The sequence below is a fragment of the Rhea pennata genome, chromosome 1 (genome assembly GCF_028389875.1).
Source record: "Rhea pennata isolate bPtePen1 chromosome 1, bPtePen1.pri, whole genome shotgun sequence".
In the NCBI taxonomy this organism is placed as follows: domain Eukaryota; kingdom Metazoa; phylum Chordata; class Aves; order Rheiformes; family Rheidae; genus Rhea; species Rhea pennata.
The window spans coordinates 144,702,015-144,930,918 of record NC_084663.1 but is presented as its reverse complement, the minus strand read 5'-3'; the positions used below and the strand labels follow the sequence as shown (position 1 = coordinate 144,930,918).

At 38.4% G+C, this 228,904-nt stretch overlaps 3 protein-coding genes across 8 annotated transcripts; 2 read left to right on the top strand and 1 right to left on the bottom strand.

Moving 5' to 3' along the window:
- Positions 1-41,570: 41,570 nt before the first annotated feature.
- On the bottom strand, positions 41,571-158,089 carry HERC2 (HECT and RLD domain containing E3 ubiquitin protein ligase 2). 3 transcript variants are annotated; one of them, XM_062601561.1, is made up of 93 exons: positions 158,015-158,089; positions 157,008-157,124; positions 145,709-145,823; positions 137,621-137,758; positions 126,121-126,340; positions 124,364-124,464; positions 123,373-123,529; positions 122,597-122,707; positions 121,314-121,485; positions 119,827-120,000; positions 118,978-119,166; positions 118,194-118,345; positions 116,732-116,889; positions 116,188-116,301; positions 114,491-114,742; positions 111,357-111,550; positions 110,611-110,811; positions 109,685-109,913; positions 109,490-109,614; positions 107,800-107,978; positions 106,963-107,147; positions 106,475-106,630; positions 106,030-106,215; positions 104,759-104,929; positions 104,549-104,652; positions 104,212-104,362; positions 103,352-103,566; positions 102,306-102,438; positions 102,082-102,209; positions 101,761-101,956; positions 101,043-101,179; positions 100,386-100,559; positions 100,166-100,302; positions 99,890-100,041; positions 99,299-99,490; positions 98,319-98,506; positions 97,622-97,814; positions 96,820-97,002; positions 96,069-96,253; positions 94,335-94,482; positions 94,047-94,243; positions 93,585-93,815; positions 92,796-92,931; positions 92,092-92,235; positions 90,891-91,033; positions 90,434-90,701; positions 90,142-90,284; positions 87,897-87,995; positions 87,633-87,801; positions 87,407-87,532; positions 86,530-86,638; positions 86,247-86,386; positions 84,442-84,632; positions 83,531-83,636; positions 83,281-83,372; positions 82,535-82,710; positions 81,995-82,106; positions 80,190-80,271; positions 79,909-80,052; positions 79,192-79,282; positions 77,372-77,549; positions 76,901-76,982; positions 76,647-76,818; positions 74,694-74,838; positions 73,817-74,042; positions 72,811-72,982; positions 72,014-72,200; positions 71,064-71,204; positions 70,536-70,727; positions 68,713-68,866; positions 67,854-67,961; positions 66,770-66,901; positions 65,934-66,092; positions 65,720-65,838; positions 65,201-65,326; positions 62,808-62,963; positions 62,591-62,706; positions 62,239-62,437; positions 59,802-60,016; positions 58,884-59,061; positions 56,892-57,053; positions 55,825-55,916; positions 54,691-54,830; positions 53,444-53,631; positions 52,548-52,745; positions 50,861-50,944; positions 48,235-48,376; positions 47,144-47,338; positions 46,933-47,045; positions 45,895-46,085; positions 43,955-44,060; positions 43,188-43,400; positions 41,571-42,585 (listed from the first exon to the last, which is right to left on the bottom strand). In XM_062601561.1, exons 2-93 carry the CDS (start codon positions 157,077-157,079, stop codon positions 42,313-42,315), a joined length of 14,520 nt encoding a protein of 4,839 aa, XP_062457545.1. In that variant the 5' UTR covers positions 157,080-157,124; positions 158,015-158,089; the 3' UTR covers positions 41,571-42,312. The 3 variants fall into 3 exon arrangements, with proteins under 3 accessions (XP_062457545.1, XP_062457548.1, XP_062457546.1); XM_062601564.1 differs by having other exon boundaries at positions 123,388-123,529; XM_062601562.1 differs by lacking the exon at positions 158,015-158,089 and adding an exon at positions 157,283-157,301.
- Positions 158,090-196,473: 38,384 nt separating this feature from the next.
- On the top strand, positions 196,474-211,668 carry NIPA1 (NIPA magnesium transporter 1). Its single transcript, XM_062601560.1, has 5 exons — positions 196,474-196,693; positions 199,889-199,936; positions 203,739-203,829; positions 204,992-205,152; positions 206,525-211,668. Exons 1-5 carry the CDS (start codon positions 196,534-196,536, stop codon positions 207,034-207,036), a joined length of 972 nt encoding a protein of 323 aa, XP_062457544.1. The 5' UTR covers positions 196,474-196,533; the 3' UTR covers positions 207,037-211,668.
- A 3,847-nt stretch (positions 211,669-215,515) lies between these two features.
- NIPA2 (NIPA magnesium transporter 2) lies at positions 215,516-228,349 on the top strand. Of its 4 annotated transcripts, none has more exons than XM_062601556.1 (8): positions 215,516-215,780; positions 218,250-218,306; positions 222,719-222,774; positions 223,146-223,369; positions 224,810-224,866; positions 225,626-225,716; positions 226,287-226,447; positions 227,371-228,349. In XM_062601556.1, the coding sequence occupies exons 4-8, from the start codon at positions 223,231-223,233 to the stop codon at positions 228,006-228,008; spliced, it is 1,086 nt and encodes a 361-aa protein (XP_062457540.1). In that variant the 5' UTR covers positions 215,516-215,780; positions 218,250-218,306; positions 222,719-222,774; positions 223,146-223,230; the 3' UTR covers positions 228,009-228,349. The 4 variants fall into 4 exon arrangements, with proteins under 4 accessions (XP_062457540.1, XP_062457541.1, XP_062457542.1 ...); XM_062601557.1 differs by having other exon boundaries at positions 222,716-222,774; XM_062601558.1 differs by lacking the exon at positions 218,250-218,306.
- The last annotated feature ends 555 nt before the right edge of the window (positions 228,350-228,904 follow it).

Here is a 228,904-nt window from a genome sequence, read left to right as displayed (position 1 = left end):
TTTTACCTCAGAAACACATAAACACCAATTTGGGAAGATCTGTATACATGGAAATCCAATTTATGCCAGGAAGAATTAACTCAGATTTGCAGTCCTTTTAGCATTAGGAGAGTAGCACTGGGGACAAAATTCAGGCCAAATTTGAAGAGGAGATTTATTTGTTTACAACATACGGTATTAAGAGAACCAGAGTCAAGACCTCTGTCTTTGCTAGTGAACTAAATCAGGTCTCAAGGACCATCCCTTGATCCCACAGGCTATTTAGCAGTTATCATGTTCTCTGGTGCGGCCATGGCCTTTGCCAACTAGCACTCTGCCACGCCATGTCCAGGCATAGGCATGGGACCAGCACATGCCAGGAAGGGAGAAACATAAATATGCATTGCACTGACACAGCTGGCACCAGGGCCAGAAAAGAGTCCTGGTTCATTTTATTTGTTAGTATATACGTAGCCAGTGACTCATGTCTCTTATTATCCTCTGCATAGAGCAAAGCTAAATTACAAACACTATTATAGTGACTTTCCTTAATTCTCTTCATCATACGTCCAAGACAGAGAAGCTCTCCTACAATCTACTAACATGATGTCAGTGCATGGGTACAAAACATACAGCATAGTCTGAGTCAGATATTATACCCATAGTCAGATGGGTAATATTGGTGAGCTAAGACTTTCCTCTAGCAGATCCTGACTGTCGGCAAAAGTAAAAATGGCCTTTTCTTGCATGAGCAGAGAGAACAGGTATCTCCTAAAGCACCAGTACTATAGCTCATATCTCTTAACTATGTGGAGAAACAGCACGTGCTGTAGCTTCATGCCAGGCTTTGCTTTAGCTTCACCACAGCACAAGGAGCAAGAACAGTGAAATCTCTGGCAGCCACTAAGAATTTCACTAACTGTACAAACCAGACAAAATTCGGAAGCTCCTGGCTCTCGTTGATCATCTCCCCTTAGGCATAAACAATTCCAAAGCAATTTTAGAAGCACCACTTCTGATGACAGCACTTATGATGACAGTCTACTTGGCTGTCCTGTTCATCACACTCCTCTCCTTTGCTGGCATGGTATCACGCCACCAGTTCAGAAATATATCTCTGGCCCAGTAAGGGGACAGAGTTTGCCAGGGTTACAGTAACACTATTTCACCATTGCACTGTACTTTTCCCTTGCAACTGTAATGGCAGCAGCCCCATGGTGGCAACTGCTCTCTTCCTAGCAGGAAGACTCCCTTGGAAAGCTGCTGTCATGTGGAAGCTCTTCCACAGCTGAGGACCCCTCATCAAGGGGCCCCTTCATTCTTCTTTTATGAAGATAATATCCCATTTCAGAAGTTACTAGTGGCATTTATAAAATGCGAATCAAACCTTGATGAAAATTAGGTTCTATTATATGATTATTAATGGTGATTATAATAAAACAGTCAAAAAGCTTTTATAGTCTGATCATCAAAATTTGGTGTGAAAAGTTATAAAAAAACACTTCAGAATCCCAAAAAGTGCACAAATAAATGAAGACAGAGCTAAAGAACATTCTGTCTTAAACTCACACTGTGGAATCTAATTACTGGAATATTTAAATGCAAAGTGCCAAATCCACCACAGAGGACAGCAAGAGATCAGGAAACAGGCCTGTCAACCTCTTACGTTCCACGGCAGGGGAGAGCAGTCATTTTGGAGCACATCCCCACTCCTCCCTCCAGAGATTTCAGCACAGGACAGCACAGGTAGAACTGCAGAGCTAGGGGCAAAAATAGCACAGCATTAGGGAACAGGCTCTGCTTCAATCCCAGAAGGAGAAATCATCAGAAATGGAAGCAACAAAAAGTTGATTGTTTCAACAAAAAATGAATCAATCATTCACAATCTAGAAGGGAACAGAAGCTCCTGAAAGAAAAGACTGAACATACAAGTCATTACAAATGCTCCAAGCAACAGCAGGCCTGCTAGCCAAATCTAAATCAGAATTTTCCCAGGTGGCATTTCCTTCCATAGGCTTTCTTTTCTTTTCTTTTTATTTTTTTTTTTCCTTTCTATTCCCAATGCTGTTGGTTATCATTTGCTATTCTTCTTCACCTGTCCTTATAAGCAGCTTGACTAATTTGGGTCTACCCATCATTAACAGCCTGGAAAAAATCCTCATAAGCCTTTGTTTACTTGTTCCTTCTTGGTCTTCTTGAAAAGGAGAAAAAAAGAAAGGGAATGTAGGGAGAGTGCTGGAATTATCAAAAGACTGAAGGCAAAAAGTTACTCCCTTTGCAGTGCTCCCACTTCTGGACACGTTTGGTATGCAGCAATAAAACCCTGAAGACGCTTCAACTTTAAATGCATAATACCTCTTCCCCAGACACTACTCTAAGGAGACAAACCCCTTTGCCAGCCAGTGTCAGGAGCTCAAGCATGGCTGATGGAACACCAAAGGCACCGTCTCTGAGCTGGATGAAGTCTTCTCCGTGGCCTAGACGGCAACGAAATTCAACGTCCCCAGAAAAAGAGCTGAGGCAGAGTCCTGGGAAGCCAGGATTGCTGCTTCTGTGCCTTGCAATTAGCAACTGGAGGTGCTGGGAGGGTGAGTGCTCACCATGCAGGAGCCACCACTGCCCCTCGAGCACCTCGGTACTCAGCAGATGCGCTGGACAACTGCAACAGTTGCAGCTCTGGCAGTGCTTGCTGCTCCAATAGCCTCCTCTGCAGGGAAAATAAGTGTAGGGCTCCATAGTTGCCTCTTCCCAAGACTATTTTGCCATCTCTGGTAGCCTGCTGCCATACTGAGCAGCCAGTTTTGCCTGTACTAATCCCAAACAGCCTTCTAGTCTAGTGGTTAATTCTGAAATGTAAGTAGCTCCAATTGCAAATCGAGAAGATAATTTCTCCTGTCTTCAGTCTCACTTTATATATTTACATACCGATTTTATTAAGGCATTCTGTAAATCGTAATTGAAATATCTTCCAACTTGTTCCATTTCTCAGAACGTTCATTTTGTCTGAGCACCTACTATGAAAATAAACAGATTTTTAAATGATGTGAGGCTGTAGAAAAATGAGGAGTAAATCTGTAATGCAGGTTTACTGAGTTACAACTACAACTCAGGCTGTTCTAGCTTTTAAAAGACATGAAACTGAACATAAACTCTAAAAGTGATCCTGTCTCATCCCAAAAATGGTGAGGCAGGATACTTGGGTAAATAAAATGTACAAAGCCTAGTATGAAAGACATTTATTTTCAGAATTATCGTCAGTGAAAAATAGAAAAATGTCAAGGACAAGGAGCTTGAGAGAAAATCTGATGCCTAGATACAAAATCACAACCCCCATTACTGCACATTCACAAAAGCTTTGCAAAAAAATAAAATAATACAGCATCATTTTGCCACAAGAGACATGCTTGATTGTGATTACCTACACAGCTAAAACATTGCTAAGGCAACTATCACCATGGTATCTAAACTTCTAAGGCATCAGTGCATTTACCATTCAAGAGATTCTCAAACAATTCCATTTCTCTGTAGTTATAGGATTTTTCTTCACTTCTATTTCTTCTTCCTTTTTCTTAACTTATAAGTTAAGTTAACACATCTATCAATAATGAGACAGGCGAGATATTAGCATGTGCAGGTGGGGGAGATTTTAGCCAAGGAAACTCCATTTTACTTTCATCTGTCTAGAGCCTAGATCTCCGGGTAATTTTTGTGTACTAGCAAGAGTTTTTGGCCACAGCTAGAAATTGATCCTCTCTGGAGTTCAACTCTGAAGGGGCTAATATAGCATTTAAGTTATCTTTGTTACTCCTTTTCATCCCTTTCATCCCAGTCCAAGGAGCTGAACATTCACTTTTAAAGTACCGATGCACAATTCATTTTTTCTCTTCTATTCAGGTATTAATAATATCAACTGCCCATCTAAGATATTCCATTCAAGAGGCTTTGTGTATCCTGCTTTTTAGTTGCAAAAAACCGCCAGAGGCAAATGATATACCTAGTACTATTTCATCATTTAAAATGTTATTTTCTTGAATCTCAGTAATCATAGCATAGCATTTTTGCAATCAAAAATGAAGCAGAATTCAATCTTAGAGGCCATGAGGCTACAAAATATCACATCTTCTCCAGACAATATCCATAAGTAGCATTTTTCCTGACTCGTACATTATATTATCCATCAAAGCCTTTCATCTACCAAGACTGGAAAACACATTACCTTCCCACTAAGACACCTTCCCACTACCAGGCAGAAACTCAAACTCTCAAAGCAGAAGGGCCGCAGCCTGCTGCTCTATGGGGCAAGCCCACGTGTCTGCCTTACCCAAGAGAAGGAAAACATTTTTTAAGCAACATTCATCCCCCAGAGTCCAGATCCATCAAGAAACCTCTCCTCCAAGGCAAATTAAAGCCACATCATCTTGCCTGGATGTCAAGAGAGCACCCCAGGCTAAAGAAACTTCTCTCTTGCCCTGGCTCCTTTCTCAGCATGGCCCCGTCCCAGGAGCATTGCAAAGGGCACACGGAGCAGCTGCCAAAGGGGAGCTCGCCACCAACACAGAGGAAAAGATTTTCCTCTCTACGTATGCATCTTCCTCCAGATACACTGCTCGTCATAGCTCTCTCCCAGATCAGCCAGGTGATGTACTGGCCTCCTTTTGCCAAGACACCTAAAAATTGTCTCAGGGCAGAGCAGAGCATAGCTGTTTCTAACTTGAATATGACCAGTGGAAACAGAGCATGGCTTCTGCACTAAACCTCAGAAATCTTATACAGTCAGTGCCACACGCATCTCTTACCCTGCTGCCTTAGGGACTAGTGGAGAACTATTCCCAGGCCTGGGAGAGGCAAAGCTCAGCTGGAAACCTATCGCTAGAGCTGAAGCCTAAAAAACATGGACCACATGTGCACACGCACACAAACACACACACACACACACACCCCACTCTATCACTGCTAAAATACGCTTTATGTTTATTTGTCAAAAGGAAAGTTGTTGATGTGTCTAATGATGTGATGCACAGGCAAGAAATTTTCAGTGTTTTCTTAACTGACAGTTTTTCTCATGTAATCAGAAAATGTTTCTAGCTGTAGGAGGCAGTCAAAACTGGTTTGGGAACACAGGATGTAACAAATTACCTTGACATCTATGATTTAGAAGTATGTTCCAGCAAAGCTATTTGCTATGAAAACACTGCCTATCCTACATATAGGATACCATACAGTGGTATCTGGAATTACACAGAATAATGACACGCGGAGCAGCCGAGCACGGCAGTACAGAGCTGGGCTACAGGGCAGGTCCTGACCGATTGTCACTGCTTTTCCTTTCATGTCTTCGGGGACTTTTTTTTTTTTTTTTTTTTTTTTTTTTTTTGCCACCTATCAGTGGCAAGAGAGAAATGATGAGAAATGATGTGGCTAAACCATTATCAGTAGAACATCTTGGGCACCATTATTATGCCCCAGCTGCAGAAATAAGACTGCCTGGGATGCCTGGCTCAGACAAATAAGATTTCTTACTTATTTTCCTTGTGAATTCTTGGCCCAGGGTAGTGTGTGGGGGGGGTTATTTTGGCAGATGAAAGCAGGGGCTATGAGAAGTTTTGTCACCAGTGGACCTGCCAGAGAAGAAACTGCTTCAAATTGTTTCCCTGTGAACTGTCTCCAAGAGGCTGCTCCCAGACACAAGAAACCACTAAAGCCCAGGCACATACATCTCTCATGAGACTGTAAACTGTTTAAAATACCTCCATTATTAACTGGCAGAACTGCACAGCTTCCACCAAGTTGCTGCAATTCCTTAGTCAAGAGGAAGGTGTCTGCCTGAGACAAACACGCTTCTCTAATCCAAGTACTATGTGACCACATCTGCTGTAAACTGAGCAGCATGCAGCGGTTTGCCATCGCCTCACGTCTTATACTGTTGTTCTGGGACAGGCACACACACGTCAGGGAGAGTGAGGAAAGGCTCCAGTCCCAAAGCTCTTTAGGGATTCAGCAGAAGCTCCTAAACCTTCCTGCTGCGAGATGCTCTCTGTTGCCTCTGGTGGCTTCAGCAGTCGGGAAGCAGCAGCTGCTGTATAACAGCTCTGACCGACTTCACAGCTCAGCAAGAGCTTCAAGATCTTGCTGCTGTGATCCTGCTGCTTGGACCCTGCTGCTGGGACCTCACATTTGTGTGATGCAGGAGCCCCCAGGATGCACACAAGATCTTGACTGCATTAGTCAAGTTGTTTCTTCCTCCACTGCTCATAGAGCTCAACAGGGATGACAGGGATTACAGGGATCCAGCAGTCCCTGCTACTCTATGCTTAAAAATACAGATTTTTGCACCACCTGAGAACTCTGACTTAACAGCATGTAGGAAAAGTCCTGCTATGCTCAGAGGCAAAACTTGGCTTCTGCAAATGCAGGTTCCCCAGCCTCCTCTGAACTCAGCTGATGCTGCTGCAATCCAGCAGCTGTGAAATCTAGAGCTATAACCTTGCCTCCTTTGGGAATAGTTTTTGCTAGACACCCACAGAGTTCAGGGGTGATATGGGACACTGTCACTCAAAGGAGTAGCTGCATCTCTAGCTAGCTTCTCCTAACTGGGAAATATGGCCAAACACCAGATGGATAGTGTCATCCAGCAGAGCTAGGGTGGCACAATTCTCTTTGGGGGAGCAGTGATTCACAGCTCCTCACCCCAGCCAAACCTGCCAGAGCTCACTAAGATGGAGAAGGAAGATAAACAGTTTTTTCCCCTGGGCTATCTTGCCTTCCTCCCAGCCAGCAACAGTCAAGTTCCAGTCTGCTCCATCTGCTTGTCCATCCTGACAAATCCAGTGATCATGTCTGGCCAGGTGACCCTTGTGTCTCACATTGTTCTCTGTGGGGAAGTCATCCACTGCTGCCAACTGTCCCCCAGCACCTTGCCCACATAAAGGACAAAATCACAGAGATCCAGTGCCTTGCCAGGGACATGGCACCAAAACAACAGTCATTGTACCACAGACCATGCACAGAGCCATAGCAGGAGCCAGAACTGAGGTTTTCCCCACCCCGGCTACTAGGGGAAGAGAACAGGAGAATTTGGCTGGAGTGGATAAATGGGAAGTGTGCTGCAAGGGAAGAGCAGCAAGGAAAGCCATCACTGGACAAGGCATGGATGATGACCGGGTACATTGATGAAGATTAGGGGCTGCTCATGATGAACTGACAATTTGACATAGGTGGTGGAGCAGCCAACGAGGAGAGGTGTGCTGCTGGACCTTGTACTAACAAACAAACAAGGACTGGTTGGAGACATGAAGGCTAGGGGCAGCCTTGGCTGCAGTGACCATGAGAGGGTGGAGTTCAGGATCCTGCAAGGAGGAAGCAGGGCAGTAAGTAGGATCACAATCTCGGATTTCAGGAGACAAAACTTCGGCCTCTTCAGGGACCTATTTGGAGGAGTCCCAAGGGTTAGCACCCTAGAAGGAAGGAGGGTCCAAGAGAGCTGGTTAATATTCAAGCATCACTTCCTCCAAGCTCAAGAGCGGCACATCACAAGGACAAAGAAGTCCAGCAAAGGGGGCAGGAGACCTGCATGGATAAGCAAGGAGCACCTGGCAACGATGAAACAAAAAAGTACACAGAATATGGAAAAGGGGAGAGGCCACTTGGGAGAATATAAGAATGTGGTCTGCATATGCAGGGATGCAATGAGGAAGGCTAAGGACCATTTGGAATAAAATCTGGCAAAGGATGTTAAGGACAACAAGAAGGGCTTCTTCAAATACATCAGTAGCAAGAAGGGAAGTAGCAAGGAAGACTAGGAAAAATGTGGGCCCACTGCTGAATGGGGTAGGGGCGCTGGTGATGAAGGATATGGAGAAGGCAGAGTTACTGAATGTCTTTGGTGCTTCAGTCTTCACTGCTAAGGGCAGCCCTCAGGAATCCCAGAGTCTGGAGATGAGAGAGAAAGTCTAAAGAAAGGAAGACTTTTCCCTGGTCGAGGAGGGTCACATTAGAGATCACTTAGGCAAACCTGACACCCACAGATCCATGGGCCTTGATCAGATGCACCCACAAGTGCTAAGGGAGCTGGCAGATGTTATTGCTAGGCCACTCTCCATCATCTTTGAAAGATCATGGAGAACTGCAGAGGTGCCTGAGGACTGGAAGAAAGTCACTGTCACTCCTGTCTTCAAAAGGGGCAAGAAGGAGGACCCAGAGAACTACAGGCAGTCAGCCTCACCTCCAGCCCTGGAAAGGTGATGGAACAGCTCATCCTGGATGTCATCTCCAAGCATATGGAAGAAAAGAAGGTGATCAAGAGTAGTCACCAAGCAGAAATCCTGCTTAACCAATCTGATAGCCCTTTATGATGGCATGACTGGCTGGGCAGATGAGGCAAGAGCAGTGGATGTTGTCTCCCTTGACTTCCGCATGGCTTTTGACACTGTCTCCCATAACATCCTCCTAGAGAAGCTCTGGAAGTGTGGGTTAGATGAGTGGACAGTGAGGTGGATTGAGAACTGGCTGAAAGGCAGAGCTCAGAGGGTCGTCATCAGTGGCACAGAGTCTAGCTGGAGGCCTGTAGCTAGCCAGGGCTCAGTACTGGGTCCAATCTTGTTAAACTTATTCATCAGTGAGCTGGATGAAGGGACAGAGTGCCTCCTGAGCAAGTTCACCAATGATACCAAACTGGGAGGAGTGGCTGATACACCCGAGGGCTGTGCTGCCATTCAGAGAGGCCTGGACAGGCTGGAGAGTTGGGCGGAGGGGAATCTCATGAGGTTCAACAAGGACAAGTGCAGAGTCCTGCACCTAAGGAGGACTAACCCCATGCACAAGCTGGGGGCTGACCTGCTGGAAAGCAGTTCTGCAGAGAGGGACCTGGGAATGCTGGTGGACAAGTTAACCATTAGTCAGCAATGTGCCCCTATGGCCAAGGTAGCCAATAGTATCCTGGGGTGTATTAGGAAGCGTGTCATCAGCAGGTGGAGGCTCCTCCCCCTCTACTCAGCCCTGGTGAGGCCACATCTCAAGTACTGTGTCCAGTTCTGGGCTCCCCAGTACAGGAGAGACATGGAGCTACTGGAGAGAGTCCAATTTTTTTACAAGGAGGGTGACAGAGCACTGGACAAGGTTGCCCAGAGAGGTTGTGGAGTCTCCTTCTCTGGAGATATTTAAAACCTGTCTGGTCATGACCTGTCCAACGTGCTCTAGGTGAGCCTGCTTGAGTAGTGGAGTTGGACTAGATGATCTCCTGAGGTCTCTTTCAACCTCAACCATTCCGTGACTCTGTGATTCTGTGATGGAAGGGGAGAGCTGCTCAGTGGACAAGGTTATTGCACAGACCTGGCTCAAAGAACTGAACAAGGGAAGCCATTTGCAGACTTCTACACAAAAGAAAAATAACGCTGTGATCATTTCCCTTTCTCAGTGCACCCTGACAAGACAGTTGCACCAGCGCAACTCTGTGGGTAGCAAACCACTGCACAGGAGCAAAAGCAGGCTGCCCAGGTTGGAAGTCTTTGCAGAAAAAAATAATAATATCTAACTACATCCCAAGAAACCACAGAGTCATTGGGCTGGCTCAGTAAGAAAAGTAGCTGAGAAGTGAGGAGGAAAAATAAGCAGATGTAACAGACAGAAAAGTGTTGACACAGCTTGGCAACACTTTGATAAAACTTCCTGCCAGTAGAACATCATGATGCATGTGTCTTTCCTGGGTTGCATCACAGAGCTGGTTTCCAGGAGGAGAGACTTTATGTAACCTATTTGGTCACATACAGTTATGCTGGCAGGATTTTACCCTTTCTGGGATACTTTCTTGGTAGTTTCACCAGACTGAATTAAACAAATTTTTTCAGCAAAAGCGTTTCGGGGAAGCTGTCAGCCCCTGGTATTTATCCACAAGACGCCGGTGTCCCCCTCTCTCCTGGCACCTATGCGCTCAGAGCTGTGTGCATGCTCAGCAGCATGGAATAAAAACAGGGACACGCTGACCCCTTGTGGCCGCACGGCCGCCTTTCAGAAGCAATTTTTCCCCGGAAAGAACTTACAGAATTACGCATTTTTAAAGCTGGAGCTCCACCGAGCCACGCAGGGGTTCGCCGCCGCAGAGCCGCTACTGCTCTGGCAGCCTCGCGCTGCTCCCAGCCTGCCGAGGCTGCAAGCTCTGGGTGCAGAAGCTACAAAGAAGCAGATTGCTCCGATTTTACCAAACAAAAACCAGTCCTTTTCCTGATTCGTAGACGTTATCTTTTGGATAGACCAAAAGACAGCTCGGGAAGGCACTCTTTAGCCAGGGCTTTCAGAGATTACCTAGGCAGCTCCTGCTGTGCAGGGACCTAGCGGTAGGAACTACTCATATAGTTACACTGTGGTGCTTAGCTTGCTGGAGGAGCACCCAGCCGTTGCAGTGTCTCTCCCAGGCAGTTGCTGCTGCAGAACTGATCAAACTGTGCATGTGACACTAAAGTGCCATAAAACATTTCTACATATGCGGAGGTGGTCTTTTGTACTCAGTTAAGGCATACAAAGGTGTGAGATGTTTTGTATGTATCTTAAGATACTCAGTGGATCATGCATATGCTGGAATGGTCATATAAGACCTCAGGCCAGTTAGATTATAAGAATTTGCCAGAAAAATAATTTAGGGAGTCTCATCTGATCTAGCTGAAAATGTCATTGCAACAGAGACCCCCCCCCTTCATGCAGACAGCAACTGATCATCCTACTCAAGTGATTAGTTCCCCACGTGTAACCCTATGCAAAAGATCCCATAAATTAAGACTTTTATAAATCCTACTGTCCATGAATGCCTGGGGGACAGTGCCCTGTTCTTGCTCCCTACTGTCTGTAGAGGGTTGGTTTGGGGAACCTTATTGCAGGAGCCCTGGCTGCAGGAAGAGCTATCAGTCTGGTCATTAGGAGCAGAGAGTACTGCAGGTGTAATGACAATCAAACAGGCCAACCGCCAAAGAAATCTCTTTCCTCTTCTTATTGCATCTGCCAAAGAGGTCCATCCAAAGCCCATTCAAGTCAACAGGTAGCCTTTAAAATGTCTAATCAAATATTGATAACTAGGATGCAATACATCATTGTAAAGTGAGGAACTACCTGCTGCATCACCATTCAGTTCACTCTACAGTGGCCTTCTAAGAGAGGTACATAAATCTCGCTCTAGAAGTGCCTGGATCTCTCTAGTGACTATCAAGGGACTTGAGGGTGAGGGAATGAAAAGTGTATGGCAAAGCTGTCTAAAGTTAGGTGAGATGATAACCACCAATGATCACCAGCTTTGCATCAGGGAATGGAGACAGCAGGAGCATGAGATGTATCACTGAGTACTGCTGTGCAATTACTGAGAACAACTTTGGGACCAGGGCATTTGAAAGCTGATTTGACACTGGCATATCATTGAAACACTGCAAATACTCAAGTAATTTTCTTGCTGGTATGCTGAGCGAATAAGGGAGGAGGGAGAATGAATGTCAATATTAACCCTACAAGTCACTGAACAGCTTATTCAGCCAATGCTATTCAAGCCTGTGGACAGAGCCTGTGAGGGCAGCCTCCCTGGAACCAAAATGGTCCCCAAAACTTAGCAGAATAAGAGAGAAAAGCAGCATTTGTGCTGCCTAAGTTTCTGAGCCTGAAAACCTTTCTGTATTAGAAGATAAATGGTATAATTTTTAAACAAGCTGTTTTGTAATTAGATCTTGGTCTTACTTTGAAGCACAGAGAAAGAACCCTAGAACAGACTTACAAAATATATTTGGAGACTATTCAGCATACACAGCTTGCTCTGATCAAGAGATGCCAGGAAACTAAGCAGTTTGAAAGAAAAAAGTCTCCTAGAGAGTGTTTTCTTCTCTCCTTAAGCATTTAAGTTCTATTTCGAGGCATAAAGGTAATGTTTCTGTAGTCTCTTAAAAATTAGTTCAATAGCAAATCTTATGTCTCAAAAAAGCTAAACACTCCACTGAGAAGTCAAAGGTCTTCCATATTGCTTCTGTACAAGAAGGTGAAATGATTTACACAGAGTAAAACTCCAGTACTCTAGCCCTGCTAGAGGACTTTTAAGAGTTTTGTACTTCTATTTTGCATTGCCATAAGCTATTGTTATTTATTCACTGGAAAGCAACCAAATCTCCAATTCTGCAATCGCGCTGAAGACCACTGTGGGCATCCAATGAAGCTGCAAGGTATTGCGAGAAAGTGCAGCTGCACGCCCCTCTTAAGACTGCAAGATGGCACAACCAAGGCAGGAAAGGTTATTAGAGGAAAGCATTTTGATGTTTTAAATGGGTCCCAACTGTTCTTTATTGAATAATAAAGATTGCTGGTGTTGTTACTTTTACTTTGGGTTCTTCATCTTTCAGACATGTGCGACTAAATATATAGCAGCGCTCTATTCTGTTATTCAGTGCATATAAAGGTCTTTACGCCTTCTTTTCTTAGTAATGAGCAAGACATTGGGGGGGGTTGGTTAATTGACAGTACATTTTGAAATCATTAAAATAAGCCCAGTTAGTTTTAGCTCTGTTTCAGAGAAAAGAAAATTCATGTTGCCAAGTGAAAAAGGAATACCAATGTCAAATAATAATTTTTATGCCCACACTGTACTAATAAATGTTGTAAGTTCATAACAAATTACTCTACAGACTTTCAAGCTGAACACCAAGCTCACTAAAACAAAATGTAAAAGAATGTCGTTGCCTCCAGAATGACATGTCTAGATTATTGTTATTCCCACAGTGTCAATCTTTCCTATGTCTAACTTAATAAACTGCAGGTGCTTGAAACTGCTGCAGCAGCTAGAAGACTGATATACAATAAGCAGTCATGTTGCATTTCTCCTATCCTCTGTTAGCCAAAATTTACTTCATAGAAAAGATGATGATAAGGAGTCTCTTTGCACAAAGGAATTAGACTATCCATATGCCTTGGCAGCTGTACCATGGAAGAAGATAATACCAACAGGTGCAGAAGAGCAGAGTGCATGATATTGCTGAGTTTTCCTTTACGCCAAATATGCAGCAAAGCAGAATAAAATAGACCTTTTCCTATAAAACTCAAGTGCAAATGGATGTAGCAATGACACAGACTTACAGTTTTTAGCAAATTTCTTTGTCCTGATATCTAGCAGACTAGAAGTTGTTTTGTCACAGAGCAACTATTTCATCTGACAAAGCAAGCAGTGTACTGTGTATGATTTTATGCAATTTTCAATGTAAATTTTTCATCACAATACATTGCTTATATGGCTGGAATTTTTACTTTGATGCAGATAAAGATAACCAATACATGATTTGTTGACACTGACCATAATGCATCCAAAATAATTGAATCCAAGAGGGGGCACTGAGGATGCTAGATAAGTATTTGATATGTATCCATTCGATATCCAGTGTTCACAGTTGGGCATTTTTTTACTTTTTTAGAAGAATGCATATTTTTATTTTAAAATTTGTTTTCTTCCGGTACTAAATGGCTTCATAGCTGTATTAGAAATTTATCAATTCCACAGGATACATTTTTTCCTGTCTTACAAAGCAAAGAATACTAAAATTATATTCTTCTGAGAAAGTTACGGCAAACAGCAAAGCATTCTAGAAGCCAGGCACTTACTACTGTAAATGAATGTAACTGCACTGGTTTCAGGCATCACTAGTACTTATTATTCTTTCCAGACAGCCAAATGGGTTTGATTCTGTTCCTATCAAAATTTTGCTTTGATTTCAGCTGGGACTGGATCAGACCTGACTGAGCTAATAAGCCTCAGTTTGGATTAGAAATAGCAGTGCTATTCTAATAAGCTGTTCTTGTATGAATTTAAAATTGGTCAATTATACATCAGTAAACAAAGGTAGAAAAAGAAAAGAAAGTCATATTTTTGAACTAATTTTTGTGGAATTTGGACATTGCATTAGCGTCCTACTGCATGCAGTTTTTTGCTAGCCTCATGTTATAAACAAGCCTGCTTTTATGTATGTTCATACTTCTTAGATGCAAGCTATCATGTGGTAGAAGGAAATGCAGCACTGTCAGTGAAAACTGGTGTTTTCCTACTGTTAATGGCACTGGTTTATGTTATAGTCATAGCAAATTCATTAATTTCTCTCACAGCTTTAAAGCATTCTTACAATACCAGAAGACTGAACGCACAAGCTATGGGATGTAGATTTGTGAAGCTGGCAGCTTTCTAGAGTGTTTAAGCTTATGAAAATCCAAATCCAAGATAAAATGTATGGAATGTGAGCTTACTTCCTGAAGCCTGGGGCTTCATCCAAAATGCGATGAGGCTAGTGAGAGTCATTCCACTGTCTTCATTGGACTTGGGATCAAGCCCTTCAAAGATGTAAAGCAGAGGTTTACCATGCTTAGCTTGCAAAGGATATTTAGTTACAAATAGAAGTTGCCCAACTCAGTAAGCCTGAGAGCAGGATGCAACCTCAGGGCCATAAGGTTAAGATCACATGGAGGAACCAGGACTTCACTATGCTGCTAAAGTTAGCCTCTCCAGCACGCACAGAGGGAAGGTAGCAAGGGAGGCATATCGGAGATGCTTGCCTGGATCCACTGCAGAAGGAAAGGTCTATAAACAGGAAAGCTGGGGCTGGTATGCTACCTGCACGTTTATATTTTCTGGCACTGCTCCATGAACAACACAGTGGATGACCTATTTCTTCCTCCCTCACTCATGGTGGGCACTGCTTTCCTCTTGATGGGAATGGTTGTAAATGATTTTAATTAGTTATTTTGGTGAAGAAAGTATTTCAAATACAATACAGAAACAGCTCTTTCTCACTACAAAAAAAAGGAACATCAAAACCATCTCCAAGCTGATCAAGCAATTTAACTCTTCTAGTAACCAAGAAATGCTTTAAGCCGAGGAAAATGTAAAGTCTCAGCCTAGCAGCTGCCCTGGGACTGGAGACAAGAGACTGGATTTCTGTTCCCTGCTTTGCTACCCATTTAGGTTCATCTCAGGGATCAGAGGTGCCTCATCTGCTAAATAATATCTGTCCAGTAGATTTCTCTCAGCAAAACTGTAAATTATTTTGTGATTCTGAGGCAGTAGGCATTGGGAAGAAGGGCACTACAGCAATAACAGTAACTCAATTTTCTCAGCAAAATGTTTGGGCTGTGCACAGTAGTTCCAGAAGAAAGACCCAAGCAAAACACATGGCATTTCCTCTTTCTAACAACCAAAAAAAAAACCAATGCAAGAGGCGTGTTATGTCCTGGGACACTGAAGGCCTAACTTAGTTCCTGTTGCATTCAGCTGAGTTTTGTTCTAACTCCAAAAGTTAAAAAATCTCAGAAGAAAAAGAGAAGAAGCTAGTGCAAGGCAGAAATGTGTTTCTGTAACCAGAAAGTTTAGTATCATGAAGGATGGCTTTTTGTTGCTTTAACTTTCTGGAAAATGGCTTCCAAAAAAAAAAAAAAAAAGAAAAAGAAAAAAAAAGTAAGGTACTTTCAGTAATGTTCTTTTCATCATTTTCTATTATCCTCTCCATACTTTCAATACTGGAAACAAGCAGCCAACTATCAGGGGAAGGATGCCCCAGAACTAAACCTGGGTTTGCTTAAAACATGGCAGCAATTGCTAAGAATGAGTATTCTGACTGTTACAAATACAAATAATAGTTTGTTCGAAGCCTTAAAGTGCTCTTAAGTGTGCGACCGCAGGTAAAAGCCATTAATGAAGAGCTACTGCACCCCGATCCTGTTTCACTGAAGGGAGGGACGGGGGGGGGACAGGGGAACGGCCTTTCTCTTTAGGTTATCTTAAGCAAACCACCTTTGACGAGTGATTTCACTCACTGACGTTCATTTAAGACAGTACATTCCTCGGCAGAAAGTTCATCACACAGAGGATTCATTAGCGAGGCCGTCTGTGAGTCCCGAGAAAGGCTGCGCCCTCCGAGGCTCCAAGAAGGGCTGGAGCAAGAATGCATTTCTGAAGCAGCTACTTAAAGATCTGAGGGAAACTTGGCTGGAAGAGTAGCCACATGATCCTCCGTTCCCTTTAGTGCTTCTGGCTTTCAGACGTTAAGTCCAACGTGACATGACAGCCTTACACAATCAAAAACTCACCATTGACCGACAGAGCGGTGCAACACTGTGAAGGCTGAGCAGAGGAGAGAGGGAGATGTGCATCCACCTTTTCCTTTCTTTCTTCAGTCTCGTTTGAATTTTTTACTCCCTAGCAGCCCCGGTGAAAGTGAAAACTTCCCGCCGTGAATCTGGCTGTTGTGCAATGCAGCACAGCGGTTGGGGAAAGAAAGGCTGCCCTTCTCGACCACGTGAGACACCCCACTCGGAAGGAGGGAGCGTTGCCCTGAGCCATGTATGACTGACCTTGCATTCAAGATAGGCCCCACAGGCGCAGACAGCTCAGAGCCTTTGAAAAGTGCAGATGAGGATGCACACTTTGGGTCTAGCAAAGAAGAGCGCAGCAACCCCAAGCAGCATCCTTAGTGCTTCGTTTCATCTCTAGTCGTTCACCATCATATTTTCCCTTTAAAAATACCATTTGCCAGTCTTATAGTTCAGAAGAGTGCTGGAAGAAACTATCTTTTCGTTGCTTGTTTTTGTGCTGCTAGCAATGCCATTACATTCAGGAGGTGACACCTCACTCACGTTGTTGGATACAGGCACAAATAGGGGAGGGAGAAGAGACAAAAATGTTGGGCCTGGCACACACATTAATGCCTCATCTCCCGGCTGCAAAGCTAGAGCAAGATACGCATGAGCGTTCTTTCAATCCCCTTTGCACAGTCAAAGCAGAGTAAATGCATGTTAGGGTCAGTGGGAATAAGGACTGCTACCTTCAAAGAGCTGATCTGACCTATCTACACTTTGCAGCAATTTTGCTGTAATACAGAATTTTCTTTACTTCAATATAATTACACCAATATAATGTAAATCTCCCCCTAGCAGTCATAAGAAAGTAGAAGACAACGACTGGCTAATTTTGTGCATCCCAAAGTCTTTAATTTATTCATGGATCATACTTCAAGAGACATGTTATTCAAAGATATGTATGAATTTCACATCAGACTGCAGACATTTCTTTTGCTTCATACAAGATAATTGTTAGATTATAGATAATTGTTAAATAAAATATTCTTCTTTTCACTTATCAGAGCTCACAAAAGTTACCTCATAGTAGAAATAATTCTGACTTAATACAGCAACTAAAAATTCTAAATTATTAGCTTTCTTTGACATGTGTGTAATTTATATTTTAAAGCTAAATATCAATTATTTGCAAGTAAATCAAGTCTCTCCTGTGTTCAAAGTTGTAGTTCAACTAATTTATTGCTTAGTAAAGTTGAAAAATAGTTATGTTTACTGCCTGTAACTTTTTTGAAAGTGTTCATTGTTTGAAACCTTTTGAAAGTGTTTGAAGTTTTGAAACTTCTCTAAAAAGTGAAGTTTCAAACTTCTGAAACAAAAAAAACTTTCAAACTTCCAAAACCAATTGAAAACTTTGAAACTTCACTGAACTTTTTGCAAATGTTTTTTGAAATGTGTTGTATTCAATAATCTAAACATTTTTCTTGATATATGCGGCTTGATAGCAGTCTCTGGGCAGATACACAATAATTTTGCCAAAAGGATCAGTTTCTCTGTTTAATTACCATCGGAAAATTAGACCTCTGGGTTGCTTTCTGCAGCACAGAACAAGTAGTTAAAGAAAACCAATTCACTCAAAGAGAAGAAAAGGCGGCTATAATCTGTGAACAGCTGATAAACTTATATAAAGAATTTTTAAAAGAAAGTGTAAATTTGTTCCCTTCAAAATGTACGGAAAAAAAATAATGGTTGTACAACCAGAAGTATTACATTGCTTCAACTGCTGTGAGACATTTCACTTTGAAAATACAGATACCTTAGCTCAGGATTATATTCCCCAGAGTTAATGAGATGTCCTTTGTTTAAGGGATGGCGTTGCCATCTGAATTTATTATTATTATAAACTGTTTTTACTGCAGTTATACAGAGCAAACTGAGCCCATTCAGACCAAACATCTCTGCTTATGCACATATGCAAATAATATGTCTAGTAACAAGGAATGTGGCCTATTTATAGAATGTGAAATAATGTGAAATATTTATAGAATGGCCTTGCAAAATGCTCTGGCATTTAGCAGTCAAAAACCTAAGCCTGCATTCTTCAGTAAATGTGGAAAAAGAGCAAATGTAATCCTTGAAGATACAAGGCCAAATAGCATGAAGGAATTAAGACTGATGATTTATTCCTGTATTACAATTTGCTGGTGCTCTCATTTTGAAAAAGAAATTGGAAATATGGAGACAGTGCAAAAAAGTGCTTTGAAAATAATTCAAGGGCTGGAGAAATGCCTTAAAATGAGAGAAACATTCGATCTGTCCCGTTTTTTGAAAGAAGACGGAATGATGGCTCAGTTACTATGCCATCTTCACCCCGAGAAATATATGGTACTAAAAGACTCCTTAACTTAGTGGAAAAGGCATAACAAGAATTGATGTCTGAAAGCTGAAGCCAGATAAATTCAAACAGGAAATATTGCATGCTCTTCATAGCTTTTTTTTTTTTTTTTTTTTAAGTAGTCACATTGATTAGCTACTGGAAAATACTACTGAAGATAGTAGCACGGCAATGTCTTCTAGACTAGAGGTCTCACCAAAACATCCACTTGATTAAGACATACTGCTCAATCTAACACTTAGCTAAAATGTCAAAGTGTGTAATACACAGTGAATTGGAGTAGAGAATCCCCTTATCCCCTTTAGCCCCAAATTCTATGAAATTTCTCTTCAATTCATGAGCTCACAATCACTTGGAATTAATTTTCCAGCTCAGAAAATTTCCTCATGTCAAGTCCCATATCGTGTCCTCCAGAGTCTCCAGCTTTTTGCAGCTCCTGGATGTCCTGAGTTAGTAATCGTAGCTTTGTTTTCTACAGTCCTCCTGAACTTCCATAGCATTAATTTTCCCAGTCACTTTTTGAATCCTTGAAAATGTGAAATATTCAGCATTTCTTGTTGCAAAGAGCTCCACTGCTCAGACATCTACTGTGCAAAACGTCTCCCTTTGCTTGTTTTGAACTTGCCCCTGTCACTGTTGAGGAAAACTGTGCGCAGTTTTCTCTGCAGATTAAATATATAAGTAAGTTTTTCGATGCACTGAACTGATTCATCAATGGTTTGGAATCTGTCAGAATGGCTCAGTTGGCCTATGACAGTTCATTACAAGTGACATATTATTAGAAGAAGTTTTTTAGTAGACCCAGATAGACATTCTGGTCAGATCCAGATGAGAGATGGGACCCTAAAACATGAGCAAAAAAGGGGTTCACTGGCAATGCAGGGGATTTGGATTAAAATCCCTGTTAGTTCAAAACTAGATTTAAATCTGAACATCCCTCTTACCCAGCATGTCATATGACATTGGTTAGTCTACCACTTATATCTACCAATACAATGTATTGGAGCTACACCAGTTTCTACATGTAAATATTTCTTGGGTTGATGCAAAGGAGACTCAATAGCCTGTTGTCAAGGCTTTCATTTCCTGTGTGGAAGATGCAGCAACAAGTTTCATTCTTCCCTGAAAGACATGAAGTCACATGAAGTCCTATTACAGGGGAGGATTAAGAATCAGAGAATAATTTAGATCAGGAGGGACCTCTGAAAGTCATTTAGTCCAACCACTACTCAAAAATGTGTCTATCTTCAACGTTAGATAAGGTAAATCATAGACCAAAGAACTATCATTTGGGGCTTGGTGCCCAAAGCAGCCCAGCTTTTAGGTCAGACGCTCCCTACTATGCAAATCTGCTCCAGGAAGGGAATGGATGCAGAGCAGCTTCTGGGGCACAGCCCCGAGCTCATCAGCGCAACCACCAGGCTATCCTGGAGGAAGTCTTCATCTACCTCGGATTCCCAAATTCTTTATTCAATCTCAACACCGAACAGGAAAGTTTTTGAAACATCACAGTTCCTGACGTTCCTTTTCTAGAAGGGCCTCAGCAGAGCTGGTGAAACCTCCCTATCAGCGCATGTTGTCAGTTTTCAAAACTGATAAGGGTCATTATTTTATTGAGACATTTCTGAAAAGTTTAAACTTCAACTAATCCCTGCAAGCCCCCACCTGAAACTACACAGCATAGTGGGCCCAAGTCTGTTTAGAAGGGACTTCTAAACTGATTTCTTTTTCACTTAAAACAGGACCATTACCTTTGTAGAAAACCATATCAGGCAAGAACCAGACCCCGGCACACATGACAGTAGTGAGAACATTTGGCTGACACTGTTTTCTCAGCTGACTGGTCTGATGGTTATGTAAAATTCCTCAGATTGTAATGAAGCATTCCTGGTTAGACATAGATAGTCTGAGGAGCAGCTAGATACAAAATCCATTGCGTGAGGATGTTGGCATTTATGAATAGACCTTACATTTTCCTGCACACTTACAACAATCAACGCTGCTGCAATTATTTGAGCTGGATCTTGATGAACTCTTCCAAAGTCCTGAGCCATCACATGAAGAGTCATCCACAAATAGCAAGCTCCAGGTCAAATAAAGCTTAATTGTCCATTATTGGATATATTTAAGCATTTCTTCCCCTGTGCTCTGAGATTCTTAGTGCAATACAGCAGTAAAGACAATTCTGAACAGGAAATTATATCTCCAGGGTGAAACATCAGTTTATAAATTGAATTAGCCTCCTTCAGTGCACTATATAAATTTAAAGTAAATCAAGCTAGAGCGTACAAGCACAAGACAGCAGATTTTGAAAACCATATTAGCAGATGTAAAATCAAACAGAAACTACCAGCACAAAAACTAAGGAGAGGTTGCTCTCAACAGGATGAATTTATTGTTGAAAAAGGCAGGTTCTTGACAGAACCTGTCTGGGGGGTCTTTAAGGCTCTCCTGCTAAGTTTTCTTGTGTCTATTAGTGAGTGAGCATGTTCTGCTGCCCAATTTTCCATAGAAGCAATGCTAAAGTGTCTCTTCCTTTCTTTCTCTCACCAATTTTCAGAAACTTTAGCTTAAAGGCACACAGCTGAGTCATCCCCGTATATCCCAGGCTTGCTATGGGTAACAGTTTTCCCAGGGGCATTTATATTCACGGCCCTGCAATTAGCCTGCTCTCCTTCTTTACTGTCAAATACTGTTTTCCCTGCTGCTGCTGAGATAGATCAAGAAACTTTTAATTACCAAATCAAGAAATTAGAAGATGGTTAACATAGATGTATAAAGGTACATAGTGTCTATGAAAAAGGTAAAAGAAAAGATATTGCCGGAGGTGCCAAACAGTGAGGAACTGTTCTTACTTTAAATAGCAACCCTAATCTGAAATTCCCCTCAGTACATTCCTAAACGCAACAGGAAAATAGCCAGAAGTACATTATGGTGTGAACAATATTGATGATAAATTATAATTGTCTGGCGAATAACTTTGCCTATAGAAGTCCAATTATCTTGATCAAAACAAATTTCTGAGTTACTTCTCCACAGTGTTGCAAATTCTGCAGCACCTTCTATAACATAAATTTTAATAGGGATGAAAATTAAGTGTCCCCACAAAGAACCACAAAGACAGAAATTAACAGACACCATTTTAAAACTCATTTAAGTGATGTCCTTTTTGTGAAGCAAACAGTTAGATCTCAGTCCAGTCTACTGAAAAAGAATAATCAATGCTGTTGTCAGTTCTGAAATTACAAAGTTATAAGGCTTATCTTGCCAAGATGCTTTATTTAATTAAAACAGAAATCTAGTAGATGGGTTTTCTATTTTAAATTAAACTATTAATTGTAGGAATACAAGTAAAAGAGCTGAGATTCTCTGCTATAAACAGTTCACATCTGAGAAGAGAAATGGTTGGAAGAGATCGCAACTGTAGCATCCGCAGGGTGAACTGGTAATTTAGATCAAGCAAATGCAGGAATAATTAGTCTTCCTGAGAGAGTAAAAGAATTAGCATGTTTATGCAAATGAGTAAAGGGCAACGAACAGAAAACGTGGCCTCTGAAACGCAGGCCCAGCTGACATTGCAAGCATCAGAAGTGTGGCATATGACCACAGAAGAACATAAGTATCTCTGAGATTGATGGGAAAGGTTACTGGGGAATGACAAGCAGATTAGAAAACATGCAAGGGGCAGGTTTAGCTCAGTTGGTTAGAGCGTGGTGCTGCTAATGCTAATGATTGTGGGTTCAATCCCTGCGCAGGGCTATGCTGAGGGTTGGACTAGATGACCTCCAGAGGTCCTTTCCAACCTTACCATTCTATGATATGTTTGTCCTTTGTCATGTAGCTAATGAGAGCCTTTTCTAGGACTTCAGTAGCCTTTGGATCAGGTATCTTTTGCACCTACTGAGGCTTTTTTAAAAGTCAGCTTCTCTGACAAATAAGTCCAGAGCCCAAGAATTATCTGCTGTGGCTGATGTTACCAGTTATCTGACTCTCTTCTTTGATACCGTAATACCACACACTTGGTACCTAAACCCATTGAATTCTGCTAGTTTAAATGTTCTCTCAACAGGCATCATGAAGATGGTGTCAGAACAAGGTAATATATGCAAAAAAAAAAAAACAAAAAAATCAACCAGATGATGCTTATCCTGCACAGAATCAGATTCATCCAGTTGTTTTCAAAACAGCAATGTGACTTCTATTTAATTCTAGGCTATCATTTTTTCCTCTGAAAAGATATTGCTGTTTCTGCCTATTTCGATAGGAAATTGCTGGGTGCAATGATATTCCTGCAGAGATTAAGAATTTCAAAATTTTCAGTGAGGTCTTCGGTCTAGGATGAAGGCTAAGCATGAAAATAAGAAGAACGTGAAAGTCAAAACGCTGATTTATGATCAAATCCAGTGTTTATATTCTGCACATTTTAGAGTGAATGAATTGTTTTGGCAGCACTATGTAGCTCTTCCGATGAACGCAAAATATTTTCTTTTTCTCTCAGGCAAATTAAAATATCTGTGTGTTCATTCCTCTTTCTTGTTTGATCTGTTACTAGCTGGTCATCCAGATTTTAAAGCGTATGATGGTCCTACAGTGACCACATTAAAAAAGCAAACATCTGCCAAGCATTACCACATCACTGTTCCTTAGATAATGCTCCTTTTGTCCCTACTTGGAGCAGTGGTAGACACAGAGCAGGAACAGTGGTAGACACAGAACAGCAGAATGTTGTTTCCATAATAATTGGTCCCTGTTGGAGAACAGGATTTTTGTAGTATTCTAGCTTCTTTGCCCCAAAATCGTAGGCCGTTCAACCTTATGTACATAGACGTCAGTGATTTTCTTTTGTATAACAGGCTGACATGGTTTTGTAATGTTCTTGAAGAAAAAAAAATGAGTCATCGCTGTACCAACAGACAAACTTTATTGCACTGTTAACACAATGTGGCAATATTTGATCTTGTCTCACTTTTAGATTTCTTTTGTTTTTAATTGAATGAAATAACCTGAATTGACCACAGTTGTTACCCTTCTTCTAAAAAATATATTGGCTATGTGGCTATTCTGCAAAAGTGATTTACTGAAGCAGTTTAATCTATTCTGTGGGCAAGACAATGGCCAAATCTTAACAGTAAGAACCTAAAGGCTTTCTGCTGTAACAGGATTTAGCAATAACTTTTAATTGGCAGTTCAAAGTTAATCCTTGGGGGAGAATGTGATTTGGCAAAAGTACCCAGTCGTATAAAAAAAATAAAAAATAAAAAAAAAAAAAAAAAAAAAAAAAAAGACGACTGTTTTTTTTCTTAGTATTTGTGCTGCTATTGTTATTGGGAAACATTACATGAATAATTGTTGCACTTTCTTGGACTAAGAAGGCTCTTCCTGGGCAATCTATTTTAGCCCTTTTGTACTTTATCAATGAAAAAGGGGAAAACTTTTGCATTATTGCAAAATTATTGCATTTCTCAGTACTTCTTCCTAGGAAGCTTTAGCTTTATTTAACACTTCTTCTGAAGGGAAAACAATGGGCAAATCCTTTAGACTGGTACTCTGCTCTTCCTTTTCTGCTCTTCAACATCAGTTTCACATATCCACAAGCCTAAATTTTTCTTCCATTCCTACTCTAAAAGCCTCCCCAAAGGCTTCTAGCGAGGAATCAATTCTGTTCTTAGATTTAATGGTAAGAAAAACCCATAACCCAGACAAATCTTCTCATTAACAGATCTGCTGAGCTCTAAATTTATACAATTCCATCATCTGTAATTTCCCTTCTTTGTTCCAGTGATGTTTAAGACTAACTCATGGTAACCTGTTTAACTTAGAAGAAAGCATATGGATGACTCAGCAGAGAACAGATGAGGTTCAAATTAGCCTTCTGTTAATAGATCAAAGTCTGCATTGAAAGCTAAGTTTTGGATAAAAGCTTAGGCATTTTCCCCATGAAGCTACCAAGAATTTTGATGGTAGCATGTGAGAACACCAACCTTTTTTTTTGTGAGAGCTCAGGTAGCAGATAATTATGTTTTTCATAAATGAATGCACTAAGAAAAATAAAAATATTTAACCATCAGCTGAACCATATTTCTTGAAGGTTGCAGCTGTTCAACATCTCTTTTATTTGCACTACTAGATGTACTACTAGATTTTTTTTATTTTATACAAATATGTCCCATAAAAATTATGTAGCATCCTTCATGAGGCTAATCTCCTGATCTATTGCTTGAAGTGTCATTGCGGTCCAAATGTTCAGAGCTAATCTGTAAAATCCCAAACTCTTGGGCAATAGGACTGTTTCCCCCTCTTCCTCCTGCAGCAAACACAGCGCTGAGCTGAACAGACCAATTCATTCTTGCTCTAACAAGCTGTTCTCTTTCTGGCAGAGTATTCAAGCAAGATGATGAGAAAAATCACAGCAGTGTGTTACATATACAGTCAACATGAGTAAAATCCTTGAAATAAGTGCTTCGGAAAAGTGATGGGAATATATAACTGCCCCGCTCATTTTTAATTAAGCCATTTTACTTTAGAGATGTATTCACTATATAACATCGATGTGTTATTTCAATATGCAGAGCTAAACATATCTTTTAAAAACACAGGTTTATGTTTTGTAGAACTCTTAACCCAAAAAGTAAGTCTGAACTGCCCCTCTTTTACACATAAATAGAACAAGAAGGACAAAAAGTGTACATTAAAAATCACAATAAGTTTGAGTACCCAAAGAATTTACAATTTAAAGCAAGTTAAAACAATTTTTTAAATATTTACTATCCTAGGAATGGGTAGTGTTTGAGACAATATAACGGTAAAAAGGAAATGCAACTAAGAGAACAACTGAATATTACAAGCAGCACCTGATGTGTCTCACTGATGTTTTAAACTGCTGAATGCTCAGGTGCATATAAATGTTATCCCAAGACCCTGCACTACTTGCAAAGTTGGAGTAACTTTTAATATGTAGTTCTTTTACTGCATATATTAAAACTCCTTCTCTTAAAATAACAGAATTTCATTAAACTATTCTAGAAAATATTGTTTGTATAAAGATTGCATTTTACCTGCTTCTTTGAAGATTCTTGAAGTGGTTCTTTTGTCTGAAAATAAAGACTTCCACGATGAGAGAAAGCAGACAGTTGTTAAAAATAAAAGACTTGGTTCAGCTGAGGGAGCAGCAAGATGCCTGGTGTCTTCTGATTAGAAAGTTTATTCGAAATCTTTCGATGAGGAATTCAGATCAGTCCTTTGTAGTAAGCATCTCTAGATCGAGAGAGAGTGACATTACATCCTGTGCATGCTCATAAGTGGAGCAGGAATTCCCAGATTTGCCATCATGTGATTTCAGTGAGGAACTAGCACTCCCTTTACTCCAGCACCGTTGGACTCAGCCTAAATAAAGCTGTCCTGAAGCTTGAGACTGTTATAGCAAGTGGCAAAGAAAGAAGAGCAAACAGATCACTACTAGCTTCACTGAGCACTTAACACACTGCCCTGAGTCTGGGCAGTAAGGAGGAAAAAATGTGCTAAGGAGAACAGGGCAAAAGTACTGAGAGCTATTGTTAAACTTGCTAGAGAGGAGAGTTATAAAAGACCAGATTTAACTGTTCTTACTATGAAAAACTGATAGTATTTGAAAGGGGAAAAAAATCAAATTCTATTCTTCCATCATCAGAAAGTACTACAAAGATTACCCTGACAAGTACACATTTTCATTGTTTGCACTGGAAGTTCAGAGATCTACGTATTATACTGCAGTCCTGGGTGCACAATTAATTAATCATCATTCCTGTTAAGCTCTTTTTTTCTAGAACAGTTATAAACTGATAAAAAAAACAATATTATAGTCCTGTCTATCTATAGTCACTATACAGTACACACCAACTGAAAAAAAAAAAAAAAAAAAGAAAAAGATGTTACATTAATATGATAGCTATGAGTCGAATAAAAAGCAAAATAAGATAAAATCCATTCTGCACAAAGCAAAAAAGGCTATTGATATTTTGCTTTAAGTAACTGCACGTTATTAAATAGTAATGACAATTTTTAATAGCTCTACTTTCCTAAAAAAGCATTTGTGCTTGAAGTAGTAACTTTTTTGACCTTCTAAGACTCAAGCCAAAGGTGAATGCTTCTAGTTCCCCCAGCATTATCCATAAAGTCATCAATAGTTTTCTGCAGTGTTCTCATTTGGTGTACCTCCATGATGTCCTTGCAAGGCCTGCTGCTTCTCTCTTGCTGCATGATATTTGGTGCATGAGCCTGGTGAGAAGCTGCAATAAGGTGGACCTTTGTACAATTTTTATTAACTAGTTCCATTTACGCTGTTACTGGAGATATTTGAATTGTCAAAAATTTTTCTTTTTCAGTGCTTTTTTTTTTAGGTTGTATAGCCCATGTAATGTATGTTCTTCCTTTATAAAATAGATCCCAATTTAATACGATTGTCTACAAACACAAAGGTGTCAATACCTTAGGCCCTAGCAAGTTATTTACAGCTTTATAATTCAGGAAGTTCCTGATCATGTTTTTGAAGGTAAACCTATTTATACATATTCCCACTTGCAAGAGGGCTACTCACTGACTGCTTCCTAATAGTGTGGTAAGAGACCTAGTATGACACAGGTCATCTTTTCATCACAGAAAACTTCATTTCCATGAAAATATTATTTTATAGGTAGATTATGAACATGTTATCCCATCCAATTTGATGGAGACAAGTGAATGCAGTTTTCCTTTCAAAAATGATTCTGATATTAAAAGAATCCCTTTATTTAAGTAAATTATACATCTCCAATTTCATTATCATTTATTCATGCCTCATTACTTAGATGCTGCAGTCGTGGCCCACAACCCCCAAGCAGTAGGTGCTACACAAACACAGAAAAAGATGAAGTTTCCACCTAAGTAGAGGATATGTAACACAGAAGAGAGCAAACAGGACGAGGAACGACCAAGACGCTACCAATCAGCATGGTAACTGCAGAGCATTCTGTTTGCCACAGGAGTTCCAATATCTGATACCCCATGCAACCTGCACTGCCATTATGCTGCGTGCTTGAAGCTTGCTATGTCCCTGGGATAGCTGCTTTAAAAGTGGAAGATCGGGAAGAAATCCCAAGAAGCTGAAAGAAGTAGTGGTACATGTGATGCTTACATGTTAAATAAGAAACATAATGCGCTTGAGTGAGATGAGTTATGCTTTTGCATTTGCTTCCTAAAACCTTTAACCGGAGATCTAGCCAGAGAAATGAGGCCGTTTCCTGGTAAGTATAAAACGAACTTGAAATTTTGTATACGTTTGTGATTATTTGGAGCCTGCTATGCACATAGAAACTACAAATTCCTGCCAATGCCATGGACTTACTGTGGTTCTTCTAGTCCTTCTGCAGCTGCATATGCCACCCTCCTGGAAGGAGGCTGGGAAAAGTGGAAGAGTAAACTCTACTGAGACAAGAAGCGTGTGAAAGATTAACTGCAAGAGTAGAATAAAGTTGCCCAGCATCAAAAGCAGAAGCTAAGGTATCCTTAAGAAAATCAGATAAGGGCTAGCTTGAGACACTCAGGATGGTGGGGGCAAACAGAAAAAGGAAGTAGAAGAAAAATGGGCACCTTCTGGGAGAAAGTGGTTTTAGAAGTAGGTCAGCAGCAGATTCTATGAAAACAGGAAAAGCTGGGCAAACATGAAAAGACTCTGGTCTGAGTCTTTTGGTGCTTCAGAAGGAGAAACATCAGCTGCATTTCAGTGTCCTGAATCATGTCCTGAGAACCTGACAATGATGTTTTGATGTGATGAGAAATGGGAGGGAAATGCATACAGGGTTTATTTTTTCTTTTACTAGATCCATAAAGTGAGGCTAATAGGAACTTCAGCAAAACTGTTGAAAAAGCAGCGTACCTTTTGAGCTTTCCCTGTTGCCTGCCCCCATGCAGCTGACTCATAGCCAGAGAGGGCTCATACTCCGGAGGCGGCACCTTGCTGGGGCAGATAGAGGATGGACGACTGGTCAGTGCAGGGAAGGATATGGCTCCTGCCCTACCAGGCAGATAACTCATGTCCCAGCACTCCACAGACTGTAAAGATTGCAAAGCTGTAGGGCCAGTGTCCAGGCAGATCTTGACCAAACTTGTGGCACAATAGAAACATGACATATGGGAATGTCTTTAAGGATTACAGAGATGTGTATATGAACCTCGAGGTGGGAGCATGACGCTGGTATGGGTCAGAAAAGGCTGAATCAATGAAATGAGTCCAATCAGCTGTTTAAAATGTCTAGTTCTAGCAAGATGTTCAAACATCTCTGAGGAAGAGGCAGAGGGGAGAACATATAACCAGTGACCAGCTGGGACAGGCAGGGTTACAAATTAATATTAGAAAGCAGAGAGCAAGGTGTCACTCGAGAGATCCATATTAACACCAGATGTCTGACAGACTGGACAAGGCTCAAGTTTTCAGGAACGCAACGAGACTGAAGACTCCAGTATACAGAGGAATGATGAACCTCGCAGGAGTGCTCTAAATTAACGGCAGACTGTCAGCCCATGAAATGCCACAGCCTTTGTTATGCCAAAGGTCTGACTACATAAGCAAAATGATCTTATGTGGGTTTATGATGTTCTCATTCTTTCAAGGAATACATCGGGCATAGGAAGTGTGAAAGCCAGGGATACAGTGTTGCTGGATTTACTTACGTGACTAGTAAACTTGATTTTGTTTCTCTGATTCTCCTCTTTGTAAATTTAGGACAAAATAGTTAAGTCACATCATATAATTTCACTAGACGGACATTTATTATATTTGCTAGTGACTCTGCCTCAAGACCCTGAAAATTATCTATTCCACATGATGCTAATGAACATCATAACGTGGGCTTGCAAAAGAATTGGCAATGGGAACAAAAAGATAAGGCAAGAATACTAGTAAATTATGAAATCACATCTAGAAAAGACTGTAAAAAGAAATCTGTTGTGTTGTCCAGTTTGATTTAAGACTTTGTGTCTATATCAAAGCAGTAATTTTCTCAAACTCAATTTTGAAACTTCTCAGTTTCAATGGATTAGAACTCCATAGAGCTGGGAGGCAAACCGGTCTTGGTTTTAGTTTCATTATCTGCCTCTTCAGAGCAAAAACATGGTTTCAAAACCTTCTATACATTTTTTTTTCTGAGTAAATTACCACATACTTCTATTTTGCTAATTAAAATAAATAAATAAGACCATAACCCATTTATTCTAAACAAGTCCTAGCTGTAGCCGTGGAGTAAACATTTATTTCTCAAAAGACAATAATACGCCTGCAAACAGGCTGGCTGTTGTGTGAAAATCGTGTAGCTTAGACTCAGAGAACAGGGGCTTTTGCATTCCTGACAGACTTTCCGAGGGAGCGAGTGCTGTTCACTGAACCCGAAGGGCTGGAGGAGGAGGAGGAGGGGAACGGCGGCGGGCTGCGCCCGCATGCTTCCAGTGTCGGGAGCACGACTAACCAGAGCTCAAAGGTGCTCAGCAGAGGGGCAGCCTGGATCTGCACTCAAGTGTTTTACGCAGGGCAGGACGTTTGGCAGCAGGGGCACAAGCAATCCCAGAGCACACGCCAACTGGATGGAGCTAACTGGCTCCATCTTGGAAAAATTACAGTACGTTTCCTAGGAATCCTACATTTTTCTCCGGTATTTGGAATAAAACTACGCATATATTCATAGAAACAAGGACAGAATTCTACCAATGACACATATGCTGCTTATATTTTTCATCAGCATAGGCCCAGGTTTGAGACATCACTTGAGGCCACAACTTTCCAAAAATCACCATATAGAGATATGGGATATAGAGAACATATAGAGATGTGCTCCAAAAGCCTTCCCATTCTGGTATCTCCCTTTCACTCCCTCTGCAACCAGCATGATCAGTGCCAGAGCTGGGCCTATTATCAGCAAGCTCCCATTTGGGTACAAGCATGAACAGCTCAATAGCAAGCGGCCACAAACTGGCCCTTGTCATAGCACCAAAGAGCTGAGCAGCAAAGCTCTGTTTCTGTCATGCAAGCGGCTCTGCCCAGGACGAGGAGCAGCAAATCTCCCACAGCCCATAGAGCCAAGCCTCAGTGAAGTGCCCAAGCACCATGCAGACCACACACCTCTTCCCCACCAGCCCCCAGCACTTCTTATACAGCTCAGGACCCCATGCTGGTGAAAAAGGTGATTCTTCCACCTTCAAAACCCCCATTGCGCTGCAAGATGTTTATCTTGCACGTGAATGGGTAACTCATCCAACCAAGTGCAGGTGAGAGGCACCTTCACCTTCAGATTCTCCAACTTAGATTTCTTCCTACCAAACAATAACTATGTAAGTTAGGTGTCTAGTCTAACCTGCCTCCTACACTACTTTTATAACATATAAAAAGATACAGACAACTCTAAAGGACAAATCATCCCATTCTAAGGTAAGGTGGGACTCAGACTGGCAAATTTTGGGCACCTATCTGCAAGCTACAGATCTAAACTCCTACTTACTGCCCGGAGAAGTCAACGCAGTCAGCAGAGTGTAGAAAGGGATACACCTGACCAATTAGGTGTCTACTTCAGGATGAGACAAAAAAAAAAAAAAAAAAAAAAAAAAAAAAAAAACTTTCAAGACTTTATTGACTTTATTAATTAAGCCTCCATTTCCCAGAATGGAGAGAATAGACACTGACTTCACACATGGACATCTGCAACATAGACACCTAGATTTAGGTGACTCGTTCGGTAAGGTGAATCGCATCTAGAGGGGAACACCTGCATCCTCTACACAATAAACGTAGAGGAGGTGCCTGTGAGCTCTCCAGAGGAGAAAGTATGAAGGTAAAAGATATGGGGAGGGAGGAGGAGGGAAGTCTAGTCTAGATTTATACCTGCGAACCTTGCAGCGGCAGTGAGTGTGACAACTGACTGATTTCCTCTGCACTGTTACCGAACAGCAATACAGACTTCGCAGTGGCAAGTCAGAGGTCAGATGCTGATTGGCCACCCTGAAATGAGCATCTGGAAAGCCAGTGCCGAGGTAGGTCAGAGCTGGACAAGACAAAGCCAGTGAAGGAGTGAACTTGAGTGGAAGATTTGGCCTTCTGTAATGTCAGGGAACGAAGATAAATCCAGTCAGGACTGCAGCAAGGAAAACAAAAGGAAATCCATCTTTGAAAGCCAATTCGGTGATCTTTTTCTTTCAGAGCAAGGCTAAGGCAGTATTGCTTGTCTTGTCGTTCACTGCGTGACTCCTGCATGGTATAGAGCCCAGGGTAGGTTTGTTTATCGTTGCTGCCAGAGGTCTCCAGCTATTTGATACCAGGCTACGGCTTTCATCGCACTGGCCAGCTCACCCCAGGAGGGTGCCTTGCCAGAACAGGAGGGCCTGCAAGGAAGAGCAGAGCACTCGTGAACCTTCGTTCCTGTCCTGCAGCGCGCTGCTGGCAAGCAGGTAGCTCGGTCACATCCCAGCCCTCTTATCTTTTCCTCGATCCATCGTGAAAGACTCCATGCAGCAGGTCGTGAGACGTGGCTGGGGAGGGATGCAGATGACGATGGCGCCCTTTGAGCTCGGGGCCCTGAAAGGCGGCACTGACGACCTGCCCGCTGCTCCCGGCTGCGGCGGCCCCGCACGCCAAACGCTGCCCAGGCCCACAGGTGCGGGAGCTGTCAGCCAGCCACACTTTGCACCAGGGCACAAGGACGGGACAGAGGCATCTGGACGGTACAGGGAGGGTTATTTGGACCATTAAGTCTCTCTCAGTATAAAAAGGTAAAATTTTAAGCGCAAACACCCTTAGTCATGAGCACGTACGTCCAAACAGGCATGAGACAGTACTCACTGCACAAGAAGAGCTTTATTTTTAAAAGTCATCCTGTATCTTTAGGGTTAATCGTAACTCAGCTGAGGCAATTATAAAGTTAATCTTTATCTATGCTGACATCTCGTCTACATAAAGAATTTCCAAGAAATTCCACTCTCTATCCCAGCTTCTGCATCTAATCCAGAATAACTGCTTGTATGTCAGCTTTCTAATTCCCCATCCAGGAGTGGATGTGGAATAGTTCAAGAGAAATAGTCATTCCAGGACAGTTATGCTGATGTCCGTGCAGAGATGAACCTGAGTGTTAAATGGGTTTATGCTGTTTCTGGTTCCTTTCTGTGTGTCAGGCAGAGCAGAGAATGTTTCTAGCAAATGGGAAAACTTAGTTAAATCTGAAAGTTTTCTGAATTTTTATAAAAGAATGTATTTGAGTGCTATGATTCTTCATGGAAGTTTAATAGCGACACAAGTGAATCAAGGGGTTTTCTTCCTCATCAAAACTCTGGTTTTTTCCTGTTTTTGCTATAAATGTATATAGTTTATACATAAACACTTTAAAGTTACATTATTACACATTCCTCAGGGTGTACAAGCCTGCTTTCATGAAACTGCATGCTCGTCTGGATGAGTTGGAACATCTCCACTGTCTGCAGCTTTTAACATTTGCCAAACTGGTCAAAAGAATTTTCTTTCACAGAACTTTAAAGCTAACATTTGAGAACCTCTCACCATAACCTTTATCTACACATCAGACGTGAGCGGAAGAGAGGTGTATTTCACAAGTCACTGTTTCAACTTGCTTCACAGTTCCCATTTCTGAACTTCTATTTTCCAGGGAAAAGAGGCATTCTGTCATTGTGAACAGCAAAGATATTTCACATTATCATCACCAGGGATATTAAAAGGCCCAGTAAGACCTAGTGGCTCCTTTCTGCTTCTCCTTCTTCTCTATCAGCTACACTGTTTTTTGTGCTAGCCACACACTTTCTGTTGGGTCTCTTCTAGGGGTAAGTACTCACAGGTGACCTGGGCCTTTCCTCTCTTTAAAGGTTCCAGCATCCTATAACAGAAAACTTCAGGATTATAAAGACTGATGAACAACTTAGTAAAACTCTATTCACCATTGTAAATCCATCAGATCAAAAATCAAACTGAAAGGAAACCAGCTCTGCAGCAAAACACAAGGGACATTCTCAAGTGACTATAGGTGATCTCTCATTTCTAAGTTACATGCAAAGTTTCATCTCTAAAGACTGGATCTCTTTTGACAGGATGCTAAGAAAACTGTTTAATGCTGGCAGCACAAAGTCCATCCCAGTAGAAGAAAAGTATCATTTCACTTCATGACAATTCATTAACTCAGCAAATAAGAGTGCCCCATTATGCTAAAATCCCAGACCTCCTTGGAAGCTTATCTTCAGGAGAACACCTGCCTCATACACAGCTGTGGAAAAGAACAGCAAATAGCCTGCCAATTCAAACCAGTTAGCTTTGAAAATAGCATAGCCAGCTTAGAAAGCAAGTACATAGTTTTAAAATTTTTGCAAGACCAAGAGGACATATTTTTCATCTGTTTCCACTGCCTTTTTTTTTTCTTTTTTTTTTTTTTTAAGATCTTGCAAAATACAGTATAAAGATATTAAAAGGCAGGCCATATATTCATCATCATATCCACTGTTCAAATCTATAAGCTGCAATTTGGTATTAGATCTTCATGGAGAACTCCAATGAACTTTGCGACAACTTCTACCTCTAACCCAAACAAGGAGGCTCAGATGACATGATTAAGGCACTAAAAGGCACCTCAAATTCTTCTTCATTCTGCACCATCTTTCGGTCTTCTTTTCTCCTCTGTCCTCAAAACTATTTCCTCACTACTACGGCTAGACATTGGCCATCCCCACACCACAAAGCCTTTTCTTAGAACAGTCTCTGTTTGTCATTCCTAAGCTGGCTTTTCAGGTTAGGTGATATTTAACCTAGAGCAGATACCTTGCAACTTCTCCAACACAGCAGTAGCTCAGTTATATTATTAGTAAGAGCTGCTGTCTTCTACAGGCAAGAAATGAGGCTCAAGAATTCAAACAGCAATTTGAAATGACATCTGAACAAACTACTGAAAACTCAGGAAAATGACCCTAAGACGAGCCATGGCAGTAAAAGGAGTGGTCAGGAGTTGCAACTTTCCTCTTTCCTACAAGCAGCTGGAAAGCCGGCAGGAGCAAAACATTAGTCCCATCAAAGAAATATGTGAAGCACTCTTACAAGATCATTTTTATCAATGGAGCCTATGTGAGGAAATAGCATTTCTGTGCAAGGCAGGAACTCTGATCTCCTGACTCCTAGTCCTGTGCCTTAACCACAGAGGAAGCTTGAAAATCTCCCACAGGCTTTTGCCCTGGTCATACCCATCTTAATTTCATTGCAAATTGCCTGAGATCCAGCAAGACAGTGCTGGAATAAACACCAAAATGTTGTATGTAGCGAAGTTCTGCAGCATGCAGGCAGCATTAAATGAGCCAAGACTGACAAGATAGCCCAGGGGCTGCAGTCGAGACTAATTTCACCTGGAGCCATACTCACCCTTTTTTATGAAGGGGTATCTGGCAAGCATATCTCTTACTCTTAAGGACTTTCCTCTCCCAACACATATAATGCACAATATGCAAGTCTTCTGACAGTACACAAAAAAAGGTCAAATGGACTTTTGCCATTCAAAATAGTTGCTGTTTCACAAAGGTTAATTTGGATCTGGGCATGATAAGCTAGAAAGACAAATATAATCCTTTGGCCTGGTCACTGAAATCGCCAAGGCTCACAATACATAATTTAGGTCAGCTTTATACAGAATTCAGGACAGATAATAGCTAACCTTCCGCTAAGTTTGATAATAGCAACTTCACCCACTTTAATTATCTGAACAAGTCTGAACTGGCAAAATGAGTTTACACAGCCTGCTTACTCTTCCCTCTTCCACCTCATATTATGCCAATACAATCATTTGCAGAGCCACCTTATAAACCAGAACTAGGAAATGATCCCATTTCAAGCCAACTACCACTACCCTTTTAGTAAAGGGCAAGGAGAGAGGTGGTTTACTTTATTGATCAGTTTACAGTTCTTCCTTGCCTCACTAGCACCACAGCCAAACGAGCAGAGTAGGTAGGACGAAGGCAAATCCCTCCGCATGACTTTGCTGTCAGAGACATTTTCATTAGGATTTCAGGTAACAAAGGGTCAGCATCTACATTCATCTAATTTAGCTGTGAGCAGTCATACTACTACGCCTTAAACCTGCAATACTGCTGCACTCAGGTACTGTGAGAGATGACAGCTAAGCACACCTGGGGTAGAGGTAATGACCCTTCCCACTGCATTAAGCTCAGCCACAGTGCTGCAGCATTCCCTCGTGGCAGATGTGCCTACCTTTGTAAATCTGGCTACAGCTGCAGGAGGGTTCTTGCAACTCAAAACTGCAACTTCTGTTTTTACCTTAAATTCCAGGAGAAATCAGCAAGTCCTGATGGATTTGGGGAGAGCTACACATGGAGAGGAGTTAACATCTGGTTAAGAAATATATTATTGAAAAGTTTCTTTTGAGCCAATGCAGGTCCACAGGACCACAGCAGAGAAGCTCAAAGCTTCTCTCAGGTACCTTCACTTTTAGTGACCGATGGATTTCAAGGTTTTTGCCAGTAGTAACCTTTGGATGTCTTAAGGCACCTTGATGAAAACATTATGAACACAGTACAATTGCTAAGCATATTCTACTTTTGAGAGATGTACCTTTAGAGAAGCTCATAACAAATAGAGCATTGCAGGAATAATGAGACATAGGGATTCTCAAGAAATCAGTTTCTGCAGCTATCTAACCAGGGATTGGATTGTCAGATCATCACTGAGCAATTTTAACAAGGCTCTAAAAACTCGCATTGACCGAAATTCATGATCTGCCTAGACTGAGCATTCTGGTGCTCAGCTTCTTTACGGTTAGAAAATTGTGGGGGCATCAAACATCTCTACTGTGAGGGAACAATTACTTTAGATCTATTCTGGATAACTATGGACAACTGATCACTTTTTTCTTTTATATATATATTTTTTTCAGTGTTTTACATACTGAAAAAAATGTTCTGTAGTGTTTCTATCCACTATTTCCACATCACTCTCCCACTCCTTTTAACCTCTCCTTGATCTCCTATTTTCAGCTTGTCCTTCTCTGTGCTTTCCTTCGTAGGATTTCCCCAGTGGGAAAGCTTGTGTCCTAAGGAATACTCAGGGCACTCTGGCCAAGGCTTTATTCATTTTGGGGTAAAATGGACCTTTCATCTCAGACAAATGAAACTCTCCTTAACAGAACCTGAAAGGACACCTGCTCCTTTTCTAACTGCTTCTCATTGCCAAATCATTTCATCCGTGGACTTGACGTCCTCTTCTCCAGTAGTACTGCCAAATCAAGTACTTTCTATGATGTTTTTTGTCTCTGACTATAGATAAAGGATTACGCGCACCCATCACTAAGGAGTGAAACTGCTGGTTACAGCTTCATTTACAAGCATTACATAGCCAGAAAAATCAGGAATGCTCAGTATCTAGCACATGTGTATGAATTACCAGTATAATCCACCCACTAGACCTCCCTATATAGAAAACTCCACCACCTCTTCAGTGGAAACTTTTGGGAAAAAGCTAAAGCCTGTCAGACCTCAGTTAAATCTTCTCAATATGGTCTTACCATGGCTGGAAGGTCCTCCAGCCTGCTCTCATACCTTTTACCTCTGCAGGCGGCCTGTGGTGTTCTTATTACATGGGAACCAGCGCACTGGCACATTGCCTGTAAGTCAAACCTCCCCAATTGCACCTCAGCCAGCTGGCCTGCTCTGTGCCTCTCTACACGTCTTCCAGCTGTCTATTCAACACTTATGAAACATGCATCAACACGGTGCAATTGCTCTTGTAGAGAACACCTCACCTTGCTGTGGGCAAATCATATTCACATGTTGCCATCATTACTGGTATCGAATGTCCAACTTCTCCATTCCTCAATAAACATCTCCAGATAGGGCACCATAGATCTAATCTCCCTGTAACACAGCCAACTAATGAACCTGACCATACTGTAACAGCCAAAAAAATATCCAACCAAATTCCTGCCACTCCACCTAGGTCATATAAACCTGATGGGACCAACATACTGCCAGGTAGCTGGCTCCTGCACCATACCAGCCATTCAGCAGTGTCCTCTTCCTCTAGTACTTGTATTACAATCAGTCATACAGTATTATGACTACAAGTCTGCACTACTAGCCTAACCTATTTTATTGCAGTGAGAAGAGACAACAAGCATGTTCTCTGGTATCATCAGCCTAAATCAAATACAAGTCCTATTGTTATCAGAGCTTCACTGCACAGTGGATCCACTCTTACAACTATAAAGTGCATTTCTTTCCTGGTTTTGACCAGGAATTGCCTTCCCTGTACAGGAGCATGGAGAAAAAGCAGCTCACTCAGGCCAGCCAGAATCCCACCTGGTGACCGTATACAGCTATTTAACGTGTTTGATTTCTTCTAAGTATAGCACTTTGTACTCCCTTGACTTTTGCATTGTTGAGACACCCTTCACTTACCTTCCTTTTGGACATGGACTCTTAAGGAACACTTTCTAGCCTGCTCTCTAGTTTATTTTTAGGAGTTCTTCTAGGTTACTGTGATAAATTGATGAAAGTCTTGGTAAGAGCCAAACCCAGGAAGGATGCTTGCAGGATTTCTGCTTGAAATGGTTTTCTCACTTTGGGAGGGAACTTAACACCTTGCACATAGTCCTTGACCTCATTTAAAAGGCTGCCTTAGTTCTCTCATAAAAATGTTAGAAAGGAAGGCATAGTACTGTGCTGTGATAAAGCAAACCTACTACCTGTTAACCACTAGGTTAATTCTCCCGGCAAAACAAAGTATTAGAATGGTTTTGTAATTTGTGGTTGATAAATCGTATGTTCATGCCACAAATGTCAAACATATCAGAATAAACGTTAGGAAAATCATCACTTTGGAATTATGAATAGCACTCAAAACAGACTGGTTTCTAAAGCTACAGAGCATCTTTTCTCCAAGATAGCAGTGAAATACTTTACACAAAGGAATTAATTCAAAAGCCTGCCCGCTAAGAAAACAAAACATAGCCTTGTCTACTTGGTCATTCTTTTCTCCCTCTCAAGACCTTTCAAGCGGCACCCTAGTTTCAGAAAAAAATATAAAATGTCATGTCTTCACCACAAACTTCGCATAAAAGGCTAGAAGAAAGAGTATCCTCCTGTGTGGCTGAAATCACCGTAACTTCTCACTTTTTGATTCTACACTTTCATGCATCTTCTTTTGATATTAGTTACTGCTAAGCAGGACATCGTACTCGAACAGCCACTGGGACTGATCCACACAGGCACTTCCGCCCTCCTCCTCCCCCCCCAACACATGCTGCTGAAGCTGCCATAGTGAACTAAGGAGCTACAGTTCTTTCTCGGACATTTATTTTAGAAAAGTGCTGCACCTCAGTCCTGCAAGGCTTATCATCAGTACTGAGCAAAAGCCCAATTAGAATTGAATTTCTTTCCAGTAACACTGATCCGTTTACAAAATAGATCCTTAGATCTCTGTTGAGGATACCAATTTTGTACGGTATCCTCAGTGTGGCTCCACATCCTCAGCAGAAACTTCCAAAAATGCTTCTGCTGCAATCTTTTTCAGATCATGTCAGTGCACAGCATCAACACTCTTTGGAGAGAGCTGATCATGGATTATCACTACCTAGAAACAACTGAAGTAATTATATTCCGAGTTTCTGTGAAATTTCTGCATGATCTTACTCTCTGGCCATCAGATTATTATTAAATGCAAAACTGATGAACTGTGCATTGTAGAGATTCCACTAATATTCACATTTAAGACAAATGGGTAAATCAGCAGGATCTTTTACAAGTATCCAGAACATCAACTCACAAGGAGTTTGTATTATATTCAGTTTTTTGCTTTCCTGCAGAGTTTTCACTTGTTAAGGTAAGGACATGCCTTTCAGTTACAGAATAACTTTCCCACTACTCTTACTTACCTGGGGTTCAAGAGTGTAAAAGAACAATGTTGGAATGTTTTAATTAAAACCTTGCTTTTTACTTGTAAGACTGATCTGAGGATTAACCTCAAAAGGTTACATCTATAGGAAGCTATGCATCTGCACATTTTCCTTAAACCTACGTATTTGCAAGTGAAGATATTTTGCCAATAAGATCTTTGAAAGCCACTGCTTCCTTTTTTCCTAGAAGGAGTGCTGTATGGTTGAGTTTTGCCTATAGCCTGCTCAGAAAGATGCTTTCAGGGAGGCAGGTCCTTATTTACCCTGGCCTAGAGACTTCTTAGAGTAACATGATACTTAGGAACAAGTACCACGATTGCAGAAGTAATAAGGTATGTGTCTCCTAAAGTCCCTGATGGAACTGGATGACTTCCTCTCCTTATGCAGAGGCTAATTGCAAGCCATCAAATAATTTTGGAGAAATCATTACTCAGAGTTTATTCAGACAATAAGGAACAATTTAGAACACTGGAAGGAAATTTGCTCTTAGTCTTCTGTAATCTCATTATGGCAAAGCTTTCTAGTAAAAAGCCCATCATTTCTTCTTTTGGTTTTAAAGGGGAATGACATATGAAGAGGGAAAGAACAGACAGCAATTCCTTACCTATCTGAAAGGTTATTTTCCCTGTCAGAGTAAGGATTTGCATCTAAAAGCCAAATAAGAGCCATTCTCATTTTTCGACTGCTTGAAACAACGGTTTTTCAAGAGTGACAATCTGCCAAAAATACTGCAGGTCAGGGCACAGGTGACAGACCTTCACATTGTTAAAAGAGCATTTGAGACACTCCAGTTAGGATGGAAAATCAAAGAAAAAAGTTTTTAAACCTTCCTTTACTCCATTAACTCATTAATGACGTAAATCACTGTCTTGCCAAAAATATTTTTGCCTTCTTTAGAAGAAAAACACTTTGACAGTTTTTTTCTGAACAAATTACAAAACTTTTCTGTTTTAGAGTAGTTCATATGCTCCTGCAGTGGGGTTTGAAATTCAAGAATGGCAAAAAAACTCAAAATCTCAGTCCTCAGGCTTGTGGCATTTAGGCATGACTTATCCATCATATCTTCTGAAAATCTGAACACACAAGCTCTTTGATCAAGCTTAACGCCTGAAGAGCTTCTGTGTTACTATGCTAAATGACAGCAGATGACCACACGAGCACTTCTGTACTAGATTCTCCACTGTTCTATACCTCAGGAGAAATTCAATTCAACAGCAAAGATGAAAGAGATTACTTAAGTTTGAGGGGTTTGCATCTTTAAGATGCAAAAAAGGCTCAACTTTTTCCATCACTAGATGCAGAAAATCTGGAGTTGATAGCACAAGCCTGAATTCTAGAATCTCCAGCAAGAAGACAGAGTATCAGTACAAAGGCATTCACTGCAAGAGATCTTCAGCACTACATAGAGGTCTCTAAAGCTCAAGGAATTTCAGAACTATGACATTTTGTCAAAAGAACAGACATTCCAAAATAGCAATGAAACTATCACGTTTCAAGAAAAGTGATTTGATGACTACAATTATTTAAACATACGGAAGATGAAATAGAAGTCAAATATAACCACCTCTGAATTCTAGTAAGTTAAATATTCACATATAACTCTCTTAATAATTACTTACAAACTGGTAAGACATTATCTTCTACTGTGCTTTGCCACAACTACATTCTATCTTCCTACTCTGAAGAGACTATTTACCTCACAAAACACAGTATCTGCCTGAAGGCCACTTGACTTCAATGAGTTACTCAAAGATGCTGTTTCAGACACAGATTTCACAATCAAGTTTTGTAAAAATACTCTGAATTTATCATCAGAGACAATATGATATATAGTAGCTTCATATGCACTTCTGTCCCCATTTTCAGCTACTTGAAGACATCTGTCCCTTACACCTCCTCAAAAGTATTTTCACAGGTCTACAAGAACAAATTCACTGTTATTGATGGAAGTAATGTTGGGAACAATTGCAAAGAAAATACATATGATCCCTACTATTACCTGGTTGTGCAGACTTGCTTTGAGTTTCCTACAGCACTTGTTCTGTCTTTGATAATGCACATATCATGGTTACATACTGGTGGAGCAGTAGCAATGTTTATCAACAACTGTAAACCTCAAAAAATTTCTTAGTATACTTCTAGCAATATTCATTCCATGCAACAGCTGTATGACCATAAAAAACATGGTAAGATTTTCTGTGGCAGAACTTTTATTTGGAGGGAAATTATAACTTTTGCATTTACATGGCACAAATTATATACAGTACACTTTCCATGATAAGAATTACGATGCTGTTTGCAGAAAGGTATCAAATTTGAGATACATAATGCATAAGCTAAAATATACAAATCAGGGGTGGAAGTGAACCTAACGGCCATCTTTTTTATCTATAGAAGTATTTCAGGGAATAATGTTAATTCAATGTTCAAAAATCTTTAACAAACTTCTAGTAAAGTTAATTGAAATATTTATAATACTATTTAGTTGTTGCACAGTATTTCCAATATACAATCAAGAAGATGCACAGAACACAACACTTAATACGAAAAAAAATTAAAAAAAAACTATTGCACCCACAATTTAAAGGTTTCACTGCCTTTTGGATGCTGCACTACCATATTTATATAAACATTTACAACACTTCAGTAAACACAAAGGTTCTAAATATAGTGCAGCATTATGGGGGGCCACTTTCAGCTCTTAAAATAAATGTTAAATGCCCATATACTGTGCCATTTATTCTAAGCTGATGATTTAAGCTGTAACCTTTAATTCCTACTGTGAGTAGCAAACACACTCTCCCCATGTTCAGAAGATTATCATAACTCTGGCTATCCATACTCTATGTTCTGAACTCTAAACTGTCCTTGGCTTCATTATCATTTTGGCATTTTGCCTCAGTGCTTGTGACAACTATTTCTTACATTATTTTCTTAATGCCCTGTTAAATAGTCCTGTGTAGAATCTGAAGCAAAAGAATCTGCATCTTCATTATCAGAATCATCACTACTGTCATCTGCAGCTGGTTCTCCTGTCAGTGCTATCCGGGCATAATCATCAGTGTCTATGGACTTGCAGAAATGAATGGCATACTTCAGTTTTTCCTCCAGTACTTGCTTACAGGAATACCTGGGCAACTTTAGCAGAAAGAAGCAAGTATATGACTCAGGAAGGAAGTGGTCTGGAGGATTGTATTTATCCAATACCTGCCAAAAACAGAAAGAACAATGTCTGATCCACTGTCCAAAGCGCAAATAAATACTGAGATACTTTAGAATTTTTTAAATAGGATGTTAGATTTGTGATTCTGATGCTACACTTTCTTAAAAGAACAACAAAAAAATCGATTTTACATACACTATATAAAACAAACAAACAAATTATAATTTTACTTGATTATAAATAAATATATGGTTAGGAACAATCTTAAAAAAAATTGTAAAACATCAGCAAATACCAAAGCATGATTTCAGTTAAAATTGTGTTTATGAATTTAGCTGAAATGATTATGGAACTAAATAAAATGCTATATAAATGCCAGCCAAAACAATTTACTACTGACACTATCAACAGCTATAAAAGTAAACAGCTGGGAAACTTAAGAGGAATATCTACTTGCCAAACACGAACGAATACACAGAATCAAAAGAAAAATATTCATGCACATTATTGATCTCTGTTGCACTATCAAATCTACAATGAAGTTTGATATTGAAGGTTCAGTAAAATCAGCCTGTTCTTTTATATGACATACTATTATACCTCCACTAGCTATTTAAAATAAAACTCCCATGCCCTCACCCCTTACCTGAATAACAAAGTCTCTCCCTCTAAAGTCTGCAATAGTCCTGGGCAATCTTGTTCTGCCCCAAACAAAACGCAAGAAGAGAGACCGTTCTGTGTTGGAGAAGGATTCCATCACTTCCCAGAACCACTGTATCAAGGAAGCAGTTGGTTCTATGCCTTTATACGTTGCTACAGATTTCAGAAGGTGAAGTGGAATATCCGGGCTTCCACATACCTGCAAAATAAAACATGATGGTAGGATAAAAAGGCTGATCAAATCAATTATAGATTATTTCTTCCCTCCATTCTCTCAAAAGTTTTAATCTGCTTTTACATTGACAAAATGAATATTTAAATATTTCAAATATTGCGCACATTCTTCTATTCAAATGATAATACACACACATCTTTCCATCATGGGGCATAAACTAACCTTCCTACATATTCCTAAAGCACACACACACACACACAAATTTTTTTACTTGGGAAGAGTATGTCCAATTCACCTTTAACAATGCAAAGCTACGAGTACTGCTCATGACCTTCCACCAAACTGCTGTTAGAATTCAGTAGGTCCTACTTTTTACTCCCCAAAATAATTCATTACCTCCCTGCTCAACTATATCAATGTAATTTTTTAAAAACATTTTCTAGTCTTTGCTTTGACAAAACATTTGCAATCACAGAATAAATACTGTAAATAATACTAATATGTGGGCTTCAGATTAGTGCGGAATATGTGAAGCATCTCACTCAGTCTGAGAGAGGTAGCAAAGTAGAAATCAGTACCATAGTTTCTAGTTCATATCCTGTAAAGAGTGAAAGTAGAGGAACGGGAACAACACGGGCCATCCCCTCACGAACTGCTGCAACTTGTTCGTCAAATTCATGAAGTCTGCAAAACATTCAAATTTCCATGAACACCATTTCTAACAATTATTTAACCTAATACTTATTGCTGTATCAATGCATTCTGCACATGTCCCCAGCTATGTGCCAGAGAACATCAACAGACACTTGTTGCACAAGAGATTTCCCATACACCACTTCCTACACCAACTCACGTATAGCAAGCTCAGTACGAAGTGCCTACCAGTATTTTGGATATTTTAATTCCAGTATTAGTGGGGAGCTGTGCCTAGCAAGAATGGATCACTATCACATTTGGAAGCACCATTTCCTTGGGAAAAGAATGTCTGTGTTTTAATATTCTGCCCTCAAAATTTCTAACACTGGACAGACATTATGTTAAGAGACACAAGTCTGAACTAACACATGAGGCCTGAGGAAAGGAATTACTGTACTGTAAGACGATCACAGATAATCCTAACATTTCTGCTGCTACCTATGATTTTTGCTTCCCTCCCCCCATCTCCTTCCTGTCAGGCTAATTTCTGAGCTCCCCAGACCTGAGATTCACAAGCTCCATCCTCAGACTTTTCATCACCAAAATAAACAGAGCTATATGTATAAAACAAAGTTTCTCCTGAGATACTTTTTCACATGGATTCTATTCAGATGCAAGTCTTCCTCTCAAGGGCTTCATGTAATTTAAATATTTAGATTGGTATCAAGTTTTTTAATGTGTCTACCAAAGGAGTTTTAACTGTAAAATGCTTTGGAATAGCTGGTATCCTTTGAGAATAGCATACAACAGCAAGAAAATGAAATCATTTCCTCACAGGAATTAAATGCTTCAGTAATCATTTTGTATTTTATATAAACATACTGTTTATCCATGGCAAATGGAATTCCTCTCTACTGTCAAAAAGAGATGCAAGTGTTGGCTCACAACTATTTATAGTAGAAAACTTTTATAGAGAAACAAAGAGTGTAATTTAAATAGCTGCTGCAACTAATAAGCAAGTATGAAATGATAATGCAGTCTAGTTCAAGTGTTCACTAAAATAGTTAACTGTAGTGCAGAGAATAAAGCAACTGTAAGTCAGTCTCTCCCCAAAATTATCTATTTTCCACGGTTATATATAGGCTATGGCCACAGTTTCACATAGAGATGCCTATTTACATCTTAAACGTTCTTGTCCAGATTAGGTTAGTTATCTAGGTATCTAAGTAACCAAAGGCCTGTTTTCACAAATGCCAAAAAAATGAATTCCCACTGGCTTCAGTGCAATGTTCAGCTGCTTGGCAGCTGTGGATGAATTGGTCTACATATGGATGAGAGAAACTTATTTTATGGTATTCAGGGTACGAACATTTGGTATCAGGCTTTTAGAGTTAGATGGGAAAGGAGTAAGAATTAAACTGGGACTGCTCTTGACTTCAACTGATAATACATAAAACTGTAGGAATAGTATCATTAAATCTAAGTTCACGTCACAAACAGCTTAATGATCTAAATGTATGAGAGAATATATACAAGATGAGACCTCAAGTGTACTACTTCATCATATAGAAAGAAGGGCATTTCTTCTCCTGTAAAATTGTCAGAACTGCCCTACGAGGGCAGCTATTAAAATCTAGCCTATTAATTTATTTCCCAATTTTTAAAAACTCTTTCCTAAAAATTAAGTTTAATCTTTTCTCCTTTAGGAGATTAAAAGAGATCAGAAAATCAACACTATAACCACATAAAAATATTAAAATGCATGTATATAAGAGGTTAAAGCAGCATATTGTTTAAAAGGTTACACCTACCATTTTCTTTAAAAATATAAAAAAAGTCATGATTACTCATTTGAATAATTTGACTGACTTATTCAACAAACCTGTAGTTTATTGCCAGCCTCACATATTCAGCTCTATTATCCAGTGTAATATGGGTGTACTTGGAGCTCAATTGAATGTCTTGACCACTTGCATTAGGCACAGTAAATGGCAGGCTCATAGCTTCAAACTCTTCTGAAGTAGCCTCGTTGTCTCGAATGTACATAAGCCCAGGAATAAAATCTTTATCAACCTTTTGAAAAAAAAATCCAACTCTGAGTTAAAATCAGTTTATTAGCTTTATACCACAGTATGTCTTTTATACCAAAAGCATTGTGTTAAATGTCTGATCACAACCCAGCTAACTGGATTTCAAAGCAAGAAAATAGTTCAGTATTTTACACAAAATCACATTATGCTGGGGGCTGTAAGGGACATGTTCTAGTTTTCAATCCTTTTGGGTAACATTTGCCAAGAAACTCTATTATGTAAGAAAATGGATTTAAAGCTTAAAGACATAATAACCCCTATGTATTCCAAAGCTGGTTTTGGTACAAAAGGAATCATCATCTTGACAAGTAAATGACTCAGTGCTGTTACAGTAAGTACGTTTCCAGATGACAGTAGTTAAAAAGCAGCTTTTCTTCATACAAAAGACCTGTTACTCTAAATCACCCAAGTTCAATAAACAGAAACTGAAAGTTTGTGATGTTTCTTATGTGGGCATAGGTTATTTTCAGTAGTAGTCTGGATTTAACTCATTTTCCTTCACTTTAAAACAGTGTAGGTTGTGTATCCAATCAGTTACTGCATCTCAGCAAAAAAAACAGGAACAGCTATGGAAAGGTTTACTGGCAAGCAGTTCAGCCACAAGTATTTATCTAGTCAAATCCAAGATCTGTACGCTCTAGAATTCAAACAGGTTATTTAACTACTTTTAAAAGACTTTAAATTTAATGGTAAGTACAAGTAATCTTTTTATGCTGCCAGTCAAAATACCGTAACTATGCAGACAGCAGGGAAGCCAATCACCAGACAAGAATTCATGCTAGTGTCTGTCTTCTGTAAGTTATATCCCTACACAGAAATGTCATACTTACTTCACTGAGATCAGCAATTGTTAGGTTCATTCCCGCAAGCTGTTTCCACACTGGTTCAGCCAGGTTGAGACTCAGAGGGCTCCCAGTCCGGATAGCAATGCCCAGTAGTACCCCTGCAAGTTTAAACATATATATATATGTATGTTTAAAGATTCACAATATTCTGATCACGTAACTCAAGTAGAAAGTCACAATGCTGCTAAGAAGTTACCCAGAAAACGAAACATGTTCATATGTAAGAGAGACTTGGCAGCAGGATTTAACAGGAAACAATCTCTGTTAGCTCCAGATTCATCTCTTCCATTTGGAGTCACAATTAGAAGAGGGGTCAGTCCATTCTGAAGCTCCTCACACATTTCTGCAATTGATTCACTATAACCTCCACCACAATCGTCCACAGATTCACCTTGGGAAAAAAAAAAAAAAAAAAAAAAAAAAAAAAAAAAGCTTAAAATTACATATTGGTTCAAAAACATGTTTTAAATTAAGTCTTGAAATAAACTGCATTTCATTCCATAGGGATAAGTGGTTAAATAGAACTATGCTAGAAGCTTTCATATGAAAACACTTTCATGTTTTCCTTTGGGTTTGGGAGATTTCCAGCTCCCTGTAAAACTCATATCTAGAAGAAGAAAATCATTATCTAGATGATATAAACAATTTTTTGCTAGAGTATAAATAATATTTTTGTATAATACAGTAATTAAAGCAGAAGAGAAGTAGGAAAAGAGAGCCCATGCAATACGCAATTCTTAAGTGACATTTTAAACTGATAAACTTTGATTTAGATATAGTTCTACATATACATACACACTCACACACACACAGTAGATAAAATGGTTCTTCAATCTATACTATTTTTCATCAAAAAGCTCAAAGTGACACATACATTATAAAAACAACTCAAATAAAACCAGTTAGCCAGGATTATCTACTAAATCTGACACCTCAAATAGCAGGTTTAGGTTCTGGAGAATGTTCACTAAGCAAAATTGGTGCCTTTTTAATTTAAGGACAGTTGTAGACACATTTAAACTAATGTTGAGTTTGTTTTATTTAAGAAAAAGATCATTTTAAAAAGGTCTTTTTGCTACCTAACATTTTGACATTTTGAGCATCTTCCTCTGCCTATACATCTACATTGTCTTCCTATCCTATCTCTTCCTTTTTTCATGGCCTCCAAAAAAAAAGAAAAAAAGGAAAAAAAAAAAAAAAAAAAAAAAAAGAAAGAAAAAAGAAAAAGGGGAAAAAAGAGGAAACAATAAAGTTAAATGCAAAGTAGGTGGGAAGTAAGGTTCGTACCAACAAACTTGACTTTCCAAACACGATGAGGTAGCAGAAGGCTATCCGGGCTGAAAGAACTCATTTTCGCACACATCTGCCCAAAAACTGACTTTGTACCATCAGGTCCAGCCAGTCCTCCCTTACTCCTAGAACGTTTTACCTATCAAACAAGCACATCATACAAGTCATGATAAAGACATATTTCACCTGGCATCAATATGCAGATCAGACCATAAGATTACGTTTATAAAATCTTAGTGCAGTTTATGAAATACTTCCAGAGAGACACACTTGATCTTGTATATATGTAATACACACAGAGGAAGAATTTTAAATTATAGCACTGAAGTATTTTTCACTACCACCTAATATCTAATATTCATCCCTGGATACAGATATCACAGAATCCTACTATGTATCCTGACCATGTTCAGGAGGATGAAAGCAATTACAATCTCAGGTTATTATGAGCTCAGGAAGATTGCTTCTGACCTGAAAGCAAGATACACCTACACATTAAAGAGAAAAAGGTATTAGTTACAGGAGAGCTACTCTCCAATTTCTGCAATTGTTACTACTACTGTGACACAGCTGTTTAGTCAACTATCGGTGATTACTAAGATCATCATCATTTATGAACAGTGCAAACTCCAAGATCTACACAATAAAATAAAATTTTGAACTAAGCCTGGACTGGTATGATCAGAGATGCTGTTCTGGGACAGTTCACTTCAAGGACCATTCCCAAGAGGTAATGCAAACTGCATGAAGTTTGGTTTCTTTTACACTACATTATCCTCCAATAGTCCTAAACAGCCTCTCTGCATTCAAGCTTGCCCTTGTGCTATACCTCAAAAGTATAAAACATACCCTCAATTTCATGATATGAAAACACCAAACTGGCACTCAGGTGCAGTGTAACCCTCACATTATATTTCAGACACTTTGAACATGAAAAATACACGCACAAAATAACTGGGGCCTAGAAAAGAGCCAGGGCTAAGTAGTCTGCAATGTGGATAAGACTTTCTAAAAAGTGATCTAATACATATAAAACTTGACCTCAGTACACGTAAGTGGTGTCTAGCTTGCTTTTACACAGCTAGTTAGACAGCTGTTTTGTCCAATTCTGTTCTTCAAAAAGACCACTGAATGACAAAGTAAGTTTAGGAATTATTTTCAAAAACAAGTCTATATCTGCAAAATAACTTTAAATTAAAAATTCATCTATTCATTTTATACTATGGAAGATAAAGACGTGAATTGACTGCAGAATATAATACATTAATCCATAAGGAGAAGAATTTTCCGAAAGCAAAGAAATCTTAAGTCTGCCTGAAGTTAAACAAACTCAGGCTACAAATAAGATGCACGTTCTTAACCTTGAGAACAATTAAGAAATTGTGACCCATATTTGGCGCTGTGTGTTCAAGTTAGATGACGAAGTTAGTCTCTTTTAGCTTTCACCAGAATAAACCCAGGACACACCCGTATTATAACAGTATTTCATTTCCACAGAAGCTATGATAAAGGGAAGCCCTGCACTTACCAGTCCTTTTCTGGATTTAAAGAGAATAAAGTAATGAACTGTAACACAAAAGCCTACCTTTACTAACTAAAGTGGAAACAAGATATTAGGAAATAAGTACAACTTATTCACTTGTTTCCTACTCAAAGTTAAATATTTGCACTGTTTATTGCACCTTCTGAATTCACAAGAAAAATGGAAAAAGTAAAGTATCTGGTACTTTCTTCAGTTTCTACTTCCTAAGTAATAAACTAAAACAACTCATTTCAATCATATAATGTTATCAGGAGATTTTTTAAGTACCCATAGGAAAAGGCAAAGGAATATAATACAGCCTACAGTTCAACATAACAAATTCTAGTTCATTAAGTTCATTTTAACTACTTAGCCAAAATTTTCAGTTTCTCTATTCTAAACTTACAGAATATGTTTTCTTACTTTTTACAATATAGTAAAATAATAAATAATTAATTAAATAAATAAAACATTAAAGGAAAGAAATGCATGAGGAAGCCCAAGCTTCAGTCTGTTTAAATGAAAACAATGTTTTACTATTCTATGTTACTGAAATACTTATGGAAAAAGATGTATCTGGCCTAAGGCATGACATTACATTTTCTAACGTCAATGATAAGGGGGGGGAAAAAAGCCCTTTTATATAAAAACAATTCCACGATCCATATGACTACATGTAATGACCAGCAAACGACAAGAGTTTATCATCTTCTAATTACCTTCAAGGGCATTTTTTTCATGTTCTCTGTTACGAAAGCAACAGCTGAATAATTCATATGATCCTTTGGGAAGGTAAGAAAGACATCAGAACCACCACTCCCTCAAATAATACAATCCAGTACATCTTGAAAAAGCAGTCCTTTGTCAAGCAGGACACATTTTGCCTATCAAGTGTCCGAATAATATATTTAACATTTCAAGTCAAGAAGTGCCCCTTCCCCCTCAAAAAATTGTAGACAAAAATGTACTGAAAAGAAAGCCCTTGCTGTGTTATGCTTTCTGGTTCTCTGATATAAATCCAGAAACACGAAGAGACTTTACAAGTGTACAGCACTGGGGGCTAAACATACACACTAGACTCAAAACTTTAGCCTAAGTTACCTGTATTCTGTTGAGCTCTACAACGGGCCCATGCTGACGATCTCTCACCATAGTTGCTTGCACAACTTTTCTGAAAGCTGCCTCCTGAAAAAAGAAAATACAAAAAATTAGAACAGCGGCAATCAAATAAAGATGCTCATATTTCAAACAAAAATGTACTTAGTTCAACTCAAGAAGATCTAGATTCTACAACAGAACAGAGAAATGCATCTTGCAATACTATTCCTTCAGCAACTTCCTTCTGACTATCACTCAAACTTTGAGTAAAGGCTCAAATTCTCCAAATCTCTCTTTAGAAGAAATGGAAATAAACATCAAATATTTCTGAAATACTCAAAAAATAAACAAGCAGGCAAGAGCAACAGAAGATAAAGCTGTGAGATGTCATTTAAGGAGCATGTTATTTGTGCTAATACAATTCAAGTCTGAAATATTTAGGATAATCAAAATAAAAAAGTCTCTCCTGTACCATTCCTAACTATGGTTGGTAAAATTTTAATCTCACTGGCTTCAGTTATTACTAAACATCCAAAATGTCAATGATTTCAAATATATGTTAGTTTATACCAAACTAATAAATGTATATGGAGAAGTACATCAGGAAAAAAAAAAACAATCAAAAAAGCTAAAGAAGAGACCATAATGCTTAAGGAAGGCAATAAACTACAAAATCAAAAACAAACTTTTCATGCAAATTTAAACACCTGAATTTCACTAACTAAAGATTTGCCTCAATTTTTACACTGTCAGTTTCAAGTAAGCTTTATCAGAATTTAAGTCTTTCAAATCTCTATTATCTGACTTGGAATTCTTAGATATGAATACAGCATCACAACTTTGGTGTCCCTGTTGAATAATTTTAACATTAAATGTGTCTAATATCACATTTATCATGTATCTGAAGCTTTTCTACAACTGTTGTGCAGACTCAAAACTAAACAATGTTGAATGTGCCTCCTACACATCTATTTCTATACCTAACATAATTTACATTAAGATTTACAAGTGTTGTGAAGATTGTATCTAGAATTTCCCTTTGCTTTTTCACAGATTTTGATGAAAAATGAGTGGTCTTTTCTTGGTCTGTTAAGCATGTGTTGTTCTGCTGAATTTCTCCACTACCCAATTCTTTTGTTGTCTAAAGACAGATACTTGTAGACAACACATGTTAAGGAGTCTGGTTATAAGCCATATGTCTTTGTTACAGACACAGAACAGCTCTGCAGAGAGCAAGCAAAACATTAACTGCTTTTATTAACTGCTTTTTTAAATTTTAAAATACATTTCATAGTAGAATTTGGTTGTTAATACAAGGTTATCATTCTTTGTTAAACATATTACTATGACAGTGAGAAAATTCAGACTCAAAACTGATGATCACACTGAAAGTCAGTTATCTTTTTAAAGGTTTTCTGTATCTGAAGTTTTAAATTAGTGCTGCAATCTTCAGGACTTGCAATTAAATGGATTTCCTCATGATTGACTTTCCTTATGACTATGAAATTCTATGTTTCTTTACCACTGGAGACCGAAACTTTAATCCCCATCTGAAATATGTTTGTTCCTGCATATAGTTATTGCCTCAACTACTATACCACCTGGCTATTACACCCGAAATACAAAAAGCAGACCAACACCATAATGATACCTATCTTGTGTTTCTTTGAAAGTATATTTTGGTAAATACCTTTCCCTGCGATATCAGTATTCCCCGTAATGTATCAAATCCAACTGAGGGTCCTTGGCCAGTTTCATCAAGCCGTCCTTCAAGATCAAACATTGGAATACAAGGACAGAAGAGTTCAGAAATGTGATGCAACAGCAGAAGTCTGTTTCTCAATGAAATGATAGGTATTTCCTGTAGATGATTGTACTCCATAGGAACCTATGGTAAAGCAATCATATCTGAATATAAATTTGGAATTATTATACACTGGATTTTATTAAACAAACAGAACAACAATTTATAAGATTTGTAGGCAAATTTGTATTCTTAGACATTCAGGTATTTGCTTATTCATGCTGTCAAAATAAATACTAAGTTCAGTTTTGTATAAAACATTAACAGTATCCCTCTAAACAGAAAGTTTCTGAAAGTATTAAAAACATAACAGTTAGATTTTTCTTGTTATTCCAAACCTTACAAATTTCTTTATCCATAAATAGACACATTTTACATCCTGCCATCACTATACCAAGCATTATGCCCCAATACTGCAGCTAAAAGATTCAATGAGGGAGAAATCGAATATTCAGAAATCAATCTCCTTAAACAAAAGCAAGCATAAAGAATTCACTTGGAAGGCTGAGACTTTCATAGCTGGAAGATGGCACTCATATTCCTTTCGATCTGCAAACTAAGTTATTGTTTAGAATTGGATTGGTAATGAATGAAGAAGCTTTCTCACCTCAGAAAATTGGAATCTTTCTTTGGAAATATAGAACTAAAAAAAAGTAAGTGGTTCAAGCATGAGGTGAAACAAAAGCATGTTAAACTTATTCAGAGATTTAGAATCTCTGAAAGATCAACAAGAAGCATACGAAACAGGTTTAAAGTCTGAGCATAATAAGTCAAAATATTACCTGTGTAGGGAGCTTGCCAGCATTAGCAGGTTTGCTGGTTGACCAAGCTAAAGTATGTGCAGAGCCACAGGCTACTCTGTTGATCTTTTTACCCTGAAGTGCTGCAACTAAGCGTGGTCTCTGGATAGCATTAGTTGTTCCATCTCCAAGCTGTCCTTCGTCATTATCTCCCCATGTATACACTTCCCCTAAAACAAAAACAAACAAACAAACAAAAAAAATTTTTTACTCCTTCTGAAGCTAAGGTGAGAGTTGTATTTTCTTTTTATTAGCATTTATAAATCATTTAACCCAATGAGCTCTTGGTCTATAACCAAGATTTCTAGGTCTGCCTGTAACTCTGAAATCCATTATCTAGTAAAACTTGACTGTCAGGGTTAAGATCACATTCTGAATGTCCGTACAGCACATATTATTTCCTCATAGTGTGTAGGTCATTTAAAGTTCTGTATAAGAACAGGAGAAAATGATGGGGTAGGAGAATAACAACAATGACAGATACACCAGAAAGAGTCTGTATTTTACAGTTCTATAGCCAAAAAGCTGTTGTTAAAAAAAAGGGGAGGAGGGGAAGAAGGGGGAAAGGAAAGATTTAATGTGTAAGGAAAGATCCTATAACAGATTGTATTGCTATACAGGACACTAAAATGGGTGTTTACTGTTGCAAAGCAATTGGAAAATACTTTTTAAGATAGCAACCTTGTTTCTAAGCATTCATTTTGTGCACCTATATCCTATTTCACTAGCATCTATAAAACACTCAATCATTGTGCAGACTGATTAATTAAATGGGGGAAATGAGTTTCCTACAAAGAATATTCAATATCTCATGCCACTCCCTAAGAAGCTGTAGTTTGCCTCACACTTCATTTACCAGATTAAACACCTGAGCAGGTTCAGAAGATCCTCTTAAGAAAAAAAAAGCAGCTAAGTGCATTCATTCAAGTGCTTGATCAATCTGTAACTACTTTTAGAGCTCTGTATTTTCTTTTGATCATTAGCATTTACAAAATTTAATTATTTATTTTTTAGTTAAGTAACTAAAAATCTTCAGCTAGGTTTATGTGCTCATTTTAAATCAATTATACACTTGCTACTAAAGAAATATGCAACAACTGCAAACACAAAGTATGTCCACACACACACAGGACTAGCATTTCTAGCAAGTACATCTAACCAAGAGGTAAAAAATATTTTTTTCCTCAAATTCAGTACTGAGAACTAAGTAATTTATTTGTTCTTTATACCATCTTCAGTGCAGCAAACACAGTGCAAAGACCCAGTAGCAATCGCAATGACTTTCTTTCCTTGCAGTCCCTGCACTTGTCGTGGTCTTCTCACGTGGTCATCTGATCCGTGACCTAATCGATGATAATCTCCTTTGCCCCTACACAGAGAACGTACAACATTACAAAACTGTTCTTACTCTTGGAAGAACAAGAGGACATGGAGTGTATGATATTTTGCCTGTAGGTGTAGTAACAAACAGTCCAGTAATGAAAAATTTTTGATATTTAGTAGAAACAGTAAGGTTCTGCCTCCCACATACTCAACATTAATCATTCCTAGCTTATATGACATGGTGTGATTCTACTAACACTGTAAAAATATTTCCAAGTTGTTGATGTGAAATTTATGTAACACATAGAACCAGGTAACACATTCATGTAACTCTGACTCCAGTACACTGTTCACACTTATTCAGTGCAGGTCTTTTTAATCACCTTGGCAAGCTTTATTTTGTTCCTCTTAAAAGGATCAAGGATTAGAGGCATTCAACTGCAAAAAGAGCAAGTTTACTGGCCTCAGAAACTGAAACTTAAACCATATACAGCTTAAAAACATCTCTAATGCTACAGGCAACAAGCTGGAGGGGAATGTGGGGGAGGTTTTTTGTTTTCTTTTGTGTTTTAAACTTTCAAGTGTGATAGTTTAAACTACAAAAATTAGAACTGTATAGAAAGATTCAATCAATGAACTGAATCAACATCCTAGAACTACTGTAATCACAATCTAGACAGAATGTTTATAATACATGAGAATGTTATTTATGCTGTTTTTTTTCCACACATGACACCTCAGGCTTACATTTCTACTAACCTACTGAGAACTTCTGCATCTTGCAGTAGTCAGTGCCTAGAACAACTCTGGGCTCAGTTTTCCAAGACAAAATACTTTTTTCTTTTTCCGTTCAAATGGCGATATAAAAAACTCCACAAAACAGTACATTTTATTATTAATCAAGACAGAGAAGCTCCTAAAAAACTCCTAAAACATTTTTGACATGGGGAGGCGAGGATTGAAACAGTGAAGACAAAACAACATTAGTATCTGCCATAGACCAAATTACATCTAATATTGTAAATATGACTAATGCTTACCAGGTATATACCGCTCCAGATTTGGTAAGAGATACAGAAAATTGTGATCCACATTCTACTTTAACCACTCCAAGGCCTGTGAGAGAATCAATCTAGGAAAATAATATCAAATGAAATCAAAGTTAAGCTGTCTCAAGGTTCATAGACTGCATTGTCTTTGGTATGACTTTAGGAAAACATAATATGAAAATGTGAGAGTGACTATGTATATTTATTAATAAAAATGCATCTGTAGATCATATAGTGGAATTCTACTCCATTCATCTTTCTACCATTTACTTACTAAACATTAAAAAGAAGCTCATATTCAGAAAACTGTTGATGATCACTAGTATGTTTTCTCTTTTAGTCACTCAATAATTGCTCCTTCTTTCCTTATCCTATATGAGATTAATGAGGTTTAAAACATAAATCAGCTATTCTCACATTAAGTCTTATCATGCAATAAAAAAAAATATTATTTGGGATAGGCTGGTGGACTTTAACCTTTAAGAAAGGTTAGAGTGGGGACACCTGCGTCCAAGTAATAATGTCTCATTCTGGACTAAGAATCTGAACTCCACTAATCACAGGTATACACCTTGAGATCCCTAAATGTTTTTCAACCCACCAGCATTAATCATTGTTAATAAGTGTTGTTATTAATATCAGATGCCTGCATGGATTTCATTGTTCATACATGGAGAAACCGTAAGTAAACCAAGCATTCAGATGAAAAAGCTTAGTATAAAGCAATATTGATTACCCTTTCTGGAATGAAGCTATGATTTCAGCAGTCTGAAAAGTTATTAACACAAAGAAATATGAGGAGTTGCTGGGAGAAACATACTGTTTTGAGAGTCATCAAAATAAATATTCCTGGAACCAGCAATATCACACAAAGAGAAAACCTGCAAGCGTAACTTCAACAGTCAGCACAGAAATTCAAGACCAGTCTTGAATTAACAACAATCAGGAGAATCCAGATATCCCAAGATGGGTCAAAGTTTGCACGTAATGACAAATCACTCTTCAGTGTTCTCCATTAACCCCCACAGAATCTAAAAGAATGGAGAAAAAAAAAATACCTTCATTGGTACTTTACAACCATCACTGCCTCCTCTTCCAAGTTTTCCATAATCTCCATCACCCCAGGACCACACGGTATCATCATCAGTCAGGCACAACGTCTGTGCATCTCCACTGCCACAGGCTATATCAATCACACGATAGCCCTGGAGAGCTTCCACCTGAAAGGCAATCACCATTTTTTGTTCATAGTACAAGACTCGGTCATTTAGATCCACAAAAAAAGACAACGCAGCTTGGAGAGATTCTTCATGAAAAGTACAAGTCTCTCACACCTCAGAATCAAGGAAATAAATGTAAGTCAAAGGGCCTTGTACTTCTCAAACTAACAAAATGAGAATTTGCTATATATTTTAAGACATATTATTCTTTAATTGGTGAACTACTTAAAATTTGTCCTAAAAAAAAATCAGAGAAAAACTCAAAAAACATGGGTTATCAAAGGCTATATTCTATTTACATAAATTCAGGCTCTTTTTTTTTTTTTTTTTTTTTAAGTATGATATATACTAAATAAGAATGCTTATTTTCAAATAGCCTTTTGTACAATTTTCTATCACTTACATCAGAATCTGAATTTAATCAATAGTTTAACTTTTGAAATGTTGCCATCTAGTGATGAGATATGGAATTTGTATTCACAACATGAAAGAGTGTTGACCCACATAAACTATATCCTCATCATCATCATCCCTCTTTGAAATAAAGGATTGAGGGAGTCCAATTCATCAAGATCTGCATGGAACTTCATATACTTCAACTCATCTAGAGCTTAGTTATTTTTATACAAAACCAAGTGCATGAGATGGAAAAAAAAATGAAGAGTAGGACAGGCTGGTAGATTTTGGGCTTTTGGGGAAAAGGAATGAGAGCATCTGGATACAAATGATACGGTCTCAAAGTGGACTGAGAATCTATAATACCTCATCCCACAAAACCAAGCACTGAAAAAAGTTAATACTTGCATGACTGCTTACAAACACATACATACAGCTATGAATAAAAGCTATACACTAACATTCAATTCAGTTCAACTAATGCAATATTATCTTTTTGCTGTATTTCCAACAATAGAAGAGAGGGAATAAAATGAACTGTCAGTTCAAAGGTAGGACAGTTGTCTTTAATAATACTATTTTAATTTAAAACTATCATAGCCTACTCAGCAGGATTATTACAGAGTTTGAATTATAACAACTCGCCAGCTAAATCAGTATAATCCATTATTTCTACATTCAGTAGTGCACTTCACAAATTTTCAAATTTACCACTTAGGAAGAATCAAATGGAACCAGCTGTATTCATCATCTGTAATTGCTTAACTCAAATTTGTTTAGCAAATAGCAATTAAATACTTAGTATTAGGGTAATGCTTTTTATTAATCATGAGAATTAAGAGTATAATTACTATATCAGAAAAGAAGTAGTTTGCAAGTGACTTTAATTACCTATCACTGTAATCACTGGTATACGCTTTTCCAAAAGTAAACAAAGAGGGGAGCTAGCAGACAAGGAGCTCACTGTCTACTGTCAATGGAAAACGTTCCTGGAAGGGGTGGAATTACTTGCTGAGGAAAGGGTTAATTCATTTTGGAGAATCAGAAATAGGTGATCAGGGTGCATTTGAGATACCACCACCACACAAGGGAACCAGGGGTTACAATGACACATAACTGATTGACAATTGTCACATCATATCCTTATTACCGGAACCAGGTGCCACTTAATGGTTTGTTTGTTGTTTTCAGTGTTTTGTTTTTTAAAAGTCCTTCTTCCACAATACAAATTCCTTATAAGCTGTTTAAGGATTAAGCTGCAAAGTTTTGCAGCTGTACTTTCACTTCATTCTTTTATCCCATTCCTGTTTTCTAAAACAACCAATCACTGTTGATTTCCTACATATACCTAACATCATTTCTTCTGCAAGCAACTACTAATCAGAAGCTAACTGGCACCAAGACTGTATAGAATGCCAAAAAAATATTTCCTACCAGTTTAGGTTTTAGCTGGTCCTCACTATCTCCATGCCCAAGACGTCCGTATCTTCCCTTTCCCCATGTATAAAGGTCTCCTGCAGCAGTAATACATGCACTGTGTGCTCCCCCAGCAGCAATATCAACCACTTCTATACCTCTCAGAGATTCAATTACACGAGGACGATCACAAGGGCTGAAATAGAAATATTTGTTTAATCAGAAGTTTTAGAATAGAGTATTCATTTTCAGCAAGGTATGGAGATAGCATTTTAGAATGAACATAAGGAGACCTAAAATAACCAAGTACTTATTTTTGCTCATTTAAGATCTTAAAGTTTAGGTTTAAATAGTCATTCAGAAGTATTTTTATAGGTCTACAAAACCTACAAGTATTTACCATACATTACAATTCAGCCTTACAGGTAAATTGGTTTACCTTGAGATTAAGCCAGACCTAAACATTTATCCTTGAATCTATCAGTCTCATTTAATAAATTTTATTGAAATTTCTAGTATAAAAAGTACTGTTATCCCCTATAAACTCCAACATCTCTCCTTTTGCATCAGAATGTTGTTGCTGCTAACAAACAGAACTGCTCTTTTATCCAGGCAACAGTGGATATAGACATCAGGGACAGAATGGCAGTTTTGCTCCCTGAAGTGCTTTTAAGTGCTGAATACCTACAAGATGGATCTCAAATGAAATTCGCTGAACCTCCGCATGTACAGATGTGTTAGAAAACAATTACAGAAATCAGAGTGACCGTTAATCTGAAAAATATTTTGTGTTTCTCTACTTTAAAAACTTACATCTCCATGTGACTAAGTAATGTTGGCTTGAATGCACAGGCAGTACTTATATGAGGCTTCAAAAATGTAGCAACTATATTAAATGCCCACTAAATTTTTTAAAATAACATTTTAAAATGTTACCTTCTGTTTCCATGACCAAGTTTACCATCTTCTGCCTCACCCCAAGAATAAACCTCTCCCTCAGAAGACAATGCCAAACAGTGTTTTCCTCCCGAGTTCACTGCAACTTTCTTTATAAACACATGTTGAATGGATTCCAGTAAAGTTGGAGTAGAAACTGACTCTGTTCCTCCAATTCCAAGCCTACCACCTGCTCCATATCCAGTGGCATACAGCTTTAAAACAAAGAATTAAATTTAATGTTGCTTGCCTCTTGAATAAGAACATTCATCATATCTGTACAGAGGAATTCTTAAATGTATACTAGAATATAACTAAAGGAAAGTCTCAAAAGAGCTTCTTGCATGCCCCTGTATTTCTTGAGAATTCAGGAATCAGTGTATTAATAGCAAGAGTTTCGCTTTCAAATTAAAGTTAGATTTGTTTTAGGACTGAATATAAGCTACCAGTATCATTGTATATTCTATACAGAGGGTTCTTGAACATACGAAAAGGAGACGAGGGAGCTGCATTCTTATTTTGGTGTTCATAGTGCCCTAGAAGACATGACAGTCTAAGGACAAAGGCAGAACAAGTTTAATCAGTGGTAATACTTTTTCTTACTAGATCAACTAACATGGATGGAAAAAGTAGACAGGCTTTGGGTAACTTAAATTCTTCAACTCTGGAACAAAAGAGGTAGACTGTAAACTTAAGCACACACTGAGCGAAACTGCTCAAGTATGCTCCCCTCTTTCCCCCTTAGGGATGACCACATTATCATCCAAGGTCCCTTCCTTACTCACATGCTCTTTACTGCATAGGCACTAACTTATTTTTCTTCCAAGGATAATCTGATATATATCTAATTAAAGTCTATACAACTACTCTCAATTTAGTATTTAGCTTTGAAGTCTGCTGCCTGAAGAAGGCTTGAAGAAGGTCTGGTGTCTCTACAAACTGTCTACTTTTCCAACTCTAGAAGCTGATCTAGAAAAAGAACAGTTCTACCAACAAATGCAACTGTGACTTCATTTTGCTCAACAGCTGTTCTACATCCACAGGAGCTGCTTCCCATGGCAATTTAGATGATCTTTCAAGCCCAGACAGGGAAAATTCAGCAGCTGTAGCATGTAACCACTGAGTTTCACAAGGCAGCTTTATTCTGGAATACTCAAACATACTATTTCAGGCACATGTATACACATTCTGGAAAACAATTTTCCATACTATCTTTAAATCACCACAATCTTACCTTAATTAAAAAAAATTAAAGGAGACATTTCTTGTAACCAAATTTCTATCTGGCAATCCTGTCAAAATCTGATTACTCTTACATGAAATATAATTCTATAATCATAGAAAAAATTCTAGGTTTTTAAACTTTACCAAAAATATAGCTTTCATTTTAAAGATAGATTATTCACATATATTTTCCTTAAAAATAGAACATTACCTATATTTGAAAGCAGAACACAAATTCTAGTATCTCATATGGCAGGAGTGAAAATAAGGCTACATTCAAGCCATTATGAGCTATTTCTGACTTAATGGATTTTGTTTTAAAAATTAAGATTAGTTATGAAAAAGTATAAATATGCCATAACTTTGTGTGATGAATTTATAAAATCATCTATCACCTGTAGGTCTCCTTCACACATTATTATTCTAGACTTTTCTGTGGAATACACATGTAGCACAGTTGCTTCTTCCCCTTCCATTCCATAAATACAGTTAAATTCTGCTTTTCACCCCCTTTTTTGTCTATCCTAAAGTAATCTCTCTCAACACAGTTGAGCAATGGCATTAAACTTTTTCTTATCCTTTTCTGAAACATTAACAAGGATGATACTGACTGCTGAGGACACAATCATTATAGTATCTCACTAAATGAATATGTCTGTTTCAATAAGCTCTAGCTTAAATTCTTGATCACATTCTTAACACAAGCTGTGATCCACATCAAAAAAAAGACTTTGTGAAATTTGTGTTTTCCCTTTCCATTCTTCACGCTATGAAGAGCACCTCACGTTGCTCCATGTCACTGACAGTTTATTTAAGTGTCTATGAATTAGATCCTGCAGCATACAGGCTTTTAGCCAACCTAGAACAATCTTAGACTCCAATTACAGCTCCCTCTTCTGAAGGTAACACAATCATTTTCACCTTTTACTCCCTCTCCTGTTTTATGAGATACTGCAAGTATTTATTACTTGTATTCTGCTCTATTTGAAAATTTGATCACAGTTTTGGATTGAGAGCTAAACTATGCATGCCTTGTTTCATGCACTTATTCATGCTTTAGTACATCAGATTCCTAGGTTGCCCTGGCAGAGTTGGTATCCTTTTTGTTTGGTTGTACATGTTATGCACATTACTTTTGATTCAGCCAAACCCATTCTGCCTGAGAGAATGAAATCTGCCAGGGCAGTCTAACAATTATTTATTGTATCCTTACTTTTCCATCAGCAGTCACTGCAAACAGAGTCTGTTCACCACCAATTAACTGCACTGGTCTAAGGGTAGCAAGAGCTTCACATGGAGTTGGAACTTTGACTTTTGCCCCTTCGATTCCTCCAAGCTGTCCTCTGTGATTATGACCCCAACCATAAATAGTTCCACTGCCTCCAGCTGAAAGTGTCCAATCATCTGGTCGCCTGTAGAAAATTCAAAATAGGAAAACAAAAATGATGAGACCTCTTAGAAACAAAAAACTGCAAAAAATATCAGTTTATCATTGTACAACAATGATGTGTCGAAAGACCAAACAGTTGAAAGTTAACCAAACAGTGACAGCTGAAAGAAATAACCTATTCATCCACTGGACAAGCTGTTCATCCTGTTCTCTCTTAAAGACATCATGGCTCTCATGAAGAACATCCATATTTTCATTATCTGCCATTAATTCTCGGATTTTCTTTGCTACCTGCAAAATATTTTGGATTAAACAACATTTACTTCCACGATAGTTGGCATAAAATGGTTTAAAACTCAGCAACATTTAAACATTTAACGTTTCTGCAATACCTCATCAAGGAAAAGGCGAGGTAATGGTGTCCTTTTATCAAGAGCCACGGCAACCCTGGATGCCATGCAGTATCTTCTGAACCAGGCCCATTTGTGTGTCTCTGCACAGCAAGGGAGGGTGTCCAATTCTAGATCACAAGCAAGAGCCACAAGTACCTACAAACAAAAGAATTTTCAGTGAACACAGTTTCAAAGAAACATATAGTGTAAGGGGCATTCAGAGCCATCTTCATTTACCCTCACTACTGAGGCAGCATCAAGTGTACTCAGAAAATCTTCATGTATCTAATCACTTCCAATTCAGCAATTTTCACAAACCCTCTGTGAAAAACACTCTTAGGAATAATTATCTTTTTAAATTAGCTTTTCTATATCAGATATCATATGCCAAACATTTTACCCTATTTCTTTCCTCCAATTAAATCATTTATTGTCTTACTAGTGAACATGGTGAACAATGGATCCCTTCTTCCCTGTAAGACCTTTTACATATTTTATTTTCCTTAAGTTAGATAAACCCAATTTAACTTTTTACTACAGAGTAGGCTTTTTTAGCCTTTTACTCTTGTTGCTCTTCTCTAGACTTCCTCAAAAAAAATTTATAAACAAGCTGAAGTATAGGCTCCAAAACTGAACAGCCTTCCATTTGAGATATTCTCGTATTTGTTCCAACTAGAGGTAAACAAAATTCTTACAGTATTTAAATAAACAAAAACCCAGACAGTACTCCTATCAGGACCACCCAAAAAAACAATTGTAAGAAAAGTCATTTAACTACACATTACTACACTTCCAAGTTGTTTTTCTGAAGTATCTACCTCTGCCTAGCTAGGTACTCCTCTTCTTGTATTTGTATATTTGATTCTCCTCCTTTTAAAGGTTGTATTCTGATTTTGTCTTTATTCAATTTACTCTTAATAATTTCAGACCAATTCTTCCACTAAATCAAGATCCATCAACACACCCTTTACAAGAAGTTTCTGATATAGGACTAGATAAGCATGACAGCTCTTGCGTGAAAAAAAAAGAGAGGGAGAGAGGGAGAGAGGGAGAGAGGGAGAGAGGGAGAGAGGGAGAGAGGGAGAGAGGGAGAGAGGGAGAGAGGGAGAGAGGGAGAGAGGGAGAGAGGGAGAGAGGGAGAGAGGGAGAGAGGGAGAGAGGGAGAGAGGGAGAGAGGGAGAGAGGGAGAGAGGGAGAGAGGGAGAGAGGGAGAGAGGGAGAGAGGGAGAGAGGGAGAGAGGGAGAGAGGGAGAGAGGGAGAGAGGGAGAGAGGGAGAGAGGGAGAGAGGGAGAGAGGGAGAGAGGGAGAGAGGGAGAGAGGGAGAGAGGGAGAGAGGGAGAGAGGGAGAGAGGGAGAGAGGGAGAGAGGGAGAGAGGGAGAGAGGGAGAGAGGGAGAGAGGGAGAGAGGGAGAGAGGGAGAGAGGGAGAGAGGGAGAGAGGGAGAGAGGGAGAGAGGGAGAGAGGGAGAGAGGGAGAGAGGGAGAGAGGGAGAGAGGGAGAGAGGGAGAGAGGGAGAGAGGGAGAGAGGGAGAGAGGGAGAGAGGGAGAGAGGGAGAGAGGGAGAGAGGGAGAGAGGGAGAGAGGGAGAGAGGGAGAGAGGGAGAGAGGGAGAGAGGGAGAGAGGGAGAGAGGGAGAGAGGGAGAGAGGGAGAGAGGGAGAGAGGGAGAGAGGGAGAGAGGGAGAGAGGGAGAGAGGGAGAGAGGGAGAGAGGGAGAGAGGGAGAGAGGGAGAGAGGGAGAGAGGGAGAGAGGGAGAGAGGGAGAGAGGGAGAGAGGGAGAGAGGGAGAGAGGGAGAGAGGGAGAGAGGGAGAGAGGGAGAGAGGGAGAGAGGGAGAGAGGGAGAGAGGGAGAGAGGGAGAGAGGGAGAGAGGGAGAGAGGGAGAGAGGGAGAGAGGGAGAGAGGGAGAGAGGGAGAGAGGGAGAGAGGGAGAGAGGGAGAGAGGGAGAGAGGGAGAGAGGGAGAGAGGGAGAGAGGGAGAGAGGGAGAGAGGGAGAGAGGGAGAGAGGGAGAGAGGGAGAGAGGGAGAGAGGGAGAGAGGGAGAGAGGGAGAGAGGGAGAGAGGGAGAGAGGGAGAGAGGGAGAGAGGGAGAGAGGGAGAGAGGGAGAGAGGGAGAGAGGGAGAGAGGGAGAGAGGGAGAGAGGGAGAGAGGGAGAGAGGGAGAGAGGGAGAGAGGGAGAGAGGGAGAGAGGGAGAGAGGGAGAGAGGGAGAGAGGGAGAGAGGGAGAGAGGGAGAGAGGGAGAGAGGGAGAGAGGGAGAGAGGGAGAGAGGGAGAGAGGGAGAGAGGGAGAGAGGGAGAGAGGGAGAGAGGGAGAGAGGGAGAGAGGGAGAGAGGGAGAGAGGGAGAGAGAAACTACACTAATGAATTACATATTGTTTTTATCCCATTACCTTAAAAAAAGGGCTGTGAAGCAATTGTTTGCCACCTCTCACAATGGGATCTTCATAGTCAAACTGTCTCTGCAAAGCTTCTGGAAGACCTTTAACCAAAGCAGCTAAAGCACTGCCTGTAAAACTCTTAGAGAAATCACAGAACAATAGAGTTAGTGAATATGCTTAACATACATATTAAGAAAAGTTACTTAGATGACTGTGACGAAACCTTAATAGCTGTAGTTTGGGAATTTATGTAAAGTATCATTTCCAACCTGTTCCTAATACAAATTTTTCTATTGCTTTCTGACAATTGCAGAAACAAGCAGTTGCATGGACACAGAATCTGAATTAGCTTTTTTTCTAAAATGAAGTCCCTTTACAGACTGGCAGACTTACGGAAGAAGGCTGGCCGTTTGCACATTGCCTATTTCATGGTTAACAGTGAAAGCCTTGTACATCAAGGCGAGCATTTTCAATGCTTCATGTAAGACTGAATGTGAAAAATGTTAGCAAAAAGCATCTTTCACTTCTCACCAAAGTTCGTGTTTCTCCATCATTATCCCCCAGAATCCGGTTGATGTTAATAGACTGGCCAAACTCTGTTGTGAGCAGCTTCCGTAGTCTTTGTAAGGCCCACATTCTATGGCCAGCAGCTAAGGAAACATAAGCACACAAAAACAGTCGTTTGACTATTTGAACAATCATTTTAACTTCAAATAAACAGAGATAGTTTTAAGACTGCACCTACCTAAGGCACTCAGTTGAGCACATGCTGCAAGAGAAGCTGCCAAGCGAGGAACTATACTCCTGTTGGAAGCAAAATTTAAGCGAAAATCCAACAAACACGTAACCAAATCCATTGAGGGACATGAAAGAATGCAACGATCTGAGAGAAGGTCTTTAGGGCCTGCAAGAAACAAAAAGAAAAAACAAAGAACAAAAAAAAAAAAAAAAAAAAGAGAAAGAGAGAAAGGTTGGGAAGATTTGTCCCTGGACTGAAATAAGAATCTAGTAAGGGCAGGACTTATCTGAGCAAGTACAACAATTTAGAATGCCAGCCTATATCTGTGTAAGTCCATACCAGCTCCTTTTGAAGGGATGGGAAGAGGCACTTTCATGACACACTTTCGTAACACAATTTAACACATTCCAAAATGGGTGCCTAAGTAAAAACATTAAAAAACAAACACACACACACAGAGCTTCATGAATTGTACCTCAGAGGTTTCTTTGATGGAGAGGCGGACTGGAGTGACTAGGTTGGACAAACCGCATGAAATTAAACCAAACAAATCTCACACAGTCCCCACAAAACTAATACTTTTAATGAAGAATTGCTCTAAATTCTTAAATTCTAATTGCTCTAAATTACTAAATACAACAAAACATTTTTATCTCCTCCCTATGTACAAGTGCACCTTTCAGGACTTTCTTGAAAATGCTTACTAAGTGTGAATGAAAATGTTTCTATTTAAGAATGTGAAATTTTAGCATGTAAGTCTAGATCATGCAATAAATATAATCATAAAACAAAAGTAAATCTACTCTCTCTCCCCTCCATAAAAATGAGATATGGTACCTTACCTGCAGCCGGCATGATAGGGTAAACAGTGAATCGCCATCCCCATCCATTCACAGAGCCGTCACTGATGAACTTCCACTTCAATTCATCCCCTGGAATTCGCAACTCACTAGACCAATCTGACCACTCACGACCTGTTACAGGAGGTAAGAGGAATATATTCATCTATATTGACTGACGTTTATTGAAGCCACTCACAGAGAGCAACTTCCCTTTATTTATGACTATATATTATAAACCTCACATAATTGAATTTAAGAAAGAAGTTATGCAAAGCATATAATGCTACTATAAAGCATCTGCAATCCAAGAGAAATGATGATGATATGATGCTATGTTCAGCAACCTTAATTCTTAAAAAGGTCAATTGCTAACAAGTGTCCTCAGTAGTTCTAATGCTACAAAGAGACATTTAACAGATCTAACTAAAATCCACTGTCCTATTTTCAAATGATCTTTTCTTATTACAAAATTTGTATCAACATATAGATGAATTTAAGCTCTAGGGCTTTTTCCAAGCAAGAATCCAATCAGAAATAGCTCAGTAATAAAAAAAACATCCATAAGTTCATCTGAAAAAGTTTGGGGAGAAAGAGGTCAAGAGTAAAAGCTCTTGACATGACTGCTTTTTGATAAAAAAACTCAGTGCAGGCAGTAAAAATTGTCCTGACTGTACGAAATCTCGTATTTCCATAATTAAGAACTTGAAAAAGAAAAAAGCTACCAAAAGAACCATCTTTTCCCAATTGTTTCTATTTGTAAATAAATACTGTGATTATACAGAAATTCACACATCATGGCTTGGATGCTAGACACCTATATTTGCACTCATATTATTCTTAGGAAGAGTATATAGACATACATTTCTGAGAGATTCTATTGTAGTCACAGACTTCAGGATTACTCCTGCATGTCTTTAAACAAACTGAATATATCCATAGTTTAAAACAAAACATCAAATTACATAGCTTTTCCTCTTTTTATTGGCTTATCTCCCACTGTAAGTCAATATACACTAGGTGCTTTCTTTCAGCATTTAACAGTAAGTCACACAAGACACTTTAGAGAAACACTAATTCTCATAACCTGATCGGACTGAAACAATTCTGTTGACACCATCCATTATAGTGAGTGGGTCATGACGCCGCTCTGTCGAACACTGGCGATCAAATTCTACTCTCAGTCCTTCAGCACCTAAACAGCAATAAAGAATTTACACACCTCTAAAGAGCAACCAATACCAACAACAAATGTAGTACTTTAGAAAACTACATGAAGTCAAACACAATTATTTGGAAGCCATATTATCATTAAACTGAAGTATGCTCATATTCTTATTAATGATATTGTATGTCTGTAACTTTTTTCTCTGATGTAAGCCAAAGGTTTACATCAGAGAAACCACATGAGAGTTGGAACTAGTAGTTGGAACAAGACTATATTAAGAACATTCTAAATTGTTGCAAGTTGAAGTTGCACAGAAAAAATGTCTGCTTATAGTTAAGGTAAATGTCAAAAGTTACAGGCAAGAGAGAAGTATTAAACAGCATACCAAAGAAAGGATTAAATGAAATTACATCATAAAAGGGGAAAAAAAACACATTTCCTTAGGCTAGGAGATAGGTGTTCAATTACGAGCTTGGAAAATGACTGTTTAAGTTGTTCTCAGCTTTGAAACTGAACAGAAAACATCAGTGGTATAAAGCTGCAGAGAAACAGTGCACATAGAACTTAAACTCAGGAAAATGTGTCATTTTATAGGATCAAAGTGTCCATGTAGCATACAAACGCTTTAAGAAAAAAATCACTATAGTGTTAAGATACATAGTATGGTTTTGTATGGATCTGTTCCAAAACAGATCTTTTTGGAAGCTGAGGAAAGATTTTATGCTTGCAGGCTTTCAAGCAACTCAATTTTAGTAATGTAATTTCAAGAATTCCATACCTGGTATTTTAACTGTGCCACTAGTAGATGTATCATCAGTATATGGATGGCTGCTTTCTACTACAACAGGTTGTGAAGAAAGGCGACCACTTTGCGAATCAGTTGCTACATCTTCTAGTTCAGTAACACAAAGCTCCAGTAGCATGTCAGCAACCTAATACAGGAAAAATATACACACACCTAAAAATCATACTTATAAGTATTATTAATATAAATGAACGAACAGTATTTGTTCATTCAGAATTTAAAAAGTCATTTCATTTTCTGCATTTGTAAACAGTCTTATTTCTTCAAAACCAATGTCTTTATGGACACTAAAGCTTGAAAAAGTTCTAAAAATAAAAGCCAAACAACACAGGGAAGTAAATAGGAAGTAATTGCAAAAAAAAAAAAAAAAAAAAAAAAAAAACCAAAAAACTTCTAAATATTTTTTCCCTTATATGAGTGAATTCTATAGTATAGACAAAAAGATTAGTGAAAGATATAAATATTTAAACAGTATATAAGAAAAAACACAGATTGTTTATAAGAGAAATTTCCAGGGGCACTCAATTTAAAAAACAATTTTAAACACAAATGCTGACTCAGGGAAAAATCAAATAAACTTGCACAGCTATTCACTATCAGTGATAAGAGCAAAACATGCTAGTGAGGGGATGGAGGGGAAGGTCAACAACTACATCTCAAACTCAGAATACAGGTATACAAAGCTGATCATTATAAAGAATCTGAACACGTGAAAAAAAACACATCATAATTTCAGAAATACCACTGAATCACCCCTTAACTAGTAGTATCAGTTAGGTTCTCCCACAATCCTAGTTTACCAGAAGAGAGATACTAGTGAGATTTCGTATTTTAAAATGGCATTTCTTGCCATTTATACCATTAAAAAAAAAATCTCAATTCAATTCATAACCCTTAGCATAGCCATAACTCATCTTTTTGCTTAGTAAAGCCAAGTTTACAGTTTGTATTCTTTGTAAAAGAACACCAAAAAAAAAAAGGCTTTACATAATCATCTCTGATGCTTAAAAACAATCTCTAAACAGTGCAAAGTCAATCAAGGAACTACATTGTAAGAGTATCTTAATAGGGGTGCATTTTTACTCGTTAGAAAAATACTTGAAGGGCAAAAGTACAAGAAACACTAAACAACTTTTGAGTTCCTTACTGTAGGGAGACATTATATAAAATATCGATGATCTGTACCATTCTTTAGTATAGCTGCTGGTATCCAATACTAGGGCATTTACTAATTGAGTTTGTCAATTAAAAAAACAAAAAACAAGAAATCCATTGATACCTTGTAAATATTTAGAATCTGTGATGCACCAAATTTAAATATTAAAAATTAACAGATAAAACTAAATAGTTAATGTTACATATAAACAACATTTTTACCTAACAATAATGGACTGTACCAACTTGAGAAATTAACTTAAATGTGAAACAAACCCAGCATGAAATTCTGCAAACTAATACTACACCGATCGAGCACATAGGGCTTGGATAAATCAACTTCATTCAGGTCACTATAATATTTGTCAAATACATAAATAGAGTTCATTAAGCTTCTATTTTAATGTCTAATTGTTGCAGTGTAACAAATTGACAACAGATTACTACTGACATTTATAACAAATGCCTGTATTCACATAGTATATGAATCATGATGATCCACCTACATTTAAGTTCAATTCTTACTCTTATGTTTCACAAGTTTCTACACTTGTCAAATTGTACTTCAAAGACAAGAAAATATTCCAGTAAGCTAAGAATGAAAAAGACACAGTTAAAAAGCAACAAAAATAAAACCTGACCTGTGGGTAAGCTGTGCCCATACCAGACAACACAGCTGAAAGAACATCTTTTCCCTTTTCACCTGCTCTGTTGGAGACAGCAAGCTTCAGCAGGTCAACCATGACTCGTGTGTCATCTGGTACTAAGAGACTAGTAAACTCATCCAAGTACTGAGGTTCTGGGCCAGATACTTTACTTTGGCTTTCTACATCCTACAAAACAAAATACAAAAATATTTAGATAGCAAAGAAGAAAAATACTTCACTGACACCAAGCAAGTTAACTTGTCTGAAGTTCAACAGGTAGTTGGAAAATACAATTTGTAATTCTGGGATCATATGGCCCCAAAACTAGCTCACCGTTAGAGCCATTTTTTAAGCGTAAATTAGTTTCAGGAAAGCTTTTTCACCTTTGAAAAAAGTCACTATCTTAAATAGAATTTAATAGTGGTCGTTTGTATAATAACTTTTAAAGCACAAGAACAATATCACTGCTTGATAAAAACATGTTAAGAAATTTAGTTCTGAGAAAAATGTTAACAACATTACTTCTTTGGTTTTTGTCATGGTCTCCGCAATAATGCTAGCAGCTCCTGGATCATCTGTGACTGGAATAAAAGGACGAGAAGAAGCAGCAGCAGCAGAGGGAGTTATAGCAGAGGGTGTCACAGCATCTTCTGAAGAAGCAACCTGGTAAAACAAATAGTAACTCACAAAAGCTACAATAAGATACTGTAAAATATTTAAGAGTCTGAACACTTTATTTGCAGGGTTTATGCTCAAAAAAAAATCAACAACTTAAAAAGAGAAGTAAATACATACACCAGATTAACTCCCTGCACATTTAGCTTCTATTCTATGTCCCTATCATGGCAAACCAGGCAGAAGCCCCTATGCAAGCTGCTACAAAAGGCATACAGTAAGATTATCAGTGCCTGCAGAAAAGTCTGCAATGCAGAAGACAAGTCACAAAAGTACACGTTAAATTCATGATTTTGGAAAGAAAAAGATCTCTTCAGGACCAAATCTTTCATTTTTTTCTACATCTATTTAGCAGTTAAGAATCAACAGAGCAGAATTCTGTCCCGGATCTCTTTTCTCCTCATTCAATGATACAATATAAATTTAAAATCATGTTTCATTAAATAATTGTTGAAGACTCTCTTAATAAAGTATATTTACAAGAATAGTCTTAAAAAGTCAAGATTATTTGATCAAATTGTTGCTAATATTTTCAAATTAACCTAAAAGTATTATTAGAAGTCATAATTACATTTAAAGAACACACTAGATTCTGAAAATTCTAATTTAATTTCAGAGCAATATTTTAGTCTTTCCAAATTTGATACAGCTGACAAATTCTACATATATGGAGTGTCAACTACAAAAAGTAGAGAATGAAAAGACTACTTAACGTCTAGCATTATAAAAATAAATAAATGACAATATTTTCATCTTTATTGTTAAGTCATGTTGGAAAAATTAATTTCACACCTCACCTCCCCTCTCCTGTCCTGCCACGGGTTTGGGCTGAGCCTCTCTTCTACATCAGCAGTAAGTATGCATTCATCTCCATTTGCAGGACTTCCTGTAGAACTAGCATCTGATGGGGGTGCTGGTGATGAGGAGGGACATTCTACTGGTGCAATCATACTTGCAGGCATCAATGCTCCAACAACTGCATCCCTGAAATCATTTAGATCAGATTAACATAAGCACAATTATTACCCCCTCATTAATTACAAAAAAAAAAAAAAAGATAGTATTAACCTAGATTAATAAATTAAGAAGTTTCCAAGTTCTGGAATTCACAATGCAGTTTATCTCCATTCTTCGAGCCAGACACTGTCTTTGAGTCACATACTGTGATTTTTAGACCACTATTTTACCTGAGTTCCTTTTCGTAAATTCTAGCACAAATTCTCTTCATTCTTTACCAAGAGAAAGTGCAGCACTGTAAAGCTTTTTTTGTTCTCTCCACCATGTCACCCACTGTGTCCTTCACATCATCTGTCATGATTTATGCTCCTTTCACCACATGATTTACTCGAACATTCCTACATAAGCAATTACCTCACCGCCCCCAAAACCAGCTACTTCTTATTCTCAAAAAAAAAAAAAAAAAAAAAAAAAGCTAACATCAACATTGAAAGTAAATTTATATGAAGCAAGGGCCCACCTAGGGCCTGAGGAGCTGAAACTTGTAAAAATCACTGTTATCTGACACAAGAGGTACTAAAGGATGGTAATCCATATCATCTTTTGCTCTGTAAAAAAAGAACGTGTGCATGCCTACCTGGCATACATGATCTGCAATGCCGTCAGTATATGAGATAATGCCTGCTGTTTGGCAACATTCCCATCAAGTGACAACAGAATCTTAGCAAGTGAAGGGCGATTTGGCTTGGAACTGTTTGTGCCACTAATTTTGTTACTGGCAGCAGAAGAATCTGCATCTGAAGGAACACCTGGAGTGAGAAAGAAAAGAGAAGGCAAGCTTTTTTCTTTTTCTTTTTCTTTTTTTTAAGGCATAATGAATAATTGGAATTGATTTAATTTAATGTAAAGCTAGCTATAGAGGAGACTCCTAAACTGCAATTCGCACAATTATAATATTAAAGCCAATACTGATGCTTTTCAAGAAGGAGTTTCATAACAGAAGTGTCCTAACTTCTTGCTCATAAAAATCAGGGTAATTCATAAATAAATATTTGTGTGATCTGCATCTACAACAAGTTTTACTTTAACAGAAATTTTCAGATAGCAAGAGTATTTACCCTTAAAAATACTAATCAAATGATCTTATTCTTTTAAAAATATTATATCTTTTTCACAAAAAGCTTTATTAGCAATATGCTTGGACATTTCATATCTAAAATAACACACTGTTTTCTGATTTGCTGTCCTCATTCCTTATCAGTTACCTTAGAAATAAGAGATAATACTAGCACCAAAAATTTTAGCAAGAGGTATAACATCTAAAAAAAATTAGTAGCCCATCTACCATCATCTCCATAAAGCCCTATCTCATACTAAAGAAAAAGACTTTGGGCCATTTGATAAAGCTTATTGCATTTTAATTGCCTGAAGAACAATGGAAGTTCAAACTAATGCTACTCCAGCTCTTTAGAGCTTCACTTTTCAGGAAGTTTTTATTTAGACAGCTTTTTTTTCTTTTTCTGTCATCAATCATGCAACACAGCTAGCTGTCCAGTGGCATTAAAAGGAAAAGACAAAAGAAGGAAAAAAAAAAAAAAAAAAAAAAAAGGTGTTGGGGTTGGGGGGAGGCAATAAATACCAACCAAGATAAGAAGCGCCTAAAGGGTCCCTTGCTGTCTGGAAAAGTACTGGTTCATGAACAGATGGTGTAGCTACATCCACTGTTGTCCACGCAATGCTGTGGGAAGATCCACAAGCAACTCGAGTGATTTTCTGGCCTTCCAAGCCCTGTACAAGAGTGGGCTTTCTGTTGACTGTAGTAGTTCCATTGCCTTGTTGCCCGTGGTCATTGTCACCCCAAGCATAAACCTGCCAATAAACATTTCTACATATTACTTTGCTTTACTGGTTGCATTATATAACTGTTACCTTAAAATTCCTATGGAGGAATCTAAGTGATTTGTATTATTCACTTAAGACACTTTAGAGAAACTATTTCCTTGATGTTTTTGTATGCTGCGGTAGCTCTGAATACTTTAAGAAATCAAATGAGCATTATTTCTACTAGGTGATTCATAAATCAGTGTGTAATCCATAATGTTCACAGTGAACACTTAGTTAAAAGGATTAGTTGCTCAGCAGTTACACTGGTGATCTGAACTGATACTACGATAATTCTAATCCCGGATCACAGCAGAAAAAACTGTCTGAATACTATGACTGCTTCTGCCTTTTAAGAGTGAAAAGCAGGAAACTGATTATTTGGCTAACCCATAAATTAGGAAAATATTACATAAGTTAGTAAAACAAGAACGTTTTAAGTTCAATAATTATACACTGGCTAAACTATTCTAAATTACACCTATATTTTTGCAAGGTTTTAAAAAGCAAATCAATATAGTTAGGAATTTTCATTCCATTTAATTAGTACTGATGCTATTATATTGCTCTTCCTCAACAATATAGTTTGTTTCTCTACAGATCAAGGAAAGAGGAAAAGGATGATGATACACAACATACCTGTCCAGTGTCCGTAACTGCAAGACAATGGAGAGCACCTACAGCCACATGCACGATCTTTTTACCCCTCAGTCCTTCCACAACTTGTGGCTTTCGCACGTGTACATCAGTGCCATGGCCTAGCCTGAAGTAATCTCCCTTTCCCCTACAACAGACACAAAAGTAAGTGTAAAATTCAAGACTATACTGTGCCACACATTCCTGTCAATACAGCTTTCCAAATCAAAATTTTCTATATATCAATATCTTAATTAGACAAAATCCCAGCACTCAAGATCCACATCAAAGTCTTCAATTCTGAATTATAAAGGCCCAAAAATGAGGATAACTCAGATTGTATGATCTCATAACTTTAGTATAACTCATAACCTATAGCACAGGTAACATTTATGTCTACATTTTCCATGCAGAGTACTTACAGTTCCACTGAAATTCCATTGTTACAGATACACTGCAGTTAGAAAAACTTAAAGTGATTTGTTTAGGCAGTCTTGGACAAGACTTACACTACTGAGGATAAACCTAGCAGTAACATTGCTAGGATACACCTAGCAATAACTTTGGCCCTTTACCAAGTCTACTGATGTGAAAAAGTTAGGAGTACTAAAATGTTTGCGGAATGGAGGTTTTTCACATTGCTGCAAGCCTCAAAACAGGCTGTCAAGCCTTCACCACCGAGGCTTCTAAAATCATTATACATAACTTAAACTGTGCACTAAAAATATATCACAGGCAAATCTAATGAAAACACCTTAAAATGTTTCTAAGAATGTCAATGAAGAAGAAAAATACAGAGACTTCTTCCACTGTGTTTTTCAGGAACCATTCTTCAGTTTTTCAGCTCCACAGCTCACCAGTAGCAATATGAGTTTCTCAAGAAAGGTTGTGTTATGCTGAAGATGAATGTAATCATATATGGTATTATATTTTTATGCAACTGATATTTATAACACTGAAATTCCAATTTTCGCCTCAATCACTACAAATTCAAGAAGATGAGAATAAAAGTTCAGAAACAACTCAGCCAACCTAAAGTACAGAAACGCTGAAAGAGACAAAAATCTTCTCCTTATAATCCTGTGATATAATGAAGTATCTATAGATTTTATGACTAAATTTAACAGCATTAAGAAACTGGAGGAAAGAGGGAAGGAACAGGAATTTTGCACTATGGTCTTAAAGAAAGCCACACTCGCCTACCTCTTACTTTTTGTCACTACAAACAGGAATTACAAAGTGGGGAGGAGAGGAGAGAGAAGTATGCTGAGAAATGACACCTCTGCTAAAAGCTTTTCACTGTTCAAGAACAGAAGTAACTTACAATGAGAAAAGTTTTATGGATTTCTCTAAATCCTATTCAATCAATTGAACAGACAAGACAGAAGAAAAATACACTGGATTTCTAAATATCTCTCCATGACTATTTCGTAAAGGTTCTTGCTTCTAGGCACCATTACTACAACTCAATGCCTTTCTGAGCAGCAGTGAATCATGTATGGTCTGCTATGTTTCTAAGGAAGTTCCCTCCACCACCTCTGAACACTAGCTGTCTGCACCCTGCTTTTACTTTTGTTTCTCTACTTTGGCTGTAGGCTACATGCTCCCTGCTATCATTCTCTCATTCTCTTTTTCCTATCCCACTCCAAAGTGGGATTGCTTTCCTATGCATGCTCCACTGCTCCTAAAAGAGGGAATGATCTTCCCTCTTCCTCTGCTAACTCTGTTCAACCCAGGCATCCTAACAGAACATAGCACAGAACAATTTTGTGCTCTAAGACACAGAGCATTACAGCAACTGAACACATCACAGCTCATCTCAAAGAGTTTCCAATCTAAAAGACAAAGTCAGCATGCAGATAAGGCACAGATGGAGTCAGACAATCAAATAGCAATAAATGCAACACACATACTTGGCAATTTCTTTGTTAATATTTTCTAGCAAATGTAACATACCATGTCCATACCACTCCTGACTTGGTCAGTGCCAACGAGAACTGTGCACCACACTCAATCTGACAAACGCCCTGGCCATTTAGCCTTTCAATGTTCTGAGGAATGTTGCATCCTTCGCTTCCTCCTCGGCCCAGTTTTCCAAAATCACCATCTCCCCAAGAAAACACCAAACCTAACAAAGACCAAACAGCAGATAAAGACAATGACTACAGTATTCCCATATATTAGAAAGCTCTCACACAAGATATTCCTACCTTCATCTGTCAAAGCAAGAGTCTGAGCATCTCTGCTTCCACAAGCAACCTGAATGACTCTATGGCCAAGGAGCACTTTAACCTACCTCGCCAAAAGAAAAGAAAAGAAAAGAAAAGTAAGGAAGACATTCTGAAGGAAGTTGATTGTATTTTAAAACTTTATAGTCATTTTCAAGCTTTTACAACTCATTTTGCTCTTTGTGTGCAGCCTGAGTATGCCATTTGATCAAGGGTTATCAAACCTTGTTAACTCAACTTCCAACAAGTAGAAACTTCAAGCTTTGTGCCATAGAAGACATAAATAGCTTGCATGTTATTAGAAGTATGGGTAGCAAAGCCTCATTTAGATTGTTACAAAACAATGTCTTCATACTGCTTTCACATTTTGGGCTTTGCTTTAGCTTTATCTTATCATTTATTAAAAATAAAAAAAAAACACATTTCATTGAAGACGAGAAACATTTACTTTACCATCTTAGGCTTCAACTGCGTAGTATTATCTCCATGCCCTAGCCTTCCATATTCTCCAAGACCCCATGTGTACAGTTCACCACTAGAGGTAATGGCAGCACTGTGGGAACTACCACAAGCAATATCACGGATACGTTTGGTTTTCAACGCTTCTATCAGTCTGGGTTTATCACAGTTCCTAAAGAAAGGAAATAAAGAATGCACTACCTTCATTATGAAAGTTACACAACATTCTTCAAGCTCATAACCCAAAATATTGTGTAAAATTAGTAATAGACTGAAGATAAAATATGATGCAACATTTACATAAATTCCAAGATATTCTCTGTAGCAACAGTAAATCGAAGTTTACATTATTTTTAATGTACTTCAAAGTGTATGTTTAAATAGGTATTTTCTACTGTACACAATTAGGATACCACAAATCCAAAATACCAAGATGATGACTGAATTAAAAAGTGTGTAATACAAGGTGAAAATTAATACCCTGTCATAGGTCAAAACTGAGTGATTTGTTAAAAGTATCTGTTTCTCCACCCTACAAAGACAGACAGTGAAAAATTAAGAGATGTCATCCTCAACTCTCTTCTTCATGATAGAGAGAAATTAAAACAAGAATTTATTCTTAGGTTTCTACAAGAGTACTGGAAACATTTTCTACTCATATCATTAGAGGATTCTCTAAATTTAGGGAAGACTTTCAAATAAAGGTTTTCCAATACTGATTGTATATCAGAGCCACTATTAATGTTTTTATAAAATTAGGCACAAACTTTGGAAAAATTGCTCTCATGAAATGCTCAAAGAAAGAGCTCCAAGTTTTCCCCTTTAATAAGTTACAGAAAATATGTGAGACAGATGAACAATTAAATAACAACATTGATCTAATTTTGGGGGACAGGTTTAGCTCAGCTGGTCAGAGTGTGGTGCTGCTAATGCCAAGGTCGTGGATTCAATCCCCGTATGGGCTATGCTAAGGGTTGGGCTAGATGATCTCCAGAGGTCCCTTCCAACCTTATCATCCTATGATCTCCCATTATTTACCTACGATGTGTAATTTGGACCTCCCTTTTCAGAGATTTGACACACACTCCTATGACTTTTATCTGTTGTTAAAAGTATAAACTGTCTGAGTTGGGTACTCTTCTATGTATTCTGAGAAACTCTTAAGAACATATCAGAATGACAAACAAAGATGGGCTATGTTCAGCATTTTTCTTTCTTTTGTTTAGATTTATTCTACATCATACAAAGAAAAATCCTTAGGCAATTTAAATTTTCCTCAGTATTGCCTTATGAGGGTAAATTGTGCTTTACTTAAGAAAGATTTAAGAAATCTGCTTCTAGCTGACAGGTTTGTGAACAGAAGCCTGAAGTAGTGAGCTATAAAATACTCCGACAGACTTGCATCAGGAACTGGTAGCACTCAGGAAGGTAAAAAATGTAAAATTAATAAAGGTTTTTTAAAAGCACCTTAATAAGCTTTAGTTCATAATAGTACTCAAAAACTCAATGTCCAAAAGGCAGCCTGTGTCATTTCATCAGTGACACAGAAAAATACTCTATTAAAGACTTTATCCACTAAAAATGTGCTTCCAAATATTATGTTAAAATTACATTGAATGCCTCCTCTTTGAAGTGCCTGAAACAGCTATAACTGCTGTAATATAAACTGACATACACTGGAATAATCAAGACCTAACTTTTTTATTCCTATTGTATTTAAAATCCTGTCATTGCTAACAGCAGTGGCTTGCTGTGCTCTGACATTTTTTTTTCTCCACTCTTTACTGAAATACAAATAAAATCCATATCCTTACATTCTACTGAAGTGTCCAAGTTTTCCATCATCTCCTTCACCCCAGGAAAATATCTTTCCATCTACAGTTAATGCCATAGCATGCCGGCCACCTGAAAGCATAAACATATATTTAAATTTTCAAATAGTTGAAGTTTTCAAACAGGCAGCAAAGGTCCAGCAAAATACCCGAAATCTAACACTGCTGAACTTCTTTAATTAAACTGTACAAGTCTTTCATCCCAAACATACTTTACTTATGCTCTTAAGAGGTTTCTGTTTCTCTCTGATTTAATTAAAAACACACACAGTATTCATGGGAGTAGGCTTCCTAGCACAACCAAAAAACAATAATCACTTAATTTTCAATTTTCAATGCTGCAAAGAAATTAAACCCAGAAAAGTCCCACTATTTACTAATACTTTAAAATGAGAATACTTCTTTGAATCAGGCTGAAAAGTTTTTCAGGAGTATACCAAATTTAGTTTCCAGAAGTAAGAGGCTGAGCATGGTCTAGATTCATATATATTGTAATGACTCCATTGTCATTACATCTAGTTTGACATCTAATATAACAGACAGAAATTAACTCCTGCACTTACTTAAAGGAATATATATATTCTATATTCTATATCCCCTACACTGGGGCATCACAGCATCCAAGAAATTGCAGAACAGCTTACATTTTTAGGTTTAATATGTTATGCTTATATATGGAAGAATGGCAAGAGTCAATACCTGAGTGAACAGCCACCTTCTTTACAACATAATTACTGAGAGCAGTAATCTGGCGAGGAATAGGCACAGTTCCACTAGATATTCCTAAACCCAGCCTTCCATTTGTGGCTTCTCCACAGGCATAAACTTTACCCTCTACAGTCACTAAGATGAGGAAAAAAAAAAAAAAAAAGAGAGAGAGAGAGTTCGAAATACCATTAGTGTTTCACAGCTGAAAATCTGTTTCTGCCTCTCTAAACGATCATATGCATTTTAACCTTGAACCTGGCAAGTTATCTTACCTGCAAAAAGGCTTTTGGATCCCCCAGCTACTTGTACAACATTCAAGGCAGAAAGGGTTTCGGAAAAGGAAGGAACTTTTATCTAGCGGAGACAGGAAACAGAAATTATTACATCACATTTTAAAGTTTAATACCTCAAAAGAGAAGAACAATCCTTAAGTGATAAACTAGTTCATCTGACAGCTAAAGTTTTTAATGAAACTGCCCAATTATTCAGAATTATTCTTTACATACATCAGTTAAAATACATCAAGCAAAAGAGAGAAACCAAGAACGAGTATTTAATAGTGAAACCATGATAATTATAAAATCAGAGAAAAAGTTGAAAGGGGATATAAACAAGGATTTTTCATCTTTGTATAATTTTCTTGAGGAAACCAAAGTAAGTGGCAAAAGAAAGCCGTAACAGGAAAACAAAAGTGTTACCCAACATGCTTAAATTCAGCATACAGGAATACAGGAGCACAGCTCAGTTTTTCTATAGCAAAATGCTTTAACAATCTGGCTTAGAGATCAACTCAAGGGAAAAAGAAAACAAGCAACCTAGTTTCTCCATTATTACAAAGTAGTCTTTGATCAAGCTGCATGCATATATAAATAGAAGCCAGTATTCCCTTAAGTGTTTTAAAATCTACACGTAACCAAATCTGGCATACCTCTTTATGTAGAAAAGGTGAATATTTAATTATTTTTATGCATCTAAAGATACACTGTTTCTAGATGTCGTCACTGCAGTCCATGAGGGAAAAAGTTTGAAGGACATTTCAAAAGCCTGAAGTTGTTATTAAAATTACTTCCCAATTAATAAATCTATGCATTTAATAATAATAGCACTTGTTAGACACTAAAGACAAAAGTGTGCAGGTTTGCAGTATCATGATTTTTTCCCCAGAGGTTTAATTTATTTTACAGAATTAGTTCATAGAGGTATTTGAATTTGAAATTTGTTTCTCATCCCTTCTCCCATTTAATTGTCTGGGAGAAGGGATGAAATGCATAGATTTATAGTTAGCTCAGACACACTGAAAGCAAAATTATGGCTCTATTTCACTGAAGTCCTTTTTTCCACCTAGAAAAGGTGTCTGGAAGCAGGAACCAACTAAAACCTGCCCTTTGGCACTTAAGTCTTCCTGATTTTACACAGAGATACAATACAGGATGGAGAATATAACAACTCTTTCTTCTTGTTTCTTGAGACATTCTACAGACTAATTTTATACATTTTATTTGCAATATAATACAGAAATTCTCTCTTAACATACTTTTCAGGTTAATGATATCTTAAATTGATTAAACATTTGACATGTTGCATCATGGCAATATGCAGAAATATGCATAAACAGTAGCACTGAAACTCTCCTCAAATTAAACTGTAATCAAGTTACACTAATTATAAGATGAGAATTCAATTTCTTTTTTTTCTGATTACTGAGCCAGCTTCAATTACAGAGAATATATGGTAACTTTTTTTCTATTAGATACATTCCATGCATCCAACAAACACATGAGATTAAAAAGTGAAGAAGTGCTACAGATTTTTTGAATAATTAGTTTGCCATCATCTGAAACAAATAACTAAGTCACTTGCTGCTAAAAATCAAACCAGAGCAATCAAAATGCAGAACTGCTCTAATTTTCCACTTAACAGCAGATATCTACAACATCATAACACCAAAAAAGCCATCAAAATGTACCAGGAGTAGATTTGATAATACTTTTAAATTCTAATTACATTTGAATTAATATTGAGTAGTGAGAGACTTAATAATTATCTTTAGCTACTTCTATTGTAACAACAAACATACCTTGGAACCTTTCAGTCCTCCTAATTGATCTTTGTCATTTAGTCCCCAAACAAAAACTTTGGTTCTTATTGTAGCTGCTGATTCCAGCCCAGATGCCTTCTTTCTAACAAGACTGAGTTCATTGAGAAAAAACAAAGTCAGTTTAGCAACCTACATGCTACACCACTTTATCTACTGATTGCACATTTTAGAACACTGCTTCAGTACCCAAATCACATCACCACAATTATGTAGTAGCAATGGCAAATTAAAAAAACAAAGTATGCCACATATCAAATATGACTAGATCAAGTTTTCAGATAGTTTCACAAGTCCAAATATGATGGAGAAGTGTTGTACAAAATGTACACCTTATCTGTGCAATAATCATAAAGTTAAACAGCAACAAATGACCTAACTAAATTTCTGACAAACTAAGATACTGATTACCCTCTTTCCTACCACTTAGTTAAGTTGCACTGCTTGTAAGTAATCTCCTGATCGGAATATAAAGACACTAAGGCTCTTTACACTCTTTTCCTCATCTCTGTAATTACCTACCTCCCAGTGTTAGCTTTATCATCATCCTCTTCCTCATTATCAGAAGCAAGGAAAGGGACTGCAGCCAAATCTTCATCCTCTGCACGTATACGTCCCAGTATGCTGAGGCCGTGTATTTTGCAATCAATTCCAGAGCTCCTGCATTGTTTGATTGCAATCTCAATATACCTGTGGTACTAAGAAGAAAAAATTACATTGCCATCTTCTGCGTCCTACATAAGTTTACGAAACATAGGAAAGACTTACAATTTCTGCTTGGCTTTGTCATCTTAAAAAAAAAATTAATCTGTATCTTATAATACTTGACTTTTCAGCTCTGTATAGTCTGTACTGTGGTCTCATAAATCTGAGAATGATCTAACTTCTAAAACTGATTATGTGTTCCTCCTTGATGTTAATGGAGGAGGTTAGATCTACTGTCCAAAATAAGCTTTATCATCCATCAAATCTATTCCCAGATTTAAGTTTATACAGAAATCCTCTTGCTTCATAGGTATATTAATTCATATTAAAAAACCATAATGTGTTTACTACTAAGGCTATTATACTGCATTAGAGTTGCACTGTAATTATGGTAAAATTTACTGGGACAGTTAACTTTAGCAGACCACCAGAAATATTCTCATGAAGGGAAAACTAAATTACAATAATGTAATAACCGTAAGGGTGTTTTTTGTCCACTTCTTGCAGAAAGATATTTTTCTGCTGCATATAAGATTAATTCTCTCCACATAAACTTTGCTTACCTCTGTACAATCGCTGAGAAGAGGCACTGTGGTGTCTGTAGGATTTATATTGATTGTCTTTAGCTCTATAAGGTTATTTAAGGAGTTTCCCCCTGGAAAGCAAAATATGAAAACATTTTAAAATATAGAGTTTGTGTCAAAAATAGACACTGTGCATTTTAAATAGATGACTATGTTAACTGAAGTCAGATGAATGCCTACTTTTTGATGTACAAAAAGATTTTTAGACTTCAAGAGTACATTCACATACCTGAAACCACAACTAAAGAGGGCATGTAACTGCTGTCTGCAGGATCCACTATCATCTTTAGTCTGTGAACAAGAACATCTGGAAAAATCTCCAAGCGAATCCAATGCTGTGGCAAAGATACAGAATATCACTTTCAGATAGTATTGTGAGGACCACTGTATTGTTAACAGGAATAAATATCTGCCATTGTGAATGTCATAGAACATCTGCAATCCACGGGATCTAGCTAAAGAACAACGATCTTGTCAAGTTCTGGCCCATCTGAGCCACGGTACAAGAGGACCAGCTACAGTAAATAACTGACTTCACTCAAGGCCATATCACTGACAAGACTGAAAAGCCTTATGCCACGGGAGGTCAAGAGATGGAACATAATGTAAATCTTCAAAGTGCTGCAGATTGTAGACAACCCAAAAGGAGGGTACTGGTGGATATTCTCTGCAGAGCAATGCTCTGCCAAGCACTGACATGCACCAGAGAAAAGCCCAGCTACAGACCCCAGGCTGGTCACAGAGCAGCGCTGTGGGCCAATAAAATGGGTATGCCACAGCAATCAGTGCTCAGAACAGTTTTAGCTAATAACAACACATGTGCTTTTCCTCTAGCAACCACCTTAAGATATAATCAATGTGAATCTTCACAACAATTGTCATCAGTCGTAATTCAAAGATAATTATGTAATCATAGGGCCAAACACAGAATAATTACTCTATTTCAGAAACCATGTAAGTTCCTTATATTTCACTAGTAACTTAAAGATGAACACAACCTTTTTTAAAAAAATCAGCACATTCACTATGAAAAAACATAGTTTTGTACTTCAGGTGAGTGAATACGTAAGTAAGGTAAGCACTTGCCCTCTTAAGAAAAAAGACATGCCAGAGTAAACCAAAGGTATGGCTTAAAGTTACCTTTCCTTGCGAGCCAGAAGACTGCCAGCACTGTTCACTACCATCAATAAGACGTGAAGCCTGATTCACAGAAGATGAGACATTCAAATTTTTAACAATTCGTGACCAATCATCCAGTAACATTCCTCGCTGGCTGCTATGCCGTCTCTTCAGCTGTTTTCCAGAACGTCCACAAAACACTGGAGACTGACCTGTTTAAATGAAATTTTACCTCTTAAAAGAAGAATTGCTTTCATTAACCTCATAATCCAGTGTGAAAGGAAATACAGTAAGTCCTAAAGATTTTTCTTACGTAGTCTCAAAGTAGAATGCAGTTGGAAGCATGTCACAGATTTCGCAATATTACTTCTGTTTAAATGGCATAACTTGAAATTTATTTATTTTCAAAGGAGTTTCAGGTACTTTACTTGACCTTATCAACTCTCATGCCTGTTGTTTGGGGTAGTTACGTTTCTCTTCTTAAGACTGATTTGTACTAAGGAAAGCTATCATAAGTTAGTAAAAAAAAAAATAAACATTAAAAAATAAAGGAAAACTTCACTCATATCACTGGGGCTGTAAGACATTAAGAGTAATTCCTGATCTGGAATGATAAAACATTACAGGGCCATGCACTCTTTAAAATGAAAACATCCTTTAAAGACTAAGACTCTTGACTAAACATCCACTTGAAAAGGTCCTTCCCTTTGAAATATAAATCAAAATTTATGATGATATACACTTCGAAATACAGGCCCACAGTATGTCAATGTCATACAATACCACAGTATATGCAAAGCATGCAACCCTCAACAGAAATCCCTTGCAGGAGAATGGAAATAGCTACGTTTCATCACTTAACAAATTCTGAATCTCAGAAGTTAAAAATGTGGTGGCTTAGTGATTTTTTTTTCTTCCTCCCTTCAAAAATCCACTTCAAATTCCCTTTATTGAACTTTGTATCTTCTAGTAAGCCTGATAATACTGCAATTCCCCTACTCTACCCAATGAAATGGACAGGATTAGAGATACACACTATACTAGCCATATAACCATATTAACCAATTTCTTAATCAGAAATCTTTCTTACCCTTTAAATAAACCATTGTATACATCAAACACATGTTCATAATTTCTAGTAGGGGAACAGTTTTATTTAACTCTCAAACCAATCAGACTGTCAATACATAGTTAAGAGTTTTAGTCCAAAAGCCACCATCAGCTCACAAACATTATTGATCAGACTGATTTTTAGACGAGTGCGGGAAAAATGAGACAGAGACAAGGGAGGAATCCTTGGAAAGGCTTCCCTTCCTTATTACACTTCTCCTGAGTCTCCCCAGATCATGAAGGCAATGAGGTAGTAACCCTTACACATTGCTGGGTAAACCTGGGTAAACCTGCTCAAGAGCAATTAAGGACTACACTGGCACTTGGGCATTTCAAGCTGTACCTGACGTCATGAAGGATCGATACACCTCCATTTAGACCAACACCAGGAAGCAGGAAGACCAAAGAATTATAGCATTTTATTCTTAGTGTAGGTGAAAACTCAGGTCTTACACAGGAGTTATTGTCATGTAACCCATTTTTTCAAACTTATTTAATACTGATAAGCAGCCTACAAAGAAACCTAAAGAGTTTTGGTGTAGTTCACCACAGGCAATTGCAACAACTGTTGTGTTCTGCCAAAAATATTTAGTTGCTTAAAGGGTCGATCTGAACATGAATTTTGTTATGTTAAGAAGCTGAAATATAAAATTACGTTAAAAATGAATTCAACACATGTTAAATTCATGTAAGAAAGTCTAAATTATGAAATTTACCTGGTTCATTTATTCTGCCAAAAGTATGTCGAGTGTTATGTTTCCTGGTTTTAAAACAGGTTTCACAGAAGTCAAAATCATCGCAGTTTCTGCATTTGAATCTAGGCCCATTGATAGGAAACATCTGACAGCCATCACACCTGATTTCATAAAAGAACGAAACATACTTCTAGCAGTTTACATGGTACAAGGTAATTGTGATAGCACTGAAGACAGTCAAATCAAGACAATAAGGCTAAAGGGCAATCCATGTACATCAAGAAAAATATAAATCACCACGTACGTGACTCCAGGATGAATGCTGGGGACCAATTCCATTTCTGACAATAAGCCAGTCCAGTGAGACTGCTGAGGGAAGTCTACAATGACATCTTTTCCATTGGCACTAAATGCTGAGACAAAACACACAGAAAATGTGTCTTTCACATCTCTATAAAATTAAGTGGAAACTGTCCAATGATGTAATCAACATCAGAGCAGAAATGTATCATAAAAGAAAGCTATTTTCATAGGGATCTTTTATTTTAATGAAACTATGTCTTAAGCTAATCAAGTAACCTGCAGCAAGGGAGGGACAAGGAGAAAAGTGCTGAAGTTTTAAATATATTCCATTTAAATTCTTGGCCGAAGTGGTTTTGTTTTGGGGGTTTTGTTTGTTTTAAATACAGTTCTCAGAGACAGTACATCTAAAGACAAACAAAAGACCAACATCTGTACCACTACAAAGAATCTATGCCCCACAGATTACTTTTATAACCATCACTTATATGTAGACATTCGTGCCCCTCACTTCCACATCACTCTCATATCAAATCTTCTCAAGTCAAGGAAGGGAAACTATACTTGTGATTCATTTAGAAAAAGTATAAATGAAGACCGCCACAGGAAACTATACAGATTTTTGAAGACCTTTACTACATGTGAACAGAGTAGCTCAAAATGCAGATGAGTGCATTAACAAAAAGGGATGGCCACAGAGTATGGGGTTCTAAATTTGTCATGGACATCAAATGCATTGTATTCTCTCTTACTGCCACACAGTCTCCCACATGGTGCTATGAGCTGAAACTGTGTCGAAAAGATTCTCTTTAAACACTGCACAAAGTCTGTGTGGTTTCAAATCTTACTTCTCCCTGTTCCCCATTTGGAATATACATTACCTTTGACTACTCCAACACTTCGGTGAGTAACTGATCCCCATTTGTATTTCGGTGTGGTAACAGAGGTTTTCACACGCACTTTGTCACCGATCTTGATATGTGAGGCAGAACTTTGCGGTGGGAATCCTAGCAGTTCCAAGAATAAACATATGGTGAGTCTTTTCCCTCCTGAAGATAAATCTCCCTTAGTATATCAAGTTATTTAAAAAAAATGCAGTGAACTTACCCAAAATCTCAACATGGATATATCTGACCCAGTAAGTACCACCCTTTTGTTGCCAGTCACACTGAACATTGAGGTCATGCAATCCATCTCGATCCAATTTAATTACTTTGCCTACATCTCCTTCACAAACTTCCTCATAGGTTCTGCAGCATCTAACCATCATCCCAACCTAGATAAAAAAGGACAATAAAATGCTGTAATTCTGCACAAATGTATATAGTGGAAGAGAAGTAGCTTCCATATAGCTTTCATCATCATGCTTACCTGAATATTCTCTCTCACATACACAGCATAATCATCATTACTCAAGAAATCAGCTCGTTTCTTATAGGTTTGGCTCTCTGTCACAACAGCACCACTTGACTGGAAAGAAAACCCAAGATAAATATAGAGTAATTAAAAAAATCTTTCTGTTTTTAGTTCAGATAAATACAATGATTAGCAGAAATTCAAAATTATCCAACAAAAGCAAGTATGTCATATCAAAGTTGCATACTCAAATGGGAAAATCTTCAACAAGTCAACTGACTACAAGGATAAAGCTGATTATCTACTTCATTTTAAACCACAGCTTAGTTTCCAGAATGACCTGGCAAGAAACATATTGACAAATTTTCAGAATGTCTGAAACAAGCTGCAAGTTGCAGCTTGGAAATTTAGGAAATAAGGCATTTAGGAAATCTGCTTGCCAAAGAAAGTCGAAACAAAAAGAATTAGTGAGTAATCAGCCCTACATATACACGTTTCACATCTACTCATTGGGAGTTGGGGTGGAACCCAACAGCAAAAGCAACAAAAGCCAGTGGCTGAATGCTAACCACAGAATTGCTGAGGTTGGAAAGGACCTCTGGAGATTATCTAGTCCAGCCCTCCTGCTCAAGGAAAGTCACGTAGAACACATTGCTCAGGATCCTATACAGACAGCTTTTGAGTATCTCCAAGGATGGAGACTCTGCAACCTCTTGGGACAACCTGTTTCAGTGCTCAATCACCGTCACAATAAAGAACTGTTTTCTTGCATTCAAGTGGAATTCCTGTGTTTCAGTTTGAGCCAGTTGCCTCTCCTCCTGCCACTGTGCACCACAGAAAAGAGTCTGGCCCCATCTTTAGGCCTTCCCATCAGGTATTTATACATGTTGGTAAATTGCTCTCAAGTCTTCTTTTCTCCAGGCTAAAGAGTCTCAGCCTCCCTCAGCCTTTCCTTGCATGAGATACACTCCAGAGCCTAAATCATCTTTGTGGCCCTTTGCTGCACTTGGTCCCACAGAATCATCTTTCTCTCGTACTGGGGAGCCCAGAACTGAATGCAGCACTCCAGGTGTGGCCTCACCAGGGCTACAAAGGATCACCTCTCTTGACCTGCTGGCAACACTCCTAACGCAGCTCAAGATACTATTGGGTTCTTTGCCACATGAGCATGTCGCTAGCTCACGGTCAACTTGTCATCCACCAGGACCTCCCAGCTCTTCTCTGCAGAGCTGCTTTCCAGTCAGCTGGCCCTCAGAATGTACTCATGCACAGTGCATCAGTACACTATGATTATTTGTCACAGTAATATATGAGTTTTAAAACTTATAAATAGGGCTTAGAAAAGCAAGGTGATGAAAAAGAAAAAAAAAATCAGAAATTTTTCCTTTCAAGATCTGATTTACTTAAAAAAAGAATATTACATTTCAGCTGCAACAACAATTTTTTGAAAACTTGGTGTTGCTTTGAGCATTAGGTGATGTATTTTTTTAATTGTGGCGTATTAAAGACAATGTATAAGACAGTTTCGCACTGCAGTACTGACTGATGAAACTATCAGAACTCAATGTTGAGATCATTTCCTCCAAAGCATAATACATTCCTTTCTGTTACAAAATCCCACATATACCAGAAAACTTAGCATAACATTTGAAAAAATAAACAGCAGTACTGCACCTATTTTTTACTGATAAATCTTTACTAAAATAGTTCCTGAAAGTTAATAGAAATCTAATGTAAATTCAGACTAAAGCCATCACACCCAACAGGCACCACAAAGGCCATTTTACTGCCAATAATGGAAAAACAGTTTTTATAATGAAAAAAGTTTAAGTTATTTCACTGACATCTTTTGACTTTTATTCATGAATTCTTCAATCACAGTTTGTAGCTAACATATTCTATTACTTTTTTCAGCACAAATGAGGTGGGAGAATGGAAAGGAGTCATTTACAAATATTCCTCTATAGCATTAACTATTTTGAATGAGACTAACTGAGATTATCTAGAATATTTATGGCTATCACTAGTGAGATGTCTACAAGACATTCCACTCCTATATTGATAAGCAAATATTTATAGATTATTGAGAGTTTTTTGAGATGTTTTAGAAACATTTGGTCAATTTGGTCCTTGCTACAGTCATGAAAACTCAGGACAGCATGATTTCCTTGAGTTCTAACTAAGTTCATAAAGAGAATAAATTATGAAATTTAGACTCTGCTAGCACATTTAGTGATTTTTTTTTTAACTTAATACTCACCACAGGACAGGCAGCTTCAGCTTCTTCTACCTCCTCCATTATTTCCTCATCTGAATATTCATCAGAGACAGTATCAGCATCAGAAAGATCAGTAATCTGAACATCAGGGTGATCCAACAACCAGCCAACCAAGGCTTCCACTCCTAATACAGACAAAGTCAGTCCATTACTATGGGATTTTCTGACGTTCTTCAGACAAGGACTTCCAAAAACGGAAGTAACAGTTGCTCCTTTGTAAGTAGTGTTTTAGTCTGCTGGAAGCTCTCTAACACTGCTAATTTAATCAACATACCTGGTAACCCAGAAGCACTTCCAGAGGTTCCAGACAGGGATTTTAGTGCAAACTCAATGTTTTTCCTAGGAAAACCCATTTCCATAAGTTGAACCACAATAGGAAGAGGTGGAATTGGAGACTGCTTGCGTTTCTTCACTTTCGTAGGTCGGATATGTTGCACTGTGACAGGTGTTGTAGCCTCACTAGAGCTACAGTCTTCAAACACTGGAGTTGATGGATGAGTAGACTCTACAGCAAGATACTGGCATACTGCCAAAGCAGCAGCCTAAATGGGAAGACAAATTAGTCTAGGTAAAACAAGAATATTTAATATGGTTTTATTTATGCATGCGTGTTGGAGGGTAGGGAAGAGTGAGCAAAAGAGCAAGTAAGCAAAAAAAAAAGTTTCAATAGGAAGGTTAATTAGACAGACTTGCTGATTAGGTTACTTATTATGAGAAAACACAGACTCTACCTCAAGCTCTTGCTTGTCAAATATTGCTTTCACAGGTGATGGTTGTGTAGCAGCTGTTAGAAGTTGCTGCAAAAGGATCATGGGAGGCTGAGGTCCTTCAGGAGACATATCTCCTATGTCAGGAGATGCAACTGCTCCATCCTCTTGAAACAAAAACATCATTTTAACCAAAAGCATGTAATAAAAGTCAATATGGGGGCTTATTCTGGGGCCTATCTGCAGACCAAACACAGGTATTTTGTCCCACATTTCTTCTCAGGAATCATGCATTTAAGATTAAACCATGTGTACCATGTTCCCCGTACACAAAGCAAGTGAGAAATCTGTAGTTAAACATGAGTTTTCCTAAAATACATCTAGAACAAGTCTGCTAAGTGGACAGTAAATGTACACCAGCAACTTTTGAGTTCACCTCATTACAGTAACCCTATTATTCAAAGATCCTTCCAAGATAAACCACTTTATGTAGATTAATAGATTACTAACAATCTCTTGCTCTCATTGTTCCCAAAAGCATGGTACATACTGTTCATACAATACCCAAAGAATGAGTATGAACTAGAAGGACATCAACAGCAATTCTGAAAACTGGCAGAGCCATTTTCTCTCTTTATATATACATACATACACAAACATGTACGTGTGTGTGTATATATATACACATATATGTGTGTGTATGTATATATGTATGTATATGTATAATTCATATACAGGTAGGATGAATTCAAATTAATTAAAACTATAATTCATTAAACTCCTTTTAAGATTGTGCTAAGGTACTATATAACCCATACTTGTTTCACTGGAAAACATAAAATATTTGAAGTAAAAAGAATTGAGATCTCCCACTTTAAGCTTTGAAGAAGAAAAAAACAGCAAAAAGGCACAACTGTTTTAAAATTATTGACAAATTCTGGTCAAATACTAATTATAAAAGGCTGTTTTATGTATATTTGGCAAACTCCAACAGTTCAAGCTTCAAATACTTGACTCTACCCTTCCAAAATTTAAGTCAAAAAAAAAATCAAAGCGCTTTTAATACATAACTTTAAAACATTCTTAAATTTTAGTCTTTAACTTTTAGTCTTGAGCCCAAACCTCTTTTCTAGCCTCTGACTGCCATCAGTAAGGGTTACATTCATGTGCTGTGTACCTACCACCAGAACAAACCATGGCACACTCAGGTTTCATTTCAAAATACCTGTAGGATTTAATGCACACTCCTGAACAGCTGGCTGAGATAAGATCTGCCTTAGTGTATCCTGATGAGACAGCAGAGCTCGGCCTGCTTTCAATATATACAGCTTTAATTGCTGACATCTCAGCAAATCCAAATCCACTTGACCTATCAGAAACATTAAACACACATCAGTGCTAGAAATCCCCTGTATTAGAGGAGAAATGCTAACATTCACACAACCTCATGACCTCAGCCCGAAACACAGTTTAAATTTTAATTCACTGTATGAAAGCTGGTGAAACGCTAATAAACTATGTAAGGTAGTCTGGCTAACATGCTGACGACCCATGATACTAAAAAACAATGCCTTTCTGTTTTTCACCTCTCAGACCACCATACAGCAGATATACGGTGGAGTAAGTGTAGTTAAGTTACATGCATCCAATAATTAAAACAATTCAGTACAAAAGTCCAGTCCCAAACCATATTTACATTTTCTTGCCAAACTGAAAACTGTATTCCACTTACAGTGCCTTGAAGCTGTTCATCTCCTAACTAAACATGCCTCTTAAGCACATATTATTGAAGGTTGACCAAGAAAAAAAGTAAGGTTCCAGAAAACTTTATCCTATGTATATTTCTTGTTACCAGTATTTTTTCCTAGGGAAAATCCAGCTTAAAAAAAGTATGTGTGTGTGTACACACACAGTACACACACACTGTACCTGAAAGACCTTGATTAGGAGACTTCATTCTCTGTTTTTCTATTTTACTTCCAGCCATGTTTACTAGTTGAGCCCAAACAGATAGCATAGGTTCAGTGAAAGGCAAGTTGTTTACATTAAAAGCCACAACTGGTAGCTGGGGGTTGGAGAAGAAACAGACAAAAACAGAAAATACCTATCAGCATTTTATCAAATTTTATAAAATAATTCAGAACTTAGAATTGTTCTTATCTGAGAAGGAGCAAAAGCATTATTTATTTTACTGTTATTTTACTGTTCTTGACCAGGAACAACCACAGAGGACTAATTCCCTCCAAAGCTGATGAGGTTGTAGCTCTATCACCCAATCACACAACTACTGAGCAAAAAGGCAAGACAGAGTTAGAGTAAGGAATAACCACAGCCCCTGAAGCAGAATGGAAACTTTCACTAAAATCATCTTAAAAATGAGAAAAAAAAAACACTCAAGAATTTCTACTTAGTTCGCAATTCACATTAACAACAATCAAACTGTCCTCATCTAACTACTATAAATCACGCTGTCACGACTTCGGACAGGTCAAAGGACTATTTGCCTCCTCAGGAAATGAGAATAAACATTAAAGGCTCTATAAAATACACATGACTACTGTGTTAGATTTGCATTAATTCAGAGACTTGTAGGTGCAGAGCTTCAACATATTTACTGAACAAAGAACAAATAATTTCTTTGCACCATACCAAGTTTCACACTTAGTTTCACAAAATCATACCTTTCCCTGTATTAAAGCCTCAATAAAATGCACTTACTGGTTTTAGTTGATTCAGAGGGCACACTCTGCATGTTCGCATATCGTAGAACTGTACAGTGATCTTCCCTTTTGGAGTGATGCGTGTCACTGTGCCTTCTCCAAATTCATCGTGAACTACTTGCCCACCCAGTCTCAGGCGGCTGTCTATGCCACCAATCACTGCTAACACTGCCATTAGACCTCCCACCTCTGGATTCTCGGTGTCAGGAAAGTAGTCATCCAAAAGAGCCTAACAAAAAACAATAAAGTTAACTGTAGAGAGAAAACAAACTTCTACCTGTTTTAAAATAAAAAGTAATTGCACGTATACCAATTTAAAAATTACAGCACAGGTATACATACGTAGATATAAAAAATGGTTTTAAAATTAAGCTTAATATTATTTACAAACATTTAATATTTATCACTTTAAAATAATTATTGCTATAAAAATGAGCTTATTTTAAAACGTGGAAACTACCCCTTCTGACTGTTTTCCTGCAAAGATGTGGGTGATGGAGGTTAGCTGAGAGTTGATGTACTTGTTTATGAGTCCATTCCACTGGCTTAGCGAATGCAGTGTCCTCAGCAATGCCACTATCTCTTCTGCTAAAGTACTGCTGTGAGTTGCAGTTAGAGATGCTTGCGGCCTGGCCTTTCTCCTTCTCAGAGTAGATTCTGAAAAGATAAAGCAATCACACAATACTTGTCATTTTAACAAACATATTTTATTTATAAAGATAAAACCATTATGAAAAAAATCCTCTACCTCTGAGTAGTGGAATATCTGAAGAACAAGTGCTAAGCAGGCTGCCTAAAAAACCAAACAGTTTTTCCACAAGAAATTTCATGTCTCTCGACCTTTCATTTTTGTCCCAGGATGGAAGTACTGCTTTCAGTAAATGTACAGCAAGGATCTAAAAAGAGAGCAAAAATACTGTTATTCCATTTGAAGTCATCAAATATTAAGGAAATGCTCAGACATTTTAAGTATTTAAGCCGCCTTTTGTTATTTCTTAATGTTGGTTTCTTTCTGGCTGCTGAAATTAGAGGGCTACTGATTTTCACCCCCCTCTCCCCCCGCCCAGAGAATACAGAAAAGAATTTATGCCAGTTCAAAGTCAGTAACAATTTTACTGGCACATTCTGTTAGCGAAGGCAAACTCTGCAATCGTCTGGACGTGAGACACGCACATGAACACACTGGGAAACAAAATAACCTATATACAACTTTAAAATACAAAGGAAAAAATAGGACTAAATACTAGGAACTTTGTTCAGATTCCAGGTGCAGAACTTAGTACTAGCATGTATTTCAAAATGAAAGCTTCAAGTGCTCTGCAGTGAAGCTATAGTAACAGATGTAAAGCTGAATCATACAAGAAAGCAAGAAGCAACCATACTGACACCAAGAATATTTACAATATAACTAGGGCCTGAACACAATTAAAAAAAACAGAAAAAGAAAAAAAAAAAAGGACAGACCAACTTCGATTAATCTAGACAGTATGTGAAGGGTTGACTAGAAATATAGGAAGGCATCGCGCTGCAGTATCCAAGAGCAGAGAAGGTTTCACATTCTGAACACAAGTATTGTGTTCCGGTGCAAGCTTCCTCATCTACAGTCTGCTACAAGTGAGGAGAATCTCGTTGACAGACGTCTGTCAACAACACATCTTTCTACAAATCCAAAGTTTTGTCTTTTTTTTTTTTTTTTTTTTGCTAAGCTAGATAGTAGTACGTGAGGGACTCATTTCTCTCAAGATTTCCCTGAACAGCATAGATAACTCTAATGCACCAACTCCTGAACAACGGAAAAGGCTCATTGAATCAAAACACTGGTAAAAACTCTTAGGAAGATCACAAAATAACACACAGGTCTTTATGATACAATTTCAAGTTTAGAATATTAACATCTTTAGCAAGGAAAAGATTAGAGAAGATGCCTTGATCCCCGAGTCTTATAACTTGGAAGAGCTATCTCATAATAAGGGTGCCTCACTATCTCATGAAAAAGGTATAACAAGATTTAAAATCTGTAAATTTAAAAAAAATACTGAAATAAGATGCAAAGATGCAGTTTGTTAAAACAGATAGTAATTAAAACAGTAACAATAATTCAGGGGTAGTAGGTAATACATAATTTGAGAACTCTATAATCAAATTGTACACTTTTCTTCTAACCATCTTTTCTCTAACTTCTAGGAAGCATTATAAGGGAGTTTCTGGAATACATTTTTGGAACACTGTTTTGGCCTCTCATCTGCACAAAACTTTCAGGCTTTCACAAGAACAGGACAGCTTGTACTACCCTCGGGGCTCAAAAAGGACGTATGTATATTTAAAACAATGAAATCTAAATATTAGAAAACTTGTTTTCTTTTCTCAATTAACTGAAAACTAGACATTCCACAATCTTGGTTTTTTTACATATTTTTTTAAAGACGATTCAAATCCACTAAATTCATTTCTCATTAAAATAATCGGGAAATGCGCACATTACCTGTCTCTGTAGTGAAGCAGCAGTGAACGATTCATGTCCCTCAACAATTTTCATTAGTAAAGTTATCCACTGAGAGGTACTAAGAGTGCTGCACATCTGAGGCATGACTGCTATACTTCTAATGAATCCCAACGTGCACCAGCTTCTATGTTGTTCTTTATAAACTAATTTATTTGGCAAGGAAGCTAAAAATAAGAAAAGATACATATGTAACAGTTGACTTTTCCACCAGCTCTGCAACAATTCTCTATATGATTTGTCCAAAAAACCCCCCAGGAATATAGTGAGCTACCAGAATGTTTTTAAATGAACTGTAAACATCCATTTGTAATTAGTTTTTTTTAATATGCCTTTAAAACAATTCTCACCCTCAGACTGTTTCTTTATTTAGCTCATTTCAAAGGAGTAAAAACTTCACTCTTTAAAATTACAGAGAAGTTATAAAAACGAACATGATATACTTAGTTAAACTGTTCCCCCAGATAGAAAAAAGCAGCTTAAAGTAATTCATTGTCTAAATAAACTATAGTTGTCTTGATGCTCATGATCTCATGTATTTCGCCAGCTACTTCTACTTATGATCTAAGAATGGCCAATATCATTTACATTGCTTTTGCAACTAATTAAGATTTTAAAAGTCCTGAAAATATGTTTTCCAGCCATTGGTCTTAAAAACATCCGTAACAGAAGATTCAGAGTTGTAAGACATTAATAAAACGCAAAACAGGCAGACTATGTCTATATAATATACCTGATTTATCTATCGTTCCACTCTCCACAAGCATACGGAGCAGACCACACAAAGTCCTAGTAGCATCACTCTGCATGACTTCAGCATGGACACCGGCAGAGAGACACAGTGTCTGCAATAGGTTCACAGTACTTGTCAGCATCATGGAAGTAGGGTGGAGATTCCTTTCAACTTGTTCTCCTTCTGAAGGGAAACACAAAAAGCAAACATATGCTTTGGTATATTGTTAATCTACTTTACAATGTGTTCTGAATCAAGCACTATGTGAGAAAATTGGGAGAAATATTATTTTCTTATGCTGATTTGACATGAAGAAGACTCCTTATTTCACACCGCTAGGTAAAAATATAAACCAAGTATTTCTTGCAGATACTCTCAAGCTCTTCTCTAGCACTACACTACTTAAAAGAAACCCAGAATACATTACCAAGAAGTGAGACAAGATATAATTAGGCCAAGTAAAATCCACGCTTTAGACAGTCATTAACATATGTTCAAATGTGTACCTCCTGATACCAGTAATTGAAATTATTTCAGTTTAAAAATGTCTTTTTCTTTGGCCTGTGAATGTTCAATAAACATGACGCCATCCTAGACTCCCTTCTCATGATAAATCTGTTTTAAGACAGACTCTGATCAGAAGTACACATCAATTAAATTAATTGTATTTAATGAAATATTTTCTGCTCTGAAAGAAGCTTTCTTCCTCTTGTAAGATGTCAATTTTGGAATTCATCTAAAACCTTGCTTGTATTTTTATAAAAACTTTTTTGTTGTTTTTTGTTTGTTTGTTTGTTTTTACCAGAATCATCCTCTGTATCTGAATCCTCTGTTGTGGGCTGTGCTGCAGGCGGTGGCTCAGCTAGTTTGAGATCGTATTTTCCCTCCTTCCCCATTCTGTAAGAATTTGTACTTCCTGTGTCCCACTGGACTCTAATCCAGCCATCTTCTCCCAATTCTCCAATCACGCGACCTAAACCAGGAGGGGGGCCATCCTGACAGAAGAGAGGCTCAAGTTAAACAATTGGCAACACTAATTCATGCCCAAAGTTAATATAGTAATAACAACATTGCCTTTTTTTTTTTCTGCTAACCTAATGTTTAGGCAGAGAACATTCAATTATTTTTTCAAAATTCAGCATAAAGTTGGAAAACATTCTCACAGTCTTCTAAAGAAATCAACCTGGCAAACTACAGCAACATCTATGTTTAGATCTGTTTTACCATATATTACAGAAATTAGACACATCTGGTTGAAATTGCATAATATTGTGGCAAACAAGTGATTCAGCTTTCTTTCAAATAATGAATCAAAACCGTTTACTGAAAAAGAATTTTTATGGCCAAAAATGAAATTAAGTATTTTATCTATTTAATTTTAACTAAGTCTTTGAAAGGTAAAGCGACCTTTAAAGTTGGAATACAAAATTCACAGATAGCCCATTAAATACAGACTTCAGATTTTTAACACATCCAAACCTGTATGGAAGAAGTTATACCTGATCGCCCCATTTCCAGTCTACCCCTCTCACCACTCTGGTACCAATTTTCATCATGGCTGCCAACTCTGGTCCAGAAACAGGGAGCTGAACCGGCGTAGTTTCCTTTCTTGACTCTTCTAAGACTGTAGCAGAAGCTCCACGAGAAGAAGTAATCATGTCTTCTTCAATGTTGTCAGAACTAGGTCCTAAAAAGAAAAGGAAAAAAAAGAAAGAGAAAATTTAAAAGCAGCTACAAATTTTTTTGAGTGTCACTGCTATGCTTAAACCTAACAGCACATGAAGTCTGTAATATGAAAGCAGGAACAAATACAGAAGCTGACTTAACAGGTTATAGAGTTAGCTGAGCTTTTAGACAGCTAGGCTACAATGATTTTGAATCTACCAGGTTTTAAATACTTAATTTTGAATAAAAATAAATGACAATAAAGATATTAAAATGATTAGTCCAATGGCTAAGCCATTTTACTAATAGATTTTTTTGGGAAAAATTTCATTTGAGCATTCCAACTAAGTTATAAGAACAATTATTTGCTACTATCTGAGTAAAAGAAATAAAAGAGGAAAGCTTGAATCACAGCAACCAACATTCAAAACTTCTTGTAACAGATGAAACAAAGGAAGCTTCCAGCCTAAATATAGAGGCTGAGAAAGCCTTAACAGGTAGAAAAAATAAAACTAAATGTTTGAGGACTGTGCAGTTTTTAATGTTTCCACCAAAATTACTCTATCACTCACAATTTCTAACAAAGGATGAGACAAAGTTTTAGAAAAAAAAAATGACTGGTTATACTCAAAATAACTTCGTTCTCATGATGTTTATTGACATGTTCTTATACTGATGGTGAACAGCTTTGATTACTATCTTGAACCAGTAAAGCCAAACTGTACTTCATGCGCACCAACAGCTAAAACCTATAAGAGAGATTTATCAAACTTGAATTTTCTTCAAAACAGCAAAAAACCAAGACATCTTGTACCTATCAGCCGCAGTGTCGTTTGTGTCAACGCTAGCATGCCAGAATTTAGGAGAAGACTCAACGTATTGGCACCATGCTGCAGCGTCAACATGTTGAGCATGACCAGCAGAAAACGAGCTTGTGGAATAGTTCCAAGACTTGGTCCTGCTGGGTTCTCATTAGTAATTGTTTGTAGAGGAACAGGCTGTACACCTAATTCAGAAATAGTATGTGTAACAGTCAGTTGACATGTGCAAGCTACAGTAAAACAGTTTATAAATTTGATAGTTTGAAATATTTGTTATTCCACCTTTGGCTCTAAGAACTTATAACCAGATGGTCAACAAAACTTTTTACAACAACTTAAATGTTAATGGCAAAACAACACTAAATGGTAATCAGGTAAGCTACATTCTCTTGAACACTAGAAAGGAAGTTAAATTAAGGGAGGAGAACAGAAAAGTCAAAATACTTCTTAGCACAAAGCAAGGGAGCTCATTTTAGGACCCCAATTACCAGGAACTTGAAAAAAATGCAGTGTGATTAGTTTATTACAGTTCCCCCCCCCCCCCCCCCCACACACACACACACCAGCAACAAAATGAGATTCACCTAGTTCCTTAAATCTTGCATTAGCATCTAGCAAGATGTTCCGGACATTCTGAATAGCCCATGCATACAACTTTCCAAAAGTTACTTCTAGCAGCATTCTGTTAAACGGTGGGATCAAATCGACATCCTTCAAGCAGTCAGTAAGAGGTTCCCTTCAAATAAAAACAACAAAATTTTTGAATTTTTTTTTTGCTTAAGAATTGTGGGGGGGGGAAAAAAAAAAAAAAAAAAAAAAGTGGGGGAGGGCAGAGAGAGACAGAAAGAAGTGAGTTTTACCCTATGTTGGCTCCTTCTGGAATAAGCCTTTGCCATCCACAGAACATAGCATATTGCACAGATGGGAGCAAAAAATTTTTTGTTGCCAGTTTCAGAATAGTATCTATTCCCTCCAGACGAACCTCTGCTCTTTCTAACTGCAAAGGGGAGAAAAACAACTGTCATATTTATGTAAATTGCTAACACATGCACATACAAGCACATTTTTTATTCAGCTTACCTGTTTCAATAAACATTTTCTCATCTTCTCCACATCCACTGGCTCTTCTTTAAGTGCAAATTCAACAATGGTGGTAAGCAGGGCAGACTGTGGGTACAAGCCTTGCACATTTTGTTTCAGCCATTTGTATTTGTGGACACCTGTAACTGTACTCAAAAGCGGTGGCCACTTATCCTGTAGAACAGTAAAATAGCAAGTTAAACAAATATTAGATCACTGAGAAATAAGTTATTTCACACAAAACCACATCCTGATTTCAAATATGTGGTGAAAAAAATAAAAGTCTTCAAAGCCAGGAAAGAACTTAATATTATTTGTACCTCATTATCATGTCTATAATTGCTACATATAATTTCAAATGCATTGGTACTAAAACAAGAGTAAGTAACTTATCGCGATCTTTTATTTTGAAATGAAATTTTATCTAAACAATTCTAAAATTATTAATATTTTTTAAATTACAGAAAATATCTTTATAGATTCTAAATATACTGTACACAGCTTATTAAGTTTTGTTAAAACAAGACACCATATTTTAATTATACATCCCAAACACCATTACCAGAATATTAAATGCCAATTTATACCAAGTGCTGCTTTAGTTAATACCCTTTCTTATTTTTATTCACAAGGATGATTCAAAATCTGATATCCTACCTTGGGTGATTTGATTGGTATGGGTCTTTTATCTATAGGTACAGGACTGTGAGGTACAACGCAGGATTCTTCTAAATCACTCTCTTCATTTCCAATTTTGGATTCTTCTACATCAGTAGATTCAGATTTTTTTGGCACTAGAGAAAAAAAAAAACTCATTTATGTAACCAGATAGCAATTAGTGTCAAGTTTTAGGTCTCATGATGACTTAAGCATATAAAATTTATTGTAAAATCCACCTGTGACAAAAGGAAATAGACTCTAGGTAAACTCTAAATCCAACTATTACCAAACTAGTTCTGGTAGTATCTGTAATATGTTTAATCTTTAGAGATCATCAAATGCATAGTTTCAAAACTATGCATCAAATTCTAGTTAAGTAGTTATTTTACCACACTTAACGAAGCATCATTTTTAAGAAGATATAACACTTCTAGGTAAACTTTACTATACAAAAACTCAGAATGATTGATATAGATGGGTCATTTTTAACAGACTGAGAAAACAAGAAGCAAACTTCACCTTAGATTAACTCTCTTGTCCATTTGTTTTTGCTGTAGGAACTGACATGTGACCATTGATTTAGAAAAGTTTGTAAAAATGCACAAGAAAATAGTTTGGCTACTTTATCTAATAAAAAAATGTCAAATACACAAGAAACTTTGGAATGAATTGGAGTTTCATTGTTATATAGAAAAAACAGGAGTAATGTTCTTACCTCTCTTTTTTCTTCTTTCTCTAATTATCTTCTGAACCACCCTCCGCCATCGGGGCAAGGAACTCAGAAGTTTAAATTTTGACATTATAGAGAGATCATTGCAAACAGCAGGACGCAGTTCATTGAATAAAAATCTCAAACGTTCGATGACAGGAGCACAAACTTCCTTGTAAGAACGTCCTTGTTCCTGGTGGGTCTAGAAAAGACATTGAAAGATTATAGGTTACTGTTTAATATACAACAAAACAGAGAATATGCAACTTTTTACATAAGACATTTCTAAAGAAAAATAAGCTAGACATCAGAAGGTAAGAGACTTACCTTAATCAGTGAGCATTTCGCTTGGTAGACAACACGACACACATCCACTACAGATTTTGGTAAGGTTTTGTGTTTTACCTGGTCAACTCCAAGGGTACCAGGATGAACAAGAGACAGCGCTACATGACCTTAATGGGAAAAGACAACCTATGAATACACATTTATAAAACCATCAATAGTAGGGTTTAATTTGGTCCAAACCATTGTACCACAAGCCTACCTACCCAAATCTTCATGCTTCAGAAGACAACATAATAACAAACGTCCTACTTCTTCCACAGGATGCTCAGGAGGGAATGTGATTGGTGTTGTTAAGTGACACTGTTTACAATATCTTTCTATTTGACACAAAAAGTCCTACAAAAAAAAAAACACAAAATAAAACACTATTCAACTATTTTTTAAATAAAGCGTAGAAAAAGAAAAAAATATATACTTTAGCTAGCATGTAAATAATACTGAATAACCTCCACAACCTGAACTAATATTCAGAAGCCAGAGATGCTACACAGTACACACTATTTAATCAGCAGGACTTACAATCTAATATTCCAAAGATGCCCTGTACTATTCTTGTCATATTACGGGCAACATGGCTACAAGGAATGAAGTTACTACTGCTTTTGACTTCTTATCTAGATAGCCAGGAAAATCATTTTTAAAGTCTCCTCCTAACTCATCACCACTGCTATCCTATCTTCCACAGGACTACTGCTTTTCTTCTCTCTCTCTCTTTTTTTTTTTTTTTTTTTTAATAAAGGAATCAAAATCAAAGTGTTAAAAATTCTGCAGGTATCACAAAGACATTGATCAATATAAACGCAAGGTTTCCATAATATCCACGTTAAACCTGAACCCCAAGGTGCAGAGAGACTTCAAGACATACATGCATCTGAAGCATAAAAAACATCTGCACTTTGACTGAAAACACCATCTCAGTTTAACTGAGGTAAGCAGAGTCTGAATTCCACTGAAGTCTTTCATGGAAAGTAATGCAGTTATTTAATTTTTTTGTAAAAATGTATTTACAGTTTTTAGTTCTCACATTCAAAAATTCTAAAGACGCAGTTACATATTTAAGTGAGATATAGTAGATTTTATCCATTAGTAGTACACAGCCACTCCTTTCACAAGCAGTCATTTTGAAATAGTTTTGAAAAATTCTTATTGTCTGATAAAACTTTCAAAGTTTTCATCAGTAAATACGCTTCATGCCACCACTGTCAGCTTTCAGTAACATTTTTTGGAAACAGAACTATAGAGGGCTTACCTTCACAGTGTGATCCTGAATATTATTATCTGCAATAGCTTGGAGAAAAGGTTGTGAATGGTCACTCAGAGTTAATCGATGTGTATACAGTTTTGATTTGTTTGGAGTAGTGTTACCAGGTGAACTGCAGTGGTCTTCATCTTTTTCCTCATTGTAACTGTAATGAATCTGACTAGTTTGCAAGCCTCCAGAAAAGATAGATGACTTGAGCCATTCTAAAGGGAAGAAAGTAAAACATAAATGTGTATTCTGATGAAAGGTTAACCTATCAAGACCCAACAAATCCCTGCAGTAAAATAAGCAGCACAGCTGCAAAAGAACGTTTAACAGCTTTTCCATTTGCCAAAGCTTTTTTGAAGAGGTAGGGGGCAGACGGGAAGGAAAACATATGAATTAAGAAACAAACATGCAAGGACAGGGCAGCCATCACCTGTTTAGAGATAACAGGACCTTAGCTATTATTCTGTGATTAGTATTGAATTGTACCCTCCATTCACCAAACTAAGATCCAGTATTATAGAATCCAGCACCAGATGCTTGAGACATTCTTATCTGAACATGACACAGTGAGATAATTGCTGCATAGTTTCATTTCTTTTTCAACAGTTTCTGTAAATTATAAAAAATTCTGTATTTTTTTTCAAGATTATTTAATCTCTCTTTAAGTCTTGCTAAATTCTCAGTCCTTGATGTGCATGGTAATTAATGTTAAGAATAAAGAACTTCTGTTCTTTAGAAAGCAGCAAAACTAAAGAGATGCTAGAATAACAGTTATATTATTTGGGCTGCACCTTTTTTCCTGGATGCTTTTGCAAGCCTGTATCACTTATTTAAGATTAACTTAATGAAGTTCTGCTTACTGGCACATTCAACTTCCACAGGAGAAAGCGGTGTACTCATTGCTAGGTAGGAAGCGTGCAGTCCAAGGAGAAGACCCAAATTCCTTTCTGTATCTATTAGAGGTGATGACAGACTACTGAGGTCTGGTGTTGTAATCACTTCCTGGTCAGGCTATTAAAAGAAGTATTAGTTGAAAGCTAAAACTGTGCTCCAACAAAAGTTTTGAAAACAAAACAATTCCTTACTTTCAAAAGGGTGTCTCCATTGTAACAAACTATCCTAATATATATACACACACACACACATATATATATATATATATATGTATGTATGTATGTGTATGAATTTTTTTTTTACCTCCATATACTGGCCAACACAGAAGGCATGCATTGATTCCCGTGTGTCCTCAAATTGCAAGGCAGCTTCCAAAGCAACAACTGGATCCTCACCTGCAAACTGAGCTAATGAAAGAATGAGGTGGTCACTATAATATACACACAACTCTTTATATCATCTAGTTTTGAAACAAAAGTAATCTGTATCTTCAGTTCAGCTGCTGATTCTCACCAAGTATACTATTGCCAGTTAAAGACTGAGTTTGAAAGTCCTTTATATCATACACTTTCCCATCAATTACTGTCCAGAATCCTCCATCTTTATTGTGATTCTCTAGATCAGCTTTACGTATAAGTGTCACCTCTTCATTATTTCTGCAACTCTGGCCAGTAAAAAATGAACCTGCGGGTATAAAACAGAAGAATATGCAAACTTTTCTGGACTTTCTGTAATAGCTGCCTTACCAAATTCTTCACTTCTATTCAAAGGCTGCTTGTTTTTTAGATATGCTCAAAAGTGAAAATGTCTATGAATGTTAGCTGTAATATGGAATGCAGTCAAATCGTATGCATGTTGTATTCTTTTGTGCAGTAATCTCTAATGTCTCTCTGTGATAGATCTGGCATTGCCCAACTAAATGCCTGTTCTGCCTGAAGGTGGAACAGGACAACTACTGTCCTGGAAAATTACTGCTCTAGGTGGTTCTCCCTCAAATCTGCTTCAGTTTTACTAGATACTTGAACTGCATTCATGCAAAAGGCACAGAAGATACAGTCAGTTTTCATCCAAACCCAAGTGTTTTAATTAAAAGAGTTACATACACACTAAAATTCTACATATCAGTAAACTCTATTTCAAACTAAAGGTAATATCATCCAGGCAAGAAACATCAGAGTAATATTTGCACACATGCCTCTTCATCTTCCTGCTCTATTTGAGCACCAATTGAATTTTTATACAATGAAAATGATTTTTTTTTTCTGAAACTCCCCCAACACACTACTGTCTAGCTAGACTTCAGTATTCTTGGCTATAGCAGCCATGTTGTTCCTTTCCTCCTTCCTCTAATACTAAACAGTCAGAAATGCACATTTTCTGCTCCTCTCTTCACCACAGAGGCACCCCATATTATGAAGTGCCCTGGAAAGAAAACTTGTTTCAAACTTTCGTATTACTCTCCCTTTACTACATTACTAACATAATTTAATAACAAAACACACAGTACTATTTATGTATTCACAACTTTTAGTACTGAAAAATGCAAAAAAAATGAAATGGGATGCTGTAACTGGCTAAACTGTGTGGAATTAGTTCTTCAAAAAGCTGTATTTATACTCTGTTTAATCCTATCTCTAGACCCATTGCCTTTTGAATTGATTTGGATTAATAAAATCTTTTTGTACTATAAAGTAGAATTACCTGAGACAAGCTCATGAATAATCACTGTTTTTAGACAGCTGTTTTATCAAAACATAAACAGTCCAGATGTTGTTAACACATACCCATTATTCCTGGCCATGCTAAATCCTCATTGTCATCCCTTTCCTTTCCAGGGGCTAAGTGGTTAAATCTGTCTAGATGTTCTAGCAAGCCAGCCAACAGAGGGATAGCACCAGCTTCCTGCATTAATCCAGCATTTTTACTGAGGAGTAACACTATAGAAACCACCAATTCTGGAAGAAGAACACCTAAAACAGAAAATATTCAGATTTAAGCAAAGACCTATGTTTACAGCATGCTGGAAATAAATCACCAAGCAACACAGTCTACCTTGTATTACTGGTTTAGTGCAAAGCTCATGTCTTCTAGTCAAATTTGCCCTCCTTCCCCCAAATTAATCTCTTAATTTGGCTCTTTTTCACTTATTTAAAACCCCCAAGAAACCTACACCGTAACTTTATGATTTTCGGGGAAGGGACAGAAGGAGGAGAATGGAGAAAAACCTACCTGTTAAATCCCCATCCACAACACGAGATACTTCTGCAAAATGCCTATGACTAGCAGAAGCAATGCTGGTTGCCACAGGAAGTATATCACTGATGTGCGTGCACAGAAGGGCAGTGTATTTCTTCAGTAAAGAGCCAACTCCAAGGAGGTCAGGACCTGTATAAAACGGAGGAAGAGCACAGAAACCATCACACAGCCATATTTAAGAGATATGCTTCAAAACCATCAAACTTTTCTGAAATGCAGCCATTCTATTAGAACTGAATTAAGAAACTAAAACGTCTTTTTTAAAAGTTTTACGACTTAGATCCTGTTGCATGCCAAAGAGATTTTCTCTGACACTATTTTAAATTATTAAAAAAAAACTTTTCAGAAAGACATAGCAACTGAGCTGACAGCCCACTACCCTGTGAAAAAGACATTACATGTTACAGAAATGTTTTCTGGTTTTTGTTGTTTAGTTTTTTTTTGTTTTTTAAATAACTTACTGTATGTATTAGGGACCTGCACAACATAATCTCCTGGGTAAAGTTTACTAATAAGTAAACGCTGAAAACGGAGCAACAGATCCAGAGAAGCAGATCTCTCTTTGCTATAAAGTTCATGGTCCATGCAGGAAGAAATGCGACGAGCAACATCTTTTAGCTTCGCTATCGTCTGTGAAGCGATGTTCCTAGTTGGTATAAAAGCATTTTGAAGTACTTAAAAGAGCATCCTACAAAGAAACCTTGCATAGGTTATTTATTTGTGAGAAATTCCAGCAAAAGCTTAACCTGTATTTCTACGTCCTACCTGCTGTTGCAGTTGTCATAAAAAAGCTCTGTTCTCATCATACTATACTGGCCTTTTATCTGCAATTCTTTTTTAATATTAAGGATTTAAAACTCATGTTTCTTCCCTGCTTAATGTCCCAACTAGAATCTCCTTGAGGTAGAACACTTAGTTCTAAATAAATTCATACTGATGCTTCTACTTTGTAGAAACAGCTTCTGAATGTTCACTGTGTATTTGTTACACAGCCTTTCAGAGTACAGGAAGAAGTACCAAAATCCATAAGAGCAAAGCAACAAGTCTTTCTATATTCAGACAATTATTTAGAGCTTTCCTCCTTGGTCAACCATGTAAAATACCAAAGTTACATACAGGGTGGGAGAATGTTCAATATTTTGAATTCTGAGGAGTTGAAATGCTAGTAACAGAAGGCTGCATTTTTTTCATTAGCCAAAAACCAGCCATCCTTTAGCTGAATATTTCATAAAATGTATCTAGACAAGCTTCTGTTAAAAAAAAAAAAAAAAAAAAAGGACAAATTTTGAAGCAAATACCTTAGTAACTGCTGAATTAACTGAACTAATGGCAAACTCTGTTTTCCTGCAGATTCATAGATTCCAGTATTAATAAGGTCTTTATCCAATGGAGTCCTACTCCTATGAAGTGTTGATGCATTTGCTTCTTGTTCATCAATTTCTTTTTCTTTCTGTGCCTCTTTTTTTGCTTCAATATCCTAAAATTTTAAATTAAGTTTAAGAAAAAGAGCGAACTGCCACTATGATTATGAAACATTTTACTAACAATTACAAAATTTACAAAAACAAGATCGAGTCACTGTCATCTAGTCCAGAAGTGAAACAAAACAACACATATGAGACAGATTTGTATCCTACACTCCAAATAAAGACTACATGGGCACACTTTTTTATTATAATTATTAAAAAGTAGCAGAGGAGAGAGACAAAGGAAGAAAAATTCTGAACTCAGCTTCCACAAACCCAAGGATTAACAATTAATCCTATCTTATTTATGTTTTGACACGATTCAGCTGCTGCAGGGTTCACAAATGAAGGCATGCTTACTCTATATTTATAAAAGTAGTAATTCCCTTTCACTGCAGAAGAACCTGGATTAAATTTGCTACTGAGCTACCGTTACACAGAACTCTACTGAGACTACTTTATTCAGTTTTTAGGGAAGGCAAATTAAACTGTACAGTACCATATGTTACCACCTAGATAACTTCCAAGACATCCTTAAAGCTAGCTCAGGCATACCCAAGCTATACTAAATGCAGACATGTGTAAGACTGTCCTATACAGGTCCTATAGAGGTCCTGCCTGTTTTTAAATGGAAAAAAAAATTAATAGTTGTATTTCCTCTTCATCAAAAAACCTCTCCAACACTGGAACAGAACCAAGAAAAATACATCAGGAAGATACAGCTGCAGCTCTAATCCTTTTCTGGACATCACCTGTCTTGTAAGTTGAGAAAAAGGGATTGCAATATCAGGTGGCAATATCAGTCTTTGAGAGAACTACATAAAAAAAAAAAGCTAAGTCATTAAGTAATTCTTGTCTATTCTTACCCTACCACACACAGAAAACACCTGCACAAGGCATCAGTGTCAATCTCATTTTCCATATGAGGTTATAAAAATCAAACAAGTGAATAGACATAGAAGGGAAATGCTCACTGGTGTTTTCACAGCCAAATATAAAAACAATTTAAAGTAGTTTGTCTGAGCTTGTAAAGAGAATGTCCCATATTTGAGAGGCTAATGGAGAGGACAGTATATACAGAATGTTTCTTTCAATCTCTGCGTAACTAGTCAGCATCTGTCAAACACTTGACAGTCTGAAACTGAACCTACAGAATACTGGGATGTTATACAGAGTTCATTCACCTTTAATTCACAGCGAATAAGACTGAAAGTTCTGCTGGTGAAGTGAACTCAAGGTTGTGAAGAACTGAAGTATCAAACAGATAGGTACAAAGCACTTCATAAAATTATGCTCATATTACTGAGCTTAATGGAAAAAGTTTGTTACTACTGTAAAATCAACACGCTAGGTAATGAAAACAAACACTCTACTAAAAAGGAGAATGTGATTCATGCTTCCAAACAAACACTGTTTCAACATTTACATCAAAAGGGGATAACATCACTTCACAAACTTCAGAACATACTCTATGTATCTTCTTATTTTGCTTAAATAGAACTGCAAAGCTGCTAAAGTGTACCTGAATTTCTGCAGTAATAGCAGCATTTAGTGCAGATTCTAAGCCTCCATCAGCCATCAAGCTGCCCACCAAGAGGTCAATCATAAATCTACGGCCTGGACTTACATTCATTTCATTTCCTGAAACTAAAAATGGAAGAAACATTTAATGAACTAGAAATGAAAGCACAAAGTATGCTTTCATCTTAGGACCTACCTGCACTAGGCAAGAGAGCTGAGAGCGCCCTTGCCCGCTCTTCTGCTGTTGGCAGTAACACAGACCATCCACTCTGAAGCACTGCTTGAGCAGCGGATTGGACAGTATTAAGAACGCCAGCATTGCTTGCTAATGTTACCACCGTCTGCTTCAGGCTATTGAGCAAAATACTGCCCAAACCTAAGCCAAGACATTCTGGATCAACCTGATGACTAATGGCAGCATGAAGCTGAAAAAAAGAAAAAAGAAAGAAGAAAAAAAAAGCTTTGAATAGAAAGAAGAGATGTGAATTTGGGGTGGGGGAGGGAGTCAATCCTAGAACAACTGAATAAGATAAGCTCACTGACCTAGATATAAACATTTCATCTGTAGATCTGTAAAACTAACTTTAAATGGAATTGCTGGTTTGCCCAAACTTATCTCAATTAAACCAGCAGATTATGAACTATATACCCCAAAACAATGAACTATAATAACCCAAAGATAAATTATATTGTTTCTACATTCCTACACTACGGTAAGAAAAGTAGCACGCCTTCAGGAAGTGTCAGATACCTTCAGAAGAGAATGTTCATTTTTATAAACGCTAATTAAAACATTAAAAAGTGCTCAAAACCTGTGAGAGCACAGGCTATATTCACTGAACGTATCAATCTATATTTTATTTTTATAGTTCATTTTAAATACAATCCAAAAACTGGTGAGAGAAGAAAAGCTTTCTGGGTAGTTGAGAGCTTTAAAGCAGGGAAAGTCGAAGTTAAAACAAACATTAGCTCTAAAACTCCAAAAGGTAGAAAGCAATACTGTATTTATTTCATTTTTTAAAATCAATAAAATGTTTTAAGCATATTATGCCCACTATTTTCTTCCAAGTAATTTGCTGAAACATCTATCTGATTGGCTATTTAACAAGAAATGGAAGTTACCTGAAGCCTTAGAAGGTTTAATGTTGCCACAGCCATACACTCTTTTTCCTGAGGTGGGGGCCAATCTGAGGTGCCATCCATTCCCTCTGTCACTTGTCTCAGCAAGAGATCTAGCTGCTCAAATGTCATGGAGCAAACATCCACCACAAAAGGCACCCGCAAACCAATCGACCACTCTGAACATGACGACCAAGCAAAACTCTGTAAACGGAAATAACATAGAAAGTACAACAGTTATTTCCCAAATACAAAGACAACATCGATTAAAGAAATTGCAGAGTTAACACGTGCCTTTGAATAGTGATACAAGATGAAGCACTTATATTAGCACACCCGGGGAAGAGAATCTTCCTCTTGCATCCTTGTAACAACATATAAAACTCTACTAAAACTAGAAAAGAACTGTTTCTTATCACATTTTTTCCCAAAGTGCTGTTATGCTAGTCCAGATACCTCACTATCTTTGCCATCAGAGGCATTCAGCTTAACTTTTCCAGTGCTGTAGCAGGAATAACAGATAAACAGCTACTTCTCAGAGTACCCCAAAGGCAAAGCTAGTCATTCCTTTTTGGCAGACTAACTGCACAGCAAACTTTGAAGATATTTCTCATTCTGAATAGATGATAATTTAGAAAAAGCAAAGTTATGCAGGCATAGAAAGAGAGAATGGGATTAGTGTACAGAAGTCATCTCATAGATAGAGGACCAATAAGGACCAATCAGAATAACAGAGCTCCAAAACTTACCTGAGCAGGCCCACAAGCAATTCCAACGATATGTTTTGTGTCTAATCCTGGGAGAGCTGCAGGCTCTGGTTTGGTGATCCGCAAAGTATCAAAATGTTGACACTGATCATTGCTCCCCCAGCTGTGCACTTCACTGTCTTCGGTCAGTGCTAAACAATGGGTAGATCCAGCTGCCACATCTATCACTTTTTTTCCTGACAGGAAATATTGAAAATGTAACTTAAAGATTACAACCAGTAACAGAAAAACAGCACAGGTAAGCAAAACCATACTACTTACAGTCATACTTAACTATGAACAGGCTGTGTGTGGCAATTGCCTCACCTCTACCTAGCAGGATGGAAGAGCACAGCACAAGAGAAACAAGGAAATATTTAACAGAGCTTAGTGCCGAAGTCAACAAGGTTGTAACATTCCTGCTCTATTTTGTATCCCTTCTACTCGGACACTTATCCAGGAGAGTTTATATTAGAACCAGCATTGTATGGTTATACTGCAGTCATGACGCATTAATCTAGTTCAAAAATTATTTTCAAATAGATCATTCATTATATATGAATAAAATAGTGATATAAAGGAAGTTTCTCCCTCACCTTTCCCTACAAAATCTCAAGCTTCTCAAGAACACAAGAAACGTCCTTCAACCCTGTTACAAGCTACTCAAAAATACCTACAAAAGCACAGCTTTAAGGACATTACTATTTGCGAAAGATTTCTATTTATCCTATTCACATTACTTAACCTAAGCACATGCATATTTGCCTGACAACGCAAAAATAAATGTTTTAAATAAGCATTTCTGTGAGGCTAACAAAGGCAAAGCAGTAAGAATCTGGAGAACATGAGACAAGAAGTATCTAAAAAAGCCTTGACACAGTGGATCTAACTCTGCTGGAATTTTAAAGGCATAAAAGACAGAAGCGATGGAAATATACTACAATTTTTTTCAACATAAAAAGACAAAAGCTGGCTAGTATTCAAGTATCACTTCCTCCAAGCTCAAAAGCGGTACATCCCTGTAAGTAAGATGTGCAGCAAAGGGGGCAGGAGACCTGCATGGGTGAACAAGGAGCTCTTGGCCAAATTCAGACAGAAGAAGAAAGTACACAGACTGTGGAAGAGGGGACAGGCGACTTGGGAGAATTACAGGAATGCAGCCAGAGTGTGTAGAGATGCAGCGAGGAAGGCTAAGGCCCAGCTGGAATTGAGTCTGGCAAGGGATGTCAAGGACAACAGGAAGGGCTTCTTCAAATACATCAGCAGCAAGAGGAGGACTAGGGAAAACGTGGGCCCGCTACTGAATGGTGCGGGGGCCCTGGTGACAAGGGATACAGAGAAGGCAGAATTACTGAACGCCTTCTTTGCTTCAGTCTTCACTGCAAGGGCAGCCCTCATGAATCCTGTAGCCTGGATGTAAGAGAGAAAGTCTGGAGAAGGGAAGACTTTCCTTTGGTTGAGGAGGAAAGGATTAGAGACCTTCTGGGCAGCTAGACATCCATAAATCCATGGGCTCAGATGGGATGCACCCACGGGTACTGAGGGAGCTGGTGGATGTTGTTGCCAGGCCACTCTCCATCATCTTTGAAAAGTCATGGAGAACTGGAGAGGTGCCTGAGGACTGGAAGAAAGCCAATGTCACTCCAGTCTTCAAGAGGAGCAAGAAGGAGGACCCAGGCAATTATAGGCCAGTCAGCCTCACATCCATCCCTGGAAAGGTGATGGAACAGCTCATTCTGCATGTCATCTCCAAGCATATGGAGGAAAAGAAGGTGATCAGGAGTAGCCAGCAAGGATTCACCAAGGGCAAAGCATGCTTAACCAATCTGAAAGCCTTCTATAATGGAATGACTGGCTGGGCAGATGAGGGCAGAGCAGTGGACGTTGTGTACCTTGACTTCAGCAAGGCTTTTGACACTGTCTCCCAGAACATCCTCCTAGAAAAGCTCAGGAAGTGGGGGCTAGATGAGTGGACAGTGAGGTGGATTGAGAACTGGCTGAAAGGCAGAGCTCAGAGGGGTCTCATCAGTGGCGTGGAGTCTAGTTGGAGGCCTGTGGCTAGTGGCATCCCCCAGGGCTCAGTACTGCATCCCATCCTGTTAAACTACTTCATCAGTGACCTGGATGAGGGGACAGAGTGCGTCCTCAGCAAGTTTGCTGATGCTACCAGGCTGGGAGGAGTGGCTGACACACCTGAGGGCTGTGCTGCCATTCAGAGAGGCCTGGACAGGCTGGAGAGCTGGGCAGACAGGAACCTCATGAGGTTCAACAAGGGCAAGTGCAGAGTCCTGCACCTGGGGAGGAATAACCCCAGGCACCAGTACAAGGTGGGGGCTGACCTGCTGGAGAGCAGCTCTGCAGAGAAGGACCTGGGAGTGCTGGTGGATGACAAGTTGACCAGGAGCCAGCAATGTGACCTCGTGGCCAAGAAGGCCAATGGTCTCCTGGGGTGCATTAGGAAGACTGCTGCCAGCAGGTGGAGGGAGGTGATCCTGCCCCTCTCCTCAGCCCTGGGGAGGCCTCATCTCGAGTACTGTGTGCAGTTCTGGGCTCCCCAGGACAAGAGAGATATGGAGCTACTGGAGAGAGTCCAGTAGGGCTACGAAGATGATCAGAGGGCTGGAGCATCTGCCTTATGAGGAACAGCTGCAAGAGCTGGGACTCTTCAGCCTGGGGAAGAAAAGACTGAGGGGGGAATCTCATCAATGTGTACAAGTACCTGAAGGGAGGGTGTCAAGGGGACGGTAGTCCCATGTGACAGGACAAGAGGCAACGGGCAGAAACTGAAGCACAGGAAGTTCCGCCTGACCGTGAGGGGGAATTTCTTCACTGTGAGTGACGGAGCACTGGAACAGGTTGCCTAGGGAGGTTGTGGAGTCTCCTTCTCTGGAGATATTCAAGGCCCGCCCTGGACATGATCCTGTCCAATGTGCTCTAGGTGACCCTGCTTGAGCAGGGAGTTTGGACTAGATGATCTCCAAAGGTCCCTTCCAACCTTACTGACTATATGATTATACGAAAAATATGACATCAGTGTACATGGTACAGTCACTCTTGGAGTTAAGATCATTATTGTACAATGAGAAGTTCCAACAACAATAAAAAGCACTTCTGAAATTTCCAGCTTGAATCATTACCTTTCAAGCCTTCCAACAGTTTGGGATATCGAACATGCTCTTCCGTTCCATGCCCAAGTCTCTGATTGTCACCTTTTCCCCACGTGTAGACCTGGCCATCTTTGGTTAAAGCAATAGAAAACTGACTTCCGCAGCGTACTTTCACAATGTCCAGGTCTTGAAGTTTTTCTATTAACTTAGGAGTCTTGCAACCATCACTGCCTCCTCTTCCTAGTTTTCCATAATCTCCATCACCCCAAGACCATACTTGGCCTTTAAAACAAGAAAAACAAAACCAAAAATATTGTACTGCTTTTACCTGTAAGGAAGTTATCTGTTCTGACAAGTAAGTTCTTAAAAATCTCAGATTGTGATTTAAGAGGAGCAGTTATGAATTGTTTTCCAATAGTCCTTGAAAATAAGTGACTAGGAGGGAAAAAAATGTGAATACTGATTCCTGACATGAAAAGTCCTCAGGCTGGCTAAACAAAACAGAAAATGTACAACACGTACTACGCACTGAAGATTCACTAGTGTGTATACTTTTAAGAACAGACTTTTCTGTTCTTAGAAAACAAGTAGAAAAAGTAGAGAAATTACTCTGGTAGCAAGCCTGCTACCATTAATTTAAAGCTGTCTCCTTTTATTATGAGGCTTGTTTTTTTTTAAAAAAAAAAAAAAAAAAGAACTTGCAAAACATTTTTCCATACCAAATGTCTGTCAAAGCCGATTTCCTCATTTTCAGTTCTTGTCACTCAATCATTACACAAAATGAAGAGTAATTGTTTCTTATGTTCTTTTGAAATATACTGTTAAATCCAAGCCTTGGAGCAGGAACTTTGAAATAGCCAAGGCATTTTGCATCTACCACGAAATAAAATCACTGTTCAAGAATAGTCAAACTACATATACCCAAAAAGAGAGCCTTGTCTTACTCTTTAAAGTGCTTCTATCTCTGATTCCCATAAGCTTGTTTCTAGGGAACTCTGCTAAGCAGTGGAAGCACATAAGAAGGGGGTCCAAAAAAAAAAAAAAAAAAAAACAAAAAAAAAAAAAAAAAAAAAAAAAAAAAAAACAACACACATCCTGCATGAGCACACCTTTCAACTATACAGAGTACAACACCCCTTAACTAGCTACATTTTAAAGAAAGAACTAGTTTCCAAGGGTTCCAAGGGAAAGCTTCACTTTCAAAGGGAGGACTCTGGGGCCTAACCTCACACACTGAAATTCAGTTTTGAATTCTGAGTGCCTAACTCAGGGTTGCTGGAAAGCAGAATTCCAAATGCAGCCTTTCTTTGGCACTTCCACTCATTAACAGACAATCCTCTTCCTCAAATATCTGGCTGTTGTGGTGACATGACCTATCTGCATTTATACAATACTACGTAATTTTGATAGATGTACATATGAATGTATGTAGATATGTGTGTATATTTGTGTATATCTTACACATTTACATGGGTATTTTAAATAGATACAAAATAAATGCAAATATATTCATAAAGAAAGTATTGTATATATGTTACAGTAATATATCTATACATATTATCTGCAAAATGTATACATATGTATATATTTCTTCAACAGGAATGTCAGTTTCAAATTCTCATTCAAGCCACTAGAAATAAGCAAGAAATCTTCAATATAAATATATCTAAAATGAAAGCATAAAATGGTAATTTTACTTAAAGTGTTAGTTTTATTTTGCTACTAACCATTTTCAGTAACTGCAAGAGTTTGAGCATCTCCACTCCCACAGGACACATCAATAACTTTCAGTCCTTTCAACCCAGTGACCAACATAGGGATGGTCTGATCTTCACTGGAACCTTAAAAAAAAAAAAAAAAAAAAAGTTCTGTCAGCAGCAAAACCAGGAAGTTTTCTGATTTGGTTTGGTGGTGGGTTTTATTTTTTTTGTTTAAAAAAAAAAAATTAACTATCACGACTGAAGTCCCATGAGGTTTCTCATGTATCTAATATGGCTTTAAGCCAGGAGGTTGTCTTTACTTCATGAGGAAGAAAAGGGGACAAGGTAGGTTTTTCTTCTCTATCCAGTTGCCTTAAAAAAAATAAAATAAAATAATTTTTTGCAGAGATTTAGTATTATTGAGATACACTTTCCCCTAGTAATTTCCATTTCAATACATGTGAGAACACATACTCTTCTCAAAGCAGTTGTAGCTCAGTTGAATAAAAGACCATTAAAAACATCCACTAAACATTTCTGTGCCAATATTTTAAGATATCAAACAACTTACCATGACCCAGTCTGCCATAGTTTCCTCGTCCCCATGTATATAGCTCTCCTTCAGCAGTAATAGCTGCACTATAGGTGCTTCCACATGCAATATGAACAACATGTTTCCCAGCCTGCTTCCCAGATAAGGCAGATATCATCTTCGGTTCCTCCAGAGGTCTATTTAAAAAGAAGGCAACATATTTCACAAAAGGTGATCTGATGAGTAGAAAATAAAAGATGTGCTATATTTGTTAGAAAATAATTGCAACAGTTATAGCTGCAAACTTTATTACTGGTCTCAGACAGCAAGACTTAAGTAGAGCTATAAGCTAAAAACAGATCAGATTGCTTAACAACATATACACACCATTATAGGGAAGTCTGACAGCTACTATTTGTATTTCCAATTAGATTAACACAGTGTATTTCAAAAATACTTAAGTCTACCATTGAAAATATGATCTTTAATTGCTAATTCTAACCCTGGTCTAGCACTTCCCTGGTTTACAGGGCATTTACTGGTGGAAGACAATTTCTGAAACATACTGATGTGCACCCCTGCAGAATATTCCCTATAGAATACTACTTCTAAACAACAGCAGAGCAATAATGTTGTTGTTTAAAACAGGAAAAAGGGCAATGATATATGCAACATGACTGCACAGGAAAACAAGACTCCACTCTGAATCTGAATCAATGCTTATAAAGAAAATGAGTTGTGGATTCCTAAAATCATGAAGAAAAGACCTGGTAATAGTGCAACTACACTCTACCTAGTAACATTTTAGAAGGTAGCATTAATACAAAACCGGGAATACTAAAAAAACGGAGAGAAAACATGCAAGGAGAATGTTATTTCTATTTTATAGCAGAGAGAAATGTGAACTACTGAATGTTAAGTGTGAAGTATTTGCTGGATTATCAAACCAGATTATAAAAACAAAACTGGATTAATAGTTATATTTTATATCATTTTGTATAGCAATAGTCTTTGACTAAGCTATGGACCTTTAACTGTTCACCTGAAAAACATCTGTTCTTTAACGAGACTGTCTGAGGTAAGGAGAACATACACCAACATTTTATAGAAATATATTCAATTCTAAAGCAACTCCCTGTATGATAATTTCATATGAAAAAATACCTGCCACATTAAAATCCACATAACATTTTATATACGTAAGAATAGTCAGTTACTATGCCAGCATTAACAGCTGATTTGCCTGCTGAACTGGTCACAACTATCTGACTAGGACAGGAACAGAAATTATTTGCCTGATTTGTTGTCAAACTTAACAACTGAGGAGCACAGGCAGCCTTTAATAACTGATGATCAGAATACATTCACTTTTGTTTGTGATTTCATTGCAAGTGGCTGCATTTCAGTAATACTTCTTTTAAGTGCTTATACACAATAAATAATTTCTAATATGAATGTGGAACACTGGCAAATAAATGTTACAATCATTTTTATTACATACACTGTATCCCCATGGCCTAGTCTTCCACCATCTCCACAACCCCAAGAGAAAACTTCTCCATTTGCTGACAAAGCAAGATAGTGATGCCCATCTGAATGTGCTGCAATCTTCACAATATTTCTGGAAGCTAGACTCTGCACCAGCTGTGGTCCCTGTGAAGCAAACAAAAGCAATATATAAACAAAAGTTGCTTACATTTTCAATTACTTGTCCATACATATAAGGTAAGGTTTTCCTACTGCTTTAACAAAGTTCTAAACTTTACTAATAAACTAATGAAGTGAAGGAAAAAAGAAAAGTTGAAATATACCACTGAAGTCTGACAAAAATGATGCTCTGAATTTGCTTTGATCCCACCCTTACAAGGTTTTCACTATATGTGATAGTGCTGTTAATCTTACAGGCAATCTTAGCTATGAATATGTCTGTTACAGTATAGTTTTACTTAAGAAACTACACAATATGGGTATGGCAATACCTTAAAGAACAGGAATCCATCTCAAATCTACTTCTACAGTTGTTAACAAGGACAGCACATTGATGAAAGCAATTATCAATGTGTTCATAATCTCTACCTTGATAGAAATTACAGAAATCAGATGTATTTACTCAAATCAATAAAAGATCAAAATCACTACTTCTAAAACATCAACAACAAAAAAAAAGTCACAAAAATCAGCACGTCCTAATCTACACCTGAGATACTGTAAACAGCTAGAAGAGCACATTTATGGTATGAAATAATACAGAACACATCTAAAAAAACATGCAAAAAATCACTCACCAGTGTATCACTGTTGTATGCTTGCGTGTAAACTCGTCCATTTCTAGACAATATTAGAAAACGCTTCTCTGCACAGGCAACCTGCACAACTCCAAGATTGGCAAGTCCTTCACACTGAATTGGGCCACTCACATTAGCATAGTATTTCCAACCTATTAAGCCCCAAGCTATGACCTCTTGCAGAGATCCCTGGAAAATGAAATATTCCATTAGGTATTAACTCTGAAATACAAAACTTAGTTAAAATGTATATAGCAGAATACTTTTTAAGCTTTCATATGCCAAAAATGAAGTCTGTCACGGTCATCGCTGCCAACAGTCAATGAAGCTTATCCTTTAGCAAGATATCAAAAATAAAGACTTGCACAGATCATACTCAGTTTAATCTGTTACTGAATACGCTTTAAGTATCTACAATAAGCTTTCGGAGATCTTTCAAGCTGGGAATTTTAACATTTACTTTCTATATATCAGACTCCAGCACTTAGAAAGTGTGGTCTTGAGCACTTACTCTGACAAATATATGTAACAGCCCTATATATGGCAGCAGTTAGTGTTGTAGTAAGAAAGAACGATTCACAACCAGACAACTACATTTGAAGGTTGACTGACAAGAGTGCTGAATGTACTAAGAGATTCCAAGATAAGACAAATTTAGGCAATTCAAGGTTACCACGTGATAAGCGAAAGGAAAATAGAAGAATACAGAGAGTTATCGTTCCACACTGAAAACTAGTTATAACTGAGATAGATACACACAGACATACATGTATATACATATATATACACATGTACACTAGTCACACTGAGGAAATATATCTTACTAAATTTGCTGTTGCAAATAGTTACCTTATGAGATGTAGGAGAGCTACACTGTGGAGGCATACATGGGGTGGCTAGACGATCTAAGTGGGCCATGATCACTACAGCTGTTTGTCTCAGATCAATTGCTAGTTCATTGTCTTGTGGTAGAGTCAGATATCTTAAAAAACTTTCATTTGGACTCAGAGGGTATGTCAGCAGCTAAAAATAGAAAAAGAAGTAGTCAGAAAAATATTCACTGTACTTCCATGCCTGTACACTTACAGATTCAGGATACACTTTAGACATGCTGAGTACTTGCATGTGTTTCAGAGAACCTAAATTAACTCTTCTCATCGTTTTGCTTATGGCAAAAGGAAAATTCCAAAAACATTATATTGAGAAAGTATACGCTAGAAATATAATAGGAAGTTGTAAGAGTAATAAAATTGATTTGCTCTATTTTATTCTTATCAATGTCAATCTTATCAATGTTCACTGAACACCATAGTTTAATTAAATTCAAGCAAACTGTCTGAGAACAAACCAAATGAGTAAAAAAAGTTAACTGGCCAACTCTAAGTTAATTGTCACAAAAGCATCAGGGCTTTAAAATACAATGCTTACCTGTATATTACAAGATTTCTCCTCCTACCTCAAGAAATTCAAAGGTATACATGATAACCAGAAAACAGCAGTCTATACATATATCTTATATAGAAAACACTATATACATATATCTTATATAGAAACACTTCAGGGCAAGTGCAGAGTCCTGCACCTAGCTCTGCAGAGAAGGACCTGGAAGTGCTGGTGGACGACAAGTTGACCAGGAGCCAGCAATGTGCCCTCGTGGCCAAGAAGGCCAATGGTCTCCTGGGGTGCCATATCCAGCAGGTGGAGGGAGGTGATCCTGCCCCTGTACTCAGCCCTGGGGAGGCCTCATCTCGAGTACTGGGCTCCCCAGGACAAGAGAGATATGGAGCTACTGGAGAGAGTCCAGTAGGGCTATGAAGATGATCAGAGGGCTGGAGCATCTGCCTTATGAGGAACAGCTGCAAGAGCTGGGACTCTTCAGCCTGGGGAAGAAAAGACTGAGGGGGGATCTCATCAATGTGTACAAGTACCTGAAGGGAGGGTGTCAAGGGGATGGTAGTCCCATGTGACAGGACAAGAGGCAACGGGCAGAAACTGAAGCACAGGAAGTTCCGCCTGACCATGAGGGGGAATTTCTTGCCTGTGAGAGTGACGGAGCACTGGACCAGGTTGCCCAGAGAGGTTGTGGAGTCTCCTTCTCTGGAGATATTCAAGGCCCACCTGGATACAAACCTGTCTAACATGTTCTAGGTGACCCTGCTTGAGCAGGGAGTTTGGACTAGATGATCTCCAGAGGTCCCTTCCAACTTTACTGATTCTATGATATGCTGATGAAAATCAAAATTTTGTTTGCATAATTTTATTATTTTTATTTTAGCCAGACAAATAGAATTTGATATCAACATAACACTCCTTTCAAATAATCCAAGGGTCAGTACCTGAATCTCATCCTCAGTACTGGGCACGTCTTTATTACATATTATACTCTGAAATCTTTGTAACAAAGGCAGAAGGGGTGCACTTGTTCCCTGTGCAGATCGCTCATTATCCGTTTCCCTCGTTCCATTATCCCAAAGTTGAAGCAACAACATAACTGCAGACAACATTTGGCTGAAAGAGGAAGTTTACATCTTTCATTAACAAGCGTTCCTAAAGAAATTATTTTAAGTTATCCATGCAATTCACTTTTCACATTTTTAAGTTTAGTAACACCAGGATTTGTAACCGCCATGAATTTCCATTTTAAGCAAATACCAAAATATCAAAAATGGATTTTGCAATCTAGATAAGATAAAAGCTTAGATCTTCACCACAGGGAAATCATCTTTCAAAAACTAATAAAATTAGAATATTAAACACAAGAAATGCCAAATATTCTTATTTACTTGAGAACTGGTGGAAAGGAGTACTGAATGCTTTTGTTTTAAAAGGGAGTTTAGACTTGTGGAGAGTCCAGCATAGGAGAGTGGGGGTGGAGTTGAGGTTAGCTTCAACATTAGTTTATGTTTTAAGTAATTGCTGATGGCACTAACTGTATGATCTGTTCTAAAGCTGACATGATCTTAATGTACATTTTCACAAAAAGAGCACAGATATTGTAGCTCAGCATGAACTACTTTTTGTTCCACAAGAAACAAACTACATCAAATTAGCTGTAAACTAGGCTATCACGTTTATACTTCTGTCTGCAAAGCTGTTTTAAGATGATTCCTATGTCTCTTTATGTGTACTGTAGTAAGGTTTTAGCTAATAGAAATAGTCATCATTCATCTGTGCAGTGGTACTTTATGTGGTAGTGACTAGGAGACAGGAATGTGTCACAGGAACGTCAGGTGTCCTACACAACAACACTACTGCATACACTTCCTTCAATTAATGTGTTACTTATGACTCAAAGCCTTAAGCTATTTTAGATCTGTAGATAGCTCAATCATCATTAATTTCATATCACAAAAAAAGCTATTTTAGATCTGTAGGTAGTTCAATCACCACTAATTTCTTATCACAAAATAGGGACAAATAACCCGGGCTTGCAGCAAGCACAGAAGAGTTGGACTCTCAGTTAGACTGTTACCTCCTCTAATTACTACAAAAAAGGTTCACATGCTTTGAACCACAAATATTACACTAAAACCAATGAAAACTGAAGATAGGCATGGCTCAGACCATTTCAACAAACAATGACAGCTAAAAAAATAAAAAGAGTGCTTGTGCTTCTTACCTTAGTGTACCCCGCTGCACTGCCAGTTCTAGCAATATGGCAAGAGCCAAGTGCTGGTCTTGTAACGGAATGTTTCCTGGTCCTTTGGTACTGGGAGCTCCATGAACATCTCTATTTAAAAAAATAAAAATAGAAATAAAATAAGAAATAATTGGAAACAATAGATACTTGCTTAACAGAAGCATTTACAGCACACCAAGAACCACCTAAATTTATGTAGTTCCAAACTTAAATGTAGTTCCAGTATTCAAAAACCACAATTCATTTGTAATTACTGTTCAAAAGGATAACTTTAAACAAAGGGCAAAAGCAGGGGAGTACTATAAATTCAATACGAAAATCTGTTCTCCCCTCTATGCACACATCTGCATTTATAACTATACTGAAAAGGTACAATTAAATAAAGACATATATTGTATTACCAAAATTACTCTTCATGTGGATACAGCTTACATTAATGACACAATATTTTGGAGGTGAAACTATAAAGTATAATTCAGAATATTCAAATGTAAATTTTGTTTAAACAGTAAAAGGAATCAAATCATACTTAAAGAGCATCATTTCAACAATTTATATGTTGTTCACCTGCTTAGTATAGTAACATTAGAAAAGGAAAACGAGTCTCCTAATTTTCCATAAACTGTTTTGTCATCAGCTGCTACAGATGCAAGTGTGCCATTAAACAGCTACTCAGCAATATATGCCCCCTCCTCGAAAAGAAAAAAAAGAGAGAGAAAAGAAAAAGGAAAATAACAACAAAAAAAAAGACTTACCCAGTCACAACAGACCTTAGGAATTTAGTAGCTCTTTCCACAACTTCCAGCCATACAGAGGACACAGTCCCTTCATCAAAAAGGGAGGCCTCCGGTAGCGCTCGCAGTGCATCAAGTGATTCTTGTAACAATTCACTGCAGAGGTCTGCATCCTCACCTGTGCGTCACAGTAATACTAGTTAAACTTGCATCTTTAAAGAGGGCATACAAATTTTTGTATACAATATTTTACAGATTTTTTTTTTTTTAGCCTCAGGCTTATGAGAACGTTACGTATATATCAATTTTCACACAAACATTTTGACTGTAAAACTTCAAGAACTCTCTATTTCCCCAAAAATATTTAGAAAGGTAAAGTGCAATTACAACTCCTGTAACTGCTTGTCCCACTATGCACCTGCTGAGAAAAATCGAAAAAAGAACTAGGGCTGGCTGGACAGAGAGAGCGCTAAGCAGCTGCAGGGCAAATGCAAGTCTGAACAAACAACACAGATTGAGATAGATAAGCTAATGTAGCACAGATGATATTTCTATCACATTAAACTTCTTACAAACACAGGCGTTGACTTGTGATCTTGACAATTACTGTTCAACTACACAAAAGATAAACAAACTAAACATATGTTTCTTTCTATGGTTCCAAATCCCTTTTCCAAACCACTCCATTACTACAGGATATTAAGTTATTAACTGTCTGAAGGACAGTTCTCACTTTTCTGAAACCAGGTATTAAAAATAAGTTCTCTACACAGAATCTCAAATTTGCCTTCCTGTACATAAAAGCATCAAGTCACATGCCAGGCACAACAGAGCATCAGTGCTGGTTGTTGGACTTACTACATAAACATAAAACATTTGCATAATTATGCAAATCTAACAGAGCTATAAAAAATATTACACAACTCTATGCAAATATTTAATACATTATGCTTCAATGAGTCATCTGCTTTCTAACAAAAAATAAAAGCAGTAAGCTAAAAAGTAGACCTACCTGACCTCCATGCTCTACGAAGGAATGCAAATGCAAACGAAAGTGCTGCTCGGGATCCAACCCGTGCAAGTCCTTCTACACCTTTGCCGACAGGTCTCGGGCTAAAAGAAAATATGTATGTATAATCTCTAAACAATTTATATAATAATGACATATAATTAATAGTTATTTATAAAATTTAAAAGTGTAATACAGTACTTGCAATTTATCTATATGCATATATAAAATACACATAATTTATGAAGAATTTTTACTCTCTTGAGAGAGATAGTGGGCAATAGCAAAATATCAGCAACCAAAATTCAACTTCATCTGTTTGAAAAAAAATAAACACCCTACCCCTGCCATCAAAGATTCACAGAGAAGAATAAACTGGTTTGGCATAACTGGTTGCCACAGGAAAGACCTGTAGAATTACTCAGAGGGAAATGATGATGGTATACTCAAACTACACAGATATAAGATATTCAGCTACTCATTATTTACCCAGGTTTATAGTTTCAGTTAATCTGGACAACATAAACTATGCCTGCAGGCTTGCTTTTATTTATATGAATGTTGTGTTCAATTGCTCATAATAAATTCCATTAATTTTGTTATTTCTTATCTTTCCACTCAAGTGGCAACATCATGAATATCTCTTTGCAGCTTTTGTATTGGTTTGTGTAAGGAAGAGAGATGCTTTAAATTTTTGTTAATACCCACTGGGTTCACATACATTTCTCTTGACCTTTCTTTTTATATGAACAAGTATATTAACTTAAGCAAGCTTTCCTTTATATTTAACAACAGCAGGTTCCCTGTTGTTTTCTCTTAGCAAAATGAAACAAAAAACAGGGCGGGGGGGGGGAGAAGGGTGTCTCTCTCACATCACCATGAAATGAACTGCTCTGGACTTTTTCACAGATAGAAAATTTAAACTAGAAATTTTAGCAGTCTGGTAACTTAAATATACCGGTGTTCTTTTTAATAAGAAATTAAAAATTTTCTCTAGAAAACAAAATTACTTGGAGAAAGATGTCACTGCCAGAACTTTAAGCCTCTAATAACAAGTTTATAATATCTATTATCAGTTAGAGACAATCCAACACAAGAATTTCTCTACTGAATTGTTTTTCTGTCAGATAGAAACCTTGTTCTACTACTGAATAGCTCCTTTAATGCTTCACCTGTTAGATTATTCTGCTTTTAGGTCAATGAACTACCCAGACATGGAAAGCAATGAGCTTATTTCTTATTCAGTTAGTTTTCTGGAAATATTTTCAGATAAAATTTTTATTATAATATTTCTTTCCCAAGCTAAGGAAAGCAATGTTCAACTTAGATGTACTTAAAGTTTTATTTTTATTATATGTCTTAATTTAACAAACATTGATAAGAAAGTTTAATAATGTTAATAGAGCTACGTAACCTCCATCAGCCAAAGTTCTGCAACAGGGTTTATTTCTAGCTGGGTATGACAAAAGAAACATCTCAAAAGAAGTATGCTTATAGCTCAAAGAATAACAGCCACAGAAATGTATTATACAAAACTCAGTAATACAAACAGAGGAAGAGCAACTGAATGACAGCTGAGGAGGAATATTGTGTGGCAGAAAACACCACTCAAAACAATATTAGGAAATAGGAAAAATTTCTTAACTGCTCATGTTTCATCGGGAGAAAGAAATATGAAGCTCTTACACACAGGTTAATAACCTTTTTGTGACTTTCTTTATGTATTAACTTGTCCTCGCATCAGAACAACTTGCTGTTACCTTTTCTTATCCACAGAAGGCAGAGGAATATTACTGCTTTTCCACTTCACTTTGACAGTCTCCTGAAGAACGGTTCTGTTCAACGCAATGAAGTACCTTTCCAGGATAACTAGCCTCTGCTTTAGCCTCATTGCTGAAAGCGCTGTTGTAGCAGTTTGCGTGGCCAGAGTTTGCTGTTCCTTCACTAGCACGTGAAGGCACTCTTTCAGCTCATTCACATCTAAGAACGTTAGAGAGAAAGGTATCATTATATACCAGAAAGACGAACACCCGTAAACACTATCAAGAGCCACAACAAATTGAAAACTATGCACTGACCAGAGGTCTGAATCTCTAAACTCAGTGAAGCTCTCTGTTTGCATATATAATATACACACTTCTAATCCATAGCATGTATTACATAAACACAAGTCACATTTAACAGGTATTTAGACAGACAAAAAGGTAAGGTCATCATCAAAATGGGTTTTGTGTGAATAAATCTAAACTTTAGTACTTCATATCTGAAATTATAACTTCATATGAAATATTTATGCAACTGTTTTAAACAAACAAGTTAGACAGCAAATTCTTATCATCAGCAGACCTTAGAGTCAGACTTCTAAGTACAGGCTACAGACTTTTAAGAACCCACATGGACATGCTTTCATTTTGCTCTGATACACCTTATCTTAGGTTTCTTAGAAGTTACAAAACTACTCTCAGAAGCTCTAGGATCATTGCCAAGGGCTGCTAAGCCTCTAAACCAAGTGTCAGAAAGTCACAAGACACGTGCGAGTACTGCTAGAAAATACAAGACCCTACTTAGGTAACACTACCAGAGAACTAACTCTTGGCTAATCAGAAAAGGCAATCAACAGCCCAGAGTCCTTGTAACTTAATGATAGATGGTAATGAGGATAGTATCAAAAACACAATAAAATAGAAACTAAAAAAAGTGCATTTTTACATTCTTTGTAAAAGAAGCTTTAATTCCTAGGACAAATGCGAACATGTGTTCTTAGAAGAGTTTTTTTCTGTCTCGTTATTCACAGTCTGATCACCGGGCCACCTTGGTCTGCTTTTCACTGAATTACAATACCCATCCCTAAGCCAATCACACTTGTTGCCTGGCTGCTATGCACAGGTATCATTTTAATTCACATACAACTAGATAAAGGACATGAAAAAAAAATACAGGTCTACATACACATAACAGTGTCTGTGAAACAAAGAATACATTTTTTTGAAACAGCTGCCCCAAACTGTAGGACATTGGATCCAGACACCCTTCCAATTGCCTCTAAAGTTGAGAACACCATCTAATAAGCACCAAAGTTTTTTTTTTAAAAAAAAAAAAAAAGAAAAGAAAAGAAAAGAAAAGAAAAAAAAAAAAGCACAGCTCTGTGCAGGAGTCGCATGTTTGCTCGTTTTGTCCCCACTCTGCGATGCATCTTGGTGTACCAAGCAGAGAATTCAAGTGGCCTTTTCTGCTGCAGTATCACGTTACTCAGTCACATCTAGTTTGTTGTCAGCCATTACCATAGCCTGTTTTCAACATTACTTCTCTCACGTCACCATTTCATAACATGTTAGATTCCTTTACCTGAGGTAATTCGCATTTTTTCCACCTGAACATGAGGAACTACTTTTCAAGGCATAACAACAGATTAAAAAAGTGTTCCTTATAGTGTAGGTATCTTAAAAATATGTAACTCGACAAAAGTAATAGCAGCTATCACACACTTTGTCTCAAGCAACAAGAATTATTACAAAGAAGTGACACTTTCCTTAAATATGAGCCTTATAAAAGTCAACAAAGAATTTTAGTACAGTCTGAATGTCAACAAATTGCACACAGTTACTTCACATGACTATACAATGTAAAATATAAACAAAATAGATTCTTGCTAAAGGCATGGTTGTTTCGTTTGTTTTATATATATACACACATATGCACACATACACATACATATATGTATATGTATACGCACACGCACGGTGCCTTATTATTATCACCAAATAGAAGCTTACCAAGAACATTTAATGGATGGCTGTAAAAAGTCCCAAATCAGAAGCTCCAACATCCCTCCTCTCCCAGTCAATCCATTCAAGACTTTCTTTCATTAAATACTCCAAATTGGAGGTAAAAATTTCACTTTTGAAGTGCTCATGTTACTCAGAACATCAAAAAAAACCTGTATGTTCTGAGGCTGCAAGAAACAGCTGCTATAACCTAAACAGCACCTTAAACTATTTTTTAAACAAAAATACAAGAAAACATTTCGAAGCACATCTTCTGCATTTCAGAGTATCATAACAGAACATGGCCAATTCCAGCATGCCAGCTTCTTGACTCCTCTAAACAAACTATCAGAAAAAGTAAAAGTCAATTTTCTTCTTCCCTGCCTAAACAATAAAACCTTATCAGTCTCTAAATGCCACTCAGATACAACAATGAATAATATCCATCCACAAATGGTCACACTTTGTTTCACAAAAACAGATTTTCTTAAAATTTTTCTTTTTGGCAACCGATTTCATTCTGCGTAGATTACTTTTCCTATGTATATGTAAAAACATGATGTGGAGAATGAAAGAAATAGCCAAGGAAGAAAAATAAGGCACTTTCCTGAAATAAATGTTCTTGAAAGTCTATGTTTGGGGAAGAGTATCGCATCACCCTTGGTGCTACACAAACCAAGACTAGGTGCCAGACTCAGAATCTATGAAGTAATACAGAGCTGAGTATTTATAATTCTTTCGTGACTAACAAACTATCTAAATGTGGACAGCCCTTAGAATTATTTCTAAACATTAAAGAATTAGATGTTTTCCCAATTACAAAACCCTTCAATTAACAGGTTCATTAAATGTATGTACAGTTGAGACTACTGGAAAGAAACACTTCAGACAGGCAGCATCCACCTACGTTCCTCTATCGATTACTTGGAAGTGTAGGATCCTACCTAAGCCATCCCTATGGAGTTCCCCTAACAGCCTATGCCTGCATATTTTTCAAACCATTTGATTCTTCGAGAACACTGCTGGGATCAACCTCTAAGCCATCCCAACGCAACAGATGAAATGGACTCTATGTGAGCTCCCAATGCATAATAAAAAGAATCGAGTGCAGCCACATACAATCTACACAGTCAAGCACTACCAGTCTGAAAGCTGACCATGGCATAAACACACAACATTGCATCTGTGCAGAGAAAAATAGCTTCACTGCAGCACCTAATGCTTCAGCAATACTTACTAGGAATAACCTGTAGGACACTTGGTATTGTACAAAATGATCTAATGACCAATTCATTTGGCAAAAAAACTATCATAACTCTAGATCTTAAATGCCTCAAAAATTCAATTCTGCTTTAATACAAGAACATCTTCATAATATTTCAAGGTCTTCATACTACTTAAAGATCACCAGTGTCAAGTTCTGTGGACTACAGAATACTTCACAATATATAATCTCGTAATACTCCTTTCCAAAATATAGGATATTTTAAAAGAAAGTTATTTAGCTTTCCTATTGATGAAGTCAATGAATAGAACAACAACATCAAATTAAGACAGCATCAAAGGTAGAAATGGGAGTTAACTGAAATTCTATCCTTACCACTATGAAAGAAAAGAAATGGTTAGAAAGAACCTAATTTTCAGTTGTTTAGCTCTAAAAGTTTGGAGTCTTTATATTCAGAAACTAGTGGTATGATGAACTGGTAAGCTACAATATACTATTTTAAACTACTTAAAATTGCATGCAAAAATAATTTCTTCATATTGGAAATATGGTTTAAACTCACCAACATTCAAACCACTAAAATTAATCTGAACTAACCAAACTTAGGTTGATTGATTTCAGTTGTATTAAAATTATTTTTTTTTCCTCCTTCTCACCATGTCTTCACAATCTCAAATGGCTACAATTTTATGAAGGCTTTAGGCAAAATTAAGTAAATCCTCTCAAATATTTTATATATGCTCTAATATTTTTCATTAGCCCAAAAAAGGTTTCATAGGCAAAGTGAAATTAAAAACTGAAACGGTTATTTCAGACTTACTGTTACCTATAGTAAGTCTACAACTCAGATATCTCAAAACTGAGTCATGGACTGCCTCAATTTTAACAGGAGTAACACTATTTTTAAGCATGATACAGGCACACATTTCCTCTCTTTAAATCCTCTCTTGTTCCACAAGTGAATTTATCTTCAAAAAAAAAATCAGTTCATCTTCAGAAAGATTTATCAAGGAATTGACCAAATTACAATTGATTTCAGTAAGTCCTGAAATCTAAACAACATACATTACCAATGAACTAAATACACTAATGAGAAAATAGCTTATTAATAGTAACGATTCAAATTTCATCTGAGAAGGTTACAGGGAACTCTTCAAACAAAACTGTTTATGCTGCTATGGCAGTCTTTACTGATTGCTTACTACCTTCTGCAGCGTTTTGCTTCTTCAGTTAGTTTATAAAGGCTGGTTGGAAGCATATTAGTTACCTAACCCATACCTATAATATAGGAGTTAAAGGCTTAGTAGTTTAAATTTTCAAGTTATCATTAGCAGGATACTTGTTATCTGACAACGACAGTCAGATATGCTGCTGTTTGCAGTGGAGACAGGTAGGGGTTACCATCCTCTGTTGAAATTTATCACATCCCTCCTTTCCCAAATTTACTAACATAACTACATCTTCCCTCTTCATTCATCCTGTCAAAATTTATTAGAAGGAAAAATACCAGTAGGGTTTAACCTAGATCATTTGACAGAACAGAGTTAAGAAGTGATACATTATACACTTAATGCCAGCAAAAGACAGGTAGCCAAGCAGCTGAAGACAGTAACTTCTTAAACCACCGCAGCCATTCATCTGACAGGAGTCTAAGATGGGTCGGCAGTTCAAGGGCCTGTTTCCTCTGCTTTTTTTCCCCTGCTCTGAGCTTTAAAACAAGAACAAAAAACCTTAATATACTAAATATTTTCTTAACACTTATTTCAGTAGCTGTTGCAGGGAACACTACATGCTTCTATCTGGTAGATGAAGGGCCCTGAAAAATGCCTGTATCAAACTGAATAGTTTCAAGGACTTCTGTTGAGTCAACCAGCTTTAGAAGAAAGTTCAGATCTAAGAACACAAAACAGGTTTCCAACAGAATTTGGCAAAAATCTACTGTTGTGAGCAGCAAAACTAATGCACTGTAATTTCCTAGAGATTATTCTATTTTGTCCCCTCTCTCCCTCTTCTCCTGCTGCATGATGCATCCACTGGACAAAAAGCAGATAAAAGATGTGGTTGGCTTGGCCAAATATGCATCTAATGGGTTAGCAAGCCATCACCATGGAATACATAGCGAATTCAAAGGTTAGAGGGAAGGACAAAACACAATCACATGCATCTAATTTCCTTAAGAAGCAAGGCTAAATATGCCCACAAAATTATTTTACATTAATAAAGAACACAATTCTTAAAGGGTACTTTGTCTTTGCTTCCTTCTGTCCTCCCATTCAAAAGATGGTCATCAGCACAGCTTATCTTATTAGTATTCGGTGGAAATAAATAATGAATAGTTGCATAGACATTTGTAACAGTTCTTACTATGTAGTTGAGTATATAATTTTTAAAGTCTTTTCTGTGAACAAAAATTGTGAAAATTGATGCTAAAATACTCACGAAGAGAACAAAATGGCAAGAGACAATCCTTTATTTATGTATGTTTATACACACACACACACACACCCCCTTTAAGTACTTAAGTAGAAATCAAATAGAAAATTGCAGCTGAACAAGAGCTTCCAAGTTTTGGGATTCTTTTCTTCTGGGGAGGTGCAAAACTGTTTTAAGAGGTAAGAAAATGAAAGACAAGATGAGGAGGAGAGAGTTCAGAACACAGCAATATTTAGTCAAAAAACTAAAAACTTAAAAAAAAGACATACAAAAGAACTTGGTCAAACTTTATCCTTTTACTGAGCCACTCCTTTTATCGGTGTTTCCAAAACTGAACTTAAATTATTTGATCAAGAAATTATATTAAAGGTAGAAAAATGTCACTCAATATAATTTTAGAGGTTATAAAACAACAATTTTTTCCAAAGCTGTGACTGCTTTTAGTTACTTTTGCACACAGGGCAAATTTAGATTTAATCCTCTAAGAGCCCTTAAAGGATGAATCTTTCAGCTACTCTCCCGTCACAACAGAAGCCCAATTAGTTTCAACTGCTGTTGCTAGCAACATGCATCTCAACAGTGTCTCACTGATTACTCACAGCTAATATTCACCTACCCCTCAGGTACTGTCTCTAAAGTAATTTTTAGTGCAACTAGCTTTACTAACACTATCAGAAAAACAAGACATGGCATTAGCTAAGAAACAAGCTCTCACTCATACATGAGGAAACCCCAGAAGTGTTATGTCACAACCATGATTTACCAGCCTAACAGTTTAATTCACTGCTAATATTAACCAGTTCTGACTACATAACAAAACTGTATTCCCACTTCAACTTTATGCTGCTTGTTTATCTAGAAAAAGTTTACATTAAGGTTATTTTTGCCTTTACTCTTTGTTCTACTGAGGAAACAAGAGTAGCAGCATTCCTACTGAAACTTCAGGTATGAAGTAGCTTTAGATATTCAGGCAATGATTAAAGTGTATTTAAAGCAACTTTGCCTCTAAGTATGCAATATTTAGCATCTTAACCATATAAAAGATGATCAGCTTACAGCAAATCTGAACCATAATCTATTTAACACTTTTTAAAGCTGAACTTCTACACTCACAGTTGTTGCATCACTTAAACTGTTAAATTTAAGAAATAAAAATTAACCTCCAAACAATACTACACAAATGCTATACAGCTATACTCATCTTGTACTGAGCTGGCTCTGCAGTTCTACGCTTTGAGAAAAAGATTGAGCCAACATGTTTTCCCTAAAAAAATTAAACAGATTTCAGCTTTAAGAGAAAAATACACTTTTGAACAAAATTCTCTTAAAGTTCACTTTAAGAACTTAATGAAATAAAGGGTAAGACTGTAGCTTAAACTGCTACTTCAGCAGTAGTCTCACTTTAAACTTTTCAACAGTCTTTTTAATAGGTACCAGATAAAAATGGTCTAAAATGCAATTCAGAGTGCTTAGTGTCTCCACTCAGCAAACTGATAAGAACTATAATAAAGAACAGAATTATCTGGTACACAAGTAATACCATACATTGAGTAAGAGTCAACACAGCACTTGTAAACAGCAAGTCACATGTCACAAATCTTTTGGGACAGCTCTCTGAACGGGTCAGTCACATGGACAAAGGATCTCTTGCTGAATGTTTTCTGAAAGCAAAACTACCTTCATCAAAGAGCTCTTAAAGAAGATAAGCAGATAAGCACAGGATAAGAGATAAATCCTTGAAAATGATAGAGATGCACCTGGAAGACAAGAAACAAGCCATATGAATAAATAGCCAGTTTACACTAAGGAGCAAGAATACAGAAACCTGTGCAAAGTCTGGAGACAAATAGTCAGGTGATAAAGTTGATTGATATTATAGTACTGAAGACAACATGCAACTGCAAAAAGACAATCAAACAAGAAGCACGTGAACAACAGAATGGTAGATGTATGCTGATGAACAAGGGAAATAAAATCCCAATTTTCCTTGATAAAGGGACTCCAAGGAACTTTCCACTCAGTAATAAGATCTTGGGACCACAGCAGAGTAGTTCCTTGAAGAAGCTGATCGACTGTTCAACAGCAGTTGCAAAAACTGAGCATCAAGACGGACAGGCAAATGGAGATCATTATGCCACCTCATGGAACCTATAAGGTCCCCATATCTAGAGTACTATATGCAGCTCTTGTCTTCTCAACACATCTTCCCCAGCACAAAAAAAAAAAAAAAAAAAAAAAAAAAAAAAAAAACAGTAAAAAGTAAGAGGAAGAAAAAATGTTTGGAATAGCTTCTGCATGCAAAGAAGTTGCATAAATTAAGATCATCAGCCTCGGAAACAGGCAAATGTCCTCGTGTGTGTGCTTGTGCTTGTGCGTGTGCATAGTAAAGGAGGAATTATTACAAAAGCGTTAAAAAAAGAAAGAAAAACAAAATCAGTATCAGGTGGAAGACAAGTAAGGAACAATTGCTCATCGTCTCTTCCAGTATAAGAGCAACACAGCATTAGGTGAAACTAGCAGATGACAAAAATCTAGAAGATAGTATTCATGCCATATATAGTTGAATTACAAAACTCCTTGCTACAGGTTGCTGTGGATGACAACAATTTGAAAAGTTCAAAAGAGAGTAGACAAGCTAACTGAATCAAAATAAAATGTGCACCACTCAAGAAAAGACTGAAACCACATACTATCACCTCTGGCTCAAAATATACAGGCTACAGATAGTGTTACATGCATAGCACCTAATTCTTCATTAGGTTACTGTTACTTAACACTGTTGCAGCCAGGATATTGGACTAGACTGTTCTTTATCCGGACTCAATATAGTCTTGGTATGCTAAAGTTGGGTAAGAAAAACAAGCCTAAGAAAGTAAAATATTGCCCTATTTTCTATAGTTTCGTAAAACAGCTTCAATGAATTTCCTCTTTTTCTCCCACATCCAAGGAAGAACATTTGGACTCTATCCAATCACATCAGACACAAAAAAGTATTTTAATAAAACAGATCAAAGAAATAAAACACGACTTTCAGGAAGAATCAAGAAGAACAGGTTAACACACACACACACACACAAGCGGACTGGTGATGTTTAAAGGAGCACTTATGCGAAGGAGGGATCTGAATAGCTCAAGGCCAAAACCAGGTAAGAAGCAAATGTGAAATGGATGAACTCTAAGAAGCCAGGAAGAAGGAAAAAATCCATTAAAGTCAAATAATGACTTACACGTTTTATTGTCATCTTATGCATTTTTGCAGAATTTAGTGTGGTAAGACTATAGCTAAAAAACTATAGCTTCTTTATTTTGTTTTGGCAGAGTACTGATCTTAGCATAAATTGGAATTGGGGAAAGCGTTTCCCTTCTTTGAACTCATGCCAGGATGATGAAACAAAAAGGGAGGATGAGGAAAAAAGAAAAAGACAAAAAGTACCGTTTCTCAACACATTTAATAAACGGATTTTTTTGTCTGATCTCAAAATCCTTCAACCCTCATGGGGAATCAATATCACAAGGCCCACTGACCTAGTCTGCTGAAGTTTAACAGTATGGACCTCCACATACCTCAGCAAAATAAGGCTGTCTTATAGCACTTCCAAAACATAGGTGTGCATTATCTAGTGTCTAAATAGTATTTTCATAATATAAGACTGGGAATCATTAAACTGAACAAAAACAGTTCAGAGTACCGACTTGAAACTCGGTAAGTCTTACTACTTTGTAGGAAGTGAAGAGAAACTTTGAATTCCTTTTAGATATTTTTTGTAAAGCATCTCTAAGCTCCAAAGTACATACTACACATAGAGAATTTTAAAACAAACAAATTAAAACATAGGAAGTCTTAAATGTATTGTTACTTAAAGGAAGAATCTGAGAAAGAATTCTCCTTTTCAACAGGTGCTCTATGCTTTTGACAGACAGTTTACAGTTAAATGTTCAAGGGCTCACGTCCTTTTAGGAAGGATGACATTAGAAAAGCTTAAAACAGATTTCTTTGTTTTATGAAAAGCTTATACGAAGTAGCAAGATCGAAATGATTTATTTTGAAAAAAAATAAAGAGAATCATAAAGCATAAAAACTAGAATGACCCAAAAGGTAGTTGCTAGCTATATTTGACATACAAAAGTGTTACCTGAAATCAAAGCCACCTGTAACACTGTTCTATAGATAGAACATACATGCGTTTGTAATATTTTTTTTTTTATGAATTTGCCAGTCAACTAGTTAATTCCAACTAAGTGACCCAAACTTCAAGCACAAATGGTAACGAAAAACAAGGAATAAGAACTTATTACAGAAAGGCTTTGTACATTATTTTTAGAATAAGTATCCATAGGTGCCAAAATGCCATGATATATGCAAGGACTGAAGTAAGTATAAGAAATAAACCTTTCCTTTCTGAAAGCTCCAAACACACACACACAAAAAAGGATTTTTTGTTTGTTTTAAATGACTGTTTTTCCAATTTTTAAAAATTAATGGGAGGGAATGGGGTGGGGGGGGAGGTAGTGATCTTAAAGGACAGCTTTGTTCCAAACATCTTTATCAGTTTGGAGAAATTTGAAAAAATACTTGGCATTTAGATTACTGTTTTATAATTTTTTTTTGTTTTACTCTTCAACAATAAACACTAAATAAAAACAAAAATGATGTGACCTTTCTGTTATATCTCTAATGCATTTAATTCTCCCCCTTCCACTGTACAAGCAATTCTTTTCATTCCTCTTACACTACAAAATTCTCTCTGTCCCTATACTAGAGTGACAGCAAATCCATCTGTCCTGCTGTCCTTAAGAAAAGGTGACAAGCTGTTTGGCATGGAGCAGAGGAGAGCAGACTGGGGACTGATCTGTAGCTCATCAGAAACAAGCTGAATAGCCTCTCTAGCAAGTAGGGCTTCTTAATTCAGATTCCAGCACTGAAGAGACAACACTCTTTCCACAAGAGTTTTTCAGTTGGGGGATAGAAAAGGAGGCACAACAGATGTCTCTAGATGCCAACATCTGAAACAGGGAACACCATGCATGAAAACTGTAGAAAAAAATCACTTAAGTGAAGCTTCTTCTGATCAGTTACTGTTAATTTGAACAGTAATAAACAGCCATGTACTTCAACTGACTTCAACATCAAAATTAGTATTTTGATAAACCATAAATCCTCTGTATGTTCACATAGCCTAAATGTTCATCATTCACACAGAGAATGGTCTGTATGTTCACATGGCCTAAAACGTGAACACACAGACCATTCTTCCACTGCAATCACAGGTATGATTACTGTCAGCAGAAGTCAGGATGGACAAATAATTGCACTAACCATTTGAACCTTCTCCCTCAAGTCACAACTCAACTCACCTGCCACACCACTAAGTCAAGAAAAATCACCTACATGTTTCTATTAAACTTCTACTGCCTACAGAAGATTCAGACTTCCAAAACTAAGCAATTTCTTTTTAGTGTCCATAGCTGAAAAGAATTCTGAAAACATCCTAACATTTCACTTTATCACTGCATTTCTTCCAAACAAGTCAGTTCTACATTCCTTAAAGTAATATGAAAGGTGCAAATTAACTCTTCAAGCCATGAATCTAATTAATCTAAAGGTAATAACAGTAAGTGATGTTTAACTTGAACTATGCAATTAATCACTTATCAAAATTATTCCACTAATCTAACAAATGCACCTGTCAGCTAATCACTTATCAGACTTATTCCACTAATCTAACAGACACACCTGTCAACAAGTACATTTGATCCAATTACCTCCTGATACTACAAGAAGTGATCAACATAGAATATGCAATGCTTCAGTGAGAATTACTGAAACAGCCATAATACCTGGTTGTTTGCCCCATACCCAACTCTCAACAATCGATTTGGCCCTGTAAGTGGGCAGTGGAGTCTCTTCTTCATCTTTCTTGTCTTTGTCATTTTGCTCTTCTTTCTTTGAAGCAGCTTGACATTCAGCGCCATCATCTAAAGAAGAGAAGAAAAAAAAAAAAGACCAGCAATTAAACTACTTATCTCCTGAATTCAGTTTTAGATCAAAAGTTTACAGATGAAAATCTGAGCCCACAAATTTACAGCAATATTGTCTATCATTAAGAGTACAGAGTAGGGAAAAGTAGTTAAAAGAAGTTGACTGTTACAGGTGCTAAGCACTTTACAATACAGTGAGTTTAGAATCAAGAAAATCACTGCTGTAATCTCCCAAGGATAAACCTTTAAAAGCAATACCCTACACAAGGTTGACATGCCAAAGAATGCACTTTGAGTCAGATTTTGCTCCCAACTACTCTCATACATTTCAGTAGTATTTTGTTACTTTCATATTCTATTCCCAACATGGAAAAGGCAGCAATTGCCTTAATTTCAAAAATCAAGGAGAGCTTTACACTGGCATCAATTTTAATACAGCAGTACTTCAATATCTATGATGTAGCTACCATCTCAGTAATTACCAGCAAGCGATGACAATAACATCGCCACTTTCTGCCCAAACAGCGCTGTTCACAACAGCATCTGCAATCCTTATTACTTTCATAAAGACAGAAAACAGGTATTAGTCACTTATGGCTGTAATCAAAGATTGGATGAAAGCCCCAATCTTCCAAACACAGTATAAAGAGACGGCTACAAGTCCTTCCTTATGCCCAATGTGAATATGGATTTCTGTATCTGCACTTCCAGCCAGCTCAACGCACAAGAACACCTTGCAATTAAGAGCCACATTGGCAATTATTTTTCTCACTATCCGATTGTCTCCTTTTCTAGCCACTTCCCCAAGAAGTTCTCAACGCCAGCATTTGCAACCTATTCCCCCCCTCCAAAACAAACAAAACCAGGTATGCTGTTCTAATTACAGAAGTACCAAATTAAGAGATCAGTTCCAGCCATTTTTACCAGGCTCTTAAAAATTACTGCTCCTCCATTTGTATCTGCCAACAGAACTCTACACAGACTCTCTTCCAAATGTCCGGCCACAACAGTTCTGGCCAGCATTAGAATTTTTTTTTCCTACCCAGTTCCCCCCACACGCACATGTGCATTTATATTAGCGTATTTCAGAAGACAAGAACAGCGGATTAGCACTGCAGCCGGACACAGCGTATCTGATTGCAGCCTGCCTCAGGCTTACCACATACCCCACTCACGGATTATGGCCTCTTGTTACTTCAAAACGTACAAACCACATTCTATCACCATATACATTCAACTACTCTTTCCACCTGACCTGAGAAAATAAATACCTAATTTGGTTGTAACTGGATCTATGGTTCTGTAGCTGTTAAAAATTTGCTTAACTGTGGAAAACAGCACTACCCAAACAAAATCTTTTTAAGCTGCCTTAATTATACAAGCTTTAAATTAAAGCCAATGTCTCCTAACCTATAATACACACTAGCACTCAGGAGCCAGCAGCTGCAGGCAACAAGAGATTAAAAAAAGAAAAAGAAAGAGTGGGAGCAAGAGAACTGTAGCATTCAACTTGCAGTTGGGATTGTGGAGTAAGGAAGGGATAGCAGAGGTCACTTGAGAACAGGAAAAAATAGTTTGGACAGTCCACTTCTAAGTGGAAGTCATGCCGAGTACGACTGTTTCTCAAACCACAAGGAACTGCCAAGTGGCGCAGCAAGCTTCAGCACCATCCCACAACCAAAATGTAACCGAGTGTGGCTGTTTCTATCCCAAGGTATAAGTCAATAATATTAAAGGCACAAATTTCACTATACAGTTAGACTGGCGACCAGGCACCCTGTTTAGCCCAAGCAGTTCAGAATATCCTCACAGCAACACTAACCTCACAGTTTCTGCGCTCCCCCACACATCTAAACATGCACTCCACAAGGTCTGGGATTTTAGTTAGCGTGTAGAAGGTGTTGTGCCAAGACACTACAGGAGTTTTTGCAGGCAGCTGTAGAACTTGTTATGTTTTTTAACAGATCCTTGGCAAAGCACAATAATAAAAGGTTATGAAATTATTTTGCCTAATTCCTCACTGCAAATAGAGAAGGTTTCAACTCAGGTTGAAACTTTTTATAAAAATAATCTTGAGTTTAAGCACATTCAAATCTACAGAAAGGAATTTTTTGAAATTTCTGTATGAGCAGTTGGAGGAAGAAGGAGGAACAGAGCTGAGCCATAAATCACTTTAAAAGCTCTTGTCAAATTGTTCCTTAAAGAATTTTCACTACACTCGCACAAAGCTATTTATCCCTTAAGGTACAAAGGTGGTTTCAGTTAGTCTAGATTTAAAGCAGCAACACGAACTTCGTAATTATGGAAGCTCAGGTGTGTTTAAAGAAAGGGATTTTAAAAAGAAAACCCTGAAAATTTTTCAGAAAGAAACAATCAGGAACAAAAACAGCTTTCCTCACAATACTAATAACTAAAGGATAGCCCAGCTAGGAAAGGAGAAAAGAGTAGGGAGAACAAGGCATGAGGAGTACTGCAGCATCACACAGGCGCAAAAGGATTTTAATAGCTAAGATAACAACTAAAGGAACCATCCTCAGCCAGAAGTTGGTCCCCAATGCAGAGCGCAGTAGCTGACCATGAATGGTCAGGTTTCCAGAACAAAATGAAGTTGCAAAATAAATCATCTCTGATTCTGCACTAAGGGCAGTCACAGCAATGGCCTACCCCACTATAAACAGAGGATGAAAAGGAAGCAACTAAAGGCTGAACTTACATTTCATATTCAGTGAAGAAGACAACTGTCACTGCATGGTTGTCTCAGGCATCCGCTACAAGTAAGATCCTGTGCTGCTCTTGAATTCCTATGAACCGATATAGTCAGGAATTCTTAAGCAGAAGCAAAAAACCTGCAAACACTTCCCAGCAGATGTTGCCACAAATACCTTTGTTGTTAAGGCAAGAAGCTATGCAGTGTGCTCTGCATATGGGCTGCATTTTAAGACCATTCTAAAACAGCATTCAGTAGTTTTAGATCAGGGAAATACTCCCAAACCTATTCAAAATAATCAGTTGCTCTCTTGGTTAAACAGCAGACTAGGAGATACTAACATTACCAGATGAAGTCCTAAGTAGTCAGGCCATCTCTTATAGTTTCTTCCACCAAAACCCACAACTTCACATGATCAGCATATTCACAGAAGCCACCAAAGTTTCTGCAGCATGTGCAAGAAATCTGTGAGAACTTCCCCTAGACCTGATCAATGCTAGACACACACTCTGAAGTCCAGCTTCCTCTAAGCTTATGCAAAGTAAAAGACTGGAAGATTTAGTAGTTTTGATTTTGCCTTAACTGATGACTATTTATCCCACTAAACGGGACAAGGAGGACTTAGTGTTTGGAGGTTTTAATGTTATTTTAAGATTTTTTTTTTTTTAAGATTTTTTTTTTCATAAAAATGTCAATTGATGGTAATTTGTGAGGGAAAGATGCATGCCTAAGTATTTGCAAATCACATGTACATAGACTTCCAGGTGTAAAAATCCAGATGACAGAAGATTCTAGTCTCCTAACTCTAAACAAAAGATAAAGTTCCTTTTCTTCCTATGTAAAATATTTTAAATGTGTTTTTTGATTATCTGTTGGATAACAAAAAAGCATTTTCCATTTATGAAGTCAAACTACCTAGCAGGAGGGTGACTTCCCTCTGTCTCGCAAACAAGATGTGATTATCCACAGCTATGTGAATACTAAATGCTTGAGCCCCGGGGTACAGTCAGTATAGCTGATTTAGGAGATACAGAAAAGAGGGAGAGAAAAGAAGCACTTTTCCGTTTTAACAGGGTTTTTTTCTTACACAGTAAAGGAGGCCTAAACCAGATGATTATCTTGTACTCTTGTTCACTACTGCAGTTTGAGATGCACGTGGTCTGAACAGTAGCCAGCATAGCCAGCTCCCACATGCTGTTACTGTTAAAAAGATTTGATTTCTGCCACCCTCACTAGAATCACTTTACGGCATTTGGACTTTATCATCTATTTGCAGATGCAACAGTGGATGAGGTTGATGGATTCAATGAGACTAGGCTAACAGGCATAGAGGTCTGACTTCTGGGAGAGTAGGGAGGAGAAGAGAGATGGGAATAAAAAGCTCAGTGTTTTACCAAAGGCAGATCAGAAGCATGAAGCTGATTCCTAATTCTGTACTTTTGTCCTGAAATTTGAATATAACTAACTGAAACAGGATTCCCATCTCAACATAAATTTGAGGAATAAAAAAAGAGCTTCTAGTATATAAAATGTTAACCTGATCCCAAATTTCCTAATGCTAGCCTGATAATTTTGCTGCCCTGGAAGTGCACCTGTATTTGTACATCACTACTATCACAGCTGTGTCCTCAGAAGCTACTTGCAAACATACACAGTCAGCTGAACACATTAACCACCCATCTGAAATGCACTTAAAAAGCTATTAAGAAAAAACTACTCCTAACCAAACATTTTTCTAACAAGTTAAAAAAAAAAAGGCAAAATTTGCATATCATTCCTAGAGAGAAAAGGAATGCTTTTCGCTATCAACAGCATGCTCTTCTAGTCTATTGCCTCTGCTGACACCCCGCAAGAACGAAGGGCCTCTTCTGAGCAGCCCAGTTACAACTAAGAGAGCTACAGCACTGGTGAAGAAGAGAGGGATTACAACTCAAGAGTAAAACTCAAATCAAAACTTCTTAAACAGCATAAAAAGAAGGACTAGGTACAACCACCTCTCTTATGTATACTTCTCATTTATCTGCAAATTAGTCAGTATAGCTGCAGAATGTGAATGCTGAGATTATAATATATTGCTTTGAATATAAAAGCATTGGTATTTAGATACATCTAATTACTAGTATGCACTCTGCTCTTGAATTACATTTGTAAATCATTTATGCAAAAAGTAGCTATCAACTAAACAGACTGAAATATTCCTGATTTTAATTTCATGAAATTTAATAAGAGCTGCAAGTTCAGAGGCACAAATTATGCATCATTTTTTCTGGTTCCATAACTCATTCTATTGCCTAATGGGATACACAATCTGATCCACACTGACCAAAAATAGCCTTGACTGGCTGCTTCTTTTTAAAGTTCAAGACAAGTAAGCAAGATGGTAATATTTTGCAAATCCTGCTGGCCAGCACAATGGCTTTTAAGAAGGCAAACTTCACTGAAAGAGAATTCAAACATTAATTCTAAGAGTTAATAGCCTAAAACGGCTATATTCAAGTTTCTAAATGAACTATTGTATTTTCCCAAAGCCTTTAATTGAGAGGTGGTTTAGAAGTACCTATGTAGAAGAACGACATATTCGCAGAAGTGAACAGGTCTGATCTGTATTATGTCCCTATACTTCACCGCTTCAGAGGAAAAAAATGTTCAGATTACTTGGGCCATTTAATCTAATTCACGTCTTTAAAAATTTAAGAAATTTTTGTTTGCTTCAGGATGTCTCAGTAAAGCAGTAAGAATTTAAAACAAAATCAAAAATATAAGGGATTCTGGAGTCATCTTATACATGATGTTTTCACATGCCTGTGGTTCAAGATTAATGATTATTGAGAATCAAGCACAGATGAAAAGGATTCTATGGCATCTCCACAGAAACTATTTCAACTTTCAACTAGTACCTTGCATTATTCCTATCCCATCATTTATTGATAAGGGCAAAAAATAAAGACCATGCTGAATCATAATCTTTCAGATGGCACAAAATCATGGAACAACTAATGCTAAATACTAATAAAATTCTATCACTTTCTGTAATATTTTCAGCAAGCATCTAATCAAAGAATTTAGCAAAATGAGGAAAAATGCTGACAGACTCAGATAATGCTCACTTCTGAATAGATCTCTGTTGGTTCAGTGGTTATTTACACTTAGCCTACCTCTGCAGAACTGGAAAAGACAAGTGGCAGTCTTGTTTTAAAAATAAAAATAGAAATGTGAGAAAGTCTTAGCCTCATTACAGCTTGGACCATTGACTTTGTAAGATAAACAAAATGCCTTATTTCTAAAGTAAACTGTCAGAATCTCTGCATTTTTAAGGAACAGCACCCTACGGCCTTTAACATATTAAACTTTTTTGATCCTTCAAGTCATCTGCACATATACCCAGCTTTGGAAAAAAAAAGAGAGAAGAAAAAAAACACAGAAGTTCAAATCATGGTTCAGAATAGGTGTCATAAATGTAGACAAACATGTCTACACATGTAGACGAACACTTGCTTAGCACTTTTGTTGTTTGACTTTATACTGACTCTGTACTACTATCTCTACTTGGATGAGAACTGACAGCTGGCATTTTCCTATTTAATTATATTCCAACAGTTCCTCTGAAAGTAAAACCCACTATGACATCTTTCTATAGGCTGATTAGAAGTACTACAGCACCAACAAAATGCTTAATTCTTTGAGCCCATTTAACCGTATGGATATTGGAAGAATAGTTTTCTGTTACAGATCAGCACAGGTACAATTCTAAAAGCAACATACAATGATCTGGCACAGATAAAAAGGAAATTAAATACTTACTTTACAGGACGCAATTAAAACATTCTCTTATTATTACAGATGTTTGTTATCTTTTTGCTACATCAGAGCAGAATATGCTGAATCATTATCCTACAATCACTGTGACACTTTTCTGTCATGACCTGTCAATGGGATAACCCTCCATTACAGCAAGTTTAGGATGTCTTTTAGCATCAGTCAACCACAGGAAAAAATTACATTTCCTGCATCCATTTTATGAGCAGCTGCTGTAGTAACCCTTTGATAGGATCAGCTGTATTTTCATCCAGTATCAACAACAATCTTCAATATGGTCAGCATCACAAAGACAAAGACATTTTCTAGACTAAAGCATTCAGGAGCAGAATTCTAGTCTTACTACTGCATACAGTCCCCCCTAACTGTGAAATTTATATTCTTGATAAAAATAACATATATTGCACTCTCCCCTCAAAGATCAATTATTTTGGTTTCTTTCCTGTGAAAATAATTTCCTTTAATCCAAAGACTTTTTATTTTTTGTTTTTAAGGAGAGAAATCATAGGTTAAAAAGAGAACTCCATAAGCAATTAAATTAAGCATTACTGGTTTGAAATCCATGTCTATCCAACATTGCAGGTCAGGAAGCAGCAGAAGCTGAAATAACAGTTCCTTGCTACCAAAAATGCGCATTTCCACTTTACCCTTCCACCCTCTTCTAGAGCCTCATTTCCTTGGGGTCATACACATTTACTGATGAAAATCATCAGGTAGTGAACAGAAAACTAATCTAGCTGAAAAAAAAAAAAGGGTTGATTTTGCTAACCTGGCAGAAACAGGCTTAGCAAACTATGCAGTCAAAAGAGCACCACAACCAACACAAAGAAAAAGGCAGGACCACTTCATCTTGGCACAGCCCATCTTATTAATTGCTCTGTGAAACAATATCCCCCTCTACCAAAATACAAACAATCTCTTCTGGATAAATATGTTAATCTGCCGTTCGTTGGATTTTGAGTGGCTGATCTACTTCAAAATAAACTAGGAGACGTAAAAAATAAAAGCAACATTCTCAGTCAGATTGTGGACAGCTCTTTAGCTGACTTTTTAATCACTTCATCAAGATGCAACAGTGATATTGCCTTTATCCCCTTTCTCTGCCCAATTTCTTTAGACAGGAAGCTTCATCTGTAAAAAGAACAAGTATACCAAACAAGTTTACTCCCAAGCCTCTCTCATCATAACATGCTTAGATATGACATCTAGTTTCAAAAGGCTGAAACAGCCTTCATCTGAATCAGAGGTTACTTTTCTGTACACTTTTAAGAGACCAGTTTCAATTCTACTTAATTCAAAATATGAATATTGCTAAAATGTACAGACATCTTATGAGAAGCCAAAGATTTATTACAGTAACAACTCTGACCTCCTTTTTCACTATCACAGCAGAAGGAAAAAAAATAGGAAAAAAAAAATCATACCTTTCCTTGGAGGTAGTTCACCACTTTGTGTTAATTCTGTTCCAGGATATACAATCTCCCCATCTTTTACCATTTCATTCCACAAGCCACACAGTCCATCTCGTGTAAAAGCAAGCTGTTAAAAATAATATATGTATATTATTTTTATATATATAAACATCACTGTATTTTTCCCAAGTCAACTCAAGCTAACACTCAAAATTTTATATTTTGTCATAAATGGAAGAAAGATCATGTAGTTAGTTGTCTCACTGGTATATTCCTTGATTTGGGGGGGGGGGGGAGGAAGGAGGGCATAGGGGAGATGCATTCACACACAATTCCTGAAGAATATGTATTGTACACACACACAGAATCACACATATATATGTAAAATATATACATAATCATTAGCATCTCTGATCCTCTGTTCCACTCATACTAGCTATGCTATTTACAGATTAAAAGTTCAAAGCAATAACTTTTAAATAGGCTCAAATATAGCAGGATGAATTTCTTTTCAGTGAAGAGCTCAAAATAGTCCAAAAGCACAGTTTGCTCAGCCCCGAACGATATACACGTTTGAGATGACTCCACATAATTCCAGTGGTAGAGGATGCCCCTCTTCCCCTAGAATGATCCGCACATTCAAGATAACTTAAGGCAATAAATGTGGGGGGGGCAGAAAAATTCCCCCTTTTTTCCTTTCAGAAAAAGCAGAAAAAGCTATCAAAAAAAAAAACTTGGGTTAAATAAATTGGCAAAACAGGGAAGCAGAGAAGGAAGTTGCTACAGCCCCCACTCCAAACCAGAAATTAAACAACTGGGCACGCAGTCAAAATACCTGACACCAAGGCCACAGGTTCATAAACATATTTAGCCAGTTCAGACTGGTCCCACTGTGGAAAGCATCAGCCACAACCTTCCCTCTTCCTCTCAGCTGCCACAGCGCTCCTCTCATGCGGGCTAAGCCCCTGAGCAACCACCTACTGAAGGCAGCTGTGGGACCGGGTGCCATTAACACTGAGCAGGCGCGGGGGAGCGACGGCGGCTGCACTGACTCCCTGCGTCCCCGAGACTGCAAACCTACACCCACTGCTTGTGAGAAAACAAATGGCAGAACCACCACGGCCTGAACCGGCCACGAAACTCCAATTTATAACACTTTCTTCATCAAGATTTATCAATTCGGATAGGATTCTTCGAAGCATCCTGCCGACCAGGATAACGAGTCTTTTACTGATGATGTTCCCTGCTCTGTAAAACACTGCAAAAACATGCGTCTACGTCCCACATGAGTTCCACAAAAACCAGGCTACAACTGCAACCTCGTAACATTAACGGTGAAAAAAGTAAATTAAACTGAAAAACAGAATACCTTTAGCATACCAAAGTGGTGCACTGAAACATGCTGAAAGTTTATTTAGAAGTATCTTTGTGTTATATAACTAGGCCAAAATATTTTGGATTTGAATAAAAAGAACAAATGCAAAGATGCTACTTGCAAAACTGCTGTAAAATATTTACCATTATACACAGAAATCCACAAGATTACATTTATTTTTATTTCCTACAGATATTTTATTGATCAAAGATTAAAGTTCTTAAGAGTTGCAACTTCTTCACCAACAGCAGAGAAGTCATTTGGTGGTCTAATTAGTGTCAGTAAAACGAAGTTTCATTCTTGACACCTCTGTAACATACTAAAAAACAGTATTAGTTTCCTGACTTCACACTGTATACTCAAGAAATTCATTTCAACACAAACTGATGATTTCTATCGTTTTTCTTTCCACATAAAATTTGAGCTGACATGTTGCATTTATTTGTCTTGTCATTTTCTGTCCTCTGGGGGATAAGAGAGAGAAGAATCCCACAGTGTGAACTAAACATTATTCAACACATTTACGATTTATCAACTATGTGTAGTACCAGTATTACACTCTGTGTAACCTTACTGACTATAGGTGCGCTAGGCAGCACACGGGCCTCTTGGAGAGATTCAGTGTTTTCTTAAAAGCTTTATAACTGCCCAAACAAATACAGAAAAAGATCAGAATAACCTAAATTAAAGTTCCACTTCAACACCAAAAAAAAATAAAAAAAAATAAATAAACCCACACACACATCATTAGTCCACTATCAATGGAATTTTTTTCACTGTTCTAGGTCTATAAGTAGTTAAAAATAAACAATTAAAGAGCGTTCAGTGGTGTTCACTTTGACTGGAAGCAAGCATATTCTTCAGTGGGACACTTAAGGAAGTCAATCTACACAATTTTCAAGGCTTTCTTGAAAAAACAGTCAAACACAACTATTTCACTCTTCTTGGTGCCTACGTTGCAGGAATTTACTTAGTTATTTTAAAACTTCAGCCTGTTGAAAGTTAACCTATATCAGAACACAAGCTTGAAAAACAGTGAGAGAACCCTGACTGACTGATCTGACTTGCAGAATAAATTACAATTTTCACAAATTTAAGATTTGTCTATTAAACCATCTTTTTTTTTTTTTAACATTTTCAGATCATCCTGGTATGGAAAACTATTCTCACCCCCTTAACCTTATACCCTATAGGCCTGGAGGCTTGTAACACAATTTTCTTTGTAAGACAGCATTGTTTTATTTCACAAGACAAGCACTGCTGTAAAATACAGTCAAAAGAACCGTTTTCCCCATTCTAACCTCTAATTCTTTCACACGGCACAAAGCTCACACACAAGCCTTTCAAGCATCTAATAAAAATTGAAAAAGTAAACAAAATTTCTTTTGCACTGGGTTTGGCATTCAAATTCTTATTAAAGTCATTTTTGTGGTATGTTATGAACAGATAGAACAACCATTAAGATTATAAACCAGAGGCAGTGCCATTCCCTCCTCCCCATCCCAAGTACTTCATGGGGAAGCCTGCACTGTAAAGAGGCATTTAAAAGAACAATTTTGCTCTTTATTCATACTTTAGTTAACACTTTGCTCCACCTAGGGCAGGGGGGAGTATGTTGTGTTTGAAGGTAGGAATCATGGGTGGTTTTTGTAGCAATAGCAAAAAAACTGCCTGAAAGGACGACTGAGAATCAGTGTTTACAACCGATTCATGTATCATAATCAATGGCAACTCATTTCTCATTCTAAGAAGTTCACAATTAATCCAGTCAATCCAGGCATATTAAAAAGTGCCACTACAATATCCAAAAGTGAAAGTTATGAAAAGTTTGTTTTAAGTGTTAAATTACTTAAGCAGTTTTATTTTCATGATCCCCAAATCAGAATTCTATAAACATAATAAAAGCATCCCACTCCCTTAAGTGAAATATTTCTCTTAACTACAGAAGCTGGCATCTGAAGATAAGAGTAAGTCAACTGTAGGGTATAAAAGTCAAATTTTTGACCACATAGTTTTAAATACTATGAAGAAAAACAGAACTATCTTAAGCCAACACAAGCATATACTATTTTCTCCCTTTTCTCTGATGGCATTCAGTCATTTGCAACGAGTCTACCAATAGATCAAAGGGCCGAGAGGTAAGAACTGGAACTTTGCTCCAAATAGGTTCTGTAAACACCTGCCTTTGGTTGATGTTTTCCCAAGAATATAATCCTTCTTTCATTTGTTTACAGAAAGTTCACAAAGGAACCAATGGTATTTTGCAAAAGAGAAGAAAATTGCACACTCAGAAGAAAGTCTGATCTCCCAGGCTGTACAGAAATAAGATGATAAACATGTTTCCAGGCAATGTTCTGTGAAGCCATATACAAATTAGCTTTATAAACATATGTACCTGTTTTGCCAATGTCTTTAGAAACAGTAAGGGCAAGTTAATATCCTTCACATAGCCACCAAGCTTCAAACAGTCAAACCACATCAGTCTCTCCTCAGCTACTTAGTAGTTGGGTCTCAGCAGAAAGACAGTATAGCTTGACCATGTGGATTTCTCAGAGATACAAACCACTTTCCAATCCAAACACCCCCCTTGATGTTTTACGTAAACACAGATCAACTCACTTTGTTCTACATCCTGCACTTCGTCAGCTATGTATGAAAGCCACATTTGACAAAAACTCACCTGAACTTCACTATATATAAGATACAGAGGTATAGTACAGTAATGCCGTGATAAATTGAAACCACAGCAATGCGAATGCAACATTCATGAGAATATACAGCCTCTTTCATCAATACATCTATGGTGCTACAGCTACCCCACAGAGAAATTATTTCATGGACATGCAGTCTATATGTACCAATTCCTATGCCAAACTGTAACAAATGGTAGGTGTTAACAATCCAGACTGGTGAAGCTTAGATATGCTGAAAAGCAGGGCTTCCTAAACTTTGTTTGCTCAGGTACTATTAACATCATTTTGTTGCCACAGATTTTTGGTTAAAGAGAATTTCCATTTGTAAGGCAAAGACCTAATTAATTACTGTTGCGGATGAGAAATAAATGGGAGAGGTGATTTATTTTTGACAGGGACAGTGTTCAATGCACTAATTGAGGAACAAGGCAAGAAATCCTGCTGAGTGACAAGCCTGGAACGATCAGATTTCATGACACACAAACTTGCTAGAAGTAGAGTGCATGTGCAATGGGCAAAAGAAACTTAGTATTTTACAGCTTCCTATTTGTTATATCATGCAGCTATGCAAGCACAGAAATTAGAGAATAGGAATGTAAATAAAGCAAGCATGGTTTAATGAGTTATTAACCAGTAGAATTTAGTAACTTAAGATTATTGTGAGGCTGTGTATGCCATGTATAGGTAGTTAAGTATTCAAATGACTCATGAAAAAGAAAAAGAGGGTGCTCACAATGGCTTTTTGGAGATATTTCCCAAGAGAATTTAACATCTTATCATACGTTCATTGTGTTGCTGACATAGTGGGGTTTCAACAAGAAACAAGCACTCTTGTCGTTAAGTCTCTCTCTCTCCCAATAGAGATAGCTAATTCACTAGACTCCTTGATTTAGTGAACATCTTGCCCTCTAATAATTTAATCCCTTCATTCGTGACTGTTCAAATGGATGAAAAAGGTAACAAACTAAGAATAGTTTTCACCAAAAATCTGTAGCTGACAGTAGTTTCAGAGATGCACAAACATTCAAAATTACACATAAGTACCCCAAGTCCCTGCTTGCTCCATCACTTTCTTTCCCCATCAGCTCTCCACTGCCTTCCCAAGACTGAGTTTCCCAACAGCTCCATGCTCCATCCTCCCAAAAATCAGGGCCCTGTAACCTTGGCCTCTGTGTTCTGCATCCTCCTAAGCATTCCACCAAAACAGCTTCCAATCTAATGTCCCAGATCTCCCTCACCCTTCCGTGAGGCCTCCTAACTTCCTTTTGGACAAGACGGCCACATATCCACATCTCCTATACACCTCACCTTCACAAACCCCATTCTGCATCCAGTGTTTATCACACATTCTCATCCCCAGACCGTGTCTCGATCCCTGCACTTCTAAGGCATCATCTCACCTATTGCATCTCTCTTACCTAAACCTGAACCTATGCTTTAGCCCTGCTCACATATCTTTAGACAAAAAAGCAAAAGCCTAAATAGACTTCAAAGTGAACTTCTACTGTACTGTAAAGTAGGCAACCCCTACTCTAAGCTTTTGCTAATCTGATCTCCACTGTTAAGTGTGATTTATTCTGACTGGTACAAGATGTAATTAAGTCCAAGGGATATCTAGTTTGGTTGCTGGCATATGCTGTTCCCTTCCTCCAAGGAGGCAGCATTAATTTTTTCCCCCCCAACAATTTCTACAGAACAAGGTATTGGCATTAATGTGTTTCCTTAAGTTTCAAGAAAATCAAATCTTGCAACTACAACTGGACAAGATTCTGAGAATTCTGAAAGCACCACCACAAAGTTTGTTTTAATGAGTTAAAAATAATCAGGAGCTGTGATTTTGTTTTAAAGTCAACTGGTCAAAGTCAGACACATTTCATGTGATCCATCAAATTATGTGCCTGATGCAGGTTATTAGCAGAAAAGACAGAAATCTCTGTAAAAACTTAGCTGGAACTCAGAGGGGGGAAAAAAAGTAAAAATACAACAAAAACCCCACAGGGATTCAGGCAAGATTCCTCCTTGTATAACTGTCTTGGAAACTGAAGAAAGTGACTACATAATCGCAAGATTTTAACATGCATTCACCCTAGAACTGCCAGCAATTAAAAGGATATAAAAATGAGAGGACTCTGTTCTTACTTTCAGCTATTTCTGCATTAAAATTTGTCTTTATTTTTAAAATTATGCTAAAAAAAAATCTTTTAAAAATAGAAATAGGTGGAAAAACACTCTCTCATTTCTTTTTCAACACATGAACAGTGAAGAAATACATGGGAGGAACAGTAAGTTCTTTTCCAAGTCTCCCCACTGTCTTTCCTTTTTTCAAGTCATTCAATTTATTTTTCCTTTTTTGTTGTACTCCTCTTCACATTCTGTCCAAGTCTCATTCCCTCTCCACTGAAGCATGACATGAAATCACAGCTGTTTATCATACCTAAGCAAAGCACAGTGAAACATAATTCAGTCTAACATATTACTCTAAAGCTCTGACAAAAAAAGTTAAGCAGCCCCACAGTACTTCAACATATTTAGACATAAATCAGAGATGTCCCAATGATAACAGACTTTCATTTGTTGCAAAATTTCATTAGCAGTTAAAAGATAATTGCAAAAAACAATGTCAATCCTTCAAATTTAGAGTATGAATTCTTTACCTTCCTTCATCTTCTGAACAGGAGTTTTGTTGGAGCCCAAATACTTGCATAAACATTAAATATATTTTGTCTAACCTTTCACTCCATATATGGTCCTAACCCCTCATCTGGAAATCACTAACTTTGGTGGAACACCATTACTTTATTTTTAAAATAACTAGAAATTCCCTACTGTAAACCACCTTCTTTAAAAATGTAGAAGTTCTGATTTCAATTGCTATTTACTACTTAAAAAAAAAAAAAAAAAAAAAAAAAAGAAAGAAAGAAAGAAAAAAAAAAGGTTTTCCACCAAGCCCTTCATTTTTTGAGCAGAAAATTGAAGTTAAGGAGAAAATGAACAGGAAATCAACAAAACAGAGAAAGTAATTTTCACTACCTTTTTGTTTTTAAGAGTCAAGACCCCATATCTACATTATTTTCTTACCAGCAAAACACTGATCTAGATGCTAGAACAGTGGACTTTTCATGAAAATCAGGATGCCAAATTTAACTTTGACAGAAAGTTAAGAAAACTTCAGACAAATGCAACTCTTATAGTTGGTTACTTCCCTTTAAAAAGACCTCTTTCATCTCTGTGGGAAAGGAATATGACAGAAATTGCCTGCCAACCATGAACTGAACGGAAAATGATGAAAATTCATTCTATTGCTCTTGTAAACAGCTCCTCCACCTCCGCTGCTGCCTAAAGTTTTTTTCCAAGCTACAGCAAAATGAAGGCTTTTCTCCCCCATCTCCTGCTATTCAGCACAATAGAATTCTCTGCAAGATCCAGAATAAGCAGACTAATAAACAGCAGTTCAATCACACGCACCACATTAACTAGTGATGGCAGAACAACCAAAAACCAGAACCTCTGCCAGCTAAAGACCTCTGCATAAGGTTCTAAATGAGAAGCACAGCAGATTCATTTAATCAAAATTATTTAAACATCTGATTTTAAGCACAATTTGACTCAGCACACTGGATATCTAGGTTTAAGTAAACACTTTTAATGTTATCTTGCAATTGTGTGTTTTTATATTCTCTTCTTAAAAGGGATGTCTTCATTAGAAAGAGTCATTAAACCATGTTCTCCATTACATACAGATTCTGCTATAAATGTAATGATTTCCACCAGTAATAAATATATGTAGGTACTGTGTTTTTAACACACCAATTCAAATTCAAAAAAATATAATTAGAAATAAGTGATACTCCCATTTTTCAGGCAACCACACTAAACATGACCCATACTAGAACGGCCTGTGCTAAAAACTATCAGTTATATTATTCACAAAAATGTTATCTGCTATCTTACACTTTTGATATCTGCAATATCAGAACATATCACATTACTGATGCAACATCATACTGAGCTAAGCTATGATAATTTCTCAACTGCTGTGTAACAGTTGGGTTTTCCAGGCAATAGAGAAGATCTTGATTTTTTTCCAACGGGAAATTTAATTTTTCACAAAATAAATGTTTCTAGACAGTTCTACATTATCCTAGCATCTGTCACAAAGACCATAATAGTCAATTAATTACAAAGTTAGTAAATAATAAATAAATTAAAATAGTTATGGAGAGCACCTTTGTCTTTGTTGAGCTTTTTGGCTTCCTATAATAGGACTGATTAAACTGGTTTCAGAGAAAATAAAATCAGTAAAAAATATTTTTCCACAACATAGTTTCCATTAACATTTCACACCACTCAGTTTAGCTTGCAGGCAAAAGTTTCACTGTTGTAACAAAAGGGCTTTTATCTTGGTGTTTTCTTAAAGCAAGTAATAACACACTACATCATGCTCTGTCTTTTAAAGTAACCTCCCAAAACTAAATGAGGACACTTAAATTTGGCCTTGGTGCCAACTGGAACAGCTGCTCTTACACATGGACTGAACACAAGCCATATTCAAATCCATGTATCATTCTTTTCTGTGTATACTAAGACCATTATATTACAGACTGTCATCATTAATGTATATAATATTATAACAGTGTGTATTGTAATACTGATGCAACCTCATATCAAGCTAAAGCAAAAAGGATCTGATGATTTTTAGAGAAATTTAATTGGTTTTATTCTAGAGTAACTGTCACAGCCAGCAAGTCCACAGTAAGGGCTCTCTGGAAACAGTGGCAGAAAATGAATGTCAGACCTTGGAGAGTACTATTCCATCAGAAGAAACATTTCCCTTCCTATTCTAGCTACACTTCTCAAATTTTGAAACAGCAAAGAACTTCATAAAAAAAAATAATAATAAATAAAAGTTGTTTTAAAGATTAACCAATCTCTGATGCTTTCTAAAGCAGGGAACTCCCAACAGAATTTTGTTTCTCCAAGAAATTTCACCTACATGCCTTTTGACTGTTGTCCAGTGAGAAATTAAGAGTCTAGCTGCAAAGTGCAGAGTTTAAGGTCTAACTCCAAGCAATAAAATGCAGTCAGCCTGATTAATTTATATAAATTAGTTTGTCTTTCTTCAAAGCTCTCCTGGCTATTATGCTTGTCTTTTCAGTTCCTGTTCTTTTGCACCCTGATAATGCCCTTAGATAGTCACCAGGCACAAAAGCACATGGTAGGAAATCAGCATACTCAGTACATACAGAACTTAACTGATAGGATTTATATTTATAAAGAGATTTCATAAATTAACTAGATAATGTCAATCAACCAGTAGCTAAAAGTCAGTCACACAGAAGAAAAAGAAGATTCTTCAGTGCCCAAACCCACTTACTTGATAGAAGACATCTGCCATTCAATACCTTAAAAATTAGCAATTCAAGATTCACATGCACTTTTTTTTTCCCTGTTAAATAACAGACATATATCCATATAGACTTCTGTAAAGACGACCTATGTAATACTAAGAAAAATTGCTAACTTAATAAGAAAATTTTATTATCCTCAGGAGACCTAGCTAGTCTTCAGATTCCAGAGAAGGAATGTTCATGATCAGCAGATCCCAAATGATTACCGTGCTCTTACTTCATTAATCTCATTATTTTGACTAGAGCACAAATAGAAGAAAACAAAGAGAGTATCCTGGCAATTAAAGACTAACTTGCTAGAACTCAGCTCTTATAGAAATAAGAAGCTATTCTTTGAAATTTGTTACAAATTAAGATCTTTATTTAGTGGAATTATTACAACCCATTAAGGTAACTACACAACCCATAACATACAAATATTTCATTGCACTTGTACACACACAGTTGAAAAACCATCCTAAAGTACAGACATCAAAAGTGTACGTAAACATAAGAAGGGATGCAGAAAACAAGGTGTTGCACGTAAGAGGAAAAACATGAGAAATCATGTGTACAGTCACATTTTTTACCTCACGTAATACAGAAGAAAAACAGGCAGTGCATACTCAGCAGCTGTTATAAAGTTTGTTACTTTTTCAGCTGCAATCTTCCTCTACTCTAAAAGAGCTGAAGTAGCATATTTGTAATCTAGAACTCAGCTTCCTGAGATGTATTTCAGAATCTTAGCTATTCACTTACTAGAAAAATATTTAATATTTCTGTATTTCTTAACAAGCTCATCTTCAATTTGTTTTGTACTACTTATTTACCCCATTAGCCAAAAGTTTGGATCAAGATTTTTGACTCTGGAAAGAATAAAGATGAAATTTAGATGAACTAATCTAACAGAATCAAAGAGCAAGCCCTATCATTTGCACACAACTGCTACTAAATAAAACAACCTTAAAAGCTATCTGTTACCTCTGGAGCTGATTTAGCCTGTTTGATATAGAATATTGGAGAAAAACTGGTTTTGGATTGCAAGTGTATGGGGACAGAGACTTATTTAAGCACAAGAACAGATGAATTCTACCATAATCATCCATTATCATGCAGCACTTGCCTTTGGGCCAGGATGACTTTTTTGCTTGTTTGTTTGTTTTTAAATCTATAACACAGATGTAAATCTAATACTGGCTGATCCCAACAGAAATTTTAGAATTTTAAGTAGGAACGTGAAAAGGTTTTTCAAAGTAATGTATTTATATGCAACATCTGAGAGAAGGAAGGAGACAGAGAAGGCAAAGACTTAGCGTAGTTAACCTGTTTCATCCAAAATAAACATAACTGATTCATACCATTCTACTTCTCTACATTTTCCTCTTAATTCCACAAATTCTGTATAAAGTTAACTCCCTTGGAAAAGGACACAATTTAAAGTGAATACTTGTTATCCAAACAATTATAGCAAAAGCTAATCTGAATCCTTCAGAATACAAATTAGATTAGATTTCCATCTTCTTTTGCTTCAGTTCTCTTGTGCATTAAAGCAGCTAGCTCATACGTACACAAAAAGTTAAGTAACAGCCTAAATAAAACACGTACACCCCTAAGAGCGTGCTTTATTCCCTGTGCAGCTTGGTTCTAAATAGAAGAGACTACACAGACAATAGCTTTACTTTCAACTTCACAAAAAGTTCATTTTTTCAAATGACTTTTAAATCAGTATAGTCAAAAACCACATGCCAGGCTCAACAGCAATACTACAGTCTTCCGCATGTCAGCTATTTAGATTAAAAGCATCCTGGATCTGCACCCAAAAGGTCATGATGTAATAGATACATCTATTACCTTACCTGTAAGTCTGTCTTCAACCATTTGGAGTCAAACCTAGTTTGAGCAGCCAGACAAAAAGATTCAGAAGACATGTTTCCTTCTCCAGCCTTCTCTCCAGGCTGGCAGGGCAGCCTAACCTGCCACAAAAAAAAAAAAAAAAAATGAAAACTAACAATCTAGCACATATAATAGATCATAAAAGGCTATTTCAGTTCTGACTAGGATGGCTTCCACTTGAGCTTTAAAAATTTAGCATGAATAAGGATCTCCCTCATTCACATGGGAAAAAACATACATTAAGAACACTACTCGAAGCAAAAAGCTTCCCTCCAGCATTCGTGGAAGAAAACCTCCCTTCTGCTGCACGGAGCAGCAACACCAGCGGCCTGGCGCTGCCCTCAAACCCGTAAGTGCTGCATGAAATACATAATTGATCGCAGATTACGCAAGCAGCAGGCCAACGTAAAGCGATCGCCAGGGTCACCCGCACCCCCTCCACCGCCAGCACCGCCGCGAGCCGGGGGCTCCCCCCGCCGCACGACGCCCCCCTCCCCAGCCCCCCGAGAGCACCCCCCCGCCCTCGCGGCCCGCTGTCAACGCCCGTTACGGTTACGAGCCGCTGTTTTAATCCAGCCCGGCGAGCCGAGGGGAGAGGACAGCGGGGCCCGCGGGGGGGGAGGGGGCGGCGGAGACAGCCCGGGGAAGAGGGGGGAACGGGGCGGTTGAGGGCCCCCCACACACACACATAGGGGCCATCGCAGGGGGCTGCACTGCCCCTCCCCCCCCCGGGGGGGCTCCGCCCCACCCCGCGCGACCGAGGCCGGGACCGCTCACGCCCCCCGCCCTCCCCCCCCCCCAACAGCGGCCAACTCCACAGGGCGGGGCGCGGCGGGGGGGGGCCTCTCCTCTTCCCCCCCCTCCCCCCCCCCCCCCCCCCCCGCCGAGCCAGATGGAGGAGCCGGGGCGCGCGCGCGCGCGCGAGACGGCGGTTAGCAGCGGGGCGCACGCGGGGCTTCCCCGCACTCACCGGCCGTCCGTGGCGGCGGCGGCGGCTCCTCTCCCCTCGCCCGATCTACCGCCGCCCGCTCGGCTCCGGCTAGCCCTCCCCCCACCTCCTCCGCCGGCAGCGCCGCTCGCCGACCCCTCCCTCCCTCGACACTGGCAACGGGGGAAACTCGGCCAATTCGCGGCTAAGCCCCCGAGACGCCAGCGAAGCTCTCCGCCAATCAGAAAGGAGGGGGAAGGCGGGACATCCTGTCCCGCACCATAGAGAGGTGAGCTGCAGGGGGGCTAGAGGGGTCTGTTTATGGGGGGTCGCTGCTGGCGGGAGGGCGGTGGAGGAGGCCGGACAGACGGTGATAGGCCCGGCCGGGCCCCGCGAGGCGACAGCCCGGGTACCTGCACCCCGGGGCGGGGGCAGGTGCTACGTCCGGCCGCGGAGGGGTGCCGGTGCCAGGCCGAGTGCCAGCGCAGTCCCAAAGGCGTGCACGGCGGGGTTGCAGCAATAACGCAACGTCCTGGGCTGGCGATGTTCATCCACCTTACAGACGCATCCTAGACCAGAATAAAAGTCTCTTTTTAAGTAGGATGCAGAGAGGGGACTACAGAGATTTTTTTTTAAATCACTTTGGAGTCAACACTGCAAGCTGTAGGCTTTAGTGTTATGCTCATTTATAGAAAATTCGTTAAAGCTTTTTAACGAATGCTTTGGAATGGACAGGTCAGTAGTGAGCAGTTCAGTGGCAAACAAAATGGCAGAAGCAGCCTGAAAGAGTAAAGTCTGGAAATAGGAAAATCAGGCCACAATACATAAGAGAGGAGGGGATGCTGAAAGGAAAGAAGAATATGTGTCCGGAGACAATATAGCTTTTGCTACCTCTTCTTGTAGGGTTGCCTAAGTGAGAAAATACATTGAATGAAATAAACATTTCAAAGTAAGTTTGTTAGAGGTGACAAAATTTATCAGGGATATGAAATGCAGGCTAATCAAAATTAAAGTCTCTGAAAGTATGTGGACTGCAGTTTCTAGACAGCCAAGGACAAAGGAGGTATGAGCAGGGCAGGGTAAATGGGATCATGATTGGCACTGAATGGCTTGTCGATCAAATAGCACAGGGTCTGAGTTGCAGTCATTTTGGCAAAGGAACAATAGTTTGATTTTTCTTTAATGTAAAAGCATTATAATTATTACTAGTAAAACTCAGTGAATTTGATTCTCCACTGTTCATTCTCAAAATTAACTAAAAAAAAAAAGGTTCCATGACCCATTGCCTGTCACTCACCATGGACCTCTTTTGGATCCTAGCAGAGTAGTCATCTTAAGGTAAATACAGTGCAAGATTTCCTAAGTGCATGAAAATTTAAGCAAAAAGATAGAAATACCTCCTTTTCTGTAGTTACCAACTTCAGAATGTTCTTCAAAACATGAACTTTCAAAACTAGAAGTAGCTTCTCTTGAAAAATCCACCCAATACCTGTATGAAGTCAAGAGCTTTATTTTAGACATACAGTTTTGAATGTTTTGTCATGCACATATGTCCTGCCTGCTGTCCTGTCTACTCTGACTAGTCCAAGACTGGGAAAGAGCTGGCATGTCAGGATAGGAAATTTTTTGTCTCTTCTTCCCTGATAGACTGAAAATACAGGAAAATGATCCAGTTGTAGTATTCTGAGGAGAAATAAAAATAGTTTTGCAGTGTATAGAGACCAATAAAAAAGGAATTAATAAAACTTGTTTGAAACTACAGTGGCTACTGAGTGTTCAAATGATTTGCAAGTCTCATCTAAATGAGGTAGTCTTCAGATGCATTTTTCATTTGGCTCTCCGAGAAGATGATCTTCACATTGAAAACTTGCATTTCATTCAGAAACATTTCTTACTTGTATTAAATAACAAATAGCAATAGAAAGAGGCCCTCACTGGTACTTTGGAGATGAATGATTTCAAGATTGTATAGCTAGCTAACTAGTTACATTGAATCACTGGCCTAGTTAGCAGGAACTCACTGCCTTCAACTAAATCAAAATATATTTTGATGCACTAACCATGCAAATTCAACAGCTTGTGGAGAAAATGATGGATAATTTTTATTCGCATCTGAAATTCAGTATAATAGTCTAGTGCAGTCTCAAATAGCGTTCTCACAAAATACAGATCCGCCAAATTTTCACAATTACTGGTATAAAAATATAAATAAACACTTTGACAAGATTATTAAAAATCATTTTATTTTAAAAATAGTTAGAAAACTCAATCGGTGGTCTGAAAGTTGTCTTTATACCCAGTTTTTAGTATTAAGGCCATCAATACCGTTACTGTGATGTTACTTAAATAACAATGCCACATTGTTGTACTTAAGATTGACCAAAGCAACAAAGGCAATGTATGAAAGACTTTTTATGGTGAGTTAAAGCCAGACAACCAGACAGTTGAAACTGTTGCCAGTCCAAACCTTTGTACTCCACTTCTGATGCATATTTGCATCTTAAAGCAGGGTTATATGATCTAGTGAATCCATTCTCCAGATATCATCCTTTGTGGCCCAACTTACTAAAGTAATCTACTCAATACCGGAGCAAGTCATTAAGTGGATATGATGTCTCTGCTTATACTAATATCTATGAGGTTGCACGGCAGACTGCTAGTGAGGTAGGAGTAACTTAAGCCCTCTGTTTTCACAGGTCTCCCAAAACCCTCGCACTCCTTTCTCAGTTCCTGCAGAGAAATGGCTGAATATGGGGGAAAAAAATCTGCAGACAGACACAATTATTTAGATGTATCTACTTCTAGGCATAACATCAAATCACTATTAATATATAGATTAAAGCAAAAAGTAAATAACATACAAGAGTGAAAGACACTGAAACAAAGAGGTTGCATTTTCTGGTCCACTTAGAACAGCTACAAACAATAGAATGGTCTAAAAATGTCTGGCTCTGGGCACAAGACCTTTTTTTTGTTAAAGTGTTATGGAGGAGCTATACCAGCTTCTACAAGAGGAGAACCACCTTAGGGGTACAGAGTGTAGAGAAAAAGAAGAGTGGTGGTGCACATGGGATATGTAACCACCAGCAGGAGAGGAAGGTAGCGGCAGTAGCATGAACGATGCCCTCTGTCGTTTCCAGTGCAGTTCAATTTCTAGTGTTGTCCAGCCAGCCTCAGGAGACAGGGAAAAACAGAAACTAACTGAACAAAATAAAAGTAGCATAATAATCTAAAGCAGAACAATCTAGGCATATTTCTTTTTATTTCACTTGAGAGACTGAGAGCATAAGTAATTACAAGGTCAGTCTCAAGAACTGAGGCTATTGCATTCCCAGGTAACTAAATCCAAAACCTTAATAGCCTATGAATGAATGGTGAAAGTTCATCTTTTTTTTAATCAAGAAAACCCCAAACCAATCAAATATATGTTTACATAAAAATAAACTTGCATGCCTTCTAGGTATAGCTGTCAAATCTTTACTAATTAATGAATAATTATGTGAGCTCAAGGGAATGCATTCTAGTTAAAATAGCAGTGGAATGTGGGGCATTCCTTTTCTCTCATCAGTGAATATCAATAATTGTATGCATGTGAAAGGGACACAAAACCATTTCTGTAAGGGCAGTGCCTGTTTGCTGCAAGACAATGCCTTTTTTGTTTGTAATTTTTTTCAAGAGCTATTTGTGTTGTTGAGCTCTCGCACTAAGTTTGGAATTCTTTGTGTATTATTATCCACAAAATATAAAATCCATTCCACAGTGTGCTTAAAATAGGCCTTGAAGAATTTCCTGGCTTGCTTCTCAGTGAGGAAGGTTTTCCTCAAAGAAAGTGAGAAACTTTTACCATTAGTCTCTATTACTTTAATACTCTGTGAACTGAACTGTTGGCCAAAATGTCAGTTTTGCATATTGCTCCACTTAAAAACAATAGCTCATGATGAGGCCTGTTATTTCATTATTGTATTATTTGCAAAGAATGCCATCAGTTCAAATGGACCAATGCAGATTATTATGCTACCCCAGTGCTTTTTACAGAGAGAAAACAGGACAGAGTAAGGACATAAGAGGATTTTCCTCCTCCACCCTATACTAGTATTTCTAAATATTCACAACGGTACTCTTTACTTGCCATTTTTATCACTAAATTATATATTATTTACATAAACAGAAGAACCACCAAACAAAAGAAATAGCTTCCACGTTCAAAAACTCAAGCCCCTTTCAATTAATATCCAAGCCATCTTTCCCTATGCCTCATCAGGGCCATGAAACAAGATCTTCTGCATATGTTTCTGGCATTCTGATCCTTTGTCACCCTCAGGGTAATAGTCCTGGCTATTTCTTATCTTTCTTTCAAGTATGGCTCTATTCCAATGCATGTCCTTCACATTCATCCATACTTCCAAGATTATTTCACTCCTATCTTTACCAGTCAGTGATACATACCTGTGTTTTAGTCTGGAACCTGTATTGTTCAATGAAATAGAATTAGCTTAACCCCTCTCCCCCCCCCTTTTTTTTTTACCCTTATCTTAAATGACCAATAATGCTTACATCCAGAACTTCTCCCGTGACAATTTTTCTTTGTAAAAACAGTCTTCTGAGTGTGAGTCACAGGGTATTGTACAGCTCACGCAGCTCAGTTGCAGAGGTGGTGCCGGAAAAATAATTCACTACAGAGAAAATTAAAAAAAAATGAAGGATGGAGCAACTAAAAAACTGTTACAGCAAAGCCACAATTTCTCTACAGGTAGCTAATTATATTCTATTGTTAATTACATTTTGCATAGTTAATTATTTTTAAAATTAGGGTGTATCCTGTCCTTGGTAAAACAAGCAGTAGAATTTTCATCAGCTTCATTAAGCTCAGGAATGCAGCCTCATATATACTTTATTTTATTCATTTAATGCCAACTGTTCTGGTTTTTAGTGGCCCAGAAAAGTGCTATCCCAAAAGTTTGCTCTCCAGGTTGTGTCTTCCATTACAGAGAAGAAATGTTTTGCTTCCCCATGGCCAGCCCCAATTATTCTGTTCAAGAAATCTCTTGCTTTACATCCCAAAACAGTTTAATTTGACTTCATCCTACATTGCTGAACTCAGTAACAATGGTAAATTCTCTGCAGCTCTTTCTTTTATATTTTTAAATTATCAATTTAAAATAATCATAACATTTTTTAGATGGACATTGTTCTCTGACTTCCAGAGGAGCTTTGGAAATGCCAGCTTGACTATGCTCAATAGACAATTTTTTAGGAGACTTTGGAAATAAACACTATATAAATATTCAGATATCTATTATTGACCTATTGAAATTAAAAGTCTTTCACATACAGTGAAGGATACATCAAGAAGTCACATGAAATACACATTCACTCTATCTACCAAAAAATAGCATCCTCCATAAGATCTTTACACTTTCCAAATTAAATACAATTACTAACTTTTAGCCAAGCAGAAAATACTTAAATTTAAAAGGATTTTTTAATTAAGGGAACATTTTGTATAGGATATGCTAATAAAGGCATCTATTATATGATCCAAAGACACATTACAGTAATAAGCTACTTTCACAAAGCAGTTCATCTACAAAAATTAGGGAGGTTTCCAAAATGATTGAGATAGTTTAATTTAAAACTCCACCCAAACATCAAATGAAAGCTAGTAAAAATCAACATGATATTATAGTAGAAATTGAAATAAATCCTCACTACTACACTGATCTGTATATATTGAGGGCATAAGGATTCTGTATTATAATACCATGCAGATGAATTATCAGTAGTTGAATATATTCTATCTGACAGGAGGCTAGTTGCCTAGTTAACATTTACAAATTCACCCATCAGTGGGCACTGCAACATACTTCACTATTACATAACATGATGGAGGCTGTTTGGTTGGCATTTTGAGCAGCAAGCACATTTTGAAATTTGAGATTAAACAAAAAGTGTTGTTTATTCCCTTAAATTAGAATGCAAAGCATAGTCAATTGCAGAAGCCTTTGAAACAAAATGGAAATGATTTGGTGGAATGAGAAAAACGTTAAAGTCTGTATCCTATAGAGGAACTATGATGCAGTAGAATGAAACTTTAGTAGACAGAAAAAGATGGGAACAGTATCCTTTAGCCAATAATCAAAGCATGAACTTCAATATATAAGAAGGAAGATGCTAATTTTAATTCTTTGCATTTAGAAGCTACCAAACTTCTCTTCCGCTAATGCCTGGAAGGCGCCCAAAACACTTTAGCTTTTATACATTGCCTTATATATAAGGAAACACTTTATGAATGTTGATAGGGATCTTTAGTCATTTAAGAAGAAAAGGAAGCAGTAGTTTTGTGAAGGATTTGTTAACCTAGATCCATATGGCATCCTTTCGTATAAAAACGCTTCATAAGGAAAAAGAACCCGTACTGAAAAACAAACTGTTAGAATGACTTGGACTTGTGCCACGTGTTGTGCTTGCTGCAGGGTGTTGGAGAGGTATCAGCAGCTGCATAGGGAGGTCAAGGGCAGGTTGGTCAAAGCGTGGAGTGGGGGAGGGATAAGAAATTCATTTGACCCTCTTTAACATGTAAAATGCATACAAACCCAAAATACTATCAGTCCTCTTGGCTTATGTCTCAGCGTTCCCAATGATTTTCCAAACAAATGCAATACACTTTTTTTTTTTTTAAGAAGGAAAATCACAGGACTCCAATCTAATTTCTTGTTTATTCTGATAATAAATTAACTCCACTCACTCCAGCTCCGTTAGACCTGGCTTACTCCCAAGGAAATAGAAGCTAAATTCACTTCTTATTTTATGTGTTGTTTTGACCCTAAAATTTTTTGTAAGACTGAACATATATTTCCATAAAGTTCAAGGACCTGCTTGTCCATGTGAACACACCTACTGTCCAGAAAATGCTAATTCAACACCGTCACTAAAACCCCATGAAGTACGAAAATAGTTTTCCAGCACAGAATTATGCTGTCCATAAGTTTAAACATAAATTACATTAACTTGAAGTACCACAGCAAAAATAGCAATACAAATACAATGCTTCTTTTTATTTTAAGTTTTCATTGTTTAATAGTAAAATAATAGTCTAGGAAAAAGAATTTCACATGTAAATAAAAACTGGATTAGGAGCACAGTAATTCTGAAATGTAAGTTGATGCATCTGGTATAACAAAAGAAATTCTGTTACTCAGTCCCCTTGGGAACCTGCAAGGGAAGAGGACATCCTGTGAAAGTCTGCAGCTACGTATTATGTTTTCTCAGACCTCTACCTGACAAGTTTCACTAGCAGTACGTTTTAAGACTGTGCTACAGTGAGACTTTTGTCTACGCTGGTTCTCTAGCACTGAGTGGAAGCTCTAGAAACCTCAGTTTTGCAAGTTACTTTAGCACATTCCAACCCTTATCCTCGGCCTAAATACCTTGCTGGGTTGGGGCATTAATGTAGATCATTATCTGGTATCTTCCTACCTTTTTACCTCTGCCTATCTTCAGATACAAAAGGAGGGTGCAAAAAAATTGTCTGATGTCTTCATTCTCATTATTCATTAACTGCTAAATTAAGTAATAACTGTTTGGTTCTTTTCTACTTCTCATTATGGGTACCAAAGAGGCTTGCCTGACAAAGAGACCAGTAGAGCCAAAATTAGCCAACATCTTGGCTCTTCATACTATCAGCGACACACAGTCCTTCAACAACATTAAGTGGCTTCACAGATAATACTTTCTTTGAGCTGTCAAAACTACATATGGGCAGAAGTTCTGCAGACCTGGATTTATACAAATAATTGTATCATTTCAATAGCTAACACATCACTGACTCCTCTGCAATTACAGTATAACAGATTTGCTGACTACTGACACTGCACTCTGCTCAAGTAGAATCTTAGTGGCAATGATGGTATTGATATAGTTCTGTGTAATACTGCAACACTCCAATACTTAAAAGGAAAAAAAATAATTAGTTCTGATTCTTCTGTGGCTTCTATATTGCTACTCTGCAGTAATTCAGTAAAAAAATAGGTTTTAGATTACAGTGGTCGTGAATACAGTGAACCTGTGAATGCTTGTCCAGTCTGAGAGCACTATATTTACCATGCTCCACCTTTGTATAAAAAGAACATTTTCCAAATTTTCCATAAAATTCTACCTTGTAGTCTTGATCTTCATTGCACCACATGCATCCATTCAGCTTGGAGTAAAGCAGATACAAACACTGCCAGATCAAAATTCTCCATTCACATCAGCAGTAGTGTCTTATACTTGCTTTGTATTCATTTTGCACAGATACAGATAACTGTATGTCTGGAAAATCAAGCTTGTATGCCTACAATTTGGATGCTTTGCCATTCCTCACTGGCATACAGATCCTGATATTATATCTAAATAACAGTCTTGTTGGATTAGCGAGCCTGAAAGGGCCAGTACTGATCTAAACAAAGTCAGAGTTTGTTCTTTACGGTAGTAAATGTCCATTCTATAACTGCAATGAAATAATTCTTAGCTAATTTTAGCACCTCTAAAAATATTACTCTAGCAAAACATAATAATAGAACAAGTATAAAACAACTAACTGCCAATGGAAGTCACTCTGCATATATTCAGCTCTGCTTTTTAGCCTTTCAGAGTGTTGTTCCAGAACTGTACTTGTAATACAAAGTAAATGTAATTTTGCATTGTAAGATACATCTGTGTCTATGTGCTATGACTATTGCATTCACACTCAGCTCTCAGCAGCATGCTATGTATTTCCTTGACACACACATCCTGGATATGAAAACAAATGACAAATGGCTTAAATTAGTCTCCATCACAAGTTGAAATTACTTAATTACCTTTTCAAGAATACATGTAAAAACAGCCAGCCAACTGGTAAACAAGCAAAGTAGTAAATGATCCATCTTTTGACTGATCAATGCCATTTATCATGGAAGAATCTTGCAGAGCAATGTTAAGTACTTAACAGAATTCCTTTTACAAGTTAAAGATCACAACTCTACATAGTCCTGATTTCCTGTGTTTCTCTCTTTAGAGAGAAATTTCTTTAGTATGCCAGACACACCATACAAGTTTTGCTATTCTCATCGCTCTAATGTACAGTATTTTGTTGTGGATTTCAATATATTATATATTGGCCAATTTCTGTTGTTTGATTTTTTTTAATGTGGTACAATTCTGAACTAAATTTATATCTACAACTTTTCTTATTTGTATTATGAACATAAATGTAGACATTTCTTTTGAAATACATTCAAATGTCTATGTATAACCAGAGAGCATCAACAGGGATACATATATTTACAAAAGCAATTCCACTACAGAAATATCTGAATGGCATTAAAGGAAGTAAAAGTGCAGGCCAAAGCTTCTGTAGGGAAAGCAAGTTGCTAGTCATCTATTTAACCACTGTCTGCTTGGAAGAGATGTTTTTAAACTCTGCCTTTGGAAGTCATGTCGTTCAAACTCTGCAAACATTTTCAGTCCTACAGGTACTGCTGTGTCAGGGGCTAAATCTGGAACAATTTTACTGTTGCATATTTTAAACACAACCTCTCATAAATTACTTAGGTTGCTAAAAATACTCACCAGGATTTACTGTATACTGCATAAGCAGATGGATGACCTCCAGAGTACTTTGACAAAAATCAATTGAAAACTTCTGAGCTACAGCAAGAAAGTGACTGAGTCTGAGACTACACATGGACTGCTGAAAGTTTCAGGCAAACTGCGTTATCTCAGTGTATAAAAACACTGCAAGAAAAATCTCAGATGATCTCAATGAACTTGAAAACCCCTCTCTTGTATTGGAGTAAAGGATAGATACCTGTGAGAAGATCCAGGGATTGTTTATGTGGCCCTTGCATTTGAAACTGTACAAAAACTAAGTTTAAAAGCTTTGCTTGTTTTGGAACTCATCCACTTCACTCTACCCTAGACTTTCTAGAGATCAAGGACAAGAAGGAATGATTACTATCCATCCTGCCATTATTGGATAGAAAAAAGATTTGAAGAGCAGCAACACTGGCTGTATGCCATACAGATAGCTAGATTCCTATTTCCAGTACTCTACCACTATATCATTTAAAAGTGGAATTATATTGCAGTAGTTACAAGAATGTATCAAATAAATACACAAATATTTTGCAAAAGGCCTGCTAATTTCTAGTATACCTGAGAGGCTTCTTATCACAATGAAACCAAGATGTTGCCACCATAATCACAAATCTTTTCTTATCTTCAAGCAAGTAAGAGGTATGGTGAATAGGACCCCAGCAAGTGTGTCTGACTGATTCAATACTGATCTCATGCCTTTCTTGCATAAGAGGTCTTCTTCCTCACCATGCAAAATGAGTAGCTGAAATACATGTGTATTTGTAGTAGATAAGGTAGTAGGCCATAAATTTCCCAGAATTAAAGTATGGCCACGTTTGCTCTCTGTGTAAGCACTAAGAGATGCAGGACTAGCCCAGGTCCTGGCTCAGAGACAATGTCACATGATGCAGTCGAGTCTGTCAGGAGCAGAGGCCCAAAGGCCTGGAGTACAATTGAATATGCTGATGAACAGCCTGGAAAACATAAAATTTGTAGGGCTGAACATTCGTTCACACAGTTGGAGACCCCTATGAGAACAAGTGGGCTTTTCCACTTGGCTTTTCCAAGTGGGCAAAAAGGAGAAACATTTCAGGGAAATGTTCAGGCAGCCAGGATACTAGGAGGTTTGAAGTACTGTAGGCTATGGAAATAAAGTTACTGAAGGTAGTAGAGTAGGAAGGGAAAACATGAACCAGGGATAGCAGTAAACTATTTACCTTATAGGACTAGAAAAAGTATAACGGTGCAGATTCTAATACAGTGTGAATTAAAATACTTCAGTGTGAATAATGGCCAAAGAAAGGAAAGTGTGGCTGTAATTACTGTAATACCACCTGCACAGTTGAACGAGAAAAGCTGCTAGATGTAAGGGCTATTCTTCACTAAATATTTTCTGATTAACTCCCATAGTATTGCATTATAACCTTCCATATCTTGCACAAAAATAACTTCTACAAATTGGTCAATTATACAATTATTAGAATTATTACGCCATCTAGTCTGTTCTTCAGAATAACATAAGCTGCAAAATTTTATGCTTTAGGGATCCAATATAGATGCCATAAAATATGCATCCATTGCACAAGCAATGGAACCTGTTGCTACAGGGTGAAAGAGAGGGAGGTGAAAGGGATGGTGCTCAAAGCCTGCAGGAGCAAGAGGGTAGTGGGGGTCTGTCAGTGATACAGCACTTCATGCATCCAGTGATACATGAAGCCATCAAGAGGCAAAGATCTATCAGGATCTTGAGTCCATTCCCCCATCTCCTCGCAGTTTGGCTGCTTGGGCTCCAGGCTAATTTGTAGTGCAGCTCTTCAGCCTTGAATCAGAGCTGCAAGAAGTCTTGGCAGAGGCTCAATCCCCTTTTCTCAGGAGCTGCTTTTAAAATTAGGCTCTTGCCCTTGGTCCTTGCCTAAGCCACACTGTAGCTACACCGTGCCTGGCATGTACTCTGTCAATCCAGATCCTGACTTGACTTCCTTGGACCTGATTCACCACTATGGACTTACCTAGTGATCTGGACTGTTGGATTAACCTGGTTACCTTCACCAGACCTGCTCTGCTCACCCTGCCTGGGTGCTGTGGGACCACACTACCTGTCAGCGAGCTCACTGGCCCTATCTGCATTGCTGTCACACAGCTGCTGGCTTGGCTTCCTTTACAGAGCAGTTCACCATTGCTGCTTCCTGACAAGATCTTCCATTACTTCCCTGGGAAGTTTGCTCTAGCAGCTCATCACCACTGCTAAACAAAGCCAAAGAAATGCACCCCTTTCTAACTAGTAATTACCATTCTTGCTGGGTTTTCTCACTAAACTGAAGAATCCTTTAACAATACCTTCTCCCCATGAAAAAAGGGGACTATGTCCCCCTTGATTGCCTGTTGAGACATAAAGGAAGTTCTTGGAGTTGTTCATTCTTAGGCATTCTCGTCATCTCAAATAACTTACAACTTTTTTCTACATCACTAGCTTTTTAAAATACTTTTAAAGCATTACAAACAGAACTGTACATACTATTTCAGTATACTATATGCAATGCTTCATATAGAGATACTATTCTGTCTTCCATTGCCCACTTGAGTAAGTCCTCTTGGACTTGCATGTGAACAAGATCACATGTTCAGCTGCTTGTCTACTATAGTGTCTAGTCCTTTTCACAGCAAACTGCTTTTGAGGATACATTTCCACTTCATTTTCTTCCTCAGCTCCTACTCCTATTCTGCAAGTGGTAATTTGCCTTCCTTGGTCTTTAGCTAAATTTGACAAAAGCTAGGTTACCTAATAGTGCAGGTTTCTGCATCATCTGAAAGTTTCATTATTTGCACTTTGGGAATAGTTCAGAGCCCCACTGGGCGCATGTCTATTCAGTGATTCCACAACAATAGTTATATTAGTGTATATTAGCAATCTTGAGATTTCTTAGTTATCCTGGGGTTATTCCATCCTATATGTACTTGCCTAATGCTGTATAAAGCTAATTTCTAATCACAACAATGTCAAATGTCTATTACATATATACAGTAACTTATCAGATTTGTTATCTCACTAAAGATTAAGATCTGTTTTATTTGAGAAGGACGCTTTCCAAATCTTATATTAATTTATTCCTTCCCTTTTAATTCTTTTGTAGCATAATTCTTTTGTCTCAGGTTTTTCTCTTGTTATTTTGTCCAGCAGCAATGTCAGTCCAATAAACCTAATTATCCAGAATATGTCACCTGCCCTTTTTGAAGGACAGACTAACATTAATACCCTATTTTTCTGCAAGTTACACAGCATTCCTAGATTTATTAGCATAACTAACACAGAGATCATCTCAAAAATCTCTGTGGTAAGTTACCTGCACCTGATCCATAGAAAGGTGATCTCAATAACAGACTAATTCCACATCCTTTGGCTCCTGAAAAAAAGAATAGCTATGTCAATGGAAGGCCAGAGCAACACTGCAGAGGACATACAGCATGATGGGACTTACTGCTGTTGGCAGAATAGCTCAGGCAGGCTCTACATAGCTGACAGAGTGGAGTTTCTAAGTCTCCTGACCTGCAGTGCTGAACACGTGAAGCCTGTGAGACGGTGACTCCAGATTATCATTATGCAGCTAGTGGCTACACTACTAGCAGGCTTACACCACTGGGAGTAGACACAGAGTCTTCAAAAGCTATACGTAGGAGACTGCCAAGGAGTGTGTTCCCTTTCCTATGCACATTATGAACATTATTTAATACATAGGGATAGATGCCTTCTATAATATTGTGAAGAGATCAAAGGGTAGCTCATAAGAACTTTTTCTTTTTCGTGCTAGAGAAAATAATAATGATGTTGCTGCACTAGCCCCTTATCTATGGCATAGTAGGAAAGCACCTTGCTGGGTAGAAACAAAGCTAGTGCATTTGTCTGCACCAGTTGCCCGAAACGACTTAAATCTGTAATTTGAATCACAGACAATGAAAAACAGGTCTACATTTTTCTTTGTAACTTTGGAAGCTCAGTCTATTTTCCACAGCATCATCTTTCCAGAATCCCTTCCACTTTATCAAGACACCAGCACATTTACACTTCAGTCTGATTTATTTTTTAATATTTTCTTTCAACCTTTTTAAATTACATTTCTGGATCAATGCCAATATCAGGTGTCTCTCTAAATAAGTGAATTCAAGCCATATCCTATTTGTCTTCCTGCTTTTCTTCTCTATCATGCTTTTCAGAATGATGTATTCATTTGGGACTAAGCTCGCTGAGCTTAAATCTAGCTATTGTTCATCTTTTCCTATTCTCTTAACTACAGCTACTCCTGCAACAGCTCTAAGCTTTTTTTCTCCTGTTTTTGTATATCTTAAGAGCTAATCAAAAAGAGCAGCAATTTATAATTGCAGCATGCACAATTCACCTTGAATAATGTCCTAATCATTATTAGCATCAGCCTAAAATCATAATTTGTAGTAGATAGAGTATTCTTAATTACTGTCAAAATTATCTGCAGCCTCTTAACTGGGAGATGGCCAGATCCAGTTCTAGTATGTGAGCCAAAAAGCTCAAAATCTTGCTTGCTCTTCCTCTGATTGACTAGCAGGATAACAGGTCTCTAAAATGGGCGTACATCTGCCAAACACTCTGGAGATGGCTGGCCAACCACTAGCCACAGGCCTCCAACTAGACTCCACACCACTGATAACAACCCTCTGAGCTCTGCCTTTTAGCCAGTTCTTAATCCACCCCACTGTCTGCTCATCTAACTCACACTTCCTGAGCTTCTCTAGGAGGATGTTCTGGGAGACAGTGTCAAAAGCCTTGCTGAAGTCAAGGTACACAATGTCCACTGCTCTGCCCTCATCTACCCAGCCAGTCATTCCATCATAGAAGGCTATCAGGTTGGTTAAGCAGGATTTCCCCTTGGTGAATCCTTGCTGGCTACTCCTGATCACCTTCTTTTCCTCCATATGCTTGGAGATGTCATGCAGAATGGGCTGTTCCATCACCTTTCTAGGGATGGAGGTGAGGCTGACCGGCCTACAGTTGCCTGGGTCCTCCTTCTTGCCCTTTCTGAATACTGAAGTGACACTGGCTTTCTTCCAGTCCTCAGGCACCTCTCCAGTTCTCCAGGACCTTTCAAAGATGATTGAGAGCAGCTTGGCAATAAGATCCGCCAGTACCCGTGGGTGCATCCCATCTGGGCCCATGGATTTGTGGATGTCTAGCCTGCACAGAAGGTCTCTAATCCTTTCCTTCTCAACCAAAGGGAAGTCTTTCCTTCAAGTACATTGCCTTTATCAGTCCCACCCCAGCTGCTGCTGCTGCTGCTGCTGTAGGGGGTACCTGTCGTTCGCAGTTAATGCTACTTGCCTTCTACACTTGCTGCCTTAATACAGAGCATTTTCAGCATCAGCAGATACTGCTCCTACTTAGAGATCATAAAATTATTGGATTTTTGTGTAAGATACAACTGTGACCAGGAAACAAAACATTCAATGCCTCCGTCAGCATCAGCCTTACTAAAAATGATTGTATGAGTTCTTTTTCAACTATATGCCCTCAAGGACTGGCTACTTGCCACCAGCTCCTCCTTTTTCAGTCCAAGAAGGAAGAGAATTGTTCTAACAAAATGAATTCAACTTCTGTTTGTACTTGAGGAAAAAGAAATTATACAAGCAGCACAAGTTTGTCCCCTTTTCTTACTTCATGCCTCAGGACCAGCTATATCTCATTTCAAGTCATCTAACAATACAATAATTTCAGAAGAAATGGATTTTGGAAGAAAGGACCATAAGTGAGAGTCCTCCTTCCTGTGCTCACAGGATTTTCCCTCAAACTGTCATTTTTCCAATGGATCCTGAGAAAAACAGGCTTATTAGAAATGTTGTGTGCTTTTAGACTCCTGCCTCCCAATAAGAGAAAGTGAGGGGCATAGCTGGCTTGTAGGCAGTACAGCTCCACTGAAGTTGTTCTATCAGAGACTTACCGGTCTATGCTCTTTTTAGCTTATGCTATAGATAGATTTAAAGATTCAAAAGCACACTCACTTTCCTCAACAGCATCCGCGGGTCTAATAAAAGCAAACCTCCTGCAAATCTTGCTCCTCTGAAGGCAAGTAAGTGCTTCAGCACAGAGAATTCAGCTCCTATATGTACTGGCAGCAAAGAATCCTTGACCAGCATGTGGATGATTAACAGTCATCTGATCCTGCCTTTAGCCTCCAGTCTCCCTGCTGCCTATGCTCTGGGCTTCAAGGAGAGGCCTGTAGGGAACCTGGAGAAGTAAAATTTCAAGTCAGTTCTCCCTTTCCTTAAATCTTTTTCCATCAGACTTAAGGAATAACAGAGTATACATATATAGGCACATGGGTTTAATACTGTAAGGTAATACTGTAAGGAAGTATATTTATATATAGATATTATGAGTTTGATATTGTAAAGAAGTATATATATGTATATGTACACACACAAACTCCTATTTCTCAGTGTTGGATGCATTAATATTTTGAGCCTTAACTCTGTGTCAATACAGGTCTTCTGTTAAGTATTCTTTAAGGCATCAGAGTAATACTGCATACAGGTAAGTTCTGAATACAGAGTTCTGTATTCAGAAACATGACCTCCTAACTTTATCTCAGTCTCTTTTGGGTTGAGACTAAGAATGAAAAGTTCTAACCCAAGCGCATCATTTAGAGTTACAACTTGAGTGAAAAGTGTTTAACAAGCATAATTTTATCTCAACAATTGTATAGAAAGAATGCATAGCTGAGTAGCCATATTCATCAGTATTTTTTAGAGCAGATTAGGCTGTAAGCATCTTATGCGAGTGAACACTCATACACAGTGCCAAAAGTAGGAACACTCTGATTTCATGAGGAATACTTACAGAAATATCTCCTAACAACTGTTTAAGAGCTACAGCCTGCTCAGCCTCTCCTTAAAACACAATAAAAGTCCCAGCAAGGCAGTAGATATTGCAAAGCCCTGAAGCTCTTCTGGTAGAGGAACAAGTAGAACCCTTGCTCTTCTCCTCCAAATCTTTCCCCTTCTCACAGATATGTCTAAGGGTTTATGTTCCATCTGAACTTTAACAATGTTTGTGATAATACAATGTCACCAGTTACAACTTTGAATGCTTCACTCTCTTGATGTAAACATGCCAAAGGTCTTCTCTGTATTAATTTTGTTGTATGTTGTGTTGTAATAAAGCAAGACAACTGTAAATAGGAAAGCCTCAGATCTGCTGGATGAGCCATATTAAAAAGGCCTGCAAACTGGACTTTCGCACAGGGGTGCCCTTTCTCCTTCCCACTTCTCTCTAATCTAAAAGCACCCCCCAGTTGCCTTTTATGTTAATCAAGTGCAGAGGGTCACAGAGATGACTGTAAGAAAATTCTTTTATGTTACCTTGGAAGTCTAGTTGTGGGTCTGCTTTCTGCAGAGGCAGGTTTCCTGCTTCTTCTAGGGTTTGTCCCCCCTCTTAGTACTTGTTCCATTCTTGCTGATACTCTTGCTGCCTGCTTCACCTGTGCTATATTCTGTCGGTCCATCCACCAGAGCCTTGTCCACCCCCTACCCCTGCTTCTAGCAGGTTCAGCATGACTAAAACACAGGAGCTGGGAAAAAGTAAACAGGAAAGTTTTCTCCCTGCTGCCCACTGGCACAACTTTTTAATAGAATATACAATGCACAGTGTTCCCAGGTTACAGCATATCCTGTCACCAGGATAATACCTCACACATACTAGTACTCTCCATTTCCATAGCCACATAGCACAGAATTAAAATACTTGTAAAACATCCAAAAATCTTCTGACTTCCAGACACCTTTCACTTCTTTTGCCATAACGGAGAGAAGTAAACCTACATGGTTTACAGGTAGAGTAAACCATGTAGTACAAACATGGCTGCTGGCATCAGCAAGCTATTCTGAAGCGGCTTACAAATGAGATTTGTCTGGGGCCAGGATCAGTTTTTGCTTTCACTTCTAAGGATTTTAAATGAGTTATCTTTCTGAAAGAAATGAAAGTGTTCCTTTCAGATAAGCACTTAAGACCCTATTTTTGCATATTTTGCAGAATCTGCCTGTGTCTTTGAGGAACTGCTGAGCTTTCCGAGATCTTGCCCTTGAATGAGCCATCTAAGGTAGCTCATATGTGTAATTATAAAAGTCAAGTTCAGTGCTGTTTAAGTAAGCGGAGGACCCAAAGAACAAAAGGCGGCAACTAACCTGACAGATAAAAGCATTTGCCTGATGGCTTGCAGCTTATTTCTTATTTACGCTTATTTAAGCATTAGCTCTCTTTCACTAAGTGAATAGAAAGTCATTTTAGGCATGAGCAATAGGAACTAAATACACTACATGCACTCCCTTCTTGTCTAACCATCTTCTCCTCCAAAATGATGGCCTGTTTCCCAAGACTGCTGCTCTTCAGTGTAGGTTTAGGGCAGCACATCCACCTGTTTCCCTAGTGAGAGAGCTCCACATTGTGGGAGAAATATGCACAGTGAGCAACAAAAACAAGAGATGCTGAAAAGCAAAAGCATTATGTAAAATTCTCTCTGCTGTTTCACTGATCAGTTTTTCCTGATGGCACTGTCAGACAAAGGCTCTAATCTAATCCTTTCTTGCAAGGGGATAGACTCATGATAAAAAATGAAAGCATTCTTTTGCTCTACTTTTTCCAAGCATACCAACACTGTTAGAGAAAGATATAGCACAGAAATGAGAGAAGAGAGAGTGATTCAGAGATCCCGGTTCAACAAGGTATTTAAAGATGTACCCAGCTAAGCTGAAGGTAAGTTTAGAGATCTTTGAATAATATGCACAAATAAGCACCTGGAAGCAATTAAATCTGAAGACAGCAAATGTTTTGATCTTACCAAAGTGATTTGATATGCTTAAGAAGTGCATGTACTAGAATTTTCTATGCTGCCATTTTCATGAAACCTATTTAGTTCCTCTCTCAATTTTTGTCATTAAATCTAAACTGGAGTATTCTAAGGCACCTACTTACCACTTTTCAAGAATTAATTATTTATATGTATAAGTAATTATTAGAATTAATAACACTCAGTCATTTAACTGAAATGTAGGAGAGGAGAATCACAGTGCCATGGCCTTGAAAAATGAAATTGCCCAGTACCAGGAAATTTTCTGTTTGCGTAGAGCAATTGGGTGACATTTTAGTATATTAATTTTGCAACTGGCAAAAACTTTGATTAAAAAATAGGTAACTTCTTCCACCCTGTTAGTGACAGTGACCAGCATAATCCCTGTGGCCTTTCTGTTAGGGTCAAATTCTGCCCCTGGGCAGCAAACACTTTCTAATGCCAGAATCTCCCCTCTTACTACTACATAGCTGACCTAAATATTTTCTCTTTGGTTCTGAGTTTCATTTCTTTTATAGCCTGCAATCTAATGACCTTTCTCCTGCTCACAGTCCTTTCCTTTCTTTACTGACAGGTGACAGACCAACTATCATGTTTTTCACTGCCCTTTAATCTTTTGTGTTTATTTTCCATCAGAAACTTATCCAACAGTAAATCTCTTCCTCCTTCCCACTCTGACAGTACAGCGTGGGTCCACCTCTTTGTCACAGTGTCGCGTGCTTACTGGGAAAAAAAAACAGATACTGAGTCAGCATCTTATAAATAAGATGAGCCTTTAACAAAAGAAAAAGTGTGTGTGAGGAAAGTGTCTCTTAGTCAGCCTCCTCAAACCAGAAGTTCAATAGAACATTACATTTTCCTCCCTCAAATTCTTAAAGGCCAATACAGTTAAACTGTCCACAAATCGGGTGACTTTCACAGCTGTTCAGTATGCTAATTTTAATACCCTCATCAGCCATAGAGTCATACAATGCTTTAGATTGGAAGGAATTCCAGAGGTCTTCAAGTTCAACTTCCTGCTTGAAACAGGTCTAATTGGATCTAGTTGCTCAAGGCCATGTCCAGCTGAGTCAAAAAACTTCCAGGCTGGAGATTCCACTGACATTCTGGGCCTCGCTCCAGTATTGGACCACCTTCATTTAAAAAATAAAAAAACTGAAAAGAAAGGAAAAAAGAAAAAAAAAAAGAAAATACATGTATCTAATTGGAATTTCCCTATGTTTTAATTTGTGCCTGTTGTCTGTCTTTGTACCACAGCGCACCTCCAAGAAGAGTCTGACTCTATCTTCTCTGTGTCATCCAGGCAGGTATAGATATAATGTCTTCCCTTAGCCAGTGAATTCTCTTCTTAAGACTGAACAGACCCAGTTCTCTCAGCCTTTCTGCATATGTCATATGCTCCAGCCTCAGCAGTCTTGGGGATGCACCACCTCTTACAACTGGAAACCCAACAATCCAGCCAGTTTTGTAGCCATCTTAGAATCCACTTACACAGCCTGTATCTCACCAACTTAGTGGTAAGGGAACTACAGGAGACTGAATCAAAGGCCTTGCTGAAGTCAAGAAATACAACACCTGCTGCACTGCTCTTGTCCACAGCACCAGTCACCTCATCGTAGAAAGCAATCACATTGGTCAGGCATGATTCGCCCTTGGTAAATCCATACTGGCTGCTCCCAATCACCATCCTCTTTCATGTGTTTAGAAAAGGCTTCTAAGAAGACTTACTCCATAACCCTCCCAGAGGCTGAGGTAAGGCAGACCAGCCTGTAATTCCCTGGAACTGCATGCCTTTTTTTCCAGCCATCAGGAACCTCCCCCAATTGTCATGACCTGTCTAATATGAGAGCAGCCTCACAGTGACATCTGCCAGTTCCTTCAGCACCCTCAACTGCATCACATCTCATCCCATGGATTTAGGTATGTCCAAGAGGATTAAGCAATCTCTAACTCTGTCTTCTTCTCCCACAGTTTCTGCTGGGAGGCTCAGGGACTGGGAGGCCTTACTAGCGAAAACTTAGTAGTAAAAACTGAGATTAAAAAAGCATCAAATACCTCAGTCTATTCCATATCCCTTTTCACTAGGTTCTCCAACTGCACAGAGCAATGGACCTGCACTCCCCTTCGCCTCCTTTTAGTTGCCAATATACTTAAAAGAAACCTTTCTTGTTATATTCGCTTCCCTTGCTTACTTCAACTCCAGCTGAGCTTTGGCTTTACTAGTTCATTCATATATGTGTGGGCAATGTCTCTCTATTCTTCCCAAATCCCTGCTTCCTCTTTCTGTATCTGAGAATATCCCTTACTTCCTTTTTGTATCTGAGCTCAGTCAGGAGCTTCCTGTCTACCCATGCTGGCCTTTTGCCACACTTGCTCATTTTTCTACACACTGGAACAAACCATTCTTGTGCCCTGAGTAGGCTGCCCTTAAAGATCAAACAGCTGTCCTAGGATCCTTTGCACTCCAGGGCAGTTTCCCTTGGCATCCTGCCAAACAGGTCCTTGAGCAGGCCCAAATCTACTTTTTTGAAGTCCAGAGTTGCAATTCTGCTGTATGTCTTGCTCACTCCTGTCAGGGTCTTAAATTGCCCAGTCTCATGATCACTACAGCTAAGGCTGCTCTCGACCCTCACAACTTCAACAAGTCTTTCCCTGCTTGTGAGTATCAGGTCCAACAAAGTATCTGCAGATTCACCTGCATTAAGAAATTGCCTTTATTACTTTCCAGTAATCTCCTTAGTTGCTTGTGCCCAGCTGTACTGCCCTTTCAGCAGATACTGGATGGTCAGTCACTCATGAATACCAGTGCCTGTGACTGTTAGGCTCTTTCCATCTGCCTAACAAAGACTTCATCTACCTCCTCTTTCTATAAGGTCATCAGCAGCAGACTACTGCAACATCAACTGCGCTTGTCTGTCCCCTGATCCTTACTCATAAACTCTAGTATTGGTTTGTCATTTACCCCTAGACAAGCCCGTTCAAGCCACTCCTTTACACAGAGTGCAAGGCTTCTCCTCACCTTCCCACCGTGCCTTTCCTGAAGAGCCTGTATCCATCCATTGCAGCACTCCAGTCATGAGAGCTATCCCACCATGCCGCATCGGCATCTCAACCTTGCTTTGACCAAGAATTAAGCAATCGAGTACCATGAGCTATGGTTGACAGGATGATGCAAACAAACCATGTATGATAAGCCCTGGTGCAAGCTATGGATCAACAAGGGGCAGGAGAGCAATACGAGAAATTGCTGGAAAGGTTTACTTCTTGGGTCACCATGAACTAATTTGATTGGAAGAGTGTGCCAACATCTGACTATGAAGACCTTCCACTAATAGGAATTGGAGGAAACATTGTTATACAGGCATCTCACATGGCATACAAGCAAAAGTACCAAGGTGAAAACATTTCTCATTGTTACCAAGCCACCCAGAGCCTAACACTGGGAACAGTTGTAGTGAGTGTCACCTCTCCCTTTGGTTGAGTTGTGCTGACTCACTGGAGTGGTAATTTGTTTGGGTTTCACTTAATTGTAACTGTGTGTTTAGGGGAGTGTGTACGAGTGCAAAGTCTTTCCTGGCACAGCCTTGGTCCACTTAATAAATTGAGCATAGCTATGACACATTGCCTGATGGTCCTTTCCCTCTCTCCCCTGGTTACACTCCTGTAATCACAGTGAAGTCATGGCTCTGTGGCTGTGCAGGGACTTGTAACTTCTCCTGTTTGTCCCCCACGTGATGCAGATTTCAGTACAAGCATTCAAGACAGGCCCCAAGTTGTGCAGCTTTTACACAGGAGATGTGAGAGCCCCCCATCATGCTGTCCTCTAGACCTATCTGCTTTGCACCTTGTTCCCTCTATACTCTTCTGGGAACTGTAACTGTTACAGCATACCTATTATAAAGTTCTCCTTGCTGGGTTAGCAAGCCTGTTTGTCAGGACATTCTTGCCCAGCTTGGCAAGATATAGCCCATCCCCATTCAGGAGCCCTCATTGCACCCTCAGTGGGTATGCTAAGGCCATACAGGTCAAAGCTCTGCCCATGACACCAGCCACACAGCCAGGCGTTGACCTGCTGGTCAAGTTCGTGTCTGCTTGAGTCTTTCTCTCCCACCAGTAAGATTGAGGAGCACTGCCTAGCCCCCCCCCCTGCTCTTCGCCCTGATCCCCAGAGCACTGCCATCGTTCTTGAAACCGTCTGTGTTACCCTGGCAATATCACCAGTGCTTAGGCAGAAAGGCAGTGCAAGGGCCAGAAAAGCTTTGGCAGCCCCTCTGCAACATCCTAGATCCTGGCACCTGGCAAGCAACAAACCTCCTTCAGGTAGTGTCAGTAGATAGGTGCTTTTTATCCCTTGCCTTTTCCCCTTTGTGTAGACATCAGATTCAGGCTCAGCTGGCTCTGATGAATCCCCAGGGCTCTTAACACAGGGCTTATCCCTCCCTAACCAGGAGTCAGCCTGTTCCAGAGGTGACCAGGATCTGAAGATGCCAGAAGCAGTTCCCAGCAGAAACCCGAAGTGGCGTCCAGAAGACGCTGCATGCAGGTGCCTGACATACATGGCAAGGCTTCCCCCCCCTGCACCCTCCTACCTCAGGGAAAACCCCTGCAGCCACCTGCCAGCTGGCTACACTAAGGCCTTCCTGCTGCCACCCTAATGGCAAGCGCACACAACCGCACTTCAGCCGCTCCCCATCCATCCCTGGCCTGGCTCTTCTTACTAAGCTATGAGAGCCAGAGAGCCGGGTTCATGAATGCCACCGTTGTCACCACCACCATCATCGCAACAAACAGAGGCTGCTCTGCAGTGCCCAGTGCGGCAGGGTTCCTTAAGTGTGGTCCCATCTTGCCCAACTATGAGGCCACCAAAGCTGTGAGGGAAGGCAGGCAGTTATACTGCTGACCTATCCTAAGTTGCTGCATTAGTATGAAATATTTGCTTCTTTTATGTTAGGGATAACAACACAGGGAAAGGAATAAGGTGTACATGTCTTCTGAATCTATCAAAGAAGGCTAGCAGGTGCTTAGCCTGCAAAGTTACATAAAGATAGAACTAGAACCCGAATCAGCTTTTCCCTGAAGAGTCCAAGATAATGTCTTGCAAGTAAGTACTGCTTTCAATGAGTTATAAAGATACATTTGAACCACTCATTTTGTATTATAGCAAGTCAATATGGAAATGTCCATCTACAAGGAATTAAGAAGAAAAATCCTAGCCCTGGTCAACCCTCCCTCCTCTAAGATCACATTCCAAGGGGCAAGCAGCATGGGACTAGAGAGATCCCAGGGATAATTCATCCCTTGCCCAAAGTCTGCACCTCAGTAAGGATGGTTGTACTGAGCCCAGAGGTCTCCCATGTACAGCAGTGTACTACTTAAATTCAAGGTGTGCTTATTCCTGTCATTCCCCAAATCAACTGCCTAATCTTGGGTGAGAAAGGTAGGACTGCAGTGAAGCACTTCCTGTATAGAAGAAAAAAAAAAGTGAAGAAAATTAGAAGCACAGAAACAAGTTGCTCATGGAAATAAACTTTCTAAATTAAAAATTCAGAGACAGGGAAATCTTAGTAGCTTATAGCATGAAGTAAAGTGCCTTCATCTGCTGCAAGAGTCTCAAGTGAAGTCTATGGTCTTGTTAACTACATTAGAAAACTATTAAAGAGCAGAATCAGACTCTTGTAAAGAAAAGATCAATATTAATGAAATTCTTTACAATTACCTGTTCATTAAGATGTCATTATTATTCCCATTTCACAGACAGAAGTATGAATAAGGTCAGGGTTGTTAAGTATCCACAGAGGCTGGAAGCTCAACCAGGCTTTGACAAGTATGGCTTGATTCAGAAAAGGCTTAGCTTTTCAAAGCAAAGAATAGCACACTACCTTCATTTGTCATCGGGCGTATTCTGCATATTAGAAGCTTGACCCCACGTATCTCATAAATGGAGATTAAACAATTGAATGGAAGCCCTCAGAACTGTATAACCACATTAGGGAGCAGCCAGAGCAGGGCTGTTCCACAAGAAAAGGCAAGCCAGAAGCCAAGGGTGACACAAAGTGCACTGACCTTACACATCAGGTAGGGCACAATCCCACAGCGCTAGAGCTGGGCAAGTAGAGAGGGTGGTGACAGTAACAGGTTCCACCAGGTCCAGCAATCATCAGGCAAAGGCAGGGTGACAAGTCATGTCTGAGGTCAATCCTGGAAATCTGAACAATAGTTCAAGGCCTGGCCTGGAAACATATACCCTTATGACATAGCTGAGGCCTGGGCCAGAGCTTAAATGGAGCTCCTGGATCAGTGAGCAGAGGGAGAGTGGCTGGAGGTCCCAGATGAGGCTGGTCAGCCCAAATAAGGCCTATTGGTGTCTTCACAGCCCTGACAGCAACACAATCCAACTCTCCAATATGACATTCAGTTTTTTTAAGAACACAACAGTCTCCTCTGCATCATCTGACAGCTTTCAGCTGCTCCAAGAAGTTTAGGGCTTCTGCCTCACAGTAGCCTCCTTCCCAAAGTAAGTCCACATATTCTTTGACTTCTACTTACGTTGTACATCTACTGTGATTCTCAGCTTTATAATCCAATGTTGTACTATCAACATACACTTTCACAAGAGGGTCGTATTAAATTGAAGAAGTGAATTTTGAATATTTTTAACTTGTTCACTCTGAAGCAATAATTTAAATATACTTTATTTTTAACCCAGACAGGCCATCTAAACTGGTCAGATTCTCAAACTAGCCAACTATAAAAATACACGCGCTTGAGTTGCTGATTTTGTTTACAAGTATTCATTGTACTGCAAAAATACAATATTGTTTCACAGCAAGGATATTGTTCATTTAAGTCCACCATATAGGTAGGGGGTCAAAGTTAATGATTACTGTTGCATAAAAGTTCAATAAACTATCTTCATTTTCCATTAAAATTGTGCAAGCAGAGATTGGAGCGTAGGAGGCTTATTGCAGCAATATTTAAATATCTGACTAACAAGGAGGTAGCAAGCACAAAGTTATAAGCCTTCAAAAACATGAGCCATTAGAACATAGATAAGCAACCAGAAAACACTTTTAGCAGAGTAGAATAGGAAGACTATAAAGTTAAAAAAAAAATCCAAGAACAAAAAGGTCCTTACCAAAAACAGCAGGGAGGGAAACAGAAAGGAGAGGGATTTAACCATCACACAAGTAGAAAGTGAAAATCAGCAGCAAAAAGGACAGTTTTGGCAACACTTAGTTTTTGTGTGAATGATTCAGCTTGCAGTTCCTATCATAGAGAGTTATGTGATGGCAGGAGATAAATCTAAGGTTCCCTCTGATGGAGAGAGAACTTCTAAGTGCCATCCCAAAGGAAGGTGAAGCTTGCTAAAAGTGATGCACTGAAATATTTACACCTAAGTCATCGCTGGGGACAGACTGGACAACTGCCCAAAAGGACCAGAGAAGATGGATGGATGCTACCTGCAAATTCTTCAGGGTGAATGTCTGGCTGTTCCCTAGCTGTTCTGCTGGCAGCCATCCAAGAACTTGCCAGGTACTGGCATGACTCTGCCCCTATGAAGATATTTCATGTGACAAAGGAGAAACCCAAACTGTTTAAGCGCAAAGTGCATTTAGGCATTCTGTTGTTGTCATGCTATCTAGGATGCAAAGAAGTGTAATTTCCTCCTCAGCAGTGTGGGAGAAGATGAACTGAGCCATCAGTTCTCAGATTCTTTTTTTACATCTCCCTCACCAGCAGTACATTCTGGATTTTGGATCCTCCTCCCACGTAAGAATTGCTCTTGCTTTGAATGTATGCAGGGCGGAGTACTGATTGGAGAGCAGCAGGGGGCATGGCAAGGAGAATGGAAGCAAGAGAAGTCTATGACCACTGTGAGCCACCAAAAAAAAAAAAAAAAAAAAAAGGAAAGAAAGAAAAAAAAAGAAAAGAAGGCTTCTTTCAACAACTCTCAAAATCCAAAAATCCACAGATTGCCTCAACCACTCTTCTTGGTGCTGCTGGTCTCCTCACCCAGAGAGAACCTTTTACACACTACTTCATCTCCTAGCTCCATTCCTAGGCCATCTTCTTCTCTCTCCTATTCATCTCTCATCAGCTCCCCAGGGATGGGCCACCTTCTCTCATTACCCTCACTATGAGATGTATTCCCCAGGTCCCCAGGTTCCTCTAGGAACTATTATCAATTTGAGAACTGTACTAAAATGCCTTTTGTCCTCTCCAAACACCATAAACTGTAGCCCATAGCCCAGGACCCAGTTCAGAGAAGCATAGATTTGTGGCTTTACTGAAGAAATTTGTTGGGCAATAAGACAGATAAGAGAAGCAAAAACAAATAAGTGAAATTGTTGACTGATATTAGTTATTAATTCAAGGGCTCAAGAGAAAATCACTAATGTGAAAGCTATAAAACTGAGAAAAAAAAGGCAGGCTGTTGGAAGACAGCCACTCAGCAAGATGGACGATTAATGAGCATGTTCCAAGGGGCTACAGAGACTGACATTTTCCCATGTGACTGACAACTGCCTGGGCAACAGGCACTTGTTGTCCTGCACTAGGGTACTCAGTTTAGTAATGCTTACATGCCAAGCATATTAGCCTTACCTACCAGCTGCGTGTTTTCACCAGTAAATAATTGCCGTATACTCAAAAAACTGTATATAACCCTATCTGCAGTACTCTGTGCATTGAAAAATATGCCCAAGCATTAGTGAACCAGTGGAAAAGAAGGGTTACAGCGCACTTAAGTAGCATCTAGGTGTTCCACTTCCTGCTTGACACGCGTGCTAGTTCCATGTACTTTATCTCAAATACTAAAAAGAACTCATTACTGAAATCTTGGAGGCTAACTATAATACATTAATTTCACAATTCAGATGAGCAAGTGCTTGCATGTGTTTGCTTTAGGCACTACTGCAAATAGCAGACTGTTTTCTTACTTGACAGAAAAAAAATCCATCCACTGTTGCAGAATCTTTCACAAGGAGCTCAGTAAGAGCTCCTTGCCAAGCTCATGCAAGCATGAACATGTAGTTACTGTATGGCTGTAGGCTACCATCTAGCAGCAAGACAAGCCATGGTTTGATTCTCCTACTACTGTTTTTATCATTATTTAGGTCATTTGGTAAGAGTTTGTGTTTTTACAATACAAGCGCCCAGGCTCCACAGAAAAGAGCATTTTTACATCTCACTGTATTGTTAGCAACTGCTCAGCTTGGTTGTCACCAAGCCCCATCACTCATCAAGGATGACAGTAGTAGGATTGCATATACAGTGCTCCCCAGCTACATCTGCAGCAAAAAGACTTGACATGAGTGTTGGAACCTGCAGAGGGAACAGCCATGCTGGCACAGCCTCTACCCAAAATTTTGTGCTCCTCCTAAACCAAGCAGTAGGCCTGGGGGAAATGCAGTATTAGTGAAGTATACTTTTGGTTCATGAGCTAAGAATTCTGTTTTCCTACATGATACTGCACATGGCGTATTTCTTTTTAGCTATGCATTTGAGTAATGCCCATCTCAAAAGGGATCTCTATTGGCTTTTTTCTTTTTTGAGGAGGGGAGACTTTGACAACAGTGCCTAAAAGCCTTCCATCTCTAAGTCTGGAAGGTGTTGGCACACTTATCATTGTCTGTGAGTTCAGAGCAGGCAGAATAAGTCAAAAGGAAAGAAAAGCAGACATAATAATTATTTATTTAAAGACCAAAATAGAGAAGTCTCCCAAATACTAATTTTAGGGGTTGGCAAAACTAAAGTCTGGCACAAAAGAGTCCAAAAGAAACATTAAGATAGAGAATTAATCTCTACTTCAGCTACTTGCTAAGTCATGGAGAGGAAGAAGCCTCAAGCATTCTTGGTTCTCTTGCTAGACATGCTGAAGCAGCAATTATAATATCTGCCTTTCACAGTGCTATTAGGCAGTCAGCCTCATTTGAAGGAAAAATGTCCTGAGACAAAATATTTTAAAATACTCTTTTGTTCAGAGGTTCCCTTTTAAAGGTGTTGTTTGTTCTTTTTTTTTTTTTTTTTTTTTTTTTTTGTCACATTTATTTGACAAAGGAACCTCATCATTTCACTGAGTTTAAGACTAGTTCATTGGACTATGACATTATTATTTGTTACAGTCATCCTTAACTTTGCATCACAAGATCTCACTCACCTCAGCAGCAGTTAAAGTCTTTATCATTAAAAATAGAGACAATATGATGTATGTTAAAGGCTAATTTATCTGTCCACAGTCTGTGCACAGGAAGACTTGCCCTGAAGGCTGAAACTACCTACAGTATTTCCCGGACACCTCATATATCTGGTAAAAGTTTTTAGGTACTCTAAAATTAGTAAGAGTTCAACACAGGGATTTCTGTTCTCAGATCTCATTCTAAGAGTTTAGCAAATCTAATACTGCTTGTGTGCAAGTCATTTGTCATCAGAGTGCCAGTAATTATGACTTTCATATATCTACTATAAACATAACACTGCACAAACCAGTTGTAGAACTTTAAAAGGGCTAACTCCTTTTGAGCAAATATTTTACAAACAAACAATATGAAAAAAGTCTTTATGACAGATATATATCAAAGAAACCCCAAATGAAGAAGTAGAATAGCAGAAATAGGGAGAAATTCAGTTCAGTCGATCCAAAAACTGTCCCACATTAATGATACCCCATGTGCTAAGAACTAGAAACAACAGACTTCCAATTTTAGCCTAAATCAGTTAGCATTCTTACCTGCTGCTTTGCGTGAACTCAGACCAATTTAATCCAAGCATTTCAGTCATTATTAAACCCTGTTTTCTGTTAGGATTCATGACACACAACAGGGTATTAAGACTGACCTATCATATAATAAGCACCATGACTGCTAAGAAAAATACTACTTCGTGTGGACCTTGCCAGACTTGACGGAAGATGAATTAATTTCCCTAGAAGGTGAAATTCTGACATTGCCAAAGTTCTGAAAGTTATGCTTAATACAAATATAACCTTGGTTTATTAAAAGGTGTAGATCAGCACAAGCAATGATTGTGTGATAACACTGAATGTCTGATGAACACAGTGAGAATAACCTCATGTCAACTGTTTTCCTTACAGCCTAGATGAGTAACTACCATAGCTAACTTTCATTACAACTCTCAGATCAGCTTTATTCCAAATATTAAAAAGAAAAAAGAGAAGTAAAGAATCCAAATTGCAGACATTACTGTCCGCTCTTGGCGGCTTTGCAGCTACTCCAGTCTGGAACAGAGGAACTTCATGGAAAGTCTTCTTGTACAATGCATTTTCTGGTAGACTCTCTCCAGAAACATCTTGCCTCAGCCCATCACCCTTTCTGCCGCTAGGTCCTTGTTTAAACCCTCTGGCTGGGAACCCCAGCTTCTGGGTACTGTTCTCTCAGAGCAGAATGCTCTGAACAGGTTGCTTCTTTGTGCCATCAAGGGAGTCTGTCTGACCTTCTCTGGAAACAATGGTGAGTGCAGTCAGAGAGTTTTCTGCCGAGAAGACACATTTAGTAGATAAAACATATTATTAAACTGGTGGCATACTGTAGAATTGAATATCTGGGTCCAAGATAGGATCCAGGAGCTCAGTGTCCTACAGGGTTTGCAAAGGCATGATCAGTTGACAGTGAAGCTCCAAGAGAGCCATAAGATATGGACCACTGTCTTGATAAAATGGATACTCTATTCTCCAGTTTGATGACAAGAAATCACAATTCAGATACATGATCATGCATTTGCAGTCTTGAAATAACATTGCCTTAAACCCCTTTCAGAAACATTCATATAAAAATAGACTTCACAGTGAAACTCAGGCTTTGGAGTACAGGGTTATAACAAAGGATGCACTCTATCTTACAAAGATTGATCAAAGATGATTACAAAAGCAAGCAGCTTACTACTGCTTCCTCTGAGATATTGGCCAGAAAATATGATTTTCTGAAGAACAACGTAGTAAAAAGCCCAGATGCTCACTGTTAGAACTAGCCAGCTAATCTTACTTAGTTTACTTGATTACTGATGGGAGTGACACTAAAGCTCTCAACTTCTGAGCATTTTAACTGTTGAATTCTCCAAGGTGTACCCTTAAACTTACTCTTCATTCACTCAGTTCAGCAGATGGCCAGCTTAACATGAAGAAACTGCTGTGATAGGGGATTCAAGGATAACTTCACACTAGCTTGATATGCAGCTCAGGAAGTGGCATAGATCACCACATCAAAGTTTATAATAAGATATCTACAACAACAGGTGTAAGTCAGAAACATAGCCCAGAATTCCCTTTAACCAAAGCAGAACATTTATGTAACTAATTAACAGCCAAGATATAGGAAAGACAGGCAAATTCCTTGAACCCAAGATTGTGATAGAGCCCATCTTTTTTATAATGATTGTGATTATCACACCTTTATAACAAGACTTATCATGAAGGCTCATGCTAAAATACTAATACGCACTAGGTTTTCACCAGCCTTCTAGTATATGAAGACAAAGAGATGCATATGAATATACTATATACATTGCATTAAGATGCTAGATTCAGCTTCTGAAAGTCAGCACAGAAGGCTATGCCCTAGTCAGACTTTGCAACTGACGTAGTTCAACTATACCACCTGCTACAAGATTAACTGGAAAATCTGCGCTTTTTTTCCTGTGTCCCCTAATCACTAGGGATCTAGAAATGATTTCTGCACAGCACATCTGAGTAGACATGATGCTAATTTAAATGGATTCACTCCAGTGTGATCATGAACACATCAAAACTAGCTGTCGAGTCTAGCTTCTGCCTGTGGCACAAAGGACAGATTCTCTCTGCAAAGAGAGAATCTTCTCTGCAGAAGAGATGTAATGGTATGATCTATTTGCAATACATCTGCCTTGCTTTCTATGTCAATAACATCAGCCTTGCACCATCTCTCCCGGAAAAAAGCTGAAGTTCTCCAAAACTCTCGAGAATTATCTTTTGATAATTGTCCACTGTCACTCACCTGATAATTTGTTTTCTATTAAATCATAGAATCATAGAATCAATAAGCTTAGAAGGGATCTCTGGAGATCATCTAGTCCAACCTCCCTGCTCAAGCCGGGTCACCTAGAGTATGGTAGACAGGGTTGCATCCAGGCTGGCCTTGAAGATCTCCAGAGAAGAAGACTCCACAACCTCTCTGGGCAACCTGTTCCAGTGCTCTGTCACTCTCACAGTGAAGAAATTCCCCCTCACGTACAGGCGGAACTTCCTGTGCTTCAGTTTCTGCCCACTGCCTCTTGTGCTGTCACCTGGGACAACTGAAAAGAGTTTGTCCCCATCCCCTTGGCACCCTCCCTTCAGGTACTTGTACACATTGGTAAGATCCCCCCTCAGTCTTCTCTTTCCCAGGCTAAACAGGCCCAGTTCTCACAGCTGTTCCTCCTAAGGCAGCCCTCTGATCATCTTCGTAGCCCTATGCTGGACTCTCTCCAGTAGCTCCATGTCTCTTTTGTCCTGGGGAGCCCAGAACTGGACACAGTACTTGAGATGAGGCCTCCCCAGGGCTGAGGAGAGCAGCAGGATCACCTCCCTCAACCTGCTGGCTACACTCTTCCTAATGCACCCCAGGAGACCATAGGCCTTCTTGGCCACAAGGTCACATTGCTGGCTCATGGTCAACCTGTCATCCACCAGCACTCCCAGGTCCTTCTCTGCAGAGCTGCTCTCCAGAAGGTCAGCCCCCACCTTGTACTAGTGCCTGGGGTTATTCCTCCCCAGGTGCAGGACTCTGCACTTGCCCTTGCTAAACCTCATGAGGTTCCTGTCTGCCCAGCTTTCCAGCCTGTCCAGGCCTCTCTGAATGACAGCACGGCCCTCAGGTGTATCAGCCACTCCTCCCTGCTTGGTAGCATCAGCAAACCTGCTGAGGACGCACTCTGTCCCCTCATCCAGGTCACTGATGAAGTAGTTTAACAGGATGGGACGCAGTACTGAGCCCTGGGGAATGCCACTAGCCACAGGCCTCCAACTAGACTCCACGCCACTGATGACACCCCTCTGAGCTCTGCCTTTCAGCCAGTTCTCAATCCACCTCACTGTCTACTCATCTAGCCCCCACTTCCTGAGCTTTTCTAGGAGGATGTTCTGGGAGACAGTGTCAAAAGCCTTGCTGAAGTCAAGGTACACAACGTCCACTGCTCTGCCCTTATCTGCCCAGCCAGTCATTCCATCATAGAAGGCTATCAGATTGGTTAAGCAGGATTTCCTCTTGGTGATCACCTTCCTTTCCTCCATATGCTTGGAGATGACATGCAGAATGAGCTGTTCCATCACCTTTCCAGGGATGGAGGTGAGGCTGACTGGCCTATAATTGCCTGGGTCCTCCTTCTTGCCCTTTTTGAAGACTGGAGTGACACTGGCTTTCTTCCAGTCCTCAGGCACCTCTCCAGTTCTCCATGACTTTTCAAAGATGATGGAGAGTGGCCTGGCAACAACATCCACCAGCTCCCTCAGTACCCGTGGGTGCATCCCATCTGAGCCCATGGATTTGTGGATGTCTAGCTGTCCAAAAGGTCTCTAATCCTTTCCTCCTCAACCAAAGGAAAGTCTTCCCTTCTCCAGACTTTCTCCCTTACATCCAGGCTACAGGATTCATGAGGGCTGCCCTTGCAGTGAAGACTGAAGCAAAGAAGGCGTTCAGTAATTCTGCCTTCTCTGTATCCCTTGTCACCAGGGCCCCCGCCCCATTCAGTAGTGGGCCCATGTTTTCCCTAGTCCTCCTCTTGCTGCTGATGTATTTGAAGAAGCCCTTCCTGTTGTCCTTAACATCCCTTGCCAGACTCAATTCCAGCTGGGCCTTAGCCTTCCTCGCTGCATCTCTACATACTCTGACTGCATTCCTGTAATTCTCCCAAGTAGCCTGTCCCTTCTTCTACAGTCTGTGTATTTTCTTCTTCTGTCTGAATTTGGCCAAGAGCTCCTTGCTCACCTGTGCAGGTCTCCTGCCCCCTTTGCTGCACTTCTTACTCATAGGGATGCACTGCTCTTGAGCTTGGAGGAAGTGGTTTGAATACTAGCCAGCTCTCCTGGACCGCCCTTGTCCAGGTGGTCTTCTAGGGCCTTAACCCATGACACCAGTTAGGTCTCTGAAGAGCCTGAAGTCCGCTCTCCTGAAGTCCAGGGTTGCAGTCCTGCTTGTTGCCTTACTTCTTTCCTGCAGGATCCTGAACTCCACCATCTCGTGGTCACTGCAGCCAAGGCTGCCCCCAACCTTCACATCTCTAACCAGTCCCTCTCTGTTGGTAAGGACAAGATCCAGCAGGACACCCTTCCTCATAGGCTCTGCCACCATCTGTGACAAGAAGTTATCATCAATGCTCTGCAGAAGCCTCCTGGACTGCTTGTGCCTTGCTGTGTAGTCCCTCCAGCAGATGTCAGGGTGGTTGAAGTCCCCCATGAGAACCAGGGCCTGTGATGGTGAGGCTACCTCCAGCTGCTATAGAAGGCCTCATCAACTTTCTCTTCCTGGTCAGGTGGCCTGTAGTAGACACCCCCAACATGTCCCCCCATGTTGGCCTGCCTTTGATCTTTACCCATAAGCTCTCGACTGCCTCCTCCTCCTCCTCCCCGCCTAGGCGGAGCTCGATGCTTTCCAGCTACTCTCTCACATAAAGAGCAGCTCCACCACCTCGCCTTCCTGGCCTGTCTCTCCTAAAAAGCACATATCCATCCATGGCAGCATTCCAGTCATGTGAGCTATCCCACCATGTCTCCGTGACTGCAGTGAGATCATGGCCCTGCAACCGTGCACAGATCTCCAGCTCCTCTCGTTTGTTCCCCATGCTGCATGCATTGGTGTACATGCATTTCAAAGAAGTAGTCATGCCTGCAGGTTTCCCAGGAAGGGTGTAGGGGGTGTCCCCCATTGCCATCCCCAACTGCATGCACCCGTTGCAGGCCCCCCAACCCAACTTGTGTTTTGTTGTCTACCCTGTCTGTACGACACCCCCTCTCCCCCTTCCCAACTGGTTTAAAGCCCTCATTACCAGGCTGAGGTCAGGCTGGCTGACCTGTTGGCAAAGGCAAATGGTGAGGTGAATCCCATCTCTCCCCACCAGTTGCTGATCTTCAAACCATGTGCCATGGTCATAGATAGGCAGAAGTAACAGCAAAACTCTGCTACTAATTCAGTCTAGACTTCAAGAACTGCATATTGGTAACAGCTCCACTGCATGAACCTTGGACCCTTTAACAAAGGAAACGTAGCCTGGTCTCACTTTTCCACTCAATTTCAGACTGTGCTGGATTGTGCTGATTTGCAGCCTCCTCTGTCCTGGAAAAGAGCCAGTATATCCAAGGGCTACCTTTCTTGTTGTAATGCATAGGACAGAGAGATCATAGACGCATGTGTGAGGTCCCATAATGCAGACAGGACAAAGGGCAGCATTTTGGTGCAGCTCTACATATGCAGTTTCAGATATGAATGCTAAGCCCGATTTTCTTCTGTCCCTGTTCCAGAAGATGTTCTCAGGAGTCTTGTGGCCACTGCTTACATTGTAGGTGAACTCAGGGCTAAGACTACACTTCACAAAGACCACTAGAAACTTAAAAAGCCCACACCTGGGCACCTGGACAAAGACTGTATACTGTCTTCTCTAATCCAGTTTTAAAAAGTTCTCATTAATGGAGCGGAGAGGAGAACAAAAAGGTTAACAGTAGCCATTAGTGCAATAGTGTGACATTTCAGTAGGTTTCCATGCATTCTCCCATTCATAGATATAAATACTCACAGCAAGACAAGAGCTGGATGAGAACCAAGATTCAAGTCATTTTCTCTGCAAAGCAGGACCCAGTCATAGCAGTGATGGCCCACTTATATCACAGCCAGTTTTACACTCCAGGTTAAGTGTTTGAGACTCCTCAGAAAGGATGTTTAGGTTATCTTTAGGCCCAGGTTCAGTGGACCATTACAGAGTACTCTTTGTAGCACTGCATTTAACTGCAGTCTTTGGTTCTCAGAAACAGAGACAGAAAACACAAAGATTGCCACTGTTTTCTTGCCATTTTCTCTGCACTCACAGTTCCTACTGAATTCTTACTGGTTCAATTGCTGGCAAGGCTGATCTACCTAGTGCTTCTGCCAAGCAGGATTACTACTATCGCCTCAGAGTCTGTTACAGCTGTTGGTAGACTTCCACCACCGCTCTCTCAGCTACTTGATCAGGAATTTCAGATCACCATCTGCACACAGCTTCTGTATTTTCCATCTGTGTCACATACACAATGATCTTGCTTTCTTCTAGTCTAGATAAAAGACTGCAACAACTACTTCAATTAAAAAGACAATTTTTATTTTAAATACAGAAAACAAACACAACAGAGGAATCCAAGCCATTATAGAAAAAGCAATATGCTCCTTCAGATCATGCACAAGCATTTTTCTACTCCTTCAGATCAGGGAAAAATCTATTCTCACCTGCAGAAGGTCCATCATTCCCTCCACTCCCTCAACTCCAAAATCTCAAATCTCTACCAACTTTGCTTGCTCACTTCCAAGAGAGTTACCTCAATCACTCATCCTTTCCCCTCTCATCCTTTCTCTATCTATTAAAACAACTCATACCTCTTGACTGATTCTGAACACCTGTATTGCTATTGAGTTGCAGAGTAGAGTTAGCGACTTCTGGAAAGCAGCCTGTGCACTTTTTACACTAATTCTCACATGTTGCATAATTTAAGCACTCAGTGGCCAGCATGTTGGGAACCACATCTGAGCTGACTTTGATGGTTAGAGAAGCATTACGAATACCGTATTATTGCTCCAAAAGAACTCTAGGAAAAAGATCATTTGATTAAAAAAATAGTATTTTACTGATTACTTTAGATTGGCATTAGAGCGATGGAGAGGAAGAGAGTCTGGTGGAGGAAAAGCCATGTTCCTACTATGCCTTTTGGGTGTTCGTGAGACATCAGACCATTGCAACATCGTAATATTGCAATAGGGCAATGTAGGAGTCAAACTAACCCAAACACATTGTTTTGCAATACTACAAACACGTTAACCTGACTTTGGCAGGAGAAATAACTCTGTCACCACAAAAAAAGTCTCAGAAAACTAGATGGACATCACAAGTGAGTAGTTAATACACAAATGTATGTAATGCTTTAAGGAAGGTCAACTGTTAGGTTTAAGGTAACAAACATTTGGTTCAAAATGTCTAGATATCACAGATTTTTTATGAATTAAGTGATCTGATAAGACATTAGTCAAATCAGCCTCTGTTTTTTCAAGACATTTGCTAAGTCTAATATTAATAAGCACTATGCTTATTATTTTAGTCTATCACTAATCCTTAACAACAATATGAATAATTTTTAGACTGTAGGTGTAATGCCAATTGACTACAGCATATTTAGAATTACCTATCCAAATCAGTACTTTAAAAAGGCACATGTAAGTTTTAAAATTTGGAGATAAAATAGCATAGTTGGAGAGAAAAGAAATTGTTTTCTTGAGATCCCTAATATCTGTTTTTGTCTTGTTTCACAGACAGATTTTAAGAATTGCTAGGTCTGAGTTTTATTCAAAATCTCGATAATTTGTTGCAAATCATTTTCCAACCATGCAAGCATAATTTATTTCTTATAATAATTTTTATTGTATACATTAGTAGACTGTATATAAGCCAGAAACTGATATTTATAACTAGCCTGTATTTATCTTCACCTCTGTCTTTGTATAGTGTTTTGCAAAATTTAAAGGGCTAACTGTTCTTCCACCTCATGCGTTCTCATTTTGCAGATCTTGCAAATTTCACAAGGATGAATCCACTCTTCCATTGTATTAAATATTTATGCGAAGACCAGAAAGAACTGATGTTGCAACCTAGGTGAAATTATGAGCAATACTGCAATTAGTGTTACATCTTTTTGCTGTTAAACCTAAACCAAAAACATACTCCAGCTTTCCTGTGAATTCCTAAGACAGCTGCCTCAAGCAGAGTCCAAGAAAACTGAGAAATATGCTGACAAGAGAAGCATTTTCAAGAATTTACCTGTTCTCTAAATTCATATTTCCTGGGAATGCTAAAATTTATGCTGTAAAGCTGGTCAGTATGCCCAATAGTTAAGAATAACAAAAAAAAACCCCACTTTTATTTATAGCAAGCCAGCATACCCTATCCAATTTCCTTGGGCAGACATTGCCACAGTAATCCATTTACAGATTGGTATTTTTTTAAAAAAAATATCTAGGAATGGTAAGAACTGCAGTGAAATACATGCTACCAAGTATTTCTGCCTACCAAGAAAGATTGCTTTCAGCTCAGCACGGCAAAGATCCCTTATGTATTGGGAGACTAAGTTCAAACCCCACCACTGTCGGCGTCCCCTAAGGTCCGGGGATATTGCCTCCAGGGACACCTCCATCCCTCCACCACGACGGCAGCGATGACTTCTGTTGTGCCCTACCTGAACGGGGAAGCTGCTGAACGCCAAGTGAGAGACGCCGAGAGGCTTGTGATTTGGAGAAATGGGCCTTTCCCTGTGAGGAGGGGAGAGTGAAAGGTGTGTGTGTGAGGGGGAGTTTACTGGATTTTTTGTTTTTCCTGGAAATAAACGCAGGTTCTGGGATTTACCACCAGACCAGCCGGAGCAGCGGTGGACCCACAGCTGCAGGTAGCGCGCGCGGCCCTCGGCGGCGGCCGAGCTCTCCGCGTAGCCGGGCGCTGCCTTGCCCCGCTCGCCGCGCCGCGGGCACCCCGCGGGCCGCCGCAGTGCGCCGGGACAGGGACCCACAGCGGGACGCCCCGCGCGGGGCCCGCGCGGAGAAGGGCTTCCCAGCGCTGTGACGTCACAGCGGCGCGGGGAAGGGGGAGCGGTGCAACGACTATGACGTCATATTGCCGCTCTCCCCGCGGCGCCGAGTGCGCGCTCCGCCGCGGCGGGCTGGGCCGGGCGCCAGGAGCCGCGGCTGCCGCCGGTGCCCGGCCGGAGCGGGAGCCGGAGTCGGAGCCGCCCCCGGCGGGGCGGGGCGGGGGCGCAGCGCCGGGCGGGTCCCCGCGCAGAGCCGCTGCCGGGTGCGCCGGGCCCGGGGAGCCGCGGCGCCAGCAGCTGCTCTCGGCGGCGGCGGGGCGATGCGGATGGCGGTCGGTGCGGCAGCGGGCGACGGGGCAGAGCCGAGCCCCGGCCCCGCCGCCGTCTCGCTGGGCTTGAGCGTGGCCGTGGTGTCCAGCCTAGTGAACGGCTCCACCTTCGTCCTGCAGAAGAAGGGGATCGTGCGGGCCCGAGGGAGAGGTAGGGGCCCCACCGCGCCGGGCCGGCCCGGCTCCCCGCGGCGCTGCAGCGGTCCCGGCGTCGCAGCCGCCCTTTGCTCCCCCACTGCTCTTGGCGCTGCCGCCCGCCTCGGCGGCTCTGCCGGGGCGAGCATCGCCGCCGGCGCCCTCGGCCCCTGCGTGTCCTCCGCGCCCTGGGGCAGCGCTGCCCCCCGCGCAGCTCCGCCGCCTCCCGATGGGCAGGCTGCGGCGGCCGCCGCCGGTCCGCGCGGGGGCCGCGGGGGGAGCCAGGCGCGCTGCCGCGGTAAGTGGGCTTCGCGGCAGAGGTCGGTGGCTGGAGCAGGGCGTGAGGCACGGCGAGGCTAACGGTGAGGCGTCGAGCGGAGAGCGACGGGGGGATATTAAGCACAGTCATCAGGCACGGCATCCAAACCTATGGCCTGCTCACTGATCTTCTGTAACACACCGTTAGGGAGTACATATATACACATGCATACATACCTATATATATACACACATGCATAGGTAGACATGTGTGTGTGTATGCATGAATATATATATATTTCTCTTGAAATATTTTCATTGACTCGTTGCACTTTCCTACTCGCTGTCTTTGGCTCAGATAGTCTCTTTCCCTGAAGAGCACAGGCATACCTTACACCTTGTCCACTCCTCGTGCCAGTGCTTCCCCAGATGTACACCACAAAGTTGGAACGGATCACGTGGCAGTTGCCTTTTGTAGAGAAAGGCACAGCAAGAACGTGAAGTCACTAATCTCTGTATTTTTTTGTTTGCTTGGAAATGCCTTACCTTATTGTTGTTTTCCAGAATGAACATTCAGCAGCTTCCTGTACTATACAGTTTAACCCCCCCCCCCAAAAAAAAAAGTTGTAATTTCATAGCATATTCAGATCTTTGTATTTTATTCTGATGCTGGAACTCCCACAATCATGCCATCTATAGATATCATTTTACTAATTGCTTCTTTACAGTTTGAGTGTAGAGAAACCACAGTATATCTATTTACTTGTTTTTAATGTCTTGCTTTTGGAGGAAAGCTGTGAACACACAGGTTATATTGGGCCTTTTAATTGTATTTCTGTTGGTTGTGAATAACCATTTGTTTTGCTGGTGGTGGTAGGATGTGTGTATGTGTGAGCATGGGTACATCAGTCTGGGAACTCTTATGAAAAACACTGCACAAGCAGTGACAGAAACATGTTAAGCATTTCCTGGGGTGTTCTTTGTTGTTGTTGCTTTGTTTTGCACTTTTTTTTTTTTTTTTTGAGATGGCTGGTGTTGGAGCAGCAATGCATTTCCAGTGCCTGCTCTATCGAGCATGTTCAGGGTGGGTTCAGAGAAATACCAGCTGACAGCATGACCTAACAAGTTTATTTTGCATTTTCCACAATGACCTTACAGTTACAGCTAGGGGCTCCAGACAAACTATCGTTTCATAATCTTAGTCCCCCTTTCCCTTCAAGATGGCTGTAATTGACTTTTATTCTTAACATAGAGGTCAAGTTTGCATCATAAATGCAAATCTTTTTGTAAGTGAAACTGAGAAAACAAGAGAGGAAGGAATGATACTGCCACCACAATGTAGTTAAAGCAAGTTCCCATTCTTAGAGTTGGGTCTAATTACTTTTAAAGAGCTTTCAGTAGTGTGCTGAGTGGATGTGCAAGGGCTGCGCGTCTGTGTTTTCAGCATCAGTAGGTGACTGTCACAACTGTAAAACATCTTGCTTCCAAGGTATTGCTGAAGATTATTTGTGTATCTTGTGGAGCATCTTCCTAGTGTTTCCTATTGCTGTGCTCATTAATGGAGCTGTAAATTAGGAGACAGCCAGGCAAATAATGCTGGTTTCTGTCTATATAATATTTTGAAGCAGTGCAGTTCTTCCTTGAGTCCAGCAGTGAGAACTAAGAGCCTAAGATCATTAGTGTCAGATGATGTCTTTTTTTTCCATTGGCTTCAATAGGTGTTGTATAATTAAAAACAAGCTACTTCAAGTCTTTTCTATGTTCTTCACTGAATCAATAATACAGTATCAATGCAGTTAGTAATCCTTGCTTAGTTAGAAACAGCAGTGGGTGACAAATATTTTGCAAAATTACCTTACTTGAGTCAATATTTTCTATAATTTTTACCCACAGCAAAGTGTTTTATATGCAATAACAAAAGTCTAAAGGATGATTACACCCACTCGAAAGCTGGCCATTTTCATTAGTCATTTTTCCTCACATTTCAGTTATATAGTGTGATTTCCAAGCACTTAATATTTTATAAGTTTCTGGAGTTATAGATTATTGAATTATAGATTTTTTTAAAAAAAAATTCCTGGGGATTTCAGAGTGCTCCATTTATGTAAAATATTGCCTACCACTCCAGCAGGTCTTGAGAGAGCATCTTCCCGAGTAAATACAGAACAGGAATGCTAGAAGGACAAGCAGGACATAACAACAGGATAATGTGATGCCAAAGTCAAGTTCTTTGAAGACTAGGGTTTAGTTTAACAAGTAGTTACTAGCTTTGCTATTCCACAAAAGTAGAACTTCCAAAATGAGATGCGTAGACTCCGTGGTGCACTGCAAGTCAAGAGTTCTTAATAATTGATTTACAACGAAACTAACCATTTTGAACTCGGCAGACATTAAAGGACAATCTAGAATTTTTAACCATCTGTTAGAAACATAGTAATATGTCAGTAATTCAGAGAAGGCTTCAATCACAGCAATTTCCAAATGCTCACGTACAGGAGGATTGATCCACACTAATGTACTCCCCAAGCTCCATGCCAAAAAATGTCTCTCCCATATAATTTCATTGGGGGTATATTAACAAACTAATTTATCCAAATTATGTGTTTCCATAGGTTTCCATTTTTCTTAGTAGTGATTCTAATATACCTGTTAAATGGCCCCATTCAGAAGCATTTGCTGACATTTCAGAGGCTCTCTAAGTAATCTAAGCATTAGAGTTGCATAGTCAGGACTTCTGACTAATAAGGTTCCTTAAGGAGCTCTAACTTGGATATTTAGGCCAAATCTGAGTACCTTATATCCTCTCTCTTGTTTTCTTCCCACTCTTTTGCCTTAAAGAAAAGTGTTAAGATAAAGGTCCTTAATAGTCAAGACTGTTGAAATTATTCCTTTTCATAGTTTCAGTAATGCAAATACATATTTTTCTAATATATATATATACTTCCTCTTCCAGGTACTTCATACTTAACAGATATAGTGTGGTGGTCTGGCACTATTGCAAGTAAGTATTTTTACATGGTTTGATTTCTTTTTCATTTTTTCTTTTTTTTTCTCCTGAAGGGAAAAGCTGTGGTTTGATGATGAAGTGGGTCATCAGAAAATCTGAGTTCTAATCTTGAATATTTCACTGACTTCTAATGAAATACATTTCCCTCAAAATACATTTCTACCTTCAGTAAACTGTCGCTTGGACTATTATGTCTGCTGCTGTTTGAAGAGGCAAAGAGCTGAGATAAACCAGAGACAAACATCTTTCCAGATTTTCAGAACCATTTGATACTTGCAGCTTTTGGCACCCACAGAGTGTTCTGACTGTGGAGTCTTGGGTTTTGTATCTTTGGATTGCACTGGTGTGCTCAGTTTTTAATAAAAATCAAAGCTGAATAAGAAATTGTAATTCTGCACAAAAGGTCTTATTGAGCATATGTTATTTTTTTAGATCAGAAGGCACTTAGCTGGCCTCAATTTAAATTTTCTTTGATTTCTAGCTTTGCAGCTATAGTTTCAGTTTTGTTTTTAATCTACAAGATTTATATGTGCCACTAATTATAAGATTGGTACAGTTTTAGACTAATGCTATGACCTATGTAACCTGTGCTCACACAAAGTTCACTCTCTGATTTGAGTCCAGAACATGCAGGGTACCTAGCTTTCTCTTTTTGTAGTTCTGCCCAGTTTTATCCACATGAGTTTAAAATATTACCCCACTTTTGGATGCCAATCCGGTGGTCTTTGAATTATTTGTAAATGTTTTAATGCCATTCCTCAAAAGTACAAATCCAGTTGTGCTGCTTGCCTTTTTGCAGCAAGGTAGGTCTCTGGTTTTGCCCTCTTCAAGCCTCACACAAGGAGCGGAAGCTGTTAAATCCCTTGAAGGTTAAAGTCCACAGCAAGAGTAGAGCCAACAGAGCTCCAGAGGAAAGTCCTCAGCTAATTTAAGCTGAGTTTGAGTAGTTCTTTGACAGCTTCCTACTCTGCCGTGATCATTACATGCCTAAGTAGCAGTAACTCTATGCTTTAATCACTGTTGCTTATCCCCTGTGAGGCCTCCATTTTGAATCTCTGAACAGAAGGAATAAAAGAATTTTTATTACAGGAGTCAATCTTGGTGAGTCAGAGAAAAAGGTTTCCTGTTTAAAAGGGCTGAATGTATTGAATGAAGCTAAAATTGCTGAAGGGAATGGTATCAGTTGGCGTTTGTCCAGCAGCTAGGTGCAGGTATTCCAAAACAAAGCCTCAGAAAGTTTACGGAGGAACCAAGGTAAGAATTCCCTAAGGATGCTGTAGATTCAGAATTGCAATCCTGTGACAAACAGCGGTAGCAACAGCCAGGTAGGCAACTGTGAGAAAGGTGACATTTTGGAGATTTAGCAGTATCCCTAGTAACCTCGGAGAAATGACGGTAGCTGATGGTAATTTTGTAAAGTACAGAATTTGGAGTTAGGATGACTAATGGAATCAGCATAAACTCTATCAGCTTGTTTTCACAAGATTTGCTCAGATAGTGAACAAGTATTTGTGTGTAGGCATGCTGGCTCAGAATAACACTTCCTAACGATTTTGTGGCCTTGGGATCCACTGGATTACTGAAGACTTCAAAGGAAGGGCTCCAGATTCTGCTAAGGGACTTTTTTGTACTGCAGTCAAACGAGTGATTGCACCATGTGTACAGGTACTTCAGTCAGCATTAAACTAATTAATTGAGCAATTAATTAGTTTCAGTGCAGATTTTGATAGTAGCATAGCTGTGGCATTTGTGACAGCTTTTATAGTGGATGCATCTACGTTGGCGTTTTGTCTGAGGCTGGGAATGGACTTGTGAAGCAAATCTCCTGTTTGTTTCCACTTGCTGGGCTTTGGTTCACATTTTGGGTCAATATTGGAGCATCTGAGCTGGATTTCTTTCAGCTGAAACTAGGCTGGAAGATGCATTCTAGGAATATGCCTGATACAGATCAGCTGTAAATGGACTTCCAGTCTGTGGGACCAGGCTGAAGTTAGTCTGAAATAAACCCCCTGAAACGCATAGGGCAGATTCTTTTGCTCTACAGATCTGCCCCTGCTGGTCCCTTTGCTAACGTAGACATATCAGTGTGTGTCAAGTCTTGTGCTGTAATAATTTCTGAGATAATGCTACTCATTTAGCAAGCTTAAAGTTTGGTGTGCCTTCAAGAACTAAATCCTGTTTTGACTACAACGTTGACCTATCTGGAGAGGAATTTCTATCCACAGGAGACTGGCTGGCAGCAAAGGTTCTACTGTTATTCCATGGTGATACTGAGAATTTTGGGTAAATTCAACTAGCTTATAATAAGTTGTTTATGTATCTAAGTTGGTGCCATCTGTTAGGGTTCTTTAAACAGAAAGTTAAGGCACCAGAAATACGAAAAAGCAAACTTCTGTCAGAATAACTTAGAAATGTACAGAGTGTGCAGAAACACAGTGCCAGGTGTGCTGTGTCTTCCATGCAAGCTACTTGCTGGTGCCTTTGGATGGCATTATCTTCGAGGCACGGTGCTGTGTGTGTCTGCTGAAAAACAAAACTAAGGCTGATAGTAGAGTTATTCTCAGGGACAGAAACTATTCAGGAGACTATCACTGAATGTTGTGCTTTAGAAATGCTGTTCATGGGTTTATTTCTGTGGCTCACTCCTGCACATAGTGAAAGCCTGGGTGAACTGAATTAGTATAATTAATATTATGCCATCCTCTACAGTTTTATAAGTTTGTCTGTCTCCTTTGGGTTTCTGTCAGGTTACACACATCTTCAACTTTACTGATTATGTGAGTTAATTTGTTAAATTAGGGTTTGCACAGTGCCTTGCAGAGATAAAGAATAGTATGATGATAACAATATTTGACAGTGGAGGGTAATACCAGCCTGAGAATAAAGACAGCTTGGATTCTTGAAATATTTTAAATGCTAATAATGGCACTTGATATTTGAGCTGTATGTATTTTATGTTCAGTCTCCAGGTTCTTGCTGGTCACCACAGACTCTGTAACTATGCAAGCGTCATGTTGACTTATAAACTTGCCAGCACTTGCAAAACCAGCTTTTTATTATTATTATTGTTATTTTTTTAACTGAAAACTTGAACACATGAACTGTTTATCACAGCTGTGATGTGCAATAGTGTGGTAAACTTTGGAAATTGCTTTTATTGGAAAAAATAAGATAGGCTGTTATTGCGATTTGACATAGATTAGTTCTTGTTACACTGGTTAGGGATTACCCTTGATGTTACATAGTGCTGTGAAAATTTGATGTGCTTGACTGTATATTGAAGAGCTTTCCTGCATGTGCTTAGTATTTCGTTACTCGATTCCTTTTCTCTAGTAATGTCCCTGTATTCCTCCCAAAAGGTAACACTGCTGTTAGAACTATACCCAGAAGTGTTGTTATATGTATGTACATTCTAAAGCTGAAATCATGGGTTATATAATTTTAGCACTGCACATATAAAGATATTTGAGTGCGATGCATGAGTTTTTCTAATTTGTAGTCTTATTCATAGTTAACTAAGAGAAGCCATGAGTAAGATTATTGATCGTGCCCTCTTGGATCTTCTTGGCAAATATAAATTCTGTATTTAAAAATAAATTTAAAATGTATTTTAAATGAATTTAAATGAATTTTTAAAATTCCAGCCGTTTTGTGCATGTGCAAAATTAACAGAGCTTAGCAGAGCTGTAACGTCTGTTTTCCAGTTGGGTCCGTCTTTCCCAGACAATATTGGGTAAGTTCTCATTACTTCCCCTTACAAAGGGATTCAAAGGCCTGTTTCTGGTTCTCTTGACAGTGGCTCTTGGTCAAATAGGAAATTTCTTGGCCTACACTGCAGTTCCTACTGTGTTAGTGACTCCCCTAGGAGCTCTTGGCGTTCCATTTGGGTAAGAGTTTACTTTACTTGTTTTTATTTGAATGCTGTTAATGCTTAGAGTGTCAAATAGACTCAGTGATTACTGGACTTCCACTTAGAAGATGTCAGATTTGAGTGTCATTGAAATGTTATAATGTCATCCATTCCTATTTTTCCCAGCAAAGTATCATGTTGTGTCAGAGGACAGAGGAAAAAGGGGTTCTTGATTTTTCTGTTTTAACTATCACTATGATCTGGAACAGATGAAACAACTTTTTTTTCTTCACTTCGATTATTCTGGACTCTTTAGCTTATTCTCTTATTTACAGTTCCCTTACCATGTAGGTTTAGTCCATGTTTCATTTCATATTCTTTCTGGCCCCTGCTATCCACAACCCCCATGTGTTGTTTGACTTTGAATTTAATTTAGTTTAATTTAATTTGACTCAGTTTTCCAAAGTGAGAGAGCCCCCTGCCAATGCATGCCCACAGCTTCTGTAATGTGATGTTCATGTGTTTTTTTTTTTTTTAAAAAAAGGCAAATAAAAGGAATGTTCCTAAGAGGAGTTTAATATACCACTGCAGCAAAAAAGTACACTTATTTAAAAGTGCTGTGTATTGCCTTAAGATTTTTCTTTTGCCTACTTGCTGGGTTATGTATCTGACCATACTGGTCATCTACTTTTGAATACAGACTGCTGTGGGTGGGCTTCATGTCTGTCTGTAGTTTCATACACTACAGATCACGCTGGTGGTGCTCTACTTACCACCTGTTATTATGCAAGGCCATATAATTTGTGTATTTTGGCCAGTTACATGTCTGTGCTGAGCCTTGTAATCTTTATAATCAAAGGTCAATTTTATCTCATGACTACATGGTACCTACAAATGGAGTTTGGTGATCTCTCACCAAACTGTAACAGGTAGGTATCTGCACTATCTGGGGTGCCTGATGCCTGTTTCCTCCCTCCCCCCCCCCCCCCCCCCCCGATGAAACATCATGGGTTGAATAAGATGGAGATTGGAAGAATCTTCCCTAAACTGAAGCTGAAATGCAGTTTGAAGGCTATTTGAAGATTCACTAATGTTTGATAATATTTCTTTAACAGAAGGAAATTCATGTGGCAAATAACGGGCAGAGCAGTATTAAGAGATTGTATTCAAACTTCTAATTTTCCTCCTCTTTGTTAAAGGTCCATTTTAGCTTCCTACTTACTGAAAGAAAAACTCAACATTCTCGGCAAGCTGGGATGTCTGCTGAGCTGCGCTGGGTCTGTCGTTCTCATCATCCATTCCCCGAAGTCAGAGAGTGTAACAACTCAGGCTGAACTTGAAGAGAAGCTTACAAATCCAGGTACTTCATTCTTTCATTAACTCATAATGATTTTGTGAGATTGATCAAGAGCACACGTGAGGAGGAGATGTACTGCTTCCAAGAGATAGTTAAACCAACTTCTGAAGAAAACATGATGTGACAGGGACAAACCAGTATGGCTCGCTCTGCTTAGAATGCCTCAGTTTATTGATGCATGTGCCCAGGAAATAAATCAAGATTTTTTAACAGAGTAGTTCAGGCGTTAAACTATTTTAAACTACTAAACTTTAAGAACATTCTCCTTCACAGCAAACTAAGAACAGTGGCCATTTGAACTTGTCATTTTTCTAAAATTATAAAAAAGTGTTTCTTGTTACCTACAGAATGAAAGCTGTAACTCTAGGATCTCAACTTTTTTTAGAAAAACAACAAAAAAAAAGTTGTCTTTTGTTCTTTAATTCCGCATTTGTTTTTTGTTTATAAATTTATACTAGATACCAGTTATGTTCCAAATAGATTTCTTTGCATACTAAAGGTGTGCAGAAATGCACTATCTAGACATGTCCTGAAATGCCTGTCTCATAGAGTGTTGGGCAGACAGGGAAGTAAAACCCCATTAGCTGCTGGATGGGATATACTTGTGCTTAATACATTTCAAACCCACTTTTTTCTTTCATAAGAGCTGAAGTGACAACTGGTGCTACTTCCATTTATTGCTTTAAGTGGGAGAAACTCAAGCCACATCAGTTACCCAAAACTAGGGGGAAGGGCAGGGAGGAAGAAGAAGACAAAGCAAAAATTTGCAAGGAAATGAAAACAAACACCCTGGTCTAAATTTACAGTTTCACTCCAGCCAACATGAACAGGAAATACATTTCTTCAAAACTGAAAGTGTGAAATATTTCTCACTGGTCTAATTTGCATGCTGATACAATAATGTAAATGATACAGCCTCCCCGTTCTTCCAACTCTCCCTGCTCTTATCATTGACTCTAATGGGATTTAACTACATTTAAGTACTTTGCTAAATTCACACACAGTGCTTTGCTGAGCTGGTTACAAATGAGGCATTATTACTGCCGTTCATCACAGGGGATTTTAATGAGTATAACCCTAATGGAAAAGAAGATAAAAAAAAGAAGCCATCTTAAATCCAGTTCAAATGTGCAACTGTATTTTACTATGCAATGGGTTTGTTTTGCACAAAGCACGTGAGAATGTCATGAGTCACAGGTGCCCACTAAAACATTAAAAACTCTGATTTGAGTGTGTGTTCGATATCAAAACTTAGTCGTGGTATATACCTGAGGTTCCATTGGTAAGACATGATTTGCCTGCTAAAGTCTCCAGTGTAGAGCCCAAACTGGAAGTTCTTTTCTTGCTATTACCTTGTTTTCTTTTTGTTTTCCAGTTTTCGTGGGTTATCTCTGCATAGTACTGCTAATGCTTCTCCTGCTTATCTTCTGGATAGCTCCAGCTCATGGACCTACTAATATCATGGTTTACATCAGTATTTGCTCTCTATTGGGCAGTTTCACTGTGCCCAGCACAAAAGGCATTGGGCTGGCTGCTCAAGATATCTTTCACAATAACCCATCAAGTCAAAGGGCTCTGTATCTCTGTCTGGTACTTCTGGCAGTATTAGGATGTAGCATTATCATTCAGTTCAGGTACATCAATAAGGCACTGGAATGTTTTGACTCCTCTGTGTTTGGTGCCATCTACTATGTTGTGTTTACCACTTTAGTCTTGTTGGCTTCAGCCATCCTTTTCAGGGAATGGAGTAATGTGGGAGTGGTAGATTTCTTGGGAATGGCTTGTGGATTCACCACCGTATCTATCGGAATTGTTCTTATACAAGTCTTCAAGGAATTCAACTTCAATATTGGGGATTTAAATAAACCTAACATGAAGACAGATTAAAAAAATTTTTAGGGAAACTGGGTGGCTCAGGGAATGACAGAGCCTTTTATTTCTAGGTCACTGCTTCAGTTATGATTCAGATTGGTATTTATTACCCTCTGACAATTTGGTGGCCTACAGGAAATGAATTGGAGGCTTCCATCCAGTTTCAAAGGGACAGTTGTCCATTCACCCCAAATTAACATAATAAATGGCAGTAATTAGTATTATTGCTGATGGTCTCAGTTGGAAGGCCAAGGATTGAGTCGGCATAGAGACCGATGTATTTTCTCCCTGTAAAAAAGCAATTCATCACAAAAAGGTTCAGGGGTATTCTAATAGGCTTGTGTTGTGTATATTATGGCTGCTTCTGAGGTAAGCTTTCTGTAGAGTGGGAACATCAGTTTCTAATGCACTCAATCTGACACCTTTCATGAGTGATGTATACCCTTAAAATTTGGGGGGGGGAGGGGGGAGTGAATGGAACAATTTGTTAATCTTCTTAATATAGCAATGTGTTCACCGTCCAGGCTGTGAATTCTGAGACAAGTGTTGATTCAACTCTGACTGCGGATTTGTCCTTTTATAGTAGCTGTCTCTGCAATTTGGTCTGACATGGAGTGAAGACACTGGGGATTTTTAAATTAAATTCTTTATAGAGAGCAGTGGACCCTTAAAATCTTTTACTAATTATTTATCAGCAGATGGTAGTGTCCAGATTACCGGTATGCATTTTTCTTTGTAACTTATATGCATTAAGACATACTGCATTCATCTTGAGTTTTTAACTGGGAACAGACAGAAAGGCTGTGAAAGATGTGGAAACAATGCACAGAATTTTGTCTATGAGGTGGCTTATTTGTAAGCAGCTCAGAACTATTTCAGTGCCTTTGTAATCCAAAAATACTGCATAAATGTGAATGTATTTGTTTCAGATGGTCTATACTTGTTTAATAATTCACTTTGATTGTATGTAATATTTGACTGTATTCAAATTCTAAACATGTAGAGCAGCCAGAAGGAGCTACATATTTTTGGAAAATTTTACAAATCTGAGTTGAAATCTTCAGATGTCTTGACAGCTTCTGAAATATCCATAGTCATAATGAGAAGAGGTAATCTGCAAGACGTCTGTTTAAAGCAGTCCAGCATATCCTAGTTAAGTGGCAGTATAGGCAACTGTGTTTAGTTAGGAAGCAGCAACAACAACAAAAAAATAGAATAGCATGAGATTTCTTGGTAGCTCAGAAAAAGGAAAGATGGCCAGATCGCTCTTGTAACCTGGAAAAAGGAGATTAAAAACTGAACTATTTAGGCATTTAGAGAGCTGAGTTTCTGTATAAGCATTCAGATACATTAACTTACAGACCTGAGTGAGTTCAGCAATAGTACTTTGACACTGGAATGATTCTGAACTGATCAGTTTAGACCATTTGGAGAATACTGGTATATTAACGAAAGAAATCAGTCACAAGACTTGAAAAGTAATGATTATATTTTTCATTTTAAGTGCAAAAATAGCATACAGTGGAACTCAACATCTCTGGTTCAGAATGTCTCTTCAAACAAACAAACAAAAAAAAATATTGCAAGACTGTTTTGAGAAGTCTATGACACTTAACAAGAAAGCACAGATTTAGTTTTGTGGATGGTTAACAGTAAAGCAAACTTTATTTAATGGAGACTAATAACTATTCACTTCAGTGATGTTTTTTGATCATAAGTAACGTTTCCTTACAACTCAGCCTCCATTTTCATTTAAACGAAATGTTATAAGCCCTTCTGATTGTAGCAATAAACATGACTGGTGAACCCTAAAGAATTGGTATTTTGAAGAGAGCAGAAGACCCCTCCTATGTTACTTTTACAACTGAAGTGACTCTTACTCTGAATTGACAGAAACACATTGTTATAGGCCAGCAAAGAAACTGGGTATCTTGGTGAGATTAAAAAAAAAAAAGCATTAGCACATAAAAAGCCATCTTTGTGGATTCCTAAGTACTGTACATGGTTTCTTGAAAGTTTCAGTATTGTAGGTGAGGGAATTGGATTATAAAGTCTGGATAAAAATAAACTTTGTTCATTATTGATTGAAAGATGGTAACCTGGTTATCAATGCACAATTATGCTTTGTCATTCTAGTTCCCTTTTCTGATTGAAACTGAATCCTAAATAAGTTATGAGACCTGTAGTGATTTACTTTTAAAACTAGTATTAGCTGTTTGTTGAAGTAATCAAGTCATCTTTTCAAAATTCAAATTCAGAGTTCATGAGTTGTGTGTTCATTTTGTACTAGCCCTTACTCTCTGAAGACTTCCATGAAAATCTATCTTTGGGCTAAAGTGAAAATGACAGCAGTCTCCTCTTAGTCCTTCTTTGGCCATATCTCTCTGTCTGTTTTGTTCTAAAGTTTCTTCCTATTTATTTAGAAAGTGCCTATCCTGGTATTTTAGGTACATATGCAAATTATTATTAAATATACTGAAAACAACTTGACTGCCCTGCTATAACCCTGCCATTTTCTGTACCACATAAACAACTTCACTTGATAAGCACTCACTGTGCAGAGTAAGAAAAAAGTAGCAGCTGTGTTCTTTGGTCCTCTGACCATTCTTAGAGCTGATAAATGTCTGCAGTTTGTTCTTTTCCCCTCCTCAGCTGCTCCTCATGCCTGATAAGCTTTCTAGAAATACTTAGTAACCCTTGTTTGATACAGATGTCAAAAGCCAGCACATAAGGTGAAAGCAATTATAGTGGCCTTGCACCTTGTTTTTATCTGCAGCCTTTTACATTGTGAATGATAAATAATGAAAAAAACTTTATTTTTGCTACTCTTTGTTCAGTATATAACAGCTTTCTTTTAAGTTCTGCTGTACCTGGGTCTGGTCCAGTTCTAACTTTAGAAATGTATTAACATTTTATGTTGTTACTATTGGCATGATTCTTTCTCCCTCTACCCCATACCCTACTTGCTCTGTGTCCCCTACCTTTTTTAGTCTTTTACCATTGCTTTTCTGATTGAAAAGGAGGCACTGTTGAATTTTCAGCTTTTCTCTCTTTCTCTCCTCCTAGACATTTGAGTAAGACATCTGAGTTCCATCATCTCAGGGAGCAAATGTGCATAGTTGTCTCCTGAGCTTTGGTCTCAATTGTGGGTCTGCCCTTTTCACATACTTTCACGTTACTCACATGGATAGCTATGAGCCAGATGACTTAAGTGCGGATTCCAAAGTAGAAGTGACCAGAGGCTACACATGTACAAAAGTGGACTGATTACAGTGAGATGCATTTAAATTTAATTTAAATCCATATGAAAGAGATTTACTCTGGCTTCTATTCTGCTTATCAGCCATATTTACTTACATGATGTTGTTACTCACTTGAAGATAGCTCTTTGATCATTATCCCTTCAGTATATGGAGGATTTACATGTGTCAGTCCTGATCTTTATTAGATGTTAAATATGAAAATCCCTCAAATGTTCACTAGGAGAATAGAAACCTTTTTGATACCAAAAAAACAACAAAAAAAAAGTTATGCTTTACATGCTTATGTAAAAAACCAAAATACCTGAAGAAGGTACCTGCTGAATTAGCCTTTCAGGATACTGTATGTGTACGTAGAGACTATTTATTAGTGAGCTGAAACTAACATGAATAAGAACCAGTCAACATAGTCAACCATACAACAGTTTGACAAGTGAGGCTTCCTTCCAATAATTTTGATTTATATTGAACGTATGTATTTTTATGAAGTAACTAGCACTGAAAAATGAAAACACTGGATTTTATTCATTGAAACAGTTAAATCGGGGAGATTTAATTTTCCTTTTTTTTTTTTTTAAGAAAAAGGATTTGATGTAACTAAATATAGGATGCTTAAAATGGGGCTTTGTTTGCACAATATACCCTTCTCACCTTCTTGTTTTATAAATATAAAACACTGAGGATTCTACAGATCTTCCTTAGTTGTTTTGAGATCATGTAACTTCAGGACTTGCTGAAGTTTTACTGTTAAATCAATTTGTTTAGCTATTATCTGGGTTTTTTTTTGTTAGAGATCAAGTCTTTGTAGTAACTCATTGGTGCTATAGAATGTGGGCTTAAGTGATGCAGAAATTCAGAGAGTACCATTTTAGCACCAATGATGTCAAGTTATCATTACTAGCACCCAAGTCTTTCAGACAGTAGTGTTGAAATCAAGTGATTACAAGGTTACGTATTAGGAAATCTTTTTAAAGAGCTGCAAATAAGCATTTTGGGGGTTTGGGGGTTTGTTTTATTTTTCAAACAGTTGTGCGAAATTTTACACATAAGGGATATTTTTGAGTTACTTTTTCAACTGTGGAGCTTTTTTTGCTGGTATGTAAAAAAACAAACAAAAAAACTAGTGAGATGTAGGGGAAGAGTGGATGGCAAAAAATACACAGTGTGATAGGTTTGGTTGCTTCAATGCTATTGCAATATAGTAACTACATATTACATGAAAATGGTTTATTTTACTAGCTTTCAAATGTATATATAGATTTATTAATGGCTTACAAGTCTAGCTTATTCTCTTTGCTTTTTAAGAAAATAGTTATAGGCATGTTGTATTTGCCTTGTGTAAATTATAAAAGGCTATTTATTAAGTTTTCTGATAACTAATCTATTTATTAACCTGTAATGTTTTAAAATAAATGATTTATTTCTAGCTCAATGTTTGTTTTGTGATTCCTCCTATTTTACAGAAAAAAATAATTGTTTTCCCACACATCTAGGTGTCATAAGGCCTTATCTCAATTCATGAGCCGGAACTATTTCTTTCACCCTTCAATAAAACAGCAGCTGTGCTTTTACTGATAGTAGAAGTTTCTTTCCCATGCACAGATTATTTGCCACACTGAGGACTCTTGTCACTAAATAGTGGTGTCTGACAACAAGCTATAGCTTAATGTCTTAATTGCCCTGAAGTTTGTTCACAGGTGAAATGAACGCTTCAGCTTTGAAAAAAAAATGTTGTCAGGCCTGAGTTCACCTTAAACTGTGCATTTTAAGAGTTATCATATTCTCTGTTCATGCATTCCTGTACACTGTCTAGTGGTTAGCAACAGATGGCTTTTGTAGAAAGATCTATTGCTCCATAGTTGGATGTGCATGAAGTGACAGCAAATGTAAGGGGAGTCCACGTCACCAGCCTAACTCACTGTCATGAGAGCTTTCTACAGAAGGAATCAATTAGAAAATTGAAATTCATACTTCCTCAATATAAATTGCTGTGCTCTCACATCAGGTACAGGCAAACAAACATGACTTGAGGATTTTTTTTTCTTTTCAGTGGCAGAATTCATGATCAGGAAGTATGTTTCAGGCTTTATACTTTATAAGTGGATACATCAGTGCTACTGCAGGCCAACGTTAAAAGTTGTTTTTAAACAAGTAAATTAGCTCCTCACTAACAAAATGTTTTATGCAGTGAAAAACACTGGTGTGGATTCTTTAACGTGTGTATCTAGCTGCAATTTTATTTTCAGAGGTGACAGTGATACTACTGCAATGTACAAAGATGGAAAAACTAGAAAACAAGAGAGGTTTTCCTGTCTACATGCAGACTCTCTGAATTATTTGAATAGGAATTAGGACTATGTATTTTAGGAATGCATCTTTTGCAGGAAAATTCAACTTTGTTCTGTTCTTGTGCAGCTCTGGAGTTAGACTTCTAAAGCAGCATTGTGCTAAAAGGAAGTGTATGCCATCTGCACTAGTGTTATCACTGGTAGAGTGTGACATAAGCACAAACCGACCCTAAGGATAAGTATTTCACTCATGCAGTTCATAGAGGAACAGTGCTAAAAAGATCAAAATCTGATAGTGCCATTTCCTCTCTCTTTCTTACCAAAGGAAAAGTCCTGTTGATTTTTTTGAGGCTTCTGTGTTCCAAGAGCTGCCCAGTCATAAGCAGTCCCTTGTAGAGGGGATCAGAAGAGTTGTATTATGTGACAATGAAACTGTTCTATGAATGGACTCAAGAGACCAAGATTCGTGGTTAGGCTCAGCCCTCCTCACTAAATGCAGCAGGGATGTGACCTCCAAAGACCTTGTGCAGCTTTTGGCTTCCACAGTCAAGTTTCTGCCACGTACAGACTTCACTGAATTTAACATGCCTTGTGGGTTGCTTTAAAACTCTATCAGATTATAGCATTCTGCCACGGGACTGTGTACTAGAGCAGCTTTGGGTAGGTGGCTTGTGGTGGTTTTCATTGCAATCCCTTCACCATGTATATGGAGTTGAAAATTATTGCACAAGAGTCAGCCAGTGTGCAATGCAAACTAGAATATCTGCTAATGTTCCCTGAAGTTGTGTGGGTGCCATTTTTGCTCTTTGTACTTCTTAAACTTTATGAGATGTTTATAAAAATAATAGATGAATGGAACCATGAAAAAAATTCTGCCCAGAGCCTTGCAAAAATATCTACCCTATCAGACCTTTCTTGTGAAATACAGTGAGCACAAAGGTAGACTGTTTTGCTGACTGAGTTATATTAGAAGAACAGATTAGGCTAGATAAGTTACTATCATTATTATACTTGGAGGTTTGCTAAAATATCCAGATATTCTGAAAGCATCTCTGCAATACTGCATTCTGTTATGAATTACTCAAGAGAGATTTTGAATGTTGCTGTTACAGAGCACAACCTCTGCTTTGAAAGAGGTAGAGTGATCTGTGATGAGTTGTAAGCACTTTAATACTTGCATGATTTTGTGTGAACAGATCAGAAAATGTTAAGCAGAACTAGTTGAGAGAACATGAACACAGAGATTGACAACTCGTGACGGAATTCTTTAAGTTTGTAATACTTAAAGGAGTTCAGTTAATAGTTTAAGATATTTATTCTTTGTTTCCTTCAGTGTTCTCTTAAGTTGATTGAGTCTTTTTTAAAGGGAGGAAAGTAAGAAAGGAAGCATAAGTTTACTTTAGGCGTTATTATTGTTTCAACACAGTTATACGTGTGTACGTTTTCAACATTTGTCATGATCATACCTTTAAACTTTGAACTTAGATATGGGTACTCCAGTGCATACGGTACTGTTTTAGCTGGTACAGTTAGTTTTTAAATTCATTTTAAAGCTGCATTAACGAATCCTTTTCACTAGGTGTTAAACTTTTTCAAAGACTTTAAAGGTTTTGTATCTTGCAAAACACATATACACAGTAGGAGGCTGGCATTTTACTTGGGTAATAACTGCATATTACTTAGTTTATATGAATATATTAAACTGTTTCACAAGTGCAAATTTCATGTCATGACTACCAGATTAGTCTTCAACTGGGTAATAGAATCTTGGTTTTGGGAATAAAGTAGGCCTGAAATTTATCTGTTTGCTCTGGCTGACCTATATATAATAGGGAATACGTGACAGAGTGAGGGATTATTCTGGTTCAGTTAATGAGAAGGAATTCAACGCATAGTGTTTTCAGGAGTAGCCGTTTTATGGGGATGCTATGAGGGAAAGCCAAGATCACTTCTCCATTCTTGATGCCAAGTTGAACTAAAATGAAGCAGCCACTTCCGAAGACCATGGCTTGTCCAACAGGAAACAGAGAGGAAAGAAACACAAGTAGAAACTCTTGTCAGTAAATAGGTAATAAAACAGAATCCAGTTGTATTTGAAAAGGTAAAGTCGCATCTTCTTTGTGGAGCTATCACATGTATTTTGGGAGTGTAGGTTATCTACACCTAACATTGCAAAGCAGCTTTGGAAAGTGTAAATAGTTCCGAAGAAGCGGAAGAGCCCTCTGAGTCTTAAGCTTGCCACTTGTTTACAATTGCGTGCATCAAAGAGCCTTCATCATAAGCTGAGTAGAAATACTTGTATCTAACTACATACATTAATTGTACTTTGTGTGTGATTACTTTGAAGTGGTTTTGGTTGTGGAGCATGGATTGAGTGTGGAATATGAGTGTTTAGAAGTGGTGCGATTTACTAAAGAATGTAAGAAATGTCTTTTTTCTCCCTTTATTCTGTGTGGTTTCAAAGTTTAGATGTTTTTCAAGCTTCAAGTTACTCGAGCTTCGAGTAGGAACTAGTAGTATTTTTGAACCATTCACAACTGTGGAGAAGGAAATTAGCTGTGCGAGCACTCAGATTAGAAAGCGTGAAACAGTCTAAAAAAAATGAAAGGGATCCCCCGAGGAAAAGGCAGAAACCGTCTCAGAAAGGGCTGGTGTTAAATTCCTCCGCCGCCTGGGGGCGAGGCGAGGGCCGGGACGGCCCCGGTGCGGAGGCGCGGGGCAGCGAGCAGCCCCGGCCGTTGGCGAAGGGCGGTTGGGGAGCGGCAGGTGCGGCGCGCCTCGCCTCGGAGCCGGCGGCGGTGGCGTCACGGGAACGGCGCGGCCCTCCGCCGCGCCGCGCACGACTCCCCGCCGGCGACATGACAGGAAGGGTTTACCCGCCCCGGGGGGGAGTCACGTGGTGGGAGGCGGGTGGAGCGCCGCGCCGCGCCGCGCCCCTTCCGGCGGGCGCTGCCGGAATCGCCGCGGCGGGGCGGACGGGTCGGGGCCCGCGGCCGGCTCTCGTCTCTCGCTGCCCTTCGCCGCCTCCCCGCCGCGGCCAGTCCCCCCCTTCTCCCTCCCCTCATGGCGGCGGAGCGCGCGGGCGCCGGCCCCTCCCACCGCCCGCTCCGGCCTCCCCCCCCTCCCTCTCCTCCTCTTTGTCCGCGTGCGGCGGCGGCGGCGGCGGCCGCGGGGCCCTTCGCGGCGGGGATGTGAGGAGCGGCGACCGCAGGTAACCGGGCAGGGGAGAGAGGGGGGAGGGCGGCTCGTGCCGGGCTCGGTGAGTGGAGGGCGGCGGCGTATCCGGCCGGCCGGCCCCTCAGAGGGCGGGGTGAGGCGGAGCGGGCAGCCGTTGGGGAGGGGGTTGAACCGTTGGGTGGAGGGCGGCGCCTGCGGGCGCGCGGCAGGTCCCCGCGCCCACGTGCCCCCTCCCCCTCAGGCGCCCGGCAGCAGCGCCTCACCGGGTGGCTTATTGCCCCCCCCCCCCCCCCCACACACACACACACATCCTCCTGGCATTCCTGGTGCTGTCCTAGGGATCCCCCGGCTGCCGCCCCCGCGCCATGTCCGGGGACGCTTTGCGTCAGTGAGGAGAGAGTAGGCTGGGGCGAGCCGTGTTTCGGTTTTCTCGTGGGGCCAGGTTTCCCTAGAGCGGATGATGGCGATTACGGGTGGCTGTCACGGCTACGTGAGCTGAACCTGGCTACTGCGGCCCAAGGAGCCTTCTGTGGTGCTGGTTTCTACTTAGTGGGGAGTTGGTTTGTTTTTGGCTCTGGAGACCGTGATAATGATAATAATTTAAAAAACTGTGGATGTTTGTTAGACTCTAGTCAGTACAGAATTAGAAAGTTACAGTGTGCTAGTGGTACTGAAACTGTTGAGTCTTCCTACTTCTTAGTGAAGCATTCGTGTTGTTACCAGGTGCTGAACCAGCATGTCATGGGTTTGCTCCAGGACTGGGTTTAGCTGCAAATTGAAGTTTGTGCAGTTTGGTTCTAGATCAACAGAACTTCAGAATCTTGGTTGTGTTTTAACTTGAAGCAGGGGGAAAAAAAATGATTCTACCTCTGGGTTTTAGTTCAGAGTAATGTTTTGTTTCATTTTCCTACTGTGAAGATACAGATTGGGTCTGACACTTCAGTCCCTGATTTCCTCACTTTCTTTCCTTTGATGTTCTTCATTTTCCTGCAGTCATTTTAACACTATTTGAAATTAAAACATAATGGAAGTTATCCCACGTCTTTCTCAATGCCTCATTGTATGTAGCTTTTTCCTAAAAGGGAACAGTTCACTGGTAGGACATTATTATGTAAATTTTGATTTGTATTTTCATGCTTAGAATTAAGCATTGTACTGGTTCTGTTTTCATTAAAAGTTACAAATTCTTCTCAAGATAAAATTCTAGCAAAGAAAAAGCAGATTTTAACATTATAGGCCACGTCAAAGGAAAAACTGCAGCTAAAGTCCAGATTTGGCTTTTAATTTACTAAGTTATCTTACATTTGAAATTGCCCATCTTAAATTCTAAAGGTAAAATTTTAGTGAACCTGTGCTGGTGACTCATCCAAGTAAGAAATGAAAAGAATAAGCAGTACAAAAATTTTCTAGTATAAAATTGTTCTTACCTTAGCTTAGAGATACTTTTCCCAGTATCTCTAAATGGAATGCTTGTTGTTTTTGTTTTATTAATGGAAATCTGCTATGTAGAAGTAAGTTTCTCCACTGTTAAAGTAAAATTCTGCAAGTAGGCAACTTTTAAAATGTTTATGTATTTTTTACTTTCTGAGTACTTGTGCTAGTGCCTCTTAAAATACAACAAATTCTGAAGATGCCTATCTATATAAATATAATTTAACAGTTTAGCTTGCCTATGTAGTATGTAAATAATTTGTTCAACTTTGCACACTCATTCAACCTTGTTGACAAATCTTGAAAAATATATCTGCATTTGAGCAGACTTAAGGTGCAAAGTAGGTACTCTTTCCTGAATAATTTATACAGAATCTTGGGATGCTGTATGTGTGCATCTCAGTCTTTTAAAGATGCATGTGTTTGTTTTGAATAAGCATTTCTTTTGACTTAAAGAACAGGTACAACATAGTATTTAGTTTTCTATCTTTGTGTTTTAAAAAATGTAAAAGGTTCATGAGTGAGTAGAACACAGTTGAGGAAAAAGACTTGGATTGAAAAATTGGCTGTTTGGGGGAATTTTAGTAGTCTTATTGAATATCTGTTCATTCTTCTTTTTTTTTATAGGAGTTCTGTATATAAGTATTTAAAAACTCACAATACTAAACCCAATAATTAGAACCTTATAGTTTTTGTAATAAAAATGCCTCAACACTTAAGTTACAGAACAAAATTGAAAGGATTGGAATAGTATTTCACTTCCACTTCAGTGTACTACCTTTTGAAGAACAACTTGGATCTCAAGTTCCTTTCTTTGATAAGTGAAAAGCAAAATGCATGAAATAACTGTAAGATTTATGGTGAGACATCTCTAAGGAAGATCAAATTTAAAAATAATGCTAATTTGTCATTCAGATGTTTTAAAAACAGATGTTTTCCCTTTTAAGGTGTAGATGAGACAGTACAGTCTTGTGTTTGTCTTGCATGAAAATGAGATTAACTTGAAATTACGGACTTTTTTTTCACTGAATTATTAAAATGCCAATTAATATTATTTTAACTTAAATTTTAGAAACTTCACATTGAATTTTTTAAGAAGCAAATGCCTCTGGATTTCAGAACAGAATTGGTATGTATAAAGATTCTTCCAAAGGCTCATAATTGAGCAATGAATTGCATGTTGTTGTCAGGGAGTGTTTCTGTTTCCTGTAGTTGTATTCTTGTAGAGGGAAACAAGGGAGCAAGTAATAGTCAATGTAAGTTTGTTAAAAATCAGTTTGGTGGTTCAACCTACTTTTCTTCTATGGAAAGCTTATGGATAGGAAGACATTAAATAAATGCTCTAATTCAAGGTTAGAAACCTAAAACTTAATAAGCAGAATTGAAAATAAAATACTATAGAACTGTACAAAAGATGCTGGATGGTTGTATCCGGAATAGCTTATTACTAATTTCTTGTCAAAACAGACATTTATTGGAAATTCTTGCATTGAGTAATGTCTAAATCTTGTGCTGTTTTATATTAGTGATCTGAATGAAAAGGCAAAGAAATACTTAATTTATGGATGAGCAGGAAAGGATTGCCAGTGTGTAAAAGGCAACATATTCAGATGAACTGGAGACTGTTCTGAAAAAATAGATGCTGTCATAAAGAATAAGTAAAAATTATTGTATCTAGGCAGGAATGATTGCCTATATGAATGCAGCTTGGCAAAAAGTAGTTTTGTAGGAAAGAATTTAGATGTTATACTAATCTACAAGTTAAAGATTATCAACAGTAGATTACTGCCAGGAAGGGCAAAATACCACCCATCTGGATTTATATAAAAAGAAGTATAGTCTCTTGCTGTATTGCAGAAGCAACAAGAACTCAGCTAAAATATGGTATACAGTTTGGGGTATTGCACTCCATAAAAAGTGAGGGCTGTTGGGAAGGGACCCAGAGGAGCGCTCAGCGGGAGGCCCAAAATCCCTATCTTGCAAAATAAAATAAGATGTTGGTGCAAAGATGGAGGGAGTTGTATCTTCTTCAAATCCAGTGTGGACAACAGCAGGCTTCAGCAGTCAAAGTGAAGATCTAGATTAAATAATGAGTTTGTAACAGTATCAAAACAGTGAGGCATGTCTGGGATGATGTTTGTGACATTTCTACATATCTGAATTGTCTGTAACAAAGAGAAGCAGTGAATGATGCTGCACTTGAGCAATGGGTTGAAGTAAATGGCCTCTGAAGATTCCTTCTAGCTCAGTGACTTCATCCATTCACACTTAAGATCAATGTTTAGATGACAAAATGCGTAATTCTAACATTTAAATAGTTTAGCATATATTTAGATTATTTCTGGAAGGAAAAATTCTTTATTTATTCATGAGAGCTGGTGACCAGGTAGCCTAAGTTAGAATACTTCCTCATATTACTTTTACTACCTGTAATTGTTGCTGTTGAACAATGGGATTCGCTTGGAACACGTTTTCTTTGACTGATAACTCCCTCACATTATAACACATTATTTCATATTGGCATTTTAGTGTTTCTGAATATTTAAAGTGCTTATTTTATAGAATAAATATTTAACATCTTTTGAGCTCTGTGTGTGTATGTTTTCTGCTTTTGGGGAGAGGAGGAGTTTGAGCAGAGAAAGTGTTTCATTGGTATTTTAGATTAGACAGGTTGTTTCTTGTCTGCAGCTTTATTTGCCATTTGTGATGCTCCTCATCATATCTTAAAAGTAAACTTTGTGGTTGGTCGCAATGATTTTATGTCCCAGAAGTCCCCTCAAAAGATTTTTCTCCTTCATTTCTCCCTGCCAGCTAACCCTCAAATTCGGTACCTTTCCCATGTTGTTCTTACCTTCTGAGAGTTATGACTCATAGCAGTAGATGATCCACAGGCAGTTTGTAAATAGATGATTCTTCAAGGCATTATAATTGCTATTCCTTGTGCAGGTAGGAAATCTTATCCCTTCATGTCTTTGAAGTCAGAGTGGTAAGCTAGTATTCCTTCATGAAACTGCTGCTAGTCTTGTATGGATGAAATATTCTGTGTGTTAAATCAGCTGTGAACTTGATTAAAGAGCCTTTGCAAAACTATACCAAATACAACTGAAGCCACTGCCAACTTTGTTTTCCTCTTAAATCTTCTAGCTTCTCTCTTGTGTACAACTTAGTGGTGGCCCTGGTTGTTGGAATATGACAGCTTTGATGTCCTGAAGCTGAAACTAGAGAGGAATATATATTCCAGAAACTGTTCATTTAATCTCTTTTCCAAAGAAAAGAAAACGACATTTTCTCTAGATGATACTTGTGAAGACACACTAGTTGTTCCTCTTTTGCTAAATCTTAGGATTTTAATTAAAATACATATCTTCCCCTGAAATGTAGAACTTCATGTGCCTGCTATTGCTTTATTGCTTTGACTTTGCAGCTGTACATGTCCATTCCACACATGCAGAATTTATCTGCTCTATATGCAAAGTGAACCAGATCTCATCAGAGAGGAACTCGGTTCGCTGTGACTGTGCTACACAAATGGTCACCAGATGTAGACCTCTGTATAAACAGAAATATGGCAATCCAGCCCAAGCAGAAATTGGACTGACCATATCCAGGATGAGGAGAAAAATATTGAACTTGGAAAGTACAGCTAGCAGGTTTTTTTTGTTTTTTTTTTTGTCAAAGAAGTGTGCCAAATTTGAGAATTGTTTACAAGATTTAACAAAGCGGTTGACAGAGAATCAAAAAATCTATGGGATTTGCAGGAAAGTAAAACTAGCAGTTTTGAAGTGGACCATCTTTAGGGTGTTTTAAGTCTAACTTCACAAGATTGCCTTCTGTCTGTTAGTTTGCAAATTTTTCTCATTCTTTTGCAATCAAATTCTTCTTCTCTAAAGGAAAGCAGCTTGTGCTTCCTGCCTTGTCTCTTAAATGCAGTGGATGATGTCAGGACAGGAATAACTTACGCTCTTTACTTCTGACAGAAATCTTTTTGAGTAGGCAAAGCTAGGCAAGCCAAGGGGAAAGAAAAAAAGAAAGTGATTTTGTCAGTATGGCAAGTTTTCGCTTTAGTAAAAAGCTACACCAGTAATAATACTCTTATTTAGTGTTATAACTAGAGTTTTTGTATCATACAAGAATCTGTGTGTAGTTTTTAAAAAGAAGTCACTAGAAAATGAAAGCAGACCCTTACAGGTAATTGGTATTTCACTTTTGTCTCATTTCTTACAAAATAAGATATTAAAACTTACTATTCAAAGATAAAGGAAAGAGGATTTCAGATGTTCATGAACTGTTGACCTTACAGTATTTTAAATAAGGCTGTGTTGAGTGCTTATCAGATGGGACTATTCTGTTCTCTTTCACAACTTAACTGGATGCAAGTCAGACTTTGTTCAGTTTTAGAGTGTTTACTGACCTGTAGTTCTCCGCCAGGTTTTCCTGGGGGTATACTAGATTAATCAAAGTTGGAAGCAAGAACAGATAGGAAAAGGTAGTACAGAGAAGACAGCTTTTGAAGAAACAGATGCAGGAATTGGTAAAATTGTGTTGCAGTCTGCCAAGCAAGTTCACTGTTCCAAGTCTTAGACTCCCTGTGGTATGTCCCTCTCATTGGCAGGGAAGGGCATGCTTAATATTACAATGTCTTGATGCTGCCAACATACTCCTGCTTGGGGAAGCTACTGCTATATCTCAACCTAAGAACTTCAGAAATCAGATTCTAATAAGCACTGAAATGGAAGCGTTTATTTCCCCCCCCTTTTTTTGCCCGTTGCTTCTTTCAAATCAAAAGCTTGTTAATGTCACTTGCATCACACGCCACACTTCTGCGTATCTGAAAAATAATTGCTTAAGGAAATAAATGCCAGTTTCAGTATCTCTGTGATTTGAGTTCCTGGAAAATAAAATTTGTTTTGTTGATAGGTGTTTTCTCTCTTTAGAACAGTTCTCTATACTGCTATATTTATCAATTGTCTTAAAATCAAAGCCTAAAAATAGTTTTAATTTCCTGTCACATTGTGGAGAGATTAATCACTTTGAAAATAAATGTTTTGAGTTGATCTTTCAGTTTAAAGACAATTCATAGAGATATATAGAGAGATAAATTCAAAATCTTAAATGTTAGATGAAATATGAGACTATCTGCTTGTTGTATGTTTCAGGAGAAAAGATACACTGATGTAAATTTTCTTGTCAAGTTAGGGGTCAAGAATCAAAAACTTTGTTCTAAAAATAGATGACTTTCTGCTCAGTTGTTGTTGAAGGTCCCACAAAACTAAATTTGGAATCTTAGCAATTCTAGTGAAAGCTTTTCAACAGTAAACTCATAATTGCTACTGGAGCTGTAATTGAAAAGATGTTTCATACAGAGTTTTGAAATTTGTTGTAAAATACATCAACAGATGGGTTTTTTTTCCTTGGTTCCAGGTTTCGCTTTGATTAATGAGAGGATAACTGCCTGTGCATATATCTCAAGCTTGTTTATGTGAGGCAAGCTACCCTATGATTAAGCACCTATTCTAACCTCTTTCATTTTTTTTCTAGCAGATTTATATGGAAGATGCTGTGGTTTTCCTCAAACTCGGTTATAAACTAATTTCAGTGTAAGTAATTGATCAGTGTCAATATGCAGGATATAGAACTGAGTATATAGAAAATAGAGAAATAGACCACATGCTTAAAAGTTATAATTTTTTCAAACATTTTCATGTTTGATTGGGATTTCAGTTTCAGTATAATAATGAGTCATATGCCCTTTTATGTGTTCAGACTTGTTAGCCACTCATCCTTATTTCAAAGATTGCTGAGGATTTTTGGTTTGTGTGTTTTTTTTTTTTTTTTTTTTTTTTTTTTTTACCTCTCTAAAAGCATGGGCTGTCTGCATTAGAGTCATGCATGATAAGCTGTTCATGTTTTTTCCTATAGAGAATACGTATTTCTGCCAGCTTAATTATGATCTCTGTATTTTGCTCAGGTTTTGGTGTTGCATCATTTTGTATTGAGTAACAGAAGTTCTGCTGTTCACTGATCCATGTGATGGTCTTTAGTAGTTTTACGAGATGAGCCAAACTCGTGGAAGATATGACTTCTATATTGGTCTGGTGTTGGCTATGAGTTCCAGCATTTTCATTGGAGGAAGTTTCATTCTGAAGAAGAAGGGCCTCCTCCGGTTAGCTAGGAAAGGCTCCATGAGAGCAGGTAAATCCATGTTCAAGAAACTTGCTACTGTTTAAGCTTTACTGTTTAGCAGATTACTAAATTTCTCATCTTGCTTTGACCTTTTTTGTTGGTTACAGGCATCTGAAACCTAGAACATACAGCTGATGTGTTTTTCTTCTGGAGTCAGATACATCTAACTCTGTGTGATGCATATTATTTACTTCGCATTTTATGCCTTCTGAGAATATTTGTTGAACTACTTGTTTTTATGTCAATTAACTGTGAATTGTATTTGCAAATTGAACTTGGAACTAGGAATCTCTTACCTACCTCTCTGTACTCCTGAAAGAATAATTTTAAATGATATAACTGCGTTTGAGCATCAGAGCATTGCTTCAGGCAACTAAAAATCATGTATAGAACTAATTGCTTCTGAAAAGTCTGTAAAGTGGAGTTGCTGAAGAGTTTTAGAATAAGCCAGGAATGGCGTTTGGTTTCAGTGATGGGTTAATACTTTAGTAAAGCAGAAAAGTCCATTTTAGTGGACTGCTGTGTACAACTCTAGCTTTATTTTGTTGAACTGCATTTAATAATATTTAATATCTTTTAGTCGATGCCATTTGGCAAAGGGATGAAAATCAGTTCCTCAATGTAGTTGATTCAACCAGTAAAACACTGACTAGCACTATTTATTTTATTTTATTTTATATTTTTCCCCTATAGCTGACTGTATTTGGTAGATGAGATGCCTGCTTTAAGTATCTAGTAAAAAGGTATTTGGAGTTCTGTGTACCACAGAGATAAAACTAGTATAAGATCTGCAAGGTTTTTGTAAGCCACTAACTCCTCTACTCTCTCCAAATATATGCAAGAGAAAGGAATGAATTTACAGTAGGTCAGAACTGCAGAAGAATAGTGAGTTGGGAACAGGATGCTCCTGGTAGCATATGAGAATGGTTACAGTATCCTTAGATCATTCAGAAGGTTGAATCTGAATATTCTGAATTCAGTACCTCTCATCTCTGCTTCTGAAAGATAGTTTTGAATGGGATACAGAATTCTTCCTGTTTCAGAGGAGGAAAGTGTCACTACACTGCACATGTTTGTACATATAATAAGCCCTGTAAGTCAAGCATCATTTCCATAAAATGGTTCTCTTAAGAAACATGTAATTTAGACTTTGCTATTGCTAAAGTAAAAGAATTCTCTTTTAGGGTAAAGCTGATATGATTACCAGTGCCACTTCCAATAAAAATGAAATAAGTAGTTTTCAAAATAGGTTGTTGGAGACCTCTGCACATCTATTTGATTGAAGATTGATGTCAACTCCTCCCACTATAGATGCTAAGTATCAAACCACTGCCCATCTTTTTCAGGACATAACATCATCAAAACAGTTTTTGTAGTCTATCAGTAACGGTGCTCAGTGTTTACTTATCTGTGTTTTAAGAAGAGCAATAAACATTCTTTCAATTTTAGGTCAAGGTGGCCATGCATACCTTAAAGAGTGGTTGTGGTGGGCTGGACTTCTATCAAGTAAGAATCAAAAATATAATTTGCATTATATAATTAAAAAAAAAAAAAAAAAGAATGTGCCATAACTGGCAGCAGTGGCTACAAGAAAGGAGCAAGATAACATTGCTGTGTGCTATAGAATTCCTGTCTGGTTATTTGATGGATGCAACCCTAATGATTTTAAAAACTTTCTCTCACATCAGAAGCTCTTTCATTAACTTTTTTTTTTTCTCATGTTGGGCAGTGGAACTAGACAGATTTCTTGTTTCACTTGCACTAGCATATACATTCTACTGTCTTAGCACAGAAGTGTTTAGATAAACAAGTTTCTTTATAAGAAAGTATATTGTGGGATGATGTTTTATTTTATGAAGGTCTTTTCTCTTCCCCCATTCCCCCCCTCCCCTTACTGAAGCTCTGGACTGACTGGTCATATTCATGTAACTATGTGTACTGTAGGCTGCTAGTGCAGATTTTCTCCATTCAAAAGTTAAAATACCCTGTGTTAGCAGGCTGGGGAGCTGCGACATACACACCAAATTAAAGCATCTCTTCTAATTTGGCTGAATGCGTTTTAGTATTTGTTGTCCCCTAACCTCTTTTTGTTTTATAAAATACATTAATGGAGGTTTTGTGTTCAGCTAACAGTATAAGGAGAACACCATAGTTAGAATTTTCCTTTGTTCCCTACCACGCATTTGTGTCTGCAGGAACACTTGCTGTGATTCACAGGTTTGTTACGTAAGACAGCCTAACTTTATTATTATTGTTACTCTGCAGTGGGAGCTGGCGAAGTAGCTAACTTTGCTGCCTATGCTTTTGCACCAGCTACATTAGTGACTCCTTTAGGAGCTCTCAGTGTTCTTGTAAGGTAAGAAACTTAGATACAGTTTGTTCTTCTCTATGAATAAAGAATGCTTATGAATATTGGGAGTAACTTTGAATCTCTCCAAATATGAAGTAAGGTAATGCTTCAGAATGGTTCTAGCAATGCATCTCCACCTCAACCTGTGAAAACTTCTGCATTTTGAAAACATGTTATATTACGGAAGGATAATATTTTCATTCCTAATTAAAGGTTTTAAAGATCATTTTAATTAGTTTCTAAATACATAAAGTGTGTAATATTTTCCATGCAATGTGTGAGGAGGTAGCGTAAGAAAAAAATTGCTTGGGGAGATGCCAGATATTAATAAGTAGTTCTCTCCATAGTGAGTATCTTGAGGCAGAAAATCAACTATGTAGTTATTTTAAGTATATGCTTAATCAATCAGTGGATTTACCATAACTGATCTATGGACATTACTAATTTTCCAGCTCCCTGAAAGCTGCATATGGGAGTATACAAGAGATCTGTGCAGTCAAAATAACCTGCAAGATGATAAGCAAAGTAATGAAATAGTACTAATTCCATGCTTATTTTTTTCCCCCACTTTCTTAGTGCCATTCTGTCATCCTACTTTTTAAATGAAAAACTTAATCTACATGGAAAAATAGGGTGTTTGCTGAGTATTCTGGGATCAACTGTGATGGTGATTCATGCTCCACAAGAGGAAGAAGTAGAAACTTTGAATGAAATGTCCCACAAATTAGGTGATCCAGGTAAGAAAAATGTTGGTTTTCTCTCTTAAGTAGTTAATACAGGAAAACTTGTATGCCTATTTTTCTCTAAACAGTCCATAATTTCTCTATTATAGTTTCGTTACCAGTGCTTTCAAGTTCAGGAAGATACGTCAATGTCTGCTTTATGTTACCAAAATGGAGTAGAGATTTGAGTTCTGTGACAAATTCCATAGGGAACTTTGCATGATGACAGTGAACTTTTCTGGCTTTGAACAAAGTGTCTTGGTATGACCCCGAGGTGATGGTATCCAGCTATGCTGCTGCATTTGTTTAAAAATAAAATTTATAAAAATTTTAATTGAAATGTCAGTCTCTGTAAGCCCTCTTAAAATGAGTAAGTTTCTGTGGTAGATATATCTCTGCCAAGAAGCATTCTGTGAGACTATATGCTATGCTTAGGTGGAAGATGAGGCACTCACAAATACACATCTACAAACTGCTTTATATGCAAAGACTATTGCAATTTTAAACACACAGAACGGTCTAGCCCAGAGATTAGAAAACCTGATCTTTCTTAAGGGATGACCTGATTATTGGAAATCAATGATGAATGCAGCAGCCTGCCAAAACTCTGCCAAAATACTTTTAAAGAGCATTCAGGCACAAGCCCTGTATAGCAGCCTCTACGCTTCACTGAGCCTGTGTGTAAGGGAACATAACAATCTAACTTTCTAGTTGTAATCTAACTTTCTAGTTGTCATGGAATGGTAATGTAACATACATGAGTTTCATTCATACTTTAACTAAAAATTACTTCAACTTCGATATTGGAGTAATAAAAAGCATCACTGAGCTTTTCTGCTTGTTGAGTCAATCAGTCATGTGCTTAATATGTGCTTTCGTGGTACCTCTCAAAAGCTTCTGATCATATATGTAAATAACAATCTTTTTCCCAACTGCAGGTTTTGTGGTCTTCGCAACCCTTGTTGTCATTGTGTCTTTAATTCTAATATTTGTGGTGGGACCTCGTCATGGACAGACCAACATTCTTGTGTACATAACAATTTGCTCTGTAATTGGAGCATTATCAGTCTCCTGTGTAAAAGGTTTGGGCATTGCTATAAAGGAACTTTTTGCAGGAAAACCAGTACTGAAACATCCCTTGTCATGGATTCTGCTGCTAAGCCTTATTGTCTGTGTGAGCACGCAGATCAACTATTTAAATAGGGCTCTGGATATATTCAACACTTCAATAGTGACTCCGATATATTACGTGTTCTTTACAACATCTGTTTTAACTTGTTCTGCTATCCTTTTCAAGGAGTGGCAACACATGGCGGCTGATGATATTATTGGCACCTTCAGTGGCTTTCTCACTATTATTGTGGGGATCTTTTTATTGCATGCCTTTAAAGATGTTAGTTTCACCCTAGCAAATTTGCCCGTCTCTTTACGGAAAGATGATAGAGCAGCAAATGGTACTTTGCTGAGCACATACGACTGCTTTAATCATGATGAAGAAAGTTCTACCTGTGTAGGTGAAATACAATCCACTGAAAGTCTCTCTGCCAGGAGAAATGGAAGTCTGTCAGCCTTCTGAAAATATCTACATGTTAATTAAGAAAAGAACAATTCTGTAACTCTGGAATTTTTTTCTGCTGTGAAATGTCTGAGCTTGTCTAGAAACTGATGTACTTTTTAACAGTATGTGTAGACAATCGTTAATTTTTAAGTTTGATTAGTTTGGACCAAGAACAGTGGTGGGATTTTAATTTGCCTTATTTTTACTTTAAAAATACTAAAATGACCTCAGACCACAGTTGGTTTTGTTGCTTAAGTTATGTGTAAATACTGTCATTTCATTCTTCTGTTTTAAAGATGTATTGCACTAATAACTATTTTATCAAAAATAAATTGCTTTATTTCTGCATTGGTGGTAAACATTGCAGTGAACCTGAATCCTTTTGACTTTATACCTGAATGAATAGTGATTGCAAACATACTAAACCAGGAGCTATATTAAGTATTCTTGTCCCAATTTGTGAAAGAGGAAAGCAAAAAACTGCAGTCAAGCGAGACTAATGTTCCTTTGAATGTACTGCTGGACTGAAGCTGTATGTTTAAAAATGCAGGATTTACAGTACATTTCCCCCCCCCCCCCCCCCCCAAAAAAAAAAAAAAAAAAAAAAAAAGTAGTTGGGTGAGAACAACAGCAAGACAGGAGCTTCTGCTCTCCTTGAATGGGTGAGATAGTAGCCCCAAGTTTCATGCCAACTGATGCAGGAAGAGAGATTAGAGCAGTTAATAGTGACAAAAATATTAACTGACAAGGGCAGGGAAGAATGCAGACGTCAGAAAAGTCAGTGACTACCTGGGTGCCACTTTTGGCACCAAAATATCAGCCTAGCAGAATGGCAGATTAAAATGTCACAGAACACAGGCTGTTATTTTATGTTGTAGTAAATGCGTTGAACTCTAGACCCAGAGACAGCTGAA

What these genes read in the sequence shown, in the direction of transcription:
- NIPA1 (XM_062601560.1), top strand. Translation starts at nt 196,534, where the DNA reads ATGCGGATGGCGGTCGGTGCGGCAGCGGGCGACGGGGCAGAGCCGAGC. An exon ending in CGTGCGGGCCCGAGGGAGAG is followed by an intron (nt 196,694 to 199,888) that starts GTAGGGGCCCCA and finishes TTCCTCTTCCAG; the next exon opens with GTACTTCATACTTAACAGAT. An exon ending in GTGGTCTGGCACTATTGCAA is followed by an intron (nt 199,937 to 203,738) that starts GTAAGTATTTTT and finishes TTCTCTTGACAG; the next exon opens with TGGCTCTTGGTCAAATAGGA.
- HERC2 (XM_062601561.1), bottom strand. Translation starts at nt 157,079, where the DNA reads ATGTCTTCTGAATCTTTTTGTCTGGCTGCTCAAACTAGGTTTGACTCC. An exon ending in TGGAACGATAGATAAATCAG is followed by an intron (nt 96,254 to 96,819) that starts GTATATTATATA and finishes TCTTATTTTTAG; the next exon opens with CTTCCTTGCCAAATAAATTA. An exon ending in TGTTTGCTGCACTGAAGATG is followed by an intron (nt 53,632 to 54,690) that starts GTATAAAGAACA and finishes TTTTTGTTTTAG; the next exon opens with GGGAAGTGTATACATGGGGA.
- NIPA2 (XM_062601558.1), top strand. Translation starts at nt 223,231, where the DNA reads ATGAGCCAAACTCGTGGAAGATATGACTTCTATATTGGTCTGGTGTTG. An exon ending in GAAAGGCTCCATGAGAGCAG is followed by an intron (nt 223,370 to 224,809) that starts GTAAATCCATGT and finishes TTTCAATTTTAG; the next exon opens with GTCAAGGTGGCCATGCATAC. An exon ending in GCTCTCAGTGTTCTTGTAAG is followed by an intron (nt 225,717 to 226,286) that starts GTAAGAAACTTA and finishes CCACTTTCTTAG; the next exon opens with TGCCATTCTGTCATCCTACT.